Genomic DNA, 288,358 nt, shown 5'->3' with positions numbered 1-288,358 from the left:
ATATGATGGTAGTTTGTGGAGAAGATTCTTCATTTGTTGGTTATATAAACAACCTCAGCAGGCATTACTCCACAAAATCTGTGTGTGTGTGAGTGTGTGTGTGGTCCTTAATATAATCACTCTGTGGTAGTCGTGCACACACAGAGAGCACACAGAGAGAAATACACAGAGGGGTCTGTGGGATAAATTACACGGCTGTGTGTGTAATTTACACATTCTGCAGGTCAATATTTTCCTATTTTGTTTTTATAAGCTGCTGAGATTAATTTATTTATGTTATGCGAATACATTTTGTTTGTAGAAAGTCTTTCTTTATTTGTTTTTGCTCTTCTGAGGGTGAAAAAATGACTCTCTTTTTTCCTCTTCAGCTGAGATCTCTGGTGTTTACCGTTACAGGTTACTGGTTTTCTTGTTGTTTACAATCTGTTTTGTTTATCTTATGTCTCCCGACGCGCTGCAATAAAGTTCAAAAGGGCATAAATTGGAATTGAAACACTGTTGGCAGCCTTCAGTGTATTTTACTGCTCTATCATACAGATGAAGACATTATTCCACTCTGGACTGCATGTTTACTAAGAGGATTCTGCAGTTTTTGTTCCGAGCCCCAAAAGAAATATTAAGGAAAGTCAAGGCGTTAGTTATATAGTTCAATTTATTTAATCTTGTCATATGTGCAACAATTACATAAAGTCTAGTCTTGTAACTTTTTGGGTAGATGTGAAATATAAAAATTGTTGCTTTGTGTCGGAGCGTTCTGTGTACATGTGAAGTGGCAACAAAACATGACTTCAGTAACCTTCAGTCATTCAGATTTCTACCCACACAAACAAATAGCACCATGTGCCAGGAGAAGTCAAGTAGCCATATTTTATGATTAACAATTCAAAACAACTTCATATTATACTTTCTGGGTAGTAGTGTCATCTTGCAGAAGACTCAGGTCAGGTCATGTTAAAAAATTATTCTTGAGGAGTTTGAGAAAGTAGAAAATTGTCTATAGTCCTAATTCCATTAACAAATTGACCTGTGCATTTTGAAGAAGAGTTTGATGGAAACAACGAAAAATGAACGAAAAATAGTTAACTCGCTAAACAGGAGATGGAAACACTTTTTATGAATGAGTTCTGAGGTAGCGAACATATAACTCACATGACTGACCAGCTGTTTCCGCTTGACTGGAAAACCCAAAAGAAATAGAAGAAGCTGTTTTCGCTGTCGGCGTCTTCCTGAAAACTTTTCTCTCTTTTTGTTGCAAAGCAGCGGCACATAACTCACCATGGAGATGTGTTCTGTGATTTTTATTTTATTTTACAGTACAGTACAATAACAGTTATTTATAAATAATAATAACTGATAATAGCGGGCTGTCGGCCCCTGTTAACACATTAAAGGTGTATAACTTTCTGAATGGCATAGCTAGCTACGTATACTTTGCACATCGTACATTATCTGACGCATATATATATATATATATATGAATTAACAATAACTTTAGCTGACTGACACGGCATCAATATACTTAACTGGCAATGTATCAAGATGATGTTTTTTTTTTATCTTTTAGCTAAATATTCTGGAATTTGTTTGTGCATATGTTTTGCTAGACTTTTAACACAAGTTTTGTAAGTTATGTGATAACATTCAGTGTAAACTGAAAGTTCTTATATGTTTAAATGAACATGGTCTCACTGGAATCCGTGAAATAGCCACGGTTCGCTTAACTCAAAATCCGTGGAATAGCCACGGAATAACTCAAATTTCCGTGAAACTGACACGAATTTCGCTTCAATGCAAGTTAATGACTATCATATCCCGTGGCTATTTGTGTTCCAAGTCACGTGACTTTCAAGGTCCCGGCGGTCAGAACAAAAAACATGGTGGACAGTTCTCTCATTTTTAGTGGAAAAAAAATCAATATTTTGACTTAGTTTCTGCATAAAAATGGAGTTTGATCACACGTTTTATTTTCAAAAAATTCACTCAGTGAATGTACACAATCACTTTGTATATTGGAATAGCCACGGGATATGACGGAAATTTGAGTGATTCCGTGGCTATTCCACGGATTTTGAGTTAAGCGAATCCTGTGAGACCATGTTGGTTTAAATGCATATTGTGCCTCCAGCGTCACTGTTTCTTCGCTTGCTCCCGGTAGACTGGTGTGCGCAAGGCTTTTTGGGTACTCGGGGCACACGGAGGATACACACATGCATCCTTGGAATTTGGGCAAAAGAAGGACTCTATCCTCCAGAGGATCCTGGACATTGGGACAGTCCTTCGGCGGATCTCGATGACGTAGAATCCTTCATATTCAGCCGTTTGAGGACCTTCCTTGACATTGGGATACAGCCAGTGTCTGTGTCAGAAGCTTTTATGCCCTTCAGCATGACCCACCGCCCGAGCCCCCATATCGATCTTGTTTTGGTGGCAGCGCTGCACAGACTAACCTCCAGCCCAGAGCCACCAACCTTCAACAGAGCAAACCCCTAAGATAACACTTAAAAAGGTCACTGGTTCAATTACTGGCTACACTGGTTCACCCAGCGGTGCTCTTAAGATGTACTTTCTCCTCTCCTTTTGCTCATTAAGATGAATCTTAATGTAAAACGTTAACATTTATGTACATATGCTGCCAATTACTGTCAAGAGTCCACAGGGTTTGAAGGGGTGTGGGCGCCGGGTAGCCTGCTTGATTGGTTGCCATGGAGACATGGAAATATAAGGTCAGTGTTGTGGATGAACAGGAAGAAAGCGGATGTTACAGCAGTCTTTGATTGGTTTATTTTACAAACCAGTTGCTTTAAAATCTGCTGTTATTGCCATAAGTCCTTGTGTTTATTCTGCAAGGTTGCGTTTAGGTTTTTAAGTGCAGTGGATGATGGGAGTTGAATTATTTATAGTATTTTAAAGGGAGACTACAGGTGAATTTTAACTTATAAATATCACCATGAAACTTTCCCAGTTTGTTATTTACATTAAAAAAAAACAAGTTTTCTGAAATGTTGTGTTTAGACATACAAATGAGGTGTGAAATATGTGCTAATTTGCATATATTTCCAGGACATGAATCTGAACATTGGATAAAGCAAATTTCAAAGTTTTTATTTTATTTTTGATGATATATTAGATTCAAAGTTCTTTACAGATGGAAATTGGGATACCTCCATGATGACATTTTTCTATGACATAAATCTATTTTCGTCATGTTTCTAGGAACAAAATGTTCTATAAATCAGGGTATGAATGATATATCGACAAACCCCTCTGTAAAAACCTCCAGAATAAAGTTAAAACTGCTGAGTTTAGTGAATGTAAGTAGAGCTGAAGTTGAGATTTATGAGGAAAAAATTAGTTTGAGAAAACCGCCTTTAAAGATTTCATACAGTCTTAATGGGAATTACTATGTGAAGACAAAATATTGAATCTTATTCATAACAACAACAATATAGAACATGTAAAACATATAGTATTGATGAGGAGAGTGGGATCTTTCTAACGATGCCTGTGACGACGAGGTTTAGACTATGTTCACGGTACTGCACGCTGCAACTTTTTGTCAATTTAGGAAGAATCTGAAGGCGAAAATGGATCAAATATAGTAAAATATACACCTAAATGTTTGTTCTCTTTGTTTTCTTTTCACTATTCTGCAAGAAGACATGTTGTGGGAGAAAAATAGCCCAAAACCTCATAACTCACCAGTTTTATATCTGTAGTGTCTCGCTGTACATTTAGTTCTCAAAAAATTAAGACTTTACAATAAAAACAAAACACAAAAGCGCAAAGCACACGATAAAAAACACTTACTTACATAAACAATCATCGGTAGGTAATAGTTCAACATGGTGCAATATAAAGTGGCTTATCAGTGCAGCATACACAGTAGTTACACAGGGATACGATGCTACTTCATTTCATGTGCAAATGAGGCAATCTAAATGCAGTGAGGACAGAATGAGACGCTGCTTCTGTTGTACTTTTGGTTGCAGGTTTTATACAAAAGGCCTCATCACTTTTATCCATCCACCCTTTTCCAACCGGCGTCAGCTGCTCACAGTTCTTCCTCTCTGCTTTTGACAAAGCAATGTCTTTAGAAAAACACTCATGCACCTGCCTGTCTACACACACACACACACACACACATAGAAACCATTCATTTAAAATACAAATATTTTAAAAGAGGAGTCAGACTTTGAATAGTTCTTATTTCTCACAGTCACGTTTGAAAATGTCACATGAAGGGTCTCGTTTCAAAATATCAAGGATCCATTTTTTTTTAAAACACAATGCTGCATGAAAACCTTTGGAAAATAAAGAAGTAGTTGTAACAAAAAAAAAATGAATACACAAAACCACAAAATACTTCTTTTTGATATGTGTATTGCTTGTCTATAAGTGACACAGCATGTACATTTTGAGAGAAACTTCATTGCAAACGCAATTACAGTTTTATCAACATAATGAGGAAACTTTTTTAATTAACATATCTGCCAAGTCACAAAATTGAATCTCTGCATGAATGTTAATTGAATGCACATGTCATGTATGTTCCTCTGCTCTTGCAATAGAAAATCAGCCGATACCAACAAAAACATAATTAACGTTTCTCCATGGTTATCACCCAAAGCCTTAAGCTTTAGGTTGGGGAAAATTGCAATTATGAGTTAAATATTGGAAATAGCTTAATGTGTCTTGAAGTAGGGGCATGTTTACTTACCTCTTCTTCCTTTTTCTCTCTTTCTCCGTCTGAACCACCATTTTTCAGTATGATACATATATCTTGTACTGAATATATCTTGATTAATTTGTTTCTCTCATGCTCAACCTCCTCTTTTATTTATATATTCTGCTTTTGCTTACCATCATAATTCACTATCCTGTAAAAGCCACGCTGCAACCACCAGGTCTCAAAGTGAAGCCAATGCAAAAGTACCTTAAACCTGCATTCTTTCAGCTGACCATCAGGGGGCGACTCCACTAGTTGCAAAAATAAGTCTTTTTGGAAATCTATAAGAAAATGACCCTACTTCTCTTTCTTCTTTATTACCTAAGATTGATATGGTCTCCATTACTAGTTTCAAATATTCTTCCATGATACCAACAAAAGCAGGGCAAGACATTACACTACACATTCTCCCTTAACTGTAAAATCTTAATTCTGAAAGAGCACGTAGACGCATGCAGGTGGCTAATTATTAATACTTCACTCTAGCAGAAACTAAACAAATAGACCAAAACTGGAGGGATAACAGAGATGCCAATTAAGCTCAAAGTGATTAGACCCACACAGTACTGAGAAATGGCCTAATCAGGCAAAATAAGACGTAAACATCAGTGTTGGTGAACCATGGGTGTGTAGCACCTTTGACAAGGGAACAAGACTCCAATCATGTCCTATATTTACTCTCTCTTGTCTAACCAGGATGTTTTCTAAAATAAATTCATAATCTAGCTGTGTCGCTTTAAGCACTGGCATTGGCTCAAAGTGAAGCCAATGTAGAATTACCTTAAACCTGCTTTCTTTCAGCTGGCCATCAGGGGGCGACTCCACTGGTCGCAAAAAAAACTATGTCAGATTGTACAAAAGTCTTTGAGAAAATGACCATACTTCTCACTTGATTTACTACCTCCCTAAATATTTCCTAATCAGTTAATGGTCACGGTCGATAGTTTCAATTCTTCCTCAATGATGCCAACAAAAGCATGATTAACGTTTTAAGGGAAGGGAGAAATTGCAGTTAATTGCACTTAGTTATTGAAAAAATGGCTTTGTCTTGAAGCAGAGGGACATGAAATGTTTACTTGAACATTGAACTAAAACAACGATCACACAACAGTTGTTTTTTCTGCAACAAATGTCAGATGGTGGTGAAGATTGTTGATAGTGAAAATAATGTTAGAAAGGTTGAAGCATGGCTCAGTTATGTTCATCAATTTATTGATCCGTGTTGTCTTGTGTGGAAAAAATCGAACCAAAATGAGCCGCAGAAAATTATTGTTCATCATACAGTAATTTTCTACCAAATGGCTTTATGTGTACTCTCACCGGCCGCTTTATGAGGTAGACCTGTGTAACAGCTCGTTAATATCTAATCAGCCAATCACATGGCAGCAACTGAATACATTTAGGCATGTAGACATGGTAAAGACGACCTGTTGAAGTTTAAAGTGAGTATCAGAATGGGGAAGAAGGGTGATTTGAGTCTCATTGAACGTGGCATGGTTGTTGCTGCCAGACACAACGACAAATCAAAAAACATAACGACAAAACAGAAACAACTATGACATTAACAAACCGGAAAAGGTTTTTTGATTTGCCGTTGTGTTTTTTGAACTGTCGTTGTGTTATCTGATTTGCTGTTATGTTTTCTGTTTTATTGTTGTGTTTTTTGATTTGTCGTTGTCTTTTCTGTTTCGTTGTGTTTTCTGATTTGCCGTTGTGATTTGCACTTCAGGGCCACCGTACAGACAGGCTGGTCTGAGTATTGCCGAAACTGGTGATCTATTGGGATTTTCACGAAAAAAAACATCTCTAAGGTTTACAGACAAAGAGAAAAAAGTGGCAGTTCTCTGGGCCAAGATGCCTTGTTGATGCCAGAGGTCAGAGGAGAATGGCCAGACTGGTTCAAGATGATAGAAAGGCAACAGTAACTCAAATAACCAGCTGTTACAACCAAGGTATGCAGGAGACCAACTCTGAACACACAAAACATCCAAACATGAGGTAGAAAACCACACCAGCACTTTATTAGGCACACACTTCACCTCATAAAGTGGCCTGTGAGTAGATATATGATGGTGTGTTTATGTTTTTCCTGTTGGATTTCTCCGTTCCTCCGTCCACTTGGTGTTTTTCTCATCAGTGTTCTGCCACTATAGCAATGGAATAATTTCATATAAGCTGCAGTGTAAATGAGGCAGTTGTCGCCGAGTGGCTGTGCTGCTGCCAAGTCACCAGAGTGTAATTACCAGGCGCAGCAGGGAGTGTCGTTTCACTTTGAAACACAGTTTAGACAAATCTGCATTCGGGTAAAATGGAGATACCTCAAGTGTTGGAGGAAATTGTCATTAAGTGTGCATCTAAATAGATCCAAGGGTTTCAACAAGTGCCTGCGGGGGAAATGGAATTTGAAAAGGCTGAGAAGTGCCTGTTGGAGATGTTTGAAAGGTAGCCCTTATAAATCATGAGAGAGAGAGAGAGACAAAAGCAAATGAAGAAGAAGAAAACGTGAGTGCAGTGAGTTTGACAGAAAGGAGAGGAAAGGACCAATAAAAGGAGAGAACAGAGGAAGTTAGCAATGTAGATTAAATAACTAAAGGGAGAGAAAATGCTAATCTCTTTATGCCATCTCCTTTCTACGCCTTCAGCTCCCAGAGTGATGAGGAGCTTGTGGCCTTGAGATGCAACTGAGTCAAGTGTTGAACTTTTTCTTAATTAACTAGTGGTAAACACACATACACACACATCAAGGTACACAGTATAAATGTACTCTCACTAACTGAAATTACACCAACGTAGAGAACAGACATGTACCTGTTTACACATTCATAACCACAATGTTGCAGCATCATGCATGCAATACACAAACACACACACCGAGCAATCCATCCTGTATTAATGTGCGACAGACCACTAAGTTCAGTTCAGTGACTTTGGCTCATATTTCTGCTGCGGTGGTCCTCTGACTGCTAATTCACTACAGACGAAATGAAACAAACAACGCAAGGAGGAGGAGATGGATCCCAACACCAGAGCTACATTAGTTTAAAATGGTGTTAAATTACTGGAGACTATTTGATGACAAAAGAGGATTTAGCAACTGGAGACGATTGGATGACGAATATGATTGAGCAAGAGACGTCAAGTAAGTGCCATTCTGCAATCTGCAGATGTTGTTTCCTTCTGTTTACCGTGGTGTGTTGTGTCTGTTCAATCAGAAAGTTGATGTGGTGCTTTGATTGTGATAGTTGCGTTTTGACATATCAACTTTTTATGTTCTCTGTTCTGTCTTTCTTTTTTTTTACAGTACAGTACACTGCCTTACAAAGCCTAACTGCAGTAACTACATTTTTGGTCGAAATTGAGTTATAACTAAAAGCGAACTCCTTTATGTCTGTTTCATCTTGTGACGCAGTTTTAGATTTCAATTTTGCTTTATTTCAGAGAAATAATCATAAACATTGCAGTAACTACAAAATCCAACTCAAAACCAAAGCAGACAGCAGTATGTTCACTTTGACTGTAATTCAGTGTAGCCTTGTATTTCTTCATTGTGTTGAATAGTGAAGACAAGAATAATATAAATTATAAGTTTCTTTGATAGGAAAAATATAATATAGATAGTGATTAAGTAAAAAAGTTGAGACTAAAATATAACATTACTTTATATTAAGTCTAAAATACACAAATCTTTGAATAGAGCTTTTAAACACTTTTAGATACACATATAACAAAATTAATTTGAAAATTTTTATTCACTGAAAACAAAATATAAAAGCTGAAAGAAGACAACAACATTCCAGTTACTGCAGTGCATTAACTACGATTTTGGGGTCAAAGGTCAAATAAATCATCATGATTTTTTTAGCATAAAAAGTACATCATCAATAAACGTAGAAATACGTGTCATATCACTTACCTACCTATAACTAATTTGGCTGGCTGGTTAAAAAAGTAAAAAAACTTTAAAGCATTTTTTCCTAGTTTTAGCCTTTACTCGGTTACTGCAGTTTGACTTTGTAGGGCAGTACAGTTTACAGTTCTTCTTTTTTTAAGGTGATATTAAGTTGTTTTCCACTCTGTCCTCATTGAGAGTTTGGGTATGGGTCCGATAGGCGGCATTGTCCCTGTGACAACAAGCCTGGACCTCTACAGGGTCCCTGAAATGCTCTGTAAAACTTTTCTGTGTAAATTTACAGTAAATTCCTGTAAATTATGGCGTTCTTTTAAATTGTTGTCATCACATAATTTTCTCCCAGATTGCATTGTAATATACTGTAATTAATTGGCAGCAGCTTTGCCTGCAAATTTTCTTACTAGAGTTTCTTACTGTAATTAAGAAATATAGTGTAATACTAGAAATAAATGTTTCCATTTCCAACATAATACTGTTCACAGTTTTACAGTACACTAATTTTTTTAGTCTAAATGTATTTTTGTAAATTATCTCTTAAAGTGCAATATGCATATGCATTGCAATATACAGTTTGACATCAAAACAGTAGAATACTCTCCAGACTGCACTGTAAATTTGCAAATAAGGCTTACAGTGTAGCATCCAAATGAATGAGGGAGACTAGACTCCTGTATTGTTGAAGCTTGAGTTAATGTTATATGTTACTGCAGAAGACAATTTAGCTAGTGATTTCAGCTACATATGCACTGAGATAGTTTACAAAATCTACTCGACGTGATTTGTAAAGTTAGAAAACATTATTCCTTGGGTGTCACAAGCAGGTAAATCCACAGAATCCTCTTGTTGGACATAATAAACTAAACAGGACAGGACACGATATGAAAACTGTGTTTTTTACGAAGCAAAATGCACAACCATGCGCTCTCTTAAAGTGACAGTACGCAATTTTCACACAATAAACTGAATAGCTTGTTCCAGACATGAAAAACATTCTTAACATTCTTAAAGTTAGATGTATCAAAACATGTACTTATTCAGTGTAATTAGTTTGCTTAATAATCTAACTTCAAATATTATAATTCAAAAAAAGAAAATTAGAAAACTACATCAAAACTCAAGCTTGTCTATGTCTCAAACTGTTTTATCAGTTGAAACATTTGATGAGAGTTAACAGGAAAAGGATCTGAAAAACACTGTGACAAGTAATCATACTGGTATTATTTGTCCTTCCATGTCCGAACCCATGCCATTGTCATAAAATGCACTCTTGGTTCCAGGGTAAACTCGACCGGCCCCTCTAAACAGACAGCTGGCCCGAGTCTGGCCCCTGTGGTTTGAGCGGCCCAGAACTATCACTGTTTGTCTTCTCTTTGACTGATCTGTTGTTTCTGATCTGAAGTTCACGTCCTCCTGAAGCTCTCAAGGCCCACATTCAGCTTGATAGGGCTTATTATCTCGGCCTCGACTGTTTTATCAGATAGGCCTGCCTTTAGGCCATTTTTTACTAAAAATGGCTAAATTGGAAGCAAACAAATATGCACACACCAGGGTAGAAATTAATGGGTTCTCGGGGCAAAACTGTCCTTGAAAGTTCATAAAGTGCCGCCCTAGTGTAACCACAGGCTGTAATGAAAATTAATGTTATCCCTCCAAAAATATTTAGCAAACTTGCTCATAGATATAGATAGATAGATAGATAGATAGATAGATAGATAGATAGATAGATAGATAGATAGATAGATAGATAGATAGATGGATAGATGGATAGATGGATAGATAGATAGATAGGAAAGGGAAGACAGAAGGAGGGAATGATGAACAGGACAAATAGAAAAGGGGTAAAGGAGACATACGGGGACATTTTCAGAATAATAGTCCTTTTTATTGTCCCCCTCTGTTTGTCTCTTTCCTGTCTGGTGTGGTGCGTGGGGATTGCAGGCAGTCCAGGGGCGTCCATCTTGGTTATGGGGCTTCAATAGCTTTTCAATCTGCTCTTTCTGCCTGACGGGTGTGTACAGCAGACGCGCGCGCACACACACACACACACACACACACACATACCAATCTGTCCATTCCTGTGTAAGACCTGTTTATGTTAGCATTTCACAAGGGCAGTTGACAGTTTCTTTTATAAGCACAAAAGCAATGTGACAGGCCATTTTACTGTTCAGACGGACGGACAGACAGACAGACAGACAGACAGACAGACAGACAGACGCTCACAGAGTATTTGACCAGAATGAGCAGGTCTTAAGGGAAATGTTGTTTGAATTCTGAGAAGCACTTCCACCAGCATTGCACACGGTAACGTTTTTAATCCCTCCAATGTGTCTTAGCTCTGTCAGAGTTTCCTTCCAGCAGGTCCGTCCCAGATGGTCTCCGAAAGAAGACATAGGAGTTCTGAGCATCAATGAGACAATAGGCCTCATGCAAGAATCCCTCCTGTGAACAGATTGGTGTTAAGTCACACATATGAGTGAGTGAGTTTGTATACCAATTATTCTTGCTTTCAGAACTTTCTCTCAACAAAATTTTCAAATGTGTCATACAGGTCATGCACAAATACTTACAAACACTAAATAATTATTAGCCCTTAATCCCAATGATTTTACGTGAATGATTACCTACATCAACAAGAGTAAACAATAATCTTTTTTTTTACTTAAAAAGTAATTTAAATGAGTATCATGCTCACCATGTTATCATTATTCAACTGGTCTGTTTTAGAGATCTTAAATTTAATAAACTACTGACAATACTACAACATTGATTTCAAAACTTGGGGTTGGGGTATCTTGTAAAACACGAATAAAAAAGCAATGCATCAAATTCAAAATTTAGAGTACATACAAACAAAAACAAATGTTGCATTCTGTTTAATTTATGTCAGTGTCCAAACTTTGTATTTGGCAGTAATTAATTTCTTGCGTTTTAGTCCGTTGATTTCTGTAAACCAGACTTCTGACAGGGAATTCGTGCTAATCACGATTATTAACATAATTAATTATGCCGATCAAATCTAACTAATAAGCTCTTCCTATACTTGTGACATTAATCAACAAACTGTTTATAACAAGTTTGGGAGAATTTGACACTAGTACATGCAAAAACCTACAGCAAATATAACCTGATGTTATATTGAGGTTTGGTGCCATGATATCTTGGGTTTGAAGCTTTTATGCTGTTCTTCCGCTCAGCCTTGCCTTTCAGTCTTCACTTTAATTACCCAATGAAAAGGATACAGTGCCCAGAAATCAGAGCGGGGACAGGAAAACGCTGCATGACACCCTGCATATCAGTTCATGAAATATGTAGCACCTTGTATATGTGTGAGTGTGAGAGACGGAGAGGGGAATAAATGGGATACTACAGTGTGTCTGTGTAAGGATGGAGACAGGAAGAGGAGAGGCAGCAGAAGTTAAATCAGTGTTGTGACTCCAGCATTGATTTGGACATGCATGTGCTGTCATGTGTTGACATAATGACAAACCGCTGAATGGGAACAAGCCTTCCAGCTCGGATATGGATACAAATACAGTCTCTCTCATATACATGAACACGCACACAACACATACAGACTTTCTGACTCACAAACAGCTGCGCATGCACAACAAACACACTTCAGTCTCCCTTGCTCAAGTGTGTGATTGCAGCAATTGCTGTGTGACTGTCAGATTGCAGGGCAGCATCGGCTGCGAAAGCCTCATGCATTTTGATAGCATCTTACCTCCTCTTCCTTTCTCTCTCGTTCTCCCTCTGAACCATCATTTTACAGTATGACACGTATATTTTGTACCGCACATGTTGAACCATTTGGTGTCTTTTTTATCTTGATGATCTTGATTTTTTATTTCAGTTATGCTAAAACTCCTATCTGATGTACTTATTCTGCATTTCCTCGTAGCCTGTTAAAGCCATGCAACAACTTTCAGGCCTCAAAGTGAAGTCAATGCAAAAGTACTTTAAACCTGCATTCTTTCTACCTGCATTCTTGCAAAAAATAAGCTTTATTGTATAGAAGTCTATGAGGAAACTGCCCTTCTTCTCACTTGATTTGTAACATCTGTAAATATTTTCCTAATGAGTTTGTGGTGTCAATCGCTAGCTTTAAGTCGTCTTCAATACAGCATGATGTTCATTTTGTACATTGAGGTAGCATTTAGAGTAAAAGAGGTGATGAAGCAGTGTGTGTTCACCTTGACAAGATGGGTAAGCACACTGTCTTTTGGTTCTTAGTCAGATCCATCCTCTTATCCAAACATGCTCACTTCTGGCTCCAAATAACCAAGATGGCGATGGCCAAAATGCCAAACTTGAGGCTTCAGAATGATAGCCCAAAATTGTATTATTGACATCAAGGTCCACTTCTTATATGGCAGAGCTTAAAAGTAATCTGGCACTGGGCCGGATTTCCAGCGTGTGGTGCATGGTTTTGAGAAGAAAAAAAAAAGTCAATAGGCTTTGTTGTACTCTGGATGCAGTTTATTATGTTTGAGTCAATTGAGTTCACCAACCAATGGTATAAGAGTAAAACAACCTAATTAACATAACCAGCCAATCAGAAGCAGATGAGGGTGGGTTTTGCTACATAGCATACACCATGTAAGCACTGCAGGCTCAAGAATGGAGAGAAGATTTATGAAACCTTGGGAAGATGTCCTAGTTGACAAACTCAAAAACAAATGGTGTTGGCATGGGTTGAAGAACCAGGTTGAGATGAGAAGCCTTTTGGCAGCTGGTGCCCGAAATTAAGGAAGCCAGGTGCTTGTTTCTGCATGTAGTGGTCAAGAAGCTTCTGTATGCTTAAAAAAAACCTGTATGCTTTAAAGAAAAGAAAAAAAAGGCTTTCTCGTCATGAGTTGGACCCCAATTATAAAGCTGCTGGGCATACACATCAACCCCCTTTCATCACTTCTCTATTTTCTCTGTCTTGTAGATTTGTTAAATGCTGGTGTGCTACTAAATACAAGTGTCATTAGCTCTTCACTGAGTAGAACATACTTTTTTTCTCTTTGACATGGAGCAGTTTATTGTGCAACAGAGGGACATAAGAATGCAGCTAAAACTGAGATTACAACTATAATATCCTTAGAGATATTATAGTTAGAGAGTTAACAAATCAAAACTAATATGTTATTTAAATTAAAAAGTAGCATAATATGAGACTTTGGTGTAATGCAGGCAACTTGACTGGAGCCTACAGTTAGACAGTCAGCACTGTGACGCTTGGAGTGTAAAAGTTAACTGCATTCACTGTTAACCAATTTGTACAACAGTATGGATTCCCCATCAAAAGAAATAGCAAACATCAAACCACCAGCTGCTGGTCTTTTATAAGTCCAGCTAAAGAATTAAAACAATGCTGGAGTCACTTCAACTCATTGTGGGGGAGTGAAGAAAGATATGGGGGGAGGGAGGGAAAGAAAGAACGAGACGGAGAGAGAAATTGCATCATAAAACAGTAAGCCTGGCAGTGTTCCCCAAACAAATCAAATCTGTAGTGTTCAAATCAAATACGGCACTGTGTGCAAATGTCTGTGACTGAGATTTGTTTTCCTTAATGGCACTCATGTTAGATTGGGAAGGAAAAGTAAGCGAGAAGCACACGACTTGGAGGATCATACCTTTAAAAAAAAAAAAGTTAAAGTTGGTGGCAAAGGGTGATTTGAGAGGCTGTGAACCAGAACAAGAGGAAAACATCAACCTCTTGACGCCATGCAAATCATGGCTTATGTGTCGTTGAAGCAGAGGCAGAAGTAGCGTGACATAATTATAACACAGCATGCCCATCGTGCCTTCACACACTTGGGGTAGCAGATCAGAAAATGTTAGGTTGCTCTGGAGGGCACTTACTAGTCACCTATTATGGTATTCGTAAGGGACTCACTGGAACCAAACAAGTCATACAAGCTAGTGAGTGGCGTGTGCATTAGCAAACATTGCATAAACATCAAACATTCACTATCTCCCACAATTTACAAGACTAAACCGCAATTTCCTCACAAAAATGAATGCTGGCAAACTCCAAATCCCACAGAAAGTCTAAAGCAAGCAAGTACCCATACTTAATTAAAAGTAGGGATGGGCGTTTGGAAGAAACCTGCCAACTCGATTATCTATAACGTTAACGATCAATTAATCGATTAAATGCTGCATGCATACATGCACATAATAAAAGATGTATATACAGTACTATGCAAAAGCCTGTTTTGATAACAGAGGCTTTTATTTTGAAAGGACTTAAAGAGCCTGTCGATCATAAAACTAAACTGTAAAGGTAACTTCAAGGAGTTCAATGCTTTATGTTTCAGCCCCCGAAGAGGTTAGTTTTCACAGTAATATTGCATATTTAAATGTGTTTTGTGTTTAAATAAGTTTTGGATTAAATTAGACCTTGAATTCATGCTAGCAAGGGTTGATACAATAAGCTAGTTTAGCTCAAATCAATACTTTCTACTATTTAAGTGTGTTTTATAATTGTTAAATTTGCAACTTTCACTTTGTAAACTGTAGCTTTATCCAACTTCATTCTCAGCTCATTGGCTTATTGACGTACGGCCGCAGAACTGAGCGCTCAGTGAGTACTGATACCTCGTCATAGATACAATTAAAATAAAAAAGTACACAGATCGATTAAAAAATCCACGTGATCAACCATTAATCGATCATCGATTAAATATTCCCATCCCTAATAAAAAGTTATGTATGTTTTTGCTATTTCTCTCTTTATTTCTTTCCCTGCTGAACATACAAAACAAGCATTGGCCTATTTTTTTTTTGTTATACTCAAACTAGGAATGGGTGTTTTCTTTAAGACGGAGCCCACAAGAGAGAAAGAACAGGCAAGAGAAAACATGAAACTAAATTTTACATTATTCAGGGTAGAGGTGAAATATACTGTCGAAATGAAATTGGCCAGAGCGACACAATCTGTAACCTGTCACAAAAATCATCCATGTTTGATTCATCTGAGACTTGGTTCGGGGGGTTGGTTGTGGCACTCAGGAGCAAAGATTTTTGGAAGCCAATTTTCTCGAAGCCTGGTGACATTTATTCCAAATACAATTCTTCACCGCTGTGGGAACCAGTCCAGCCTCGTATCAGACACTTTCTTCTTCTTTTTTGAAGACACTCCAGCAGGTTGGCTTTCACCCAGCAAGGTGAATAATTATTTGGTTGTTTAATTTATTTTTTTTATTAAATCATGGTGGCTCATTGAAATTATAATCTCTTCTTACTGTGCACATTTGTGGCAGCACCAGCAGAGAGAGTTTTAGTGACCAGTTCCTCTGCCCCGGCAGTCAGGCAGTCATGTTGACTTAGAACTAACTTGTAAAAGCTTTAAAAAGTGTTAACTTAAATTGGTAAGTTTATAATAGTTTTGCAGCTTGAAAGTGCATTCTGGGTGTTTCAGTGGCCACATAAGGTGCATCTGTAAAATCCATAGACTGTATAAATAATGGACGTAGTGACCATGACGTCACCCGTTGGTTTGTGGCCCGTTTGAGGCATCGAGTTCAGATTTTCACTCGTCGCCATCTTGTGTCGCCATCTTTTTGTCGGAAATGGGGAGCAGATCATATTTGGACTGTGGAGGAGGAGAGGGATCTGATCACTGACTACACGCCTCTCTACACCTCAACCTGACTGAGAGAAGCCGCTGCTAATTCATGTTAGCATTAACTGGAGCATTAACTGGGATGTTCATTTTGGCTAGCAAAAACCAAATAAAATGTATGTTACTACCTCAGAGAAATGCACAGCAACTCTTGGAGTGTCTATTAGTCCAACCAAACGCTGAACAAGATTTTTTTTTAACAAAATGTTAAAAAACAAGGGTGAAGTTATGAGCCCAAACCGGTAAACGTCCTTTTTTTTTTACTTTATTGACACAGTGCTGTGGATAAGCATTGCTTTTCTTCTCTCCTGATCACACAGTCTATGCTCCTAAGGACAGCTCACCTTGTTAGTGACCTGTCAATCAAAGGTAGCCACACCCCAAATCGTACGACTCTTTATCTTCTATTTTCTTCTAAATGGGGCCATTATTTGAACTATTAACATCAAATTGTCTTGAAGAAGATTCTTTACTAGCGATTGAGATCATATTGTTGTTCCAAAAAAATTCTGAGGTAATTAATTAAGTGAAAAGTTTTCTCATTTTGTATTGAAATGAATTGATCCAAATGCTTCTGCAACCTTCGTCAGCGCCCCCTGCTGGAATATTCGGTAGAATGCAGCTTAAGCCACTTCCTGGTTCGTCTCACTGCTCAGACCCGGAGGTTGCCTCCTGGTAAAATCCAATGTGGTCCAAAACAAAAGCTCAGCCAAAATATTCTTGATAAACATAGAAAAGTTTCATTGACCCTCACCGAGAGGTGCTAATTAAACCATATGTTTATTATTCAGGCCACATTTTGGCCACCCCATTTACAAACATGAAGAAAGAATATTAGACACTCATTTTACTATAAGACAGTCCAGACACTAACTAAGACCTGAGAGTGATCAATATTTAATTGATTGAGATGTCAACAAATACTGAATATTATAATCTTTCTAAATGAAGAATTTGTGTCAGATCTGTTGTACGGGATTGCATTAAATTGAGCAAGTGTACCCAAAAAAGTGTCCAGTAAGTGTATGGGCTAGAGATATTTTTCAAAGCTGCATATGTATTTTAAGTGCTAGTAATAATAATAATAATATTCTTTTGTCATGTAGCACTTACTTATACTGCAATATTTACAGATCAACTCACGACTTCACACTTATTCAAATATTTCAGGGCTAACACCTGGAGCTCCACTGACTCTAGAAAAAACCCTACAAGGTTAACCTGCCAGCATGAAAGACAGAAACATATAAGCAAAAAAGATGAAAAAAGGGATTATTTTGCCTTGTATAATCACAAATACTGGGTGCCTTATTTGGGTGCTGTGTTGAGCATACTATAGCACTTGTGTGTACCTTTTAACTTACATTATATATCAATTATTCTTTGATAAACCAATATACATAAATCATATCTGTGTTGTTTTGAAAAAGTAGCCATTGGAGAATATTGTAACTAAAAAAAGGCCCTGGACTTTTCCAAAATTTAGGCCCACAACCCCTATCAAGATCCTATACCACAAGTATAGTAGACAAGATATTCACAAATAAAATTATTTGTGTTGTGTTTATTTATGTAGCCCCAGTCTAAAAATAATAATAATAAAAATGTTGTGGTATAGAGCATCCTGGCACTTCCCTGCACTGTCCTTTTAACGAGGTGGTTCAATACTAAATAATGAGAGTAAGCTTTTTACATTTTAATTCCTCTGCCTCTGATGATTTGGCACTCTTCTCTTTTGATTTTTCCCGGACACTTTTCTTCCTACGTGACATTTTCTTGCACTCTTCTTTGTGTTTTTGTTTCAAGTTTTGTGTCTTTTTCCCACATAATAAATGATCATATTGGTGCCCCTATTGTTTTGCCAATAATATCCCTAATCAGATTTTTTTCTGATCAACCACACAGGCCAAAGGGTCTGTGGGACGGCCGTTCTGGACTTTGACAGAACTCCCTATTGGTCAGTCCGCCCCGGCTGTAAATAAAGTATATTTAGGTATAGTCAAGTAACATCTTATAGCATCATTTTACTCACTTCACTTAATTTCATTCACTTCACAATTTAACTTGGGTTCTTCTGTTGCATACCATTTAAGACTTGAACAATGAATATATTAAGGATGATTGGCTGGCAACTATACGCCTGATAAGGTCCACATCTACTTGTAAGTGGCTGAGAGAAACTCAGTAGAAGATACTTCACAGGCTGCATATTACTCCTGTTATTTTAATCTAAATTGACCACTCCATATCTCCTCTGTGTACCAAGTGCAACTTAGAAAGGGGGACGTATTTCTATTACTTTTGGGAATGTAAACTAATTTCCAGATTTTGGGATATTTAAAATAAAAATTAAGAAAGACCCTGAGGTTTTCCTCCTAGGCCTTCCCTCTAGGGACTTATCTGTTTCTGTGTTTTGTATTGTTAATGTGTTTAAAAAGAATAAAGTGTGTGTGTGTTTTTTTTAAATAAGCATAGTCAAGTAAAAGTAAATATCCTCATAAATGTTGGGATCCCTTCTGTGGAAGTGGAGACTAAACTGAGGATCCTCCCCTCCAAGCTACTTTACAGGACTTCACTAATTGTTTGTCTTAAATGAGTTTAGCTCAGACTTCATCTTAAGTTTTTCTCAAAAGTCATCTTGAAACTGAATGCTTCACGCAACTCGAAAATAAATCAAGTAAATTCTTTCCTCATCTCATTACTGAGATGTCGGCTTCTTCGCCAGGATGTGAGATATGGACACCGTGCTAAATTATATCAATAATTCTGTTTTGCACCAAAACATCACTGGACGTAGATTCAACAAAAAAAAAACAACAACAACATAGAATTCAACTTGTTTTAATGCTAATAGATCACACATTTGGGATGCAATGTGTAATTGAAGTTGGGATGAGAAATTAAAGTAGTGCTGGTTTAATGATAAACTGTTTATCAGCTGCGGTCTCTCATAATCACACACACATTAACACACACTACAAGTGTAATCGGAGCTTTGGTTGGTGTGTCTAAGTGTGTACATCTCTTTCCTACCTGTCACCATAGTGTTGCAGCTCAGTGACTGACTGATTGTGTGCTCTGATTGGATCCCGGTTGCCACGACGCGGGACATTAGTTCTATGATTGGTGGATAGACAGAAAAGATGTTTTTTTTTCCCCTGACACATCACAGTTAAAAGTCACTGTAAGAACAGCAATAATGATAGTGATGGAAAGACGATTTTCTCCTTCAGAGTCACTTTTATGGCCTTTTTTTTTGACAAATCCAACAAAAAGGCTAATTTAGTTCGGAGTTGTAGGAGGAATGGAACTTCTACTTCCGAGACCACTTAATGAAAGACAAACAAATCAGCGCTTCTTCAGCAGTCTGACGTATCAAAAGCAACTTAATGTCCGAATTTGAGCAGGAATACACCACATCCTGGTATTTAGTGGTGCGCAGATAAGATGACATCACTCACAATACTCCTAATGACCCCATCCGCAGAAGAGATTAGTTGCAAATGAACTAATCACTCGCGAGTTGCACATTGCTACAGGGAGTGGGGGAAAAAAAATTGGGTGAATTAGTAAGCAGTTATGATGATGGAGAGCAACTGACAGTTAGTTATGCAGCGAGAGAGATTCAAAGTTGTGTTTACCCGACTGTTTTATGTCTTCTCCGCATGTCTTTCTGCTTCAATGAGAGAACTTTCCCAGGGCTTAATGAGTTTGGAGCCTTGGGCGCTTTAGATTGATGTGATCTGGGTTGTGGAGGTAACTTTTAAGATTTATTTTGGTGTAATGTAGTCATCAGTGTAATCCATCTAGTTAGTCTCAAAATCAACATAGTCTGTGCACATGGAGCTGAGAAACAGAACATGTAACAGAGCAGGTGATTGCTCATTGCATCAGTAAAAACTTACCTGGCTGGAATACAGACAGTAGCCGTGTTTTCTTTAAAGTTGAATCAAATTTTGAAGCGAAATTTTTAAATGTTGCATTAAAGAAATGGCGAATTAGGGAGCCAATAAACAAAGCTGTATAAACATACTTTGGTCAGTAAATGGCAATTAGCCTACATCAAATGTATTGATGTAGGCTAATCCATCAGTAAACAGTAGAAGAAGAAGAGACTGTGCAAGAGAGAAAAAGTAACAAAAAAGAGGTTGCTTCAGACAACTTTGGCCACCCACGAGAGAAAATGTCTTCAGAAATTGGATTCAATTGGGCAACTTATAATTCATGTCAGAGTAAAAACAATTGATCAATCACTAGTTTAATGTTCACTACGCCAGAAAAAATTTGTTTCCATCTCCAGTTTAGCACATTAACTATATTTCGAAAAAGACAAAAACCACCTCAAGCGAGTGTAAAAACTTTAATGCACATTTTCAAAAGTCTTATCAGATTTCGTTGTTTCCATCAAGCTGTTTCTCTTGCAAATATAAAAAATGTGCAGAGAAATTTGTTTATGGAAATGTGGTTAATGTTGCATTGCAGCATTGTCTTGTCTATTACTGTTATTTCTTTCTTTGGAAAAAAAAAAAATTCTGACTTAAGACCACAAATTTATTTGTATTATCTAATTCAATTCCAAAAAAAGTCAAATGTAAATAAAAACAGAATGCATACAATTCAGAAAAAAAATGTATCAGTTTGAACATAAAATACTGTCTTTGTACAGTTTTCAATTAGATATATGTCACAAACAATTAGCAAATTATCACATTCTTTTTTATTCATGTTTTAGAGAATGTACCAACTTTTTTGGAATTGGGCTTGTATTCAGTATGTTGATAACTAATATATCTTTTGTTTTATATATGAATGGTCAGTTATTCTGTTTTAGGGTTATTGATCAATGAGCACTGTCCCTGACAGATAAGCTTATAAAATAAAATAGAATACATACGCCCATAAAGTGAAGCTCCTCCCACATCAGACCTCTATGATGAGATCTGATTGCAGTTCACAGGTGTTGCAGCTCTGGCACATGTACAGACAAACCTCAATAGGGACTTGAGCACCTGCTTTTTGGTCTCCTCGCAAGAAAGTGCCCCATTTTATGAATATGTTTTTGTTTTTGATAAATAGATAAACTCCTGGATGTGCACCAAATATGCACCAAAATGATCAGGTCCGGAGGTTGTTGCTGCGGGGTGATGCCCTTTGCCCTCCATCGTTTCTGATTTCCTGCCACAGTGTTGAACACTGTGTGGGCACCGAGCTTTTCAGCAAAGAAAGTATGTATTTAAAACTGCATGTAAGCGTTAGTGTGGATAATAAGCAACACGATGCTGAAATGTATTCCTGATCAGAAGTTATTTCAATTTTCGGTTTTCCAACTTCAGTAAAGACTCTCTCATGCAAATGGTTTTCTGCTTTCTGCATCTCATTTTGGATATGTCCATTACTATATTTCCATATGTACACTGTGCACACTATGGTTTTTTTGCATAGTATGTAAATTTAAGAGTGGCGTTGTCTTAAATCACACGGCTGTTATGCATGATATCACACCACATCACAGTAAATTAATTCAGAATGATGAATTAAATGCACATTAAAAATGTAAATTTAACATTCACCTGCTGATGAATACCATGCGATATGACTGAAAGCTCCAGAAAGGCTCCAGACTAAATGGACCTTAGCACAGTGAGACTGTTCAGTCAACTGTTATTGTCAAGGTCAAGAATGAGCTTTGCACCTTTATTTAAATTGATTACAGAGTTAATGTGCTCCATTAGAAATAAAAAACAATGCGTTAGAAAAAGAAAAACACACTAATATTGATTTATTGACACAGCCAGGTGACTTCCCCGGATCTTTAACTTTACAAGTTTGGAGATGAATGAATCGTTCCAGGTCAAGGACTTTTGTCTCAGCAGAGTCAGATGTCTGCAGGCTGGGTGACAGCTTGGATAACACACACACACACACACACACACACACACACACACACACACACACACACACACACACACACACACACATATACTCTGTCACACTCTCCTGCCTTCATTCTGTTTCATTCACACACACACACACACACACACACACACACAGAAAGCAGAGAAAGCAGAGTGGTTAGCAGTGTGGCTCGCACTGTCAGACCATGTGGTGTGGTGTTAATCACACCTATGTCCATTAGCACTTCAGCACAAGGCGCCTTCAGCATGTGTATACACACACACACACACACACAAACACACACAGATATACACACAAATACACACCCCATGGAGGGAGAGGAAATGCAGATAGTGATAGTGAGTTCTGGACAGATGGACAACAGGGAGGATGTTTGCTTTGTTTTCAATCACTTTAACTCCACTAATGACAAGCTATGAATATTCATTATTTCCCAACTTAGTAAGAGGTTTCATAATATTTTAAATAAAACATGTAAAATAGTCAACTAATTTGAACCTTTTCAGTATTGACAACCTGTCTGAACAGCTGGGACTAAGCTCCATGTTTTACAGAAAATGCAATGCTTAAGCGTCAACGAAATTTTCAAATTTTACTCCAAGTTATTTCTTTTTTTTAAGTTTTTGTTGCTTACATTGACATATTATCATCACTGAAGATGTAAGCCTGTGAATGTAAAACAACATTAGCACCAATTTTGTCGAATGCGAGTCAAAGATTCACTCCCATTTTGGTTGTCCATCATTCCTCCCTGCTTATGTTGATGAGTTAAATATTCAATATGGCCATAATAAAGAAAATATGATGACTACAGATAAAAATTGAAAAACAAGTGAAAGTGGGATCCAAAAACAAACCGTTTATCATTATGGGTGCCACAAAAATGAATAGAGATCTTTGAGATTTTAACTGTCAGACACAGTGAGCAGTGTAAAGACGTCTTGGGAAATTGTGATGGACATTTTTCAATATTTTCTGATACTTTAGAGACCAAATGATGAATCAATTCATGCAAAACATAATCAAGATATTACTCATTAGTTGCAGCCCAGCTGTGGTCAGACCAGTGATTAATAACTTGATGAGTTATAATCATTAAACATTAAGGTATCAGATTATGGAATAATGACATTTAGTGAAACAAAGTTACTGTAAAATCAAATATTTTTATCGAGAAGCTCAAACCTTCATAAAGCTGGAACATAAATGCCTTTCATCTTAACATAGTGCAGGAGGTGTTTCAATCTGAAATGAAGGTGTCATAACATCATCATGTTAAACTTTTGTCCTGCAGCTTGCACATCCTATAAGCTAATAGAACTTACCCACGGATGAGCTTTAAAAAATCAAATCTCAGCAGAATCAGAGGTGTCTATTACTGCAGCTTCATTACAATTTCTCATTTCTGCTGTGTAGCAGGTCCCTGCTGGCCAGTTGGAATTTACATTGATTCTGTATGCAGCGTCGTCGTGTTTGTTTTATTGTCCAAGCAAGGCAATTATTAAAACAGGAACGGGCTGTGATGTGTTTTCTGATTGGATGCTAAAAGATTACAGCCGTGATGAATAATAAAATCAGACGCACTAATGTGTGGCTTTCCTAGAATTGCAAATCGCTGGCCTGCCGTGGGACTGAAACTGAGCAAAGAATTAAAATTTATGCTCATAGATGTTGTCACTGAGGAGATATCCATATGTGATTGCATGCTTCGTGAAGTACTTTACTGCTTCTTATTTTGCACGAAAAAAGATCTAGTAACCTGCTGGCTGAGCTTCAAAAGCTAAACAGAGAAACTGATTTATATCTGGAATAAGCGTTCCCTTCCCCTTCTTCTCCCAAATCTGTTTGTCTGTGTTAACAATGTCACTTCGACTTCAAATATTTGGACTAGTTCGGGGGCACTTGATTTACCTCAGCAGACTGGAACAGCCGCCAACGCAGACACATTACTGGTGAGATTAAAGTAAATCAAGCACTCCGCTTTCTGCTGTGTTTGCTGTAGGATCAAGCTGCAGGGAAGGAATTGAGCTCTCAGTCTTGATCAAGATTTAAAATGTGTGTGTGCGTGCACGTCGCCGCGTGCATAAAGTATACTTTGAGTGTCACGAGGTTAAGACCGGCGCTCGCCACCCCCTGCATGTTTCCAACCGTTCTCCTTCCTGTCACCCTCCGCTGTACGCTAGTGAAAAGTAAATCCCAGTACCGTGAAATAATCTTTAAAAAATTGACCTGTTTTGGTTATGGAGGGGCCTCTGTAAAGCCAGCCTCCCCGCACCCGGAGTTGAAAAAGAGACTGCTGAACTAAATAAAAAATCCACATCCCTTCACTTCACATCATGTTTTGACTCAGAGACAAAATTTCACACCTAAACAATGCCAGGGCCTTTCATATACATTTACAGTAGCCTGAGCGCATAAAAGGCTTGTGATTGGTCACACAGTGAGTGAGTGCCACTGCTCCAGGACTTGCCTGAACACCTTCCAGTATCACTCCAGTGTGGGCATGTTCATGTACATGTGTGTGTGTGTGTGTGTGTGTGTGTGTGTACGGATCAATATATCGCTGAGTCAAAGCCCTCTACTACCCTCAAGTGGTGGAAGTGCAGAACTGGCAGGACTTACCTGAGAGGTACAGGAAGCCTTTTGCAACATGACATTGTGTAGCTGTGTTTATGTCTACTCTTATTTGTATTTGGGTCTTACTCACTTCTGCGCCGCTGTGTGCCTTTGTACGTCACGCTTGCTTGCATGTCTCTGAGTGTGTGAAATAGTGTGCGTGTGTGCAGAGAGAGATGAATTTATGTGTAGGTGTGTGTGGGCACTGTGCATGCCCATGCCTCTTATTTAAACTAGAGATTAGCGGATAGAGAGGGAGCGGTAGAGCAAAACGAACAAATATACAAACACTGTGGTGCAGAGGTGGAAGTGGTGGTAGAGGTGTGGAACGGGGGATTGAAGGGATGAGGCGTAAACGAAAAAGCACTTAAGTTTTGTGGGTGTGCAGCATTTAAAAAATGTAAGGGGCTGCACTGGTGAGGGGCTTGTTACTTCAGGTACAAGTGAGACAATAAACATGATACAGAGGTCCAGTTTGATTAAGAGATGCAAAAGTTTGAAGGGTTTTCAGAGGGTGATTAGGAAGGATTTTACAACTCCTGGCAGTTATAATTTTCATTTGACAAGGAAACACAACAGATTAATCCGGATTGTGTGCTTGCATGTATTTGATTTGAACGCTGTTCCTTGCCAGATGACAAAAGTTGACCCATAGGAAGAAAATGCAGGCACTTTGGTGGATTGACAAAAGTTAAAAACCCTTTATTTTACATGGGTTACATCTAAAATCACCAACGCGTGTCGGCTTGCGCCTTCCTCAAAAAAGTTGACCCATGTTTAACTTTTACGTTGGACAGCCCTGAATTGTTTTCACTGAAGGCTTCTGCATTGGTGCCCCAGCTGCATCAATAGTGGCCTCATTTAAATGAATGAGGGGCTACAGTCTTTAAGGCAGTGCTGTTGTTTGTTGTATCTGGGACTTAAACAGAGATGAGGGTGCTAATGTACAGTTTTAATGATGATAACCACTCATAGACTGTATGTAAATAATGGACATAGTCACTGTGACATCACCCATTAGTCTGTGGACTGCCCGTTCAAAGCATTGAGTTTGGGGTCGCCATCATTGATTCTTGAAATCAGGGGAGACCATATTTTGACTGGGGAGGTGCGAGGACAGGCATATCTAAAAATAAACTGTTAAAATGTACATTAGTTACCGGAAAAATTCAACTGCAGGCTTCTTGGAGTGTCTTTTAGTCCAACCGAACACTGAACAAGACATGTTTAAATGAACAAAATGTTAAAATAAACTTTCATTGACTGAGAACACACGGTGAAAGGGTCAAAGTTCTGAGACGACAAACAACTTCACAGCTGTTTAGATGCACACAGTGCTGTGGATACACATTGTTTTGCTTTTATCGTCATTGACTGCTCTCCATGTTAGCAACCTGTCAATCAAAGGTAGCCATGCCCCAAATCATGCCCTGCTTTATCATCTATTTTTCTTCTAGATGGGACCATTATTTACACAGTTAACATCACATTGTATTGGAGAAAACTTGAAACTAGTGATTAAGACCATAATGTTGCCACGGGAATCTTTTCTGAGGTAATAAATCAAGTCAGAAGTCGTCTCATTTTGTATTGAGATAGATAGGACCGGAGTTCTTTTGCAACCGAGGCTGGCGACCCCTGTTGGATTTTTGAAAGATTGCAGGCTTAAGGCCCTTCCGGCTTTCCTTCACTGCTCAAACTGGGAGGTTGCCGTCTGGAGCACTGATTGTGCACGCCCTTAGATTTGAACACAATGTGCCATTAGTTAGTAAAAGTTGCAATTAAGAACATTAACGGCTTAGTAATACCTGAGTTGGCCACTTGAAAGACTTACTGACCTTGCATAGCTCTTGTAATACATCTATTGCAGAATCTGACTTCTAGTAGCTTTATCTTTTAATTCTTTAGGCAAATACAGTGTGCTGGAAAGTATTTAAATCATGTTCTAGCCACTTGTCCATGTCTAGGTGTCGGTAAAGTGCAAGTTTATCAAGAGCCTCAAGAAACAAGCAGGGAAAGAGAGAAAAGGGAGGATATGTAAAGAAGGACAAACACAGCTGAGAGGATTAAGACAAGATGACACTTGAGAGAGATAGAGAGATAGAGAGAAAGAGAGAGAGAGTGGACAGGTCAAAAAAGAAAGAGACAGGCTGAAATGAGAAGTAAAGTGGTGATATTATGGACAAAGTGAAAACAAGCAAGGGCAGATGGATAAGAAGATAGAAAGAGAGCTGTAAGACATGAAGAAACGAGACGGAGACAGAAAAAGAGCAAGTAAAGGGAGAAAGGTTAAGTGGGCAGAGAAAATAGAAGAGCGAGAAGGATGTGGGCCAGAAAAGAAAACAGAGACAGAGGGGATGAGGTAGAGAGGGAAAAAAAGGTAACACTGAGTGTGAGATGGAAAGAGTTGTCGAGAGAGGGAATAGAAAGAGAGGGAGAGAGAGAAATGGATGGATGGATGGAGTGAGAAAAGAGAGACAGAGGCAGTAGAGGTGGTGAACCGTTCATGTGGAACTCATCTCTCTCCATTGTTGACACTCTGTGACCTGAATCACACACACACACACACACACACACACACACACACACACACACACTGAAACACACCCAGATAGTGCTTGGTGAACAGGTTGGAACATACACACAAGTGTGCAGCCAAAAACTGGAGGGACAGAAAATAACTGCAACATTTAATCTAACTGACAACAACAGATATTTGATTCCTGTTGATCTGAAAACAAACCTGGTTAAGATAAAAGGGCTTAAATAGTTTGATTTCCAATAATAAAACAAAAGTTTGTGTCGGCTTGATTGATTTCTGCAGGGAAGAGTCCGCAACCGGAAACATTGTTTTCAACGACACGGATGCGCTGCAATACCAAGTAATTACATCTATATTAAACATTAAGAGTGGCTCTACATCAAGCATTGATCTGTTTTTGCTATTGATCTGTTTACACTGGATAAATAATGCCCTGATGATTTGTTTGTGATGCCTGGGGCCGTTTTTTCAACGTGGTCGCAGTCCTTTTTCAGCAGGATTCAAGTGTGTGTTTTCATATGCAGTTTGTGTCATGACGAGCTAGAATAAATATAATATAGATCACAGATATCATCAGTTATTCAAGGAAAAATAATCCACTGTGAAGCTCTGGAGTAAATACCATTAACATATTGATGTTAATAACAATACCAGACTTAATGTGAGTTCATAGCCTTTGTGCAGGGAAGCGGAATGGTCCATTTATGATGCAACACCATGTTTCAAACCTTATGAAAAGATAATCACATTGTATACTGACACAGGTTTCTGTGTACCTCATACAGAAGCTCAAACAAACACTAAAATGCCCATTATATATACAGTCGTGGAAAAAAAATATTAGACTATTGTTTTTTTTTTTTATTTCTTGTTCATTTTAATGCCTGGCACAACTAAAGGTACATCTGTTTGGACAAATATAGCTCATAAGAGTTTAATGTAAGAGCTGACATCTAGCCATTTTCCATGGTTTTCTTGATAAGAACCAAAAACATAATCAAGAAAACCATGGAAAGCGTCTAGATATCAGTTCTTAAATTAAACTCTTATGAGGTATTTTTGTTTTCAGCATTATATTTGTCCAAACAAATGTACCTTTAGTTGTACCATGCATTAAAATTAACAAGAAACTGAAGAAAACAAGGGTGGTCTAATATTTTTTTCCATGACTGTAGATGAATCCAAGTTGTAGGTATAAACCTCCAGTGAATAAAACTATAACATATGTTTAGGATTTAATTATAATAAAGCATATTTGCAAATATATCTGTCCAGGACATCCTGTAGAACCTGTTATATGTTTAAAATATTGTTATTAAATGTCTTAAAAAGGTTATAATCTACAAAAGTTAGAAAAGGCCAGTGTCAACAGATGGCAAGATGTCTTTTCTGTATTCTTCTCAGACTTCTCAGACAAAAACAGGAAGTAAAAGTCACAGGCATCTGCTCCATGAAATCAACTTTACTCCTACAGTTTAATTCCAGTCCTTAAGTTTTGATCGCATTCTTGCCGACAAAGCAGTAACCGTAAACTACTAAAGGCCGAGCAGTCTGCCTCCACAAGGCACTAACTGCCCAACATATTCCACTTATGCTACAAATTACCCACAGTATTGTGTCTTCATGCTTTTTATTTAATGATGCCTTTCCCTTTACTGTACAGTTTTAAAAAATGATGATTTAAATCAGGAGCTATCAAGAAATTCCTGCTGAGTTTTGTATAAATCAAACAGAAGTGGTGGTATTTATGTTATATTTTCCCAAAGCTTGAGTCATAACCAATTTCAGACTTGTGCTTTGAGACTGATAAACTCCCACATAAACAGAGACGACCTTCATCTGTTGAAGGAGGCGACTGCCGGCCGAGATTAACCCAAACATCTCTGCTTTCACTGGCAGCGCCGGTGACGCATTCATCAGCCACCAGATTCATCAGATTCCTCTACAGAGAGCCAAAAACCTGACGGCACCTCAGAGACGCTGCTGTTCAACCAGCTTCTGTAACTCAATACAATGTCTCGCTTTTCCACTGGTGGAAGAAGTATCCGGATACTTTACTAGTATAAAAGCAGTAATACTACAGTGTAAAAAGTACTTTCTTTCAAGTAAAAGTTGTCATTCAATCATTAAATGCTACTTAAGTAAAGGTACAAAATCATTGCCATCAAAATACAGAATGAGGCATTTTGGAATCATGTCTTAGGCTAAATTACTGGTTTATAATATTTAGGCATTAATGTCTAAATCACTTTAATGTTGCAGCAGGTAAAGGTGGGGCTAATTTTAAATACTTTTTATCCTGCACGGTAACTCACCTTTGCTACTACATCATAAGTTATCATTTATATTTTTGTATTAATTTAAATTTGCAAAGTAACTAAGGCTGTGAAGTACAAAGCACAATTTTGTACGACGGCGTATTAGGACCAAGTATGAAAAAAATGAAATATGGATCTGGGAGGGGGGGTAATATTTCGAGAAAAAATGTGCAAATTTATGTAGATTTATGCAGATATGTATGTAGATTTACGAGATTAAAAGTGGCAAATCTACAAGAAAAAAGTAGCAGATTTATGAGGGGAAAAAGTCAGAAAAATAGTGTTTTGTCTTTGTCAAGAAACCCTGAACACACTTTTTTTTTAATCTCATAAATCTGTGACTTTTTTCTCGCAGATTTGCCACTTTAAATCTTAAATCATATTTAAATCTTAAATCATATTACCCCCCTCCCCCGGATCCCTATACATATTTCTTTTCATACTTGGCCCTTATAGCTACGCCATCGTAATTTTGCGTTTTTGTAGTGGAGTAAAAGTTTAAAAGAGCAGAAAATGGAAATACTTAAGTAAAGTACAAGTGGGTCAAAATTGTAGTTGTAGTTGAGTACAGTACTTAGTTACATTCCACCACTGCATTCTTCCATTTATCTTTCTAGTAAAATGTTTTTTTTACAGTTTATATTATAAGATAAATTCATATCTATACAGAGCTTTCTTGTAGGGTTGAGCGATGCAACAAGATCGTTAAAGGAACACTCCACCGTTTTTTCATATTAAAACATGTTATTCGGTCAAGTAAGACGAGTTGATACAGACCTCTTGCGTCTCAATGCGTGCACTCAATCGCCCTGGCGCGCGGAGCTACTTGGCTAGCACTTAGCTTAGCCCAGTTCATTCATTAGGACCCAAACAGATGGACCGTTAGAAGCGACCAAACTCCTCCACGTTTTCCCTATTTAAATACAGCTACGCGAGTAGTTAAACGACCAAGTATGGCGACACAAAATAAAAGGTGGCGCTTTTCTAAGCGGATAAAAAGGATAACTATAATGTATGGCGGAATAGCACTTGGGAGCACTTCGACTCGGCGCAGTAATATCAACACTCCTGAAAAATCTTATTTTTATATTATTATATTTTGCTTAACTTGTAGCAATTCAGGGCTGTATTCTCATGTGATCTCATGATCTCGTGGCTCCTGCTGCCCTGCAGGGCGACGTGATTCGGTGCTAATGTGAAAACTAACTGTGCTTCCTGTTTGAACTTGTGTGTTAAGCATCCACGTTCCAGCAAAAAAAATAAACATAATACATGTAATTCAACTCTTCACAACATGCATTTTATGATTCTGGACTAAACAAAGGGGTAAATTGCTACTTGACTGGATGTCGGATGCAGAGAACCGTGAGGTGCTAATGACTAGTTTAGTTCTAAAGTGTAAAGATGGAGATGTAAGCTTCCATTTTAAAGACTCCCTTAATGTAATTTGTGCACGTGTGTTTTTCTTGTCCCTGATTTAGTTGCTGATGTAAAGCTTGTTTAAAACTGCATCTCAGTGGTGTTGAAGGCAAAGTCACACACACACACACTCTCACATAAACACACACACTCTCACACAGACACACACACACACACTCACACAGACAAGGCTTTAAAAGGTTTCAGAGTGTAGCAGCACTTATACAGATTACCTCTATCTCTTCACTATAAAGGCTCACACACACACACACACACACACACACACACACACACACACACACACACAGTCTCTCTAACATTCAATTACCTCTATCTATTCACTATACAGTCCCATACACACACACACACACACACGGACACACATAATCATTCAATTACACTAAACTTGCTCTATCGATTTTCATTCACAGGAGCATGCACATTCTGTTCCGCCTTGCATGTGTGTGTGTGTGTGTGTGTGTGTGAAATGAATAGGGCAGGCAGGTGGTGTGTGTCTATCTAAGCATTTCCATCTTTATGAGGACCGATTTGAAAGCGAGGACGTTTTGGAAAGTGAGGACATTTTTTGTCCAGTCTTCACTTCTTCAGCGATAATGATAACTATATAATTTTAAAAATCATTCTAACTCAAGTGGATGGCGGAGTCCACACTATAATAACAACGACAGTGGCACATGATATTGTTTGGATCACTTCCAGAGCAATTTGATGAGCAATAGAAACTCTGACAGCCAATCGAATAATGAAAAATAATAAGAATAATTGAAAAGAACAACGATAAATAGATCCACAAAACTCCATCAACTGCTTTATATACATATATCTGCTTTATATACATATATCTGCTATATCTGCAGACTACTTCTGTTAAAAGTTAATTGATTGCATTTATGAAACACTTTACAGATAACTCACAAGACAAGGGACATGTTCGGGCTTGAGCTTATAATTGTTCTTAACTGTGCACCGATTTCCTTAATTTTGCGGGATCGGCCGATTCTCTTACGTCAAACCGATCTTATCTAGCGATCTTATCTACCTCCACAAAGGTCTGAAAGTGAGTCTGCACGTACGCATACTTCTGCATGACTGTGTTGTATGTATGTTGTACTATAACGAAACCAAAAACTCAGGACACTCCTGTTGTTTGTCGGCAGAAAATTGCAATCGGTACACCCCAACAGGAAATGAATGCAAGTCAATGTAATGTCCTCCAAAGTGATGGAAAAACAACTTATGTGTGTGAGAGAGAGACCTTGAAAGAACAATGCATTTGAAAGCTATACAGAATAAACAAGCAAATGCTTGTTTACCCAATCTGTGTTTGTGCAACGCATATATGGCCCGCTCTCTATTCACACCCACAAACACACACACACACACACACACACACACACACACATGCCACACACACACACATGCTACACTGATCAAATTAAATGCAAGGAAGCAATCACCAACATACAAGAAATTAAGCCCCACACATGTCTTTAGTAATTACAGCCCAACACACACACACAAACACACGTAAAGCAGCAAGTGTCACCAAATAATCAGAAGGTAATTCAAGCCCACACATCAGGCACCAGGCCTCTTACACACAAACACCCACACAGCTTTTGTAACCAGCTCTCAATCAGGTGCTGCTGTCCGGGAGAGGTTGTTGTGTTGAAGCAGCAGCCCTTAGTAACAGAAGCTGGTAATTGTCCAATGTGTCTTGGAAGGCTATTACAATCAGGTGTGTGTGTGTGTGTGTGTGTGTGTGTGTGTGTGTGTGTGTGTGTGTGTGTGTGTCTGCGGGTCACTGCTCTCAGATCAGGTCCTGCTCAGCACCATTCTGATTTCCCCACTGAAATCACCAGCTGTACCTGCTCTGCACGAACACACACACACACTCACACACACATTCTCTGTCTAATTGTTATGGGGCTTTTTGTGAGTCACATAACACAAGCTGTCTATTTCTCCATCACAGCTGAAACGAGGAGGAAAATATCAGTTGTCAGTGTGAAGAAAAATTAAACATAATAGATGTTTCTCTATTTTCCTGCCGCTATTCATGTTTTACTCTCCCTGCTTAAACTTCTTTTTATCATTGCCCCTTCTTTTGTATAGTGTGTTTTTTCTACCACTGGGAAAAAATGAATCATGGAAACTAGCAAAAAAACCAATGACTCTCTGTTGCCATGGGAACATTGAATGACAAGCAATCAAACTAAGCAAAATAGAGACTCTATAAAGGTCTGTGATATTTTTAGCTGGAAAAAAAAAGTTAATTTTTCTTCTCTTTCCAGCAGAATACAATCATTCAACAAGCACTCTTCTATCTCATTTCCTCTCCAAATGTCACTATTTTCTCCACCCCATTTAGCCTGTTTTATCCCACCATTTCTTGGTTTGAGTGGACAAAATAATTTAAATACTTTTCAATGTGAAGCCACCTCACCTGTGGCAAAAAGCCCTTTTCCACTCTATAGCTTGGACTATATAAATCCTGTACACTCACGGCCACTTTATTAGGTAAAGTGTGTTCAGTGGCCATGTGGTAATTTCTAGCCCATGTGCTTTTGCCTTTCTATCATTCACTCACTTTCTCTTTTTCTGGGCCATTCTCTGTAAACCCTGGAGATGGTTGTGTGTGAAAATCCCAGTAGATTAGCAGAAATACTCAGACCAGCCCGTCAAGCACCAACAACCATCAAAGTCACTTAAATCACCTTTCTTCCTCATTCTGATGCTCACTTTGAACTTCAGCAGGTCGTCTTCAGCATGTCTACATGCCTAAACGCATTGAGTTGCTGCCATGTGATTGGCTGATTAGATATTTGAGTTAATGAGCAGTTGAATAGGTGTACCTGATAAAGTGGCTGGGGGATTAATCAGTTTAAGAATGAGCTTATCTTTATCGTAATGGGTTAAAACTTACATTTGAAGATTGATAAATCTAGATTTTGATCAACTATTGGTTGTCTTTCCTTCTTGGAAGAGGGATCTCGTCCTGGCTTTGTTGCCGTTCTTGAGGTTTTTTCCTTATCTGAAGCCAAATGTTTCCGCTCGGGCCACACGGCACACATGAGCAGCGTGTGACGGCTGCCTCGCTGAACTGCTGTGATTCGGATGGCCAGTGTTCACTCAGACAGCGTTTCTGCTCCTACCAGTCTTACTCTATTGTTTTTTTTGGTCTTCAATCTTCCCAAATTTTCACACACAACACCCTCCTCCCTCCCTCCACTGGTTACCAGTGGCTGTGCGGATACGCTTCAAGACTCTAGCTCTGACGTACTCCGCTGCAAATGGTTCAGGTCCAGCTTACATCCAGGACCTTGTCAAACCCTACACTCCTGCCCGTCCTCTCCGATCTGCATCAGCCAAACAGCTGGCGACTCCCACCCTGCGTGGGTCAGCTCGCCTCAAAACCACTTCCAGACTTTTCTCTCCACTCCTGTAGCGATTACAGTTGGCTCTTAAATTACAGTTGGCTCTTAAAAGTTATGTACTTACTTTGTTCCTGTGGTCTAAGTCTAGTACCATCAGGTTGAATGCACTTATTGTAAGTAGCTTTGGACAAAAGCGTCACCTAAATGACATGTAATGTAATGTAATGTTTTTGCCTTTAATAATGGCCATACATAATTTATAATTTACAGAATTTATCATTCTATTTCTACTGCCCTATTTTCACAATAGTATACCACGTACTCTCACAAAAGCTAAGCAATGTACTGCTGTGGATGCCATTAGTTTGGATTTAGGACTGAAAGTCACACAAACTCACCAAAGGCATCAAGGCATCAGTGGACCGAAAGTGTTTTTACAAGGTTTTGCAACATTTGCTGCTGTGCATGTGGGGCCGCAGCAAAACTTATTTTAGGTATATTTTATGACGGGGAACTAAAGCTGTTATTTATGTTTTCTTTAAAGTCACCAGATAAAAACAGCAATTTTACCTCGAAGAACACAATATTTGTTGGTTTAATCTTACCACCACCTTGTTCGGTTATTTTGTGACTTTTGGATCTGAAACTAATATGGCAACATTGACTTTTGCAGCTTGCTGTGGTAACTTAAATCAATGACCACTGAGTGAGCCTTTCCATTTAAAATAACCCCAGAAAAGCTATCAGATTGGGACTACATTGCATTCAGAATTCTTTGGCTGCAGTGCCTTTATCAGGTATAATTTATTATACAGCATTTGATGCTAAAATGGGTCAAAATATCCAATTGTTGTGTGAGTGAAGCTGAAATAAAATCGATTATAAGGCTGTGGTGAAAACGAGGCCATCGCGTTCCGATATCGTGCTGTATTTACTGGACAAGGGAGGAGCTGTGACCTGATTAGAAACAATGCATTGAACAACTGACAGGGAACGTGTGCTGACTTTAAGAATAACTCAAGGTTGAAAACAACTTAATGTGGCCTTCTTTTCAAAACTTCCACGCATCTCATCAAGGAGAAGTAGGGCAGAAAATCACTAAACAACAGCCACACAGCCGGGAAGAAAAAAACCTGCGTCTGGCTGCAATAGTTTGCTCACGTAATGTCAGGTTTTAATACCTTTCAGTGGCCCTCACAGATGTTCATAAGAGAGAGAAAAAAGGTAGAACAAAGCCCTCAGTTTATTTGCTTGTTTGTTTGTTATGATAGGTGTCGAGTAAAACCTGAAGGCGAGGTAGTCGGGCATTCCACCTGGATCCAGTTTAAACCCTGAAGTGTGTTTCTGCCTGATTCCTCATAGCTTTGCCGTTATTACTTTATTTCCCAACAGATGGATTCAAAATGCAACAGGAGAGCCATGGGAGAGAGGAGAGGGGGAGGGGAGAGAGGAAGAGAGGCAGTGTGAGGGGAGCTGATGAGGGATGAGAAAATGAGAAGGAAGAGAGACAAGACTACATGGGATTATCGAAAGAAAAGCTAAGGAGACGGGGGAGGAGAGGACAGTAAATTCGCCTGGAGGAAACAGAGGCAGAAAGGAGAGAAAAAGGCTCAGCTTTGTTTATAACACCCTCCAACTGTTGTCAGTGGAGAGCTTCAGCTGCCTCAGGTATGCTTTAGTATGCACTGGTGAGTTGCTGTGTTACCTGGGGGTGTGTATGTGTGTTTATGCACAGATGACTCCAGGTTGAAAACAATTACAAGACCTTAGAAGTATACAAGTATGAGGTCCGTTATCAGCATGTGTTCATGGATGTTAGTACGCAACATATATAATTTTGCGTGTGCTTGTGTTTTTGAGTGGTGGATGAACGTGGATGTGTTTGAAAACAAAGAATAAAACGAAAATTACATAATTTTAATATATTTGCTTTACTTCGTTTTGGGTCAAAAATATAGTTCCAGGGGAGTTATTTTAATTTGCTGGAGCATGTTAGTAAAACTGCCCAGGTACAGACAACAGCTAACCCTGCTGCAGCATCAAGCAATAATTAAGCATTTTGTGTAGGGATGGGAATGATTAATTAATTATCAATTAATGGTCGTTAAGAATTTGGTCGAAAACATGGAATTTTTCATTGATCTGTGTTTTTTTAACAACTTTATCTAGGACTGCCTGTCAGTACTCACTGAACTGAAACATGATTGAGTGTTCAGTTCTGCGGCTGTACGTCAATAAGCCAATGTGCTGAGAGTATTCATTTTAGCAAAACTAGCATACTGTATCAAACCTTGCTAGCATGAATTACTAGGTTTAATTTTATCCAAAACTTATTTAAACACAAGACACACTTAAATATGTTAGATTACTGTGAAAACTCACCTCATGCCTCTTCGGGGGCTAAAACATAAAACAAAACTCCTTGACGTTATCTTTACAGTTTAATCTCACTTGAGTTAGTTTACAATCGACAGGAAGTCTCTTTTCGTCCTTTCAAAATAAAAGCGTCCGTTATCAAAACAGGCTTTTGCATAGTATTGTATATATCTTTTTTTTTGCCCATGAATGTTTTTACACATACTGGAGTATGTATAAAATTATAGCGATTAATCGATTAATTGATCGTTAACGTTATAGATAATCGAGTTGGCAGGTTTCTTCCAAACACCAATCCCTAATTTTGTGTTTTAGCCATATTCCATGCTTTCATTAAAGCCACTAGACTCCATTGACAAAAACATCAATTTTACCTCAAAGAATGCAAAGGATGCAAAATGTTGGTGTAACCTTACATTTACATTTAAATTCTGTGCCGCAATTTCCAAACAGCTTACTTTGATTCAGCTAGTCGTGGCTTTTGCAGCTTAGTGCGGTAACTTACATCAATGCCCACTGAGTGAACCTTTCCATTTACATAGTTTTGGGTCAAAAAATATAGTTCAAGGAAGGTTCCAGGAAAGTTTTTTTTTTCTGCTGCAGCAATAATTTCGCTTTTTAACTATGGTCTGATCTCCCAGTGGATGGGAACAAGCTGCAGCCAGTATCAATAAATCATAGAAGGTATCATAAAATGTCAAGAACAGGAAAAACTGATATCATAAACTGACTGTCTGATGTTGGTGCTGTTGTTTTTTTTCCCTGAGGCTTTCACTTTTGCTGATAAATCCATATTAAGCTGAAGATGAGTAAACAGAAATAGAAGATCATATTCAGCTGACTGTTTCGATTCTTGTGTTATTGACTAAAAATCCTATTTGCTATTAAGGTGGAATTTGCAACCTTCTTTAAGTCCGACAGCAAAATGAAGAATCAGATGCTGCTTATAAAAAATATGTACCGTCACGAAGCGCCTTTACTGACAATCAGAGCGTAGAGCTTAAGTGTGTGTGTGTGTGTATGTGTGTGTGTGTGTGTGTTTGTAGAGTGTGTTTTCAGCATATGTGTGTATGAAATCCCTCAGTATATACCCCACCCAGTATAATGGAATTGAAAGAGGTCATTGTGCAAAAAAAATAATTAAAACTAAATATGTACGAGTCAAAATATGGAAGAAGAGAAGAGAGAGAAGTCCCCTAACTGTGTTGCATTATACTATACACCTTGATTGATAAGATAGATGGACACATTTTTTCATTAGAATGAATGAACTTTTGCTATTTCTTATAATTTTCCTGTCACTATCTCTCTGTTTTTTCTTTTTAAATGTGGTGGACCACAGGAAGTTAATGTCCCCGCTAAAAAATCTTTGTAAAGCTGCCTATTAACAGCCCCAGTGCCAAGATAAAGAATAGAAAATCATGCTGTGAAATCAGCAATCAGCGCTGAGCTTCATGTCACATGTGTGAGCTGCATGGCTCACAGTTCATGTCACTTCATGTTATTGCTTCCCAAAAGCAGTTTGGGTAATTATGAGGCTATATCAGTTCTGCTCCGCTCCACAACTCAAACTAAAACTAATGAACATCACCAGTGAATAACATTATTTCTGTTTTCTATTTTATCTCTCTCTCTCTCTTCTGACAGAGAATCCTCAGATTTTTGCTCTTATTTTTTCTCTATTTCCTGTTTTTTTCATTGGGTAGGTTGTTTAGAAGTAGCATAAACAAGACTTTGATCACTGAAAAAAAAGTCAGGAGGCAATGGCTTACACATCCTGTGACACAAACTTTAAAAAAAGGGATTTGGCTACCTGTCAATCTACATTTCTCTATGTTTCTGCCGTCTCTGTTTTATCACTTGTCTCTCTATTTGGCTGATTAATTGTATGCCAGTCTGTGTTTTTGTTTGTGTATTTGGATGTCTTATATCTGCCTGTCGCTTCATTACCTTGTGCAGCGGCAGACATCACAGGAGCCAGCACTGACAGCAATGAAATCAAGGGGTCACCGCCCACGACAATTAAAGATTCAGCATTATCACGATCGGCTTTTCAACTCTCACACAGCAGAGTGACACAGCCGGCAGGGTGTGCAGAGAGAAAATTAAGCAGAGAGAGGAGCAGACACTCAGACAAATAAATATAAAAGGGGACAAAGACAGACACTTCTACTTTGGTGTATTTTATGCCCGATCTGTGGCTTTAACGCAGCTACAACTTTCATTTTATGTTGGTTTTGGCGCCCCCTGTGGACAGAAGCCGTAGTGATTGTGTTGTAAAGATCTTGATCTTGAAAAAACACAACCTATTTTTCGTATTTGTTGTTTGCAGGATAATGTTTCATAACCAGTTAAAAACTCCATGTTTAGTTGCTGTAAGAAAATAGCCTTAAAGCTATTTTTAATACTATTTAAATAGCTTTAAGACTATTTAAATAGTTTTAAGAGTAGATAAATAGTCTTAAAAACTGTGTTTTCATCTTATGTCTCAGCTTTATCCTGTAGTTCAAATTGCCGCAGGTTTATCATTCTACCGAATTCATACATTAATATCAATGTGATTACAGTCAAAAGGGGAATGTTCTATGTCTTTTTTTAATTTGTTAAAACCAAAACTGGTGGTTGCATTCACGTCATATTGACAGTAGTGTAATACCTGAAACTCTTTACAAATTGTAAATGCTTCACACCTCAATAGCTCCATCCTTATTTTGACTTTGTTTCTTACTGGAAAGTTCTGATAAATCCTTCTTGGTAGGAAATAGGCATGTAACTTATACTTTTTATTAGTAACAATGGCAATCACAATGTCACATTGACTGACGACTTGACCCACAGCCAAAGGAATATGATACGTCGTACAATAATACAGCAGAAAGCCACGTTGGTCAACAAATATGAACTACAACACGTCATTTTTTGTAACATTTAATCTTAAAACCTCCTAATCCAGCAAGTAGTCCTTCAGATACTTTTAGGTGCAATGCACCTGTAATACTTTAGGCTGAAAAGTAAATTAGTTTAAAAGTAATGATTAAAAATAATAATTAATCCTGTGATGACTATTAAAAGCACAGCAATGCATGATTTGCACATTAATTCATAACAGGCAGCAGAAGCACAAATGGTAATCATCATTACGGAGCGTACACAGAATTAAAGAAGACAAGCCAGCAAATGTTGATTTTTTTATGTTGTTGTTGTTGTTTTTTATCCTCATGCAGATGCTTTCATTTTCCAGCCACCATCACCACCTCGCAAAGCTTTGGCTTCTCTCTGGCCTTCCACCTCTTACTGTCCCCATTCATCCCCCTGTTTTTCTCTCTTTTACTCTGTTGTTTTAGCTGCATGCTGAACAACATGGGACACAATGGAAACCATGGTAATCACTTACAGCAACAAATAAACACCAACTAAGGTGCTAAAATACATACCTGCCAGAACATCTGTCTTTAGAGCACAAGGACGTACTGTATGTGCTACACCAATGACAATAATTCATGTTTTAATGTGCGAGTTTGGATGATATCTTATGAAAATATAAGTGTAACAATTCATGTATCTTATGAAATATGACCATTCTACTTCTAAGGTCAGACAGTTGCTGTTTAAAATGTCGTTAACTTTGTGAAATGGAACTGTGTGGTTAGATTTAACAACAATAACTACTTGGTTATGGTGAGGAAAAAAGAACAGGGTTCGGGTGATAATATCTAGTTCTGTGTGTTACTATTGAACGTAGGTCATGTAGACAGTGATGTTTAGGAATTTAATGTACCATTTCAACTTTAGGCTTGTGGGTTACTGAACTTCTTAGTTTTTATTTAAAAAAGTAATTTATCCTCCTCACTTTCTGATTTACTCACGTCATAATTACTACGCCCACTAGAGGTCGCTGCCTTACAACAAACGCCAATATGGGCTATATAAAGCTGTGTCTCGTGGCTTCACATTTACATGGGTAATCTACAAATAGAGTGCATTACTTTACATAGCTATAACTGCCAACAGGGAATGATAACAGTCTGCAAAATAGTTTATTTATATTATATGTAGCACTAATTATACCCAGATTACAAAGTGGTTTACAAAGACAAAATGGAAAAAGAAACACATGCGTTACATATGAATTTCACATATAAACCAACCAGCATACACATGAATACACAAATTCAATTTGGTAATTTAAAAACAAAAGCCTTTACATGAAAAATTGCTTTTTAGAAGGGTTTTCAAGGAAGTCACTGCTTTTAAAAATGTGGACGTTCGTACATGAACGTACCAACAAGATCTCCAACCTAAACGACAGAATAGACCGTTTGTCAACACCACCCATAATTACCCGTATGAGCGTTTAGTGGCTCACGGTACACAGCAGAGCATTCTAAAAATAACTCAGATGTCATTATACATACACGTAAACTGCTGTTTTGGTGAATTTAGGCTACACAACCACTGACCTAGGTTTAGGGCAAAAAACGTACATTTACATTTACATTTAGTCATTTAGCAGACGCTTTTATCCAAAGCGACTTACAGGAAGAATGAAAGCAAACAATCAAGGTATAATAAAAGCAAACAATCAAGGTATAATAAAAGCAAACAATCAATGTATAACTTCCCTGATAGCCATTATAAAAGACAGTTTAAACAGTAAATAAATGTACAAAAATGCCAGAAATGAAGTAGTTACGAGGGTGACGTGAGCCGCGGAAGTTACGTTAAAAAAAAAACGTGAGTTACAGTACAGGCCAAAAGTTTGGACACACCTTCTCATTCAATGCGTTTCCTTTATTTTCATGACTATTTACATTGTAGATTCATCAAAACTATTAATGAACACATGTGGAATTTTGTACTTAACAAAAAAGTGTGAAATGACTGAAAACATGTCTTATATTCTAGTAAGCAAAGGGTGGCTACTTTGAGGAATCTAAAATACAAGACATGTTTTCAGTTATTTCACACTTTTTTTGTTAAGTACATAATTCCATATGTGTTCATTCATAGTTTTGATGCCTTCAGTGAGAATCTACAATGTAAATAGTCATGAAAATAAAGACGCATTGAATGAGAAGGTGTGTGTCCAAACTTTTGGCCTGTACTGTACATTAAAATCCTGTTCTCCTGGGTAAAAGTCCACCGTTCTCCAGATTGCTGTCAATCACTACTGCTACGTCAGCAAGATCACAGTGGAGGACAGTCTAAAGTGTAAATATGAGTCATATTTTGCTGCCACAAACGCTCTTTATTGTCATTTTTGAGGGGAGACCAGCCTCAGACACAAGCAGACACAGTCATCGATTTGTGGTCTTTGCTCTCTGTTTGTTGCCTGACTGACAGTCAGTTGGCACCATGAGGATTGATGACTAATCAGCAAGACACTGGCTAATCAAACACACATACACAGACTCATACACAGACTATAATTGTCAGTGATTGCATTTGAATAGCTGCCCATGCTTCCACTGATTACCATTGTGGCACAAATAGCTGATGGATCTCTTGTTCCTCAAACCACCAAACTACCAAATCACTAAAGTCTAAAGTATGATTTTACCTACCAGCCGTGTCTATAACATCTATCTATGTTAATGTTCTGTTTCCAACATGTCTGCAAAAGGTTCAAAACAGTGTTAATGCTTTGTAAGAAAGAACTGTCTCATGTATCTTCTTTGCAGTTTGTCTCCTTGCGATTTCCATAAAAACACAAGTACTTTTTGTTGTTGTTGTTTTCCTCTCTAAGTGACTGCTGCCACTGTTTCTCTGTAGTACATTCAAAGTGCTTCATAACCCCAAGATCACCACAAACCACTGATAATACACTCCAGAAAGAAAAAACACACGTCAAAGGTGTGCTTGGGAGAAAAACAACTTTTTGTTCTTTTCATGAGTTGCAGAGAAGCAGCCTTTTTGGAGACTGCAGGTTTCCACAGAGCATCAGTTACAACTGTGTGGCACATGTTGGCCTCTGGCGCCTGAAGATATTATCATGCTGATTGAACAATAATGTAATAAAGCTGTTATCATCCCTTAGAGACAAACAGAGCAAAGAGAAAGAAACCCGCAGAGAAGAGAGAAAGAAGGGAAAGGAAGGGGGTTTCTCCTCCAGTAAGATGCAAACTGCTCCTTTTCTTTAGGGAGTGCAAACAAGTGGGAGAGGCGAAGAGAAGAGGAGGAGGAGGAGGAGACGGATAAATGAGGAGAGGAGAAAATGAAATGAGAGGACAGGAGATGATGGGCTGGTTGCGTTGATCAAAGTGTGAATATTCACAGCACTCTCCTCTCCGAGATTAAATACTAATTACTCTCAACAGCTGCTCAATGAGCTCACTAAGACTCATTATCACAATGTACTACATGTGTACCACTTAAGAAACACAGAGCTTCACTCCTAAACAAGACGTCCACCAAGTCGGAATAAAAGCAGCACCTTCTCGGGTACAGTGATTCCTGCAGGAAAGTTAAAAACTTTATTATGAACCCTATTCTAAGACCCTCAGCAGAAAGATGAGGCTTGTTTGTTAATTAAACAGTAAATGTTTTACCTGTCACATCTCCACTGATCCTATAGCTGTTAATGAATGTGACACAGATCTGGATTCAGTAATTCAGTGGCCGACATAAATTATTTTGATGATGCATGAATAAAAGCTTGTACCAAAACTGTATGAGCTTCCAAGCTTAATTATCTGAAAAATAATAAAGATGGGATGAGGTAGTTAAAGGGAGAATGAGAGATGATTATGTTCTTTGTTAAATAGCTGGAATTACTGTAGGTGATGGTATGATATTTATACATTTTTATTTATTTCATGTTATTTATTTACTTGTAGTATTTCTTATTAATTCTATTGTTTGACATAGTTATTATTACTATTATTATTATTACTATTACTATTATAATTATTATTATTATACAAATTATTTTAATAATAATAATAATTATTATTATTATTATTATTATTATTGATAATAAAATCATTTGTGAAATAGGTGGAATAACTATAGGTGATGGTAAGATGTTTATACATTTTTATTCATCTATCTATCGTTTATATATATAATTTTATGATAATTATTATTGTTTGTTTGTTTGTTTGTTTGTTTGTTTGTTTGTTTGTTTGCATTTTAGAATAATGGTGTCCTGAGGAGAGACTGAAATTGCAGATGGATGGGTGGATGAATAGAAAGAAAGATAGAAAGATAGAAAGAAAGAATAGATAGATAGATAGATAGATAGATAGATAGATAGATAGATAGATAGATAGATAGACAGATAGATAGATAGATAGATAGATAGATAGATAGATAGATAGATAGATAGATAGATAGATAGATAGATAGATAGATAGATGTTTTACTGTTTACAATTGCTAACTCTGTGTGTGTGTGTGTGTGTGTGTGTGTGTGTGTGTGTGTGTGTGTTAGGGGGGGTTGTTTTCGAAATGCCAGTGGGCGGAGAGTCTTCGTTCCAAAACAGAGTACAGGCTGGGAAGTGAGTTATGAAATCCAAAAGATTTCGGCGAGCACTCGGTGTTGACTCATCGATGCTGATCAGCAACAAACTCCCACAGACACACAGTATTTCAGAATGGTCATTTTGTGCTGTGAGGCAGCACAAATCTTACTTGTTGCCATTTTGAGGACACAAAACCATCTCACAGGCCGCAGCATCTCCTCCATCACAACCTCGCAGAGGATCCTGATGTAGCAGAATCACCATAATAGCGTATAAATAACAATAAAAGTGTGTGGCAGATGGTGGGCGAGCATGTCGCACAACAGCATGTGGGAGAATGGTCCAGACTACACAGTTGAATGAGACACAGTGCAGCTGCAATAGATGACTCTGCTGAACTAGCACAATGAGGCCTATAAGGGACTAATATATGAAAACAATGAAAGCTGAAAAAAAAAAGCTGAGAAAGTTGTTCAAAAACAAAAGAAAATCAGTTGATGAAGGGGGCTCAGCTTAAACATTCATCCACACTCTTTCAGTTAGTGTTTTCAACTGAATTAGCTGCAGTTTATCCTGCTATTGTGACCATGACTGTGACGAGTATCCTGAGTGAATAATGGGTGGGGAGCAAATTGGTGTGCGTCTGTGTGTGTGTCTGTGTCACGGGATGTTGCTTTTTGTTTGCTGTCTGCGTGACTGGCAGTCGGGCAGCATGAGAGCTGACGGCTAATCAGTGCGTCACTTCCTAATGGGCTAAAATGCACACACACGCACAAACATGCACACACACACACACACACAAACACACAAATGCACACGAGCACAGCAAGGAGCATAATTGTCTGTGATTGCATTTGGATACCCATCCACACTCATGCTGATTAGCAATGTGGCGTTAGCAGAGAGAGAACTGCAGAGCAGACAAGAGAGAGAGAAACAGAGAGTGAGCCAGGGAGACTTATTAGCTCGCACAGTTGTCTCTATATTGCTATTAATGAGAAATTTTAACCAATTAAAGTGAGTCTGAATCCACTAAACAGCAGCCCAATATATCTGCACGCAGAAAATGAACTGCAACAAAGCTGCCAGTATTCAGCTTTACAGCTTAAGCTGTATTTTATAAAACAGGCAGACAGATAGAAAGATGGCAGGTGTTGCTAATAAATTAACGATGCTTTCGTTCTATCGAGGAAGCTTATTAGCTGTGTGAACCATCCACTTTTATTTAGCCGCTTCCATCGGAGTATAAAATAAGAAAGGTTTGCAGTTAGGAGACGGGAGTTGGTGGTACAAATAAGTCTTTTGAATAAACTCTGTGACTCTCCATTAGCGACCAACAAGCTTGCTAAACCAGGTAATTTCTTCTCTCTCTTCAGTAACTCTTTATTGAGCCAAATTCCAGAGGAGAGAAAACAACAGAGCACAAAGAAAAATGGAAGGAGGTTTGGGAGCTATTGTGGTGGTTGGTGCTAGAATGGATGGTCCGGGGGGAGACAGGGGAGGGACGCTCTGCTTTGATTGGTTGATAGGTCAGTGATTGTAGTTAAAGTCCGCCTCCAGATGTGTTTTTAAGTATGTAAAAATGATCTGCTATGATTGATATTTTGTTTAATATGGGTTTACCACTTAAAAAGTAAAAATGGAGGTGTGGTGGTAGTTTCTGCATCTGGTCTGTTTTCTCAGTTACGGAGAAAAAGCAAATAAGAAGTCAACAAAGTCAGAAAAAAAAGATTTCTCTCAGGACCAGACATCAGTCTCATATGGTTTACACATTTGGCCACCATGACTTCATCTCTCCAAGTACTTTGTCACTCTTAATACTCCTCTTCTGCCTTGTAGTAGTAGTAGTAGTAGTACAACTTTATCTTATAGGCAGAAGATTTTCTTGTAGGTTAATTTCTCCCAAATCTGTGTTTGAAACTCTTCTTTTTAAGGTCTTTGCAGTGCACGCAGGAGATCATCCCTCCCCTGTACCAAGGTTATAATTAGTTTGGGATTTTTCATAAGTTTTAGTTTTAATTTCGTTGTGAATTTTTGTTTTCAAATTCAGTTAGTTTTAATTTGTTTTTAGAGTGAGCTTGCTAGTTTTAGTTTAGTTTTTATTTTTTGAAAATGCTTAGTTTTAGTTTAGTTTCTATTAGTTTTAGTTTTAGTTTATTTGGAATGGGCTTTGTGGTGCAAAATTCAAAGAGGTCGTAATACATTTTTCCTTTTTTTCCTTCGGTTCATCCAACATCCAAAGTTTACAGTGTGGAGCCAGTGACATGTTTGCTCAAGCACACTTCAGATTACCATAATAACTGAACGGTTTACGCTATCGGAAATTTTCCAATGTTTTCTGAAAGCTGAGAAGTTGCTCTTTACAGTCAACATGGTGTCATTACGGTGATTTCACTGGTGCTTCTCCCGGAAGCCCACAAAGCAGGAATACACACACTCAGCGATGGATAAATAGAAACACTGGATTATGATTGAAAAAAAGTTGATAAAGACGAAAACGAAGGACATTTTCACTATAATTTTAGTTAGTTTTATTTAGTTTTGTAACCACAAAATACAGTTTCAGTTAGTTATCGTTTTTTTAAAAACTCTCGTTTTTATTTTTATTTCAGTTAACGAAAATGTTTTCTCAATTCTAGTTTTCGTTATTTCATTAGTTTTTTTAACTATAATAACCTTGCCCTGTACCTCCGGACCATCCATTCTAGCATCAACCTATTGTGACTGACTTGCTAGGTTAGCTTGGTTAGCTCTCCATAAACTATTGCTCATGGCATGGGTATCCATCACTCTTTCCTGTTTCAACATAATAATTCCTTCATGTTCACAGCAAGCTCCAAAAGAAAAGTTTCTCTGTTTGGTGAGGATGAACTAGCATACATGCAGCACAGACTTCAACCCCTTCCAACATCTTTGGGATGAATAGATGTTCCTTATATTCCACTTTATATCACTTTACACCTTGCTACTAAATAACCCATATGAATGTTTATATCTGCACGATGATGTTGGTCAGATCTGTGAGTTGTTTTTAAGGCCACATTTCACTGTTTCCACCCTCAAGATGATGTTGGCGGATATATCAACAATACATTTTGCAAGCAATCAAGCATACAGACTTCCATATTCATCCAAACTAAAACACCAAGGTCCTCTGGGTTTATACTTGAATGTAAGAGGCATATTTGTTTTTAGAATAGAATGTATCATCCTGGCTGAATTACAGCAAATTATTATTAATAAGCAGATCCTGCACGTAGCATCTCTATGAAAAGATAAACAGTTCTCAACGCAGTCCCTCTCGGTTGATCACATGAAAAGACTGAAGATGTCTCGCTCTTTCTATGTGCGCAGATGGGAACAGAGGAGGAGATTGAATGGGTGAGAGGGAGGGAGGGCGAAGAGAGGAAGTGGAGGAAAATGGAAGCGGGAGACAGAAAGATGAGAGTGGGCAGGAGAAGAGGAAGGAGAGCGCCGAAGATGAGGAGATGAGGGAGGGAAGGCAGAAAAAGGAGTGGGAAGAGGAGAGCAGAGACAGAATGACAGCCTTAATGTGTCTGCGTGAGTGACAGCCACGTGTGAATATTGCATGTGTGATTAGGGAGCAGAGAAGATGGGGCTTAAATGGCTTGTTAACCGGGCCCCTAAATACTGGCAGTACGATGGAAAGGAACAGGGGAAAGGAAGCGGAGAAGGGGAGGGAGCCGCCAAAACACTGACAGAACGAGAGCTGAGAGCTGAGAGGAACGGAGGCAGGGAGAAAGTTAGAAGATGGAAAGGAGATAAGTAAAAGTAAAGGCAAAGAAAAATTACTTGATCTTTTTATTAGCTGATACAGCAAGACGATGAGGGAGCAGAAAGGGAACAAAAGCACAGAGAAAATCAGAAAAAGGAGCCAATATTGGGAACCTGGTCTCACAGGAATCCTGGAAATAGCCACGGATTCGCTTAACTCAAAATCCGTGGAATAGCCACGGAATCACTCAAATTTCCGAGGCCTGGCTAACACCAGACCAAATCTCATTGGAGATTAGGTCTGGACACCTTCAATGCTTTTCTCCATAGAGGAGGTGTGGTTTACGATCCTCCAGAGCCGTTTATTGGGAGCTTAGAATGTCTATCAAAAGCGTCTGTAGGTAGCTCTTAGCCAATCAGATCAGTTATACCAGATGACGTAGTAGAGCAACAGAGATGGATGTTTGTTGTGTGTGTGTCTGTGAGAGAGTGTTGTTTGCTGCGTTGCTTCTCCAGTTCTCGCTTTCTGCAAGATTATTTATTTTCACGCTTTATTCCCCCTCATGTCATTCAGCCACACACATCCACTGATTTTATGGGCAATAAACAAGCTGCTGCGGGCCTCTCGGCGGCTCCGCTGTCCCCCGGCTGGTAGCCAGATCACCGCCAGTGACCGGCAGTAATAGCCCCGCTACCGGTGATCTCGCTACCAGCCGGGGGACAGCGGAGCTGCCGAGAGACCTTTCGCCTTTCAACTTTCGCTCTAAACTATTTAAAACACCATCTACAGCTAAAGGAATTGCAGCAATTGGTTTGTTCCAAGTCACGTGACTTTCAAGGTCCCGGCAGTCAGAAAAAAAACATGGCGGACAGTTCTCTCATTTTAGTGAAAAAATCAATATTTTGACTTAGTTTCTGCAGAAAAATGGATTTTGATCACATTTCTAGCGAGAAATATATGTTTTATTTTCTAAATATTCACTCAGTGAATGTACATAATCACTTTGTATGTTGGAATAGCCACGGGATATGACTGTCATTAACTTGCATTGTAGCGAAATCCGTGTCAGTTTCACGGAAATTTTAGTGATTCCGTGGCTATTCCACGGATTTTGAGTTAAGCAAATCCGTGGCTATTTCACGGATTTCTGTGAGACCATGTTGATATTGGAGAGGAAGATACAGGTAGTCCATAGTAGATGGTTTTGCATGTTTGAATCAACTACCAGTTACTTTCTTTACATCACTGTTGAACCATTTTACAGAACACACACTTTCTTCTTCCTCTGCACAAGGACCTTTGCTGCTGTCGTACCTCTCCCATCACTGCTACGCCGGCAACAACCAGCCATTCTTGTTATCCACCGCTTCTGACACTCAGGTGGAGACACGCATCACTGCTCACCTGTCAGATATCTCAAAGCAGGTGTCGAGGCACCACCTAAAGCTCCACCAGGACAGGTCTGAGCTTGTGCAATAGGGAAAAGGATGATACCTATATATCACCCTTGACAATGCTGCAAGACTCGGAGGGTGAGGAACCTGTGTGTGACATGATGAACTCATTCTCACCAAATATCAGCAGAAGCTTTATTCTGACTCCTGTGCAGCATCAGGAGGGTCTGCCCCTTCCTTAGAGAGCTGGTGGTGCTCATCCAGACACTTGTAATTTCCCATATGGATTAATGCAGCTCCCATCAGAGCCCCCAACTCACATCCAGTTCAGAACGCTGGTGACAGCTTATGTCAAGCTGAACTCTGTCATACTGCACCTCAACACCTCATGCTAACCAAGCTTATAATAGTTTTGGATTTTTCATTAGTTTTAGTTTTAATTTTTGTTGTGATTTTTTGTTTTCAAATTCAGTTAGTTTTAATTAGTTTTTAGAGTGAGTTTGCTAGTTTTAATTCGTTTTTGTTTTTTTGTTGTTGTTTTTTTAAATGCTTAGTTTTAGTTTAGCTTTAGTGTTAGTTTTAGTTTTTTTGTAATGGGGTATTTGTTGGGTGCCAGATTAAACTAAGTCACAATAAATGTTGCTTTTATTTCTTTTGTTTTATCCATCTCAGCCCCGATAAGTTTATTAAGTCATAAAACCAGATAGATGAAATAGATTTCATATCAAACAAAAAGGTTTACATATGAAAGAAGTTGACAAAGACGAAAACGAAGGACATTTTCACTATAATTTTAGTTAGTTTGAAAAAAAAAATACTAACCTTAAATATACTAACCTTAATGCTAACACTGACTCCCATTTAAATTCTTGCGCTCTGAACACACTTTTCGCTGTGTGGCACTTCTAATTTTTGATATGTAGCACCGTTTAAGTTTAAATGCACTTGTAATGCTGTAATTGTATGAGTGGTGGAAGACATATTCAGATTGTTTATTAAAGTAAAACTACTAATGCCTGCAAAATATCTCCACTACAAGTAAAAGTCCTGCATTAGTGTAACCCTAACCCTAACCCTAAAACTTAAAAAGTACAAATATCTGCATCAAAGAGTACTTAAAGTATCAAAAGTTGTGCAGAATTGCTCCTCTCAGATTGTCATATATATTCTAAATATGTTTTTGGATTAATGTTTTAGATGAATTTATGTAAGGAGCGCTACTCTCGTCAAGGTAGGGCTCATTTATATGACACAACATACTTTTATGTGGTTGAATTTATAAACGTGTAATTATTTTAAATTGATCATGTTTTTTATGTTTAATCATGAAAGTAACTAAAGCAGGCAGCTAAATGTAGTGGAGTAAAAGTAGAATATATTTGCCTCTAAAATGTAGAGAAGTCACCGTAGTAGACACTTAATTACCGTAAATATAGGAATAGTACAAACCTTAAGCTGTAAAAAACAAAAATGTAAATGTTTGCAAAATTAATAGATAAATACAATAATGTCACAAAGACACAGTTACCCTAATAATAAAAGGATTATTCAGTCTAAATTAAAATAAATTACAGTTTTTGCACATTAAAAGTTACAATGGAAAACCCACTCACTGTATTTTTTACGGTGAAATTTTGGCAACCATAGCTGCCGGTATTTTATCGTAAATTAAACAGATTTTTTTTACCAACATGTTTATTACTACAATTTCTGCCTGTCATCTGGTTTTGTAGCTGTTGTGAAAGTCCCAGCAAAATCAACATTAAGTAAACTGATTTTGCTGTTATTGTGAAGCAAGAAATGTATCAAAAGGATCCAGAAATAACTGCATCATGATGCTGATTTGTAAATATTCTGAATCCATGCTTTGTCATATCTGTCTGCAAACTTACAGGCAATCAACTTTTAAAATGCTTGTTTTCTGAGTGGAGTTTGGATCAATCAGAGCTTTGATATGCAACAGACTCTGATAGGGTTTGACACAGCATCACATACATTTTGCATGTTTAGGTTGCCTCTATTTGTGTCTTTGCATGGACTTCGTGTGTTATCGCAGCGCATGAAAGTTTTGCTTCGTGCTTAGTGTGAACACACCCCAGAAGTCTGCATCTGCCAAGTGAGTGTAATGTTTACAGATTGATTTCTTTCTCTCTTGTGTTTTGTTAGATTCCAAATATTTCAGAACACAATAAGATTAAAAAGACTTCAAACTAGATAATCCCTCACAAAAGAGGTATTCACTGGTCCACCAAAGGCCTGGTCAAATCCATGTCATAAAATAAATACTAAAGCATTATGATAATTGGGTCCCTGTGGTTCCCCATTCTAGTGCTGCAGTTCTCCGTCTGTCATTCCAGGAGAAAAGTGTTTTGAGGCAAGACAAAAAAAAAAATGCTTCAAAACAATGCAATAAAAGACAGATTTACTTAATCGCTTGCTTATTGTTTTGCTCCTGGATTAGATTTTATGACAAGATTTCATTACAAATTTGAAGACCCCTGCTTGAAAAGACAGGAACGACAGGAAATGAAAAACTCAAATTGTCCTAAATGGTCAGCAACAATGTGAAATGTGTCCAATTTACAGTTAAATTGTTAAAGCCACTGGTGTCTTCCTTAAATTGGTTGGTTTATGGAGATTTATTGATGGTTAAATGTCCACTTTATCCAAGAGACTGTGGTATTAATTCTCACTAATTCTCATTAATTGCAAGCCAACAGTAAACAAACAAACAACAAACACTTATTGAGTTTTGGCGAGGCTGGCTGAAGCCGCACCATTTCCAATTATGCTTTTCTTATTATTGTTTTTATTGTTTGCAGCATCTCAAAGTTGTTTTTGGCAATATCTAGTTATTTCTCATCGCTCTCGAGCGGTTTCTGGCAGCGCTGTAGCTGTGAATGGACAGTGTTGGACCATGCTAATCGAAAGCGGCTGCATGCCCGTTTTGGCACCGTGTCACATATCGACAGAGCAGCGGACACTTTCTCAACTCCAAATTCTTGCTGCAGGACATTTTCTGGCAGAGGGAATTAGCTGTCCGAGCCAGACGAACACGCACATGGGCACACAAACAGCACACAGACCCACACACTCACACACACACACACACACACACACACACACACACACACACAGTAGCACAGACACACACACAGTAGCACAGACACTCACAAGTGCAAAAATGTGTGAGCAGAAAGGACAAATGAGACACAGACTTAGTGGGGGTGGGTGGGTTATGTGTGAACATGTAAATGACAGGCGTATGGACAAGAATAACCGGCCAATATGTCCCTCTGCTTGTCTTTCCATGTTACTATGAATAAAAGATGGACAAGAGCACTTTATCCACACGTAGAGTAATGTGGTCACACGGGGAGATGATGCACCTTATTTAGACGGTTTTAGGTGCTTGAGTCAGTCAGAGCGATAGACTCATTCATTTCATCCTTTCTCTCTCACCTCTGGCTCCATTTCACTCCCTTCTCTATGGTTTTTATGCCTTTAATGACTTCAATATTTATGGATGTGACCCTATAGACTTTCCTTTAACTGTTTCCCTTTGTATAATCTGTCCTCTGTGTTTCTGTTCACCGTTCCTCTGTAGTTTCTGTTGTAAATGTCAAAGCAATTTTTTTTAGCTGAGCTGAAACACTCTCCAGTGGCCAGCCAGCGCTGCAATTAAATCAACACTTAAACAGCACTCAGTTTCCCTTGAAGCTTCGACAGGCTGTAGCTAACTTTAGCATACACTATGTTCAGCAACAGTAGGCCACAACCATTATCGAAAGAGAGATATGGATACCGTATGAGAACACAAGTTATCTGAAAGGATGAATAAAGATTTTACAAGTGAAAAAAGAAGACCTTGCAGCAGTTCAAATCTAAATAATGCTGTCAAATGTGGCAATTTATTGTAGATTGGTGAAGAAAAATTTGTAAATAAAAATGCTGAATATCATCATGATGAGTAATTGAGTTGACTACATCAAAATTCATTGAATAGGAATCTTTGTGTAAAATATCCATATATAAATTAAGATTATTTCTTCAAAATAAATTAATATTTGACTCACAGATTACATGGTTTAAATATTTATGATAATAAGTGTACAATAAGTGTAAAATCAGTCAGTACTACACATTTTTTAAAGTAAATCATAAGCAAATTTGCAGTTATATCCTACAAATGTTTTCAATTACATTTACTCAGTTTGTTTAGTGATTTCTACTCAGTTTTCCATATGGTTAACATAATATTTCAGTTATATTTACTCAATTTATGTGGTAATTGAGCCAAGTCAATTCATTCAGACGTACTGTACATACTGTACGTATTTTTAAGTGTAAAAATGTTGCACTGATTGAATTAAGTAATATGCAGTATTATTTTTTTAGAGTGTAGCGACTCCATCCACTATTATTATAAATGAAATGGTCCTCACAGATTTCAGTCCCCATAATGTGAATGAATACACCCTATCAAACACACCTGCATCCTCCTGCCAGAGATTCACATCTTTCTCACACACCGCTCTGTTGTGTGCTGCCTCTCTCAAACCATTTGTGCTTCATTGAAAGCTAATGAAGTGGTGCAAACATGATCTTTCATGCTGAGGTGCCTCTTCTTGGATGCACAGGCCAGAGAAAATATGGAGATCATTCCAGATGACAAATATCTTTCACTGTATCCATTGTTCTGTCAAGGACCACACGCATGTCATCTCTCTTGTGAGGCGTCGATCAGTCTATTGTTTCATGTCCTACATAAGAAAATGAGGCGTGTAAAGATGACGGGGTGGCCTTCATGCTGTTTTCTGCATGGAATATCATGTGGATGACTGTACTTTGATTCAGTGCAATGTTTTTAAATTCCAATAATGCAGTTCTCACACTTAACTTACAGCAAAAATGTATGCAAGTCCACAGGACAGTCATAAATTATTATTTTTTAAATGGACTGTACCTCCAAACTATAAGGTGAAAGCAGTTTTTAAGGTGAAAAAATAAAATAAATAAAAAAGTTTTCACAGATTGTAGACACAGCGACACCTTTGTTTTATGTATCAAATGATGCTTAAATAACACTTATTATCATTATTATCATTATTATTATTATTATTATTATTATTATTATTATTATTATTATTATTATTATTAATAATAATAATAATAATAATAATATTCTAAAATCTAGTTCAATTTTTCTCCATTTCATAGGCATGCATAAATATCTCTTATTATTACAGCATATGAAAAATGCACATCTTCCTACATTTGCCACAGTATTTCTGTTGTGACTTATGAATGCATTAAAAAGCCTGAGTTGCCACACATCAAATAAGCATATGTATATATTTTATCCACACATTAAATCAAAGATACAATAAATCAAAGGCTTACTGCAGTAGTGAAATTTGCTCTGTATTTGTATCTGTTTCCTGTCAACAGATGGCAGAAGCTACAGCTCTGGCAACTTTAGGATGGATCTTCTTCTTTTTTTTCATTTTCATTTTGTGTCTGAAATTAACCGTCTGGTCAAACAGCATTCCACTGTTGAGAATGGCATTATAAGCTTTGAAAAAAAAAGGCTTCAACAATGAGAAATGCATCTGACCAACTGTGGTAAAACTGAATAAATACAATTATGACTCACTCATGAAGCGTCGTAATATGTTTATTGTGTTTGCAAAACATGTCCACTCCCGACAAATGTTGTGATTTAGTCTCGGAAGCTTGAAACATTTAAAGGGTGTAATAAATACAAAATGTAGCTCTTGCATGACTATGATGGATAAGATCAACTATGATGTTGGTGACATTTCAAAGTAAAATCTGAAGCGCAGTAAAAGTTTGGGAGCACTTTTCCGGGAAGGAATGGAAAGAACAAGTGAGGCAGAGAGATATATTTATGTAGAGAGGGAGCGGTACAGCACAGAGAGAAAAATACCAGTGTCGGGAGAAGAAGAAGACAGAGGGATAAAAAAGAAAGTTCTATAAAAGTGCTTTAAGGAGCTTATCGCTCATATGATAATCATCATTCAATTTGATCAGCTGGCAGATAGAAGGTCAAGGAGGCAGCTTCTCATAATTGTGCCTCCCAGCTCGGCCCAGCGGAGTCGTTTCAGGTACTGGGTATCGTGTGCATCTATATGTGTGTTTCCATGCTCATGTACGTCTATCTCTGTGAGGACCAATTTGAATTTAGACCGTGAGTAAGGTCATTTTTTAGACATTTAGGACAGAGGGTTAAGTCTTGAGTTTAGGTTCAAATTCGGTCAAGGTTAGGAGTTCTTCACAGGTATAGAAACGTGTTTGTGTGTGAGAGAGAAACGGCAAAGGAAGGTAGAGAGAGAGATGAGATTATGTCTGAGTCCATACTAAGCTGCAGTTGACATTTTCATGGATAAAATAAAGCATATCATGTGCGTGAGGGACATTTTTAAAACAATGTTTCCCCTCATCAGGTACATTTCTGTAACAGAAGTACATTCCTTTGTGATCTTTGGAGTCAGACGTCAGCTAAATCCAACTTTTCCTTTTTATGTTTCTGTCTTTTAAAGATGTTGTTTTTTTCTGGGCCAGTCAGCATCATCCAGTCTGAAATCTTTGCACAGTCCAATGCCGCTCCTGAGGGCTTATGGTAAAGTAAATCTGTGGCTTCACCTAATGAGGATAAGAAAAAAAACCTAAATTCAGGAGGTGATGCTGTCACAGGTTTCATTTCACACTCACTACTGGTGTTTTTTAGATTGAAACATGATGATAAAAGTTCTTTAAAGTAAATATTTCATAAACATCTCACTATTAATGAAATACAAATGTACCAATAGCAGAAGAGGCTAAGTGCTATAAGAAACACTACAGTAACAACTTATTGTGGATGTATTGATATGATATATTATGAAAACATATGCACACCATTTGGTGTAATTTCTTACCCAGGACCTTTCCATTTAACGTTGTGAAACAGTCACACAGTCACTGTTTCTAAAACCTGAGAGTTGCTGTTTAAAACATGTGTTTAACATTGTGAAATAGGAATACTTGGTTAAGTTTAGGTGACAGAACTACTTGTTTTACCAATAAATGATGAAGTCGGTTGTTATAAGCTGTTCCTCCTGGCTCACAATTACTTTGAGCCAGGAGGAATACACTGATTATCTAAAAATTTGACTGCATTACTTTTCATAGCTATACCTACCAACTGTGAATGAGAACAGCCCGACAAAAACAGTTAAGTATGCTGTGTTTTATGTTACTTATGTTCATCATTTCCCGTCCATTAGTGTCAATTTAAATGTTCCCTTATTTACAGGCCCACATTGGCAATATTACCTGACACAGTGAGAAAAAATACTGAAAATGACATTTAAAACTTAGAAACTAGAAAAAGAGCAGTTAATTAAAAAAATACCAAAAAGTTGGCACTTCATAGAAATAATTATATTCAACAAGGTGGTTAAAATAGATCAAATTGAAATTAAAATTAAAACTTATTAAAGAAGCCCAGGAAAGAAACTCTAAAAGGTTTCGTGAGATATACTCTGCTGCTTTCTTTTTGTCATTGTGTGTGTCACTGTGCACAACTGAGAGTATTTTTATTCATGATGAAGTCACTGTCATGTGTTACTGACAAAAATAAAGTCAAGCAACAGTTTCCCTAACTTGTGTTTCAAAACTAATTATAATGTCCTAAAAAGAACAACAAACTGATTTATGTTCAAAATAAGTATTTAATTTAATTTGTCATCACTCTGTAAAGCTTTTCTTCAACGTCAAGGTTTTGATAGATAAGATCCAGATGCTCCACTGACGCTTTCTCTTTTAAATGATTTCTGTTTCCAAAAGAAAAATGAAATAAATGAATTCATCCTCGAAGAACAGTTGTTCTCTTTTGCCTTATTTGCTAAAGTGAATGAAAAACTGCAGGTAATGACGTAGATATGGCTCTCTCTCTATCGTTCTGTGTGTGTGTGTGTGTGTGTGTGTGTGTGTGTGTGTGTGTGTGTGTTTGGCTGGGAGAGAGAGGCGCAGGTGGTGAGTTTCAGGCATGGTGAGCCTTTGGAGACTCTCAAACCACCAGGGACGCAGAGAAAAACATTTCCACCACTGTTCTTTTTATTTTTACATCTCGTCACCACTCTCTATTTTTCTCATACTCTTCTCCTTCTCTCTCTCTGTTTTTTTTAATGTTTCTCCCAGTTTTCCTCTCTATGCAAGTTGTGTACACGTAGCTCCATCTTGTGGTAAATCCCATTGATGTCAGTTTTCAGTCTGCGGTGTCTGTAAAGCATTTTGATCATAGAAAAGTATGTTTCTGTTACATTATTTAGGGCAGAAATCACTGACTCTGGATCTGTCACTTCTTTAAATTAAAGAATATCTTAACACATCTTGGTAGAAAACACATTTGCTGCAGTAGTCTCATAAAATACTTGTATGCAGCCCTAACAAATGTATTTATTTATTTATTTAAGGAATGCAATTCTTTGGTACATATAAGATTGATATCACTCTCATGTTTGTGAATTAAAGGTACAATGTGAAACATCTGCCATGCATTAATCTTCTTATATTGCCAAAGCCAGAACAGATTGTAAGATAACTTAAAAACTGAGACCTTCTCACACTTTCTTGGTTTCCTATAAAAGCCTGTTAAATGAATGATTTTTCACAAGAAAATCAAAATGAATTAACATGTATGTGCCCTTAGTGTTAGGAAATTCAAGTCTCTGTACTGACTCAGATCACTAACTCTTTGATGGTAAATTGAACAAACCTTTTTTATTTTGTTCATTTTAACTGGTGCGGTGCTGTAGCCCTCTTGAGGGAGATTATCTTAGATTAGCTAGCTGTAATTTAGTTTCATGTCATGGATCTGCCGTTGGTTGCTTCTTAACGTTAGCTGATGAAGTAGTTTGCAAACAGGAAGCTAGTGGGTATCATGGATCACCATGATGAGACATGGACAGTAACAGGATATCAGATGCCATCTTGTGCATACATTCAGTTTGTGTATGTTAAGTCAGTGGTTTGGCCAATTTATTGATGCTAACTCAAACCTGGAAGCTACAGGATGTTGACTGCACTTCAATCAACAGCCACTGGTGTGATCAACTAAGGAAGCAGGGTGAAGAAGCTAAAAAATAAATAAATGAAATAAAATTATATAAAAATCTTGGCTGGTAAAAGAAAACAAAACTTTTGTTTTATTTTAATTTAAATTGTTAATATTTTTTGCTTTATTTTTTATATGTTAGTATACGCTTTATTTTTTTTGCTTTTCATTTTTATATGTCTTATTATTGTGCAAAATAAAAAAACTTCAAACTTCAAACATCAAGTATATTTCCCGAAAAACAATCAAATCAAATGCATTAGTTCGAACTGTTCATCAACAGCTCCGTTGAAGACGACATACTTCAACAAATGGGTTGCTACACTCAAATAAAACCCAGCTTCTTTCTGTGGTCACAAAAGTCCCAAATAATACATTATAAAAGGAGTAAAGAGACAGCAAGCAAAGTTGTCTTTCTTCAGATCATAAAACTGTCTATTAGTATATTAAGTTCCAAGTTATTGAAGTATTTTGAATCTGGATTATCGGATAAAGAAGCAAAACACAGCATCAACAATAAATAGTAATCAACAATTTAAAAGCTGAATTAAATAGTAATCTAGATGAGTGATGATTCCTTCCCTCCTTTCCTAACTTCCCTTTCTTCCACAACCCCACCCTTGTTTTGTCTTCTGCTCTTTGTCTCACTTCCTCCCCTTGTTCTTCTTCCTCTCTCTCCACCTCCCTTACTTTCATTTCCTCCCTCTTTGCCTCCTGTTTTTCTTATTGTCTCATTTTTCTCCCTGCGTCTCCTCTCTCTGCCGAGGGCCACCCCGCTGTGACGCTGTTTTAGATCCACTAGAGGGACAAAATGTTAGAGCAGAACAGACCGTCCTGTTCCTGCATGTGTGTGTGAGCAACCATGAGGGCTGTCACCCAGACACCTGAGGACATCCTCAAGACATTTTCTGTGTGTGTGTGTGTGTGTGTGTGTGTGTGTGTGTGTGTGTGTGTGTGTGTGTGTGTGTGTGTGCAGCAGCAAAGTGTCACCTGAATGCCCCAGGACTCTCCTGATGCTTCTACTCATCAAAGTGTGTGTGTATCAGGTGCTTGCCCTGAGGGATACAAATGTTTTCCTTGCAGCAGCTTTTGATCTATTTATCTAGCTATATATTTATCTATTAAGGAAACTCTTAATGCAAATAAAGCTCTAACATACTGTAGGTACATTGGTTTTAATGATGGCATTTTCAGTCAGGCCACAGACTGTATCAAGGAGGAAGACAGTGTGACGTCACCCTTTAGTTTGTGAGCTACCGAGTTTAAGCATTGATTAATTATATGTGCAGTACTCTCTGTGCAATGATCCATAACAATATGCTGACTCTGTCTACATCTATATAATGTTCCTAAAGTCGTTTATTTTATTTTTGTTTTAATTGTTAATACTTTTTATATTTCTACTTGTTTATATTGTAAATTGTTAATACTTTATTATATTTTTTACTTGTTTATATTGTAAATTGTTAATACTTTATTATATTTTTTACTTGTTTATTTGCCAATATTTCTAGATTATACTGCTGTTTACTATTTATTGTTGTTGTTGTTGTTGTGTTTTGCTATCCACTTTGCTGCTGTAACACTTGAAATTTCCCCGTTGTGGGACTAATAAAGGAAATCTTAATCATAATAGTCATTATGATAATCATTTAGGTCGTCATCATCTTGTTGTTGTTGTTTTTCACCATATTTGGACGAGAGGGTGGATCTTACTGAGAATTTGAGGATACTATGCTACTGGAAGCTACTTTTATTGTCTATATTAGTCTAAATGGGGCCATAGTTTGGAACTAGCAATTGAGAAAACTCATTGGGACATTTTTTACTGAGGTAATAAATCAAGTGAAGTGGGGTCATTTTCTCATAGACTTCTATACAATTGGACAAGTTGACATTTGTGGCTCAGCACTCAACATCAGTCACTAAAACTCTGGTTTTAAGTTTATGATGGAAAGTATTCCCACAACAGTGTGCCATTGCAATGGTTCTGAAGTCAGATGTACAATGCTTTTGGCCATTCACTCTATCTGTCTATTATTAAATCCATATTTGACAACAACAATGAATTCTGATGGAGGCTAAATGTGATTTCAACTTGTTCAAGGCAGCCTCAAAGGTCTTGCTGCTTACCAACCATGCTGAGGATAATGAGAGTAACTTAACAGCCCTCGTAGACCTCGAGGCAAACTGCTCTGTGTTGGTGTCCCTAATGATGTCTGATTATCGCCTCCAGGTGTTTCATGGGGAGATGAGAGCAGCAGCGGGTATACGATCTGATAGCTCTGATGGATGGATCTTTTTTGGGGGCGAGAGGTAAAGCACAAAGATAACACACTCAACAAGCTTCCTTTAAAAAAACAAGAAATTTCACAATCTACAGGCCCAGAATATTATATTACAATTGAATAAACATAACTCTGACAATTTGATCATGAGTTTCATGAATAAATGTGTTCCAAAGCTATTGCAGAGCATGAAACAAGTTAAGTTTTATATGTGAGTTATATCAGCTGACTTGTATAACTGTGCAGCGAGTGGTTAACTGTAGTTTCGATTGGTGGATCTTGGTTACGTTGCTGGTTTGTAGATTCACAAGAAAAGGGACTGATTCAGTGTGGAGATGCTGCATTCAAGGGCTCCTTGTAACCTTCAATTTCCCAAACCCAAAGTTGTATAACGAGGCGTTAATACAATAAATCAAACCCTGCGTGTGAATGTGAAAGGCAAAAATGTGTCCTGGAATGTGAAAAACAATCAACGGTATGCTGATATTTCCTTAAACTAGTTAATTTCAGTGTATAAATGTAGTGTAGTATATACTGTTTTTGATTAAGTATTCAAAAGACTCTTTCTGTATCAGCAGCTGTCAGTAGTACAGGCATTTTGCATGTACAATAATATGGATCTACTACTGAAAGTACATTAAAGGTTGTACTTTTATAGAAATCAAAATCAAAATCACCTTTATTGGCCAAGTATGTGTACAAAGAAGGAATTTGTCACCAGTTCTAGGTTGCTGTCAATACACAGTTTAAGAACAGGAAAGACAGACATGGACATACTGCTAAAGACAAGGACAACAAAACTGACATATAACAAGCATAAACATAAATATTATGTACAGACACAGTGTCTACATTCATGTCAAAGTTTTAATGTAAACTGTAAACAAGAACACAAGAGTGCAAAGAGTGCTTGAATAAATAATGAATGGGTATATGATATATAGAACGTTAGGATGCTGTGAAAATTAGTACAATACAGTACAAAGACAAGGCATTTAATACTTAAACTTCTCTTAAATATATTACCTACACTCATTCTGGATAAGATGCATTCTGTTTGTATTCGCATTTTGCACAGCCTACCAACTTATTTGGAAGTACTGTAAGTACAATTAAGTACAATTTTGAGGTTATTGTACTAAAGTAGTAGTATTTCCACATGTGTAACTTTTTACTTCTCCTTCATTACATTTTAAGGGCAAGTATTGTACTCTTAACTCCACTACATTTAGCTGCCAGCTCTAGTTACTTTTCAGGTCAAGATTTAAAATGAAAAAAATATGATCAATTTAAAATGATTACGCATGTTACATAAAAGTATATTAAGTAGTAAAATGAGACCTACCTTGAAAACATTAAAATGCTGCATTTATATATATATATATATATATATATATTGCATATATTTTAATGCAGGAATTTTGCTTGAAGTGGAGTAATGCTGCAGTGTGGTATTAGTACTTTTACTTAAGTAAGGCATCTGAATACTTCTTCCACCACTAGTTATGTATAATATATGCATGTATACAGTCATGGAAAACATTATTAGACCATTTTTTCCTTCAATTTCTTGTTCATTTTAATGAACGTTAATGAATGGTATTATCAAGAAAACTATTTTCCATGGTTTTCGACACCTTCAAAATAAAGTGTTACCATATCTTGCTTAAGTCACAAAGGCATTTTCAAAAAATTGCCTAAGTCATTTATCTCTCTTAAGTTACATAATTTACACACAGTGTTACTACTATGCCAAAAGCCATCCTTTGTTACATCATTTTTGAGTGAAATGATCAATAAATGTCATATGTTACACTTTTGATGAAGTTTTTTGTGTTTCCTGCAAAACTTGAAAAAATTAGATTATTTTAACAGGGTAACGATATGAATGTGTAAATGTATACTTTATAATTTGTAGTTATAATAGCCTACTATGCAAATATTATTTTGCTGTTGATATTTGGATACTTGAACTATTTTCTTTCTCTTTTTTGTAATTATGACATAATGTAGGGGTGACATTTCCGACGGGCCCTGAACGCAGCATTAGTATGGTGGGAGAGGCTGGTTTGTTGACTGGTTTGAGGCTTCGGCTGCTACTGACAAACTAGCTGCCTTGTCAGAGTTAAAGCCATTCAGTTGATCAGATGTCAATAATGTGACTGTCGCAGTAGAGCTGTAGCTACAGTTTCTGGAACAGGAAGATGATTGCTTGCAGATGAATCCCGTGTTATCGGACCAGTTTGCAACATAGCGCGACGTGGTTTGTAGCTATTTAAGTTATAAGATTGACAAGATAGACGGCTAAAGTTCCTCTGGAGTGAGATGGGAAACGCTGGGCTGAACGCAGGTAGTTTATGGAGCAGGCTGGCCAGCTGAGTGCGACATGGAAGTAAGAATATTCCAGATGCATGTCGGCCATTAAACATGTTGGTTATTTGGGGCTGTAGTGTGATTTTAAAGAACTGAGTGTCTGGCTCTAGCTGTCAAACTCGCTCGTCCTGGCTGCAGCGCTGGCCTAGAAGCTAGCAGCGAGCTAGCTAACTAGCCTGGCTCATCTACAAAAGTAAGTGTTTTTACTTATTGATACAACTTGACAGCTTTTATCTGGGTTATTTAAGTGCACAGAAGTAAACCTCTAACACAAGTTGGTTAAGTTGCTGCAATATATTCGCATATCGTTGCTTGTATTGTGGCTAAGTGACACAGAGGTGGGTCTGTAAGGTTAAGTTAATCTATTGAAGCTAACAGTAGCACGCTGCAAGATCACGGCCTCCATGAGTTTGTTCTGTAGCCAAGTTATATCTGACTGTTGTGTTTGATGTGTCCAGTTCTGCTGTCAAATTGTGATTTGCAATTTTACGTGACGACGTTCATGTGAGCACTGAACTTGTCATAACTCATCTACCTCTGTCAGAGCCAACATTACTGAACTGCACTGAATCTACTGTCACTTTTTGCACTGTGCACCTGTACAACACTCCACTCCAATACTTGAAATGTACTTCACATCATATCGTCACCCTGTTAAAATAATCGCCTAACTAATTTTATCAAGTTTTGCAGGAAACACAAAAAACTTCACCAAAAGTGTATTGTTATGTAGGTATGCACACCCTGCACAGGCTAAATATATGACATATTGCTATGTTATTATTATTATTATTATTATTATTATTATTACTACTACTACTACTACTACTTCTATTATTATTATCATTATTATTATTATTATTATTATTATTATTATTATATACATATATACAGTTGCTACCATACTATTATTACTTTATACTGTGATATACTACTATTATTATTATTATACTGGCGTTATTATTATTATTATATATTATTTTATTTTATCATATTATTAATATTATTATTATTATTATATTTTATTATATAAGTACTTTATTATATACTGTCTAGTCACAATAACATCATTACCATCATATTATCAGTATAATTATAATTACCACCATCTTACCTACCAACTTATCTTCTTTTTAACTTCTTAAGTGTCCCTCTTCTATTCTGTGTTTTTTTCTATTGTTGTTTTTATTTATTCTTCCTCAGTTATTTATTCTATTGTATTTTATTGTACTTAAATACCAGACTGCTGTGACAATTATCAATCAATCAATCAATCAATCAATCAATAACAACCAACAGCGTCCAGAAACTGTTGCATGTCTTGTCATTGCCCAGAATTAAAATGCAGTTTTCCTATTTTTGTGCTCCTGAAAGTCATAATTAGAGCTTCATTGGATGCATTTAGTGTAAAGTCCATTATAAAATCACATGAGGTGCAACGCCAGGCATCCTTTGTGTGTTTTGCAGAAGTTAACTGAATGCCAAATCCACAGATGTCAGGTGCCATATCCTCTTTTCACTTTCTGTGGGAAATGTCAATACAACCAACAGCATGCTGTATATTAAAGTGTAGTGTTTATCTCCTTACCGACCAATAATCATACAAGTGCTCCATCAACTAGCTGATTAAAGGAGTTCTGGATTGCCAGAGAATTAACTGACAACAACTTTGATGAGTAATTATTACTTTAAGTCACTGACCAAGTTAAAATGCTGAGCTCTTACTATTTTCACTTCCTCAAATGTAAGGATTTGCTGCTTTCGTGTGTTTTCCTTGGAAGCTAAGAAATTGTGATAGGCATTTTTCTCAAGACTACACCATGAATAGATTACTTAAAAAAATAAAAATAAACAACTTTGATTGAAGAGGGGTGCAATGTCAAAATGAACAACAATTTTATACAGTTTAGTGCAAATATGAAGCACAGTATTATTAATAGCATGAGAATTTACCACCACAAATTTGGGAGCAATTATGACCAAAGCTTTGCACAACTGGACATTGCATTTATGTATTTATTTTAAACCTTTCTGCAATAGGGGTGACTGTTGAAGTATCTGCACAGTGTCTCCTATATAGAAAAAATGACTCCTCCATGCAGAAGTACTTCTTTCTGTTGGATAAAAAAGTCTAGTTATGAGGTGGAGCGTGTACGATTAAGTGTGAGTCCTAACCGCAGTGGCCTGGGTTTGAATCCAGCCTGGGGCCATTTGCTGCATGTCTTCCCCTCTCTCTCAACTTTCCAATCTGTCTCTGTCCCTCTGACAGTAGAGCATGAAAATGCCTCAAAAAGTTTAGCTATATCCACTGTGAATAAATAAAACATTCATCTGTAAACTCAATAACCAGCAATAACATGCAGCAGGGCTAAACATTTCCATTACTCCTTTTATAATTAAACATGTTTGTATTTTATAACTCTCATTGGGAGTTGCCCTACTTTTGAATTAGATTTACAGAATCTTTTTTTAACCTTTGGTTCCTTAGCACTGCAGTTTTATGTAATGCTGGAATTTTGATAACAGTTTATGCAACAGTTGAGACCATGTAACTTGGCTGATCACGATGTTAAATTCATCACACTTTGCTAAAAAAAAAAAAAAAAAAAAAGGAGAGAGAGAGATAGAAAAAGAAGCCTTTCTTCTTTCTGCTGACATTTGACATTTATCTGATTGAAGGTTGTGTGTTGTTGATGTCCTGCCAGCCAGCTATGGACACTGTGACTGAGACATGCCCCGCGGTGCACCAAAATGGGACCGCCCATCGGGAATCTCCAGACACAAGGCCGGCCGCTGCTGTTCTGAAGCTTCATTTCTATCACAGCAGCCAAGGAGCGACAAATTGCAGCTTCCTCGGCTACCCACCAGGAGACTATGTGGCTGAGGAGCTGTGTATAGATGCAGCCAAGGCGTGCAGTGAGTACTCCAGCCGTGGAAGCCTGCATAATGCACCCCCATTCATGTGTTTTGCTGTAACTCGGGGCATAGGTCCCGAGATAAGGTTATCAAGAGGCCACAGTGAAACCTATCAGCTGAGAAATCGTTGGCTTGTTCAATATTCTCAATGCTTTATTTACAGTTTGTTTCGCTTTCTTTACTCCTCTTAAGGATAAGCAAAAACAAATGGTGAATTTGCTTTGCTTGGTGTGTTTTTTTCTGCAGAGGTACAATTTAAGAGTCAATAAAAGTGTGATGCAACTAATACACCAAGCAGGGCCCTGCAGCAGGAGGCTAGACTGACTAACCTGCATGTTGTTGGAATCACATGTTTTGTGTTTGATGATAATCCAAACACAACTGACATTTTAAACAATCTTTATTGACCTTTTGGTCACTTGTGTGGATATTAGAAACAGATAGTTTGTCAGTGTGTGCACTGAAGCATAATCTGTTGTGTATTGCTCTGAGTTTCACCCAAAATGACACAGCTTCTACATGTGTACTGTAATCACTTTTTCCACTTTATTTTTTATCACTGAACAAGGACCATTGATTTGGATCAGGCTGGTAACACACACTAAAGCCTGTACTGTTTTAAAGAACATGTTACATAACTGAATGGAGTACAAGTATACAGAACATAATGTCGTTCCTTGTCCTTTGTCTGCTTTAGGTATATCCCCTCTGTACTGCAACCTGTTTGGTCTCTTTCGAGAGCGAGACCGCTTGTGGTTTTCACCAAACCACATCTTCCAGCTTGACGAACTGGCTTCTGAAGATGTGTTTTTCAGGCTAAGGTATTCTACATTATGTTGCTTCTGCATTGCTTCTTACATGTTTCTTCCAGTTTTAAATATAAATGTCCATGTGACCTAATGCATTGTGTTTATTTCAGGTACTACTTCCCTGGCTGGTACAGTGGTGGGGCGTCCCGGGCGTATCGATACGGGGTCGCCAAGGGCTCAGAAAGTCCTGTCCTGGATGACTTTGTGATGTCATACCTCTTCTCTCAGGTGAGAACTTCAGCATGAAGTTGCATAAACTGGGCAGATATTATTCATTTCTATGCAGGTCAAATTAATAAAACATTCTGGTGCATTTTGTGCAGTGACATCAGTGTGTTATGACACATCTTAAAATTTCAGGCTTTTTTTAAAGTATCGCCTGAGGATCCTGATAAGCACAGTGAAGTAACAAGCTATTAAACCTTGTTTGTCCAAAGATATTTTTGGCGATAAAGGATTTCAGTCAGCTGACACACTGAAGTCTGTAAAAACGAGGGGCAGTACCTGCAAGCAAGTGGCACCAACAAGAGAGTTGTCACTTTCAGCATGTGAACTTATATCTCTCATGTGAGAGGGAACTCAGAAACTCCTTAGGAACAATTTTCCAACATGCATGCAAAAATCCGCACCTCAGTGTGCACAAAACCTGAATCAGAGAACAAATTAAATTCAAGCTCACTATTTTTTTGCGTGCACTTCAAGGGTTTATCCATTCTTGGTTTTACAGACGATAGCAAAACTTAGAGCTAAACTATTGTCCAAAAAAGGAAAGTTTCTTCATATTGAAAGGTTACAGTCAGGAAGGCTCGATTACTGACAAAGCAGAAAGATTTTTTTCAGGTTCGGTGTCTCATTTTGATAATTAAATGTGACCAAATGATAACATTTGGGAGCAATATGCCAATAATGTATTATAGTTTATTGCCCACAATAAACCAGGAATATGCCTGTCTATTTTCCAATGTTATCTGTCCTCCTCAAGTCTATAGGCTCCTAGTGAAGACTTAAATATTTAAATACAGGCTACAAATATAGACCATCATTTTTTTTTAAAATAGGCGGACACTTTAGGCATTAGTAAGCAGGTCTAAAAATGTCACGTTTTTGGCGACTATTTTTAGCCGGGGATTGCAGCAACTGAATATTTACAGAAGCAGCAAAGGTTATGCAGTATTTACTATAAATAAACCACACCATGTTCATAAAAATCAAGAAAAGAGATGCCTACCAGTCAACCGTGTGGCTTAGCTGTGTGTTTTAATGGACTGCATTTTCAATTTTGCCGTCTCTGTGTTGGCTGCTTGAGTGTTTGTGTTTTTGGTCATAGGAAAGCCAAGTTATAATCACAGATTAGGGTTTTTTTTCACACAGCAATGATTTTATGTGTCAGCAGAACCTGTGTCAGCTCTGCAGAGCCTTGCATGCCCTCAGTCAACACAGGATTGGTTTAAACGAAATTGCAATCGAAACAAGGTCTGTAGGATAGGTGAATCCAGGTAACTCGAGCCACTATTATGACTGGAGCTGAACTCTGAGTGAACTAAAGGATTATGTGGAATTATGCTTGTGGAAATCAGCACTGGTGGCTCGGGACAAGGCTGCAAGGGAGAAGGGAAACACTAGTGCGGGGGTCATTTGAGGGTGGAACACATTGTGTGTATGCAGCCATTAAGCCATTACACATGCTCGCGTTCACTCTGGACAGATGTTGTGTTTTGCTCTGTGAAGGATATGTTGAATTCCTGGCAGTCTAATCTGGAGCTGACGTGATAAAGTCAGGGTGTTATGGCTTGTAAAGGGAAGTATGTCCCAGCATGTACCAGCTGGAGGTTAAATAATAGAACTAAGGCCCTGTTTACACGAGGACGCTTGCGGGTAAAAACGACAAAATATTTTATCGGAAGTGCCTTTCGTTTAGATGGTGACGGTGTTTTTGGGGTTTAAAAACGCAAAAATCTGAAACCACCTTCCAAAGTGGAAAAGTTTAATCCGCTCCTCCGTAGCGTGTCCGTCTACACTGACAAGACGCAAAACTCTGCTCAGATCTGCTCACGTCACGTATGTGTTTACGTCACATACATGCTCCAGTACAGGAAAATAAACAAACGTGGGATTATTTCCATGCGTCGGACCTTCAAGCTGCTCTGGCAGCTCTAATAAACTTACAGGAGTCTTTCCACCAAATGTACAAGATATGTACAGATAGTATTAGTGAACAGAGAAGGATCTGGAATTACCTCTATCACATTTTGGATGCAGCAATTCGTCGGAGGCGAGTCAGACGGCTGTGAACGAGACCTGGGAGATCTAGTGATGGTGGAGAACTTTGTGGAAGGAGAAGCTGATGAAAATGTGTGGCGTGAAAACTTCTGCATGCCCAAAGATGCTCTTATGGCTTTAAGTGATGCCGCCTGGCATGCATACAATCGAATTTCACACACTTTTGCGTCACCGTATACACGCAGATTTCCTCCCGAAAACGCTCGTCTAAACGAGGAATAAAAAGTGAAGACGCAACGCCACTTTTGCGTCTTCTGTTCAGACCGTCCTCGTGTAAACGTAGCCTAAAACAAATCTGAAGCCTTCCTTTTTCAAAGTACAACAATAAATGAATTTGTGGCAATTTGATTAAATTCTGTAGTATTCAAGTTGCTGCCCACATCTGTGTGCATTTAGTGTAAAATGGGTTCATCTGTAGCAGTAACGGTTCCTCTCTGTTCGCAGTGGAGGAATGATTTTGTCAATGGGTTGGTGAAGATCCCCAACTGCCATGAGACTCAGGAGGAGTGCCTCGGTATGGCTGTGCTCGATATGACGAGAACAGCCAAGGAGAGGCAGATGTCCCCGCTGGACATCTACCACACGATAAGGTACCGCTGGAAAACAAAGGCTGCTTTTGATCAGAATCTTGTGGAATTATCTGAAATTAACACATCGTCAGCACTAATTGATGTAGCGGTGTAATATGTGCCAAAACCAACCCTGATTTTCTGCACTGATACCAAGGAAATGCTTTTTTGATAACTTACTTTAAAGAATATTAAGCTTTTGTGGCAAAGCCTTTTTTGTGTCTGGTTGGCAATACTTCTAACAGACAGATGAATATATTTTATTTGTTTGTTTTGTTCACTGTAACTGCGGTGATGAATGTCCTCTTGTATATTGTGTTTGTGTTTTTTGCCCTTGAGGGACTATGAAGATCTGAAACATATCAGTGTCTATTGTTTTAACAAGAACAGATGTAGAATGATTTAAATTAGTTTGAAATTAGTCTCTCAGATCTAGAAATATCTGATCAGAGAATAAGTAAACAACATCTGACAGAGCATTCAATACTCTCAGAACTCAACAGTTTTTGATTCTCTGAGCTATAAACATTTTCAGATTTCAGCGCTCTTTAAAAAGAAAATATTTAGGGTAGGAGCTTCAGTCCAAGTGCCTTGCTAGTGTTAGTCGAAGCTTAAACTTCTTTTTATTAGAGACAAAAGTTTTCTTTTTACACAGCGCCGTAAAGTCGGCATTAAAATGACTGAACGATGAACAATTGAATGAACAATTACATATTTGAAAAATTACTTTCTCCACTCAAATATTTGTAGTATTTATTTGAATGCATGCGATAAAGACATTTTGAATGAAAGGATTTATGATGAAAGCTAAAAACAATAATGCATCCCTCTTCTCACTTCCAGCTATAAGTCCTTCTTGCCGAAGGACATGAGAGCTCAGATCCAGGACTGCAACTTCTTGACACGCAAGCGAATCCGCTTCCGCTTCAAGCGCTTCATCCAGCAGTTCAGTCAGTGTCGGACCACGGCACGCGACCTCAAGCTCAAGTACCTCATCAGCATGGAGTCCCTGGAAAAGACCTTCTACACAGAGACCTTCCAGGTCAGGGATCCGTCCAGCGGACAGCTCGTCATCCTGGTGGCAGCAGACAGTGGCATCCAGTGGTGTCGAGAGAAACTAAAGGATTCTGACCAGGTTAGTAAAAGGACTTTCAAACTAGTGCAGTACTGGAGGCCTTTAACCCATTAAAGCCGGGAAAGCCAATACGTCGTTTTGTTGTATTTGTATTTTTTTCCACCTATTTTCGGCCTCTTGGCCAATGAAATGCATCAGAATACACGTGGGAGTGTCGCAATGCAACATGGGACTTTTCCAGAACTGAAATCATCTCCAAAATAATACACAAAAAGACAAAATGACCAAAAAAGACACAAAATGACTAAAAAAAGACACAAAATGACCAAAAAAGACACAAAATGACTAAAAAAAGACACAAAATGACTAAAAAAAAGACACAAAATGAGATACATGTGGGAGTGTCGCAATGCAACATGGGACTTTTCCAGAACTGAAATAATGGCGGAAGACGACTATATCGGAGGGAGCTCAGAAGTAACAGCTATAAGCTCTCAAAATGTGAGGGTGTTGCAGAAGGAAATCGGAGAATTGAGAGATAAAGAAAGATGGAGACAACAACTAGAAACCCAGAATTGTGTCCCCAAGCATTGGCAGTATTTCAGAATAAACTACCACACAAGTCAACTGTGTTTTTTCCTCTGTGTGTGTATTTTAAAGCATTGTTGTGGCAGTACAGACAGTACTTGTTTGTGGGATAAACTGTTTGTTGGTTTTGTCCCTCTGGAGGCATTACTGATAATATTATGACAAAAGTTGTTTCTTATACAATTCGTCCAGGAGCTGCAGACCTTGTGCGACTTCCCCGATGTCACTGATGTCAGCATCAAACAGGCCAGCAAGGAGGGAGCTGCGGAGAGTCGGGTGGTCACCATTAACAAACAAGATGGAAAGAATCTGGTAATCTCACTTTACTCTGTTGTAACCAGCTAAAGGAACGACTTTTGATCAGGTTATTTATCTCGGATGGGGCTGAAAACTTAGCAGCGGTTGGAGGAGATTAAGATGCATTTGGTTTCCTCTCTTGTTTTCAGTGCATTAAGCACAAAGGGTTCGTACGGGGGCTTGAAATCCTTGAAAATGCTTGAATTTAAATGTATTTTCAAGGTTTAAAAAGTGCTTGGATTTTGGATAAAGTGCTTGTAAATGCTTGAAATTCTTACTGTATTTCTCTTGCAATCTTACTATATCCATCTATAGACTATAGATAATCACATGTTCAATGTCAATAATAATGAGTAGCCTATCTGAAATGAAGACCGTTCCTCCTAAGAGTGTAATACCATCGCTGTTGGTATGGTGAAGTGAAATCTCCCCCTTTTAGTATGTAAGTACTCATCTAAAGCATGCAATTTACAACAGGTGTAAGGTACTAGAAAAGCTTGAAAATTTACCCTGAAAGTCCTTAAAAATGCTTGAATTTGACCACTGCTAAAGTGTACGAACCCTGATTAAGTATTATAACACATGGTTTGGAGACAGATGCAGAATGGAGAGAGTTTACACGTTGTGGCTAAAAAGTGTTTTTTTTTCTTCATATATTTCAGGAGCTGGAGTTCCCCACCTTGTCTGAAGCGCTCTCCTTTGTGTCCCTTATTGACGGCTACTACCGGCTGACGACAGACGCACATCACTACCTTTGTAAAGAAGTGGCTCCTCCCAGGCTTGTGGAGGCCATCGCTTCTCATTGCCACGGCCCCATCTCGTAAGTAAAGAGTATCAAACGCCTAATATTAGGGATGGGAATAATTAATCAATGATCGATTTAATGGTCCTTAAGAATTTGGTCAATCACATGGAATTTTTTAATCGATCTATGTATTTTTTCATTTTAATTGTATCTATGACTGCATATCAGTATCACTGTACTGAAACACGGCTGAGTGTTCAGTTCGTGAATAAGCCAGTGAGCTGAGAATTAAGTTGGATAAAGCTACAGTTTATTATAAAACAAACAGAAATACAAGTATTAATTTGAGCATAACTAGCTTACTGTATCCTGTACCTTTCCTGTACCTTGCTAGCATGAATTACTTGGTTTAATTTTATCCAAATCTCATTAAAACACAAAACACACTTAAATATGCAGGATTACTGTGAAATCTAACCTCATGCCTCTTCGGGGGTTAAAACATAAAACATTGAACACCTCGACGTTATCTTTACAGTTTAATCTCATGTGAGTTCGTTTTACGATTAACAGGATCAAGTCTCTTCTCGTCCTTTCAGAATAAAAGCATCTGTTATCAAAACAGGCTTTTGCATAGTACTCTATATATATCTTTTATTTTGCCCATGAATGCACGCAGCGATTAATCGATTAATTGATTGTTAACGTTATAGATAATCAAGTTGGTAGGCTTCTTCCAAACGGCCATCCCTACTTAATTTATATTTTACCAACAGTGTTTGCAAGCTTTCTAAAATGAAAAAATCAAGTTAAATGAATAAGTAAAGAACGTCATTTATTTTACTAATTAGAATGTATTTGTCATGAAGAGCAATGTGTGTTTGTGAATTTGTTCTGATCCGTCACAGTTCATGCAACAGTACGCAGAACAAATGCTATGCAGATTGATGCACGTAGTGCGAAACCAAAGTTAAAAAGTGGAAGTTCCCCCCGGAAACTTTTGGCCTTAAGTCGTTCACAACAGGTGCTGACATTAGAGCAACAACATCTAAGATATTTCATAAAAATCAGCCTCCTCAGGTGGCTTGTATATATCACATATCCTAGCAGGTAATACTGTATTTCTCTGCAGAAATGCAGCTAAATAACCTGCTGTGCCTGCATTTTATTTTTGTTGCAGAATGGAGTTTGCCATTAACCGGCTTCAGAGAAGTGGAAACAAGCGAGGATTGTACATTTTGAGATGTAGCCCCAAAGACTTCAACAAGTATTTCCTGACTTTCCCCGTTAAGGTCGGTGACACACACATGTGGTAGTTTGCAAATTTCACAGTTAAAAATACATCCTCTGTTGTCCTTATCTGCATGGGCCTACATTTTATCAGCTGTCTTTGTGCCCGTGTTTTGTTTTGCTGGTTGTATGTGGAACTTAGGCTCAGTATAATTGAATTTATATGTTTACAGTGGTGCCAATACAGTACAGATGCATCTCATTAAAATAGAATATCATAGAAAAGTCCATTTCCAGTAGTTCAAATCAAATAGAACCAAACAACTATTGAGAACATATTGATGAACATACTCGTCAGAGGCCAACATTTCCATATTAAATATACTTTTTTAAATTCTCTTTTGTAACATAAATTTTTTTGAGACATGAAATGTTTCATTCTGTGTATAATGCATCTATATAATGTGTTATTTCCACTTCTTGAATTTAATTACTGACATAAATAAACCATTCTATGATATTCAAATGTTTTTGAGATGCACCTGTATCTAATTTTTTAGTTGAAACACCAAAGTGTTTTAAAAACATTAACACCCCCGCTGTGTTTATATTGAAACCTCGTATGCATTTCCAACCTCTTTGTGTCGGCCCTTGCAGGCGTATGATGCTGTCGAATACAAGCACTGCCTGATAACCCGGTCTGCCAGCGGGGAGTTTAACCTCAGTGGAACCAAAAGAAACTTCAGCAGCCTGCAGGAGCTTCTCAGCTGTTACCAAAAGGAAACTGTGCGCTCTGACAGCGTCATTTTCCAATTCAGCAAGTGCTGTCCACCTAAATCCAAAGGTAAAACTCCCAGACACTGGATTTATCCTAGTATGCTTTGGAGAGATTAGTTAACGTTAGTGAAGGTTGTGTGTGTGTTAAAATCAGACCATTATCTGCTGCAAGGTTAATGAGAGTTTAATTAAAGTATAAGCCAGTATGGATGGATTTCAGCCATGGGCCTCCAGCTGTATGATGTTAATATGCTGCTGAATACAGAGATAGCATTTTGGACTCTTTGTCTCCAATAAGGCTCAGCCGATATGGGGTTTTTGAGGCGAATACGGATTTTAGAGGAGGAAAATTCACAGTTTAACATAATTATATGTGGTACAAATAATGTATTACATGGTCAACTACATTATGATCTTTTGAGAAGTAGTCCCACACTTAACTACCTGTTTGTGGTTGCTTTTAAGCCTCTGTAGGTGATGGAGAGAGAAAAAAATGTGTGCAGCACTCTGCTGGACAAACAAGATGAAGACACCATTACTAAAATACCTCAAAGATAGTTTTCTGTATTATATGTTCTGTAAAAGAAGCTGTCACAGCGGTGCACATTGGACAACATATACACGATATCTCTATGATAGGCCAAAATTATCTTGGTCTAGTCTTCAAAGAAAGAATCTACTTAAATCAAATTTGGGACACATAGAGTAGACACTAGCAACCAGGATGACTCAAAGGTGTCTGGTGTAGTTAAACCAGAATTGGTCTGAAATGGGAATTTTAAATGATGATGCATCCATTTCCACAGAAATGAATAAAGTAGACATTTAGTTTCAACATATGTGACATGTTGAAACTAAATCTCTGACTCACATTATCATTTTCCAAGTGATTTTGTCTGTTTGTCTCTAGGTTTGACCACCACAAACTCAGGAAACTATAGTCTAAAAGTTGAGAAAGTTTTTCTATCAGATTGTTTTCCTTTCCTCTCCACCAACAGAAAAGTCCTGCCTCCTCGTGTGCAGGAGCAACAAGGGCTCCGAAGTGCCTATATCTCCGTCTCTACATCGACACAACATCAGTCAGATGGTGTTTCACAAGATCAGGAAAGAAGATCTGGAATTTGTAAGCTTAGTTTGCATGTTAAGGTCTATCATACGTCTGTATCTCTTCATCTGTCCAACAATCCATGACATAAAAATGTATTGGAGTTCCACCTTGTTGTGTTGTGACACTGTCATTCTATACCACTATCATTCTGTGAATATTACCAGCATGTTATGCTGAATTAATAATAATCACAGGTTGAATTGAAAACTGCAATAACGGTTTTCCTTTCAGATGGAGAGTTTAGGCCAAGGGACATTTACCAAAATCTTCAAAGGGGTCCGCAAAGAGCTGGGAGACTATGGACTCATGCACCAAACCGAAGTTGTCATGAAAGTCCTGGACCAGGCCCACAGGAACTACTCTGAGGTCTGTGGATTATAAAGATGTGCAAAACGTTTTGTTTGCAGAGACACTTTGTTTGTACAGCTACAACTTGGTTATTGATAAAAAACACAAAACATAAAAGGTATAAAAGTTTGGATCAGATTTACTTCCAGTGCATCAATGTTGAGAAGGAACCAGCTGCTGGTGAATTCGGGCAGTGACTGATAATAGGGGTCCATTTCAGTCCAATACCTGGAATGAGGCGGGTCTCAATCGCCGAAACGCCCCTAATTTGGATATGAGCCACCAATAATTATTTCTTAACTCTTCCTAAGTTAAAATATAAGTGTTATGTTGTTTAAAAAATTAATATGAACATGTTTGGGGTTTTTTTTTTGTGCATTATTCAAGGTCTGAAAACACAAATGTGTTATTTTGACCAGTTGTCATTTTCTGCCAATAAATGCTCTAAATGGCAATATTTTAATTTCAAATTCGAGAGAAATGTTTCAGCACTTTATAGAATGAAACAAAAAGGTTCACCTTACTCAAACGCATACCTATAAACAGCAAAACCAGCAAAACTGATCATTTTGCATTTTCCCCTATTTTCTATCATCTACAGACAATTTTTCAAGTCTGTCTAAAATAGTCAGGTGCAAATATTAACATTAAAACAGGATTTGTATGCTGTAGTTATTGCTACTGTTCATTAGGTCCATCAAGAAATCTTGCGTTAATGTGCATTCCATGTGAGTGATGGTGCACAAATTGAATGAAACTACTCCTGTAAAAATGAAAATAACAGTTTTTGTGATTGTTTGTTTACCTTTTTGTCTATCATGTACACATAAATAGGGCTGGGTATTGTTAAGAACCTTATGATTCGATTCGATTTTGATTTGATATTGATTTAAAAGTTTCGATATCGATTCAATAATAAGTAGAATTACACAAATAATTCATCAGAGTAATTGTTGATCATTTTAAAATAATTATTTATTTTCATGCCCATATGAACAGCCATGGTATAATTCATAGCATTGTTGAGCAATAACACATCTGAAAATAAAGCATTAGCACAATAATACTGAAAACGGACTGCAAAAGTAAAAAAAACAAAAAAAAAACAGTACTGACAGTACTCTATTAACATTCAAGTAAAGTGCATGTCAACTTAAATTATATTTGTTTTCTCTTGCCAATTGTGATATAACTCACATAACATTTTTGAGCAATAAAACAACTGAAAATAAAGCATTCGCACAATAATACTGAAAACTTTTTTTCTATTTCCTGTGTCCCGGGTTTACACTGGAATCCAAAATGACTCCAAACATCTGATTTTAAAGTTAAAGGCGGTTTAATACTGCTGCTACCTGCTTCGGTTGCTATGTTGTTGTTGCTGTGTGCTCCAGTTCAGCCTCCGTTTGTACAACGCAAATGTATTGCTCACAGCGCCCCCACTGGCCAGGAGCTTGAATTGATTCAGAGGATTTAATGGATCGATATTGAATTGGGGGAAAAATATATTGCAATGCATTGATGAATTGATATTTTTACCCACCCCTACACATAAATAACCTGTTTTTTTTTTTTATCTTCTCTTGTCCTGCAGTCTTTCTTTGAAGCTGCCAGCATGATGAGCCAGTTGTCCCATAAGCACCTGATCCTGAACTACGGCGTGTGTGTCTGCGGAGAAGAACGTGAGTCAGCCCTGAAGCCACAATCTCAACCTGTCACGCTGTCAGCATACTGTATGTCCTCATTAGTCCTCGGAGTGACAGGACAAAATTTGATTTACAAGTGTTATAAGCTTATGTCATTAGGGTCTAATGATGTCAAGAGTCTACCAGGGTTCGCTATAATCTTGAGCACGGTCTGTCTATAAGCTGGAAGCTCAGGGCAGTGATTAAACCATGGCCATGGTGGGCTATTATTAGGAGGATTACAATACCCTGCCCCAGAATCCATCACCTGCCCCGCTCTCTCTTGGCCTCACATGACTTTTGCTGCTGCTGTTGGCAGGGCAAGGCAAGTTTATTTGTATAACAACAACAGGGCAATTCAAAATGCTGTACACAAAACATTAAAATCATTGGAAAGAGACATATATAAAATGACATTCAAATATAAAAATGTAAGACTAAAAACGAGCAGATAAAATATTTAGGAAACAAGTATAAAAGTACATTCAAATATAAGATTTTAAAATTGAAAGCGAGCTGATAAAATGTATATAGAATATAAAAACAAGGAAATATTATAAATACAAGGAAATATATACTATAACTGTAACAACAGTGCTTAATTAGTGCAAGTGTATACAGCAGCCATGTTGTGATTGGTGTTGTGACCTCTGTCCTCCTTTGCCACCGCCTACCTCCAAGTGTGGTGTTATACAGTTTAATTCGTTTTTCAGTCTGTTAGTGTAAAATATCAAATTCTCTACTCGTATCGCTAAAAAAGAGGAGTTCCTTATTCTATTCTCTACTCGTATCGATAAACATGAGGAGTCACTTAATATATTCTTTGGCATCTGTTGAGGCTGCCATGGACGTGGCTGTGCTGCTTTCTTTCTTTCTTTTTAGAAATGGCATTGATTAATTGTACATTTCAATTTGATTTGCAAAGAAAATCTACTCTAAAAATTCTGAAAACTTTAAAGATTTAACACTTGCAAAGGACTTTTACTTTTTTTTTCCTTCTGGGTAATATATTATTCTTATTTTCTATTGTTGGTTGAGTTTCTGACAGCTTTTTTAGTAACTAAGATGTCAATATTTAGGTTATTATCTGTACTAAACCTATAGAGATACGCTAAATTTCCTTTTTAGTTACTACAGAACATGTTACAGCTGACTAGAGGCTCATTTATGCTCAACATTAAATACAGATACCGACAGAGCCCTCTGTCCTCAATCTGCGTTCATTTTGTTCATATATCTCCATGTTTTCTGAAAGCTTACAGACAAGGACAAAACGAAGCAGTACCATCACAAATTGTGCGGATAGTTAAAGTGAGACCGCACAACACAACAGAAATTTTAGGCGAAACATTTGAGGAGATATTTGCATCTATCTTGATCTAGTCTCTGAAGAACGAAAGAATCAACTGCTTTGCTCAAGTTTTGGACACATGGAGTAGACACTAACAACCAGGATGACTCAAAGGTGTCTCAATTCTTGTGTAGTTAAACCACAATTGGTTTGAAATAAGAATTTAATATTGTGATGGATCATTTTCCACAGAAATGAATGATTTGGAAATGCTGTTTCAGCAGATGTGGCATGTTGAAACATCTCTGACTCACATTATCTTTTCTCAAGTTTCTTTGTTTGAACACCGTCAACTCAGGAAACGATTTAAAGAGGAACATTTTCTATAGGATTGTTTTCTCCACCATCAGAAAAGTCCTGCAGTTCGTTCGAATTTCTGCACATTTTCTAAAACCTTACAAATGCAGACAAAGCGAAGCAGTACCATCAAAAATTGCGGCGATAGTTCAAGTGAGACCTTAGAACACAACAGAAGTTTTAGGCAAAACATTTGAGGAGGTATTAGTGGTCAAATTCATGTCACGTTGTAGTTAAATGGCCTTACAGACCACAACAAACCTGCCATGCTCTAGCCTCAAGAGGTACATTATTACAACCTCCTAAACCATAGGCAGGTTTGTTGTCAGAAACTTTAGACTCAGAGATGAGCTGCCCTCTACTGGATATATTGCTTTATATCTATGCCAATTTAAAAGAACTATGTGTGTGTGTGTGGGTGTGGAACTGACCGTACCACAAGATTTTTCCAGTTTAACCCTGAAGAAGTGAAAAACAAATGTTAAACGGTATTGCTGAAAGAAACCAAAACAAAGCCACCTATACATGAGGCAGGTTAGGTTTAGGTATGTACACCAAAAAAATAAATAAATCCTTGACACCCAAGGTGATGTGTGTCTTAAAGAAAGGCATTTAATTCCTGCTCTCTCTAAGATTAAGATTAAGATTTCCTTTATTAGTCCCACAACGGGAAATTTCAAGAACTACAGCAGCAAAGTTGATAGCAAAAAAACAAATAGTAAACAGCAGTATAAACTAGAAATATAAGAGAGGTAATAGCATATAAACAAGTAAAAAATATAGTTAAACAGTACAATTTACAGTATAAACAGGTAAAACATATTGAAAAGTATTTACAAAACAAAAATAAAATAAAAACGAATGAACATTATATACATTGTAGACTGATGTAGACTTTCTCTCCTGATGATTTACAGAGTGGCTATAATGGTTATTTACATGTAGGAAGATGTGAAATCTATATGTTTAAGAATTGGGTAATAATCGCTTAAATTACTTTCACTTTTTAACCTCTGATGAAAACGTGTTTTCTTTCAGATATCATGGTGCAGGAGTTTGTGAAGTTCGGTTCACTGGACACGTACCTGAAGAAGAACAAGAACTCTATAAACATCCTGTGGAAGCTGGAGGTGGCCAAACAGCTGGCCTGGGCCATGAACTTCCTGGTAGGAATCTGTGTGTGATGTCACATTTGTCTGCTGCTTACAGCTGTAGTTCTTTTAGCTGCTGCAAAAGTAATAAAACACTAAATGAAGTTTTGTACACAAACCATAAGAAGAGTGATTATTTGTTTCTGGTTGGTAAGATGCTGTTAAATCTCTCTCTTTCTGCACCTGCAGGAAGAAAAGCATCTCGTCCACGGGAACGTCTGCGCTAAAAACGTTCTTCTGATCCGAGAGGATGATCGGAGGGCTGGGAACCCTCCCTTCATCAAACTGAGTGACCCTGGCATCAGCATCACTGTCCTGCCCAAAGAAAGTGAGTTTACAGCCTGTTTCACACATCGTTCCAGGTTATCCTGCTGAATTACTGGGACGCATGCAATGTCACAATAGAATAGATGAAGGACTTTTCACCTTAAGACTTGGGTCATCAGCCTCATTATACCAGGCTTAACTCTTGTCGGACACTAGAGCTTCTCTAGCTCTTCCAGACAGCTGCCTTTCTGTTTCACTCTTGACCTTTTTAGAAAAATGGATCTGGGGCCGGATTCACAAAATTGTTAAATTGTTAAAGATAAAACTTAAGAAAATTCAGTAACGCTTCATAATAAGGTCCTTAATAACCATTAATTAACAAGTAATAAGGTATTGTTCTCGCTTTAGATCCGGTAGTTGCAAAAAGCATAGTTAACTTATAGTTAACTTATAATAGATGAGCAATAAAGTATATTTTAATATCAATAAGCAAACAAAATAAGATTAATAAAGGCATGGCAAAGACATAATGGGTGGGTCATGGGTGTTTGTAATGCCATTATTAACACTTATATAAGCTTATAAACACACAATAATGTTAATAAGCATCTTGTAAGGATTTACAAGGGCCTTATTACTTGTTAATTAATGGTTATTACAAGGACCTTAATATAAAGCGTTACCGAAAATTCTTAAGAAAAAAAAAAGGATGTTCTCAAGAATGTTCTTAAATGCTATTAACCATTTTTTCTTAAGAATTGTTGTATGTCTTAGGAACTTCTTAGTTTTCTCACTTCTGAAGTTCTTAGATTTTTAACTTAAGATCACTCGCGTGACAATAACGTGAGAACTTCCATCTAAAAGTAATAATAGTAAGGACATGGTTTCAGTAATTTGGTCTACTTAAATAATATGTTCATAGTGATTAATTAAGTAGTATAAAATACAAAAACTGCCTCTGATTTACTAAGAGAACATTGTAGTGTAATCTAGGAATAGTGCCACATGTCACACACACTGAAAGGACATTTCAATTATATGTCAACTTCCAAAATAATACATTTGTTAATAAATTAGTCTAGGGCTAAACTAAATATAAAAGAAATCAAATAAATTTCATAAAAAATTGATCAAGTAAATACACGTCAAGACTTTCCTTTTCACTGTATCCGTTTCTCAGACTGCTGAGGGCTTCTCTTAAAGTTGCGAAGAAATTTGAGAAGAAATCTAAGAACTTTGTTTTCAAGAATTTCATTTGTTCTCAAGATCTATCTTAGGAAAAAACTTAAGAAGAAAGTTAAGAAAACAACTAAAGAAAAGATAAGAATTTCTTCATGAATACCAAATCTTCTTAAATTTTGTCTTAAGAGCAAAGTTAAGAAAAAAAGTGGCACTTAAGAAGCATTTTTTTCTTAAGAATGCTTTGTGAATCCCGCCCCTGTTCTGCAAATAAACTAACTTGTATTGTTTGTTCAAATCAAATCAAATCACAATCACATTTTTGTCATTGCTTTTTGGTAAACAAGTTGTGGATTTTAGTATGTCATCCACTTGTGATTGGTTTTCTTGCTCCATGCGAAAGCGTCTTTCATCAGAGGAACCCTTCACCCTTTACAAGCTGCAACGTTACTGCTGTCATTCACAGCACAGCCACAACTGGCATTTTCCCAGAAATGTGACTAGGTCTTGAGTTGGGAAATTGGCAGTACAGATTTTACTGAATATGGATCCCTGCTCCCATTCAGGGAGAGACTGCAGCTGCGTTCCAAATACTTTTTCTTCTTACTTTTAGTATTTACTCCAGCTGCCCTCACACAGTATGTACTGTAGCATGCTGATATGTTGGCATACTGCATTTGACAGACTATGAATTGTATTGGTACACGTTAAATATTTTTCTGGCATACAGTAAATGTGTGAAATGTGTGACTTTGTCTATCCTCAACTGTAATACACCTCTGTAACCAACAGGGGGCAGCAAGTTTTAACAACGTTGTGATTTCAATGAGAGTGTACTTTCTTTAATCCACAGCTTTTCTTTCAAAACACAGCTATAATTAGCTAGGTCACTGGTATATTATTAAAGTAAAGTTTTATTTTAACAATGTTTTATTGCTAGCTGCAATATTGTACAATGTGCACTGCAGGGGGGGCATTAGAAACCAAAGTTTTGCATGCAAGTTTCAGAGCTTTAATTGACAAATAAAGGATTTACACAGTGGTGGGTTAAATGTTTTTTTTATTTGTGATCAGTCCTGATTGAGAGGATCCCTTGGGTGTCCCCTGAGTGTGTCGAGGACCCTGCCAACCTGAGCCTGGCTGCAGACAAATGGAGCTTTGGCACCACACTATGGGAGATCTGCAGTGGTGGGGAGAAACCTTTAGCAACACTGGACAACTCTAAGGTAAGCCTGGGTGTTGTATCTCGGTATATATTTAATATTAGATGTTATGTGACTTCCATTGTTTAATTTCAATAAGCAGTGTTTTAAATGCAGTAAACGATGCAGTATTTCAATATTCTGTGCAAAGGAGCCCTGATTTTTGTTTGTGTTGCTTAGAAAATGTCATCATAATTGATCTTTTTAGGCTTAATATCATAAGCAGAATCTGCACTTTTATTATTAAGCTATTGACTTTACTAACCCTAACTCTGTGTCACAGAAAACCCTGTTCTACGAGGACCACCACCAGCTTCCTGCACCAAAGTGGACCGAACTGGCGAACCTGATCACCAGCTGCATGGACTACGAGCCCACGTTCAGGCCCACATTTCGGGCCGTTATCCGTGACCTCCACAGCCTCTTCACACCAGGTTGGTGTAAATCCCCCTCGCTGCTGGGAATCTAGGTCACACCAGTGTGGAATCTCAAATGTCCTCAGACACACTAACACACACACACACACACACACCCCTGACGACACACACATTCATTATAGTGTCTTCAGAAACACTTCCTGGATTCTGTGTTAATTAGGTCATCATTAACTGCTAATAGGGTTGTCACGATACTAAAATTTTCAACTCGATACCGATACTCAGGAAAATATTCGATACTCGATACCATTTTCGATACCACAAAAATGCAACATGTAAAAAGATTAACAGAACCACAGGTTATATATTTATAATAAAAATCAGTTGTGCAAGAAGAAACTGCAACTATGATAACAAGCTTCAGATACTCGATACTTTTGAAAATTAGTATTATATCTGGATAAAACGTTTTAGTCAAAAAAGTACTTTTGACAACCTTAACTGCTAATGAGGTGAAGAACCCAGTAGAGATCGTGTTCAAGGAATGTTTGATTACTAAAATTTAGACAAATCTAGATATCAGTCCAAGACATCATTTATCTTAATTGCTGAGCTTGCTTTCATCTCTTAAATGTATGTCTTTGTGTCCCCCAGACTATGAGTTGATTGTGGACAGTGACATCCTGCCGAACAGGACAGCGGTCTCCGGCTGGTCCTCTGGGGGCTTTGAGTGTCAGGAGCCGGCTCAGTTTGAAGAGAGACACCTCATATTCCTGCAGCAGCTGGGCAAGGTATGGAGATGTGTGGAAAAGTCATATTGTCATTACTCTTGAATCAGGGCTACACGATTCTACAAAAATACTAGACATATGACAGATTCAAGCACATTTCTTTTTGTTTTTCCAGCATACTTTATAATGATTTCTCTTATTTCTGCACCTGTAGTTATTTTCTCCTGTCTGAATCTGTTCACTTGGGATAATTTCCTCTTGCTTCAGTTTCTTTTCACACCTGAGTCTTTGAAAATGACAAACAGCTTTCCAAATAAAATTCTCAAAATTTGAAAGACATTAAGAGACACATAGGAAACCTGCAAACTTAACAAATTAGGCAACCACAAGCATGGATCTTTGGGGGAATTTCCAGCTTGAAAATCATATAGGGACGTAAAAAAAGAAAAAGAAAAACACCTTTAAAAACGGCTAACTGTAAAGTTTACTCTTGAATTAGGGCTACACGATTCTAGGGGACTGAAACAATGATTCTTTTAAAAATATTTTTCTGTTTTTTACAGAGAAAACATTCTATAAAATGATCTGCAATGAAATTTTGTTTTCAATATAGTGCTTCTACTGCTTTTACTTTTAAATTCTAGGGGTTAATCCATTTTTGCATTTCATAGGATTGAATCAAAAAATGCATGTAAGGTTTATGGATATTATATCTACATTATATTTATATGTTACGAGTGAATTGTCATAAAATATGGAATTAGCTTAGATGCTTATATTTTCTTTGTCTATACATCATGTCACTTTGTTTTTCAGCTAGTTATGAAGCTAGTAATGCATTAGCTATTTGCTTATAAGTAAAGTCACATAAATCAATAAGTGCAGCTCCACTACAACAAACTTTATTCATCAAGCTTTTTGGTGTAGTCAAGAAGAGTGTGTGTTGTGCTTATTTATCTGTAACTTGCTCTGTGTGTGTTCTAAAAGTCAGAAATAGAGTAAAATGTTGATGCAAACTATGAATAAAGACATGATGGCTGATTGAAGTTTTTCTTCTCTTGAAGGGAAACTTTGGCAGCGTGGAGATGTGTCGCTATGACCCGCTGCAGGACAACACCGGGGAGGTCGTGGCTGTGAAGAAACTGCAGCACAGCACCGCAGAGCACATACGAGACTTTGAGCGAGAGATCGAGATCCTGAAATCTCTGCAGCATGAGAATATCGTCAAGTACAAAGGAGTTTGCTACAGTGCAGGTAGAGTTTACCTGTTAATTTACATGAAACCTGCTGCATGCATTCTCTACATTTTCCTCTACAGACCTACCACTTAAACTCAACAAGCTCTGCCTATATACTGCATATGTTCTTCATGTTACTGACAAATGCTTGGGAAACCATCATATCAATAGTGCATTTCCTGTAACTGTACTTACTGTGAATCAGCAAATTGGACAGTAAATGCAGTATAATTAATTTTTGAGCCAATTAATGTGAAACTTAGTCTATGTTTTCATGTATAAAACAACAAAGTCTACAGTCTACAAAGGTCCTCACCATATAATGTTATATTTTATGTAGTATAGCCAATTTGCACAACATGATTTTTTCTTTGTTTGTTATAGATATAGCACCATTGTATCCACCCCTGCTTGATATTAAACAATGATGATAAACAAGCTATATCAAACATTTATAGCTTTGTTACTCATCAGTCTGAGTAATAAGGCTACAGTTAAGAGTTATTGTCAATCAATCTGCCAATTATTTTCTCAGTTAATCAATTAATTTGTTGGTCTATAAAAATGTAACTAAAGGAAAAGAAAATCACATTTTTTAAATTATTTTTTTTGTAATTTAATTTAATTTGTATTGTTAGTCCAAAACTGAGACATTGAGTTTTATATGGTTTAATGGAGAAAAGCAGAAAATTTCCATATTTGAGTGCTGAAAAAACACATTTTCTCCCATTTTTTTCCTCAAAAAATTAATCAGATGATTAATTAGTGAACAAAATGTTTTACAATTATTTTTGTTTCTATCAACTAATTGATTAGTCAACTAATCTTTACAGCTCTACTCAGTAACCAGTCTTTATTATTGGTGAGAGTATTACTTTACTATCCTCTCAATTCATTTTGGCTTCTCTCAGGACGACGAAATCTCCGCCTGGTCATGGAATATTTGCCCTACGGAAGTCTGCGAGATTACCTCATGAAGAACAAGGAGAGGATCGACCATAAGAAGCTCATTCATTACACTTCACAGATCTGCAAGGTAATTACATTTCTCCAGTTTTGTTGCAGGCTTTTTAGAGCTGCTGGTGACTGCAGCTGCAGAAACTAAAGTGTTTCTTTGTTTTCTGTGTGCTCACAGGGTATGGAGTACCTGTCCAGTAAGCGGTATATCCACAGAGACCTGGCAACACGGAATATCCTCGTGGAGAGTGAGCTGAGGGTGAAGATCGGAGATTTCGGCCTCACCAAAGTTCTGCCTCAGGACAAAGAGTACTACATGGTTAAAGAGCCGGGAGAGAGTCCCATATTCTGGTCAGACTCCACACTACTGCTGTTATTTAACCTTTAGTATGCTTTTTGTTCACGCTCGTCATTTTATTTAACCCATTTAGGCCTAAAACGCCTGGAAAAAGTGCCTGGAAAACCTCTGGGCGATTTTAAAATAACCCCCTAAAACCTGAAGTTTTTCTGGAAATTCAACAGAAGTGTCAACGCTTCCTACTAAATAATCGATTTTTCATTTTCAAATCAGATTTTTCAAAGTTCTGGAAAAGTCCCATGTTGCATTGCGACACTCCCACATGTCTTTTTTTAGTCAATTTGTGTCTTTTTTTAGTCATGTTGTGTCTTTATTTGTCATTTTGTATCTTTTTTTTGTAATTTTGTGTCTTTTTTGGTCATTTTGTGTCTTTTTGTGTCTTTTTTGGTCATTTTGTGTCTTTTTTTTATCATTGTATGTCTTTTTTTAGTCATTTTGTGTCTTTTTGTGTCATTTTGTGTCTTTTTTTGGTGATGATTTCAAAGTTCTCCCACATGTATTCTGATGCATTTCATCGGCCAAGAGACCGAAAATAGGTGGGAAAAAAATACAAATACTACAAAACGACGTATCTGCTTTCCCAGCTTTAATGGGTTAAAGATAATAAATCAGCTTTTTGTAGGGGGATTCTTATACCATTTTATTTACTTCCTGATTTGTTTTTACTGTGATATTGTCTTAGTATTATACCTGTGAAACTTGTCCTACTGTAAACTCATGACCTGTTTAAGAGCAGCAGAACAGGAACACACAGTCACACAGTGTGCTGTTTTGTTCTGCAGGTATGCCCCCGAGTCACTGACGGAGAGCAAGTTCTCCGTGGCGTCAGATGTCTGGAGCTTTGGAGTCGTGCTTTACGAGCTCTTCACCCACAGCGACAAGAACTCCAGCCCCCCCGCAGTAAGAGAAAACACACACATGCATGTATACATTGGCTTTTTTACACTTATTTTACAAAGCAGTGATTTTAAATTGCGTGTAGAAAACGGTAAGTGAATGACTTTAAAGTTTGTGTATATTTGGTAGAATTTCCCTTTAATTTTCTGTGCACTGATGTTTTAATAGCAAACCCAAAGGAGTATTGACAATCATCTAGAAGTGCCTAATGTTGACAGTTTGTTATAATAAATGACAGACTACAGATTCAAGCACATTTCTTTTTATTTTCCCAGCATACTGTATCATGATTTCTCTTATTTCTGCACCGATAGTTTTTTTTTTTTTGTGGTCCAAATCTGTTGACGAGTTTATAAACTTGGGGTGTTTTCCACTTGGTTCAGTTTTTTTTTCACACCTGAGTCTTTAAAAATGACAAACGGTTTTCCAAACCAAATTCTCAAGTTTTTAAAGACATTAAGAGACACGTACGAAACCTGCAAACTTAACAAATAAGACAACCACAAGCATGGATTTTTGGCTTGAAAATCATACAGGTACGTAAAAAAAAAAAAAAAAAAACATCTGTAGAAACAGCTAACTGTAAACACACAGGTTATGACATCCTTTCCACTGTTCAGTCTTTTTTTTTTTTTTGTGAATGAGTCAAAGCTTTTTTTTGGGTGTTACCTAAGGTAATCACAATGGTCCAGAACAATGTGAAATTACAGATTTCTAAGTCAAACCTGGAGGGAGGACCTTCAAGTTATCTTCCACAGACATGAAAATGCTTCATTTTGAGCCCCGTGTGATGTGCTGAAGAGGCTGACGATAGTTGTTTTTTTTCAGTTACCACCAGTTCTGCAGAAAAGCAGAATAATATATGACGGTAGTTCATAATCAGAGAGCAGCCACTGTATATTTTCTCCCTTTTTGGACCACGTGCCTGCACAAGGAACAGCCCTGCCAGCCTCATGACAACACAAAGAAACATTTTAAATTCTAGGAAACCTTGAATGTGGTTTTCCACGCTACACCTGTCAGTACAGTTGTGACTCCCTCACTGAGGTCATGCTGTAGTTTGTCATGTTGACTCAAAACATTTCTCTGCTCAGGTTGCTCCATATTTTGCTTCATGTTTGTCTGTTTAATTCTTAATATCTGAAAGGATATAATTGAAACCTGTTTTCTCCTGTTCAGGTGTTCATGTCCATGATGGGGAATGACAAGCAGGGACAGCTGATCGTTTATCACCTCATTGAGCTCCTTAAATCAGGCAGCAGGCTGCCTCAGCCTCTGGGCTGTCCTGCAGAGGTACAAAACCAGAGAAACCACTTACACATACATTACACCTCAATACTGTATACGTGTTACTACTTAGAGTTATACAAAGACACAGTTTCCCTGTCAATGCATACTTAATCATGTACAGATCATGGACATTGGACACATGCATACACACATGCAAACACTGTTTTATCTATTTGTTTGTTTAGTTGTTTACCCAAAATGTTGCAGCTCATCATCAAATTTTCATAATGTTTAACCCATTTAAACCTAATTCCGCCTCTGAAAACAACTTCTAAAACCTAAGTATTGTTTCAAAACAGCCTCCCAAAACCTGAGGATTTTCTGAAAAACTACAGTGTCAATTTTATCTAATCGTTTATTTCTCAGTAGACCCTGTAGCAGATAGAGACATTAAATTAAAAAAACATTTAAAAGCTTAAACACTTTGCTTTAACTGTAGAGAATTGTCTTTTTCCTAAAATTCATTAAGATTTCTCTTTAAAAAAATCTTTAATCAACATCATAAAAAATAGGAAGAATTGTCAAATTTCTCAGCCTCTGTAAATAGACATATATAAAAAAAACACCTGAAAATGTAACTGTAAATCTTTAGGTTATTTACATAACCCCGGTTCTCTGAGTAATATGAGTGAGATGTCTCACTATGGGATGCACGCCCCCGCTGCAGACCTCAGAAGCATTAATCTCAATACGCCAATCCTGATTGGCTGGTAAACGTGTCCGTCCGTCCGCCCGCGGTAGTCCCACCTCCTATAAGTACCGCCTGCGGACGGGAACACGTCATTCAAGATAAGCACCTCTTCTCACCCGCCCAAGCAAGAAGGGTTGTCTGGTGAGACATCTCACTCATATTACTCAGAGAACCGGGGTTATGTAAATAACCTAAAGTTCTCTTTCATAATATTTCGTTCGATGTCTCACTATGGGATATGGTTGCTCCCGTATTGCCAGACAAGCTTATCCAGCGTCCACCAACCCTCAGGGAAACCAATCTGTTCCAATCAGGACATCAATACCGCGCTTGCCACGCAAGGAGCGGAGACGTCCAACATATAAAAGCGGACAAAAGTGAGAGGCGAGGACCAACTCGCCGCCGCACAAATGTCCTGAACAGACACTCCCCTGAACAAGGCCCAGGATGTAGCCACGCCCCGAGTCGAGTGCGCTCGCAGACCCACAGGTGGCTGCAAACCCTGACCCGCATAGGCCAAAGCAATCGCCTCCACCACCCAGTGGGACAGGCGCTGCTTCGTAATAGGCTTCCCTCTATGAGGACTAGCCCAGGAGACGAACAGCTGATCGCTCCTCCTGAACCCCCCAGTCCTATCCACATAGGTGCGCACAGCACGGACTGGACATAACGCATGCGACCGCAGCTCACCAGATGAGGCAGCAAAGGCCACAAGGTCAATAGGAGAACATGAGCCCACCACCTTAGGCACAAAAGCCGGGTTGGGCCTCAAGGTCATCCTCACATCCCCCGGGAAGAACTGAGTGCACGACGGGTGCACCGAGAGCGCATGAATGTCACTAACCCGCTTCGCCGAAGCCAGAGCCAGTAACAACACCGCCTTGAGAGACACGTGTTTCAAGTCGGCCCCCTCCAGTGGTTCAAACGGAGGGCCCTTGAGCCCCTCCAAAACCACAGCCAGGTCCCAAGGCGGCACCAGCGGCCTGGACACGGGGAGAAGCCTGCGCGCCCCCTTCATAAAACGGCAAACGAGTGGGTGCTGGCCCACCGTCAGCCTCCCAAACCCCACGTGGCACGCGGCAATAGCCGCCAAGTACACCTTAACCGTGGAGAAAGCCTTCCGATTGTCAATCAGGTCCTGCAAGAATGACAAAATCACCCCCACCGGACACTGAAGAGGAACGTGGCCGTTACTGTGGCACCACTCCTCAAACACCCTCCACTTGCAGTCATACAGAGACCTAGTGGAGGCGGCTCGAGCACTCTGAATAGTGGAAATCACTCGCTGTGAGAGACCCCCAGCTGACAGATTGAGCCACTCAGGGGCCAAGCCCAGAGCGCCAGGCGCTCCGGGTGCGGATGGAAGACCATCCCCCCCCCTTGCGACAGCAGGTCCCTGCGCAGCGGGAGCTGCCAGGGTTGGGTGCACAGCAACCGATATATCTCCGCCAGCCAATGCATCGCAGGCCAATGCGGAGCCACCAGAATCAGCGCGTGGCCGTGCTCCCTCACTCTGGACAGAGTGGGGGGTATCAAGGCCAGGGGAGGGAACGCATAAAGAAGCTCGCGCGGCCAGGCGTGCGCTAACGCGTCTATGCCGAGGGGAGCATCCACGCCGCGCAGAGAGTAAAACAGCGCGCACTGCGCGTTCTCTCGCGACGCGAACAGATCCACCGCGGCCCGACCGTAACGGGACCACAACTGCTCCACAACCTCCGGGTGCAGAGTCCATTCCCCGTACACTGGCGCGCCCCTGGACAACAGGTCCGCGCCCGTGTTCAGGACTCCCGGAACATGCGTCGCTCTCAGAGAGAGGAGACGACCGCAGCTCCACAGGATCAGTCTGCGTGCCAACATGTGCAGCTGACGGGAGCGTAAACCCCCCTGACGGTTGATATACGCCACCGTCGTCGTATTGTCCGTCCTCACCAGGACATGATGACCCATGAGAGACGGAAGAAAATGTTTCAGGGAGAGGAACACCGCTGAAAGCTCCAGAAAATTTATGTGAGACCGCTGGAGGCCCACACTCCAGACGCCCCTCACAGACCGGCCCTCGTGAATCCCGCCCCATCCCGTCAGGCTGGCGTCCGTAGTGACCACCTTCCTGGACAGAACGGAGCCCATGGGTACCCCGCGGGTCAGAAAGGACGGGACTCGCCAGTGGCGCAGCGACCTGGCGCACCCCGGCGTGACCGGCACCATCCGTGCGCCATGACGCACGGGGTCCAGCCCACATGAGGCCACCCACAGCTGGAATTCCCTCATGTGGAGGCGACCGAGACGGACTACGAGAATGGCAGACGCCATCAACCCGAGTAACCGAAGACACAACCTGAATCGAACAGATTTCCTCGGACGAAAAAGCGCGAGACATGTCCTGAAGACCCTCACACGCTCCGCCGAGAGGCGCGCCGTGAAAGACACCGAGTCCAGGGATAATCCCAGAAAGATTATCTCCTGCGCCGGGGACAGCACGCTCTTTTCCGCGTTTATCACGAAACCCAGATCCACCAGGTGTTGCATGAGAATACGCGTGTGCGCTCTGGCCTCCTGCTCCGACTGTGCCAGCAGCAGCCAGTCGTCCAGATATGTGGCCAGGCGAATGCCCTGCCGTCTCAGCGGGGCTATCGCCGCTTCCGTGCACCGCACAAACACCCTCGGGCTTAAAGACAGGCCGAAGGGAAGTACGCGATACTCGTAGCAGATCCCCTGGAAAGCGAACCTCAGATACTTTCTGTGGGGAGGATAGATCGGGATGTGGAAATACGCGTCTTTCAGATCGACAGAAGTGAACCAATCGTTCTGCCGCACAAGGCGCAACAGGGATGCGTGTGTAAGCATCCTGAATTTGTATTTCCTGAGAAATTTGTTCAGAGCACGTAAATCCAGGATAGGGCGAATACCGGTCCCCCCCCGTTTGGGAACCAGAAAATACCTGGAGTAAAAACCGCTCTGACACTGTGCGGGGGGAACGACACAAATTGCTCTTTTGTTTAACAGCGAGAGGATTTCCTCCTGCAAAACACGAGCTGACTCCCCCCGAGCCTGAGAGTGTATTATACCGGCGAAACGCGGAGGAACGGCGGCGAACTGCAGCCTGTAACCCCGCGAAATCGTCCTCAACACCCAAGGCGGAGCCGCGAGTGCGGCCCATCTCTCCCACCTGAGGGAGAGAGTGGTCTCGCACCGCAGCCCCTCCACCACGAGAGGCCCCAGCCGCGGTGCGGTGGCGGCCTCCCGTGGTGGAACAGTGGCACGGCACCCGGACGGCACAGTGGACGGCCGTCCGGGTGGGCAGCGCGGCGGCCCCGCCGCCCCCGCCTCGGCTTTTACCCGAGGGGGAACAGCGAGCGTTGCCACCGCGCTGCTCATTGTGATTCTTTTGGCTTTTATTAGCTGCGCCCTCGGCACTCGGCCTGGATGCGGCAGCGGGACACATTTTATTTTCTTTGAGAAAATGTGTGTGTGTGTGCGTGCTTGTGGACGTAAGACAGGGGCAACCGCTGAACTCTCCGCCGTCAAACGTCCATCTCTCCCGGCTCGCTCTGGCGCAGGCCGTGGCAGCTGGGAGGCGGGGGCGTGGGGGGCCCCCGGGCACACGCTGAAAAGCCGAACAGGTGGGGCTGGAGAACGGGGAACGTCCAGCTGCATCACCGGTGGAGAGAGGGGCGGTCAGGCCGCTCTCTTCTTTTTCCTGGCCTGGCCGGTAGCTTGCGCGGGCGGGGCCGGCGGAGCCGCGGCCGGGACCGAGGGTTTTCTGGGCCAGCTGGGCCGACCTGGCTGGGAAGGCGGCGCAGGCTGGGGTCTTGGCTGCTTAGGCACTTTAAACCGTGAAACCTGGGAAGCAGCCTGTGTGAAGGTTTTACGCTGCGCAGGTGGAGAGGGCGCAGGGGGCTTACGGGGGAGGCAGAGCTGGAGAGCCTCATCCTCCTTCTTTTTGGCTTCACACCGCCGTTGCATTGAAGCCAACGCGGAGCCAAAAATCCCCTCCGGGACAATGGGCATGTCCAGGACGTCGTCCTTCTCCCTGTCCGACAGGTTGGCGAGGTTGAGCCACCGCGCCCGTTCCTGCAGGACCATGGTCCCCATCGCTTTCCCCGTGGCCTGGACCGCGCAGCGTTGGACACGGAGACACAGGTCGGTAATGACCGGGATCTCCTCCCACGCAGACGGGTCCTGAGTTTGCACAAAATCCTCACACAACTCAGCCTGGTAGGCCGTGAGCAGGGAGAGGACATTGAGCGCTCTGGCCGAAAGCGCAGCTGCCTTGTAGGCCTTTTCAGTCAGGGCTGACTGAAAACGGTCCGACTTAGACGGCAGGCTGGGGCTCCGGGAGGACACCGCTGACAGCCGCGGGTGAAGGTGCGCCGCGACGAGTGGCTCCATCGGAGGCATACGGAGCAGGCCCAGGCTCTCCATCGCTTCACAGTCGAGGGACGAGGCACCGGGGACCGGGCTCCTGCTGCTGTAGGGGCGGTCTTTCCACGAGCGCGCCACCTCATCCAGCAGTTCTGGGAAGACGGGGAGAAGTTGCCTTGTCGCGCTCCTGGCCAGGGGCAATTTCTTCCCCTCGTAGCGGGACCTGGTGGTCTCAGCTACGACAGCAGGCCAGGGGATAGCCAGCCGGGCTGCAGCGCGTTTGCACACGTCGAGCATGTCCGAGCTGGGGAGGGGAGAGGCTGGTAAGCTACTCTCATCTCCATCCCGAAAGGCAACGGAGACCGCGGGCTTTGCAGCCCCGGCCGGAGTGATGAAGACGTCGTCCTCTTCTTCATCCTCTGATATGAGGAGTTCAGAGGCGCAGTCATCATCGTCCCCATAGTCCAATTCCAGGACGTCTTCCTCCTGCGTGGAGACCGTGGCGAGGTCAGCCTGGGAGCCCCAGCTGGCACAAGCCTCCGGTACCGCCACCGCAGCGACCCCCGTCTCCTCTCCGTCTCCGGCGGCGCCGTCGGATGGGAGATAGGGGTCGAAGCCAGACAAGCTAGCCTGGCGGGCTAGCCGTCGGCGGAGACTCTTGACCGTGAACACCGCGCAGTGTTGACACGAGCCGGGGACGTCGATAGCTAGCCGGGCGTGTTCCAGCCCTAGGCAGCCCGAGCAGACCTGGTGTGGATCCCTGCTCGCAATCTTGTTCCCACAGCGGCACGAGCGGGCCGCTGAGTCTCCGTGCCCTCTGGTGTGAGGGGTATTCACCTCCATTCCGTGCGAGCTGGTGTGCAGGCAGGGAATCGAGGACGGTTAGCTGGTGTGCTAACGCTAATTGCACCGAGGGACCGGCTGGTGTGCCGACACTCGGTACTCGAGCTGCCTGGTGTGGCGCCGAGGACAGTGCTGACCAAACCGTGGTGGGGCTAGGAAGCACTGAAATCGATCTGGTATGATCGACGAAGCAATAAAATGTCCAAAAAACTAGCTAGCGCCCGGCGACAGAAGCTAAATAAGATCCGTCTACAGACAGTTAAGCTAGCCAGCCTTGGACGCAAGATATGCTCCGGGTGAGAAGAGGTGTTTGAATGACGTGTTCCCGTCCGCAGGCGGTACTTATAGGAGGTGGGACTACCGCGGGCGGACGGACGGACACGTTTACCAGCCAATCAGGATTGGCGTATTGAGATTAATGCTTCTGAGGTCTGCAGCGGGGGCGTGCATCCCATAGTGAGACATCGAACGAAATATTATGAAAGAGAACATTGCCTTGTCTTAAAAAGCATTTTTTTAAACATGCAAAATGTTGTATCTGATCTAAATGTGTTAAAGTTTTATCTGTTCTTGAGGCTGATTAGTAGCTGAATGGTTATAGCACCAAATAACTGCAATATTCATGACCAGGGGACATTTGTTTTATGTCACTTTCTCTCTCACCCTGTCTGTCTGTCTGTCACTTAAATTGCAAAGAAAAAACAACCACAAAAAAATCTGTTACCTGTGAATGATTTTGTTGTTTTGCCCCCATCTCAGGAATTCCTCCACGAATGATTCACTTTCTTCCTGTTGTTTCTCTCAGATACACGAGATCATGGAGGAGTGCTGGGACAACGACCCCGGTTTGCGTCCGTCTTTCAAGGAGCTCGCTCTGCGCATCGACCTGTTCAGGGACAGTAAGGAGTTTTAGACAGGAAAAATCACCCAAAGTGCCCTGCTCCTCTTCAGCCGAGTCGCTCTTAACATTGTTGTGGCAAAGGGACAAAACGAGGTCCTTCTCCTGCTGAGCGCCAGCGTGTGGCTGATTCAGCTTGTGACTGGAAGAGTGCTGGTTCGAAACTCGGACCAGCTCAAAAACTACTGCCAAGGTGCCTTTTAAAGCAAGGCACTCAACCCCCATGTTTCAAAAGTGGAGCGGCTCAGTGGCGAGCAGCGAGATGAGAAATGGAGGCTCGGATGCCAAGAACTGTTGAAGGTGATGATGTTTCAGTCAAACATTCTGGATAAAGTTTTAAAAGAAGAGTTTGTGGAGACTGTGAGTAGACTATTGCCAGGCCTAAAGCTAGAGATGCTTGTGTCAAACAAGTTGTGTGTATGTGTGTATATGTGTATGTGTGTATGTGTGTCTGTGTGTCTGTGTGTTTGTGTGTGTGTGTGTGTGTCTGTGTGTGTGTGTGTGTGTGTGTAAGGCTGTTTTCACACCACATCAAGCAGTGTGTCAAAAACTCTAGTAATTGCATTTATTTTAATGGTTGTAGTTCATTTGGTTGTGTAGCGGCCTGCAGTGGAAAAGTTGAAACAACTTTTTGAGAAGCGCATTGCTGCAATGGGATGCCAGAGGACAACAACTTAATTACAGGAAAGTTTTTTAAAAATCGAGGTTAAAAATCAGATCATAAGCACTTACCCCGACTTGCCCAGGAAGTACATAAAGGAGTTACTACAGGTGCATCTCAAAAAAATAGAATATCATGGGAAAAAGTTCAATATTTTTTGTCAGTTATTTCAGAAAGTGAAACTCGTATATTATATAGATTCATTACACATAGAGTGAAATATTTCAAGCCTGTTTTTCTAGCAATTTTGATGATTCTGGCTTAGAGATAATGAAAACACAAAACTCAGTGTCTCAGAAAATTAGAATATTACATAAGGTCAATTATAAAAGGATATTTTAAACACAAATGTCAGGCTTCTGAAAAGTATCTTCATTTCTATACATCAATACTTGGTTGGTCTCCTTTTGCATGAATTACTGCATTAATTCTTGGTGGCATGGAGGAGATCAGCCTACAGCACCATGTTGCTTTTATAGCAGCCTTCAGGTCATCTGGTGTCTCTCACCTTCCTCTTGACAACAGCCCATAGACTCCTATGGGGATCAGGTCAGCCCAGTTTGCTGGCCAGTCCAGCCCAGTAACACCATGGTCATTGAAGCAGCTTTTGGTACCCTTTGCCAGTGTGGGCAGGTGCCAAGTCTGCTGGAAAATGAAAGCAGCATCTCCAAAGAGCTTGTGGAAGCATGAAGACTCTAAAATGTCCTGCTAGATGGCTGCTATGTTGACTGTGGACTTCAGAAAACACAGTGGACCAACAGCAGCAGAGGACATGGACCCAAACCACCACTGACCCAGGACTCACATAGTGAACATCTTCACAATATCTAATTTTCTGAGACACTGAGTTTTGTGTTTTCATGATCTCTAAGCCAGAATCATCAAAATTACAAGAAAACCAGGCTTGAAATATTTCACTCCACATGTAATGAATCTAATCTTCATGATATTCAAATTTTTTGAGATGTACCTGTACATGAGTGCTCGTTGGTGCAGTTCTGCTGGGAGTATTGGTAGCGTGATTCCTGCAACAAGATCTTGCACAACATACAATGTGTCTTTTCACGTCTCGCTGCTGTGACCTGAAGCTGCCTTTAATGTTGACGAGTCAAGATCGTGAAAAAAAAAAGTCTACATTTGGGGAGTTAAGTTCACAACAGGACATCAATTCATCACGTGATTTGGTCTGGATGCAGCCTAAGTGTGTGTGTCTCTGTGAGAGAGTGTGTGTGTGTATGTGTGTGTTGTGTCTATTCAAACAGCTAGCAGGGCTAGCTATCGCAATCCCCCCCCCCCCCCCCCCCCCCCCCCCCCCCCCACCTGAAGAGAAATGGTCTAATAAAGCTGAGTGTTTTCTATGTATGTGTGTATATACCTACAATATATTTGTGTACATATGTTCAGAAAAATTTTATAATTTTATAAAAATGAGAATATAGTAAATACTATATTTGAACTGCCAGCAAGATGTCAGTATAAATGAAGTACATACAAAGGTGATTTTGAAATCTGTCATTGTGTTATGTTTTCATTGTGAGAGGTGGTGTGAAAATTAAAGAACAGTTTATTAAATTTCCCTCTGCTAAGCAAATTATTTTTTCTGTTTTTCTACTTTGACCATCATTTTCACAGTATGAATTAACATGCAGCACATATTGTTACCCCAAAGCAGCAGCTGTCTTGGGTCTTGGGCATCACTCTGCTACTTAAATGTATATTCTTTGTTTTCTGACTTTTAATTAATCTTCAATTAATCAGAAAAAGCTAAACTGATTGAAATTAAAAACTATTAAGTCTGGGGGGGGGGGGGGGGTTTCGCCTAACTCATTTTTTACACTGTGTGTAAATTATGTAACTTAAGAGAAATAAATGACTTAGGCAATTTTTTGAACATGCCTTTGTGACTTAAGCAAGATATGGTAACACTTTATTTTGAAGGTGTCTACATAAGAGTCACACAAGGCTGCCAGAAACATGACATGACAAGTATCATGAACATTAATGTTACTTCAAAGTGTCATTAATGTTCATGACACATCCCATGTCATGTTTATGACACCCTCATGTCACTCTTATGTAGACACCTTCAAAATAAAGTGTCACCGATATTAGTGTCAACAATAAAACACTGATAAACTAAACTGATAACTAAACAATCTCCCTCTAGCTCTTCTTTGCTGGGTTCTTATCTGATGCCTATGAATATATATATATATATATGTGTGTGTGTGTGTGTGTGTGTGTGTGTAATCTATATAATAAATCAAAAATACATTTATTAAATTTTCCTTTTTTTATTCTGTTTTTTCCCCTCATAGTTTAAAAGGGACAGCACAATATCTTTAAAAAGGGACATTTTTACAAAATTAATAATTCGCTTTTGTAAGAAACATTATAAGCCAGCTACACAATCAGACATTTAGTAACATCATCTAACTGCTGGTAAAAAAAAAAAAAATTATAGCAATGTGTAATAGAGAGACAAAGAGACTTTATTTTGAAATGTGCGGATGTGATGTAGGACTTGTCATGGTGCACGTCTGGTTCAATGATTATGGTAAACAGCTCACAGCTGGCTGAACGAGGCTTAACGAGCGCATGCAGGGATGTTTGATGAACGTGAACAAAAGGTAAAATTATATTTTTTAGAAATTCAAGCAAACGACCGCCTTTATCTGTCGTTTTTAATGGGTTTGCCGTTACCTTAAACCTTTGAATAAAAGCGCACTGTGACTTTAAAGTCAGCTGTTCTTGACTTCACCGCAGAACTGAAGCAATCATGTTTGCAGCAGCAGCAGTTATGTTGAGGACGCCAGGAGTGGGATCGTAGCGAAGGAAAACGTGAGTTTGAGCTTGTAATTTGTCTTTTTTTGCTTTTCAATTTGTTGATTAAGCTAAAACGTTATCATGTGTGTGTGTTAGGTTGCTAGTTTTAATTTGAAGGAACCTTTTGTGCGTTTAAAAGCCTCAACACAGTGTCCAAAAACACAGAACCATCTTCTAAATTATGTATTTTTGTAGGCTAGGTGTTGAGGCTTTACTTAATGGTGCTGTTGTATTTGACTGTTTGTAGTATTTTATACCATTTATTTATTTTTGTTTAAAGGAGCAAACGCTTGAGAAAACTCGACAAAAAAATAATATTGCTGAACTTGAGTTTGTATTGAATGTCCACTGTAATTTAAACATCCTGAGATACTTTTATTTGCATAACTTAATTTTAATATAGGCCTACTTTATGATTTAATGGAAATACTGCACTTTTTACTGCTACATTTAGCCTGACACGAGTTATTTACTTATGTGTTGTTTGCAAGGTATGAGGGCAATTAATTGCAGAACCAGACCAGTTCTTCTACTTTTGATACTTTGAGTTATGCAACTGATATTACTTCTGAATAATTTTAAATACATGCATTTGCACTTATAAGTTATATGGCGTCTTCCAACACAGCATTCCAGTCTCACAAAAGGCTGCAGACTTTAAATCTTAAAATAAACCAGATCCAGTGTTTTTAACCTGTTTCACAGTTTCTTACAGCTGCTAGTTCATGTATCTATGTGTATTTATTTTGCATACTCATTTCCATGAGCCCGGTCTACCCTTTAGCTTTATCAGCTTGTTGCATGAAAACTATTGAGTACAGGCAGGAGAGCGGCCTGCAGAGAGCCAGTGAGGATGAAGTCCAGGGGGCCTCCTGACGGGGGCTACGGCTGGGTGGTGGTCACCTCAGCCTTCTTCATCATGGGCCTCACTGCTGCAGTCCTCAAGAACTTTGGCCTCTTCTTCCTGGACATCCAGAGTCACTTTGGAGTCCTGACCAGCACCACCTCGTGGGTCACCTCCACTACCATCGCCATGTTTCACCTTGGAGGTAAGAACATTGTTTCCAGTCTGAAGTTCTTAGTTGTTTAACTGTTTGGGTTTTTTTTATAGTGTTGTTTTTATTCTCTCCTCAGCTCCAGTGGCCAGTGCTCTGACCTTACAGTTTTCTCAGAGAGTGGTCATCATAGTCGGAGGTCTGCTGTCTGCTGCGGGGATGATGCTGGCGTCTCTGGACCTCAGTCTGCCCTGGCTCTACCTCACGCTGGGCATCCTGCAAGGTAACACTCCCAGGGAGCATTTCTGCTGTTTCCACTTACTGATTTTGACCCGTTTTGCCGGTTCTGCACACATTAACCCATTAAGGCCTAAAACGCCTGTAAAACCTATGGCTGATTTTAAAATAAGCCCCTAAAACCTGAAGTTTTTCTGTAAATTCAACAGAAGTGTCAACGCTTCTACTAAATAATAGATTTTTCAGCCTCTGTAGCAGATTAAAAAAGTATTTGAGAGCTTATACAAATACTACAAAACGACGCATCCGCTTTCCAGGCTTCAATGGGTTAATGACTATTTTTGACTATTTATGACTATTTATTACCATCCATTCATCTACCTGCACTGCTGCTTTACTGTGCATTCTTTACTGTATATACTTCTATAACATATTCATTCACTGTATATATCCTATAGCATATTCAATTCATACCTGCACTATATTTATACACTGTATTCATATGTAAATACCTTGCACTTTATTACTCTGCACTTCTGGTTAGATGCTAAACTACAATTCGTTGTCCTAGTACTTATACTCTGTTCAATGACAATAAAGTTTAATCTAATCTAATCTAATTTAGTGTGAGGGGGGGAAAAGGCCAAATTAGATATCCACTCTCTTCAGACACCTGTTGGGTAATTTGATCATGGTGTTTTAATAATTAATGGAAGTGGTATACAACCTCGGGCTCAGGGTCAGAGGTCACCAGCTGATACATGGGATCCGAAAGAGAGACATTCTCTGGCTTTTATGTGATCTTTGTTTGTGTTGTTTTTTTGTTTTTTTTTAAATAATTTAACCCTAGAGAGTACCTTCTCTCCTAGCACCACACGACAATTCTACTCCTTAAAAAAATGTCTCTAGCGCTTATTGCAGCACTTATTGCTCTTATTGCACTATACCTTTATTGTTTCCCTTTTTTTCTGTAAGTCACTTTGGATAAAATCGTCTGCTAAATGACTAAATGTAAATGTAAACCGTTACCTTTTGAAAATGTCATTAACAGTTCCCCTCGCCAAATGGTACCAATGATTAAGATCAAATTTATAAGATACATTTGACTATTTATCTCCTTTTTTAGTTCAAAATAATTTGTTGGGAATAAAGTATTAACACTGATGGTTTGAAGAGACACTATATTTTTAGATATATTTCTAAACCCTGTACTTTCCATGTGTTGTCTCCAGAGATCATCATGTAGCGAGGCTTAGGGAGGGGTTTTGTTACTGTAGCTCCACCACCGATCAATACTGAACAAACTCTGGCTCCAAATAAATGGCACCACCACAAGATGGTGGAGCCTGTATTCAGGATATTGTGGGAAGAACTGGAGTTTTGTTGTCCACCTTGTTCACTGGAAAATTGTGTTGCCTATTTTAGGATTAATGCTGACAGTTTAAAGACTAAAGGATGAGTAATTTAATTGAGAAAACAATTGTGTGGTTAGTTTTCTTCAATTTCTTGTTCATTTTAATGCCTGGTACATTTGTTTGGACAAATATAATAACAAAAATAGCTCATACTTTTAATTTAAAAGCTGATATCTAGCCATTCTGTGGGTTTGACTCATTGTGGAGAAACAAAGACTGAATTGAGATGAAAAGAGAGAATTTTTTCTTATTTGACAAAACAATTCTTGATTTAATTGCATTTTGTGGACCCAAAATGCAGTTACACAGTTTAATCGCAATATATTGTATCGCAATACTCACCATATCACAAAATGCTTAAAATCGCAATAGTATCGTATCGTGACTTAGATATCGGGTTAAAATCGTATCGTGGGGCCTCTGCTGATTCACACCTCCTATTAAAGTCTTTATCATCTGTTTTCAGGAGTTGGCATCTCCTTCTCGTGGATCCCTGCCAACAGCATGGTGAGTCACTACTTCGTACGGTGGCGTCCAATCGCCTACGCCATCGCCAGCTCCGGGGAGAGCGTCTTCGCCGTCTTGTTCAGCCCGTTGTTCCAGTGGCTGATCGAGACGTACAGCTGGCAGGGCGCCCTGCTCATCATCGGAGGCCTCCAGCTCAACCTGTGTGTCTGTGGCGCTCTCATGAGACCCCTGGAGGTCCAGAGTCCGACACAGGAAATCAAAGAGGATCTAGACATCGATGCTGCTGTTCTCCCACCAAAGAGAAAGGTTCTCTTCCAGTTCTCCCTGATGAGAAAACCTGAACTCCTCCTCTACTTCCTGTTTGCGGTCTTGGCAGCAGCAGGGTTCTTCATCCCGCCTCTCTTCCTCGTGCCCTTCGCACACAGTTCGGGCATGGATAAGTACTGGCCCGCCTCCATCCTCTCCATCCTGGCCTCGGCAGACCTGGTAGGGCGGCTGCTCTGCGGCTGGCTGGCCAACATGAGGCTGGTGAGGAACCTGCAGCTGCTCACCATGGTGGTCACTCTGCTCGGGGTGGTGCTGCTGCTGCTGCCCGTCAGCCACAACTACTGGGCCATCCTGGTGTTCGCCTCGCTCTACGGCTTCCTGTTCGGCTGCGCCGTGGCCATTCACGTCACCGCCATCGTGGACATCGTAGGCCTGGAGGGCTTCGACAGCGGGCTGGGCCTCTTCATGCTTTTCAGGAGCGTCGGCGGCTTCATGGGTCCCCCAGCTGCAGGTGAGCCGTCTTTGTTTACGTAGCAGACTGAACATGCAGGACACAAACACAGAAGCCTGCCAGTGCTCACGTTAAGCTGCTCAACTACAGTCATGGAAACATTATTAGACCCTTGTTCTCTTCAATTTCTTGTTCATTTTAATGCCTGGTACAACTAAAGGTACATTTGTTTGGACAAATATAATAACAACAAAAATAGCTCATAAGAGTTTAATTGAAGAGCTGATATCTAGACATTTTCCTTGGTTTTCTTGATATTAACCAAAATCATCAAGAAAATCCTGCAGGCCAGAATAGGTTTCAATAAACAAGTAATAAATTAAGTCATTTTTATTAGATATTTTTGATCAGAACAACTTGACACACAGTGCTGAGTTGCACCTCAAGTTAATCTTCAGGTTCACAGCTTCCACATGATGTTCACCACTTCTATGTGGCATGTATTGTTGACCTGCTATCTCCCCCTAAACAACCACTTCCTACAACCACCAATTCTAAAAAGAAAAAGGACCTTGAACACTAAGTGGTTACGAGATGGAAAAAAAACACCTTTTTTTAATATCTGAATCTCTGCAACACTGCAGATATTTGAGTTGTTCCTGTAACCCGTAGGAGCATATAATATATTATGCTTGTACCAGTTTTTACACCGATTCTTCACACCGTGGTCATCTGTTTCTTCTTCTTCTGCTGTGTTTGTTGTGCAGGCTGGCTGGTGGACCAGACACACGACCACGGCGCTGCCTTCTACCTCTCGGGCCTCTGCCTCATCTCATCAGCTGTGTTTGTCGTCGTGGTCGATCATCTCGTCCAGAAGAGAAAATCAGTGGAGGCTGAAGTTCATCAGAAGATCTTCCAGGACGAGTCAGAGCCAGGAAAACTCCAATAAGACTTTTTATTATTTTTTTATTCAGATTTTATTGATCTTTTACCAGATTATAAGCCTGGGTTGACAGAAAATCATTCAGTGTTTGTTAGGTGGTTTGAACTAGTTTTTATGATGATGTTATATTCATTTTAATGCAATTATTAGACCATTTTTTTCAGTTATGGTTTTCTATGTCTGCGTGACAGAATTTGTAAAAAATACCTAGAAGGTGTTTTAACCTGTATAAAATACTGTGTTTTACTTGGCAGACATTTACCAAAGAAACTCTGGTGTCCATTGATTAAATGTTTATATTCCATCATGTGAAATATAACATTAAACATTTCCCTTTTTTTTTTTTGTTCGGGGGAAGGCTTTTAAATGCTTCTTTCTCGACTCATTAGCCGTCAAGCTCTGAACAGACGCTAGATCAAATCCTGCTTCCTCCATTTATTGATTTTCTCTTTTTAACCCAGAGAGAGACTTGAGCCTGTAATTCCTGCAGATACATCTCAGTCAATAAAGCCACAACACTCTGAAGGATATCTTAATGTTCTGCAGACGGACACTCCCAACGACAAACAGAAATGGGATCCTGTACAAGCCAATCAGTCTGCAGGATCCCAGTGTTGCTTTTTGCACTGGAGGACCACAGCGCCTAAACAATCATGTTTGGCTTCTAGCCAGAATGAGTTAAAACTCTGTCCATAAATGACACGCGTGCAGCAGGTTTTTCACTTCTGACACTGATCGTCACAGTGGTTCTGTGTAAAAACAAACAGCAGAGAACCTTTTGATATTCTATAGTTTACTGTCAATAAATCCCACGAAAAAACGAAACTCTCAATACTGTCCCACCTTCCTGCTCTCTGTTACTGTTACTCAATCAGGTTTACAGGTGTGTAGTTTGGATCAAAATAAGTGCTGAGTTCAAAGAGGAGTGTGGTCCGAGCAGCGGCCCAGGAAAGGGGGGTGCAGTTTAACATTTCGGCTGTGGTGATCCCATCTCAAGATAGTCTCTCATAGCTGGGGACTATTTTCATGCCCAGATTTGATGTATGGTCATGGAAAAAATGATTAGACCACCTTTGTTTTCTCTAATTTATTGTTCATTTTAATGCCTGGTACAACTAAAGGTACATTTGTTTGGACAAATATAATGAAAAACAACAAAAATAGCTCATAAGAGTTTAATTTAAGAGCTGATATCTAGCCATTTTCTATGGTTTTCTTGGCAATAACCAAAATCATTAACAAGAAAACGACTAGATATCAGCTGTTAGATTAAACTCTTATGAGCGATTTGTCCAAACAAATGTAGCTTTAGTTGTACCAGGCATTAAAATGAACAAGAAATTGAAGAAAACAATGGTTTATTATTTTTTTTCCATGACTGTAGATACAGCTGCAGGACTGTTTATGGGATCGATTCAATATAAACTTTATATTTAGCATGTCACATGCCTGTCACCTAGCGCAGCAGTGTGGCTCATTGATGTGTCTCATTTTGGAAAATGGTGGAGCTGAAGGGTACAGAGGACTTGTTGTATAATGTCTGTTTTGGTCTTTTCATGGGATTTGTTGACTAAACGTATAGATTTTCACACATCTTATCCTTAATCTGTTATAGATACTGTACAGAATTGTTCAAGCAAAATAATCTTTTTGTCCTTGCAGTTCTTCTTTGTGGAGCTTTCATGTTTCCTCTCTTGTTTTCTCCCACAGTCCAAACACATGCAGCTTAGGTTAAATAGGTGACTCTAAATTGCCCGTAGGAGTGAATGAGATTATATCCTCTGTGTCTGCCCTGCGACAGTCTGGTGACCTGTCCAGGATGTACCCCACCTCTCGAAATATGGCATATGTTTGGATAGAAATCTTGTGAGAAAGCAGAAATATCTTAATTGTTACTTTCCTTGAAGCTATAGGATTCCTGTGTGTGTCTGTGTGTGTGTGTGCGATCAGCAATGTAAACCACTTGTCAGGAGCAGTGGGGGGCCTTGGTAACTCCTCAGCTGTAAATAACTCAGGTGGTACTGAATTACTGCTATGTTGGCAGTATGACTGTCTCCTTAAAGGGCGTACAGCCCACTTTACCCTTTTCCTACTTGAAAAATGTACCTTTTAAAGCCATATCCTTCAGGAAACAGTTTTAATAGATTTTTTTATCCAGGCAGAATGAATGGTTATTGTACCTGTTTTATGTGAGTTTTAAAAGTTGTCTCAATATGTCATATTTTTCATGACACCAGTTCTTGAAGCAGTTGAAAATGCAACATTTTAAAAAATAAAGCGCTGCACTGATGGTTTTTAACACGTCTTGTATTTCTTGGCTTCATTTTCATCGGTTTTCTGTGTGTTTAACTTTCCCAAAGCTAAAAGCAGATCTCAAACATCTCTCAGCTGTGAGGAACTGCCCGCTGCAGCATGACACCAATACCAGAGTGAGGATATTTGAAGTGGCTTCTAGGAAGCTGTGGTATGTGGTTTATGAGCTGCTCAGGAGTTAAAGGACAGTTATGCAACATTATGTTATGTATTCAACATTATTACCCTCACACTGAGCTTGTTCCACATGGATAAATAATAGATTTTGCCTTAACGTGTATCAACTGAGTATATGAGGGACATTTTTAGCATTTCTTAGTCATTTTAAAATTTGACATTTGGCATTTTGATATTTTTGTAATTTGACCATTTTTGACGAAAATCGACATATATCGACGTATTACTTTTTTTTGAGGGGGTCATTTTTGACATCCCATAATATGGTGTTTTTTCCCTATTTTTGGACAAACTATACTAACACATGTATCAACAGAGTATAATTGACCCATTTTAAGTATTTTTAAACATTTTAAAATTTGTCCATTTTTGACAAAAATCGACATGCTATAGTATGACTTTTTTTTGAGGGGGTCATTTTTGGACATCCCATAATATGGCATTTTTCTGTCATTTCTGGCCATATTATGCTCTAATATGTATCAACATACTGTAATTGACCCATTTTAAGCATTTTTAGATATTTTTGTAATTTGACCATTTTTGACGAAAATCGACATGACTTTTTTTCGAGGGGGTCATTTTTGGACATAATATGGTGTTTTTTCCCCCTATTTTTGGACAAACTTATGTTTATGGCTCAACATGTAATTACTGACTATAATAGTGCCATTTTTAGCATTTAAAAAATTATCTTTTTTTACTTCAGTTTATCTGAAAATCTGAATTTTTCTATAATTTTTGGACAGATTATGCTTTAACATTTAACTGACTATTAAAGGGGATTTTGTATCTTTTTTTTTTTGCCATTTAGAAAAATGTCTTTCTTTGAAAGAAAAACTACCATAGTATGACTTTTTTTCCTTTAGCTTTTGGACATCCTACAATATAGTCTTTTGGTACACATTAAATCACAATCTGTCCAAAACAGACCATGATAGGGCCATTTTTAGCATTTAAAAAGAATGACCCTTTTTTGACATAAACAAAATCGACATACTGGTTTACTGGGTGAGTGAGTGAGTAGATACCTTGGTATTTATCACCAACCCCTAGCTTGAGCATGATGTGCATGCCCCGTCATTTCTGCATGCCCCCTTATATATATATGAATGATTAAAACAGGCCCTGCATGAAAATGTCATAATTTGTTGAAAATTGTCTGAAGATTCAGCCTAAGGCATTAGAAAGGAAATATCATGGGTGTGTTATTTGTCAAAAAGGTCTAATAAATTTAAATCAGGGAAGCACTGATAAGTGCTTTGTGATTTCTGCTCCACCAGACACCACTGGGTGGCAGCCTTGGATGCCGGTTTCTGTCTTCATGTAAAACATGTGCACACTTAAAGACAAATATGTTTAATATTGTTCTTTGTTTTCTACAGACAAAACAGTTTGATTAGAAAATAATTAATTTAAAATTAAGATTAATCTACTTAGTCAACAAATGCCACAAAACATTAAAACATTTTCATACAACAGATGCATATTAACAAAAACCTACAATAAACTACCTCCTATGCTTTGTCATAGTATCTGAAAAAAAGGGAAAGTCAAGGCAGCTATTTTACACAACAGAACTGAGGCACCAAGGGCATTTTATATAGATGTTGGGAGTCTAAAAATTAACTGTACTCAACTTAAAATACAGTATTTCAGAGGTGTGTTACAAAGCGGCCTCAGTGTCGAAGGGTGCACTTATTTTGCGACCTGGAAAAGCAAAAGTTGCACCTTTTGGTCCATTAGAACAGTTCAAGTGGGAGAAATCCCTGTGACCCTTGTAAAATGGGTGCAACCAGAGACAAAGCCCGGTCCCAATGTCCACTTCAGAGACTTTGACACTCATTTGTAATCAGTCTGAGGGCTCAGATAGCATAAAGCAGCTAAGATCATGTGTTTTCTTGGTCCCATGGAGAGCCTGATAGCATTGTTTTGTTTTCACCTAATTTCATCAAACATACTAGAATACAGAGGACATTTATGCTGTGAAAAAGTGAGCGAAAGTCACTTAGTTTAATTAAATTACATCTGAAATATGAGCGTCAGACAGAAATGCTTCTGCCCCATCTCATGTGATTTCACCAAGCTGTGTTTTCAGCTTGTTAGACCCTCCTGCTCTCACATTTTCACTGTGTACACTGGTGTTAAAGTCTGTGAGGTTTTGGGGCTCGGGCCGGACATTGGGACTGGACCACAGGGAGCGTCTATGAGGAGGCTCTCTTCTCCTCATACGGAGACTCGTAAGACTCCATAGGTGGGCAGGTGCACACGAGGTGCTGGTCGCCGTAGATGTCGTCGATCCTGGAGATGCTCGGCCAGAATTTGGTTTCAGGCCTAATGTAGGGCTAAAGAGAGAGAAAAAGAGGATAACCATCAGAATAGAGTCATTACATGGGGCTCATTATGCTCTTATGCTCACTGCACGACATTTAAACAGCTGTTATGGTAGTTTATTTTAATAAAAAAAGCTATAATCTGATTTTAGCCCTCTGGAGTCCACGAAAGCACAGAGCACGACTTATTCATGACGTCAAAAAAAGACGCAAAAGGACACAAAATGACAAAAAAAGACACAAAATAACTTTAAAAAAAAGACAACAGACACAAAATGATCAAAAAAAGACATGTAAAAGGATTCAAAAATGGACAAAATAGTCCAAGACTCCATAGAGTTAAAAGGGTCTTGTTTACCTGAATTACGATTAAAGAAAAGGTTTGATTTTATGCAGGGCTGCACATAATTATCATTTTCATTATTGATTAATCTGGAATTATTCTTTTTGCCTGATAAATGTTTGAAGATGCCATCTTGAGCTCTGAAATTTGTGAACAATGTTTTAGTTTGCCAGAGCTCAAGAAGATATCTTCAAATGGCTTGTTATGTTTGATCAACTATCCACAAGCCAAATATAATAAATCTACTTGTATAAATTGCATTTTATTTTAAAAAGCAGCAAATCCTCATGTCTAAAGGAGCTGGAAGCAGCAGTTTCTGCTAAATCAAACAATCATCAAAGTAGTTGCTGATTAATTAATTGACTAATCGATTAGTCGATCTTATGTCTAACAAACTGTAATTGTAGCGCGAGTAGAGTAACGAGAGAGGCTTATCAGAAACTACAACGTTTACAGTTTTTTAGGAAAAGTTTAAGAAGACAATTTTGCTGTTCTCTGCAGAGACTTTGGAGAAATAAAAGGCTATTCTTACTTCTGGCCACAAGAGGGCGATACAGACAATGGTTTTCTTATCTTTAGCGCTACAGAAAGTTGAAGCAGGGAGAGTGTGATGTGTCAGAGGGCTGAGGACTCACCAGGGGGAAAGCAGCGTGCTCTCTGGAGTAGGGTCTGTCCCAGGTGGAGGATGAGATGCAGGCGAGAGAGTGAGGAGCCATCTGCAAACACACATTCAGAGCTTTATATCACCTGATGTAAAGCTTCTTTTTACCTCATAAACAGGGTTCGTACACTTTTTCAGTGGTCAAATTCAAGCACTTTTCAAGAACTTTCAAGGTCCATTTTCAAGCTTTTCCAGGACCTTTCAACGATTGTAAATGGCATGTTTTAGATGAGTACTTCGATACTAAAAGGGCTAATTTCACTTAACCATACCACCAGCAATGGTATTACACTTTTAACAACTAAAATTAGTTTGCTAATCTCATGAAACATACTGGTATGGGAATCTAGGGGCTAGGAGCAAAAGTAAGCACACAAAATCATCAACCGGCAGCTGGTGGAACTAAACACGACCCAAACTAGGAGGAAAGCCCCACAAAATAGGCTACTTCAGGAGCCCTCACATCCACTAGGAATTAGAAAAACTCCCTTCAGTAAGAAGATACAGGGCAGAGCAACAAGAAACATCTCAGAAGCAAGAAGACGCAGGTGAGACCCAGGCTGAGCAGTCTTCATTTCAGATAGACTATAGGCTATTCAGTTTATATATTTTTTTTCCATTGAAAATGTGGTTATCTATAGTCAGATTGCAAGAGAAATACAGTAAGAATTTCAAGCATTTACAAGTATTTGATCCAAAATCCAAGCACTTTTTAAACCTTGAAATTCAACATTGAAATCCAAGCATTTTCAAGCACCCGTACGAACCCTGCATAAAAATAGACAAATCAAGACAGTAGCGTACCTTGAGCGGGTTGATGCGGGAGTCCATCCGTCCCTCCTCGATGTCTGCGATCTCCTGTCGGATACCGAGCAGGGCGTCACAGAACCGGTCCATCTCAGCCTTGTCCTCCGACTCTGTGGGCTCGATCATGAGGGTACCAGCCACCGGCCACGACATGGTGGGTGCATGGAAACCTGGATGCCAGCAAACACACAAAAAAAATAATCAGAAACAACTTCTGTTAATTTTAATAAACCATTAAAAGATGTTCTTGGGGTTGTATATTCTCTTTTTTTTTTTTTTTTTTTTTTTAAGAAAAAGTATGATCCTGTATATTTACTGTCTAGAAAAAGGCACCAAGAGTTGCAGATCACTTTCACCAAATATTGTAGCATATACACTATAGAGGTCTCTCAATCAAAACAATAACAAAAGACACACTCTGATGACATCATGAAGGAGTGGAGGATCATGGGAGTTGTTGTTGTTTTAATTGTTAAACAGCACCATTCTAGATTAAAATGTATCTGACTTGACTCAGGCACAAATAATGTTCAAAGAATTAGTTAATATATTAAAGTTTAGCCATTGACAGGCGGCCTAATGTAACGGACTGTTTCCTTGAATAATATTACAGATTTTTTCTGGGTTTGAATATTGCTGGAAATATTTGTGATAATGTAAATACACAACTCAAAAGATATAACATGAGTCTAGTTGTTTAGACCTTGTCATGTGGAAAAATTACATATCATACTTTTAAGGATGAATGCATTGTATATATAATTATAATATAATTCAGCCTACCGTAGTCTTGCAGCCTCTTGGCCACGTCGACAGCCTCGATGTTCGCCGTCTTCTTGAACGGCCTCACATCCAGAATGAACTCGTGGGCTACAAAACCTGTTCAGATCGACATAAGAATAATATTAATATGGACAGTGTAAAGTGTTAACAGACATTGACAGAAATAAACGGTTTCACAGCCGTACCTTTGGTGCCTCTGAAGAGGACCTTGTAGTGACTTTCCAGCCTCTTGGCCATGTAGTTGGCGTTGAGGATGGCCACCTCTGTAGCGTGACGCAGCCCTTTGGATCCCATCATCTGAAAACAGTACACAGGAGTGGTGTTAATATTCAAGGTTCATACACTTTTTGAATGGTCAAATTCAAGCACTTTTCAAGCCTTTCAAGGTCCATTTTCAAGCTTTTCCAGTACTTTACAACGGTTGTAAGTTGCATGTTTTAGATGAGTACTTACATGCTAAAAGGGGTAATTTCACTCAACCATACCGACAGCGATGGTTTTACACTTTTAACAACCAAAAGTACAGTTTGCTAATCTCAATATTAAATGTATTATTTTTTTCATTGAACCTGTGATTATCTTTAGTCAGATTGCAAGAGAAATACAGTAAGAATTTCAAGCACTTTATCCAAAATCCAAGCACTTTCTAAACCTTGAAAATACAACATTAAAATTTAAGCATTTTCAAGGATTTCAAGCACCCGTACGAACCCTGTATATTCATTAACCAAATCAAGAGTCATTTTCAACATCTAAAATCGTCCATTTATGTAAGGAACATTACGTAAATGTGTAAACAAGTTAAAAATGTGCTTTATCTGGAAGAATCATTCCTAAAGGACACAGTCAATAAAATGTCCTGACAACGAGCCTTACGAGCGACGTACAGCACAATCGTGACATTCCTTCTCAGGCACTTTATCACAAATTTACACTTTAGTTCATGTGACTCCCACATGACTTTAACAACACCGACTGTGTCATAACATGTGAAGGACATCAGGTTTAAATGCCTGAAAATTTCAGTTATAGTAAATAATTGAGACAGCGCTTCTAACAAAAAAATTCCAGATTTGCAAGGCCTTTATCATAAATTGTTACTATAATTTATATCCAAAACAATCATTGTATATTAACACTTATTTACACACTTATCTAATGAATCATTAATGAATGAGTTGTACAAAACAGATTCTGTTGAACTTTAAAGGCTTGGGTGAACTTTGCTCTTTTGTCTTCAGGGTTTGTACAGCTTTACTATTTCTAGACATTTTGTTGGTGGTATTTTTTAATTTTTCTAACATTGTGAGATATAGCTAGTGCTGAGGTGGATAAATGCCCTTCTAGGTACAAACTGAACAGCTATTTCTCCACCATCCTGTCAGTTTGCTTTTGTGTCCTTCATGCTCTCTGCTATCAGAGTTTATAAAACAAAAGGAATGTCTCTGAGATCTGTGCTGACCTTGATGTAAGCCCAGGAGATAGGCAGGATGGCGCTGGAGCCCCAGGGGGCGGCGCTGATGGTTCCCAGCGAGCTGCTGGTGTTCACATGCATGGGAACCACCGGGTGGCTCGGCAAGAAGGGGGCGAGGTGGGCCTTACTGATGATGAGCAGACAAATGTCATTAGAACAGACAGTCTCAAATCAAAATGTGATAAAAATGTGACGCTGGTTGATTCAGTTCACCTGCTTTTACAGAATAAACATGCTGGTGTGTGCATGAACTTAGATACCTTTAGCATTATAGTATGTTTAGCACAATAAATGTTTGGATGCAATTTAACATTTTCATGGACTTACACTCCGATCGGCCCCATGCCAGGTCCTCCTCCACCGTGAGGGATGCAGAAGGTTTTGTGCAAATTAAGATGAGACACATCAGAGCCATAATCTCCAGGACGACACAAACCCACCTGGAAAACAGCGCAAAGAATGGAAATTCACCTTTCATAGTCAATCATTTCCACTTTAAACTAGATCACTGAGTAAGAAAGAAAAAAAACACACAAGCTACGATTATTACCAACATTCAGTAGAAATTTCACACCATATAAACTGATAATCTGGAGTAAAGAATCCCTAATATTGACTTTGACATTTGAATTAAAGCTCTTACAGGAAAATTAGTGTGCAACTGATACAAATCCTGTTTTAACCATATTAGAGCATTACTTAGTAAAGCTACAGCTAAAATACAACTTTCTTTAATGTTAAATATCTTCAAGTAAGCATTTATATTTATAGCATGAGTATAAAGTGTTCATATATTGTACAACTCATTGTTGTAGGCTTCTGAGAAGTAAAAGTAAACTCCTCCTTAAATTTGATCTGCCAGATTATTTGAGACATAGGACTGTTTTTACAATGCAAACTCAGTTTAATAGTCAGAGGGGGCAGGATCTGTTAGTTTGTCTGTGATTGGTGGAGGCGATATGGTGTAAAAAACATAATTTGCATATTACAGAGACCAGAGGTTACCTATTGACAGCATGATAACACACATTTATAAACCTTTAGCTTTCAGTTTCCACAAGTAAGAGTTCTCTTTCTTTTAATTTTTCCGTCACAGAACAGAAACATTATGCTTCTGTTCCCCTTTCCTCTCTCACCTGGGCGTTCATGTTGGCGCCATCCAGGTACACCTGGCCTCCGTTGTTGTGAATGAGATCACAAACGTCTCCGATCTGCTCCTCAAACACACCGAAGGTGGAGGGGTAGGTGATCATCATGGCTGCCAGACTCGCCTTGTGCTTGTCCACCTGGAAGAGATGATAAAATGTGTTATTAATGGAGTGTTTGGGACTCACTCTCAATTAGACCTGGGTCTGAAAGTTGTAGTTAGGATTTTTTAAGCTATACGATAAAACAGCAGGTCTCTAGGAACTACTTCTGTAATAGAATGATTTTCCCCATCAAGCAGTTCTGATATTTTTTTTTAAATAACTTTTTGTTTCAATTTGTTATATTTGGTGGATCTAGACGAACTGGAGTGAGATTAGACCTAGAGTGAGACCTAGAGTGGGTTGCCCCCCAACCGAAGGGTCGGTGGTTCGATCCCTGACCACGGCAGCCTACATGTCGAAGTATCCTTGAGCAAGATACTGAACCCCAGATTGCTCCCGATGCTGCGTTCATCGGTGTGAGAATGAATTCCCAATGGTGGCAGGTGGCACCGTTTAGGGTAGCCTCTGCCACCAGTATGAATGTGTGCGTGAAAGGGTGAGTGAGTGCAGTCTGTAGTGTAAAGCGCTTTGAGTGGTTGAAAAGCGGTTAGAAAAGCGATATATAAGTGCAGGTCCATTTTCCAAGTGCAAGTCCATAAATATTTACTGAGAATATTACTGATGGCCTGTAAGAAATCAATAACAAAGAAATGGCTGAAGAGGGAGGCACTTAGTGCAGATGAATGGATTGATATTGTGTACAGCATCTTTGTAATGGAAATAATTACTTTCAATTTAAGAACACAAAAAGAGGTATTTATTGAAAATTGGCAAAAATGGATTACATATGTCTCTACCATAAAACCAGATTTCAGGTAATCTCAGATTGGACGATCAGAATACTTTCATTTCTTTGTACCTTTCCCTTTTTATTTTTTGGGGTGTTTTTCTCCAATCCCCTTTTGTATGCTTTTACTTTTCCCTTGATATTTTCTGTATTTGTCTATAGGTCTTCATGTTGATTGTTTGTTTGTTCATTTACATGTAAAATCAAAAACCAATAAAAAGTGAATGACAAAAAAAAAGCAGTTCTGATATTTTTCTGTTATAAGACCAATTACTGACAAATGTGACAGGTGATCCATATTGCTTTACAAAAAAATGTCTTTCATGTTGTGTCAGAGTTTGTAAATGCTCCTACAGTCCACATAGTGCAACTCACAAGCACAAACAACAACAAGTCTCAAAATTAACTCTCAGACTTCCTCATAGCCGCTGTGTAATGTTGCATGATTGGTACGTGTTAAAAAAGTGGAATGCAAACAGTCCGGTCCTCACCAGCGCCTTGAGGTGTGCCAGGTCGATGTTGCCATCCTTATCTACCTCCACCACCTGAACCTTCATGCCAGCCATCTGAGCGCTCGCTGGGTTGGTACCGTGGGCCGACTTGGGGATCAGACAGACCTGCAGGTGAAAGGCAAAATACCAACTTAGCAGGACAGAGAGCTGTGATGGATTTCTATCCTGGTTTTAAATAGGCTTTTATTCAATGCATGTAAAAATGACCTACTACTAATGACTAATATTTTAATAATATACCAGTATCTATTCAGGCTATGAGTGCACGATGACCTTTCGTTATCCAACAGCAGAACAGAACATCCTCATATTAGGACTAAGAAAATTGAACATTACTACAATTCATCCTGTTGAGTGAGTCTAACAATGCTGCTTTGTACAGAAAAGAGACAAAAAGAAGTCAAGGACAGAAATGTGGAAATCCTGAAACAATTGAAGCCCTTGAACAGATAATGTGTGACGAACGCTTCCGTCAGAAAGAAATAACTAAACCTAAGCTTCAAATAGTGTTATTTTATTTATTTTAGAGGTCTTAGAGGCTTATTTTAAAATAATGCCAAAACTTAACTATTTGAATGAACCAAATCCTGTAAAAATCATTTAATTCTGCGTTCCTCACTCACAGTTCCTCAGTGAGATCCACAGTAACATGACAAGAGTTCAGTGAAACTTTGACTGAAGTGCAGGCTGTCTATGCCAAACAAAAAGGAGAGATTCCATTTTATAGCAGTTTTGTACAATTATTGCTTTCAGGCATTACAACTGTGTTATACATCACAAAACACATTTTTAAGTTGTCCCTACTGAAAAACATGGCTACAGTGAGTAAAATGTGAGGAGCAAATGCCTTAAAACTACTTGGACTTCAGCAAGTCACGGAGAAAATTTGTTAAGTTAAAAATCAAACCGGTAAACAACTGGTGGTTTGGCCTTAAGAAATACTAGATAATGATTTTTATACTATATAACCAATAAAAAATAGTTTCTTTTTTCAAAAGAGCAGGACTGCTTTGTGTTTAATCTGTGTGGGGAAATGCTGCAACTTCCCATCTAGCCAACACCCACGACTGCCTGGCACTAAAGTGTAACTGCCTGTAGGTCACTAATTGATTTTATCCCTTATTAGGGTGACACTTTTGACATTTTGCAACTCACAAAGAGGAAACTGGGGCACTTAGACCTGTGGGTAGGGCGACGTGGACAAATGACTGACTGAGAAAGCACAGCAACCCAGTGACTTGCAGTTCTCAAAGTCTTAAAACCTCCAAATATGGAATCTTGAAAGCAGGTGGCCTATAGTGGGATCACAGCGTTTTCAGCCCCTCTGTTTGCACAAACGGTTGTTAGTTTGGACCTTGACTGTAACAAGGGATCAGGCCATTATCTTAGATGTACGTATGAGGGAGCCATTAAAAAACAAAGGCCAATTGAGAGTAAAGGAAAATCACTTTAGTCAGCCAGTCTTTAATCTGTGGGGCTGCCTTATCTGGCCTTGTCTTCGATACTGCCAATCAGCACGTCGGGATACTGAAGGAATTTCTAACCAGAATACCTGAAGATGTTAATCTGTGATGTCAAAGTGACCGGTTGTAACCCGGGGACAATAAAACTGTCAGGGACTCATGCTGATAGGACTCACTCTCTGTAGCTTGTGTACTTCTGCTCTTTATTAACCTGAGTCAGCATAATCAAAGTAACTACTGGCGATAAATCATTATTAGATATCAGCACTGTATTTATTGTCACAATGATGGAACGCAATGAAGATATTGCTTTATTGCTTCCAGAAGCAATTTATTCAAAATATAATCTCCCTGTTAAAAGGTTGTGCACATTTCTCTTCAGTTTCAGGAGCTTCTGGTTGAAATGTTTTAGCTTGTTTAGTTTCGTACTTGCACTTATTTGCTTTCTTGCCAAGAGTTGAGAGAGGATTACGATGACTCATTGACCACCGTCACGACTGAAAGAGACGGTTAGTGTTTCTTGGCAAAAAAGACCAACTATCCAGCTTCGTACAAAGGTAACACCATCTGCATAACAACACATCAAAAGCTCACCAATTATCCAGTCATTTTTGTTTTTTTATTAATCTTTATGCTGTGCCAAGATAACCCACTGATGGCTGTAGCTTCATATTAAATGCACAAATGAGGGGTATCAATGTTCTAAACCCTTAGCAAGAAAGTGAATAAATGTCTTTCCCCAAATTATTCTTTCAAGTATATATTTTCTCTAAATTGCCGTGGGACTGTGCTTCCTTGTAGTGCAGATAATCTATAGACGGATTCTGTAACCATGATTGATTGATTAAGCTTCAGATAAAAGCCTGAATTATTATTAAATCTAATTAAATTCCACATAACACTAATTCACACTGATTTACAGTAGCACACTTACACTTCTTGAGTTCTCGCCCTTTGAGTTCAGGTAGGCTTTTATGGCGGCCAGGCCAGCGTATTCTCCCTGAGCACCACTGGAAGACAAGCAAACACACCATGGTCATGTACTACACACACACACACACACACACACACTTACCTCGGCTCTGTTCAAAGGGCAATCTACAGACATTACCAAAAGAGGATTGAAAGATGGGATGAAAGGCTTGAAAGCTCTACAGGCCAATGTAGCGTGATGTGCTATTCATAAAGTTGTTGCTGCTGATAACGTGGTGATAGACAGCAGAGGTGGGTGTGTGCCTTATCAGCTCAAACCTGAAATATGAAGCATGGAGTTCCTAACAATTGACTACTGGATACTGACTAAAGTCTGAAACGAACTTCAAAGTCCCAGACACAAAGGTAAAACGCGTACTCATGGTCCCATTTCCACTTTTCTACCAGAGTTATGTTAACTGCTCAAGCTCAGCATATATGCAGAAAAATAGACATTAAAGGGATAGTTAGGATTTTTTTAAATGGACTCATCAAAAGGTACTTACTATTTTCACTGCTTTACTTGCTGTCAGACAGCGAGAACTGAGAACTTTCTATGCTCTCTTCGTCGCCACCAGACTCCACTGACAAAAAAATGTATTTTTTACCTTGCAGAACACGCGAGTTGCTGGCCTAAAGCTGCTTCGATTAGTTAATTTGGTCTTGTTATTGTGTGAATTTGGTGAATCCAAACAAACCCTTAAAGACACCAAATCACACAGTAACACAAACAAATTAACTGATCAAGGTAGCGGTAGACGAGCAGCTCCGTAAAATTACTGTTTTTGTCAAAAAACAGTAGTCTGGTGGCGATGAAAACAACATAGATTATAGCTAAGTTTAATATAAACTTAAATATGGCTGTCTGATGACACGGTAAAGCAGTGAGAACGTTCTAAATGTAGCTTACATTCAAACAGATTTCTTGAGTTGGCTAAAGTACATTGTTACATTTTTGCGTTTTGGCAAAAAATGCCTTAAAAATGTATTAATGAAAGCAGCTTAAAAAGGTTCTTGAGAGCTTCCTGGAAAGGGAAAATTATCTTTAAGCATCTCTTTGTTCTTGTGTAAAAGGTTTCAGAGCTAGACATCAGGGATCAATGCTTGATGAGCTGGTGCTGTGAACACCTCTTTACTGGTACATGCCGATTTGTTCTGCAACAAAAAGGTCAGTCTAACCTGTTTGGCTGGAAGGAGATCTTGTCATAGCCCGTCACCTCACAGAGGTCCCTCTCCAGCTGTCTGAAGAGCTTCTGGTAACCGTCAGCCTGATCCAGAGGCACAAAGGGGTGGATGTTGGCAAACTCCCTCCAGGTGATTGGCTGAAGGAGAGAGAGGACAGCAGTGAGCTGGAGAAAATGCAACTTTCCGAAATCACTTCGAGGTTCAGTCTTGATCACAGAACAATAAGATGTTCACATATTTACGTGACATGATGATGAACCATCTCCTGAGCAACTGGAGAACACTTGAAAAACTACCTTGAAAACACCTCTAGTGATGAAAATTTGATGTATTTTGAGATCTACTGCAACTTATTGCCCCTCAGACAACTGGTTAACTTTGAGAATTGAGTTGATTTCAATACAATACCAGCAGAAATGTTCCTTGCTATTCTGACATTATCTGACATATTCTACACTAGTGGCCTCATATTTTGCAGAAATATCCATGTTTCTCTACAGATGGACATCAAGGTTTTGACTTATTTTGAGAGGGGTTAACAGTATGGGCCCTAAGGTCGTGCAGATCTTGGTGGTAGTAGAGCTTTAGACGAGACATTCCTGACAAACTACTTTGTACTACTACTAGTAGTAGTAGTAGTAGTAGTAGTAGTAGTTTTCTAGTGAAGATGCATCTTGAATCACTCACCATAAGTTCTGAAGAACTGTTTAGCTTCATGGTGCAGGAGCCCTGAAAACGAAAACAACATTTCACCACTACATATCTCTCACATGTGGAATGATACTCAGATTTGCAACATAGTGAAATTCATATCTTGTTTGGCTGCAGGTCGTACTAACCAGTGGTATCATGCTGTGCACCAGGGAGAGGTCCTTGTTCTCCAGACGCTTCATGTATCGCACGATGTTGGTCTCAGAGTGGTAACTGGAGACAAAGATTAAGCAGAAGTAGGATTAACTGAGGGCATTTTATTTCCAATATTTGTTATGTCACCAAATTGGTGGAAAACGACCACCATTAGCAGGCATTAGAAGGAAATTTGTGACATACTTGAAAAATGCTTAGTTAATCATTATGTCAACAGAGGACTTATGGCATTAGAAGCCCTGATACCAGACTGTCTTTATGGCACTAATAAAGATAATATGATCCATTGTGAAGGACTGTCAGTGGGCATAAAGACTGTTGCATGTATATTAAGGACAGAAGGAGTTAATTACATGACTTGTTTGAATCCAGTACAGGATGTATGCAGTCTAAAAAGCCTTTTAATCATCAATGTTTAACCACAATAGGAAAGTGACTGAGTACTTAAAACTGAGTACTTGCAATGCTTTAACGCAATTCAACCCCATTCTCATGAAACAAGAAAAACATTTACACCAGTAGCAGGTGCAGCAGGGCTTCATATCAGACAATTAGTACTGTGAGTAAAAATCAGTCTCGCCTGTTATGTAACATGGTGATTTAACGTCAGTGGCAAGTGCAACCATTACAGCACAGTACAGCACATTATGTGCTATAGGGTTGCAATTTAACAGAGAATACTGACCTGTTAAAGACCTGGTGTGTAAGGTACTTGCTTGTCCTCTTGAAAGGACTTCCCATGATCCCCTTCACCCGCTCACCCATCTTCTCCGCGATCAGCTCCTGAAAATTGAGCATTTCCGATTGAAGAAAGTGGCGTTTTGCATTAAAGCTACTTCTACAAAATAACTATGCAACCCTGAACCAAAGATACAGATAAAACTGGAATTTAAATGACAACATATACAATATAAATAAGTGAATAACAAACAACGTACAGCTGAAGATTCACAGCCAAAGACCCAGAGCAAGTCATCCAAGTCCCTCTCAGTCACCGTCTCATCCAGAGAGACACCCAGCTGTTGTCAAGAGAAAAACACATTTTAATAACAGCCCGCCTCTGATATTTATGCATCTTTCTTCAATTGTATGTAAATCTGGCATTGTACATAATAATTGTACATAATAGATTGATTTATGTTGGCAAATACAGTATAATTCTGCTGCAACAACTTCATTCAAAAGCTTGGGGTAGATGTCTAGGTGTAGAGAAATGGAATTGGCTACTCATGGATTATTAATGGAAAATGTAACTGAAGAGCTCCGGAAGTAAGTTTTAATATGATGCAGACCAAGCATATTAAAAGTGAAAACACTTGCTGCATTCTCTACATAAATTAAAGGATGTTTACCACAGCACAGATTAAACATCCCCTCTTCTTTTGGTTTGAAAGTTACCACAGAGAGCAAAAAGTTTCTATCAAGATTATAGGTTTTTTTGCACACACACACACACTGTGCGAGCAGTGAATTTGTCCTCAGTATTTAACCGATCCTTTACACACCAGTGAACACACGATGCTAGGAGCAGTGGGCAGCAGATTTACAAACCCGACTTTTAACACCTAGGCTACGGACCGCCAAGTAAAAAGGTAGAGTGGATTCTCTGATTAAAAGTTTTTAAAAAAGAAGAACCATATTGGTAATTCCTGCAACCTTTGTTCATTTATCGAAAAATCATCTTCAGTACTTTTAACTATAATAACTTTGCTACACTGTTTCTCTATACAAGGCCAATATAGTAAACTAGTTTTCTTGTACACCTCTGATGAAGGCTAAAGAGGCAAGGTAGCTGAAACTTGTCAGGTACAAGAAAACTAGTTTACTATATTGGCCTTGTATAGAGAAACAGTGTAGGAAAGTATATCAGTAGGCCTAATGAACCTCTTTAAGATATAATAACTTTGTTTTAAAATAATTTACTTCAGCATTGTGGAAAAACGGGTTGTAAATATTTGGTTTAGCTTTTTATTAAAGTGACAAACACCTTTTATTTATGTTGTTGAGTGGTTCCTGGTTAGCAAATTGCCATTGGTATATTTTGTTGTTGTCTTCTTTCACCATGTGTCCCTATGTTTGTTGGGCATGGTGAATTACTGTGTAAGGGTTAGTCTGGTGTCTGGTGACTTATGACTAAAAAAAACAAACAAAGGAGTCTAAACGGCCCTGCCTTTCATGAGAAACATTTTTCTCACCACTCCCTCAGTGTAGATTCTCAGGTTTATCTCCCTCTGTGCAGCTCTCTCAAAGATGTCTTTGGCTGCCACACTACAGTTGATCTTCAGAGTGTCAAAGAACATGTCACTGTGCAGCCGGTGTCCTGCTCTCTTCAGACCTGAAACACAGTGTGTCGGTGAAGTTACAGTCAATGCATGAATAGGAAAAATTAATAATTGTTTGCATTGGACCCATAATGCATGACGTGTTGGATGTAATCAGTGTTGACAAAACATGAAATAATTAAAAAGAAATAATTCAAGATGCATGCACTTGGAAATAAATGTCAACACAAATGACTACGTCCAGAAAATTATCCTGGTGCCGCCGCAATAAAACCTGGATTTTTAAGCTAAAAAACAAAACACATTTACCTTCAGCAAGGATCAGAGCAGCGTTGTGTGTCCTCTCAGCGATGTGTTTGAGTCCCTGAGGACCATGATACAGTGCGTACATGGCAGCCATGTTGGCCAGCAGAGCCTAAGAGTCAGCAACACAGCAACAACAAATGAATAAATACACAATCTCCCATAATGGTTGGTTCCATTTAAGTAATTTCTTATTATTTCACTTTATTCATCTGATGAAATGATAATGTATAAATGTGAGCCTGACCGCACCTGTGCTGTGCAGATGTTGCTGGTTGCTTTGTCTCTGCGAATGTGCTGTTCTCTGGTCTGCAAAGCAAGCCGATACACCTCCTTACCAGCTGCATCCCTAAAATTAAAATGCATAGCTTTTTTTATGGTTCCTAGAGGAAGCTTTTGAGTTTCCTCTATTGATTTAATTATGATACTGCAGGTGTACACTGAACTTTCCGATGAATGTCTCACCTGGTAACTCCAACCATCCTGCCAGGCATCATCCGAATCAGGTTGTCTTTAACGGCGAAGAAGGCAGCATGGGGCCCACCGTAGCAGAGGGGGACCCCAAACCTCTGGGAGCTTCCCAGTGCGATATCAACGCCAAACTCCCCGGGAGGACGCAGCACACAGAGAGCCAACAGATCTGTTGCACAGCAAGCCAGGGCCTGGAAATGGAAATAATCATGATATAACCAAATCAATGGACCCTTATATCATTAAAAAGACAACAGATTCTGACAAATGTTTAGCAGCTGATTTGCAGTTATGCCATATGTACGTCAAAGATAAGTATTTTCTGCAAAAACAAAACACTACAGTGTCATCAGCGTAAAACTGTATGCAGTAATATTCATCAGATTGTTCCTTGAGACTTGAGAATGGAATCTGGATTCCATAAATAGACACACAGCTCTGCATTTTTATGTTTTTACTTATATTTGTGGTTAAAGCTCTCTTACCCCTCCCTTGTGTGCCCGGTCCACGAGGGCTGTGAAGTCTTCCACCCTGCCGTCAGTGTCTGGATACTGGAAGAGCACACCGCTCACATCCTTCCCACTGAAGTCCATCTCATGAGGCAGCTTCAGAATGGTTTTCACTCCAATGTAGCTGCAAAATAACAGTCAAAACGTATAAGTGTACTCAGCAAAATAGGTAAAGTGCATAAAGTGATAAAAACACTGAGCACCTCGAAAAGAAAAGCTGTCTGTTGTGTAGTGTTTCACTATAGAGTAGCTCAATGGTAATTACTGCAATAAAATGTTTTGGGGGGGGTTCTGCTCAAACCCTTGGATTACTTTTCAAAAAGTTCATAAAAAGTTAGTCCTCAAACTAAAGAAATTCTCAGTCAACTTACTCATACAACTGTGTCTACTTATCGATTCGATGATTTAATCGACAGATCTGCAAAAACTGAGTTTCTCCACAAAGAATCATGCAAAAGCACTACTTATTAATAATTTTGTGTTTGCCAAAGATGTGCTCATTACATAATTGGCAATAAGTCACTGAGCTTGAAAACAGCATTAAAAACATGAATAATCAACTAAAGAAATTTTAGGCGACTCAGACCAAAACAACTGAATAATCGACTAAGGGAGCAGCCTTAACTCATACATTGAATGTGTGTGTGTGTGTGTGTGTGTGTGTGTAATACATACTTGGCTCTGGTCTGCACCACAGCAATGGTCTGGGGGTGGCAGCGCGGGTCAATGTAGAAAGTTCTTCTTTTGTTCTGTCTGTGAGGAGTAAACACAAATATCTCCTCAGATATATTTGCATCAAATATGTTTGCATTTGCTTGTTTTTTTTGTGTGGCCAAGATGCAAATTAGTCCCAACGTGTAACAGTTTTCTTACCTGTGGCAGAGCTGCATGGCCTCAGCAGCAGCTGTTCCCTCATCCAGCAGGGAGGCGTTGGACATCTGCATGCCGGTGATGTCACAGATCATGGTCTGGTAGTTAAGAAGCGACTCCAGGCGACCCTGAGAGACCTCTGGCTGGTAGGGTGTGTACTGAGTCACCCTGAGAACAAGACAGACACAGAGAAACAACACAGTGAGTTTGGGAACAAGGACAATAGCACAAAGTTGGTGGTATTCAAGCAACTGGGACAGGACAGTGGAATGCATTGTGCGTCTCTCCCAACTGGAGATGTTGGAGAAAACGTGGGTGAGGATGGCTGATTTGGAGAAGTGTAAAAGAAAATTTTGTTCAGCAAGAAAGCAGGAGAGAAGAACACCATCAGAGCTCACATGAGTCACAAGGCTTCCTATTAAAAGCACGTTACTCTGCAGCACAGCACTCATTTAGCTTTAAATGAGTAACCAAACTTCATGAATAAACACCATTAGTTATCTCACAAGTTCCCCTTAAGTTTCCCCTTAGGGAGGGTCACTGAGGGCACTCACCAGCCTGAGTTCTCCAGCAGATTGCGCTGGATGGGCGGCGGTACCGAGCAGTTGTAGTAGCCCATGCCGATGTAGGACCTCCATACTTTGTTCTTGGAGGCAATCTTCTGTAGAGTGTCCAAAACCTCATTCTCACCTGTAAAAAAAATATTTCATGTGTGATTATAATATGGTATTCTGCCTCCACTCAAGAGTTGAACAAACTCAACAATGTCCATAGATGTTTCAATACCATTTCTAATACCTACTCCTCATTGGGATAGCAGTCTTAGTACATAGCAATATTGGATGCACAGGATTTATGGCTCAATGTATAGAAGGAACTTGATTTTTTCCAGGTATATTTATTCAAATGCACAGGATTAACCAAAACCAGACATTTCTCTCTCTAGTTATTCAATGTATTTGTCAACTGAATATACCTTTTACAATGATACATATCACCACCCCTTCTTTGGCTGCACATGACATGACCAGAATTAAATGCAGTTTCTTTATCAATATAATTAGAACAGTCCGTGTTTCTGAAAATCAGTCACAAGTAAGGATGTCACGATTTTTTAATGCCCTGATTCGATTAGACTTTCCATTTTTAGTTCAGTTTGATTCAATGGAGTCTTAATTGGTAAAGATCAGCAAATCATGAGTTTTATGTTCTCACAACTATCATTTACAATTTTAAATTAGCTGATATTATAAATAACAATTTTGCCGACAGCTGATGCCCATATGTTTTGCTGGTATTGTTAAAAAAATAACTGATCTTCTTTAAAAAGTATTGTCTGTATTGTACTGTATTGTCCAAGTCTTAGCGCCAATAACCTACACAACATTTAGCCAATGTAGAATTGATTGGATACATATATGTGCATTCCTATTTCAAACTACAACTGACCATGCAAACAAAATAGTACACAGAAAAAACTAGGGGTGCAACGATACAATAGTATACCGATTAATCGGTGAACGATCCAACTTCATCGATGCAATGCCCAAACATCGATGTATTTCGCCATCTTTAATATACGCTTTTATTTTAACAATGACCATGCCCAAGACCCTAAATTGGGAATGGTCATTGTGCATGCTTAAAAGATCATCCCAGGCTCTTAGTTAACCCATAAAAAACAATTGCACTTAAAAGCAACGTGGCAGAAATCATATTTTAATTGTTTTTTGTGAGTTGATATAAATGAAACAGGTTGTTAAATGGGGATTTGATATCGCCTCATATCGATCGCTGGCCTCTGAATCGAAGTCGTACCACAGCAGACTTTGTGATATCGGCAAATATTGTATTGTTGTCCAATGACTTGACCTAATATTGTAATTTACAGCCCTAGACCTTACAATTGAAACTAGAATGTAAAAGCAATGCACTTATCAATCTCAGAAGTAAACATCCAGAGACGGACTACACCCATGGTTTCTTTCCTGACTGCCAGTTATTTAGCCTCATTCCCCGGCGCTGTGAGGAAGCTCTGCCAATGCACAACCAGCCTCTGAGATTCCTCGGGCCTTCCTGGCTGCCTAGCAACTCCAAGGAATGGACAATACTGCCCGTCTGGACCCAGAGCCCTAACTACTCCTGTTTTTGGAAAAGAAAGACACCTCTAGTCTTTGGTGGTGAGAGAGCCTGGAGACAATATACAAGTGGATATTTACAGCTTATTCAAAGAAGGCTAAACGCTGCACAGTTACAGTCTAGAGGTGGTGATTCGGCACAGGAAATAAAAATAATCAACAGGTTCAGGGTGAATCGTAAGTGCGTATTTTTGTGTGAGTGTGAGTTTGTTTCAGCAGAGAGGACTGCTTTCCCATGGTCCCGGAGTTCTACAGGGCAGCAAAAAAGCCTGATTCAGAACCATCCAGGAGGTCTATTGTTGGAGAGAGAATCCCTTGCTGGCTTTGCAAACTGAAGCCCTCCAAAGCTGAACAAGCAGAAAACCAGCACTGCCTCCAGTTTGTTCCTTCAGCATGGCTTGTTGCATTATGAAACTGGAGAGAGTCAGTAGGAGGGGCCAACACGGTGGCGTACCAGAATGACTAGGTGATATTAAAGTACCTGAGGGTTTGTCACGTCCGCATTGCATTTAAAACTATCTTTTCAAAATGTTGGGTTTTGAAGTAGATCAGAGCTGGCAGTCTCAAGTGATTCATCTCTACTGTACTCGAGTTTATGGTTGCAGAGTCATGCAAAAGAGTCGTGTCAGCATTTATTTATCGTGCACAATCACACGCACCAGGTGTCTCAGCACACCTGTGGTTAAACAAGAATATGCAAGAATGTCACTGCTAGGGTTGAGTTATACTCAATAGTACTATTTATCATGTCAAAAGTGGTATTGTGACATGATTATACTTGTATGTGCATCAATATAAAATGAATATACAACTCATATTAATTGATTAATTGTTTCAATTTTTTTCTGGCAAAAACAGCAAACTTGTCCTAGTTTCAGCTCCGTGCTTGTAAAATTTGCTGCTTTTCCTTGCCATATGTGATAGTAAATAAATTATCTTTGGGATTTTGGGCCATTAATTGGACAAACAAGCTATTTACAATCTCCACTTGGGGCTTTAGGAAACTATGAAAGGCATTTCTTATGCTTATATGCTGAATTGTTCATGTATTAATTGAGAAAAGAAAAAAAAAGGAAATATATATATATATATGGTACTTAATGTTGAAAAAAAAAATAGTTAGCTGCAGCACTTTTTACAGAATTCTACTGATTTCAAGCCAACTGTGAATAAAAAATGGAAGTTTGTTATTAAAGGCTTTGTTTCCATATTTAATGAGTTTTATCTCAAGGTGTCTATGACAATGGAACATATTTTCTTGCTGTTAATTTTAAATGTGATATTGCAAATATTTGGGATATCATGAGATGTATTGATACCAGGAAGGATGTTCTTAGGACTGCTGAGATGTTGATTTTTATATTCTTTCTAGCCTACATCTGCACACACACATAAATCATAGCATAACAACAGCCTCAGTTTAAAAAATTAACATAAGCCTCCCCCTGAGCAGAAACCTATTTGCATTTGGAAACAGACTTAATTTATGTAGTCCATCCCCATTTATTCAGCTTTTACTGGGGTTGACAACTGACAGAAAAAACACAGGGGTTTTATCTGCAACTATTAGCCAATTTACTTTAAAATCAATGTCCAATATATTGTATTGTTTACTGGAGATCCCTTCTGATAAAACCGTCTCATTTCTTAGTATCTAGCTTCATTTAAATAGGAAATAAGCCTAAACAAACTCATCCAACGGGAAGACTGTATCTGGGCTTGACACATATTGCATAGAAGAAAAGAGGAAAAAAAACACATCCATGCAAATCCCCATGCAAAAGTCACCTTATTAGGAACCCCCTCGGCTGTGATGTAATGTGAACGCTGTAACCAGATTGAACTGGACTTAGGACCGGAGCTCAAGGCTAAACTTTACACTCCAGTTGCCATCCTATGAGCATCGGCTTCCCAACAGGAGATTGGTGCCGCTCGCCGAGTTTCGCAAAAACAACTCCAAATATGTTCAAAGGAAGACTTAACAGGGGAGAGCGCTTCACGGCACACAATAGAGGTGCAACCTACATTCCAGCCACTCACTTGGCTTCATTTAACTGCCCGTTTAATGTGGGAAAACCTCACCATGCAAAATAACTGGAGACGAGTGGGATAAATACACTGTTTTTACGCGCATTTTGATGATTTTTAGCCCTTTAAACCGGTTTCTTTTTCACAGTTGCATCGTGGTTGATAATGCAGAATTTCGCCATTAAGATGTCACACAAATATGTTATTATATCAATAATATATATAATGAAAATGAAGGTAAACTTACAGATTGGGTCATCCATTTTCATACTCTTCTGCATACGGATGGAGGGTGGAACAGTGTTTTCGATCAACTGGTCGATCGTCTGCAAAATAAAAGAGCATTTTAATCAACAAAAGCGCGCAAAGCATTGCTGCGATTGCCGAATAATGTCAATATACAGCCCAAAGCAACCTTTTTTCAGGCTTGGATTTGGGTTTAATAAAAGTGAAAGCATGTTTTGCGCCCATTTTTGTGGGGGGATGAGTAGCAGAGCTTACCTCGACTCCCAGAGCATCCAGCATTTCTCTCTTCTCCCTCTCACCTGGACCAATGTGCCTCTCTGCAAAATCATCATGTCTGGGTAATATTCTCTCTATCTGTCTGGAGGAGACGGCTGCAGACGTCCTCAGACCCCGGGCTGCTGTTGGTAGGGATGCCCCGCTGTTTCGGATCCTGCACTGAAGTTTCCAAACCACGCGGTTCTTGTCACTCAGATGCCTGCACGGTGCGCTTGGATTCACCGACTTGGCCAAGAAGATCCCCCAGGACTTGGCGCAGCTCTGCATCTCTAAATCACTTTGCAAGACAAGTCTGCAGAAACGGGTGAAACCTTTTTTTTTTTCCTCCCCTCGCAAGGCACAGAGTTTCCCCCCACTGAGACTGATGCGATCCCTGCAGGAGACTCTGCCAACTCCTTCAAACTGCAGTTTATACAACTGCACAGTTGCACAAGAGCGAGCCAATCAGAGCGCAGACGTTGTGTGACGCAGCGACGAGCCCCGGTCAAACAGCTGCTTAACTTTCTCACGTGCCCGCTGAACAAGAGGAGAAAAAAAGAAAGAAGAATCACTCCAGAGATATTTTAGGAGCATGTAACAATTTCAGAGTCCACACTGAGAACTCACAGACTTTAGTCAATGTACAGTTGTGCTCAGTGATAATGTGTGAGGGCAAGAGGGTGACACGGGACAATATGACTTATAGACATCAACCCAATGGCAAAACAGTGACACAGATAGTGATTAATAATGCTTTTTAAAGATAAAAACATACCATATCCCTAACATTATGTTGCACAGATATATGGGGTGGGAATCACTGAGTAACTTTATCTCTAGTACTCTACATAAGTACAATTTCATACTTTATTAGGGTATTTTCCATTTCATTAAATTTTCAAGGCAAATATTGTACTTTTTTTACTCCCAGTTATTTTCAGTTCAAGATTTTACATAAAAGACATGATCAATTTAAAATGAATGTGCAGTTTTACAAATTAAACAGTATATTAACCATCACACATTAATATTTACATAAAATGCATGAATAATAATCAAATTATAAATACATATGTAATATATATAACCATCCGAGTGGGGCTTTTCTGCACAATACGTTTTTTACTTTTGATACTTTAAGTACTTTTACATAAGTAAGCTTTTGAATGCAGGGCTTTTATGTGTAGGTGAGTAATTTCACAATGTGGTATTGATATTTTTACTTAAGTAAGGGATCTGAATACTTTTGTCCACCACTGCTCATAATATGATGAAATCACAAGACACTGTCCCAAATATTTGCATCACTATACAGGTAATATGTATTTATTTGTTGCATTTGCTGCATTGTGGGGTCAGTTTAACAGAATTTGACAACAGACATGAAACAATGTATAACAGAGTGTGCATTGCCTAGTGCCTCTTTAACACACACACACTGACTGCAACTTGTCCGTGTGTCATCGTTCCAATGTAAAATAGTCACAAACTGCCAGAAAGCAGAATAGTTCTGGGGTCAAAATGTTTAAAGGGAGATAAAAACCCAAAAACTTCTTCCCTTTCTGTCCTCCTTTTGAGTTTCTTCTTTTGTACTTCAAGTTCACCCTCAATTATTTGATGATGAGGAGTCATAAAGTAGTCACTATGGCAAGTCAAATCATATTTCTTAATAAAAATTATTGATATTTGGAGCCATTGTATCGATAATGCATCACGATACGATAAATTACCGTATCAATATTTTGTCCCATACCTAGTACTGACTGTAAAGCCCCTTAAGGAAAATGTGTGATTTATAATGTTGGGCTAAATTAAATAAGGCATACACAATATACCAATAACAATAAATAATCAGCAGATAATGGGTAATTTCTCCTACACTTTTAGTTTAACTAAAAGCTTGTTTAGTCAGTCTGCCTGTTTAGTTAGTCTGCTTTTAAAAGAAGACACTGTTGTAGCAGACCGTAGTTCAAGTGACTGGGGATTGTCGACTTTTTATATATATATTGCTTTTAAGATACCTGCGTATCAACTTTTAAGATACCTGCATATCAACTTCTGACACTTCTATGTAGAGCCAGTTTTTCATTAAAAATCAGGGACACTGAACAACTGAAGAGCCCAAAGCTGGACAAGCCAAAAAAAGTTGTTATTTTTCTGTCATTCCTTCTCTTCTTGGGAAAGGCAGCTGCTAGATTCCTGCTAACCGTAGCACCTCCGTGGGAGTTAGCTCTGTATGCTTTTCAGTTAACGTTTATTGTGTCACAGATGCTTCAAACATGAGTCAGACATTAGGACCGGAGAACAAAAACATGTTTTCATCTTGGAAAAACATGTAGACCTCAGAAACACACCTTCAATTATTATTCTTTCGCATGTTTCTGCATGGAATATAATAATGAACTTGATTTAAGCAGCACCTTTCAAAAGAAAGGGTTGCATAACGTGTAACATATTGCCTAACAGGTTAGACGTGCACACCTTTGACATTTCCTTTTTTACGAGGGCAAAATACGGGGTTAAGGGTTAAAAAACCATCCTGCTGCACATCCAAACAGCCAAAATTACAGGTTAGTGTGAGTCCCTCCTATAAACTCAACACAGCCTTTAATTACTTTCAAATTAAGTAATCTGTAGCGCAAAAATCCAGTGGATCATTTTGCCGTAGACAGTTTAATACTGAAATATAATAACATAATATGCAGACACAGATTACAAAAATATAATCTATAATAATATGTGGTGAGTATCCTAAAGAAGCAGTGAAATTTTTTTATTTCTTCTGGTAATCTGGGGGAAAGCTAACTTACATTAGTATCAATTATATTAGGATGGTTTGCATTTATTTATAATTTGTAATTATTTTGTCTATATGAATATGTTTTAAAAATATATATATTTATGTATATTTTTACATAATATGCTTGTATTTTTATACTTACAACCAGGATCTATTTTTAAACATGTTTTTATTTGAAAAAATGAATATTGATCACCGATATTCAACATACATAATTTTTCTTATTTTCTCTGCTAAAAGCTTCAGATAGAGTTTGAAATATCATAGTCCAAAAATTATAGAATTTATTACAGGACCAGAACATATGGGTCAGATCAGCCTTAGCTATATGACAACGTTCACATGTTTCACTGAAATTAGAATAAATCCTAGAGAACAACCAGGATCTTTAAGAAAACCTTTATTAATCATTATTTTCTTTATGAATACATTTAAATTTTTGCTATTTTATTGTTATATTTCTTTGTGACTACCATTATCATTACTATTTATTTGTATTGTTCTTCACAGGTCTCACTTGTAAATAGTTTTTAACCTTAATGTTACTTCCTGAATAAATAAAGTATTTATATTACTTAACAGTGAATTTTAAAACAAAGTTTAAAAGTTTGCTGTTCATTGTTGAGGTAAGAAGTGTCTCTGGTGTCACAGGTGCTGTCCTTGACCTCTCTTTTTATCTCTGACCTTTCTATTTCTTGCTGTGTTTACACTGATTGTTGTTTTTCGAAGAAAAATATTACAAGCAAAACCTGTGGTTTATTTGTGCAAAAACCAATAAACCACAGGTTTTGCTTGTAATATTTTTAATTTTGGGCCCAGTTCCTATTATTTCTCATTTACAGAAAATCCTTCTTGGGTCAGGATTTAACTAAAAGTCTTAAATATGAAAAGCAAAATATAGCTAAAAGACTAAAAATTACAGATGGACAGAGTTGCCCAGGCTATGGGACACTTTGTAAGACATTTAAGCCAAACAGACGTCCTGAGTTGCTATGTGTTTGATTTTGGGAACATAAAAAATAGGCGTCTTTTGGTTGCTACAGTTGCTGAAATATGGACAAACAAAAGAGCTGAAAGCTGTTTCGCCTATTACTGGTAATGTTGAAGTATTATCAGTACTTTGTATTAATGGTAAACACAGTGATCAGTTTAATGCAGGCCACCGTTGGAATGGCAAACACAGTTGGTCGAGGAAAAACAAGTATTTCAATCTTTAATAGAACAATCAGCAGCGAACGTCTACAATCAGCAGCTTTGTTCTCCTCTTGATGTTCAGACTCAGATATGGGTTTGATGAGCTGGTTGTGGGAACGACATCAGTTTCTAATGCATCAATGTTTTTCACTTCCGTTTGCATTTTTGTTTTATTTTCTTGCAAAACGGGGACATCTGTCCTTGACGCACAGGTATGTTATTACTAATCGATTGATTTTTATCAAATACTGAATTTTAGAAGCAATGTGTTGAGTTATTACAGGAAACTTTTACTAGAAGAGCCTTCAAAATCTGAAATGAGTTACATTTTTCGGGAAAAAAACATATTTTAATATTTATTTTGATTTACATTTATGTTAGTTGGTTCATGAAGTTTGATTTGCAAATTAAATTAAATATGAAATAACCAGTCCAACTGGAAAGCAGCAGTGTAACAGTTGTTTATACCTTTTTTTCACTGAATTATTTTTATTCAATATATATTTGCTAACATTTTATTTATCTGATTATCTAAATTGTATTTTCTCCATCTAAGTAATTTGGTAAATATTTGTTGTTTTAAAATGTATACTTTTAAATAAATTGACTTGACAAATCTTAAATAAGTCAGCGCCACACTAAATTGTCAATACAAGTGCCACTTAAGATTATTTGCGTTATCAATTAATTTGAATGCCATTTAAGTCAAGATTCAGTTAAAAAATAATTTAAAAAATAAACTACATACATACATGATTTAATGTTAGGTCATGTGGAATTAATGAGTAGAAATGATTAAAAAAAATATATAGAAAAGTAGTCCTTTAAATAACTGTTTTAATTAAAAGCCTATTAACTACTATATTAAATTGTATATATTTTATAGTAATTTCAGGATTTAGCCGTATATATTTATTTCCAAGTGATATTTATATTCATATAGTCATATTTACTTAAATAACATTCCATAGCTGATGCCATCAAACGTTTAAAAATCAAAAAATGATACATAATATTTATTATCATATATTAATACTTAACTGCTAGATCTATTACTGAAACACGCAGACACACACACACACAAGGTACCACTATTGTTAATATTCACTCCCTGTCTATGTCACTGTATTGTATTATTGCCCAAAACATTTTTTTTAAAATAAAAATCCAAAATCCAAAGATATTTAGTTTACAATGATAGAAAATAGCCAATTCTCATAACAGAGAAGCTGCAACCAGAAACCTTTTTAGTATTATTATTGCTCAGAAAATAGCCTCACTGAGTTTCTATCTGCAGGTACCTGTTTGTTTCTGTTGGAGGGTGTTTCCTGGCAGTCGTCACGATGGGCGTCTACAGCGTTCTTCTCTTCACCTCCACCTTTGTCTTCATTCTGCTCGTGTGCTCTGTGGATCCCAGATGTGTCCACGCCTGGGTGTTTGGCATCCAGATGTTGTGGCAAACCTTCTGGCACCTGCTTATACAGTACAGGGAATACTACCTACATGAGCCCGTCAGCATCAGGTACTAAACTGCCTTTAAATCAGTTCTTCGGAATGGAAACTGACACCTTAATTATATATTAGGAATCAATGTATTTAAAGAATAAGTCTGGGGATAAACTACATTTTCTTACTGTAATCAAATCCCATGAAATGACCAAAACCCACACTGAAAAAAAGAGATTTTTTCGGCCCTGTAATTATTTCAATCATCTATATAAATTCTACAAAGAAATATGAATTCAGTGCTTTTAATTTAAAATAGCAGTTATTCATGTAGTGCATTACTTAGTGATTGTTTGTTATTATGTGTCCTCAGTTTTGTATGTGAATTGAATCATTCGTTCCAAGTAATATTCACTAAACCAGTTCATTGGCTTAATTAGTTGATATTTTCAAGTAAAATATAATTGAGGGACATCAGTGAATCTGCAATTTACTTGTGTATTTTCATAAATTAAAAAAAAAGTGGTTCTATTAAATAAATATTACTTAGAAACAGCCTGAGTAAAGATTACAAACACTTTTCTGTGTGGAAAAACTAACAAGCCTAGATTTTTTAAAAGTACGTGTTTAACAAAAACTAATATCATCAGTTACTCACATTGTTGCACTGAGTGATATTTATTTCGTTACAGTGATGGACACTGTTCCCACAAACATAATCCTGTTGTTGTAAATATTCACTGGTGCACCAAGAATGCACTACTAAATCCTGTTTTGGAAACATTTATTATAATTTTCGACCCATTTTTAAAGAGTTATGTCTTCAGAGTGCCACAGGTAAGACCTGGAAGTCTGAAGCTACTGCGATGAAGTAACACATTGTTGGTTTTGGACTTTCTGTGGGATTTGATGACAATAGCAACAAAAATAGATTAATGCCTGATTTGTTCTTTAAGACACATAAGTGTACAGAAATTTGTGTTACTACGATAATGTATGAGTGAAAAACAAACAAACTGAATGTTATATGAATGGAAAAAACATTATTGAGTATTTAGGCCCTCCAATAATCAAGAGTAAAATCATGCAGAAAACATATTTCCTTTTAGAATGACACCATTTGTTTACCCAAACCGGAATCTGACAGTAAAATCTCGCCTTAAGATAGCTGTTCTGAAGCTTTCGACCAAATCAGTGAGTTTGCTCATTTGCCATAGTAGCTTTTTCATAATTCTGACTACCTCCAGGACTTCTCATCCATCTGCTGTTTCCAAGAATCAACGTTGTGATATGCTAAAAAAAAAAAAGAAAAAAGAAAAAAGAGTCCAGAACAGCTACTAAATCAACCTTAAGAAGAGTATTTCTTGTCAAGTTTGGGTTCCCACTGTTAAGGACTAGCTTTGAACCATATTTGATATTATGCACTGGGCAAAAACATGAAATGCATACAGATATTTAAACATTTATTTCTCTTCAAGAACCTTTTCTTATGTGATCAAAATTAAAACTCTTCCACTTTCAGATTGTTTTTGGCAGTGTCCTCCCTGATGCTGCTCACTCAGAGGATCACCTCGCTGTCCATGGACCTCCAGGAGAAACGAGTTCTGCTTACAATTGCCGATTCATCCAAAAAGAAGACTTGTGTGAAGCTCCTCCCTCTTATTAGCTACATCCTCAATTTCACCACACTGCTTGGTGGGCCTTTGTGCTCCTACAGCCAATTTGTGTCCTTAATTGCAGGGATTAACATCAACCCTCCCCCTAATCCCCTCAGTGTGGTCTTCATTAAATTGATGCAGGTGTTATTGCTAGAGTGGGGGAGGTTTTGTCTTGTCTATTTCCTGAAACTTAACACCTACAATCCCTCAAATTCTGTCATTCTCCATGGCATGCTGTGGGTTTGGGGTCTGGCGTTGGTTTTGAGGATCCAATATTATTCTCACTGGAGGATCAGTGAATGTCTCAACAACGCAGCTGGTTTTGGCTTTTGGGAAAAGTCACCAGGAGACTCCCCAGACTGGAGCAGACTATCCGATGGAGATGTCTGGACCATCGAATCTTCGAGCCGCATGTCTGAGTTTGCCCGTAGATGGAACGCCACAACAGCCTTATGGCTGCGTAGACTGGTTTATATTAAGTGTAAACGTTTCCCGTTGTTCATGACTTTTAGTTTCTCGCTGTGGTGGCATGGTGGTCATTTCGGTCACTTTGTGGGATTTCTGACCTGGGCAGCAACAGTGGAAGCAGATTATCATATACACAAGTACCTGCAACCAAAACTTTCATCCACATGGAGGAAAATATACACTTGTTTAAATTGGATAAACACTCAAATGATTGTTGCTTGTATTGTTATAGCTGTGGAATTAAGAAATATTTCTGGCTTGAGACTTTTGTCTGTAACACACATAGGTCTGTTTCCATTTTTTAATATAATTCTGCTCTTTATCTTATTCACACTCAACACAGCTTACTGAAATAATCATGTGAATACACTCCCATATGCATTTGTGATATAAAGGGTTCACTCCAATATGAAACGATTGATCAATCTGTTATTTAAATATATTAATTAACTTTATTCCTCTCATCATGATGGGTCTGCTTTTGTCTAAAGGTATTGTATTTCTTCCTTTTTGTCATTGTTGTTTTTTGGATTTTTTTTTACTGGCACTGCTGTTGTAATATGACTCCACATATTTAAGGGAATGATTTGGCATCGTTATTCTAATTTTCATTGAAAAAAAAATGAGGATGGTGTGATTTTTTGTTTTAAAGATTTGTGGGGGAAAAAAAACAACTTAAGTCTCCACAAAATGATTTTTCTTTTCCGGAACATCTCTGCAGCACAGTACTTACTTCAGAATTACAAATATTTTTGCCTTTTACAAATATTGTGCACCCTGTGAACTGTGCTGCTCTGCTTTTGAAATCATGAAAAATTAATAAATACAGTTGTATAAGATAACTAGAATTCATACTTTATTTCTAGTTTCAGCCACTATTGCTTAATTAAGTGGACATCAAGGGTAAAAGCAACAATATTTAAAATGTCCTCATAAAATGAATATCACCTTTGTAATTTAAACCCGCATTATTTCACATTTATGATACAGACATTAAAATAAATAACACCAGGTCATATGAGGCAGCAGCTCGTTGCTTCATACCTTTGAAATTCTCTAGAACTCTGCAGGTGTGTCAAAATCTGAATGACAAGACTCTCATATAAAATAATTGGCAGTTTCTAACAAGCTCAGGCGTGGTTTGTGTCCCTGTATGCCCCGCATGAAAAGATTCCTGTGTGCTGAAGTGAAATGAAAGGAAACCAGTGATTCATAAAGAACGTTGAACTAAAGACCTAGATATTTTTCTAAACAGTTGGTGAACAAAAAAGAACCCAGCACATACTTTGTAATGCTGTGCTTACACCAAACGATTTTCCCAGTCCCAGACTAAAAACTGAAAGTCTTTAGTAAATCTAGGAGTCTTACTGGAGTCACAGCGCGCTCCCGTCATCCCGATCGTTAAGTGTAAGGTAGTAATCTGCGCTGTTTGATAACAGTCTTTTCCTAGTCTTTGGTTTGCGATCATATCAAACGTGTTTGATATTTTCGCAAGTCGCAGTGACGGAACACAATCAACAACCAATAGATGAGCAGACCGGCCAGTAAAACCATAGACATATATACATATGTCGACATATATACATATGTCTATGAGTAAAACCACTTCGACAGGAAAAAGTTACATCACAATAATGTTAGTAAGCTCAAGCCTAAATACAAATATAGAGATGTAATATATTTACGGCCACAAGCGGGATTTTGGGGGCGCTGTTTCATAGTAAAGAGAATAGTAAGCAGACCCAGTTAAAATGTATACATAAATAAGTAATAAATAATTGATGATTAATGTGTGATCAACTAAATGAAAGTTGATAGAGCTGATAAGTATAATTATTCTTATTAAACAAATAAATTAAATATAATTAAATATGACATAAATGTACATCATGAATTATTTTCTAAATTTTCCTTTCCTTTATTCTTCCTTATCTATTCTTCTTGTCTATTTTTACTGTAAAATAGTCAACTTTTCATGTCAGAAAAACAGAAACCCTTTTTCAGCTTTGTGAGGGGCATTTTGTGGCGTCTTCTTTTCTTTTTCTTTTTCCAACACAAACCACTGCACACACAAATATTGCATGGTAGATAAAAAAATGCTAAAGAAAATCTAGTTGTAGTCTTGTAAATAGTGACCCTGCAAGATTCACAGTCTTTGTAGAATCTCAGTCTGAGACTAGGCTGGGACTAAAAACTCTAAACACTTGTCTTTAGATGTGAGCAGGTGTGAGCTGATAGTCTTGCAGGAGTCTTTCCAAATCTTTTCAAAGTCTTCTGGTGTATAGGTAGCATAAGGGGGCCGTTGTTTGTCTGCCCCCTAGTGGTAAAAACTGCATAATGCATCTTGAGGTATAAAAACATGTTACACTTTCCCCAATCATGCATGTTTATTGTGACTAAATGTTGTTTCTGTGTATGTGTTTAGTCACTACAGGTCCTCTTAGCAGCACTTAACCATAGAAGTGAAATATATTTGTATGTACCAGATGTGTTTTAATTATTCATTTAATATCAACTGACTTAAAAACTGCAAATGTTGTTTTATGGGAAGGATATAGTACATTGTTTTGTTCTCTAATTACAAAATGAGAGAACAACACGAAAAAACAAAAGGTTTCTGTGCAGTGATGCAGTATGTGATGTACTGTAAATGTTTTTAAAAAAATGTTCTGCTCATCTCACTTATCTGTCTGCTTCCTCGTTTTGCAACAAAGTCTCTCTTCTTTCTTTCCACAAATTGCCGGCAACAATGCCCAAAAATAACAGCAGTCCAAGGTTTCTGTTTGAGACAAATTTCTTCCAGCAGTCCTCTGGTTTGTTAATGTCCAATGTGTAAATCTAAAAGGAAATGAGAGTGAATATCACGGTTTAATGGGTTAGGGTTAGGGTTAGCTAACTCATCAGTTAACTCATGTTGTTCAACCTAGAAAAAAATCTAAAATGTTAAGAAAAGTAACCATCTTTTATCTTTGTAAATAAACACATTCTGGATTTGATGCATTCTGTTAATTACGTTTTATACAACGTCCAAACCTTGTGTTTTTTAAATCAGGGTTGTAACTAAAACCTGTTAGGGACTTATGGTAGTACACATCACAAATCAACTCAGTTGAATATTATCTCACTGTGGAATGAAGCTGTACTTTAATAATTAACCCTTTGGCATTGAGACTAAACTGTACACCACTATGTTCCTCACCTGATGTGTTAGGTGAATGGCCACTGTGGACAGGACAGCATAGTAAGGGAGAGTCTGCTCAGCATTGACTCCAGCTACAACCAGTCCTGACATCATGGCCACCATGAAGCCACTCAGCCAAGGTTTGGTTTGCTCCTGGAACCTCAGAGCAGTAGATTTTACTCCTACCTTGATATCATCCTCCTTATCCTAGTAATCAAAGAAAGAACAGAGAGAGCCCAGCCTCAATCAGTTTTATCCTTCTTTAAAGTTTGCCAATTACCATTTTTATATCAGTTACTAACCCCATCGTAACTTGAACTCTTGAAGGAAACTTTTGTTGTTGTCACATGCCTCCAGGGTAAATAAAAAATCCTTGATGAATTGAAGTAAATGGAGGCCATGTTTGACAACAGCAAAACGTTATCACAATGAACGTTTACACTCTCACACAACTCATGCAGTATAATTCAAGTCATTTATTCAGTCGTATGCAAAGTGTTTCCCAAATACATTCATTTTTGCTAAAGCTTAACTTTTTAAAACACCACACATAAACTATCTCACACTTGCGTAAGCTCACTACTTGTCCAGACTCACATGGATAAGTAGCTGGTTTAGAAAAGCTTATAGTTTCTACTCGTTTTAAATAGTATGGTTTTAGCAAAAACACATTGGGATGAAGTGAGCAAACAACTGGATAAATCAGACTCTACTTTTCTGCCTGAGGTGTGAGTTTGTAAACATATGTTAGTGATTTAGTTTTGTTGTTCTGTTGTTAAATGCCGTCCCTATTTACTTCAATTCAGCAAGGATTTTATGTGTTTGTATTCTTTGTTCACCATGGAGGCATGCAAGAAAAATAGTTTTCTTCACAAATTCAAGGTAACTAGCTCTGTGTACTGTGTACTTTACCTGATGTGCATATATTGTGTCATATATCAGCGTCCACATCACTCCTGAGAAATACAGAGGCAGGCATACTGACCAATCACAGCAGCCCTTGACAGCGGACCAGCCGAGCAGCGCTCCCCAGTTAAAAGTGAGGCCTAAACAGAAGCAACAGAGGGATTATGAGACCAATTTTAGCTTTGCTTAGGGGAAGAAGTATTCATTCTAGCTGTAGAATGAGGTTAAACATGCAGAAGATTCTTATACATTACATACCCAACACAAACTGTGGCCAATAAGTGATCCTCTTCATCAGCGGGTAGGAGACGACAAGAGATAGTGAGGCAGCACCCAAAGCTATGCTGTGAAGAAGATTATTAAAACTGTGTCAAATCATTAAATATATAAACAACTAATTTTGGTTATATTCTTTCTGTATTCTAACATACAGCCCTTATTGTTGTACAGTTACACACTAGAGGTAGCACATTTATAGAAAGGCAGCTGGTGAAGTTTTATCCAGTTTTTGTTTTGAGTTATTAAGTTTGTCTTAAAACAATAGTTAGGTACCTATATGTACATTGAAAGAGATTTTTCTCACTGAAATTATTTCTCCTGTTCATACTCGACATTCAAGTCATATTGAAGCCAATATGAGCATTCATCAGCCAGAGTGAGACAAATAAACTGAGTATCTTCCACAATTTTTCTTCTTAGTATACAATTCCTATAATTTCTGGACAGTGGAGGAACAGACATAAAGGACATTTTTTGTTCTAAAAAGACTTACTTTGGAAGATAGACACATTATTTGTCTTACTGAGACCTAAATGTGTTTTTGTTTGTGGATTTTGTCCCTCGCACATTAAGAAGGGAACTCTTTATGGCCAGTTTGAACAGGAAGGATGCTTACAGCAAGCAAAATGTCCTTCTGTGTTCTGATTATTGTTCTAAGACAGACTTCAGAAAATGTGAACGTATCCTTAATGTACCTTTTGAGTACATACTGTATTTTTTGCAACATTACCCAGGACTTACAAACACCCTTGGTTATTTGTTCCGTATTCCTGTTGTTCTTTTTGAACCAATCACTATACAGACCTATTGAAAACATGAAGAACGTTGAGTACCTGTAATAGTTGAGACACAAGAGAACCCCAAGTGCCAGAGAAAGTTGCCCTCCTAAGAAGACTAGTGCCTGCCTCCGAGAAATCTCTCCTGATGCGATCGGTCGAGTTGCCGTCCTTGCCACCTGCAACCAAACATGATTACTTTTAATCAGAATATACCGTTTACCTCTTACAATAGTCAGTTAAAGCAGCAGAAAATTACATTGTAAAGAAAATATTTTGTTGATTAAAATGGAGCTTAGCTGTTCAGGAGTTATCACAATAAGATAAACCAAAGGCACCGGTTACTCTCAGATAAGTAAGTGGCAATATAGTAGTTTTATACCTTTTGGTCAAAGTCTTTATCCCACATGTCATTGATGGTGCAGCCCGCTCCTCTCATCAGCAGAGCACCTGTGCCAAACAGTGTGAGGATGCCCAGATGTGGGAGGCATCCGGGGTCGGCAGCCAGAGCAATGCTCCATGTACATGGGAGGTAGAGAAGCCATGTTCCTATAATACACAGACACACCATCACTTTCATGAACTGATCAAGGGATTAGCAAAAAACAGCCAAAATTCTGTCTGTTTTTGAAAATAATAATCATATGATGGCCATAAAAATGATCAGAGTCTCTTGAAAATGATTGTATAAACAAACAGGTAGATGTGATGAAAAATGAATCTACTAACCAATAGGTTTGTCCAGTCTCATCAATCGAAGGTATGGCTGTACAGGTGCGGGGGCTGAATTCACAATTGTAGCAGCTGATACACTGAATGATCTTCTCCCATATTGTTGTGTTTCATCTAGTCTGAGTAACGGGCGGATAGCAGTGTGGCTGCTAAACACTTTTCTCAATGCACTGGAATCTGAGTGGAGACTCACATTTCTTGTCCTTCCACCTTCTGTGTGAAGGAAGGAGCTTGTCAGGGAGTAAAGACAGGGATAAGAAGGTCCGTGATGAATCCTCCTCAGGACATTCAGAGTTATCCGACTGGTCAGCTTAGCTGGGAACATGGTGTTTCTCTGAGATCAGACTGACATTGTCTCTTTTCCCTCTGAAACTGTCACCCTATGCACACAAAAAAATACACACACAATGGTCTGTCAAAGGCTTTTTCACAAAGGAGGACTGATTTGCTGCAACAGGCAGTGCTTTTGTGTCGGAGTGAATCAACTGCACAAAGACTGAGATGCTCATGTGCCATAAAACTGTCTGTTTTATCTGCGACTTTAAATTTTAAAACAATCTGTCTGGTTGTATTAACTGTTGCTGGTAGTAAGTTAGCCTTAAAGTGGAAACACTTATACTGATAACAGCACAAACTGACATTATTTTGGTTAAAATGAGTGTTAGCAACAAACCAACTCTGCTGATAACTTTAGCTTAAGTTAGCTAGTTAGCCATTTCAGACTATTTGTATCAACATTAATTCGTTTTAACCTTATACAGCGTGATATTACAATGAAACCAACCTCCACTGTAGGTAACAGTTGTTTAAATGTGACTTTTATGGGGAACTAGCTACTGCACAGGTGGCTCCTGGGTCACTGCTGCTACACTGCAGTTGCGTCTTCCTGTTATGGTCCGCTCGATATTGCTCCGAAGGAAACAATGCCACTATGCGGAACCAATGCCAGGCGTGATCGAGAACAAGAACATCCGTTTTTTGGATATGATCCGGAAAATCTCAGTCGAGAAGCGCAAGTTATGGTCTTAATGTGATTAATGATTTTCCAAGCTCTGTTAAATCTTGTGTCGTTAATATACAAACAGCAATACCACAGAGACACACAAGCTGGGGCTAATGTAAACATGACCAACTGAAGCGGGCCAGAAGATGTCTCTCCAAATCGAGGAACATATCGTCACCCTGTTAAAATAATAGCCTAACTCTTTTATCAAGTTTTGCAGGAAACACAAAAAAACTTCACCAAGCCTGTCAGAAACATGATATGACAAGTATCGTGAGCATTAATGTTACTTCAAAGTGTCATTAATGTTCATGACACATCCCATGTCATGTTTATGACACGCTCATGTCACTCTTATGTAGACACCTTCAAAATGAAGTGTTACTATATCTTGCTTAAGTCACAAAGGCATGTTCAAAAAATTGCCTAAGTCATATTTTATTTTGACTTCGACATAGTAAATCCGCTTAAGTCACACACTTGACATAGGCCATTATCTTAAAGGGGTAAAATCACATGATCTGATCAACTGAGGATGGAGGCGATTTTACCATAGGTGGCCGGCATCATGGGGAGATGATTTAGGCAAAAAAACAAAAACAATTTTGACAAAAAATGACTTAGGCGATTATTTTAACAGTGTGACGATATGCATGTTTTAATTCGCCTCTTTTTCAATATTCTCTTGCTAATGAACAGTGCTGTCCCCATGCTAAGTTATGTCAAGGTACTACTGTTTTTTCTTAAATCTAAATCAAACAAGGGAGACTGCAAGCTGTTTTTGACCTCTTGTGTGGCCCAAAAGGGACCGTGATATTGCCAAGTGAGCTATACAGCAGGCTAAAACAGAAACAAGGATGAAATACTTACTTAAATAATTTATTTTTATTTTTATTGGAAGTTTGTCTGGGCTGTTGGCACAAAGGTTCCTCATGTTTACCACTTGGTTTGCTGTAATAATTCCCAAAGTGGCGTAGGTTTTATTGATAAGTAAATATTCATTGATAAGATGCTAAGAAGTACATTATGTCACCTGTGAAAATATTTAACACTGTTAGACTGTTACTGATTAATGAGGGTTTTTTTTATTTGCAAAGGTTTAAAAGTATGAAATCGGCCACAAAGCGAAATCTAAGTACTTCCGGTAAAATATATGTGATTTCACAATAAAAGCACATTTGGATTTTTTTTTTTTTTTTTTTTTTTAAACAACCTAATCTTAAATATGAGATGCACCAACGATACAATTTATTATAATATGTATAACATCCCCGTAAATTACAAAACAAATTAATAACAAAACGGATTATTTTACTTTTTGTTTAGACAGTATCTTATGATCAGCATGTCCGCTTGTCTGATTTAATCCTTTCTGGTTCCTATTCATAATGTTAAATAATTATATACAAATACATATTTTACTATTATTGATTATTATTACATGTGCTCAAAACCTTTTTATTTTGTGTTAATTTATCAGAAAAAATGTCACTGTGAAATTTAGAAAATTAAGCTTTTTTTGTCTATGAGAGCATAATGACTCGAAAAGATCCCCCCAACAATCGAATTACTATCACTGCTATTATGTATATAATTATACAATGTTATTTATGATAATATATAAAAATAAACATATAAACATCGTATTTGCCATGTTCATCTTTCTAATCACTTGCCAATCAAACATTGTTCATCATGTCAAATGCTTATAATGGAAAGCAGAAATATTAACCTTTTTTTTTTTTTGCATTTAGTGGAGTATCGTCAAAGGACATTTTTGAAGAGAGGTAAAGGGCTTAAACTAAGCTATAGGCCTACATTTAGTGAGTCTCCTTTTTGTGCACAGCGCCTCGAATCAATTTTATTTTGAAGTTTAAGTGATTTTCGCCGGAAGTAAAGTAAAATCCATAGATGTTTTGTTGCTGGAGCGGAAACACAGGCAAGAGAGAGTGGTACTCGCGGGAAAAATGGCGGAAATTTGTGGTCTTTTCACGTTATCAACATCAGAGATTCAAATCAATGCATTTTAAGCCTCATCTGGTGTTTGTCTGCATGCGTGAGTACATTTTCTGTGTGCACTAAGCGTTTTTGTAAGTTGTATTTGTCCACGTTGTGTTTTCAGTGTGTTGTTGAAAGAGTTCGTGCCAGTTTTGTCTGTAAAAGGACTGGAATCGCTTTACATCCCCTTCCTGTTGATCATAACGATACTTGACTGGGGTCCGAAGTTGTTTCTAGTACCACTGTTGTTCAGCTGTTCCATTGATTTTCCTTAATATTCAAGCAGACCGGGATATCTCTTGTTGTCAATTTTTCACTTGTTAAATCCCCGTAGAAACCCTCAGTCGTGCACTTAACTTTAACAGTGGTAAAATAACAGTAATAAGACATTATGTTCTTGGCTTTGTACCTTGAGTAATGCAATAATGAATCCCTTTAATCCTGTAGGTGTGTCATACCCGTGCCTTCGTATGTAAGGCTCTGGGTTTAGAAAGGAATGCAAGATGCAAAAAGGTATTGATCACTGTCTTTTTCTGACAATGTTGTTTCAGTGCAGTGCATGAAATTAAGTATTCAGCATTATTTGTTATTTGCCCCTTCAGATTCATTGAACGAGTCCACCTCTGGCCCTGTGACACTGAATCAAGTTAACAACCAAGAATCTCCAATCAAGTCTGTACAGTGTAGTCAGTGTTCACTCTGCTTTAAATCCAAGGTCTACCTTTTTGAACACCTGAACAAGTTGCATGACATGGATGTAGATTCTGCTCTCAGAGATGCTGGTTTAAAATCCCCTGGCAGTAACAAAGTCAATGCTGACAACGATAGCAACAGTTCAGGAGATGATTTGAAATGCCAGCGCTGTGATTTTACAACTTCTAGTCTGGACGTTGTAAATGAACATGAGAAACAATGTCATCAGAAATCGGAAGATCAAAACATGATAGGAGATCTAAACATTTCTGAAAACCCGGAGACCAACACAAGTGTCATTTCTACAAACCAGCATAGTGAAGCTTCAGGAGCAAAAGAGAATTCCTCCGTTTATTCCGTTGTGTCTACCACAAATTCAAAATCCATACTAAACTCATCAAAGGATCTGAAGACATACAAGAGGCCATTGCAAACAATTACCAAGTACTTTGCGGCATCAACTGAATCCAATGGGAAACCCCCAGTGAAGTTAACTGATAGCTCAAAGCTTATAGACAGCACCAAAGGCACGATCATTTTGCAAGAATCTCCCTCATGCTCCAGCCCAAACAGTAGTGGTGTGTTTAAAGTCACTGCAATGCACTCCATGATTGATAACACCACTGTTTCTAACCATTATTTGAGAAGTGACCACTTTAAAAATACTGACCTGAGACCACCAAAGCCGAAGGAACAAACCATTGAAGCCGTTCCTGACCATGTTAGCAAGAGGACCAACAATGGAAGCTCAAAATGGCCTCCTGCTAAAAAAGCAAGAATAGACAAAGACGAGACAAAGCAGCCAGAGGGCGCAAATGCAAGTCAACAACAACCATCAGGCAACAAAGACTTTTCCTTTGAAGTTAGCGAGGATGAAGGAGAAAAGAAGCGTTGTCTTGTCAATGGAGACACTGAAACGCTGAAAGTTTATTTGTGTAAGCACTGTGACTACAGTGATACAGGCATAACACCTTTGTCTGCCCATTATCAGAGTGATCACCCTTATGTAAGATATACTGCCTCTTACATTCAGGATCCAAGTAATGAAAGTGCTAACTACCGTTGCCTGCATTGTCCAGTTGAGTTTGGAAGTGTAGCCGACCTCAAGAGACACTACACTGAAAATCATCCAGAGGCCCCAGATATATTCACAATGCAGTCACATGACCTCAAGTTGGCTTACAGATGTTTTGTGTGTCCGTTTACCACCAACGTATTGAAGGCTATCAAAAAACATTACAAGGAATATCATCCAACACATAAAGTGGATAATTCCTTGATGTACTACAGATATTTGACAACTGCAAGCCAAGAGGGATCATCTCAGTTGAATACATGTGAAAAAGCATCTAGTTCAGAAAGACAAGGAGCAATTTCTCCTGAGAATGCCTGTACACCATGTACGGAAGTCAAAAATGCACCCTCGCCCCAACAACCCACCCCCACAGGCGCAGACATGGTCTTGTATTATTGCAACGACTGCAACTTTAGTCATAAGTCAGTTATTGTTATGCATGTCCACTACCAAAAATGTCACCCAGACGAAGAGATCTCATTAGAGAAAGTCAAACAGTTGGCTCGTGTCATGTCAACGTCACAGACGACGGCAGATAAATCTCAAAACTCTTTGAAAAAAACAGATAAAGCTCCACCTCAAACAAGCATCTCGGATTTTTTTAAGAAAACAAAAGACAAAGGTGAGCTGTCACAGCGTGAGCACACACCAGAAGCTTCTAACACTCATTCGAAGGCTCCTAAAACTAAGGAAGTTAAATCAACGGAAGACAAAAGTAAAAACGAGAAGACACCTACCACACCAGACATGGAAACGTCTACTAAAATGGACAGTGTATCCTTCAGTTCACCAGAAAAATTGTTTTACTGCCAGCTATGCAGTTATTCAAGTACCAACATCAAAAGCGTTGTTGGTCATCATAACTCAAAACATGCTCTGCACTCAATAACCTGTATTGAGGAGATCTTATTGCATAGTGCTAAGGTGCAAAAGAAACTTAAAAGTAAGGCTGAGGCAAGTTCTAAATCTATTGATTCCAAAACTAGCAAACCAGTAGAGGTTTGTAGTAAAAAACTTCAACAAGAGGAGGAAGCAGCAGATTCTTCTGCGATAGAACCTAATCTTTATGCATGTGCAGAAAACTTGTTTTACTGCCAGGAGTGCAACTATGGAAATCCAGCTGTAAAAGGAGTAGCGAACCATCAAAACCAAGTTCACCGAAACCTTCTTTACAGCAGGGAAAGTATTATTGAACACACAGCTTTGGTTCGTGAAGAAATTGAAAAATCAAAATCTCAAGCAACGGAGCTTTCCTTTTCTACGCGTCTGCCTTTTCCTTTTTTGAATGAGGGCGATGAAGATATGTTTTTCTGCCACTTTTGTAACTATAGACAGAGTTCTGTGGACTACGTCTTGAAGCATTACCTCAAAAAGCATCGTGGATTTACAGTTAAAAGCGAACAAGTGCGTCAGTATACGTCTTTGGTTCGAGAAAAGGCACAGAGGCTGCACCAGGAAAAAACTGCAAACCAAGAAGTAAACCACACATCCCTTGGAGGAAAAGGAAATTATAAGGGAAAAACAAAAAAGCATGGCAAATCCCTCCCCGCTTCAGCTCCACTCTCAATGACAGCCTCACAAACACAGAGGAACCTTCAGTGCCATAGATGCTCCTATAGCACTCAATATGTGTATGTTTTGAAGAGGCATATATGGAAAATCCACAGGGCAAATCGCTCAGTCACAGATGTTTTGAGACTGTGTTTCAGACAAGGAAATATAGAGGAAGGGCATCACTGTGACGTGTGTGTTTTCTCTCACGAAAAAGCAGCAGTGGTCTACAAACACTACCAGGAACAACACCCAGGACGCAGACTAAGCCTTAAGCAGGTGACTACTCGGTTGTTTGTTGGCCCCGAAACACGTCCTCCTAAAAGGAAGAAACCTCAGATAAAGTACATCGATGGTTTAAGTGACAGTGATGGCACTGATGGTAGCTTATCACCGGGACAAAATGAAACCAAGACGTATTCGTGCAGAGCATGTCCTTTTAAAGGTAACTCGGTGTCAGTCATCACACGACACTACCGTGCTGTTCATCCGTGGTCTGTGAAAGAAGATGGCTCAGTCCTGGATGTGGTCAACAGCAAGAGATCAGGTGCAAACAGGCAGTTGGAAGACCAGGAGGATAAGCATGAGTCATTCGAATCCTACCAAGAGCCCCTTGAATTTGACAATTCACCTGGTTCACCTCATGAAGCAACACCATCTTCCAAATCATCCAAATCTTCCAAATCTTCCAAAAAGCTCCGCTGCCCTTACTGCCCTGCGAAGTTGAACACCCAGCACGGTCTCAAGGTTCACTGTGGAATGAAACACCAACAAGCTGAAAATTCGGATGAACTAGATCAAGGGCAAGTCCAAACACGCATGCATGTCTTTAAGTGTCCACATTGTACCTACCTGAATATTGCTCATCAAGGAGTTCTCACTCACTGCCAGATGAAGCATCCTGCTCTTGAATCCAGGGCGGACAGTCTTCACGTAGATGAAGCACAGTTAGACAACTGGGGTGACTCTTCTAAAATGAAAGAGCCAGGTGGCAAATTGAGACTTAAAGGCTACATGTGTGAAACCTGCCTACAAATCTTTTCAACACTGGAGAGGCTAAATAAGCATAGCGAAAGGTTCCATGCTAATACTGTAGCGAACGCATTTCAAACTGCATTTAAACCACCACTTGTAAGCAAAATCAAACAATTCAAGACTCTTACCAATCGGGGGTCAGTATCACATGCTTCCTTTTTGAGTAAGAAAATATATGCAGTGGTTAGGTGCCAGTACTGCTCTTACAGTTGCAGCACAAAAATTGCGCTCGGTCGACACGTGCGTGTTCACCACAAGAATGTATCCATCTCAAAGTATCACGATGGTGTACTCAGGTGCAGCCTCTGTAGCAAAACCTATTTCAAGAAAAAACGACTTGGCAGCCATTATATTAAGAAACATGGGAGGGATAGTTTCTTAAAGTACTTTGTACCAGTTTACAAGCAGGCCCACGAGAAGCCAGCGCCAACATCTCACGACAGCCCCTTAACACCACAACCAGAAAGCATGCGTGAGGAATGTAAATCCAGCACCCTGACAGAGGACAAGAAACAATCATTATTCTACAGATGTCCAACTTGTTCCTATGTGAATGCAAGCTACCATGGCACCCTCACTCACTGCCAGATGCAGCATCCAGACATCGTGGCCAGGGCAGATGAACTTCAAACAGTGGAAATACTTGAAACCAACATGGTCAATTGTACTATTGGAAAAGGTTCTAATGCAAGAGGGTTCATGTGTAACCTATGTCCACTCATTTTTGCATCATTGAAGAAACTGAAAATCCATTGTGAGAGGGATCATGGTCAGGGTACACCAACTGCTGCTGAACGTTCAACTGACATTAAAACTGAAAAACAACATGTTCACTGCTCTCCAAGCCCGCCATTGAGGGTTTTAGAAAACCAAACATCAGCAATGAGCCCCACAGAAATTGGCTTCGGTCACCAGTTTGGCACTCCTGAGACATGTCAGTCAGGACAGTTATCAGGACAGAATGCGCAAAAACTGTACAAGTGCCACATTTGTACCTATAAAGGAATCTTTCGAAGATACCTGCAAGTTCACTACAAAAACACTCACAAATTGGATCCTCTTACTGTACACAAGCTGCTAGAGAAGTATAACAAATGTAAACCCAGGAAGGCCAGCAAGCTGCATGAAGCTGAAGCTCAAGATGAATCTGAATCTGAGGAAGATCCACCCAACAAATGTAAGAAGTGTCCAGAGTTGACGTTTGACTCATCACAGCTGCTTGTTGACCACTATAGTGCTTCTCATAGCTCGGCTAGCATATTGGACTTCACTGTGTTATCACAAGGATCAAAGAAGGGCAGTACAGGTCTTTACAGGTGTGTCCACTGCTACAAACAAATGAATGGGATTAGAAAGTTGTGGTATCACCTGGATTGCCACCGAGAGGCTGCCAAAAAGAGGGCGATGGCTGCTGAGACGAGGGCACCGCCTGCCGTTTCAACAACACCAGAGATCAAATCCATCAAAGTAAGTTGACTCAGCCAGTATGGTCATTCAGTCTTGATCATTTGCTGCATGCTTTAGCTAAACTTTTTGACTATTTCTATGTTTAATTTCCAGCTCTGTAAGCAAGATGTGGTTACTAAGATAGAAACGGTGGAGGAACTAGCCACCCAGTGGAACGTGACAGAAGTACAGACCTTTGCTTGGCCAACAAGTCCTCTGTCGTCACCTTTAAAACCCACTCAACCGGAACAACCAGAGCTGGAATCAGAAGAAGAAAAATACACATGCAAACATTGTCGACGATCATTTAGGTCACTGAAAGGTTTGCGTTCGCATGAGCGCAGCCATGCAGCCATCAAGAAACTGAACAATCCGTCTACCTCAGTGTTACAGCACAAGTAAGAAAAAAACTTAAGTGAATTGGAGTTGGGTTGTCAGTCACCATTTTGTTGTGTCAAAAAACTATTACTATGACAGTATTGTTAATACAGTGCTATCAGTACTTTGTTTAGTTGTTAAATTAAACATAAATGACACAAATTTGATGGCCTTTATGGCCAGACCTTTCAATGTGTATTAAGTTATTGATGATTTTCCTGTGATCAAATCTGACTCTTAAAAAAAACACAACGTATTTTTTTTTTTATCTCAACAGCATCGACAAATACGTCATGTTCAAACCTGGGACTATAAAGCCTTTCCTTTGTAGTTTCTGCTCCTATCGGACGACCGTCATGGGCCTTTGGAGGAGTCATTTTATGAGAACTCATCATGGTGAGTAACTTCATAATAGAAGACGTTAGGCCTATTTAAGTAAATGCTCAACAGTTATCTTTAACCTTTTTTAACTATGTTCTTGTCAATTTCACAATGTAGAATAAAATTTAAGATCAATTTGGCTCCATTTAAATCTTGTGTACCATGTATTAAATGAGAGAAAAATAAGAGAAATACAGTGATATTTTATGGTATTCTTAATCATGTAGGATTTATTGCAGGGCTGTATTAGACTCCATTAGTTTTAGCCAAGTTCATCTGATAATCTGTCAACTCAGCGTGGATGAAAACTTTTGCAGCTCTTGCATTATATCTGCTTGTTGATATTGATCAGGATGGTCTACTTTAGTCAACATCCAGCCTATTATTGGTAAATACAAGTTGTCACATATTGTTTCTTTGACCAGTCCCACTCGAATGTTTTTCTGCCAGCATACAGGAAAATAAGGGGTATATTGCCTGTTCTCTTACTGCACTTGTGTAGTTAGTTTTTCTGCCTTTCATTCCATGTCTGCACCATTGCTGAATGCTCAGATGCGATTGGTGAACTCGCTGAGACTGACAACCAAGAAGAGGAACTAAACAATTGGCCCGAATCTGATGAAGAACCTGAAATTACTGAAAGCAAGTCATCCTTATTATATTTTTTAAATCACAATGCATTTATTCTGTCATTGTACATACTTAACACATTTTTTTCCATTAGTGTCTAATCAGAGACTATAATTACACTTCACTTTTCACTTTAACAGCATCGCTTTACTTGGAGCCCCCAGATGTGCAGCGGCAGTTGAACCATTACAACTTGATTGCACAGGCTGATGCCTCGTCTAAAGTAGTTGTACAAGAAACCAAGTTACCTGACAGTCTTCATCACTGTGAGTTCTGCAATTTCAGCAGTGAACATCTATCTAGTGTGCGACGACACTACCTTAATCGCCATGGAAAGAAGATCCTCAGATGTAAGGACTGCAACTTTTTCACTGGTTTGAGGTAAGTTACAACCACTATAAGTATTTTTTGAGGTTGATAGTCAAAAACTTCTAGCATGATATACAAAACATTTGTTACATCTCTCAACCACAAGAGGTGCAGTTTATCAAACAGGTTGTGACTGACAAAGCACATTAATGTTGCATGCAGTACTTTCAACATAATCATTGACAACATTACACCAACTCTGCATATTTTTATATTTTCCATTTTTTCACCCTGTTAAAACAATCGCCTAACTCATTTTTCAAGTTTTGCAGGAAACACAAAAAACTTCACCAAAAGTGTAACATATGACATTTATTGATCATTTCACTCTAAAAGGATGTAACAAAGGATGGCTATTCTGCCCTACAAAGCAAAAAGGCAGTAACTACGCAGAGTGCAGAACTGAGAAAAATTACTTTAAAGTTATCCTGTAATCCAGCCGTTTAGTTAATGTACAAACGACTACCATTTTTCTCCAAAACGACACACATTTGAGATAAGATGTTTTGTCACATAACAAAGGATGCCTTGAAAGTCATGAAAATGATAATAACTAATTTTTGACCAAAAATGCAGTTACTGCCTTTTTGCTTTGTAGGGCAGTATTGGCATAGTAATAACACTGTGTGTAAATGATGTAATTTAAGAGAAATAAATGACTTAGGCAATTTTTTGAACATGCCTTTGTGACTTAAGCAAGATATGGTAACACTTAATTTTGAAGGTGTCTACATAAGAGTGACACAAGCCTGTCAGAAACATTACATGACAAGTATCATGAGCATTAATGTTACTTCAAAGTGTCATTAATGTTTATGACACATCCCATGTCATGTTTATGACACATCCCATGTCATGTTTATGACAATCCCATGTCATGTTTATGACACGCTCATGTCACTCTTATGTAGACACCTTCAAAATAAAGTGTTACCATATCTTGTTTAAGTCACAAAGGCATGTTCAAAAAATTGCCTAAGTCACATTTTATTTTGACTTAGGCATAATAAATCGCTTAAGTCACACACTTGACATAGGCCATTATCTTAAAAGGGTAAAATCACATGACCTGATCAACTGAGGATGTAGGTGATTTTACCATAGGTGGCCGACGTCATGAGGAGATGATTTAGGCAAAAAAAAACAATTTTGACAAAAAATGACTTAAATGGCGATTATTTTAACAGTGTGACAATTTTCTTTATCCTTACTTTCATTTACCAATGTTTCTTCCGTGTCAGTTTGTGTATTTGTGGTGTTTTTCGAATCTGTTTTTCCCTACTCATTGTTAACTTTTCATTTTGTATTTTTCATCACTTGTTTTTCCTGAATTTATTAGAAAAACCCTGGAGGTGCACATGGAGACGGGTCACTCTACATTCCAGTCAGAACCGACTCATCACAAAGACCTCCGCTGCCCATTCTGCCTCTACCAGACCAAGAACAAGAACAACATGATCGATCACATCGTCCTGCATCGTGGTAAGTCTGATGCCCGACAGGATTCGGTTTTCCCTCCCACTCATATCCTCGCCTGTCGGGTAATGCTCAGTATTTTTGTTTCTTTTGTTTTTCAGAGGAACGCGTTGTGCCAATAGAAGTGCGTCGCTCAAAGTTGTCGCGTTACCTTCAAGGCATCGTCTTCCGCTGTCACAAATGCACATTTACAAGTGGAAGCGCTGACAGCCTGAGTTTGCACATGACGAAACACGATGACATCAAACCCTACAAGTGTCGGCTCTGCTACTTCGACTGCACTCGACTGAACGACTTGGAGGCACACCTGAGTGATAAGCATCAGGTGAGGATTTGTTGCTCAGCCCCTCGGTGCATCACAGGAATTTCTTTGTGCCTGAAGGAGTTAGAAATTATCCAGTCTCATTGTACTGGAATTTGGGAATCACAGACAACTTCTTTGTTTCATATTTACAGTAACCCTAGTAATAAGGCAGTACAGAAAATAAAAGATATTCCCTGAACACTGGTGGTTAGGTCATATGAGGCACACTGGGCTCTTATTTCACTTTAATTTTAGTCTAGTACAGACACAAACTAAGAATGCTTCAATATGTCTATTTCAGCCCCAGTACTGATCTGATACCAATGTTTTATAAATAAGACATATACCTACTGTGTGGAAGTGACTGGATCATTCTTGTAAGGCAACATCAGGCTTTAAACATTGTTTTGTCTAAATTTGAAGAAAAAAATAAATAAATAAATGCTTGATCTAGATATAAATTCAATGAATTATCTATTGTCAAGTTGATAAATTGAAACTTGGTAGAAAAAAAATCAAAATTAAGAGGGCTTAGAATTTAAGTGTAAACATTTAAAATGCAGCAGGATATTTGTCAAAAATGAAACAGGCATTAAAATTCCAGTATGTGTATATTAACAGAATTCAAATGAATAGTTCGGCCTCATTGTCACCAATACCCTATTCAGGCCGGTCAGTAGCAGCCTGATATCTGATATATCTGATATCCCTATGGGTATCTTTGCCTCCCTACCACTTAAAACACTCACAAGCTTACTTTAAATTCCAATTAATATTAAATTAAATATCCACCGGGATTCCTAGTAGTGATGAGTGGCACCAAGTGCTTGTTTACAGTGTCAAGAAAGCCATACATACGTTGTTGCAGCCAGATGGTTTGTGTCAAAGAGCTATGTTCAGATTTGCAAATTGCACCCCAATAGTTCCTGGTTCATCAGGGAGCACTACAGGGAACAAAGGCTGAGAAACAAATTGTAGACCTTTGATCCTCTGGTTAAAACCAATTGTTTTTCATTGCTTTGATTGCAGGTTTTGAGGAATCATGAGCTTGTGGGTCAGGTCAGCCTTGATCAGCTACAGGCTACAGAGGTTGGTAGGATGCCAGAAGAGGAAGAGGGCTGCTCGTCTAACTTTGAGGACCACAACAATGACAGTGAAGATGTAGAAACAGAGGAGTTTGTTACCGACTGCGATGAAGAAATTCAGACAAAGGAAGTAAATCAGGAGCAAGAGCAGGATGGCAAGAATGAAGGAAGCCCTGGTGAGAGCTCTGTTTTGGACCCTCAGTATGAAAACGCAAATCCAAACAAGCTGAAGCATGAGCAAGATCCACAGCAACAAAGAGCCAAATGTCGAGATAATGAGGACAGATCCATGATGTTCAAGCAGCAAGAAAAGGAGGCAGTGGAGGGGAGTTCAATAGCTAAAAAGGCACAGGCAAAGCTACATAATAAGGCAATTCCAGATAGAGAACTGGACATCGAGGCTAGGATAGAAGACAATATAGTGCGTCATATCCTGCTGCTGGATGGAGATGACAGCAATTCACATAAGAGGACCAATCAGAATAGAAACATTAGGACAGGTAATGTTCGAAATCTGACAATAATAGTGGATGACAGTGGCAGCTTCCATCTGGCCCAGAACCAAAAAATCTCCAAAAACCCAATTTCAGCCCCTGCAAATGAAGATCGGATGCAGGTAAATATGAGCAGAGCTCAAGAGAGTATAACAGCTGATAGTCAGTTGGTAAATCTACAGCCCAAGTCTCCACAACTGATGATAAGCCATACGGAAAGCTTGGCTGCCTCATTTACAAACTGCAAAAAGGAACAAGTGCATAACGAAAAGAAACGTGAGGACGTAAAGGACAATTATGGAGAAATGCCGGTACTTGAGAATGAATATTTCAAGGAAGAAATGCATCCTCTTGACTGTTGCAAAGATGAAGACCAGAGTGATCGTTCTAAGCAAGTACAGGACAAGGAAGATGAGATGATCACTGGAGACAATGAGAACCGATGCACGAATCAGAAATATGAGGAAGGCGACCAGTTGAAGGAAGCTGATAATAATGTGCCCAAAGGTAAGAAACTAAATTGATCACAGTGAGTATAAGTGAACATAACTGACATGAGTTGATGCGCACTGAAGGGTCACACCTCAGGCCAGGGTTGGAATGGGTGCTTGAAATCCTTCAAAATGCTTGAATTTAATTTGTATTTTTGTTGTATTTTCAAGGTTTAAAAAGTGCTTGGATTTTGGATTAAGTTCTTGTAAATGCTTGAAATTCTTACTGTATTTCTCTTGCAATCTGACCATAGATAACCGCATTTTCAATGGGAAAAAATATATAAACTGAATAGCCTATAGCCTATCTGAAATGATAAAAGACCGCTTTGCCTGGGTCTCGCCTGCGTCTTCTTGTTTCTAAGATGTTTCTTGTTGCTCTACCCTGTATCTTCTTACTGAAGGGAGTTTTTCAAATTCCTAGTGGATGTGAGGGGTCCTGGAGTATTTGTGGGTCTTTCCTCCTAGTTTAGGTCGTGTTTAGTTCCACCAGCTGCCGGTTGATGGTTTTTGTGAGCTTACTTTTGCTCCTAGCCCCTAGATTCCCATACCAGTATGTTTTATGAGATTAGCAAACTACTTTTAGTTGTTAAAAGTGTAATACCATTGCTGATGGTATGGTTAAGTGAAATTACCCCTTTTAGTATGGAAGTACTCATCTAAAACATGCCATTTACAACCGTTTAAAGGTCCTGGAAAAGCTTGAAAATGGACCTTGAAAGTCCTTGAAAAGTGCTTGAATTTGACCACTGAAAAAGTGTACAAACCTTGTCAGTCTTTGCATACTTCAGTCTGGCTTGATACACTAGAATACGTTTCCATTTTCCTGCGTCAACAATAGGGCTTCAATCAATGGTTATTGTAATTTTTAAATAATCAGTTGCATGTATTTTAAAAATAATCGTTGATAGAAGCAGCCAAAATGAGTTTCCTTTTTAAGAAAGCCAACTGATTTGTGTGAAGCCCAGGAGTAGACCCAGATCCCAAGGACAGATTGTCTGACCTCTGGCCCCAGATTTTTTTTTCTTTTTAAATGGATGGGGGAGTGGCTAATTTAATTTATTTGTGGGGAGGAACCCACAGATTATTCTTGGGTTGCAGCCTGAGTTAGGCTTGGGAAAGTTCTTGTGACACCAGCCTAAGTTCATTTTTCTTGTTTCCCAGGTGCACCCACAGTCACAGATGGAGCTGCTGAAGACCTGAGCCCAGCAGCGACAGAAGACAAACTGTTCACCTGTGAGTTTTGTGGACGAAACCTCACGAACAGCTCCGAACTGAAGCGTCACATCATGCGTCATGGACTATAATGTTTTTCTTTCTGTTGCGGATGGTTGCAAGGGCTTCCACCGTTTAATTTCTTTATGTTTGTTTGTTTTGTGTGGAAGATTAGGTTTTGTTTTTATGAACCGTCCACTATTTTCTTTATATACTGTCTATTACAAAATTTTTAATGTTTTGTAGTTTTAAAACCTTTCTAATAAATAGTTTTTATGGTACAGGTATTATATGTAGGACACCATTTTGCAAATAAAACTTAAGAGCCAAGATGGAGACTGTATATAAAGTGAGACACATTGTCATTGTCACTATTTTCTTTTCCTTTTTATTTCTTAAATGACACTAAAGAAATCCGTGAATAACTGTCATGCACAGAAGCTTTCTTTTTTTGTCCCTGCATTTTATGTGAAGGGAGATACTAATCATTAAATCATGCAAAAATCTTTACACTGTGAACTGCTGTTGCATATAAACTGGTGCTGAAAAACCATGTTAAATACAGACCAAGAACTTGAGCAACCTCAAAACCACAGAGTGGAAGTGCTTGTGCTGCCTTCAGGTGCTGTTGGATATATACATGATTTGTTGTGTACCATGCCAGTGAGCAAGTAAATAGATTCACAGGCATAGAAATAGCAGTATTTTCTTTCATACCCAATGTAAATAATCTGTTTACCTTTTAACCTTTTTGTCGAATTATATAATTTACTTTTGTTGTAATTAAACTGAAAGTGTGCTTGCCACAACTGATGTATGCTAACTTACCTTTTCCTGTTGTCATTCTGCTGCTGAGACTTCTTGTTAGTCCCCTGTATTTCAAAGAGTGAGAAACCCCAAAGAACAAAACTTATTTTATTGCAATTATGAAGTTATCACAACTAGTAATGGTATTGTTAGGAATAACAATTTTGTTATATTATTGTTACAACTAATTATGAGTAAAGGCAGTTGAACTTGAGAGAAATAATTGTTGGTGACCGTTAACTTGATAAGTTAACGTTAACCGTTTCCAGTGCTAAAATGAGTAAAAAATATAAATTTACCACCTTCTAGGAGTATTTTTTATCTTCAAATCGTCACCCTGTTAAAATAATCATCTTGAGAATGAAGAAGTCTTTTTTTTTTGTCAAAATTGAATTATTTTTTTTACCTAAATCATCATCTCATGAAGCCGGCCACCTATGTAGACACCTTCAAAATAAAGTGTTACCATATCTTGCTTAAGTCACAAAGGCATGTTTGAAAAAATTGCATAAGTAATTTATGTCTCTTAACTTACATCATTTACACACAGTGTTATTACTATGCCAACAGCCATCCTTTGTTACATCTTTTGAGTGAAATGATCAATAAATGTCATATGTTACACTTTTAGTGAAGTTTTTTGTGTTTCCTGCAAAACTTGAAAAAAATAGGCGATTATTTTAACAGGGTGACGAAATGTATTTTAATGATCTCCCAAGCGTCTACAGTCTTAAAACTAAACCGGACCGGTAAAAACTTGACCGGATGAAAACTAATGTAGAAAACTCATTTCCACAGCTTGCTCTGTTTATTGATGGGTTGGACATAAACTAAGTTTGCAAATTAGCCCAAATATGGGGTTAGTGGAATTTTAGGTTGCGTTCGTGACCAGTAAAAATCCAATCACTCGGGACAGGTGATCGATATTTATGGTGTTATAAAACATTTTACGGTGAAAAACATTGTTTTGTTCCCCCTTCAGGATTTGGTGTGGGAACAGATTGCTATCTGTCTTAATTAGGGACTAATTGACGTAAAGTTGGAGATTACAGAAGCCATCGTGACAGTGTGGAAGGCGGAAAAACGAGCTTACGACGGTCACCTGAAGGCAGCATTTTCGTCTGTGTGCGTTAGTTACGACACATTCTTGTCATCCAAATGTAAGAGGACACCGCTTCCTGGTGTGGACCTATAATAATGGACTGATGAGAGCAGGAGGAGGTAGACCTCGGTGTGATCTGTTGTGATTGAGCCTACGAGTCCGCGGAGACACTGTAAGTATAGAAGCTGTTAATGAAATGTTTCCTGTTCGCGTGGTTTAATGCAGTGTCCGAGAAGAGCTGATGCTTATTACTACTGGTCAGTCTCACTGGATCGATATCATGCTGCTTGTAGTTGATGTGTTTCTGTTTACTCCAGCATCAGTTTTTAAAAGTAATTCCGGTTAGAAAAGGTTTACATGTCAGTGCATTTACTGAGGAGTTCCTACAGACTGGGATCAACTCTGAGCTGAGCATTTTTGTTTCCTCGTTCCTCCTTGAGCTGCACCTTTTATTCTGTCATTCCTGAAGAATTTCTGTAAAAAAATAAAAATAAAAAAGTTGTAAATGGAGACTGTGGTTGATCAGACATACACCTACTCTCCTAAACAACTATTTGTTTACATTTAACATGTGCGATTAATCATGTTGACAAACCCAATAACATTTAGATTTTGAGCATGGGTGGCCACAGTGGAAAGTGAATTTCAACACTATGACTAACTGAGCCGCCCAAGGACTTGAGTAAATGTTTGTTCTCAAATCTACCCATTAATCTGCAGAATTCCAAATTCCATGGGTTTTTCATTTTCTACTGAGGAACCAACATGTAACTATAAATTCATAGGTTTAATAAGAACTGTATACTATGGTACTAACTATATATCAAATTAAGACATTGTTCAGTTATGTCCAGTAAATTTCAGTTTATTGGAAGTATGACTGACATGCACAAAATGTGTCTACAATGCAGCATAAAATTCAACATAGTATATTGAGATACAGTTTTTATTTTAATTAAATAATAGATTAATATTTACTGGGGTTTGAGCAAAGCAGGGGCGTTTGAGGAAAGACACAAATACTAGCTAAACCCTCCTACAGCTTCTCTAAATTTTGTCCTTAAACGTCCTTTAAATTAGCTCCAAATAACATGTTTATTTCCGGGGGCATCTCAAATTAGGCCAGTTGTTAGGAAATTACATAGCTGTAAAAAATGAGCTGTTTGTTGTAACTTCCTCAATGGTTTTGTCTCTGTTCTTTGACATTAGAAGTCTATTCGGCATGTTTGATAGGATTTTATTTTCATGTCAGTGCTGCTTTTCTAACATATGTATGTGTTTTACTTGCAAATGAGAACAGAAGACACCGTATTCAGTCTGAGGAATGTCAGCTGTAAACAAATCTGAAGAGGATGGAGGCTCCTTCTCCTCGAAGGTCATCAATATCGTGTTTGTTACGCTGCTGCTGGACCTGCTGGGATTTACACTGATTCTACCTCTGCTGCCTTCAATTTTGGACCATTATGCAGGGGTTAGTTTTTATGTTTTGTTTTCCTAAAGAAATCATTGCAATTATAATTGTAATAATTAAACTAGCTATTCTTTCTTATTTTAGTCACATTTGATTGGCTGTAAAAAAATAAAAACATTTTTAAAAAGAATTAGCACTTGTGACAATATTTTCAACAGTTTGAATCACCACACTAATTTGGAAAATATGGATGCCAGACATTAAGCTCCAATCCATAGGCAAGACAGTTTTACATTAGTTTCAATGTTTATAGTTTCCAATAGAGTTAACTGATTCTGCTGTGGTTAGAAAAAATAATTTGAACTGCTGTTGATCAAAGGAGGCTTTGACTAAAGAATTTATAACGAGTAATTAGATATACAAGTCATGGTGTGTGTGTGTGTGTGTGTGTGTGTGTGTGTGTGTGTGTGTGTGTGTGTGTACATGCTGACTCATGATGAATGGAAGTCTTACTCATGTCTGTATTGTCCCTGTGTGATGATGTATTTTCTGTGTTGTTGGACAGGACGGTGTGTATCAGTCTCTGCAGGGTGTTGTGGACTGGTTCAGGGAGGCCGTGGGGATTCCTTCAGAAAAAAAATACAACAGTGTCCTGTTTGGAGGTATATTGGAATGATTTTTAGATTTAATATAACTTATGTTGAGGTCTAATTTGCATGACACCATGGTAATTTTGTCTTTAACTAATTGTATTTAGTATTAAACTAATATGTTGATCACAGACATCTTGAACAAACAAGAAAAAGGATTGGATATATTTTTATTAATATTATTATTATTATAATATTCCATAGTATTCTAGCATACAATAATAGTGGATCATTCTACAGCCTTCTGACAAACCTGTAACCCACTGGGGGAACCTTTAATACATAACCTTAACGTTCCAGTCAAACTCCCCCCACATAGTACAAGACCAGTTATAATGCAAATATACTTAGTTATATAACATACCTCCTCCTTCATCTTTTGTCTTTCAGGTCTGATCGGGTCACTGTTTTCTCTGCTACAGTTCCTGTCTTCACCTCTAACTGGGGCTCTTTCAGACCGCTATGGCAGAAGACCCCTGCTCATCCTCACCACAGTGAGTAAATGCTACAATACATTTTTTGGTAACGCTTTATATTAAGGTCCTTGTAATAACCATTAATTAACAAGTAATAAGGCCCTTGTAAGTCCTTACAAGATGCTTATTAACATTATTGTGTGTTTATAAGCTTATATAAGTGTTAATTATGGCATTACAAACACCCACGACCCACCCATTATGTCTTTGCCATGCCTTTATTAATCTTATTTTGTTTGCTTATTGATATTAAAATATACTTTATTGCTCATCTATTATAAGTTAACTATAAGTTAACTATGCTTTTTGCAACTACCGGATCTAAAGCGAGAACAATGCCTTATTACTTGTTAATTAATGGTTATTAAGGACCTTATATAAAGCGTTACCCATTTTTTTTTACAATTTCAAAATATAATCCACTAGAGTCATTCTCTTGGCACAGTTCACACTCCGCTTGTGAAGAAGAAACCATGCAGCTTTTACCATCAGCCCTGACTCATTAGGGTCTAATTGGGTGCCTTGTGTTCCAGTTAGGGCTGATGTCCTCCTATGCGGTCTGGGCCGTTTCCCGGAGCTTCAGCATGTTCCTTTTGTTTCGAGTAATTGGGGGCATTTGTAAGGGAAACGTCAGCCTCTGCACTGCCATCGTGGCCGACTTGCCTTGCCCGAAAGCACGGAACAGAGGAATGGTAGGCACAGACTTTCTTTGGCCGTAACAGGAAGTGTATTGTGAAGAAAAACACCATTATGTGACTGAATGCACGCTTTATCTGTTGCTTCATATGTGAAAACAGGTTCTGCTAGTTTTCATTTGAATCTACCCTCACATTCGTTGTAAAACTAACAATAACTTAATTAATTTCTTCACTACCAGGCAATGATCGGCATTGCGTTCTCCCTTGGCTTCACTGTGGGACCTCTGATGGGTGCCTACTTTGCCCTCAGCTCCAAAACATCAGGAAATGTCTTCTTCCAAACTCCAGCTCTGCTCGCCTTGGCCTTCAGTGCTGCTGATCTGCTCTTTATTTGGGTCATGCTGCCGGAGACGCTCACAAAGGATGTCAAGGTTGGTAATATAGAAATAATCACAGTGCCAGCTGGCAAACTGAATCACATCCAGTTTTACTCTAGGGGAAGTTTTCATGCAGCATGTTTTCCTTAAAAGAAGTAGATTGAAATTATGGGAAGTGTTTTTTTGTTTTTCTTTCCAAGGGATTGTTACCATATGTGTGTACAGTACATGTGAAGCTGCAGCCAGTACGTAACATGCCACTCACTGCCAAACTTTGTGTGGGGAAATGGAAACATAGGTCTGCATGCTATAAATCATTTCATCTGATTTGCAGGAATAGTGTTCTCGCTGATGGTTTTGTTTGCTCATGTAGGTCATTTAGAGCCATCAGTTTTCATAACTAGTTAAAGACTCCTTGCAGCTCTTTTCTGTCCAATCTGTGCAAAAAATTAAGTGTAAAAACTATACATTGTAGTTTTCCGTGGGGTATAGTGCTGGACTACTTCTTGGCAGTAGCCTCCTGGATTTCCTGCTGGTTGGCTGGAACCTCAGAGTGATAAGACGACTCCAGGAAGTAATTAGTATTTAGACCTTTTGTTGGGCCGAAGCTGGGTGGAGCTGTGCCGGGAATCACCTGTTGTCACCTCTCTATAGTACTATGTGCTAATATCAGTGTACATTGTCCTGCCATAATAAGTACTGCAAAGTCCTGCTAAGCAAACTGTAGAGTGAAGAAGCTGTCAATCAAGAGGCTGTACCCGCCCCCATACAGAAAAGGTCCAATCAGCCAACAAAAGTTTGTTTTTTTAAAACTGTGTGGGTTAGGCATGTAGAATTTTTAAAAACACATAACGCAAATATTTTTAAAAAGTTCTATAGGTATATATATTCAGTCATGGAAAAAATTATTAGACCACTTTTTTTCTTCACTATATTGTTCATTTTGATGCCTGGTACAACTTAAGGTACATTTGTTTGGACAAATATAATGATAACAACAAAAATAGCTCATAAGAGTTTCATGTAAGAGCTGATATCTATTCATTTTTCTTGATAATAATCAAAATCATAATTAAAAAAACATGTCTAGATATCAGCTCTTACATTAAACTCTTATGAGCTATTTTTGTTGTTATCATTATTATATTTGTCCAAACAAATGCAACTTTAGTTGTACCAGGCATTAAAATGAACAATAAAGTGAAGAAAACAAGGGTGGTCCAATATTTTTTTCCATGACTGTATAAATAAATAGCTGTTTTATTCTTTTTCATTTTATACTATTCTAATGTATATATTTGCATGTATGTTCTGTGTGTGTAGCCTGAAGGGGCAACAACTTATATTTCATTGTGCAATCCTGTGTAGGGAAGATTAGATAAAGATAAGAATAGATACATCTTTATTAATCTCCATTGGGGGGAAATTGTAATCTCGTAATCTTAAACATCATGTGCAAAAATTGAATATGGGGAAAAAAATGCACATCAAGTGTCAAAATCATCCATTCAAAACAATAACAAATGGTTAAAACATCACCAGCCAATAATTGGTATATGTTTGACTCGTCATGGTTTCGGTTTGCACACAGTGGTAAAGTTAAATACCAGTTTGTTTTCCTCAGTAAATTAAAAGCTTTTTCTCAAAGTGAAATTATTAATTTTTACAGATTATTTTCTTGTTTCATTCTAGGCTTCATCTACTGGGTTCGGGGACTCCACGGACCTTCTGAACCCATTATCTTTGTTCCATTTTTCAGCTGTTTCCAGGACAAAAGATCCACCTCCCAAAGAGAGTGAGTACTGCACATACTGGATTCCTCTGTGAGGCAGAGGCTTGAACCTATTTGACCCATTTATAAAGCATGAACGATCTTTGGCACACTCATAGATCGAAGGTGAATATGTCTTTCCAGGAATGCAGAAGCTTCAAGCGTTGGGCCTGGTTTATTTCTGCTACCTCTTCCTGTTCTCTGGTCTGGAGTTCACGCTCAGTTTTCTGACTCACCAGCGCTTCCACTTTACAAGGTGTGAACCCAAAGAGAAAGCTGTCTGCTCTGTCAGTTACAGTAAACACACCTTAACAGCACACCTGTGATTTTTACGAGTATTTTTCTCTCACTAGTATGCAGCAGGGAAAGATGTTCTTCTTCATTGGTGTCATCATGGCTTTGATCCAGGGCGGTTACGCTCGCAGAATCAAACCTGGGCAACACATCCACTCTGTTCAAGTGGTAGGAATGCATCCAGTTCACAAGAGAAAAAGCTGCACAATAAAATACTCTTTATGCTGCTGCAGAGACACAATGCACCACTGCTAACTTATTTAATCAACTGTGTTCTTCTTTTTTTTTGTAGGCAATCCTAACATTAATCCCAGCGTTCATTCTCATCGGGCTCTCATGGAATATAACGATGCTTTACGTCGGCCTGGCGTTGTACTCATTTGGTGAGATCTTTTTATACTTTTTATCATGTTAGAACCAGTTAAACCATGGGTCCCAAACTTGTGGCCCGCGGGCCAATTGCGGCCCTCGTGACAATATTTTGTGGCCCTCACCTTGATATGAAAGTTTTATGTGAGTTTTATATGAATGGCACTTTACCGTGTTGTGTGTCGAAGGTCCCTTTTAATAACTTTTTTTGGTAATTTTGTGTCTTTTTTTAAAAATAATTTTGTGTCTTTTTGAATAATTGTGTGTCTTTTTTAATTATTTTGTGTGTTTTTTGGTCATTTTGTGTCTTCTTGTCATTTTGTGTCTTTTTAAAGTAATTTAGTGGGGTTTTTTTCAGTAAGTTTGTCTTTTTTTGTAATTTTGTGACTTTTTTGGTCATTTTGTGGGTTTTTTTTGGTAGTTTTCTGTCTTTTTTTGGTCATTTTGATACTGCCTCCAGCATCCCCCAGATAATTTGAGTTTGAGACCCCCGAGTTAAATCCTTGTAGTAGCTACTGTAGTAGCTCTATATCTTGAGACGGGTTCATAGGAGAGGTAAAAGTGGATTAAAAGTGTTTGAGTTTGAGTATTTTTATTTAAAACAGGGACAATACATATTAATGAACATATACATGTCAATATGCAAGATTATACCATAAAACAATTAAATCAACCCTTTACTGTAGTAGCTCTATATCTTGAGACGTGTTCGTAGGAGAGGTAAAAGTAGATTAAAAGTGACAAACAAACTCCTTCACACTGTCTAACCTGCAATAATATGTTTATTTGTAACTAACTTTTTGGTGCTAGACCTTTAACCCGATATAGGTCTAGTACCGAAAATGTCACAAATAAATGCAGCAGGACACAAACGATGCATTCTAGGAAAATGTACCTCAAACATGACATCTGAAGTATTTATTAATTTATGTTTAGTGCAATGTAATCTGTAATGTATTTATTTTTGTTACAGCTGCTGCAATAGTAGTTCCATGCCTGTCGACTCTTGTTTCTGACCACGGTGAGCCTCTTTGTTTATTCATATTTATGGAGTATTACAGATAATTTTGATTAGAATCTAATCTGTGCACACTGTTGCTGATTATCTGCTGTGTATGTTCCTCCAGGGACGGCCAATCAGAAGGGCACAGTGATGGGGATTCTGCGTAGTTTGGGCGCTCTGGCCAGAGCACTGGGACCAGTTGTTACGTCCTCTGGTAAGGAAGATAGATGGCAGTAATGGCACCAAATGCTGCTGAAATTTTTAAATATTTTATGAAGCATTAGGCAGCACATACAAGACACTAAGTCTTGATAGAAAACTATTTGAATGCCTCGGTTTTAATACCTTATTCTGAACATGAATTAGCATGGAAACTAGGCATTGTGACATGTTTTTACAGACTGATGTTCTTTGTATGAGTAATTTTTTGCAGTGTTATCATTTTAACCTTTGTGTTTTCCTCACAGTTTACTGGATAGCCGGAGCTCAGATCTGTTTCCTCCTCATGTCGGCCTCTTTCATTATTCCTCTGACTCTCCTGAGAACGGCCCGAAGGCTTAAGGGGGAGTGAAAGTCTTCTCTCTGATTGCAGAGATATTTTCTAGCTTAAATGAATGTTATGATGTTTACATCTGCTGGGAAAACAAGCACTGATGTCTTATTTTGACACACGAACAAAAAAAAAGAAAGAAGAAATGTATACTTTCTGCGCTGTTTGCCAAGGATCATCACATGAAACTAAATAATGTGAAGATGTTGCATATGCCAAAACAGATATTTGTTATTGTACGAAAGAGTGGACATAATGCCTTTTAATGTGCACACATAGACCTGTGCATATTGTGAAATGTACGGGTTAGGTTGAGGTACTAATGACTGTGATGCTCACAGATATTATTTTATACTGCAGTATTTTATCAATCACTCAGATTTTATATTTTACAAAGTAACGTTTCATTTTAGCTCACTTTAAAAATGTGGATATTGTATTTTCCTTGTATTAAAAAAGAATAAGCAAGTCTGTGTATGAAAATGTATTATTGTCTTAAATATTGGACAACAATGTTTACTATAATCTTTATTGCAGTGGTGGAAAGTTACCAAGAACATTTAGTCAAGTACAGCTTTGATGTATTTGTACTTTATTTTCATTTAATTCTACTTACTACTTTGACTACCCTGCAAACACTTTACTCCACAACATGAATCTCTTTTTTCTCTTTTGCAAGTGAAGATGCCACATAAAACATGTGATCCAACTATAAGGTGCATTTTTATAGATTTATCAACCCCGCAGTATAGAAATTGGTAAAAAATAAAATAAAATAAAATAAAAATCTCCATCTCAAGCAGTGCATCATCAAACTCAAATGTTAATAGATGAATTACAATTATCCAAATATTTTTTCATGAATGATACTTTTTCTTTTAATACTTTAAATATTTGCTGCTAATACTTTTTACTTGAGTAAATATTTAATTATTTATATTTTTTATTCATAGTTTATTTTTTATTTTATTTTTGGATTTGTTTAGAAATATCCATTGGGATGCACACATTAATTTAAGTTTAAGTTTAATTATATATCCTTATTTAACATTTATTTATTTCAGGGGACTTTTATTTCATAATGAAACATGTATTTATTCCATGATTTATTTCATAGCTATTTCACAGGCTTATTTACTTACTTACTTATTTATTTATTTATTTATTAAGATTAAGATTTCCCTTATTAGTCCCACAACGAGGACATTTCAAGTGTTACAGCAGCAAAGTGGATAGCAAAAAAACAATAAATAGGAAACGGCAGTAAAAACTAGAACTAGAAAATATAAGCAAATAAACAAGTAAAAATATAATTAGTAGTAATAGACAATATTAACAATGCATTCATAAAATAGATGGTATCATTTTTGAGGTAATTTTACGAGTGTAAACATTTTATGTAACTGTATACTTCTACTCTACTACATTTTAGAGGCAAATATTGAACTTTTTAATATATAACATACATAACCATATATAAACTAGTCAAAATTAACTCAACCTTGACAACTTTCAAATGCTGCTTATATGAATGCATCAATAATAATAGTTTGGTATTAGTACTTTTTCTTAATTAAATGATCCAAATACTTTTTCCACTACTCACAGATGTTGATAGTTTTGTAATAGTGAAAATGAAACTCTGGAACATCTATTTTTCTTATGCCCTATCACAAAATGTTTTTGGTGTAACATAAAAAATTGGATTTCTTAAAAAAATTAATAATGTGCCGCCATTTGAATTAGATCATATTTTTTTTAGATGGATCATGTAGAGCTATCTGTTTCAGATCCCATAAACATAATAATATTTTTAAATATTTTAAATATCATATTCATTGTGCAAAGTGGAGAAACTCTAAGCCTTCCTTCTCTGGTTGTATTAATGAATTTTAAAAATGTTTTTTATCCCTTAAAAAGATAAAAAAGCAAATATGCCATTAGATTTCGTCTCCTGATTTTTGAAATATAACTTATTTTTATTTTATTATTTTGCTGTTACGTTATTTTTGTGTGTTATCATTCATATTCTCTGAAAAAGATCTAATAAACCATAAATTCTGCCAGGGTGTGTACATTTATGAGCACAACTGTATGAGGCTGTGAGTGAGCAGCAGAGGTCGCTGTAAGCTCTCCTCACTGCACACAATGTAAACATCAGCTGTTCAACTCTAGCTACAGATAACAGTTAGCTGCTATGCTATCAAACAGGTTGATAGCCTGGCTAGCCAACACACTGTTGCTGTAAGGTAGATACATGTAGTGAGTCTGACAACACGTGTAAGATCGAGTGAACATGCGGAGATGTGACTTGATATAGAAAAACTTCAAGACGGACATGGTATGTAGCAGAAAATAACGTAACGGTTTATTTTTTAGCTAGCTAGCTAGCTAGCCAGTAACGCTACCGTACGTTAATGCATGTAGTTAGCATTTAGCTGCTAACTTTTAGCTAACTTTAGCTGTTGTGAATGTGAAGGTAACGATAATTTGTTTTGATTACACCAATAAGCTGTTGTTTATGGTGTTTGTTTAATTTTTTGGACAGTTTACCCAAACCAAGCAAAAGTTAGGACCAAGCTAACTTAAATGTTTATTTGAGCTAATGGCTAAATAGTTTAAGTGCACTAGAAACACATTTTAAGCCTAATAAATGACTTGTGAATAAAGTGTGAGCCTAAAATGCGGATATAATGATACGGAAGTTTTGAAATGGTTGCAACACTTTGCTTCAATTGTACTCCAGCCAAACGTCATTTTTAATCATAGTTTATTTTTTATTTTATTTTTGGATTTGTTTAAAAATATCCATTGGGATACACACATTCATTTAAGTTTTTTTTTCTCCTTATTCCACATTTATTTATTTCAGGGGACTTGTATAATGAAACATGTATTTATTCCATGTGGATATAATGATACGGTAGTTTTGAAGGTGTGGCAACACTTTGCTTCTATTGTACTCCAGCCAAAGGTCATATACCAGCAGACTGTTGACACATCTTTATTTCCCCAGGAGAGCAAACTGTCGTCTGCTGTCCAGTCTAATGACATTAAACAGCAGAGGAGACAAAGAAAGGAGCCTGCAGAGCCACACACGGCCTCACCACCATCTCTGATTCTCCCTAATCCTTATGTGCACGACCAGAGTTCAAGAGGGTAGGAGGATGATCACAGATATCTTTTTAAAATCTTCATTTAAATAATCAATCTCTTGGGACTAATGGCCTGATGTTAAGCCCCTTACATGTGCGATTTTTTTATTTGTTTCTTTGTGAAGGAGCCGATTGTCAGGTTTGAGCCCAAAGCAGAATCCATCAAATACAAATGGAGCGCCAGCAGGGAAAGATGGGTCGAGGAGTCACGGCTACAGCAGCAGCCGTCGTGTCAGAGAGACCAGTGATGACTTTCTGCTGAGAGACAGGTCCTCCCGGGATCCACAAGCAAAGGTTGGGGTCATTTTTTTAAGCATCACAAAAACTCTTAAAACAAACTGTCTTAGTGAAATTACTGTAAGTGATTTTTATGCATCTCCACAGCCATCAAAAGGCAACAATGGCTCTCCTGCACAGGTCAGACTTATGGGCAAAAACTCACTGGATGCACAGAAAAAAGGTACTTATCACACATGGAATTATAACCTTTTCCTGGATGAAACTTCATACTTCAGGTCATGGATCCTGTCATTTTACTGAACATAATTTATCAATTCTACACCTAATTCCCATCATGTTTATTCACCTTTCATTTGTAATTGCACCACAGGTTTCAGAGGTCCCAGATCTGCCCCGAACTCTGCAGGGAAGGCACAACCAGCACAGACAGACACGGTCCCATTTGAGGTGAAGATGACTGATTTCCCAGAGTTGGCTGGTGGTTCGCTGGTCAAACCTGGCCCTCCTCTTGTCCAAAAAGAGTGCTGGGGTCCAAAACCTCCGTCCTCAAGCCCTCAAACATCTGCATCTTCCTGGAAGGTGAGCTCACTGAAGTATTGCATGTGATTTTGTGCAGTTTGCAGTAAAGCTTTACCAATGTTGAGTTATGCTCATGAATTTTGTGTGTCTGTTATTCTCTATTGAATAGTCTGGCAGGAAAGGATCCCCAACACAACCAGATCCAGAACCAGAAATTCCCACTAATACGAAGCCAGATTCCTCTGCTGCTTCACCAGGTAGGAGAAAGTCTCTTTAGTGACCGTTTTAATAACTAAAAGGCAGAGTCAGTAATATTTCAGACTGTTTATTTATGTTTGTGAACAGGTCAGACGGTGGTAACTTCCTGGGCTAATGTTGCATCTCAGCCTCCAAAGAAACGGGTTCCTAAAGAGACGACAATCAACAGCAACCACATGCAGGTTGAATAACAAATTATTATTATGATGATTTTATACATTCAGCATAACTTCTTTATTTTCACAGGGTATCACAGGTATAGAAGAGTCTTACAAACATTGAACATGGTTCTTTAAAAAGGGGACTTATAACATAGCAAAAACTCATAAACCTGAATGTTTTTCTTGCATGAAAATTGGCTGTTAAGTCTATGAAAGGTGACAACCACCATTGTAGGTATTAAAATGTAGTGGTAAGGTATACATGCTGCCATGGGCTTAAATATTGTTTTCTTTTCCCCTTTTGATTTTTGCATCTGTTCAGATGGAGGACATCGCTACCCAGCAGGAAGAGGGGGCCCCAGGGAAGAGAAAACGTAAGAAAAAGAAGAAGAAGTCTAAAGGTGCTGATGAAGATGCAGAAGCTGATTCAGAAGAGCCGGCAATGTATCAGGAGCCTCCGAAATTTGAGGTTAATAAAAAGTTGTCTTTATTTAATTCACTTCAAATGCAAAAGCCATTTCCAAGCCTTTATAATTAAAGATTATTTTGTAAGTGTTGCCCTTTGTCTTCTCAGGACGAAGAGGAGTTTCCAGGCTTGACTCCTGCTCTGACTGGGACTGATAGATTGATAACAATCAGCTATGCAGCAAAACTATGCAATGAGGTACGTTACAGGTGCATCTCAATAAATTAGATTATGATGGAAAACTCAATTTCCAGTAGTTCAAGTCAAATAGCCCCAACCAAGTATTGAGTGCATATAGATGGACATACTTTTCAGAGGCCAACATTTCCATATTAAACATACTTTTTAAAATTGCTCTTTTGTAATATTTAAACTTTTTTGAGACACTGAATTTTAGGTCTCCATTAAATGTAAGCCATAATCATTATAATTAGAAGAAATAAATAAATGAAGACAGGAAATGTTTCATTCTGTCTGTAATGGATCTATATAATGTGTTATTTCTTCTTTTTGAATCGAATTACTGACATAAAAACATTTTCTGTGATAGTCTAATTAATTGAGATGCACCTGTATTATGCGCATGTTCTTTATCCCACCAAATGTTTTCACATTAAAATAATATTAATATGTATCTTTTATCTTTTCTTTTTGTCATTAACATCTATTAGATATAATTCACAAAATCTATGATGTTTTTGTTTTGTTGTGCTTTTCAGGAAAACCAAAGAGAAGGTGTTCAAACCAAGGAAAAATCACCTGCAGCAAAAACTCAGCCCACAGAGGCGGCTAAGAAAGGACAGGTTTGTATTTTCATATTCACATTCAAATTGTCTTTTGATGTTATCCTGGAGAAAACAGAAGTGAATATCATTTGGTCTCCTGATTTCTAGAAATCTGAAAAGGTGTCCGGGAAGAAAAGCAAAGTTCCTGTTCAGCTGGATATTGGAAACATGTTGGCCGCTCTGGAAAAGAAGCAATCTCAAAAAGCCAAGCAGGACGCCAAACCAGTGATTCTCTCAGGTGGGTTATGGTCAACAGATGCAGTAGCTTCCCTATTTCCCTATAATGTTTTAAAGGAGGGGTCTCAAACTCAAATTACCTGGGGGCAGTATCAAAATGACCAAAAAAAGACAAAATTACAAAAAAAGACACAAAATGATCAAAAAATACACAGAATTATTTTTAAAAAGACACAAAATAATTTTAAAAAAGACATAAAAATGACACAAAAAAGACACAAAATTACCCCAAAAAGACACAAAATGACCAAAAAAGACACAAAATGACATAAAAAAAGACACAAAATGACCAGAAAAAAGACACAAAATGACAAAAAAAAAGACACAAAATTATTTTAAAAAGACACAAATTACTAAAAAAACACACAAAATTACTCAAAATGACCAAAAAAAGTAAAATTAAAGGGACCTTCCACACACAACACGGTAAAGTGCCATTCATTTAAACTCACATTAAACTTTCATATCAATGTGGGGGCCACAAAATATCGTCACGAGGGCCGCGATTTTTAGACCCATGTTTTAAAGTATAATTTAGTTGATTACACTTAGGTTCTTGGGACAATGATACCGATCCATATCTGTGATTGCAGGGTATCAAAACTTACACCAGAATAATTCTCTTTTTGATTCATTTCTTTGTAGTTGGTGGCGGACTACCTGTTGTCCAGAAGCAACAATTAGCCCAGAAGAAGCCTCCGTGGCAGCAGGATAAAATTGCACACAACCCTCTTGACTCCACCAGCCCTTTGGTGAAGAAAGGCAAGCAGAGGGAGGTGCCCAAGGCCAAAAAACCCACTCCTCTCAAAAAGGTAAGTGCTTACACTGAAACAAATACAGATTTGGTAAGAATGTATTTCAGTGGTGCAGCTGTCGTTAGATTATTTCTGTCTAATCCTCAGGTCATTTTGAAAGAAAGGGAGGAGAGGAAACAAAGGCGTCTGCTGGAGGAGAGAGGACTGCTGCCTGAAAATGAATTCCAACCTGCTGATGATGCTGCAGAAAAAGAAGAGCAGTGTGACACAAACACCGCAGGTCAGAGCAAGCTTGTGAAACAGTGGAATGAAAGTGATATTGAGAAACTTTTTGCCTTTAGCTCATATTTGATCTGTATTTTGTGCTTCAGTAGTGATAGAGGAGGTTGAGAGTCCGACAGAAGAACTCGATATTCAGTCAGAGTTTAATGACACAAACCAGACGGTGAAAGAGGTGGACGAAGAGGCCGACAAAGACCAGATTGTAGAGCAACAAAGCCCCCCACCTGTGGCCTGCCCAGCTAGTCGACCCAAAATCCACAGCAGAAAGTTCAGAGAGTAAGACTTTGTATTCCCTGTCACATGTTGTAATCTGTTTTGTTTGTCTGTCTGGAAATAAGAAAACATTTCATCTCCCAGAATTTAATCACGTTTGTCCTTCCTCACAATTTTTTGTTAATTATAAATGTATGTTGTTGTACGTGTCAGCTATTGCAGCCAGATGCTGAGCAAAGACGTGGATGAGTGTGTGACGAATCTGTTAAAGGAGCTGGTTCGTTTCCAGGACCGCCTGTACCAGAAGGACCCCATGAAGGCCCGCATGAAAAGACGCATTGTGATGGGGCTCCGAGAGGTCCTGAAGCACCTCAAACTCAGGAAGGTCAAATGTGTCGTCATCTCACCCAACTGTGAACGCATCCAGTCCAAAGGTGCTGTATCCTTGTGAGAGCTTCACAGTGTGTGATATGAGGAAGTTTTAAGGAACTTATTTTATGGAGGATTGTCAGCATTTGTTCGTATATGAAAAAAAATAATTTGGCAACAATATTTTCTTTCAGAAGCGACAAATTTTCTGCCAATTCACTAAATGTTTCAGGTTGTTTTTGTAAGGATTGCCATCCTCAAAGAAGCGCCAAAACAGTAGTTACAAGACTTAAATGGATAAATCTCTTAATCTCTCTCCTCTTTTGGGGGGAAAAAAAGCAGAAAATGATAATTGATCAGAGCGTGGCTGGAAAGTTCCCTTCTTATTTTTGGACAATTCCAGTATATTCCGATTTATTTACGCTAATATAACTTGAAAACGGGTCCATTTTTGTGGCAGCTTAGTAAGGTCACATGTCAAAAAAATTCTGATTTATCACGCTAAAGATGTATGTGATCTGATAATAACCATTTGTGAAAGACCTTGTGTCATACTCACTTAAACCTGGGGACAACAAGCTACAGATGTGCACTAGTAAAACAGGCAGAAAGTGTGATACTAACACACAGTAAAATGTCACCTTTTGCAGGAGGGCTTGATGAGGCTCTTTACACCATCATCGACACGTGTCGTGAACAGGGTGTGCCGTTCGTTTTTGCTCTCTCCAGGAAAGCTTTGGGTCGCTGCGTCAACAAGGCAGTGCCTGTCAGCCTGGTGGGCATCTTCAACTACGATGGTGCACAGGTCGGGTTTATCTTCAGCAGCAGTACATTCTAATAACTAAAAAGACGGTCTTGACACAAGCTTTAAATTTAAAAAAATATTTCAAACAAGCTGAGATTTGTCTTTCTTACCTGCAGGACTTCTATCACAAGATGATCGAGTTGACGTCTGAGGCCAGGAAAGCCTATGAGGAGATGCTTTTGAGCCTGGAGCAGCCGGATCAGGCAGAGGCAGAGGAGGCAGCGAACACTGAGGAAGAGCTGCAGATCAGCAGCCTGGCTGAGCCTGGTCCGGACACCACGCAGCCAGAGGAACCAGAGTACAGTAAGTTACTGCCCTGACTCAATATTTGTGATGCCTGCCCTTTATGCAGGGTTCGTACGGGTGCTTGAAATCCTTCAAAATGCTTGAATTTTAATATTGAATTTCAAGGTTTGAAAATTGCTTGGATTTTGGATTAAGTGCTTGTAAATGCTTGAAATTCTTACTGTATTTCTCTTGCAAACTGACTATAGATAACCGTATTTTCAATGGAAAAAAATATATAAACTGAATAGCCTATAGCCTATTTGAAATGAAGACAGCTCCGCCTGGGTCTCGCCTGCGTCTGTTTCTGAGATGTTTCTTGTTGCTCTACCCTGTATCTTTTTACTGAAGGGAGTTTTTCAAATTCCTAGTGGATGTGAGGGCTCCTGAAGTAGCCTGTTTGTGGGGCTTTCCTCCTAGTTTGGGTCGTGTTTAGTTCCACCAGCTGCCGGTTGATGATTTTTGTGAGCTTACTTTTGCTCCTAGCCCCTAGATTCCCATTCCAGTATGTTTTATGAGATTAGCAAACTACTTTTAGTTGTTAAAAGTGTAATACCATTGTTGGTGGTACGGTAAGTGAAATTACCCCTTTTAGTATCGAAGTACTCATCTAAAACATGCCATTTACAACCGTTGAAAGGTCCTGGAAAAGCTTGAAAATGGACCTTGAAAGTCCTTGAAAAGTGCTTGAATTTGACCACTGAAAAAGTGTATGAACCCTGTTTATAAGAATTAGTCTGATAGGGTAAATCCAAGTGAAAGAACAGATTTTTTTCATTGAAAGTCAAATAATTGTCTTTTTTTGTTCTTCCTCCAGTAAAAATTTGGAAGAAAATGTTGGAGAAGGATTACAACCACAAATTTCTGAACTTTGAGGAGCAGCTGAGCTCGATGCACTTGGACAGTGAATGTACTGAAAAAAATGATGAAGATGAGAAGAGTTGACAGTGGCCGATCCCTCTGTGCCTGAACAAAAAAAAAAAAGAACGCACTCGTGCTGAACACCAGTTTAAAGGAGACTAGGATGGACTTAATCCCAAACGCCATCTGCTCTGCTGCAGTGCTTCTCGACCCGAGGATTTTGTCAGGAAATTAACCATGTTGCTAAAGTTTGCAATGAATTATGATTTCCTTTTATATTCTTTTGGAAAAGTACTATTTTTGTGTTTGAGTTCAAGATAATTGGGAAAAGCTGTCTAGAGAGTTATAACCCGGAGAGGTTTAATCACTGACTTATTAGGACCAAACCACTCACTCGAAAAGATCCCACAATATGAACTTTCAACCATGTTGTCTGTGAACATGACTAGAGGATGTGTAGGGCTTTATGTACTGATTGTGTGTAGAATAACAAGCTACACAGTTAAAAGAAATCAATTTTGTTCAGTTTATAAGTACTTTTCTGGCATTTTTGCCTTTTTTGTTTTTGGCAGGGCCATTAAAGAGACGGCAGGAAATAGTGGAGAGAGAGAGGGTGAACAGCAAGCAAGAAAAGTCTTTATTTTTTATTCTAATTGCACTACATAGCAGATCTTGTGTTTTTTTAATTTAAAGAAGACTCCCTATGATTAGGTGTAAATTCTAGCATTTGATTTTCTTTCAATAGGAAGGAATTATGTTTAGAAGAATTATCTTCTTTTAGCTTGACTTGGTTAAAATGTGAATTTTTTTTTGACCATCAAAGAGAGGAATAAGAAACCATAAAATAGCATCATGATAAAACAGTAATCAACAGTGCCAAGTGTCAGTTATGTATTAAAAGACGTCCGCTAAATTACTAGATGTAAATTTAAGAAGGAATGAATGATATAATTTGAAATCGTTCATTACCCAAGTCAGAATCTATAGTGTGAAGGAGAGAAATCTTATGATTTCGACCCATAAGGACTTCAGAAATTGCAAAATATAAACATTTAATCTGTGGAATAATGAGGTTATGCCAGATCTGATAGTGAATCTGATGAAAAAATCTAATTTGAAGTTGAAATGGGATTCGGTCTAAATTGTCTTTTTGCAATTGAACAGAAAGGAGGAGGAATAAGACGTTTCTTTAGGACATTTTGACATTAAACAGGAAAAGCACAAGTGTACTTTTAATTTTACAGCATCGACTATTTCCTGCAAGTCAAAAAGTCTACACTGTCTTAAATTTCACACAAGTCTTATCAGCAAAGGCTTGATTTTTTGGGAAATATGCTCATTTGCTCTCTGGTGGAGAGTTAGATCAGAAGATGATACTGAATATATAAGACTACAGCCAGCAGCTGCTTAGCTTAGCATAAATACTGAAAATGTGCACAGCTTATAAGCACTTCTAAAGCTTACTTACTGACACCTTATATCTTATTTGTTTTAGTGCAAAATCTGTTGCATAAGAAGGTCTATTTGACATTTATGTGCAACTCTATATCTTGGTTCTGAGCTTTCCCAAATTGCTATTTGCAGCCAAGAAATAGCAGAAAAATTCTCCCCCGTGAAATGTCTAAATGTAGTATCATATTCTCCACCAGTTATTGAGTAAGCGCGTTCCCCAAAACTTCTAACTGTTCATTTAAATGCTCTTCTATAAAATGGTTGAATAAGTTATGTTCTAATGAGAGACCATGCTGTGAAACAATAAACAATACATTTAAAACCGCATCAAAATTTAAAACAAAGGAAGTAAGATTTAAAAAAAAAAACGAATGTTGTTGCAAAGTTATTTTTTCTGATTTTTTTATTTTATAAACTCTGAATGTAGGCAGGAGTGAAGACAAATTTCCTTAAAAAAACGGAGATACAAATATTTTTAATGCATAAATAGTCAGATGGTTCTGTTGTCGTCACATATAAAATGAGAGGACAGTTTGTGGAGATGATTTTTTTTCTTCAGGCAAATTAAATGTAAAATGTCATTTGCATAAAGAGGACAAATGCAGTGTTTACTTTGAATGTGGTTCATTACTAAATAAGAGAAAGAGAAGCGGACCAAGTACTCTTCCTTGAGGCATCCCACTATCAGACAGAATAATCTTAAATCTAACCATCTGGGATCTGTTGAGGTTAATGTAAAGATGCAAGAAAAAACAAAATAACTGATTTTTTTATTTTTATTATTTTGTAAAAAAAATATTACAGTAAATAATTGAGTTCTGGCCTGATTAAAGACTTGGACAATATTTTAGTTAATGAAATTAAATGTTTCTTTCCAAAACGATGTCCTGTCTCAAACTGAATATTTGTAAAATAATTTAATAGCAATTTCAAACACCTTAAATACATTTTAAGAAAATCAGTGAAATAAATATTTCAAAACAATATACCCTGGAATAAAACTCATCTGTCAAATTAGTTATAGGAACAATCATTTATAAATCAGTTGCATTTGTTTGTACCTTGCAGAATAAATAACCGGTTTCGTTGATTAAACTCCTTTCATGTTTATGTCCAGTCTGTTGTCTTTTTTCCCCAGATTTTGTTGTTGCTCAGAGCATTTAAACTGCAAGTTGATGTAGAGCTGTTAGCTTCATGAAATATGATCTGGGAGACATTTTTCCGATTATTCCGACACCACATGAACGCAGCACAAATGCCCTATTATGCAATGTCAATGAAAGTGAGAAATTATTGTTGCATCTCCCCCTTGATTTGGATCCTCTCCAAAAAAAATTGGGTTCTTCTTTGGCCCATGCTACACACTTCCACCAAGTTTCATGAAAATCATTCAAGTAGTTTTTTTTTCTGTAATCCTGCAGACAAACGGACAGAACGAACCAAAAACTTGACCTCTCTGGCAGAGGTAATAAAAATACAGAACATCTGCAGCCTTTTTCTTTAAATATAAGCAGTAATCCTGTCATTTGTATTCAGATATCCAAGTAAAACCACCTACATTAAAGGAGGTGCAGGGATTGTGTCTACATATCCACCATCAGTGAGTTCTGGGCACACATGAGGTTTTCTTTGCTTCTGAAGGACACAGTCTGTGTAGTGGTCTCCCTTCTCTCTGCAGGACGCCTCGACATTTTGTTTCTGCAGTAAGACCACATTGTCACTACCCACTTCTTTCACCATGCTGTAGTCCTCTGCTATGGTCTCCTGTCTCTGAAACTCCATGTAGCCGGAGCCCTTAAATGGGACGTTTTCTTCCACGAGGACGAGGACAGCGCCAACGTTCATGTCTTTCACTCTGCTGTAGTCCACCTGGTTTCCCACATGTCTCTGAATATCCACATAACTGCTGTTTGTGGAGGGTTCGATGGCGTTTTCTAGTTCATTCTCTCTTTCCTCTTCCTTTTCCCAGTCATTCCCACCGGGCATTGACTCCTTACAGCACATGTCTGAGTCTAAATAGAAGCCAGCGGGAATAACAATCAAGCTTTTCTTCCTTTTTTGAGGTTTGGAGGAAAACCCGTCGTCACTGTCGGTCACAATCAGGTACTCCTCCATCTGGTCCTTCCAGGCCACCATAGGAGGAAAACCCTGGTTGATGATCAGTGCATTGTCGATGTTTTCTGATCCCCTGTTCTGGAGGTTAACGAATGCATTACATTATATAATCTCACCATTATCAAATCTAAAGTAACTTTGGTAACGCTTTATATTAAGGTCCTTGTAATAACCATTAATTAACAAGTAATAAGGCCCCTTCTAAGTCCTTACAAGATGCTTATTAACATTATTGTGTGTTTATAAGCTTATATAAGTGTTAATAATGGCATTACAAACACCCATGACCCACCCATTATGTCTTTGCCATGCCTTTATTAATCTTATTTTGTTTACTTATTGATATTAAAATATACTTTATTGCTCATCTATTATAAGTTAACTATAAGTTAACTATGCTTTTTGCAACTACCGGATCTAAAGCGAGAACAATGCCTTATTACTTGTTAATTAATGGTTATTAAGGACCTTATTATAAAGCGTTACCGTAACTTTTAGTCGTTTATTCAGTTTTACCTTGAGAAGTTGGGCATCAACTCCTTTTATCTTTGGACCTGGAACAGGAGGCAGAACAAAGTGCTTCACACTGGGGAACAAAAAAAAAAAAGTCAAACCATCCTCATCATCTCGACATTATAGAAGAGTTTTTCTTTTTTTTGCTGGAGATACATACGATTTCCTCTTGATGACCAAAATACACACTGCTGTTATGAAAGGAACTGCAGAGAGGATATAAACCAAAATCCACGATGCAGTCTCATTCTGAAGATCTAAAATTAGATTAAATAAAAGCATTTTTAATGATTATTATGCAAAGTAATTCAAAGTGCTTTATAGGAGCATAAAATGTATTAAACATCAAAATAGCAAACGAAAGACAGAACAACAACAAAAAAAGCAAGCCAGTGAATAGTTACAGATTAAATACAAGTTATGTACCTAATTTATTGGAAAGCTGCAGTAAATAATATTGTTTAAAGCCCAGATTTGAAACTAAAAGCTGATCTTAAAGATTTTAAAATCTATCGAAATGTGCTCCACTTTTTTGGTATTTATGAGGACTCTTGCAGCAGCATTCTGGACAAGCTGCAGCTGCCTGATTGTTTTATTTTTTTTAGTAAGACCTGTGGCGACAACTACAATAGTCTAGCCTGCTAAAAATAAACACAGGAAGCTTTTTTGTATCTTGTTTGGACAAAACTCCTGTTTTTAACCCTCCTCTTGTGTAGCGGGTTAAATTGACCCATTTCAGAGTTAAACAATCAAAAAAAAAAAGTTAAAATATTTTTTTCAGAAAAAGAAAAACATTTTAAATGTAAAATGAAATTTAAAAAAAAAATCAATGTCATGTAAAACCATTGTATTTTTTATGTAGGTCTTTCCGATGTACATAAAAAAAAAAGGCTTAACATGCATTTTTTTATGATCTGTGAGAGGTAAAGAACTCCATTGCACTAAATATTGATTGAAATGATTAGTAATGGAGTTATTAATGAAATATAAACAATGTTTATTGGGGATTTTTTTTATTTCTGAGAATTTTGGATAATTAAACATGCCCTGGGTTATTGCTGTTCCTGAAAAAGCGAACATATCAGGAGGGTTAAGGGGGTAATAGGCTGATTTTGTAATCGTCTGAATGTCATTAATTCACACTGTATTGTCTATCATTGATTTTGAGAACCTTTTAGTGCAGTTACAGTTGCTAACTCGTCATAAAGCACAAACATCTTCTGCAAAGAGCTTCTGAGACTTACAGTTGGGGACTTTGACACTGGTGGTGTTGCTCCACTCGCTCCACTCGCTGTGGTCGAGTCTGCAGCGCAGCTGCACCGTGTACACCGCCCCGGGACTGACGCTGTACAGGCTGAAATGAGTTTGTGTACCTGACTTGTACTCCTTAAGAAAAAACAATCACTAATTGTACACTTCATACCCAGGTTAAGATCACATTTGGGTCAAACAGTAGTTCAATACATTCCTATTTCTTACCTCAATTACATTTTGATTTACAGTTTTTTTATGTACAAACTGCAAAAATACATTGTTTTTATACAGATTTTCTTTAATTGTAATTTCTTATGCACTTTCAAAATATGAAATAATGTTGCCCTAAAAACACACCAGTCCAAAACAGTGCAAGAGTCAATAATAAATAGATACCATAGGCAGTAAATAGATCCAATGTAACAAAAACATTTATGGTTAAAATGTCTATAAAGTGAATTCAGTCTGTAATTTGCAAATTATAAATACATCTTGATTTTTAATGTCCATAAAGTGCATTTTTCATTAACCCTCTATTGCATTCATTATCACCTAAATATGCAAAAAAAAAAGTTAAATGTGTTTTTATTAGCATTTTTTCCTCCTCATTGTCACATGTACATAGAAAAAAAAGTTGTAAACAGTATTTTCTTATCATGTCTGTGATCAATTATTTGTCATATAAATGTAGAAGGCCCCTTTTTCACAGTTAAACAGTAAAACATGGGTTTTATGAAACTGCCTTTTAGAAAAATTAAGACAAAGTACACTGAAAAAAATGTTTTGGGGCCCTGTAATTATTATTTCAATCATCTATATAAATTCTACAAAGAAATACGAACTCAGTGCTTTTACTTTAAAATAGCAGTTTTTCATGTAGTGCACTACTTAGTGATTGTTTGTTATTATGTGTCCTCAGTTTTGTATGTTAGTTAGTTGATATTTCCAAGTAAAATGTAATTGAGGGAAATCAGTGAATCTGCAATTTACTTGTGTATTTTCATTAAAAAAAAATAAGTGGTTCTATTAAATAAACATTACTTAGAAACAACCTGAGCAAAGATTACAAACACTTTCTGTATGGAAAAACTTGCCTAGCTTTTTTAAAGTAAATGTCACTCCAATTTTTTTCAGTGTAGTCACTGCTCTATTGTTTGTTGGGAGTTTTTTTGTTGGGAAAAAAGCTGTTCAGTAGAACATACTTTGACTCTGCAGTATAGAAGTGGGTCAAAGCCATAAACCATCCTGTTGACAGTCCTGGAGGAAGCTCCTTTATTGCCCTCTACTGGAATCCCTCTCAATCTTTAAAGAAGACACTAAAGACCCTGCTCTTTACTGAACACGTTCACACATAATCTACACGTACAAAAAACAATTGTTGTCTTTTGACTTCATCTTTGCTTGTGTTGTATTCACTTTCAAATGTACTTCGCTTTAGATAAAAGTCTTAATTACATTTTAGAATTGTTGTAGATAACTTGAATGTAAATCTGTCCGTAATAGACGTTATAGGTCGTGCTCCTTCTGTTTGGACGGCTGTACCACAACAAATCTTTCTCCACACCTATTTTAGCCTCGTATTATTTGCTACAAGAGAGATTTTACTATTTGTTTTAAAATATTGCAGTTTATTTATTAATTGTACTCATTAAGCAGCCTCAGATCCTGGTAAGCCTTGTCTTTGAATCACCCTGATAGGAACTCAGAAGATCCCTCTTAAGTTATTACACTTTTATGTATTATTTAAATGTAATATTAATTATAATTTTAACTTCCAGTTAGTTAACAGCCAGGCCCCTATTTGGATTTTGTGCGTTTTGATTTCTAGAAGAAAATAAAGTAAAAAGTAAAGTAAGTAAATCTGAGTAAATAAGTAAATTTGAGACTGATAACAGGTTGCAATCCTAGATTTTACATTTTAATTTAATTTTGTTCATATGCAGAACACCTATTGTACCATTGTTTATAGGCACCATGTGTTCTGTCCTGCACAACAAACACAAAGTGAAGCAGTCATCCAAAGAACACAGCTCAACTCAAATGGTAAAAACAAAGCTATAACACTATTTGACCCAAATGTGGAAGACACTGTTTATGTGCACTTATTACTTTGAAGGAATTCAGGTTTTTTTTTTAACATTTCAGACTCACCTTCCACTTGTTGCTGTTTTCTTTTTCCACTCTGAGTTCATATTTAATGGTGACCCAGCCGGACTTGGTGTCCGTGTTGGAGGGAGGCTTCCATCTGACGTGAAGACTCGGACTGTCCTCTCGCTCCTCCACCAGCAGCGTCACGTTTTCAGGAGGATCGGGCTTCACTGTCGGAGCAGAACAAGACAGAGGAGCAGTGCTTTGTGCTAAATCTTAACATAACCTTAACTCAACTTTATTATATATTTAAAAACAACCACAGCTGCAACAAAGTGCTGTACATAAACAAGCAAACAAGAACAATAAAATAAATAAAACAGGAAATAAACACTAAAATAAGAGCAGAGTCTCAAGCGTGGTTGAAAGCCAAGGAATAAAAATAGGTTTTAAGATGAGTTTTAAAAAACATAACCATCACCATACTAACATGCTCTGTTTGAGAGTTATAATGTTAAAGCTATAAATGACAGTTCATTAGTTATCAGTGAATTTGAAACAAAGTGTCTTTACAGAGTTATAAGAGGCAAAAATTAAAAAAAGAGTCAAGTAAGTTTAGCTCAGGTCTCTATAAGTACAGTGCATGTCTGTCATGTGCACCACTGCCTGCATAACCAAACAAAAGCTGTGAAATCTAATCCCAGACTGTACACAAGTTTCACACCGGGCACAAACCAGTTCCGCCCCATTCTGTTCAGGTTTTCCTTTGTGACTCTGCACTTTTTCTTTCACTACTGAGCCCAAAAAGGCTGCTCGGCCAATAAAACTGGCCAATAAGTCATTAGCTGAATGATCAATACAGATACTTTTCTGCTGAGGGCCTTCTTCTTCTTTAATGAATACACAGATAAAGTGGTTGTCAATAGGCCAAAGTGTATTACGCCTACTGTGGCACAAAAGCACTGTTAAGATAAGCAGATTAAAGCTATTCTTAATTATTATTAATACATTTGAAATTTTGACTCATATGTCAGAAAATCCTAGTTATATTTCCTGTGGTTCAATGTTGTAAAACAACAATCACTGAAGTTGAGGGAGTTCACTGCTTTCTGTAGAAATTGTAAAGTATGTATTATATTTAATATATCATCTAAACCCAAGGAAAAAAAACCTTTAAAAGTAGTTTAGAAGACATTTTCAATATACAAAAGTTTAAAAAATAATGAAATACCCCCTCAGTTAAGGTCTACATACTGCTGTAATGCGCTTTTTTTTTAACTTGCCTTCATTAAAATACAGATATAACTGTGTTGTTTGTATCTTTTATTTTAGGTTTTATTTATTTACTTTTTAATGATAAAAATACATTGTATTATATCTATATGTTCATCCATTCCTCATCACATTTAATGCAGTAGTGTTACCATAACATAAACAACCCTCATTTCATAGACATGTACAAAGTTTTTTACCTTTTTACTCATGTCTTTATTATTAATAATTGTATTATTATTTTTTATCATACACCTTACTAGTCACCTTATCTTGTGTTAACCTACATATGACGAATTAACTTGAAACTCTGTTTAACCCATTTAAGCCGGGAAAGCATGACCGCATTTCTACCATTAAAGCTGGGAAAGCAGATATGTGGTTTTGTAGTATTTGTAGTTTTTTTCTACCTTTTTTTGGTCTCTTGGCCAATATGCATCAGAATACATGTGGGAGTGAATTTCATTTCTATCTGCTACAGAGGCTGAAAAATCTATTATTTAGTAAGCGTTGAAACTTCTGTTGAATTTCCAGAAAAACTTCAGGTTTTAGGGGGTTATTTTAAAATTGCCCAGAGGTTTTACAGGCATTTTTTCCAGGCGTTTTAGGCCTAAATGGGTTAAATAGGGGTTACATCTTTTTTTCCGGTATGATTTAATAATTTCATCTCAATCGTGACAAAACCTACCGACATCCATCACGTCCATCTTAAAGAGGTCTGAGGTGGCGTTCCCGAGGGCGTTGGAGGCCGTCACTGTCAGGAAGTAGTCCACCCAGATGGACGTGTGCGTCTTGTTAAAGAAACAGGAGTTCCTCCCCGCCGACCAATAGTCCGGACACTCGTTGGTTCCCTCCAATCTGCACGGAGACACAACAAGACCTTTGCTGATCACTGAACACCACTCAGGGTATTTTTGCTTACATGTTGTACGTGGGCAACAAAGTCAGCTTTGTGAAACAGCGGTGGGCAGTAAACACATGTTGACATTCAATAAAGAAGTTCTTGACTTGACTGATAATCAGGTAAGAGTCAGATGTGGTGCCCACATAGTTTTTTGTGCAACATGATCTCAAATGTCCTCTTCTGAGAAACTAAGAATCCGATTTTCTTGGTGTTTAATCAGTCTGTGGGACAGTCGCATCTATTCAATCTAGATTGTTCTAGTGTGAGTTGTAGAGTATTTGAGATTAGGAGCTGTGCCAAAAGTGCAAAAAAATACATTTGAAAAACTCAACAGCAATGTCTCTTTCCAAAAATGATGACCCTGTTACTCAAGATAATTTACAGATCATATTGTTGACAAGTTGTTCTATATCCTTTTTTTTTTTTTTTAATTCTATTTCTTTTACTTCTGTCTTCTCTGGCATCTGACAGACAGCAAAGTAAGGTTTTGTGCAAGTTTGTGCAAGAAAACATGTTTCTATTGTGTATATGACAATAAACTTGGGATTTAATTGAATTGTTAAAGTCACTATGATAGAAAGGAACTCTACTCTTAATATCTCCAGTCACACCTGAACAATTTACACTGGTAAAAAAAATGCTTATGGTAGGATGAAAACGTGTTATTTTTGATTTGTGGGTGAATTGTCCCTTGAAGAATTTTGTCCAGCAAACGGGAAGCATCTAATCATTCAAACTTCACAGATAAAAGCTGATATCAGCCTGATAAAATGCTCAGAATTGCAACACTGAGATGCTGATGATCAGCACTAAAAACAAGCAACAGCTGAGGCTGATGGGAAAGTGGTTGTAAACATTAAGTATAGTTATTTAAATGGAATATTTCACACATAATAGAATGCAAACAAATGTGCTTTAAGTTAAAATGACAAATAATAATAAAATGCGTGCAAGTGCAGTAAGAATCGGTGCAGAATAAGAAGTTATTCATGGACTTTTCAATGTCTGTACAAAGTGTATGGCAATCCATCCAGTAGCTGTTGTGATACTTCAGAGTAAAGGCTGAAAGATGTTTTCCTGTGACACACAGCATTCCTGTGGGATGGGGGTCAATTTTACTATTCATCATGAGACTGGGACAGGACAGAAAAAACATCAATGGGAGCAGGTGAGATGGGAATGATTCAGTTTTTTAAAGATAAAGAAAAATAGACTCCAAGGGCCTGATTCACAAAAGTGTTTGTAAGATAACACTTAAGAAAATTCTTAAGAAAAAAACTAGTTCCTAACAATTTTCTTAAATGCTACTCACCATTTTTTCTTAAGAATTGTGGTATGTCTTTTGGTTATTTGTGGATAAATATATACCGGTGCTTCTTCTTTTTCTTGTATGTTTTATGTTTGCTATTATTATTCTTAACCTCTTTATTTGTTAACAAATTATGTCTTCCATGCAACAATTATTTTGTTTACTTATTTTCTTTGTGTCTGAGTTTTAGTTTATTTTATGTTCTGTATGTGTGTAATAGATGTACATGAAGGAGCACGGTAAGAGATGCTTGTAACCAGAAAGGGATTAGCACTGATGGTGATGGTGTTTGGTTGTTGTTGTTGTTGGGGGGTGGGGGGTCGTATTTTTATTTTTTATTTTTTATTTTATTGTTGTACAATGAAAATGGAAAATAAAAAATGTTGATCACAAAAAAATAATTGTGGTTTGTCTTAGAAACTTCTTAGTTTTTTCACTTAGGACGCTCTTAGATTTTTAACTTAAGATCACCAGATCATTAATTAAGTAGTATCAAATACAAGAACTACCTCCTCCAAAAGTGTTAGAAACAGGTATGCAGCAGCTTGTCCTCACAAAGAAAAGAGTAGGGATGCCTGGCCAATGTTTATTTTAATGTTTTTGTGCCCTTTAGAGAAGGCATTTTTTTGTCTAAACACAGAAACAGGATGGAACAGGAGTCATTCTGTACAATTGGGAGGATACAGGAATTTCCCACTGCTGATGCTGCTGATCTTGTAAAGGTCTAAAAATAAATAAGTTTTGGTATTTTTCCCCCCGAGGCCAGCGAGTGAGTGAGGGTCACACAGGTGAAGCGTTTGAAGTCTGAGTGTTTTCCTGCACAGCAACAAAGATTTGTGCTCAGCTGACCGAGCAGAGAGAGACGGTAGTTTTCCACTCACCTACTGACAACTCAACAACACAAGCTTTACTTTCACTTGAGACCTAACGGGGCATCTGGTGGCCCAGGGGCTAACACACATTTATACATTTTACAAGTTTGATTCTTTGCCTTTGTCTCTACTGTGATCTGTTGAATAAAGCCAAAATGCAACAAAGTATATATAGTCATGGAAAAAATGATTTTTGTTGTTTCCTTAAATTTCTTGTTCATTTTAATGCCTGGTACAACTAAAGGTAGATTTGTTTGGACAAAAATAACAAAAACATTTCCATGGTTTTCTTGATTAATGATTATGGTTATTATCCAGAAACCCATTGAAAATGGTTAGATATCGGCTGTTAAATTAAACTGTTGAGCTATTTTTGTTGTTATCATCATATTTGGCCAAACAAATGTACCTTCAGTTTTACCAGGCATCAAAATGAACAAGAAATTGAAGAAAACAATAATCTAAATTTTTTTTTTTGTATAATAAATATTATATATATATATATATATATCCTAGAAGAATTGATGCTGGTTTGAAGGCAAAGGGTGGTCATACCAAATACTGATTTGATTTAGATTTTTCATCTGTTCACTCACTTTGCATTTTGTTAATTGATAAGAATGAATTATTAACATTTCTGTTTTTTAAAGCATTCTTATTTTACAGCATTTTTTCACCCCGCCTAAGACTTTTGCACAGTACAAACAGACCTTTCCGTCTCGTAGTAGAGGCGGTGTGTGGTGGGCAGCCCTCCGTCGGGGCCCGGCTCCCACCAGCAGCTAAACGTCTCCTTGTCTGGGGACCTGCAGCCCAGCAGGACGGGTTTCCCTGGTGGAGACGAGCCTGGCAACACACCACACAAACAAACATCAGCTCCTAATTTTCAATTGAGCACTAATGTAATAAAAAGGAGGCATGGTTTAAACAACACTGTACAGGGCTGGTTCACCAGAGATAGTAAAAGTCCACTGATCTGATGTATTGATTTAATGATTTAATGATCCATTATTAAAGATGCCAAGTGGAAATATTGATTTCATATCATCATCATTTTGAAATCCCCACTTTTAGTGAACAGGTAGTCTATTTTTAATTTTTATGAAAAGGAATAGATCAGCAATTAAATTGTCAAATCACATTTTCGGTGCTTTTTGTGACTAAAATATAACTGATTGATATATTATCTGATACGATATTGTATCATGATCTTCGTGATCATGATCACTTTGACATCACTTTGTGATGTCAGAAAATACACTTTGTATCCCCAAAACAATCAATATAATTCTGTATCATGATGAAACTTGTAATTTACACCTCTAAAAATTATAAATTACATTAAAAAAAATCTTCACAGTTTGTCAATCTTCTGTTTTTCCATTTGCAACAATCAGTGGAATATTTCATTCAGAATGTATTTATTTATTGTTATTATTATATTATTATTATATTATTATATTATTATTATTTATTGTATATTATTTATAAGTATTTTTTCCATCTGTGACAACAAGTGAAACATTGTTTTATTGTTTTATTTTATTTTATTTTTTTCTAAATTGAAAATCAAGTGAAGAAAAATACATCTTATTCATGTTATTCTTGCTGAAAAAGTTCCCGAAGCTTGATTTTGGAAATATATATATATATATATATATATATATATATATATATATATATATATTTATATATATATGCCATAGATTTTGTCATTCAAGCCTGTCAGCTTACCGTTGGACTCTACAGCTGCAGACAACAGCAACAGCATCAACACCCCAAGATCTCCCCTCATCCTGGGACAAACTATCACGCTGTGTGCCCTGGAAAAAAAAAGGAAGTGACATCACCAGTCTGTGGGTTAATGAGGCGATATAACCCCCTGTGGTTCGGCTGAGTGCCTTGTTTTCACCTAAAACAAGAAGATATGAAGGGAAAACAACGAGCACCACCAACGGTTGTTTTTACACGTTGTAGCAGACACGTACGGGCTGTCATCACATGCTGATAAAACATGATAGGCTTCAAAAAATTAGTGAGAAATAACATGAAGGTTATAATTTGGCTGACAGCAGAGCCTTTTTCTAAAGAGAGGGGATTAGTGTTGTGTTGAATCAATAAAAACTAAACTTGAATCTTTAGTTCAGGAATAGAAGTGTCATGATATACAGGTTTTGGTGATGTTTAAATAATGAAATATTAATATCATGTTAATTATAAGATACGATAAGATAAGATAAGATAGATAAGATGAGATGAGATAGAACTTTATTGTTTATTGTTTATTAAGGAAAATAATGGTTCCAGATTGGTCGAAGTTACAAAAACAATTACACAAACAACCACAATATAGGATAGTATAAGAAAAACAATTAACAAAATAAGTAACAATATATAATATAAATGTGACTATAAATATAACAATATAATAAATAAATAAAATAATAATAAATAAATAAACAAACAAACAGGTGATAATATTCTGTAAAGAATCCAAGATTTTTTTTTATTTTAAAGTTTCTTTCTGTTCTCGATTTGGGTTTTTTTTTTGTTGCTTGTCCGTCAAGTGTGACTGGTTTTTGCACAGTTATTATTGCAGACTCTCTCTTCACCCAAAAATAACTAATATTTTAAGTGATTTAGAGAGCGCCGACCTCTGCCAAGTTCATGCCAATGTTAACGTTTCGGGACAAAAGGGACAAAAGTGATCCACATCCTCTCCAAAGTTTAATGACCCATGCTACACTCCTCCACCAAGCTTCATTAAAATCAGACCAGTAGTTTTTCTACTTTCCAGTATTTGTGTAACAAAGAAAAGCAAAGGAAACAGTCACTATGTTCAGTAACTCATTATCCCCCAATTACTCCAACCCCATATGAATGCAGCACAAATAGCCTATCTCGCAAAGTTAATAAAAGTGAAAAATAATTAGTGTGTCCCCCCTGGGATCCAGATTCACTCCAGATTTCAATGGCTACAAATACTCCATCAACTGCTGTTTTTTTAAAATTCGTCTCACTAAGCTACTGTTGCTCTCTGATGTCACCCAAAAGGACTTTAGACCATGTTTATGTACTTCCGTATTCCAGAGAGCTAATCTTCATTCAGATCCACTGAAGCAGATAATGATCAAACAAACACACACACACACACACACACACACACACACACACACACACACACACACACACACACACCTCAAAACACTGTGAAATACTTGCAAATTCCAAATTTCAACTAGAGAATATTGGAAGACATTACATACAGCCAGAATGTGTAAAAAAAACAACAACATATGGACCTGGGGGAGGGGGGTAATATTTAAAAAAAAAAGGTTTACAAGATGTGACAAGCCTGATCTTTGCTGATTAGCTGGAAGAAATCCATGTGGTTCTACGACCAAACAGAGAGACATGGGGACCCATTTTTGATATCCACTGAAGTTACCAAATATAGTTCTTCGCCCAATAAAGGGTTAAGCATGACAACACACTCAGCTTTAAGATGCTTTGCTTAAGATGCAAAGTCTTGTGCTCATATTCTGCAGGATTATTGTTTACTTTCTTTACTGACTGTCTCATAGTGAGCAGCTCTCTGCAGATTTATGCTCTTTGGTTCAGACTCCCTGCAGCTTTTTGCAGCAACTCTAAAACACTTGTGTTTGTGGGAAAGCTTCCTCCAGCCTGTAATTTACAGGATGCCACAACATGCTCACACCTTTTCACTTATTTCTTATCTTATTTTCCTACAGTGGACAAGAAGCTCAGTTTCACACTGCTCAGACAAGTTTTAACACGATCACTGGAGCAAAATGAGAGCTAGATGATTTGTCAATTATGATGGAAAACAACAAGCAGAACTAGATGTTAAAAATAATACCAAAAGCTAAATTTTTCACTTTAAACTCAGCAGAAGCACTGTGTCTGTGGTCATACTATTTCATTTGTATAATATAATAATATTGTTTTGCAGATAATAATGATAATTCTGATAATTATAATAAACTGAATCACACTTTTTAAATGGCTGAAGCTGAATAAACTACATAGAAATCCCTATTTTTCAGTTGCAGTGAGAGCAAATACAAACAAATCAAACAAATCCTGCATTATTATTACAATTTTTCATTTTTCATAATTTGCACCAGAACAGAAAAAATATCCATTATTATTAGGAGATATTATGAAATTGGGCACTTTTATGTTACTATTATTCAATGCTGTATTATTTAATATGTTACTGCAATAGAGCTTAGGTTAGTGCACAACAAACCAGAGATTGGGAAACATTCTCAATTAAAAAAAAATCCTTTTAATCCCTTCAATTTCCTTCCTCAATGTGTTTTTTTCTGTTATGGTGGACAAAATAAAAAACTACACTACAATTTTTTTTTTTAATCATGTGGCTACAGACAATCAGTGGCTAAACACGTATTTTAATTAGGAATAAGGTTTCTTAGGGTTGATGTGCCTGTTAAATACATAATCTTAATATTGCAGGGTTTTTATTAGGTGTTCATGTTGTGTTCACTCTCTGGACCTACGACAATTAAATTCCAAAACAAAAACGCCATTACAAATTGCCAAACGTAACTACTCTGAAAGACGCACTTAAGCCAACAGCTGCAGTGAAAACACAAATATGTGATTTTAAAAAATAAATAATAAAGCTCCGGTGTTCACTCACCTGTTCAGGACACGTGTCGACCTTCAATACTTTGTTAATTAACTACAATTAATTAATGTGAAGATGAAAAAAAGCTTTCTTCAGTCATGATAATATTATAAAAGGTGTTTTCAGGGCAGCTCACCGGTGTGTCGGACGCCTCAGGTGAGATGTGAGATGTGAGGTAAGAGGCGTCTCTGAGTCACGGACAGGGGGCGGGGCTTGTTGACGTCACGACGTGCCCACCTGAGTGCAGCCAGAGATCCCGGATGAAGCGAGATGTGTCACTCTGTCTGAACGACTGAATACCTTAGAAAATCACAACAATTTATTTATTTATTTATTTGTAGAAATGTTCCTTCTTTTTTTTCCGAACAACATATGTATTGAGTTTTGTTTTACAAAACTGACACATAGGTCACAAGAAAAATATAAAACAAGCAAACATACAATAACATGGCAGCCCAAGGTAGCATAATTTAAGAACAAGAGTCCTTGAGGATCCATTCAAAAAAGAGTACATGAGTATAAATATGCAGAGGGTAAAATTATTCTGCTCCAGGTTTGTTTATTAAATGAGCCAGATTATTGTTCTTAATATAATGAATAAAACGTCCCCATACTCTTTGAAACACCTCTTGTCTATTCTTAAGTGTGTATGTAATTCTTTCCAGGGCAAACATAAAGATAATTCCTGAAACCACTGTGATATGCTTGGTTTACCAATGTTTTTCCATGTTAAAGCAATCACTCGTTTTGCCTGTAACAAACACAAATAAAGAAAAACTTGTTCATGGTAATTTATGTTATGCCCCTCTGGGTATAGACCAAGTAAAAATATATTTTCCTTTTTAAATACTTCATGGAGTAGTGCAGTAAAAACTACAATATTTGCCTCAAAATGTAGCAGAGTAGAAGTATATAGTTACAGAAAATGTAAATACTCAAGTAAAGAACACATACCTCAATTTTTTCTTAAGTACAGTACTTGAGGAAATTTACTTAGTTACATTCCACCACTGATGACAACAAGAGGATTGGGGCCAGGTAGGAGAAAAAAATAATGAGAGGAGGATTATTGTTTTCATTATGCAGAGAAAAAAGCCGAAATAACAAGAATAAAGTCGAAATAACGAGAATAAAGTTGAAATACGAATTTGAGGGGAAAAAAAGTCAAAATGACAAGAAAAAAGTAAACTTTTTGTTTTTGCTAAAGTTGGAAAGATTTTCACAGATTTGTGTCAATAAGTCATCAGAGTAACATTGTTTTCAGAGAAACTGCACGTCTGTCCGGACAGTTAGGTAGACAGCAAGCTACAACCTGATTTTCATAAATGTCAACTGAGTGATAACTATCATATTTAAGGGTGTTGTAGTCCTAAAATCCTACACATAAATTAGCTATTCTTGGTAGTAGGCTACCACAACTATTGTTTTCAGTAAAATCTGCTTTCATGTAATTTATGTGATTTTTTTAGACATATATTGTATTATATTATATGTCAATACGTGTTTTCTAGACATTGTATTTCAACTTTATTCTAGACATTGTATTTTGACTTTATTCTCGTCATTTCAATTTTTTTTCTCAAAATTGTATTTCAATTTTTTTCTCAACATTGTATTTCGACTTTATTCTGGACATTTCAATTTTTTTCTCAAAATAGTATTTCAACTTTATTCTAGACATTGTATTTCGACTTTATTCTCGTCATTTCAACTTTTTTTTCTTAAAATTTTATTTCGACTTTATTCTCAAAATTGTATTTCGACTTTTTTCTCGTACTTAATGATTTTTTTCTCCCACCTCATCCACATCCTCTTCTGCACAATTTTCTGATTGTTCTGATGACAAAAGATTAAAAAGAAAACTCGTTTAGCTGAGGTGAATCCTCTTGATGCGTACACAATCTTTGGCAGCGGCTCTCACCGAGGCTGCGTGGGGGAAACCGAGAGGTGTGTCTGTATCACTTTTACCATTTCTTCCAGGAAGTAAAGTTTTTGCCGAGAAGCAAAGTGTTGTCAGGTGTAACAGCAGAGCCAGCACTCTGAGAGAAAAACTCTTCTGATGGTCGTGAACTTTCCCCGCTGGTCGCCATGTCGGATTCTTTGGACCGGTCCACGAAGATCAACCTGCTGAGGGAGCCGGTGGTGAAGAAGCTCTGCGACGTGTTGGACAAATCCAGCAGCAAAGGATGGCGAAAACTGGGAGAGATAGTCGGCGGTGACAGACGGGTCAAAGTCAGGTAGGCTGAGATAAAAAATCAGACTGGAAAGTGAATAAAATCACAATTATAGTGTTGTTAAATTCACCATACAGTGTGTTTATTTTATGTTGCGACGTGTAAAATACTTTATTGTGATTTATAGATAGATGGAGGGCAATTTATGCTGGGTACTATCACTGAAAAATCATCATGAAATTAATTAAAAATATTTATTTATTTATTTATTTATTTATTTATTTATTTATTTATTTATTTATTTATTTATTTATTTACTTACTTACTTACTTACTTACTTACTTACTTACTTATTTCATTTTACAAAAGGCTCAATAGATTACTGAATAATATTTACATTTTTAAATATCTAATAATTTAAAAAAAATCCTTCAAATCTATATTATACTACTAATATGTTTAATAAATGTTTAAAATGTTTATAATACATTTCGCTTGTGTTTTTATCACATAATTAACATATTAGAAGTGTAACAACAAATACTACTGAATGAAAAATCCAAAGGTGAAAACTAAAAAAAAACTTTAAAAAAAAACTGATTGAAAATTCAAACCTATTCTAACTGTAATGAGAATGCAGCTGTAAAAGCTACTTTCTCAAACATAAAACTTTATTAAATCAAATTAAACATTGTTATGCAACAATGCATTACATTAATAGACAATTTTATTAATTATAACTGAGAAAATAAAGAGAAAATAGGAATAAAATAAAAAGCTAAATAAACATGATTACTGTTCAGTCTCAGTTAATTGCTGGCTATTTAAAAATAAAGCATTTTCTGCATTGTATATTGTGTAAAAAAAGTTTTCATAACGGCACGTATCAGAATACATAAACACTGATACCGATACTGATATCTGATCTAATCTAATTGTGAATCTGAACTATGACGTGTTTGCCTGCAGCTCGGACGACATGGAGCTGTGCTCTCTGAAGGTGTTGGAGCTGGAGGGAAGCCCGAGCCGCATGCTGCTGAGGCTGATGGGAGATCGAGGCTGCACCACGGGTCACCTGGTCGACTCCCTCCAGACTCTGGGGAACTCAGAGGCCCTGCAGTGCCTCAAACCATCAGGTACAGCAAAACACTTCCAACCAGAGTAGGGTGATACTTGTTCCCTTTGCTGGATTTTTTAGCCTCAAAAGGAATTTATAGCTCCCTTCCAAGGTTATAATAGTTTGGGATTTTTCATTAGTTTTATTTTTAATTTCGCTGTAAATTTTTGTTTTCATATCCAGTTAGTTTTAGTTAGTTTTTAGAGTGAGTTTGCTAGTTTTAGTTTAGTTTTTATTTTTCGAAAATGCTTAGTTTTAGTTTAGTTTTAGTGTTAGTTTTAGTTTTTTTGTAATGGGTATGTGCCTTCATTTCCTTTGGTTTATCCATCTTAGCCCCAATAAGGTTATTAACTCTTACAGTTCGGGGTGTTTTGTATTTTGGTTGAAGTGTAGACATCCCAGTCTCAGTAAACATATTTACCATGTGTTCCTGCATGTTGAAATAGAAACACTGAATTATGTATGAAAAAAGTTGACAAAGACGAAAACTAAGGACATTTTCACTATAATTTTAGTTAGTTTTGTAACCACACAATACAGTTTCAGTTAGTTATCGTTTTTTTAAAAACTTGTTTTTATTTTTATTTCAGTTAAAGAAAATGTTTTTTCAATTTTAGTTTTCGTTATTTTGTTAGTTTTCGTTAACTATGATAACCTTGCTCCCTTCATGGTGATGGTCAGTGCAACAGTCAGCAGTCTTGTCATTCAACCAGGGTTTGGGGTTTTGAAAGAGGAAACATGTATTACTTTGTTTACTGCAGATTTGTAGTTTTGGTTGGCTGGTAAGGGCAGTGAAACTGTATTTACACTATTAAGGAAACCACAACGCCTTCTTAACCAACTTGTGTGATTTTGAGACATTATGGTTAACTGAGTCCATTTACTAAAGTAATGTACTTAAGTACAGTTTTGAGGTACCTGTACTTTACCTCAGTATTTCAATTTTATGCAACTTTTTACCTCTATTCAACTACATTTAGAGGCAAATATTGTACTTTTTACTCCACTTCATTTAGTTGCCAGCTTTAGGTATTTTTCAGGTCCAGATTTAAGATAAAAAACATGAGACATTTAAAGTTAAATTAAACCTCATAACAGTATATTAAGTAGTTAAAATTACCCCAATCCTTAAAAAAGCTGCTTTCATTAATATTTGATAGGGGCCATTCTGCATAACAAGTACTTTTACTTTTGATACTTTAAGTATGTTACGATGCTGACACTTTTGTACTTTTACTGAAGTAAGTTTTGAATACAAGACTTTTTTATTATCTTGTAGGGTAATTTCACAGTGTAGTAGATCTTCTTTCACCTCTGGCCACATGTCAGTAAACAAAGAATTTCTTTGTGCATCATCCTCATGCTGTTACCAAAGCAACATAGGCAGGCAAATATTGTACTTTTTACTGCATTTTGCGGCCAGCTTTAGTTACTTTTCAGGTCGAGATTTAACATGAAACATGGTCAATTTAAAGTGAACCTCATAACAGTATATCAAGTATTTTAACTGATCCCTATCTTTACTGAATTAAAACAATACTTACATAAATGCACCAATACAAATAATCTAATAATATATTTAGAGTATATAACAATCTGAGTGGGTCCATTCTGCATAACGAGTACTTTTACTTTTAGTAGATACTTTAAGTACCTTTTGATGCTGATACTTAAAGGTTTTGAATGCAGGACTTTTTCTTGTTATGGAGTAATTTCACAGTGTATTATTAGTACTTTTACTTATGTCTGATGACATAATGGAAAGATTGAGAAGTGTGAATTCAAAGTGAAAGTCTTCTCGCTCTGCAGCCCTGCAGATCCTCATTCAGCCGCAGTCTGTGGCTCTTATATCTGGTCACAATCTTCGTCTGAACTGCCACGCTGTTGGCAAATCTCCAGTCCAGTACCAGTGGTTCAAGTCCAAAGAAGAGGTGAGCTAAAACTCCTCAATATCCACATACACTATCAGCTTTAAAGGAAGATGTTTGTGTTGAAACCTCTTTATTTCTGCTGTGTTTGTGTTCATGCTGATGTTGGCTGCATTCATCTTCATATTTTTGTCCTTTTGCTTTAAATAGTTATGGCTGTGCCTCGGTATCTCTGAAATTTTCAGATAAAACAATCTGCAGTCAGTGTGTCATCTAAACAGGTCTGGGCTTGAAACCTTTTTCACCACTACTTCTTTTTTCTGCTGGCTCAGACACCCAAACACAAACACTGACTATTAATAACCTAATTTAACACCTATAAAACTACAGCTTAATGAACATAATGGTCTGTTTTTGTGTTTTTCTAACTCCATTTACATTATAAATACAAAAAACATGACTTCCCTGACAGATCTGCACACCAGATTGAGAAATAAATCTGAATTGTGTCTTTATTAATCCATTTAGCATTGAAACACCTTGTGCATAGAAAGAAACATTTTGTGCACCATTAAATGCATGCATTGAATTGAATTCTTCCACTGTCCATTTTTAATACTTTCAATAGGTTATATTTAATGCACATATTTGGCTAAGTTAGCTATTGTTTTTTTTGTGCAACCCTCATTCATATGCTGCCTCCCTAAATTGACACTCTCATTAAAACTTTCAGCATCCCTGACCTTCCGCAAGCATTTCACTACCTTTCAGATATTTAACATGTCCATGGAGGCACCAGAAAGCAACTGAAATAACATAAATACAAGAAAAAGTCAATATAATAGGGTTTTTCAGCTTTTTAGGATGTTCACCTGCATTCAACTGCAGTGTAAAATGTTGGTTAAATGCATAAATCCTCCCTTACTGCAGGTGTCCAAACAGGCTCTAAAGTTTACCAAAACTGCATGAACAATACTCTCATTACAACCTTTAAATGTGCTGTTTCATATATAAATGTTGGGCCACTAAAAGTGAACTGGAAACAGTTATATCATATCACTCTTCCCCTTTTCCACTCAAACTGAAACCAGTTTACTTGAGAACAGGCCGTCCAAAAGTTGGAAGATTTGTTTACACATATCCATATCCTTTCCCTTTTACTTTTTATTCAAATAAAATGTACAAACTTGCGTCTAAACTGTCTTTTTAAAAGAAACTGAAACTAGAGTTTAACAGCTGTGTGTTTTAAAGGATTGCACTTTATTTTCCCACCATTTTGTCTTTAAATTTAATCATTTTATGCGGAAAAATTAGACATGTTTTGCATGCTCCTGCACAATGTTCTTGGAGCTTGAAAAATCATGCTGGATCACTAAAACCCTGCAATGCATTTTATTAATACAGTGAATATGGAGCCGAAGGGAAAGGAGATGAGATTTCAGTTTGCAGATGAACCGCTATTTATCTTCTGGCCTTTATTAATGTTGCACTGTATTTTGTGATTAATGTGATATATTTTCCACACCCTCAGGTGCCAAACAGCTTCTCTACAGAGCTGGTGATCAGTCCGGTCCGCCTGAAGGACGCTGGCTTTTACATCTGCAGGGTCAACTGTGGAGACACTTTTGAATTCAGTCAGTGGGCTCAAGTGGACGTCCTGAATGTCACCATGTCTTGTGGTAAGATAGGTGTTAGGTGTGAAATCACCCTTACATATGTTTTTAGAATAAGTGACTCTTGACGGATTTGAACCTCTAACTCTTGTACTTTTACCAGCTGAAGCAGGAATCTTTTAAGGAGAGATATTTCAGGTGAATAGGCTTATTTTAAACTTTTAGATATGCCCATTAAACTTCCCCAATTTGTTAAGTCCACACAATTGAGGCATTAACTCATTAAATATGCACAAATTTGCATATATTTCCAGGACATACATCTGAACATTGGATAAAATTTCAAAGTTATTATCTTATTTTGTTGATATATTAGATTCAAAGTTATTAACAGAAGGAAATTGAGAAATTTCCTTTTATCATTTCATAAATGAGAAAATCTTTTTTTTTTAATCACGTTTTACCATAACCTTTGTTTATTAAATCAGGGTATGACTGATATATAGACAAACCCCTCTGTAAAAAAACCTTTAAGATTATAGTTAGGAATAAAAGTTTGGTGTCTGTAACTGTAGCTGAAATTGAGATTTATGAGAAAAATCTCATTTTGAGAAAACAGCCTTTAAAGAGCCTTTCAAACAGTCTTGATTCAAATGACTATTTGAAGGCAAAACTATTAATCTAATTTCTTTGATAGAACGCTAACTTTTAGTGAATTTAGGAGAAATTTACAGGCACAAATGGATCAAATATAGTAAAGTGAAGACACCTAAATGTTTGTTTTGGGTGTTTTCTTTCTACTATTCTGAAAGAAGACATGTTGGATGGATGGATGGATAGATAGATAGATAGATAGATAGATAGATAGATAGATAGATAGATAGATAGATGGATATATACTAGTACTAGAAATTAGTATAAATGTGCAAAATTAGAGAATTCAATTAAAATATAAATACATGGAAATTATATACAAGAAGAAATACTGTACAATATTTACATGAGGGAGTGCATAAACAGTGCAAAATTAGTGCAAAATGTAGTATCATTCAAATAATGTTGTGGGAAAGAAATAGCCCAAAATCTTAAAATTGATCAGTGCATGAAAAAAATGTTTTTGCCTGTAGAAGATAATTTACTCATGATAATTTACTCTGTCCACCACCAGGGCAAAGTTATCATTCTCTAGATGGTCGGCTGAAGTTGGTGATCCAGCCTCAGCCTCAGCGGATAAACATCGGGGAAACCCTGCAGCTGGAGTGTGGAGCTGTGGGACGGCCCATCCCTCGATACCAGTGGCACAAAAACGGAGTCCCAGTGCCCAACGCCACAAAGAGGAAACTCATGGTGAGAAGACGTTGATGATATAGTTTTAAAAACCAATCTCAGTTGGAGGCTTTAACCCATAAGAACCCAGACCCAGTTATCCTTGAAGGAAAATGATGGGGGATATACCACAGACCAAGTTAACCACATAGCACACATTTCTGATGGTTTTTTAAAAATACTACCCTTAAATGTCAAAGATCTGTGATGTAACATATATGTCACATTGGGTGAAAACATATATACCAACATATATTAAAATTGTGACATTAATAGTGCTGTTTAACAACAAATTATTTTTTCGGATTTGTTTTTAAGTAACAAAATAACAATAAATCAATAATAAATAAAAAGAAATAACAAACCCTAATAGGGTTAAATGCAATAAAGGACACCCTATTAACAGATTAGAACTGTTAAATGATTTAAAGCCTTTAGTGAGATCTTTGGGACCCAGTTAGATCTTGATCCGATCTGCGCTCTCTTTGGTTTAACATCAGCGAAATCTCGGGCTGTCTTACCAGCTAAAGCCTATGTAGTAATAGCCTTCACCACACTCCTTGCCAGACGTTTAATACTTTTCAGATGGAAACAACGAGCTCCACCATCCTTTTCTCATTGGATCAAAGATGTTATGTATTTCTTAAAGCTAGAAAAAAATCAAATACACACTCAAAGGTTCCTCTCAATCTTTTTTCAAAATATGGAGGCCCTTTCTCGACTTTTATGACTCCTTGCAGGAGCCACTTGACAATGATTAGGGTGGGACTCGTACACGACTGATCGCAGCAGTGAACACTCCCCTTTTCCCCTTTTTTATTTTTTAATATTTTTCATTTTTTATTTTTTATTATAATTTCTGTTCATTTATTTGTATTTATATACATCTTTCTTAGTTAGGTTGCTTTTGTTGTTGTTGTTGTTGTTGTTATGTTTGCTTCTGTTTTGTTTCTCTCTTCTCTATCTACTTTTGCTTTCCTATTACCTAAATGTGATTAATATCCTATGAACCTATGGGAGGGTGGGTGGGAGGGGATGGGATGGGAATAGGGAACTCGTTGTATCAACATATTTGCTAAACAATACACTTGTACATTTTTGGAGATGTACCGGTATGTGCAAATTGAAGTAATATGCGTATGTTCTGTATTTTTCATCTCTGTGGGATAAAAATGGTAAAAACCAATAAAACATATTTACAAGAATTGTTAAATGGGTTTAAACTTAGCCTAGTAACAAAAAATAAGCTTTTTGAAATTAGCTACTCTTTCAGATTTCTGTTTCCAGTCACACCCACATTTTGGAGAAGTCACTAAAGTGTTTGTTACACCCATGTCACCATGGGTTCTTATGGGTTAATCTCTGTTTAGGCGAGCATCTTACTTTTTAGGTTTAATAAAAAGCATTTTTTGCATTTCAGATTCCTGATGCGATGCAGGATCACCACGGCAGGTATCGATGTGAGATCAGCAGCAGCACGGAGAGAATGTGGACCAATGAAGTGGACGTTCTCATCGGTATGTCGAACTTTTTGAGTCTGTAATGACCAGTCCAGCAAATTCAGCTCTTTTGTTTTGAAGTCTGAGTGATAATTTGCTCTGCTTTTGACTGAAAGCACCAAGGATATCTGTCCAGGTGTCAGTGGCAATGGAGTGCTCTGAAGGTAGAGTTGAAAGCACCGGTGCAGGGTCGATTATGTTATAATGCAGTCAGAAGACTTTAGCTGCATGCAAATATTAATAATGACTTATGTTACAGGTGCATGTGGGTTATGATTCAGATTACTGTCACCTAAACACTAACAGGGTTTGATTTTCAGGTTTCACATGCATGAATTTGATTTGATTTGACTGATGTCTTTAATTTCAATCAATTGTATGTTGAAGGACGGCAGAATTCTATATTTGTCTTATTTACAACAAATCTCACGAAAAGACCAAAAGCAACAATTGATCCTGCTGACTATAACCTAAGTTTGTAGTTTTGTTTGTGTACTAAAGCCAGAAATAAAAGAATGTGTAGAATTTAGCTGCCAGACTTTTCACAAGAACCAAGAAACATGATTAGATGTTTTAAAATACAAAACTATTAATTATAAAAACACATTATAAGCGGCACAGTTGCACACACGACATGGTCCTTTGTAATTTTGAGCGCATTTACTATCCTGCTGCTTTAATTAACTCATTGAGCACTAAATGTTTATGTATTTTTCCACAGTTGAAAATATATCCAGAAAAATGACTCATATTTTAAAAACATTTGCCAAAAACTACAATGCACAGAAGTACTAAGAAAAATGCTGAACCTTTATTTTTTAACTTAAATTAAGCTTATAAGCTTTTCTGTTTTTGTTGTTTTATGATGGTGCCATTGCAAAAGAACATAAAAATAAAAAAATAAGAAAATAAGACCTTGGACCAATGGATTTCCCCTGTTTAAATAAAAGTTAATAAATTAAAATAATATATAATAAAACAAAATAAAATAATATATAACAAAATAAAATAAAACAAAAAATTTAAACAAAAGATGTAATAAAAACAAAATAAAATAAAATAATACATAACAAAAAATAAATAAAACAAAAAAACAAAACAAAAAATGTAATGAAACAAAATCTAATAAAATAGGATAATAGTGACCTAGAGATAAATGTCTTCAGTAGGACAGTACTGAGATAAAGACACACACTGCTTCTTTTTTTTGTCTTTTCATGGGATTTTTTGACCTCCAGCCTTAATCACTAAATGTATTAATCTGATTAGTTGATGTTAGTTGCATGATGATTGACTGTAAGACTTCCCTTCTCTTTTACTAATCATTTTATTCTGAATCAATAGAATATTTTTCTAACCCCGACCTAAAAATGCTCAGTTTGAGTTTCTATGATGTTAAAGTATTTGTATTTTTAATTCCTAGATGATGTTTACGCCATCGGAGGAGGTAAGAGTAATCACATTCATCAATACATTTATACTTAAACTACTTATAGATTCAAATTTTTCCTCGTACATAACTTAATTAATGATCATTTCATTGTTGACAGTTTTAGGTTCAAGTGATTTGTTCCTTAACAGTAATCCAGAAGAACTTCATGGTGAGTTTTTTCCAACATATTTCTTTATACAAGTTAATTTTCAGTATCAGTTATTTCTGCTCCTCCACCAAAACAAAGATGTGACACATATGATGTCAATAGCTCCACAGACAGATAAAATTACAGCTAAATAAAGTTAAATCAACTTCTCTCTGACAGAGTTTCACCAGAAAGGGAAATCTAAATGTGGGCAGGTGGCATGACACCAAACAGTTTTAAATATCATTGTTCGTCATGTCGTTATCTGGAAATATGAGCCACTCATTTCCTGCCTGCATTTCTTTGTATTTGTGATTTTTATCACCACAACTGAACTTACTGGTGTATAGTTTTTTTGTCTTTTTTTACAGAGAGGGGATTTCCTTTTTGCTGCAACATATAAAGTACAGAATGCATGTCCAAAAAGTAGAATATAAGGTAAAAGAGAGACAAAAAACCCCACAAGAAAAACATGCTTTAAAGTGATAAGAATCAAAAATCAATACGTAAAATGTTTTTTTATTCTCAGTTTTCCTAAAATCTAGTTTTCGGCGACTTGTCAGCCAAACATCCCAAAACTTTGTCAGAATCATCTACACACTTTGAGGAGTTTATGTTATTAAAGAAGATTAAAAAGCATTAATCTGTTACAGTTATACAAGCCAATCAATTTTTTATAATTTATCAAAATAGCCGGTGAAAGAAGTATTCAGATCCCAAAGTACTAATACCACACTGTGAAATTACTCCACTACAAGTAAAAGTCCTGCATTCAAAACTGAATAAGTAAGAGTACAAAAGTATCAGCATCAAAATGTACTTAATGTATCAAAAGTAAAAGTATGTGTTATGTAGAATGGCCCCATACAAACTGTTATACAGTCACGGAAAAAATTGTTTGACCTTGTTTTCTTTAATTTCTTGTTCATTTTAATGCCTGGTACAACTAAAGGTACATTTGTTTGGACAAATATAATGATAACAACAAAAATAGCTCTTAAGAATTTAATTTAAGAGCTGATATCTAGACATTTTCCATGGTTTTCTTGATAATAACCAAAATCAACATCAATATCTTTTTTATTATAACAGATCATTATATCCTTTTTTCCTTCATACTTTATGAAGAAAAATAGTTTTTGTATTATCACATCAAGTTTACACACATGGGTCAAAAATGAGCATATTTGTGCATTAGAAGCGTAGTCCGTGTCTTCTTTGTCAGGTTTTAAATTGGTGACAACATATAAACACCTTCTAATGCACAATATGGGTCAAAATGACCTTGTGCACTAGAAGCATAGTGATAAAAAAGGGGTTTTATTCAAAAAGTAAGAAATGAAAACAAAATAGTATGTATGATGATCAAAAACAAGTTATTTGAGGAAAACCTGCAATACTGAAAGATGAAATTAATTTATTGCAAAGATATCGCATATAAAAACTTAGTCGGGTCACTTTAGACCCATGTTGTGCATCAATCGTTAAATTAATTTGTCACTTGAATTTTTACACTCTGCAGCAGACATTGAACGCTGCCATGTTGACTTGATTTTAAATCCAGTTTCCTTGTCGGTTTCATTGATGCATATCAGTTTTTCTTCCTGACATTTTACCAATTGGTTTTCTCCCTTTACCTCCTGTCTCCTCTCACAGCGACTGACAAAGTGGCGCTGCTGATCGGAAATCTGTCTTACCAGAACCACCCGCAGCTCAAAGCTCCCATGGTGGACGTGTACGACCTCACCAACCTGCTGCGGCAGCTCAACTTCCAGGTGGTTTCGCTGCTCGACCTCACGGAGTCCGAGATGAGAAACGCCGTCGACGAGTTCCTGCTGCTGCTCCACAAGGGAGTCTACGGTGTGTTGGGATTTAACAATCACTTCATTTAACTGCATAAATTATGTTTCAGCTGACTGAAATATAACACTTCCCTCTTTAGGCCTGCTGTACTACGCTGGTCACGGATATGAGAACTACGGCAACAGTTTCATGGTGCCGGTAGACGCACCAAACCCGTACCGGTCAGCCAACTGTTTATGTGTGCAGAGCATCCTGAAACTGATGCAGGAGAAGGAGACGGGCCTCAATGTTTTCCTGCTGGACATGTGCAGGAAGAGGTGACTCCTTTCTTTAAGGTTATAATAGAATAATAGCGCATTTTAAATACATGTTAAAATTATTACTGCAAAGAAGGGTAAAAATTCAGCAACAACACATCAAGAAGTGACTTTTTGCTTCCATATCAGAATGAGTAAGCAGTTTTAGCATGATGTGCTAAAACTGCTATGAGTGTATTTCACCACATTTCAAAAACAGTTATGATAGTAGGCAGATAACTAGGAGTAAAGAAATGAGTAGAGAGATAGAGATTAGAGAGTAGAGTATAGAGTATAGCCCCTTTCATAGTGTTGTTTCATGTCTGGCTCTGTAACGTCTGACCTCCACTATGAACGTGCCCGAAGAGGGATGCCGGGATCAGTTTTCCGCCTCCAGAGGTCGTCACAGAGGCGGAAAACTGTTGGAAGCAGGACCACTACGAACGGGACATCGGGGCGAATCAGAATATTTGAAGTTGCACATGACGTCTAACACACTCCTCCCACTTGGTCCGACAGTCATCAAGTCACTGCTCACTGCGGCCGCCGGCGCTAAACAAACCAGCATGCTAACTGGGGCGGCTGCGGCTCAGTTGGTAGAGCGGGTTGGTGGTTCGATCCCTGACCATGGCAGCCTACAAATTGCTCCCGATGCTGCGTTCATCGGTGTGTGAATGAATTCCCAATGGTGGCAGGTGGCACCGTTTAGGGGGGCCTCTGCCACCAGTATGAATGTGTGTGTGAATGGATGAATGAGCACAGTCTGTAGTGTAAAGCGCTTTAAGTGGTCGCAAAGCGACTAGAAAAGCACTAAATAAGTGCAGGTCCATTTACCATAACTGTTTAAGCTGACCGTAAACAAACAGGCATCGTTAACTGTGCACAGAGAGTCCGGTGCTTGTTGTAAACAAACAGAGGTTGCTAACTGAACACATACTGCTGCAGCACATACACACTGTACTGCTACAGAGCTAACTGTGTGCCTGTTAGCACTAACACGTCACTATCGTCTGCTCCCACTATCGTCTGCTCCCACTATCGTCTGCTCCCACTATCGTCTGCTCCCACTATCGTCCCCTCCCAGTATCCTCCCACCTCGTTCCGTGACGCCGGACTGCACTATGAAAGGGCACAAATATCACGCCTTCACGGGATCACTATGAACTCCCTAAGGCGAAAAAGCCGACACAGATCTTTGCAGCAATATAGCGGGACATTTGTGGGAACGCACTATGAAAGGGGCTTATGATATGCAATCAACTGGTGATTATACTAGTGATTTATATATTTATATATTTTTTTATACATGTGCATAGATTGTTTTTGTGTGGAATTCCCCAGAAGGGCACTTAAGGATTTTTTTTATGTCCAGCAAAGAGCTGATTGGGATTTATCACCTTGTTGTGCATTTCCTTTATAATTTTCCAGGAATATTCACGATGACAGCGCTCCAAACATTGTCCTGAGGGTTACCGCCAACATCGTCTTTGGATATGCTACGTAAGTTTGAATTGTTACTTATCATACCAAACTAACTATAAAAAATTGTTTTTGTTTTCAAGCATATACACTAGAGGTGTGAATCAGCAGAGGTTCCCCGATACGATTTTATCCTGATACTTGAGTCACGATTCGATATTATTGCGATTTTAAACATTTTGCGATATGGTGAGTATTGCGATACAATATATTGATATATATATATAACTGTTTAACTGCATTTTGTGTCCACAAAATTAAATTCAATCAAGAATTGTTTTGTCAAATAAGAGAAAATTCTCAGTCTATTCATCTCACTTCAGTCTTTTTATTTCTCCACATTGAGTCAAACCCACAGACTGACCAACAAAGTATTCAGTCAAACTGAACTGAAAGAATATCAAACATGTATGGCAACAACTGCAGCATTTTCTCAAACTTTCACTAACAACAAGCTTCACTGCTCTGAATTTTTTTGAATGAAACATAAAAAATAGCCTACTTTTGCAGCGTTATGTCGGACACAATAGATTCCTTAGATCTTCTAGTTTCATATGATACCAGTATATCCAGTATATTCCTACAAGTAGCCCGCTACGGCCTCAGGAAAAAAACAGCGAAAATACTGTCGGCCCACCGGCTGCAACACTAAATACAGTCCCCACGGGGGAGTGTTTTAAGTCTCGTCTTAAGACCCATTTTTATTCCCTGGCTTTTTAACTTTGCGTGAGTTTTGTGCTCCTCTGTGTCTTTTATTTATTTTACTACTTTTAACTACGTCTTTTATTTATTTTACTATGTTTATCTGTTTGATTTTATTGTTTTATTTATAGCATCATTTTAAATTTATACAGTTATTATTTATTGCTGATTGTTATATGGAAATGTTTGTTTTATTGTTGATTCTATGTGCCGCACTTTGGAGACGTTTTTGTTGTTTAAATGCGCTATACAAATAAAGTGGATTGATTGGATCGGAACTTGTCGGCTATGAAACGATATTATATTGCCATGCAAAATATCGCGATACTATGCTGTATCGATTTTCCCCCCAACTCTAATTACACATTTTTATTCCTCATGTTTTGTCTGTCCAGGTGCCAGGATGCCGAGGCCTTCGAGCTGAGCTCCAGCGGCTTCACCAACGGAGTGTTTGTCAAGTTTTTGAAAAAGCGACTGCTGGACGATGAGAAGATCACCGTGGTGCTGGACAGAGTCGCCGAGGGTGAGAGAGGAGCAGACACACAAAACATGAGAACATCATACATTTACCGGCCACTTTAGTAGGTACACCTGTTCAACTGATCATTAACCCATTTAGGCCTAAAACGCCTGGAAAAAATGCCTGTAAAACCTCTGGGCGGTTTTAAAATAACCCCCTAAAACCTGAAGTTTTTCTGGAAATTCAACAGAAGTGTCAACTTCTACTAAATAATAGATTTTTCAGCCTCTGTAGCAAATAGAAATGAAATTCAAAAAGTATTTGAGAGACATGTATTCTGATGCATTTCATTGGCCAAGAGACCGAAAATAGGTGGAAAAAACTACAAATACTACAAAAAGACGTATCCGCTTTCCTCGCTTTAATGGTAGAAAAATGCAACATCGCTCCTGGTTTTTCATGGTAGAAATGCGGTAATGCTTTCCCGGCTTAAATGGGTTAATGTGAATTTCTAATCAGCAAATCACATGGCAGCAACACAATGCATTTAGGACTCAAAAACCTGCTGACAGATCAACAACAATGCCACATGTCCTTATATGTATATGTATATGTATATATATATGTATATGTATATATATATATATATATGTGTGTATATATATATATGTATATGTATATATGTGTATTATATATACATATATATGTATATATAGGTGTATATGTTTATATGTATGTATGTATATATATATATATATATATTTATATTTATATATATATATATATATATATATATATATATATATATATATATAAATAAAGGTAAGACTATGTTCTGTTTTAAAGATGGTTATTAGGTTACATGGTTAATGTGTGGTTATAAAATGTAACTATTACTGTGTTTGCGGTGTTTCCCACAGGATGTGTTTCTCTTCATTTGTCAGTAGAAGGGTAATAAAGATAATTAAATGTAGCTTGCTTTGCATTATTAATGTCAAAAGTTTCCTTTTTAAATGCAGGGTTAGAGAAGGAAATGACTTGATGTTGCTGTAAGATGCATTTACTATTAAACACAATACAGACAGGACATAACAGGAGCTCAGGATGGATCAATTCACTGTACTGACATATTTACAGCGCTCCTCGCCTGGTTGGATCCAGTTTCAAGTCCATAGGTGTTAAAATGAAGTAGTTTAAATGTTTTCGTGTCCAGACATGGGTCAGTTTGACGCCACGAAGGGGAAGCAGGCTCTGGAGATCCGCAGCAGTCTGTCAGAGAGGAGAGCGCTGACCGATCCCATCCGGCCCGGCGACAGCGCTGATGTCACTCAGGCTCGCAGCCTCCAGTGGGCGAAGGCTCACGGTGAGTTGATAATGCACACTTTTTGTTTATTTAACATTTGTTTAGCATTTGTTATCAATGCACTGGAAAGCCCCCGTTTGCTTTCTGTGGCTGAGACCTGCACACACAGTCAAATGTTGACTCTGATAAACACACAATTCTCACTCTGTCGTTACACACACCTGCACACTCTGGGGGCTTCCTGGGCAACCACACTGTTGTTGGAAACAAGGCCGGAAGAGTAGAAATACTAATAACAGAAATAACATATGTATGTGTATGCTTTTTATATATATTATGCATGGAATGTATAAAAAAAAATCTGTTTTATTTGCTTCTTTATTTATACACCTGTGTATTAATTTGCATATTCATTTACTTGCCTGTTTAATTTTCCCTATTATTTATTCATTTATTTTTTTATTTAATTAAAAAAATATATATATTAATTTCGCAGTTTTTATTAAATTTAGATTTATTGTAAAATATTTTTTATTTTGGCATATTATAAAATAAATTAATTTTATACACATTGTGCATAAAATGTATTATGTATAAAACATAAATGTAGGCATTACTTTGTAAGAATGGTTATTTCTGTTTGAATTTTCTTCTTTATTTATTTACATGTGTATTTGTAGTTGGGTATTTATTTATTATTTGTTTATATAAATGTATCACTAAATTTTGTATGATTTGTATTTATTTTTTAAATGTATTGTTAAATATTTTTAATTTTGGCATCTTCTGTCCTCCATAGAATGTGTCATATGATAAATCCATAAATATAAATGAATGCTTAGGACACTGTTACAAAAAGACATTACTGAAAATTTTTGTGGTTCTTAACATTATACTAAATAAAAAACTTGTGTATGGAGCATGAAAACTAGCTGCAGTTTTTATTTAAAACCAATCAATGAAACATAATTATAGAACTTGACATTTTCATTTTTTTTGTACGTTATTCCAGAGCTTCCTGAGAGTATGTGTCTGAACTTTGACTGTGGGGCTCAGATCAAGTTGGGCTTCGCTGCAGAGTTCTCCAACGTGCTCATCATCTACACTCACATCATTAAGAAGCCTGAGGACATGTCCTTCTGCCAGGCTCACGTCACAGACTTCTCACAGGTCAGCAAGCTGTCACAAACAAATTATTCAGAGAGTATTTCTCACCTTTCTTACCAATCTATATGCATCGCCACCTGCTTCTTTCCCTCACTGCAGGACCTCGATGTGGATCCTAAAGAGATGAACAGAGAGACTCCAGAGGAGACGGGGATCTACCTTCTGTCCAGCAACCTGCCGCAGCACTGTCTCTACACCAGAGTCAGCTCACTGCAGAAACTCAGGGTAAAGACTCACTAAACCTCAGAGAAATTAAAACTCTTAAAATGAGACACTACAGGTGAATAGGGTCATTTTTATAACTTAGATATCACCAAGTATTCTGAAATTGTATTTTTAGGTATGCAAATGAAGTGACGTCATTAAATATGCGCTAATTTGCATATATTTCCAGGACATAAATCTGAACATTGGATAAAGCAAAGTCATTATTTTATTTTGTTGATATATTAGAGTCAAAGTTTTATAGAGAATGGATTTTGGATATCTACTTTTATCATTTCACAAATAAGAAAATACTGTCTTCAAAATAAAGTGTCACCTTCAAAATAAAGTGTTCCCATATCTTGCTTAAGTCACACAGGCATGTTCAAAAAATTGCCTAAGTCATTTATTTATCTTAAGTTACATAATTTACACATAGTGTTATTACTATGCCAATAGACACCATTTGATACATCCTTTTTGAGTGAAATGATCAATAAAAGTTTTTTGTGTTTCCTGCAAAACTTGAAAAAAAAGAGTAAGCCGATTATTTTAACAGGGTGACGATATATTAGTGAGAAAACTTGAAAAATTAGGGGATCACCGAAGTCAAAAGGGTTCATGGAGATCTGAATGTTTTGACCTTATAATCTGAATATTGTTCCGACTATTTCTCCTCTTACCCAACATGCAACAGGAGGAGCTGGTCTTCACCGTGTGCCTGCAGGGCTCCTTCACCGCCATGGACGACGAATCCGTCCACTGGACCAAAAGCATCAACATCGGCAAGCCGCTGATCGCCCGGCTGGACCTGCACCGGGCCATGCGGCGGAACAGCTGCCTGCAGACGTGCATGATGCCCCACAGCCCGTCACACAGCCCGTGCCACAGCCCCGGGCCCGAACGCCACCTGCACCTCCACCTGCACCACGGGACGCACCAGGCCCAGGACTACAGCCGCCTGTCACCGCAGCAGCACTACCTGGACGTCTACGAGCATCCTCAGGGCGCCGTGGGAGGCTGTGGGGACTCCTACTACGAGAACCTCAGCCTGTCTCGCTACGAACCCGCGTACGACTCAGCCGCCGGGCTTTCCACCTCGCCGGGCCGGCTCAGCATCCCCATAGAAACCACTGATGACATCAACGAGCTGCAGACTGTGTTCATCAACAGCCTGCAGCTTCAGCAGCAGTGAAGAGAAGCTTTAACCCTTTATCAGGCAAATAACTATATTTGGTAACTTTAGGTAATATTTAGAGAAAAAAGTTGCAAATTTACTAGATTAAAGTGGCAAATCTACAAGAAAAAAGTTGCAGATTTAAGAGATTTGAAGTGGCAAATCTGCGTGAATTATGAGAAAAAAGTGGGGAAAAAGCAACTTTTTTCTCCCAGATTCACCACTTTAAATCTCATAAATCTACGCATTTTTTTCTCGTAGATTTGCCACTTTAATCTTGTAAACTTTTTTCTCAAAATATATCCTCCAATATTCTCGAGGGTTGAAATTTGGAATTTGCAAGTATTTCAATGAGTGTCCTATTAAGGGTTAAAGGGTTGAATCTGGGAGAAAAAAGTTGTTTTTTTTCTACTTTTTTCTCTTAAATCGGCAACTTTTTTTCTTGTAGATTTGCCACTTTAATCTAGTAAATTTGCAACTTTTTTCTCAAAATATTACCTGAAGTTACCAAATATAGTTCTTTGCCTGATAAAGGGTTAAATGTCATAGATCTGGAATATTGCTGCTCTTTTGGTTACATGTTGTAACTTCTTAAGGTTTTTTTTTTTTTAGAATATAATATTCTTCAAGTTGTAAGCATTACTGCATATTATTCGCCTCAACAAGCTGACTTTTGTACTAAAGTTTTTAAGAGTTTAGTAAATAAATATTTAGAAGAATGGACTGGGATAATTGCTGCAATAGAGGTGTCGATTTAGCAATAATTCACTGAGGAAAAAGGCAAGATATTTGATGGTATTTGCCAAGATCAGACATGCCTGAGCTGGAATTCCTCTCATGAGGTTTGTGTAAAATTATCAGACAAATGAAAAGGGCAGGATAGGATTAAGAAGATAAGAAGTGAAACAATCTGCAGTCAAGGCCTTGGCTGCCTTCACTGCAACATTTGTTCATGTTACTAAAAAACTATTTGCAGTCAGAGGAAAGTGAGTCAAGTCAAGTCAAAGTTTATTTATAGAGCACATTTTAAAACAACCTCAGTTGACCAAAGTGCTGTGCAGTCATTGAAATACAGTAAAGTCATACACAAATATAGTAATACATTTAACCCTTTGATGCACAACATGAGCAATCAATTAATTTCATCATTGAGTATTCCAGGTTTTCACCAATTAACTTGAGGAAAAACATTTTTCTTCATAAAGTATGAAGGGGAAAATGGAAATACGATCTGTTGTAATCAAAAACAAGCTATTCAAAGAATACTTTGAATATTCAATCATGGAATAAATTGATTTCAAAAGATAGAGCAAAGAAACACACAGCCAGCATGAAATAACATGGGAAATGAATGAGGGTCATTTTTGAGCCATGTTTTTTTAGAAGGGGTGTCCATATGTTGTGCATCAAAGGGTTAAAAAAAACAATGAAAACATTAAAGTAATAATTTTTAAAAAATCAGTTTAAAAACAGAGTTAGAGTTAAAAAGGAAATAAAAGAGTAAAAAGTGAAGGATTCTTGCCTAGCTGGGACTGAATGCCAAGGAAAATAAATAGGTTTTTAATATTGTTATTGCTCTCTGCTGTACAATATAACATCTAAAACTATCAGCAGACATTTTGTATTATAATTATTAGGAATGTAAATCACAAGTTTCATCATCTCTTTTGACAACCAAAGAACAAGACAACAAAGGATACCAACCGTATTTCATAAAATATAAACACTTTTCATCAGTGATATTTATATGATTTATATTGTATACATTTATTTTTGTTATAACTCACAAAAGAAGAACTTAAATTATTTTTTTATTATGGAGCTCTTCCAGACATTTATATGAAAGAAATATAATATATATTTTTAATGGCATAATTAAAATAATGAATATAAAGTCAGAAAATAGAAAATAAAGGTTTATCTTCAAGATGATTATATGTATTATGTATAATATTTTCACTTTGAATCAATTGATGTAAAATTACACCTCTAATGATTATCCAAAGGAGAGAAAGCTACTAAAATCAAATCTGTGTGATATCTGAGAAAATTTCCACAAAGCTATTATTCTTCTGTTTTAATATCTTTTAGCTGTCCCCAGTGGTGAAATGTAACTAAATACATTTACTTAAGTACAATTTTGAGGTACTTTGTACTTTTTACTCCACTACATTTTGCCGACAGCTTTAGTTTCTTTTCAGGTCGAGATTTAACATAAAAAGACATGATCAATTTAAAATGATTATGCATGTTTATGAATTAAACCACATAACAGTATATTAATTAGGTAAAATTACTAGGATAATGCTGCTTATATAAATGCATCAATAATAATATATTGAGAATATATAAATAACAATCTGAATGGGGTCCATTCTGCATAACAAGTGCTTTTACTTTTTATACTTTATGTACATTTTGATGCTGCTACTGTCGTACAAAATGCAGGACTTTTACTTGTAGTGGAGTCATACAGTGTGGTGTTAGTACTTTTACTTTGGTAAAGGATCTGAATATTTCTTTTAACCAGTGACTGTCAGCAGCTCTTCTTACATCCTCCTTTAGTCTCCGTCTGCTCCTCAGTGAACTGAGAAACTTTCCACAAGAGTTCCACTCAGTGACTCTCCTTTTCTTTTCCCCCACAAGTTCATGTTGCTACTTTTGGATTGTCCACTGCACACTTGATTGACATTATACCTAAAACAATGAGATCCATATCTGACTATAAAATAAGAGGACAGCAAGTGTTACATAAGGGCACTGTGGGTCGGTAAGCACAGACATAGTGTGCTGCTCCACAGTCCGACAGGTGCATCTCAATAAATTAGATGGAAAAAAGTCAATTTCCAGTAATTCAAGACAAACAGCCCCAACCAAGTATTGAGTCATATAGATGGACATACTTTTCAGAGGCCAACATTTCCATATTAACCCTCTGGAGTCTCCAAAAGCACCAAATCCAGACTTCTTCATGACATCCAGACTAGAAAACAAAGCAGCGTGGAGCCCTACTGTAAATTTACCTCTAAAGTTCTGGCTGCAAACTCCATGAGGCCAGTTTCAGTTTGATGATGATATACCAAGTAAAACTAGAGACAAGCTCAAATATATTTAGTATAAAATGGTAGAACTGGATGTAACCCTCTTATATGTTATATTTGCAACCTTTGTTCACATGTAACATTTAAAATTCTTTAAAGTAAAAAAAGATTCAAAATCACATTTTATGTTGGACTAAAGGACTAAAAAAAACAAAATGACCAAAAAAAGACACAAAATGACCAAAAAAAGACAATCAAAAACACAAAATGACCAAAAAAAAGACACAAAATGAGAAGACAGAATGACCAAAAAAAAACACAGAAGACACAAAATGACCAAAAAAGACATGAAAAGACACGAAAAGGATTCAAAAATGGACAAAATAGCCCATAGACTCCATAGAGTTAAACATACTTTTTAAAATTGGTCTTTCTAAAAAAAATTTAAGACTCTGAAAGTTTCTTTATATGAACAGGGACAATATACATTAACCTGAAAAAACAAACAAAGAGGAATGTAATGTACCGGGCTTTATCAAATTGCTATTTTTCGTCTGTAGTCCCTGAGCAGGTAGATAGAATAATAAGATTAGAGTAACAAGGAGATTAGACATTAAAAGAGCACAAAATACATGCTGCTATTTCTGAGCTGAGTGAAACAAAGTTCCTCAACATTTGAATGCACGATTGCATTTTCATGCAATTAACATATTATATTTAGTGAGTTTGCTACAGTGGTGCTATTGACATGTATTTCATGAAGCTTCTGAGCTTTTTATATGGTGATAATGATGATGAGTGGTCATAAGGCTGTTTTCATTGCACCTTTCATACAAACATGCAGCCCAACATGCTCCATATAGCAAAATTCAAACAACACAGAAAAAAAAAAACATTAACATTAATATGTTTTGCAAGACTAAATATTATAACAAAAAGTTAAAAATATATAGAGAGGTCAAAAAGAATAATATGAACACTAGGAATAACTCTATTCTATGTGACATTTAACATTTATTATATATTACCCAGTATTTATGCCTTTTTTTTTACACCTATGCATCCATGACACACTACATGGTGGTGTTTACGTCAGTGTTTTTATTATAAATATTCCATATGGGGGTTGATTCTAGCAGTGGAAAAAGGGGCTGGAGAATCAAGCAAAACCATAAAGATCTGATCAAATCTGCTCAAAAAAGGAAATTGGCTCTTTTGAAATAAACATAGAGTATATTATCTGAAATCTAGATTTTATGGTTTTGTAATATGCTCAAAAGAAGCAAGTGTCCAGTCAATTAGAGAAACAGTAGTGGTATTTGTGGTTTCCACTCATAGCTGTTTACATGAGGGTGAGTAGGTCACGTCACATAACATGAGAGGGCACCTTGCAGAAAGCTGCACAGGAGCAAAACATTTCATATCAAACAGAGCAACATTTAGATACGGTGATGTTTGCTTCTGCACGTTCTGAGCGTGCATGGGTAGCATACTGCAACACAGCACCGAGATATGGACCTTGTCTGATTAAATAATGGATGGGGAAGCCACCCACAGGCCGCAGGGTGATATCATGGCTGCGTCACTTGTGCAGCTGAGGGAGGAGGAGGAGGAGGAGGAGGGAGGAGGGGTGGAGGAGGAGGGGTGGAGGTTTTTAGACGATGCAGCAGGCAGAAAGAGCAGAGGGAAGGAGAGGAAGCTGCCTGCAGTGAGAGGACAGAGGGATTATAATCATGTCTGCGTCCTGGAAGCAGCTCTTTTTTGAGATCCTGCTGCTTCTCGTCTCCTGCAGACACATCAATACAAGTAAATGATTGTTTGGGTTTAATTCTGGCTGTGTGTCGTTGTGTTAAAACCGTCTCTTTTCCAACACTAAATGATCTGTAACCTTGTGAGGAGTCGACAAAAATGTCAGAGGATTTCCTCAAAATTGTTTGTACCACTGTATCTGTTATATCCTGGTTTTTATTTATTTATTTATTTTGTTATTATCAGGATGGAAAATACTCTGAGAGAGCATTTACATCATCACGGGACACTGAAACTCCTCCTTAAAACCAAGAGAAATTACTTATTTAAGGAATAAAAAAATAATTAATTTAAAAGATATTCTAGCTGCAATCAGGGTGATCTTAAATATATAAAAAATGATTTATTTGATATATTGTTAAATGGTTAAATTCAAATTACAGGAACATTTATAGCTGTATTTTTAATAAATGTTTTTATATAATTGTCCTTTTTCTTCATCTGATCACAGCCTTGAGATATTTATGTATTCATTTTATTTTATTTTATTTTGATTAGTTGATTGGTTTAGCTAATCTGGTAAAAGAAATTAAGTTAATTATTTATTTATTTATTTTAAAGGGACCACTTACAGTTTGAAACATAAACGTGACTATTTGATGCACCGCAGCATATTTATCTACAGTCACTTGGCGGGTCAAACCACACCACACACATCATCATTATGACTCAGCTATCTTTGTTTTAGCAGTTTTAAATATAACCACACCTAACCCTGCTGTGTTAACATAAACATGTGGGCAAGTGAGCAATTAAGTGACCATCTAGGGTTGGCAACAACCCCCAGGTGTGGGCAATTTTGCACTTCAATTGGAAATTCCAACCATTCACAGCTCTGGCAGAGGGCGGCATCCAAAGACAAGGCTGCTGCCTTTAAATATCAGAGTTTTCTCCATCCAATTCGGGCGAAAGTCCTCTGGTTGAGAGAAGTGAAAGTATATACTGGCAACATATACAGAAATTCACTAAAATACCTATACTGACTGGGGCAGTAAGAGTTTTTTAGCTGGGGCGGTCTGAATCTCTCTGAATATTTTCTGTTATCAGCCCAAATCTGCATTCCTTTCTGAATTCTGAGAATTCATCTCTGTGAGGGCAAGTGAGCAATTAAGTGGCCATCTAGGGTTGGGAACAACCCCCAGATGTGAGCAATTTTGCACTTCTGTAAATCTGTATATAAATATAATGGGACATTATAGATTTTCTTACAGTATTATTCAATTACATAATGTTGTTGAAAGTTGAATTACAGCAAATTCTATGTAAAAAATAAAATTTAAAAAAAGAAGAAAAATACACATCAAACTGCTGAATGTGAAATTAAGGCAACTTTTTGTGTTTTAACAGTAAAATACATATGTAAAATAAATGAATGAATGAATAATAATTTATATTATAATAATAATAAATAATAATAATTCAATTCAAATTTTTATTTATTTTTTTTAAAGGCAAAAGTTAACAAACACTTATATTTGAGAGAAAAAAAAATTCTACATATGTATTTTGTTAAGTAAATTATCTTAAAATAACTTACGGTTGTTTACTGTTATTTGAAGGTAAGTGTTTGGCAACTTTTAATGGAGACATTTTTATTTATTTTTTTACTTTTTTGTTTTTCTACAGTGTAGCCTGTTCAGACCTCAGATACTGGTAGCCTGTGTTACATTTTAAATTGTTTTGTGTTCATTTTCCTGTCAGAGACAACGGTTCCAACACCTCCACCTCTGGACCCCGTCAGTCCCATTCAGACAGATGTGAAGAGCTCTGTTCTCAAAGGTAAATATTGAATATGTAAGCACTGGTATTATGCGTGTTTTTGTTTTGTTTTTTTAAATGTTCTACTGTCTCTTCAACCCTCCACAAAGGTACAAGTCAAACGGAGAAAGTTGAACTGTTGAACCCTGTGAACCTGGCTCTGGAGTGCACCTGGACAGGTAATCAGAACAAACAGCCGAACATAACCGGCTTCTGGAGAAAAGATGGAGTTGAAGTTGAGAACAGCCGCGTCACAGTGCCGCTGGAGAACAATCAGTATAATCTCAAACGAGTGTAAGTACTTTATTATCTTAACCTGTTTAGTCTGTACTTGAGCTGCTGCAACACCAGAATTTCCCCTATGGGGATGAATAAATATAATTATCTTTATCTTTCTATATCAATATCAATAATAATATCAATATTATATTAATATTTTTGTAAATCATGGTGTACATATGCATGCATTTGAATTATCAGACAACACAGCATACCGTAGATAGACATATACCTGTCAAGACATACAAATTTAGATAAAAATGCATTTTATAATGAGATAATGGATGTAATAATCAACATTTAAAAATAAATAGAATAAAATAAAATAAACTATAAGACATCAACAAACAACAAAGAAACTACATAAACTATTGGTGCAAGTTTGGCTTTATTTTAGAATTACTTTATCAATAAAAAAATATATTTTTTCATTTTATTTAAATGAAAGCAAAGCACATTGAGTTGCTACCACTACTATTTTTGTCAAATAACAAATATTAACACATTTTATTGCAGAACAGTCATGTTTTCATGAAAATCACATTATGTACAGACTTTCCTGAATCCTAAACTTAACATAATGTGTGTTTTTATCATTTGTTTTGCCTTCACAGGTTCAGCATTGTCCGTGAAGAAAACCTTGGGAGTTACTCATGCGTTTTCGGAAGCGAAAGTGCAAAAATAGAGTTTGTTTTGGCAGGTACAGATCACTTCCTGTCATGAGTTATATTTATCACTACTACTACACCATACTGTTGGGTTTTCATAATGAATTCAGTATTTGCACTTTGTTTGAAGGGTACAAAATGTTTATTCTTCTTTTCCTTGTTGTCCTCCAGCTCCACAGATCGGTGAGGTGCGAGATAAACCCATAGTGAGCTATGTGGGGGACTACGTGGTGATGTCGTGCAAAATGGAAGACAGCAAACCAAAGCCGAGCACCTGGAACTGGTACAAAGCAAACGGTACAGACAAGGTGGGTGGAGAGCTGCTCGGAGCCTTCTAATGCTGAACTTAAGTACAATGTTGAGGTACTTGTACTTTACTTGAGTATTTCCATTGTATGTAACTTTATACTTCTACTTCACCACATTATAGAGGCAAATATTATACACTGCAAAAAACAACTGACAAAAATAAAGCAAATACAAGTTTGAAACAAGTAAAGTTATCTGCCAGTGTAGTAAGTAAATGTTTCTTTGTAAGAATTCTTTAAATAATTTTTTTTTTTAAATCTAGGCACTGGAAAAAACAATGATAGCTTGCAATAAATACAAATATTTATATATTATATATACATAAGTATATAATATTTGACCTCTTTATTCATCTTTGAGCAGAGGTAGAATCACCACAAATATCTGAAAATGTCTGAGCAGGTGTGCAGGGCTGTTACATTCAAGGACCTGAACTTTGCAAGTTACTGAGTAATAATATAATAATAAATAAATTCATAAAATGAAAAATTGGAAAAATATATAGATTGTTTTAATTCTTTTTCTTTTTTTCTGGACTTTTCTTCCTGAAAATTTACTTTTTTCCCCAACATGAAAAACAAACAAATAATAATAAAAAAAAAAAAAAAATTAGAAAATTGAATTGAATTTTTAAAAAAGTGCATGTACTGTACAATTCAGTCTAAACAGCATCTATAATGTCAATAAGTGAGGTAATAAGTCAGAAATAGGACCACTGGAGCCTCGACCATATGACCCAATACACAAGTTGAAAAAATATTTTCATTTAACTAACAAAAAACCTCACATGTTGCTTTTTGTTTTTGTTGTTTTGTTGTAAAAGATTGTAAATCTGATTTAAAAAATGCACAACATTTCAACACATTTATGGCCTCTGACCCATTTTCATATTTGATATTTGACTCCAGGAGCAGATCTTTCCTGTTGCAGAGCCGCTTCGGTACGAAATCAAAAATGAAGAGAAGAAGACCAAACTGGTGGTGCACAACCTGACGGAGGCTGACGGAGGCCTGTATTACTGCGGCGCGGTGTACGCCATCGCCACCACCATGGGCCACGTGGAGCTGAAGGTCAGATATGGAAAGTTACTGAGAGACTCAAATACTGTGTTTAATGTTAATGTTGTACTTCTAGTTTATGTTAATTTATACTCCCAGATGGAAATATCGCACCTTTTCTCCACTACATTTATCAAAAAGCGAGCTAAAAGCACACTATAAGCTTATAAAATACATTGTTAAAGATAAATCACATGTGATTCTCAACCTTTTTGTCTTGTGACTTAAAACAAAAACTTGTTAGTGGTTTGATCAAAATGATGATTGTGTTTTAACAACTGTTTGAGACCCAAAGAAAACAAACTCTACTAAAAAACCCCACATTATTTTATTATTTTAGTGGGTTTTACTTATTTATTTTTTTCAAAGTTTAGTACAAATTACAAATGTATTATTGTAGTTTTATTTATTTAGGTTGGTTTTGTGATGTTGTTGTTGTTGTTTTTTTGTTTTTTTTACTTTTTGTCCATTGGTGATTTATGTTGTGTTTTGTTTAAATTAATAAAAATAAAAAAAATTAAAAATGTCATACAAGTAACTACATTTCTTTTTATAACAAATATTAACTAAGTATTAAGTATTATTCAATTGCTTAATGGTCTTGAAAGTTAAAATTCAGTGGATTGTATGTAAAAATACAAAAATACACATCACACTGCTGAATGTAAAAGTAAGGCAACTTTTTGTGTTTTAACAGTTAAATACATTTAATGTAAAAACATTCTGGATTCCTTTTGTGTACGATGAGATATTGTTTGAACAAAAAATAGGTAAAGAATTGTTCTGTCGCTCATCATTATAAATTGATCATTTTATTATTAATTTGACACAGGGGCCACAGCAGGGGCCTAGGGGCTTCTTCACAGGGGCAGGGGCCCCTGGAGGCCCCTGTGTCTGACCGCCACTGCTGTTACTGTTACTTAAACATCTGAATATTTGTGCTGAAGGTGATCAGCTTCCACGAGCCTCTGAAGCCGTTTATCGCCATTGTGATCGAGGTGATCGTCCTGGTCGCCGCTATTCTGCTCTACGAGAGAAGTCAGTCCAAGAAAAAGGACACCGCAGGTATTCAGACAGCAAACGGACAGATTTACGTTAACGTGTGTACTGTTTGATGTATTTTAACTTGAAATTATCTGCTTTTTCCCTCAGGAGATGAAGCAGCTGACCAAGCAAACACACTGTGAGTACTATGAGCTTCTCTTAACTCTATGGAGTCTTATAGGGCTATTTTGTCCATTTTTTTAATCCTTTTCATGTCTTTTCGTGTCTTTTTAAGTCATTTTGTGTCCTCTGTTTCTTTGGTCATTCTGTCTTCTCATTTTGAGTCTTTTTTTGGTCATTTTGTGTCTTTCTTTTAGTCATTTAATGTCTTTTTTTGGTAATTTTGTGTCTTTCTTTGAGTCATCTTGTGTCTTTTTTAGTCCTTTAGTCCAACATAAAATGTGATTTTGAATCTTTTTTTTTTTTTTTTTAAACTTTAGAGTAAGTTTACAGTAGGGCTCCATGCTTTTTGGGCACTTTTGGAGACTCCAGAGGGTTAATGACATATTTAAATTGAATTAAATATTTGCATTTTTTAATATAATGTATTTGTTTTTATTCTCTCATCAGGACTCAGGGAGACAGTAATGGACCAGAGGAAAGTTCTTCAACGAGGCAGCGGAAAGTTTAAAAACAGCAAATCCAAAAACAAAAAGTCAAGCTTCTTTAAAAATATATAATATATATATTAACTTATTTTCAAATGTGAATTGTAGAGCTTTAAAGCAATATCTCAGCAACTATTTTACGAGTATGTTCACCAGACAAAGTGCAATAATAATAATACTAATCACTTTTTGTTTGTAAACAAGTAGCCTCTTTAAGGTTTTCACTGTTTCACTGGAAGATACTTTATTATTATTGACAGTGCTGTCATGGCAGCTACAAGAGCAAAGCATTTACCTCCTTTGGTTTTTAGTCTTTAACCCTGTTTGTACCCACTTCCTGTGGAAAAACACAGACACACATCACTATGCCTTTGACACCTCTCTCTCTTTCTCTCTCTCTATAAAAAAGGAAGGGCATTTCCTTCCGTTTTGGCAGCAACTTAAGCCTCAACTTCTCTTTGTTATGTATGCATCATGTTTTGTGAGCAGTGCCTTACACTCTTAAAACGCACTTATAATTTCATACTGTGCTTGCATTGACTTTTCGTCACTTTTCACAGTTTGTCTGTGCAGTAATGTGTGCCTAACAGGCTGTTTATCAAGATATATCATCATATATGCAGATGATTGTCTTTTTTATGTTAATGTGTCAGACTTTCAACTGTGTGTCTCTAGTTGTCAACCCGCATTTAAATCTAAAAGGTGTGTCACTGTGTGTGTAACCAGGCAAATTATTAACTACACGTGTCACTTTCACTGCCTGGAATAACTATCAAAGCCTTTGTGTTAGCTGCTAGGGAGACTTAAAGGGTTAATCCAGCAATTTTACACAAAGTCTGTTTACTGGTCTTGTAGAGAGCTGCTGCACATGTGAAAATAGGTTGTATAAATCCTTATGTGGCTCCAGAGCAAAAAAGGAGGAATATGTGGAATAAAATATGATATCTCTGGTTGACTTTGATCCTTTTTCTTAAGTTTCTATTTTAAAAGGGAAGTGGCAGTATGAAGTAAAGGATGTGAAATAAATGCTCAGATCTGAGCAGCAAACACTGAAAATCACACAATAATCCCACTTGAAAAGCATGATTTTATTTTTGCATAAATACAGCCTGCACAATAATAATAATGACGGATGTGTGCAGCATGTCTTTTCAGTCCTTTGTTCAGTTTTAGACTCAAACCTTTTTAACACAGCTGCTTTTTTGAACATTACATTTTATACAATCTGACAAACTTCGTTATGTCCGCCACGTTAGGCCCCTTAATAGATTTTACGTTTCTTCTAACGCCTTGGAGAACACAGAATCCCCCTTCAAAGACAGAAACCTGCAGAACGTCTATGGCTGGTTCATGAGGAACTGAAGCAGGAGTTTGAGGACGTCGTCGTTCAGACCCACCACCTCTCCGTCCTGCACGCTCTCGTACAGTCGCAGGCTCTCTGTGCCCCACAGCACGTTCTTCCTCGGGTTGTTGGCGTCCGTCTCCACTGACAGAGCCACTGTGTTGAGCTGGTAGCAGAAGAAGGAGAAGAAGTTGCCGTCTGTGATCACAGCCTGAGACACGAACGGCCTGGTGACGTCTTCGTGGTTCCAGAAACCTACAGAGGAGAGACGTGTGAAGCCATTTCTTCCTTTAACCCATTGATGCCTAAAACGCCTGTAAAACCTCTGGGCGATTTTAAAATAACCCCCTAAAACCTGAAGTTTTTCTGGAAATTCAACAGAAGTGTCAACGCTTCTACTAAATAATAGATTTTTCAGCCTCTGTAGCAGATAGAAATGAAATTCAAAAAGTATTTGAGAGCTTACACGAATACTACAAAACGACGTATCTGCTTTCCAGGCTTCAATGGGTTAAAGACAAAGTGAAATTTAAGAAACACATTTTCTCAGTTTTAGTCCTTTTTCCCTGTGTTATTTCTCATTTATAACAGTATATTTACATCAAAATCCCTGTAAGAAACTGCAGCATAGGTGCAAAAGTTTATTTATATCAGTAATTCAATTCAAAAAGCGGAACTAACACATTATATAGGGCCATTACACACAGAATGAAACATTACATGTCTTAATTTATTTAATTTCATCTATTTTTAAAGATTATGACTTATATTTAATGAAGACCTAAAATTCAGTGTCTCAAAAAAAAATGGAATATTCCAAAAGACCAATTTTATGTTTAAAATTGGAAATATTTTAATGTTTAATGTTTAATATGGAAATGTTGGCCTCTGAAAAGTATGTCCATCTATATGACTCAACACTTGGTTGGTTCTATTTGACTTGAACTACTGGAAACGGACTTCTCCATCATATTCTAATGAACTGAGATTCACCTGTATCCACACAAGTTTTTGCTCTCAGTACAAACTGGAAAACTAAATCTATAATCATCTATGATTCAGAACATATATTTAAATCATCATCTGTGTGCCTCGGAGGTCTGTCCTCCGTGCTGATGACTCACCCTGGTACATGGCCTGAGCTCCCGTCCAGGTGAAGAGGCTGGCGAGTCCGTTGGCTCGGAGGAAAACCTCCACCTGATCAGACTGCTGCCGCCGGGCCATCTTGTCTCTATGGTAACGGTCGGGCACCAGGTGGAACTGAGTGTGACCGTAACAAGCCGGGTCTGGTAGTTTGGCACCTGTTGATGAGAAACAAGAGGAAAGGGTTAATGTGCATGATCTAAAGACAATTAATCAGCAGGTAAAGTCAATTTTTAAAGCAAAAACTGCAAATATTTGACTGTTTCAGCTTTAAAAATGTCAAAATGTGTTGTTTTTTTTCTCATCTTACATTATGTTGAATTGAATATTTTATGGTTTTAGACTGTTGTTCAAACAAAGCAACCAATCCTACATCATCAACTCTTGACTCACAGAAAACATGAAGCCAGTTTTTTTCAGGTTTTTCTGCTGTTTCACTGACAATTAACTGAAAATAATTATTGTTGCTCTAGAAAAGATTATATGCTGCTGCTGCACATTGAGGAAAGTGTTATTGATGGATGGAAATGGGAAAGCATTTAGCTTGGAACATATGGTGTAAAAAAAACCCTCCAAAAATAACTTGTTTGTATTTTTAAGTCTATTATTAGACCAGGGGAAATGCAAAGAGCGACGCACAATAAATAATGTTTGTTTTCATAGTATTTCCAAAAACAACCTTCTCATAGTTGAGGAGAAAATTACATTACTGCAGGTTATACATTTTGCATTTGGCTGACAGAAGGGTAACTGAACAGCCTCATGTTGGCGCCTCCAAGTGGCGGTAAGAAGAACTGAATAATGAGAATTCAACTCATATAGAGAGGCTAATGCTACCTATACATCAAAAGACTTGCAGGTCACTATTTACAAGACTACAACTAGATTCTTTTAGCATTTTTTCCTACCATGCAATTTTTTCCATCATGCTCTTGGTATAAACTTACAAAATGGAGGAAAGGCAGCTTTTGGCTCCAGCTGCTATAGTGCTTGCAGTGGTTTGTGTTGAAAGAAAAAAAAAAAAAAAAAAAAAAGGAGAAGACGCCACAAAATGCCCCCTCACAGAGCTGAAAATGGTTTCTGTTTTTCTGACATGAAAAGTTGACTATTTTACAGTAAAAATAGACATAAGAAAGAATAAAGGAAAGGAAAATTTAGAAATGAATTCATGATATACATGTATTTCCTATTTAATTATAATTTCTTAAATTGAATAATTATATTTATATTATATTTATCAGCCCTATCAACTTTCATTTAATTATTCATACATTAATGATCGATTATTTATTACTTATTTATGTATACATTTTACCTGGGTCTCCTTACTGTTCTCTTTACTAAGAAACAGCGCCCCCAAAAATCCCACTTGTGGCCGTATATATATGACATCACTGTATTTTTATTTAGGACTGAGCTTACTAGCATTATCATGAACTCTTTACCACAACATGTTACACAAAATGCTCAATTTATGTTCTTTGGGCTTCTGTAAAGTGATGTTATCAGGCAGGAGTAAGACACAGCGGATGTTACCTGTAAATATATTATTTTCGTACTGTCTTCTGAACAGAGGCATTGTGTTGGGAGCATATTTGACCTCTGGAACTTCAGCTGCATAAGAAGCCTCCAGCGGGGCGAACTAAGAGAAATAAAACAACAAAAACAGAAAGTGATTACAACATAGATCACACAAATGCTTCTATCTAGTTTGGTGACATATTCTAACATCTCTCTGTCTCTCTACCTGTGGTAGTTGTTGAGTTATCCTGATCTGACATTGCGGGCGGTCATCGATCTGGAACCTGATTGGCTCTTGCCGGCCTTTCCGGTGCCCCTTTGGGATGATTCTCTGTCCTCTCCTCCAGTAAAAGTTCACCTGGGGCTCAAGATCTGAAATGAAATAACAGAAAATGTGATTTAAAGAGGTCAAACTGTTCTGTCTGTGGAATAATCCTCTATAAACCTACTGGAGTACTGCTATTGTGATCAGAAATTTGATACCGTTAATGATTTTGGTTCACGTGTTATCATCATGTGTGACCTTTTTTGGTAGTTTTTAGGCTCCGATTGTCCAGTCAGATTTGTATTCTTGATAACTTATTCTTTGAACACATGGATCATCTTTGTTTATATCATAAATTTGACAATTTTAGACTGTATTTCTTTTGTGCAAAGGTCTCAGGTGCTTGAGTTTAAACAGAAGTTTTGCTTTTTCTTTCAATGCTGAATACATGTTTTTATTCTTTAAAGTGAGCAAAAAAAGGTTGCTGCGTTGTCTTACAACTTTTTTTTTTTAAATTAAACCTCATAAGAATGTATTAGTAGTTTACAATCAGCCCTACATTGAGAAAAATAAAATGCTGCTTACATAAATGCATCAATAATAAACCAACAATATTGTAGGCCATCCTGCATCCCTAGTACTTTTACTTTTGATACTTTAAGTCCATTTTGATGCTGATACTCTTGCACTTTTACTTAAGTTAGTTTTGAATGCAGGGCTTTTACTTGTAGTGGAGTTATTTAGAAGTGTGGTATTAGTACTTTTACTTAACCCTCTGAAATCTTGAGCTATGTCTGTTAAAAATCTGTTAAATGGCATCTTTACCATGACATGTTGGTATCAGTTTTTTTCAGCGCAAGCTCACCTATATGTCCTGATAATTAATTTTTAACTTTGACGTACTTGATTTAAATTTTGAACCCAAAAGAAACAAAGGGAAACATAAAATCTGATCTTGACAATTATGTTTCACACACCGAAATGCACATGTTGCGAATATGAATACAGGTTGCAAAAATAACATAGAACAGGTAAAATGAGGATAATCTCTAGATCTATATTTTTATACTAAATATATTTGACATTATCTCCGGTTTTACTTGGCGGACTATCATAAAAAAAAATCTGGTATGGAGTTTCAAGCCAGAACTTTCTAGGGAAGCTGATGACAAGGGTCCACGTTGCTTCATTTTTATGTCTTCACGTCATAAGGGATCTGAATACTTTTCCACCACTGTTTGACTTGAATTCAACTATCTTCTTAAGTCTCTCAGAATTGTAAAAGACGAAAAAAAATGAACTATTTCTTCAATATTATGACAGCATGATGAATGTATAACCTTGATTTCTAATAACTATGTTTTTTTTTTAATCATTATCAGTGAATGCACAGACTTTATGTACTTCGTACTCTCCTGATTAGTTCTTTGTTTCTTGACATTTATTTGATGTATAACCTTAATTTCTAATAACTATATGTTTTTTTTTTTTATCATTATCAGTGAATGCACAGACTTTATGTACTTCGTACTCTCCTGATTAGATCTTTGTTTCTTGACATTTATTTCTTGTAATCCCTTTTTGTCTGACCTCATGACTGTAATGTTTCTTAATTGTCAATAAAGACAAAAACAAAAAAAAACAAAAAAACACTGTTTAAAAGTGCCAAAGTTGATGGCAAAGCAGTGAACCCGTATGAATGAGCCGTACCCAGACTGGAGTGGAGGAACAGTGGGTTGTATTTAGCCAAATGATGGGTAAGTTCAGTCGCCAGGTTTCTCACGAAAGGTCCGACCAGCTGCTCCTGCGCTTTGTACAGGTAAGGTTTGGGTTTGCGTGTGTGCCAGTGCTCCTGTAAAATCACACGAGTGACCAAAGAGCGGATGTCCGCGAACGCATCACTGTCCAGCCCCGGGACCGAGGTGTGATGTGCGGCTGGCGGCGAGCCCTCCTGCCCCTCTCCCTCCCTCTCTGCCCCGGGCTTCAGGGTGAATTTCTCCGGCAGGCCCGGGATATACGCAGTCTTGGTGAAGTGCTGGTACCATCTGTCGGCGTTCCTTGCAAAAGTCTGAGGGTAAACAACGAATTTCATCCGCTGGAGGCGAGTGATGAGGGAGAGCTTCTCCTCCACCGGAGAGCCGCATATCTTCTCCACGTGCTCAGCGACCTGCCGCTGCCGGGCGGATCTGCTTTTAGCCGTCAGAGAGGCGATGATAGGGGGGTATGCAGGCTGCTTGGCCGCAGCCTCGGTGTGGGAAAGCTTTTGGTGTCTAAATGCCGGCAAGTTTTTAGGGAACAGCAAGGGCAGCCGTGTGCGAGACGCCATGTTTTCTCCTCTGACTTGTCCTTCCGTTGACACATACACTAACAGTCTCCCACAACAGCGCCCCCTACTGCACCAAAAAATCATAATAAAAATAAATAAATCACAATATTCGACAATGTTTCCTTTGTCCAAACATCTACATTTGTATAATAACTAACACACGTCAAACTTATCAGTCAGTTTAATGCAATATTATATGGCTTACGCGTGTATGTACACTCACAGTTAGCATCAACGAACGTTGACGCTCTTGAAGCAACCCTAAACCGTTGAACACGCCCCCTTTTGACGCATTTTTAAAAGTCGTAAATGTGACTTTAGCCTAACATTATCATTGAAATAATAGGACTTAAAGAAGCTTAATGTAGACTAACATATATATAAATGGTGACATTGCGTAATTAAGTCATGTCTAATAAATGATGGAGGAGAAAGTCAATTTTTTTTGGTCAGTACATGATGATTTTGCACTCAAAGCTCATTTTTACATCTGATCCCAACTATTTTAATCAAGTTACCCATATATAAATGCACATCTATGCCACAGTACTGCTATAACGGTTACTTCTGGTAAAATATTAATTTTATACTTCTGTTACGGCTTCTTGTTTCTCTTGTAAATCAAGAATAGGATCAAGACATGATACAGAACAAGTTACAAGGGAGTACGTGAAGGCAACATCAACGTGCAGTACAGAGTTTTCGTCTTTGAACAGGATTTCTGGACTGTGCAGTGTTGTTGTGTCAAAAACAAACTAAAAACTGAAATATTTACTTCGCAAACACTACAATAGCTAGTTAACTAGCTATGTATTTACGTCAGATTTTGCGGACGCAGTTAATCGGGACCAGAACGGCTCATCTCAACCGATTGCAGCGTGTTTGTTGGGCCGAGGTAGCTCCTCTAAAAATAATTATTCTCATAAGCATTTTGTTTTCGTTTACTACAGCTGAGCATGTTGACAACAACAACCCAAGCAGCTCTGGTGGCTGTAGGGAACCTGCAGTGTCCCACCACCAAGAGGTTCGGTTTATTGTGCTGTTTTGTTTGTATGCTAGCAGCAGTTATCAGCTCAGCTATTATCTTATTCTGTCTCATGTTGTCACCCTGTTAAAATAATCGCCTAACTCATTTTTTCAAGTTTTGCAGGAAACACAAAAAACTTCACCAAAAGTGTAACATTTGGCATTTATTGATCATTTCACTCAAAAAGGATGTAACAAAGGATGGCTATTGGCATAGTAATAACACTGTGTGTAAATTATGTAACTTAAGAGAAATAAATGACTTAGGCAATTTTTTGAACATGCTTTTGTGACTTAAGCAAGATATGGTAACACTTTATTTTGAAGGTGTCTACATAAGAGTGACACAAGCCTGTCAGAAACATGACATGACAAGTAACATGAGCATTAATGTTACTTCAAAGTGTCATTAATGTTCATGACACATCCCATGTCATGTTTATGACACGCTCATGTCACTCTTATGTAGACACCTTCAAAATAAAGTGTTACCATATCTTGCTTAAGTCACAAAGGCATGTCCAAAAAAATGCCTAAGTCACATTTTATTTTGACTTAGGCATAATAAATCCGCTTAAGTCACACACTTGACATAGGCCATTATCTTAAAGGGGTAAAATCACATGATCTGATCAACTGAGGATGTAGGCGATTTTACCATAGGTGGCCGACGTCATGAGGAGATGATTTAGGCAAAACAACCAATTTTGACAAAAAATGACTTAGGCGATTATTTTAACAGTGTGACTATGTGTTTCTCTTGGACCCACAGAGACAGCTGTGCACCAAAAGTGATGAGGTGAGGCTGGCAGAGGAGGCCAGCAAGAAGTATGGCTCCCCAGCTCCAACCATCTTCTCCAAAGTGATTGACAAAAGCATCCCTGCAGATATAATTTACGAAGATGACAAGGTAAACAAACAACCTCCTTCAAATCATGTCATCTTATGACACGTGGAGGCCAGAGACACATCATGATGAGTTAAAGTTGTGCAATCCAACACTTACACGTTGTTTTTGTGTTTTTATCAGTGTTTGGCATTCAGGGATGTCAACCCACAAGCCCCTGTTCATTTCCTGGTTATTCCAAGACTCCCCATTCCCAGAATAAGTGAGGCCAAAGATGATGATGCTGAGGTATGTTTGTTTATCGTTTTTATTTTCTTGTTGATTCTTTTAGGGGGTTTTGAGGTGTGGGAGTGGGCAAGACAAACATATTCACATTCATACAGCATAGATGCACATATCATACCAATAATCCTTTGATTTCCAACACATAGACTTTGTCAGCACAAAGTTGGAAGCATCTAAAATAGAATTGTGTGTTGCATTTAGTTTCCTTTAATTGAAATATCGAGCCTTGCCCAAACCACTGAGAATATAGACCCAAATAAACCTTTCTTCAATTTATTTTGTTTACCTGCAGCACTTTTGTTGTCCTCCTTACTTTACATTTCTATAGACTTCCTCTTCCTTTATAGAAGTCCTCAAACAAAGACTAAGGACATGCAAACTCTGTTCAGCGAGTGCCCAGTTTATCTAATGGGCAAGTTGTTGTGCACATTAAATCTATTTGCCATCTGCAGCCTTTAGGACATATTTAGAGTGAGCAGAGAGACAGGACAGTATCTCACTGCCTCAACTTGAAACCATCCAAAATCATCAATAGTTAGGAATTAAATTGAAAGGGGATTTACATGATGTTATTTTAATGGAGTTTATTGGATAAGAGAGCAGATAAATACTAGTATTTAACTTCAATTTTCAGTTAGTTGTACTTTACTTTAGTATTTCCATTTATTGTAACTTTATACTTCTACTCCACTACATTTTAGAGGCAAATTAAACAATAAAATACATTCAGAAAGAAGCGATAAGGATTGAAACAAGTAATAAACCCTGGTTTTCTGGGTCATAGGCAGTCCATTTCTAGATTTTAATCTTTGAAAAGTTAATTATTATTAAATAATGTGTATGCATGCAATGAAAATCAAGTCTTCATCTGTTTGTTTTTTTCAACTTTCAGCTCTTAGGACATTTGTTGGTTGTTGCCAAAAATGTGGCAAAGCAAGAATCTCTGACGAATGGATACAGAGTGGGTAAGTAACAGTAATGTGATTATAGGCATATATGTGAAAATACAGGCTGTTTATTTACTAACACGTTGAAATCCGGGTATGTTTTTCGCACTCTGCAGTGATCAACGACGGGAAGCACGGCGCTCAGTCTGTTAACCACCTTCACATTCACGTCCTGGGGGGAAGACAGATGACGTGGCCACCAGGATAATGGGTTTATTTGTCTGTCAATGTGTCTTTTTTCATCCTTTCGGGCTACTTTCATGTTTTTTAAACCCACAAGCACGGCATGATATAATAAGATGTGTGTAGTTCATATTCTCATCTAATCATTCTGTACAAAACTCACTTCACAGTGCAAAAATATGACATGTAAATATGTTGATTTCTACATATGTAAAAATAAAGACGTTATGTTTCATACGGCTTCAAATAAAGACACTATTTCGAATATGGAAAGCTGAAAACTTAGTTCTTTAATTTAACCTTATCTTGTTTAGCATCTACAGTGAGTAAGAACAACATATTCCTGCCTGCAGATAATACAGATAAGTAGTTTTTTGTCATTAAAAAAACAAATTTACATTTCTACATTCTACTCGAATTAGGTGGTGAAATAGAGATCCAGTTAATAATAATAAAACCACAAAATAAACTATTAAAGCTAGACAAATAACTAGATAAAATGAATAAAAAGGCCAAACAAAAAAAATTGATGAGGGGGAAATTATATAAAAAATAAAAGAGCAAATAAAAAGAAATGTAATATTGTAAATTGTATGGCATAAATACAATAAAATTTGATCAAATAATTAAAAAAAAATAAATACAACTGATATAAGGGATGAAAAAATATAGTAATAAAATTGGGATAAATTATAGGAAATTTTCATGGCATAAATACAATAAAATTTGATCAATTAACTTAAATTTTAAAAAAATACAACTGATACGAGGGATGGAAAAATATAGTAATTAAATAGCAAATAAATTATAGGAAATGTGTATGGCATAAATACAATAAAATGTTATCAAATAATTTAAATGTAAAAAAATATAACTGATACAAGGGATGAAAAAATATAGTGTTAAAATAGCAAATAAATTATAGGAAATTTGTATGGCATAAATACAATAAAATGTTATCAAATAATTTAAATTTAAAAAATATAACTGATACGAGGGATGAAAAAATATAGTAATTAAATAGCAAATAAATTATAGGAAATTTGTATGGCATAATTACAATAAAATAAATGAGTAAAATAATGTAAATAATAAAAAAGAAATCAAATGAACAGATTTTTACTTTGTAAAATTTGATTAAAATTGTTTCTTTATTGCTGATTGTTAAGAAAGTACATATTCAATATTTACATTTTTTTTAAAGCATTTTCACACTGAGAACACTGTGTTAAGGCACATGACACAATATTTATGTGTGTGTTATGTTACGTGTGTGCAGTTCAGTTGTCTGTGACGTGTTTTTAGTATTGCTGACATTGATTAATCCTCTCACTGACCACTCATAACCTCTGCAGATGGCTCGTGCCCAGAGAGTCTGGACAGATGTGGTGTGACTGAGTGGTACGATTCAGTGACCTCGGTGCTCGTGAGCAAGGTAACTGTGTGTCAGCTGAGAACAGAGGGCTGAACTTTCCTCTATATTTACTTATTAAACACCTCCTTGAACACGGCTATCAGACAAACACACACAGAAACACGTAGCTCAGCAAAAAACAGGAAACAAGGGTTGTAACTACTGGCACATAAGTTCGATTTTTGGACCTTTTTTTTCTGCAATATCTTTGTAAATTTAGTAAGAAGTAAGAAGCAAATATAAAGAATATCAAAACACAAAAAAAAAAAAATATATTATAAAACAAGGCCTTCCATTCCCTGGCATATATTTCAAAATATAGTAGCAAAATACAACAATAATATTGAGTAATGACGTTGTTATTGTTTGAACAATGTGTGCATACGTAGCTCTCATGGAACAGAACAACACAGGAGAGACAGTACAGGTGACTAGGGTACAAAGTTAATTAATAAATATCATCATAAAAGGATTACTTACATTTGAAATTGAAATTTAACATTTGAGTATGCAAATGAGACATTATTATTATCGATTTTGATGAATTTAGGAGAAATCTACAGACACAAATGGTCAAAATGTAATAAAATAAACACCCTGAATGTGTATTGTGGATGTCTTTATTCCACTAGTCTGAACAAACAATGTTTTTTCCTGTAGTGTCTCTTCAAAGAAGCTACATGCTTTATTCTTTTCCAGAGGTAGAGTTATGGACTGTTCTTAAATTAACTTTGGTTCTCCATTCTTGAGTTGGATGACTAGAAACAAAGATCTAAAGCGGCAGCAATATTTTTCTTGAGTGTAGGATGTTCATCGTGTAAACCTGATTTTAAACTGTTTCCATGAAGTTTCTTCTAATAAAAAGATTCTTAAGTGGCTTCTACAATTGATCAAGACTTGTTGTGGGACTAATCCACCAGTGGATTATCCGTTTGATCACTGAAAAGCCATTTTGAGTATAAAAAACCTTATATACATTATAAATTATAGAGAAAGAGAAAGAAAAAAAATCTTGCATGAGACCCATTGTCTCTTACTTATTTTCCTCATGCACCGTGTACCGATCACATATAATAATAAGATCTAGATAACAAAAGTGGAAGAATAAAACACCTTTTTTTAAAAGAAAATTAAGCCTCTGCAACACGATATTGGGTAAATATCACTGATATTTCGTGCATTTAAGCATGCATTTTCAACATCTTGACACTTGTCTCTTGATGTGTCAATCTGGTAGAAAAAAAGTCAGAGTTGCACAAGTTTTGTTCAACTATTGAATAACAATTTTTATGGTTCAAAGTCTCATCTTTCCTCATAAACCTGAGAGGACTTATCTGTGTTTATCATTATTTCTCTGACAAGCCTTTTCATGCATCTCTGATAAAGACTTGTCTTCAAAGGGTCGATTTTAGATGATAAAAGTCTCCCCGAAGCAGCTCAAGCTTCAAACAGCCGAATGCGTTTGCCTGTCGCCAACACCTAAAGTTGTCTATGAGTGTATTATTATAAACAAAGCAGGTTCAGACTGTTTGTATGCCAGGTTCCAGGTCAACATCACCTTGAGGAGCTGCAAACATTGGTCAGCCTTGTGGGTGGATCTTTAACAGCACGGCGTCAACAGCAGGTGTTTAGAGGATTGTGAAAGGGGAAACCAGCGTGCGTTCATGCAAGTCCTCTAAAGGACTGATAATTTCCTACAAGGGGCAACAGTCGAGCACCTGCCCCGGGCAAAGGTTGATCCAGGTCTGTCCTGCTCCTGACAGCTACCATCAACCAGCTCTGTCACACAAGAAGGTAGGAACTTTTTTTCTTTAGATGCTACCATGTGTTGAAGTTTTATATGTGTGTATTTTTGTTGTCATATGTTGCTCTGGTAACAGCATGAGGATGATGCACAAAGAAATTCTTTGTGCCCAGTGGTGGTAGAAGATCCCTTAATTCAGTAGTACTAATTCAGTAAAAGTACTAATACTACACTGTGAAAATACTCTACATTAGGGATGGGCAACTTAAATGCTAGAGGGGGCCACAATTTATAGGACAGTGCACTTAACCAGATATGATAAAACTGCAATTTTAAATATGTTTACAGTGCAGTAACTTAACATCTTTCATGCTCAAATGCATGTATAACAGTATAAATAGGAATACAAAAGGTTTGAAGCAAATAAAAAATAACCACTTACTGTGATTTTTTTTTCAATGCAAGAACAGCAGACTAATATTAATTGCAAGAAGTAATTTTGTGCATTTTTACCCTGCACTTTTCAAATTTCATGCTCAAATGCATGTAGTTGTACTGAGGGCCACTTCAAGCGAGGGTGTGGGCTGTATGCGGCCCCCGGACCTCCAGTTGCCCATCCCTGCTCTACATGATTTTAAAAAAGTCTTACTTACTTTAGTAAAAGTACAAAAGTATCAGCATCGAAACGTACTTAAAGTATCAAAAGTAAAATTACTTGTTATGCAGAATGGCCCCTATCAAATATATTTAAAATTAGTTTATTTGTATTGATGCATTAATGAAGGCAGCTTTTATAGGGATATGGCTAATTTTAACTACTTAATATACTGTTATAAGGTTGAATTTAACTTTAAATTTCTCTTGTTTTTTATTTTAAATCTGGACCTGAAAAATAGCTAAAGCTGGCGGCTAAATGTAGTGGAGTAAAAAGTACAATATTTCTACTCCACTACATTTAAAATGTAGTGGAGTAGAAGTATAAAGTTACATAAAATGGAAATACTCAAGTAAAGTACCTCCAAATTGTACTTAGTAGTGTGGTAGTGTACTTGTTATGCAGAATTGCCACATTTGGATTACAAATATTATTATTATTATTACTATTATTATTAATAATGCATTTATTTAAGCAGCATTTTACTGTCATTACATTAGTTCTAATTTCAACTACTTTATATGTACTGTTATGAGGTTTAATTTATAAAAATGCATAATCATTTTAATGTATTTCATGTTTTTCGTATTAAATCTCAACCTGAAAAGTAACAGAAGCTGTCAGCTAAATGTAGTGGAGTATTTCAGTAGAGTACTTGTGTAAATGTACTTCCACCACTGCTTGTGACAGCTCAAAGTTTGCTTCATTTTTAATCGCAGAATACAAAAAGTTATTCTCACAGTTTAAATATTTGTAGTAAAATGTACCACCATGCAGGTTTTTGTGTACTTGTTGACGTGTTGATTGATGAAAACTGGATTTTCTACTCTTCTGTTAAATAAAATGTCTGTTAAAATATGTTTAAGACAAACATCTGACTCAAGAGATGGAGGTAGCTCTGTTTGAGGCTGCATGACTCTCTAGTTGTTTTGTCAACAGAGAGGCAGGCAGTCTTTAAATCCCCCTCCGCAGTGATTGGTTCCAATGAAAAGCTAAACAAACGTGTGCAAACAGGAGTTGTCTTCTGCTGGATGTCACCTTTACATACTGACATTACATCTCAGCATCTGCTACCACTCTGGACTTTATAGGACTTTTTTTTTTCACTAGAAGATTCAATTAACACAGTTTTCTTCAAAGGTAAAACATCAAAAATTTGCAAATCTGAGTGATTAATGTGACTTAAATCTACTTTTATGCATTACAGGGCACTTTATTTGCATAATCCAGAGCAAAGACCTTTCTTTTGCCACTTCATATTGCCACACTGTAGTTTTGTAAGATGTATGAACTTTGGTCCAGAAAATTTTGACCAAAGTTATCTGAAAAACTAGAGGTCAGACTGAGAGTGTGCTGGGTTCACATATCTTAATGTAATATGATTTTATTACAAATGTATCGTGACATATATCAGTAAATGTTATTTTACTCAAGTACTCCTAATTAAGTACAATTTTGAGGTACTTTTACTTGAGTATTTAAATTTTATACTACTTTATGTACTGCTATGTCGACTTGGCTGCATTTCAGAGAGAAAAAGTATAATTTTTACTACATTTATTTGGAGTAGTAAGACTTTACAAACAAAATATTTGATCAATTTATAAAATATGAAACTGTGCTATAGATTTAACTATCCGGCGGTATATAAAGTAATAAAAAAGTGCTACACCTCCTCCAGCTGTAACATTAAAATGCTGCTTAAGTCTTAAAACAACAGTAGTTATATACAATATACTATTTTGATGATAAATCATTTTTAAAATTGTTCTATTTGGGACTATTTTCTACTAAAACTTTGACCCTAAGACGCAGCAGTTGAATCGTTCACACACTGGATGGCGATATTTCACCTCCTGCAGCAAGAGTCAAGGCAGCCAAGCAGTATTTATGGTTCTTCTAACTTAAATACAGCCTGAAACTGCCTGAAATGTTGGTTTATTTGACTTTATTTATCATATGCACAATAATTACATGGAAGCAAAAAAAATCTGAATAAATCTAAGACAGAAAAGGAAAAAAAATCACACAAAAGAAGTCTTAATTTAATATAAAATTAGGAATAACATGAGGCAGTAAATGTGATAAATAGATTGAGTGTAATATTACTTAATTAATAAATATTATTGCTATCAGTTACATTGGCCCTTAAAGGAAAGAAAACAGAAAAGAAGAAATTTGAATTAATTTTTTTAATGGAAGAATGTGTAAAAATTCTCCCTTTTGAAAATAAATAATAAAGCAAAATTAATTAGGAGAAAAAAAGGAGCAGGACCTTAAATCTCTCTTTAGAAATAAACAAATAAAGTTGACGAGTCTGTCAGGAATACTTTTATATTTCTTGTTATTATTGCTTGTTTCTATTGATTGTTATTGATGATTCTTTCTATCTTTGCTGTACACTTTTTTCTCTGCTCTTACACTGAAAATATCCCCTTATAAAGGGATAAGTTATCTTATGATAACCGTCATTGTAACCTTAAATTACACTATGAAATATACAAGGATCGAAACGGGAATCTGTTAAATGTACTACATACAGTACACAATAAGTATAATATACAGGTACAAAGGTTAAAAAAGGTGAAAGGTGACAATAGTTGTAAAAAATACTTGTGTGTCAATTGTTATTTTCTGCGTCAAAGTGCATTATTGGTGAATGGCTGTAATCCTGCCATGCTTTCTGACACAATATCAGAGTTACAACATTTATCGATGGCGGTCATTTGCTCTGACCTGTTGCAATGACTTTGGCAATAGTCAGTCGAGTATAAATGACCCGAGCAGTGGTGTCATAACAGATTATCTTATCTGTGTGGAGGGTCTTCAGCAGGAGATATCTGAAAAAGAACTTTTAAAGATAATTTTTGTCTTTTTTATTGCAGCAAATACAAGATGAGCATCCAGGAGGGTTTGATAAAGAGCAATGGTGTTGCTGAGAGGTATGTTTAAAAAAATGCATTTATTGGCAAACAAATGATCAGTGGTGGAATGTAATGAAGTACATTTACTCTAGTACTTGTACTTTACTTGAATATTTCCATTTATCTAACTTTTATACTTCTACTCCACTACATTTTAGAGGTAAATATTGTACTTTTTACTCCACTACATTTAGCTGCCAGCTTTAGTTACTAATCAGGTTGAGATTTAACATAAAAAACATGATACATTTAAAGTTAAATTAAACCTCATAACAGAATATTAAGTAGTTAAAGTTAGCCCTATCCCTATAAATGCTGCTAACATTAATGCATCAATACAAATAGACTAATAATATAGTTTAAATATATTTGATAGGGGCCATTCTGCATTTTACTTTTGATACTTTAATTACGTTTTGATGCTACTTTGCACTTTGATGCACTTTTACTTGTTTTGAATGCAGGACTTTTACTTGTAGTGGAGTGATTTCACACCGTGGTATTAGTACTTTTACATCTGAATAGTTGTTCCACCACTGCAAATGATCCACTTATCACTATTTGTTTTTAAACTTGGTATGTTTATCTGCAGCATCTCTGCCCAGAAGGCACAGACTCACATCCCCAATGGACAAACGTCTGAGCTGCAGAGAGACACTGAGGGACTTTCAGAAGGTAAGAGGCTAATCTGATGTGAAAAACTGTGCCAAAGGGGAAACTTTCTGAAAAAAAAAGATTCTGTTGATTGTAGAGCAGAATGGTTCCCAAAGGCTCCCAGACAAATCTGAGAAGACAAGAAATAGTGGCAATTTTTATACAGTAGCACAGTTCATTACATGTAAACTCAAAGTGCTTTACTTTGAAAGACACTATATTAAAATGTAGACATAAACGTGAGAAGATATGCAGCATAAACAATATAAATATAAGCAGTGGTGGAAGTAAAGTATTCAGATCCCTTACTTGAGTAAAAGTACTAATACCACACTGAAATTACTCCACTACAAGTAAAAGTCCTGCATTCAAAACTCACTGAAGTAAAAGTACAAAAGTACCAGCATCAAAATGTACTTAAAGACTTTAAGTACATTTTGATGCTCAAACAATGACAATCTGAGTACTTTTACTTTTGATACTTAAATTATCAAAGTTAAAGTATCAAAAAAGTCAAAGTTAAAGTTTAAAGTAGTAAAGTTAAAGTATCAAAAGTAAAAGTACTCAGATTGTCAGATTTTTATTGTTATATATTCTAAATATATTATTGGATTGTTATTATTATTGATGCATTTATATAAGGAGTATAATACTATAAATTTGAACTACTTAATATACTGTTGTGTGGTTTAATTAATAAAATCCAGGACGTTTGGTTTTCACATGACAGGTTTTGGCTTCAAGGTTTTAATTGGGAAAAAAAAGCAAATTTAAGTACAATTTTATAGTATTTATACTTTTTTAATTGATTGATTGAAGAGGTTATTTTGAATATGTACATTTAAATATTTTAATGCAAATAGAAAAAAGAAAAACAGAAAAGCAAAATGATCATACAATTGCATACAGACAAAAAAAATCCTTTTTGGACACTGATATTCTTGTTTGTTTTATTATGCTCTATAAATAAAGTTCATTCATTTATTCATTAAAGTGATTAAACGCTGTTCTGGTAAACTTGTTTATGTGTGGGGAAAAAAATAGAGCTGTGAATAGGACTCGGTGACAGTAATTAAGAGTGGAAAAAGACTATCTCCATTCATTTGCATACTATAGGTCATATAAGGCCATCAGTGTTAAAGTGAGACTTTTATTACCAGTTAAAATTACTTTGTTGTTCATTAAAGTACAACAAAAGAAAAATAACATAAAGGGAATGGCTGATTGATGATTTTATCTGCTCTTTTTTTGGCTATACAAACATTATTGTGTCTGTGTTCTTTAATGTTTTGAACTCAAGTATACACTAACCTTGCCAAACCTGATTGGTCGGTTATTACTGACATACCTGTTATGTCTCAGGTGTCAACTGAGACTTCCCCTGTCCCTCAGCACAACCTGCAAATCATGTTGCTATGACACATCAGGTGCAGGAAACCCACAGGGGTAGTGCAGAGATGTTTGCAGTCGTCTCACACAGCTGACTTTTCCTCTAAAGCTCACTGTGTCTCCTGTCTCCTGAACTTGTCTTGTCATTAATGGCGGGCTGCCCCTGTTGTCCCAAACTCGTAGAGCCCGAGGCAGTTCCCTTCCCGACTGCGAGGGCTCCGGCATCTCTGGCCCCGGCCGACCAGCTATGGAGCACCAGCAGAGACAAGGCGGTCCGGCTGAGGATGGAGGGCTCGGGTCCGGCCTCGGAGACTCCAGTGACCATCCATCAGCTGTTCGTGGAGACGGTGGAGAAGTACGGGGACCATCCAGCCTTGGCTACCAAAAAAGACGGCCACTGGGAGTTCCAGACTTGGAGGCAGTACTTTGAGCAGTGCTGTGCAGCGGCTAAAAGTTTCCTCAAGGTTTGTTTGCATTTTAATGTACACGAAACTATCATTATGGTGTGGTCGGGAAATATTTAGACAGAGGGAAAGTTTGTTTTTCTATCTCTTGTACATTTAAATACTTTAATAGTAATTTTGAAGTATTTATACATTTTTAATTGATTGATTGAAACGTTTATTTTGAATGTCTAAATAAAAAAAAAATGTTTTTTTAAATGCTAATAAATTATTTATTTATTTTTAAATAGAAAAGCATCATACAACTGCATACAGACAAAGAAATGCATGCAAAAAAATAAATAAAGCAAAAAAAAAAAAAAGCCAACATTAGCATACATATTAAAAAAGGAGTGGGAAGAACTACAATTTATTTAATCCCACCCCTTCTCTGTAATTAGTAATAGTTAACTATTTATTTATTTAGTAATTTATCTAGCTTATTTATTGATGCAAGCCCACATAATTAATTTACAATAATTCATTTAATTAGACTTATTCTAATATATTAACACTAATCTTTATCTTACAATAAGTTATACATTAATTGAAAACATATTTATACCTACATCTCTTATTCTTATCTCTTATATCAGTTACAGTACAGTAAAGTACAAAGTACGTTTTATATTATAATATACATATTACATGTGTTTTGTGATATAAATCACATGTAATGTACAATATATATTAGTATTTATATTTAACGTGAGCATTTCCATTTTCTGCTACTTTTTACTTTTTTAGTTTACTTTTTTTAATTATTAATACAAAATAAATATCGTAAAGTAATAAATTATGTTGTTTTATTATAGATTAAGCTACACAGCACTATATATGTAGTAAAAAAAAAAAAGTTCCACTTTTACCAGCTGCAATATTAAAGTGATAAAAACATTAATGCATTACTGATTATAAGCAATAATATAATAAATATTCCTGAAATAGACTATTCTGCATAATGAATACTTATATTTCTATGGTAATACTTAAATGCAGGACTTTTAATTGTAACAGAGTATTTTTTTTAGTTTTGAGGCAACTTTTTATACAAACTGTTGAAACTCTTTCCATAAGGTAATCTTAGTTATTGATTTATTTAACAACCTCGAGACAGATAGTTAACTGTGCTGTTTCCCAGACTGTTGGCAGGTTTACTTCTTGTTGCCTCAGGGCCTTTTTGGTTTCAGCCTGGTCTTCAGCAAATATACCTGTCACCTATTGGCCTGTAAAAAGGTCTCGCTTGTGTCTGTATGATTAGGATGATTATTCTCCTTAAAGTGAGGGAAATAGGAAAGAAAACATGCTACAAATTCTGCACCCGATATGAATATGAAGCCCCGCAACAACCCTTAATGCTAAAATGACGGCTAAAACATTTCACTACAGCAGCTCTGACTTTCTACCTGGACTGTTTAGTCAAGCAGAAGTTTTTGTTTCAATTGAGGAACTACTGTAGCATGCACGTGAACTATATTCGAGGAATAACAGACTTCACAAAACTTCCTGTTGGCACCTGTAAAGCCTCCATGGTGTGAGAACGGCCTGCTGAAAATGAACACCTGGGTGTGTGAAATTCACATCTTGTGTTACGTCTCCTGTTTCATACAGGCATGTTTGCCTCCTCAAACGAGATGTAGGTCAAGAGTAATGGAGGCACTGTGCTGCTGTGTCATTAAAGATACATGCTCTGTTAAAAAAATAAATGAACTTGTCTTCTTTTAGTTGGGGCTGGAGCGGTACCATGGTGTGGGGATTCTGGGATTTAATTCCCCCGAGTGGTTCATCTCAGACGTCGGCTGCATCTTTGCCGGGTAAGATTACATACAAAAAAATTGGGTGGAAATAAGTCTTTGATTGCTGGAATTAAATCCAGAGACACACATCTATTTATCAAATCTTAGCAAAACAGCAGACGTATAAAATAACATAGAAATAGTTTGTCATTGAGCACAACTACAGCTGCATGTTTGAGAGAAAACTGGATTTGTGCACCTCCTTTTGGTTCTGTTTTTTGTATTTAGACAATCTAGTCCGTGTCATAAGACTCTGGCCAATCACAGGTCATTTCAGAGAGAGAGAGAGGATTTCTATTGGCTGTTCCACAAATGCATTTTATCAGAAGAACTCCTGATGTAAAAAAGGCCAAAAAAGGAAGAAAATCAAAAATAGACTAACAATAAACACAATAAAACGTATCAATGAAATAAAAAGTTGTAGAGATTGAGAGAAAATGCTGCTAATACTTGAGCCTTCTGCTAACTGTAATTTAAGTTCATATAAGTGTAGCCAGCAAGAACACAATCAATCATCTCAAGGGGCTTTACAAGTCTGTAGAAAAAAAACAGGCAGTTTTCATACAACTGCCACATAAAAAACACTGTCAGAATCACCATCAGGGTGCAGATGATTGAAATGTGCTCGTCTGGTGTGAAGAGCTTCGGAAAAAGAAGGGAGAGCTGCAGGAGGAGAGCTGTATTCTTAAATTCTGGCTTTGTTGTTGTCACTAAAACTGCATACTCCAGCTTTAAGAAGCTAGATAAAATTCCGCTTGTGAACTTGTAGAGATGAGACATTGTTTCACCTGATACACATTTTTTTTTCTGTCCATGCTTATCTCAAACTTGATCTCTGTGTCTCTTCACAAACCTGTTTGGACAGTACCCATTTAAAGTTTCCGCAATTTTTTTATCAGTGCAAAATTTGTACCCTACAGTAACAGATACATTAGGAAGTTGTTGCACATATTCAAAGACTTGAATTTGCTGTACCCAAAAGTTTTTATATATAAATAATAAAAAAACCCGGCTATTTTACTTTAATTTCTTCTGCAGATGAGATATCCAGTAAAACAAAAGCAGCATATGAAAGTGACTGTAGAAACACCAAAGTTGGTTTTAAAATGTCATTAAGCTTGTTTTGTAGCTTAAATTATCTGGCATATCTTGTGTTATCTGTTTTATGCTTGTGAGTCATTGTTGATCTCTTGATTTTTTTTTTTTTTTTGCTGGAAAAAATGTGTGTAATTATTTGTGATAACAGCTGTGAAGAAGTGTATAAAATTCACAGTGAATTATGTGAGGACATGTGTGCATTCAACAGAGCTTTTTACTCTTCTGAATCTGTTTTTAGTGGTTTGGCAACTGGAATTTATACTACCAACTCGCCCGAAGCCTGTCAGTATGTGGCTGACAGCTGTGAGGCCAACATCCTGGTTGTGGAGAACCAGAAACAGCTCGACAAAATCCTGCAGGTCAGGAGCTTTTTCAGTTAGAGTCCTAGCAATAACTTTTAGCGAAAAAATAGAAAAAAACAGTCCTCACATTTTAATTTGTCTTTTCCAACAGATTAAAGATCAACTGCCTCATCTGAAAGCCATCGTTCAGTATAAAGGCGAGCTGAAGCAGAAATTACCATTTCTGTATACAGTAAGTTCACTCAGCAAACATATTGACAAAGCAGAGTAAAAAATATGATATTATACTTTATGCGATGACAGCAGTTGCACCATTGACCTATTTAATGCAAAATTATTATCTTTCTTACTTGATACTTGTTTGGATTTAGATGCACTAAGTGATAATCTCTGTATCTGTGTAGTGGGCAGAGTTCATGAAGCTGGGAGAGGAGGTGTCCGACGAGGAGCTGAATGCTGTGACTGAAAGTCTTCGGGCTAACGAGTGCTGCACGCTCATCTATACCTCTGGAACCACCGGCAACCCCAAAGGAGTCATGTTGAGCCATGACAACGTGAGTTATCTGGACAATATAACTTCCTTTTTTTTTTTTTTTTGCTTTTTTTGTTTTCCAATCATCGTTTTTGTTCCACCAAAGGTCCAAAGGTCAAAGATGTTCAGTATACAATGATTTATGACAAAGACAAGCAGTAACTCCTCTCATCTGAGAAACTAGAACCAGAGAAAGTCTGGCATTTCTTGACTTTTTGTTTGAAAAATGACTGGATCAATTAATAAATTATTAAAATATTATTTTACAATAAGTAAATAAAATATTATTTTCTATGTGGATCAATAAGTTAAATAATCACTTCAGCTTTAATCCTTTCATTTAGACAATTCGGGCAGGTTTAGACTTTTTGAATTTGAAAGATTTTCGGAAAAATAAATAAATACAAAATGGTGATTATGATCACATAAGGTAGAAAACAACTTGTACTGCATGAGGAGTTGGCACTGCAATTAAATGCAATAGTCAAATACCAGTAGTCAAAAGACATGACACATTTTTAGAAAAATTGTAAGACGAAAAAATAAATAAGTAAATCCTTCCTAAATCAGAATTTTTGGAGCCATAACAAAAAATATAACAACATCCAATAAAGAAGAAGAGGATCCAACCTAGAGCCCTGGTGAACTCCAAAAGCGGTTTACATTTGTTGCTAACACATCAAATAGTACTAAAACCCTTTTGTTTCAAAATTCACAGTTTTCCTGTCTTACTCAGAATCTTTGGGAGAGTTTGTTTTTCCTTTCAATCCCCTTTACTGCCCGAAATCTGGCAGTAAAGGGGATTGAAAGGACGTAAAGATCACAGCTAACCAAGTTGTGGCCTCCTCTACATTGTCCACTTGGTACCTGATTCGACTAAATTGAAAAAAGACTTCACCAACGTCTCATGAAGGTAATTTAAATAAGAAAACTCTCTGATGACTCCTCTACTACTTCAATGTGCAGCTGACATGGACGAGCCGCATCGCTGCTTCCATGCTAGATGTGAAATATGTCGAGGAGGTGGTGATCAGTTTCCTGCCGCTGAGCCACGTGGCCGCCCAGCTGTGTGACATGTGGATGCCTGTCACTTTTGCCATGACCACCTACTTTGCAGAGCCAGATGCCCTAAAGGTACACCAGAACACCTTCTGTTGTAAAAACAGAGAAATTATAGTAAAGGTTTTTTTCAATTTTGACTATAAACCACATGCATTTTTCCAGGGCTCCTTAGTAAACACAATGAAAGAGGCTCGGCCGACTTGTTTCCTGGGGGTTCCTCGTGTGTGGGAGAAGATTCAGGAGAAGATGAAGACTGTCGGTGCCAAGGCATCCCCGATGAGAAGGACAGTGGCGGGCTGGGCCAAGTCCATAGGCCTGCAGTACAACTACAGTGTCATGAACGGGTGAGACAGCAGCAAAGACCCTTTGTTAGACTTCAGGAAGAATGTGTCAGGAGGTGATAATAGTACATCTTTTTATCCTGTGGTGATTTGTGATACAACAAGTTTTTCTCTGTATTATTGTTATTGTCTGTTCAAGGCATCATGCTGAAGTGATGGAAGAAGTACTTTTACTTAAAGGGACAGTGCACATTTTTTGAAGCGGGGTTGTATGAGGTACTTATCTATAGTCAGTGTATTACCTACAGTGGATTGCAGAGAAGTAAGACACAGAAGCTAAGCGTTGTACTGCTGTGGATAGCGGCAGCAGCTAGAAGTGTTTTAGTCATCTAAAAGTATTCGCCACAATGAGAATACTTTTACTACTTAACCTTGCAGGGGGAGATTAAAGCTGCTATCTATACTCTCTTCAAAGCAACCAGAATTCATTGACAAATACAGCAGAATAAGGTAGTATTCTGGAGTTGTCTACTGGTCTTAAATTACTGTTTTTGTCAATGGAGTATGGTGTCTTTGAACAGAACAGTTTCAGTAACCCCCAGGTAAACTTAACACATATTTCATTAGGTGGCTATAATGTTTTGTTGCAGACATGTGGCATGTCTGCAACTAGACATCCTTTGCTGCAGTATGTTTAAAAAAAAATTCTCAAACTATCCCTTTAAGTGAAAGTAGCCATACTGCTCTATAAAATTACTCACGAGTAAAAGTCCTTCATTCAAGGGTTCACTGATGTAAAAGTACAAAAGTATCATCATCAAAATGTACTCAAAATATTCAAGTAAAAGTACATGTCGGGAAGAGTTGTATATATAAATAACATATCGGTAGCGTTCAAATGTTAATGTGAAGCACTTTTTTTAACGGCTTGTGTTTCTGTTGACAGATTTATTTAGAGCACGGTGTCATATTTAATAAATTGATTGTGTGTTGTTTTTGTAAAATCGTACTATGTAACTCCATAAAATAAAACCCCGAAAAACCTTTAACCTGAAAATGTAACAGATTTAAATGTTTATGTTTTGGGCTACAGGGAGAATCAGGTGCCGTGGGGCTACACGTTGGCCAACAGTCTGGTCTTTAAGAAGGTCCGTGAGAGCCTGGGTTTGGACCGCTGCAAGCTCTGCTTCACGGGCGCTGCCCCCATCACCAAAGACACTCTGGAGTACTTCATGAGCCTCAACATCCCTTTGTTGGAGCTATACGGCATGAGTGAAAGCTCCGGCCCTCACACCATCTCCCAAACCAGCAATTACCAAATCACAAGGTCAGCAGCAAACCATTTCTCTCCTGTGAAGATCTTCCTTAAAGGGGAACTCCACATGTTTTTGTTTACAAGTGATGACAATCTGTTTGTGTGTCATTAGAAAGATGTGAGCTTACAAGACCTCTGTACAGAAAGCAGCTCAAGGCCGCATCTGCTGCATTAAACATCCACATCTCTGTTTGTGGTAGAGTTGCATTATGGGTAATGTCGGCACCATTTTTTGACAAAAAAGAAAAGCACATCCAATGAAAATAGACAATACCTCTGGTTCGCCTGCATACATTTTTTAAATCATTTTTTTGTTAACCTTGAGTCAGACAAGTTAAACCAGAAGTAAAAGATTTACTAAGATTAAAAATCTTTTTGACTTCCCATATGTTATTGTAAAATGGAGAGGTGAGGGGAAACAGTCCACAAGCAATGGAGTTCTCTTTTAAAAGGTGCACTTGGCATTATAAAGGTATAAGTCGGATCCTATTTCCAATAACATCATCTGATATCATGTGAAAATGTTTTGCACCAGCTTGAGATGGTTCCTCACTTCGACAATGTGCAACATTTTTCCACAGTATTTGGGATTTTATTTGCATGAATGGTGTTATACAAATTAAGTTATTATAATTATAACTTTTTTTTTGCTGGCTTGCAAGCTGACATCCGAGGTCACAAGCTAGTTTAAATACTTACAAATCACCCAAATTTGTTTTTTTTTTTTACCTTGAAAAAATGTTTTCATAGTAACAGACATTGTGATGTCTCATATCTGTGTACGATATTCAAAGTAGGAGTGCAGTTTTAGTGTAACTTTTGATCAGCGTCAGCTGTTGTTGACTTCTGATTTGCTTCTCCAGCTGTGGAAGGGTGATGCCCGGCTGCAAGACGAAACTGGATAAACCAGATAAGGAAGGGAGTGGGGAGATATGTTTCTGGGGTCGGCACGTCTTCATGGGCTACCTGAACTTGCCGGACAAAACAGCCGAGGCTCTCGACGAGGACGGCTGGCTGCACTCTGGAGATCTGGGAAGACACGACCAGAACGATAACCTGTACATCACAGGAAGGATCAAGGGTAAGCTGTGCTCCCTTTAGAGGGCTCCAAGCGTGAAAACAACACAGTGAAATGTTTTGTCTCATGGCAAAGCTCATGCGACACCTCGTTTTTTTTTGACAGAACTGATCATCACCGCCGGAGGAGAGAACATCCCTCCCGTCCCCATCGAGGACGCCGTGAAGTCCGAGGTGCCGATCATCAGCAACGCCATGCTGCTGGGAGACAGGCTCAAGTTCCTGTCCATGCTGCTCACGCTCAAAGTAACCGAGCCTCTATTTCTGCAGCAGTTCACAGCTACTGAATAAATAAAACAAACACTATAATGACCCTTCTCGCTGTTTCACCAGTGCGTCGTGGACGACAACGGGGAGCCCACAGACGAGCTGAACCCCGAGGTTTTGAGTTTCTGCCAGCAGCATGGCATCAAGTCGACCAAGGTGTCCGAGGTCATAGCCAGTAAGGAGCCAGCGATCTACACAGCCATTCAGGAGGGCATGGAGCGCGTCAACGCCAGAGCAACGTCCAACGCCCAGAAAGTCCAGAAGTGGGTCATCCTGGAGCGAGACTTCTCCGTGGGTGGAGGAGAACTAGGTGAGATATTTTGTTTTGCTTCCTCTTCTTACTGGATCAAAGGTCGACATGCAACTCTATTAACAAGGAAGTATTCAATCCAGGCGTCAATCCAGTTATATCACTTTATAAATCAAGGTCAAGTCGGAATCAGGAAAGTCTTGTGACTGTGCCGCACGCGAGACAACATTCCAGAGGAAGTTTGTTCGATAAACAAAACTCAACATGAAACTATTTTTAAAACACGATAGGTGGCTCAGCTGGTAGAGCGGTTACCCACTGATCGGAGGGTCAGTGGTTCGATCCCTGACCACGGCAGCCTACATGTTGAAGTACCCTTGAGCAAGATACTGAACCCCAAATTGCTCCTGATGCTGCGTTCATCGGTGTGTGAATGAATTCCCAATTGTGGCATGTGGGACAGTTTAGGGTAACCTCTGCCACCTGTATGAATGTGTGTGTGAATGGGTGAATGAGCGCAGTCTGTAGTGTAAAGCGATTTGATTGGTCGCAAAGCGATTAGAGAAGTGCTATATAAGTGCAGGTCCATCCATTACCATTAAATGTCGATCAGCTGAATCTGAATCTTTAACTCATTTGTGCACAAAGACTATTTTAAGTACACTAAAGCAAAATGCCACATTTGTTCTGATTGATCTTGTCAAGTCTTGATAGATACTTGAGGTAAGGTCCTTATGGTACAACTTGGACATTTTTAAATCAGATGAAAAATCACACTTTTATCAATAGTCAAAGTCAGCATTTTTTACAGAGATGACACAGGGTTTCTGTGGATCCTTCAAAAGTCCTAAACAGTCTAAATTACAGAAAACAGTACAGATGATGCTTGGCTAAAGACAGTAAAACCAAAAGCCATCTGTTAATTTCTCTTAGTTGTTAGAATCTCGATAATAATGTTTTTAGTGCAGAGACAACATGCAACATGAAGGAGAGGAACAGACTTTTTTAAAGTCCCCTTCCACTCAAAAATCTGTCTTAAGTTTCTGAACCTTGACCCTGACCAGACAGGTTTTTCACAATTGTCTACTGAAGAAATACCAGAGGTCCATAGACTCGCCAAATAGCCCATAGGAGTAAATGAGAGCATGAATGGTTGTCTGACTCTATGTGTCAGCCCTGTGATAGTCTGGAGAACTAGGATAATGAATGAGTGAATGAACTTGAACTAATCTGCTTTTGTTGTCTCTACAGGACCCACCATGAAACTCAGGAGGCCTATTGTTGTGAAGATGTACCAAGAGAAAATAAACGAATTATATGCTGCAGCGGAAAAACCGTAGACTGTCCAGCACAGAAATCAGATGACACTGAAAAGAGGTGGTGATGAGAAACGTTGGGCATGTTTATGAACATTGTATTAAGCCCAGATGTCATGTTGACAAATGTATGAATCTCTCTTCACATGAATGTTAAAAGTGCAATAGATGTTTATGATTTAAGGGGGGAAATCTTGATTCTGATTGTGTTGTTAATGGATTAGAGGTTTGTGCTGCTATGTTTTAATATATTTGTGTTCTGATTCGATATTTAAGCTGTTAAATGTACATACAGTTTCACAGCAGTTGTACACGTTTTGTAAATAACATATCAAAATCAGAGCCAAATCTTGCCATTTATTGTCGGCATATACAGGTTAACTGCATGCCATCACACTGGAACAAACACTGGATGGTGTCAGTCATCATTTTATTGAAGAAAATTTTGTAAATTCACTGTGGCCTGAAAGATTTAAGTCTCTTTTGTCTTAGTTATATAGTTTATTTTTAAAGCAGCAATATCTATTTAAAGATTTTTCAGCATTTATTGCCAGTTTCCAGTCTCCTGTAGTGAGACAGCAAACCTGCAGACATGCTCTTTAAAGACGGGATGGAGGTGAAGTTCGAATAAATACTTTTATAATAACATAAGAATATCAATGGTTTAATAATAATTTCTCCAATCACAAGTGCAAATTGTAAAGCACACATTTTAGATTTGTGCTTCTCCATGTACAGTTTGACAAATATTGAAATGTTTATTTGTGATAGATGTTACATGATTGTCAATAAAAAGTGAGGGATGTGGACAAATTGAGAAACTTGTTTTAAAAATTGCATTTTTTCATTTCGAATAATCACTTTTTTATTAAGTGAATGTGGTCAGTTTATATGGGACAGATCAGCAGCAATCTGAACATTTGAACAGTTTGAATCAGTTAATTTTTGGCATTTTTGCTCCATTAATGACATAAACTTTTAACTATCAATTATCAAAATATATGGTTAAACATCGTTAACATTCAAAGATCATCATCAACACAGATTTTAAATATGTCCAATACTTTAAAATGCTGCAAACTGATGACATCTAGTTGTATTTAGCTCTACTTTCTTTAGTGCTAGCGAAAAGTTAGTATGCTAACATGCTAAACTAAAATATGTATTGTCAGCTAATGTTAGCTGTTAGCTTACATGAATTCACTATGAATACATCAACATAGGAATATGAATATTTTGACATTAATTTGTGAGCTTTTACATTACCTTCAATTCAGCGTTTTAATTTAAATATTTAAAACTACAGTGACATTGGCCTTAGTCTGAGCTGTTTCACATATTAGCATAGCATATTAACATGCTAATGTGCTAACCTGCTAAACGTTAGCATGCTCTTAGCTTTTAGCCAACATCTCCACATCAATTAAAATAAATTCACTTTGTCCAACATATGAATACGAACATTTTGACACTATTTTGGGGGCTTCTACACTACTTTCACTTCAACATTTTAATTCAAATACTTTTAAAACTATTGACATTGGTGTCATCCACAGACATTAGCAATTAACTTGCTTAATATTCGCATGTTAGCTTGCGAACGTTAGTATTAAGCTCAAAGTACAACTGTTAACATCACTGTAGACATCTTGTTTCTTCATAAAAAATTAAAAAAGATATACAATAAATATTGTTAAGCATCGGAATGCTTAGTAATTAATCATTATTCAATTATGTAACTAACTGTTTAAGCATAATTTCATACATTACAAGCATTTATTTGGAAAATAATTGCTTTTTTCCCCTATCTTTAGGGAGTTTAGATTTGGTAACTGGATGATGGAGGTTTTTCACTGACCTCAGTTTAACCCTTTTATCACTGACAAACTGCTGACAACCTAATTACTCAAAAGATCCAGTTAGACAGGCGAAAGTTTAGAAAATGGTTTTCCAGTGGTATGTGCTATGTAAAGACACCTGAGGCAACAGCAAAAGTCAAATATTAAGAAACCATAAGTTGTAGCGACCGGGGCCTCATGTTAGCTCTGCCTATGTATTTGGAATGTGTCTTATAAGCTCTTAACTATTAGTATTTCTGGTTTATTTCATTGCAGATTCTGCTGATTTGTGTGGCATATATATGTTTATTTACAGTAGGGTACATATATATGTGCTGTCGTTCTGTTTCAGCACCACAAATTGTGAAAAGGAACATCTAGAAAAATCCCCTTTACTTTCACAACCATATCAAATTACATTCTTGTCCTACTCGCTTTGCAGCTGTGTTCAAGAAAACTTTACAATGGCATTTCACATACAACTGTCTCAGTTGAGTTCAACTCCAGGTAATGTATCTAAACATCTTGTCCTTCAACATTGTTTTGAATGTTTAAAGTGTTTGTGCAGGGTTTGGCTGATGGCCCCACATTTATTTCAGGCTTTTTGACATCTGATAAAGTGTACTGATGATGATAATATCCGGTGCAATGTGTGTGGCACGCCATTACACAACGTCACTGTGTCTCTGAACACGGGAAGACAGAGCTTTACCTTTACCCTGGTTGGAAGGTAACATAATTGGTCTTACATGACCAAAAATTATTTTTTCATAATTTTCTACCAACCATGCCCCCTTTAGGTCAATATAAAACGAATATCAATAAAAGGAAATGAGAGATTTCTTGGCCCTGTGTACAACCAACAAACTTTTCTGTATATAACAAAGTGATTCAATCATGTATGTTGGATTTGCTTGTATAATTATACCTGCTAACAAGGTGAAATCACATTGTTCATGGATTTATCTGGAGCACTACTGTCCTGAAAACACCTTGAGCGATTGAATCAAAGCCAGTCCGTTGTTTTTTTTTCTTTTGACAGGTGATACCACGCCTGGTTGCACAGCCCTGGGTGTGGAATGAAGTGCTGCATACTTGGCAATTGAACTCAACAGCACAACAAATATTTTTAGCCATGTGTAATTAAGTGTTGATTTCCTCTGGAGAATTCTGCTATATAAAATCTATATAATTATATATTTTTTTTAAAGCATTTTATCCCTTGCACCAAAAATCAATATTAAAAATAAATGTGGGCATTAATTAATAAAATGTGACAAAAAAATATAGTTCTGTTTTTGCCTTGTTTAGCTTTGTATCATTTCCCCTATTTATTTACTACTGTAATTGTTTACTATTTAATTTGACTTTTTAATTGATGTATTTATTATTATTATTATTATTATTATTATTATTATTATTATTCATAATTTATTATTTTATTTATTCATTTATTTTTGCATGTTTATTTTACTAGTTGCTTTATTTTATTTCCCTTTGCCTATATATATATATATATATATATATATATATACACATACATTTTTTTGTTTTGGAATATATATATGTATATATATATATACATATATATATTCCAAAACAAAAAAATGTATCTGTTGTACCACTGATTGTCCGATTGACTGGGATGATTGTCAGAGAGGGTTTTTTCGTGAAATAATTTGTCAATGTATGTATGCATTCCTACTAAAACCCAAAGATGATCGCCAGACAGATATGGTAACAGCTTCCATTCTTTGCGCTAAGCTATGCCAAAATTTCCCAATCTCACAGGTCGGAGATTGCAAAGAAAAAGTGTTGAAATTGAAACCACTCAACTTTACCCTACATTTGGTTGGTCTGTATCTGGTCACCATACTTGTTGGATCTGTTAATAAATGCACTTGCAACACAAATTATCCTTCATTAATTTAATCACTGCATGCTTATTTTACAGAACTGATACAGTACATATCTGAATATGAAGTACTCATGTGAATACATGGTGCAATCAGAAGCTGTAGTAAAGTGAAGAAAAAGGCAGATGGGTGTTTTGTTGGTACAACGCTGCCCTCATGTGGCTAAAATCATGTACTTCAACTACATGTGGCATGCACTGAACCCTCATGAGTAAAGTATGTGGTACAAACTTAATTAAATGGTAAACTGATTGATAAAGATTGTTTAATAAGAGTAAATAAAAAGACATTCATTTAACAGGTTAGGTTATACAAGGCCACATTTAGCTAAATTCAGTTTTTAAAAAAAGAAGACTTTTCCTTCCGTAGCTCTTGTGGTGTCTAACCATGTTTCTGATATAATGATGAATTTAAGTCCACTAATATTCACTCTTCATGCTCTCTACCAACTTCTGCTTATTGTTGCAGGGTATGTTGTGGATTTATAAAAGATAGGTGACTAAAAGCAGCTGTGGACAAGTTGTGGACTGTAAATCCAAAACAAAAACTTCCATTTCTCCATTGTCAAAGGCTGATATCACACAAAGAGACGATTTAAGAAAAGACAGAAAAATGGCAAGACACCACCAGAGTTTGGCGAGTAAATATAATTTGTTTGCATCGGCTGTGTATTAATGGCGAATTTGGCTTCTTCTTTCTCACTTGGTAGTGATGGCTACTCCCTTCTTGACCCAGGCGTTGCTGTTTAGGAGCGAGAGCATGAAGCGAGCGACGTCTCCTCTTCCAATGGCGCTGCCTGCAGGGTTACCGCTGCCGTCGGGCACAAAGTATCCCTCATGGGTATGAATCTCTTCAGCTGTAGAGGACACAATGATGAAAAACTGGCAGTCAGAGGGCAATAAAAATAAAAATATGTAGCAGATCTACACGCTGAAACCACAAGGGAAGTAAAGGCATTCAGACAAAAAGAGGCCCATTCATTCGTATGAAAGCTGCACTAAGTAACAGGATCCATGCTAATGAACTATGTCAAAATGGATCCTGAGGCAGAAAATCTCGTGACTTTTTATAGGGTTGTCTCTGCCCCCCTTTTGGGCCACTCCTCGCCTGCTTTTACCTGAGGCCGGCAGGTTCTTGAGGCCAGGTGGGCGGACCACGGTCCAGTTGATGTCCTCGGTCTTCTGCAGAAACTGCTCCATCTCGTACATGTTGGAGAGGATGCCTCGGATCATCGGCAGCAGGAGGAACCGGATCAGATACGACGACTGCGTTCCAGAGTTAGCTGACAACAACAGAGAAGAAACAAACAGAAATGATCCTATTTAATCACAGAAAATATGTAAATATGATCAGCCAGTTGCCTTATTGTGCGTTCCAAAAAATAATACAAAATAAATGACTAAATAAATAAATAAATGAAAGTGCCATTAAACGCACAAAAAATAATGTTAAAAATAAATGCTGACATTAATTAATAAAATGTGACAAAAATGTATCCATTTCTGTTTTAATTTGCCTTATTTACCTTTGTATTATTTCCCCTATTTAATAAGTTTATTATGTAATTTTCCTTTTTATTGATGCATTTATTTTTCTGTATTCATTTTTTAAATGTGTTTATTTATTTATGCATTTTACTTATTTTAAATTTGTTTGTTAAATTTGTACCTTTTGCATATATATATATATATATATATATATATATATATATATATATATATATATATGAAGCTCCAGTTTATTTTATTTTTTCATTATTTTATTATTCTTTCATTTATTTATTTTTATTGGGGTTTTTTAAGGAACAAATACAAAGAAAGAAACAATTAATATAAGTTAATCACATAAACAAAAAATGGAGGCTCTTGTTTCTTTCTAAGTATTTGATTCAATTCTGAGCAATAATTTGACACTTATTCTAAAATTCTGAAATAACATCGACAGGTCAAATGTTCACAAACTAGCGGGATACGGAACTGTAAATGTTTGATTGAAAGCCACACACTCACATCTGACTTAGTGAAATATTCTGAAAAGGCTAAACAGAAACAGCTGATTCACAGAGAGCAAAAACCACGACTCCAAACAACTCCTACAACAGAAGGCGTCATGGCGGTGCTGCACTCACGCTCGGTGTACCAGGAGGTCATGGTGATGATCTTGTTGACCCGCGCCTCTCGCATGGCGCTGATCATACTGCTCATGGACGTGCTGTAGCCCGTCACGGTGGAGAAGAAGGTGACGGGGAATCCGAGGCAGGACATGATCACATCCTGTCCTTTAAAGTGAGACTTCAGACTGTCTGCTGAGAAAATATCAGCTTCCACCACCTGACAGCAGCACACAGAGAAACACAAATCATTTTACTTTACATATACTATTTTTTTTTTTTTACATGATCAGGATCTTCTTCTTGAGTTAAACATCTGTGATCTGAGCCTATTTTGGCCGTTTTTGAATACTTTTGATTTTGCCCTTCATTTACCACATGAAAAATGTTTACTATGTGATCTGACAATTATTTTTTCGATTTAACCTACTTTATCTAGTTGAAAAATTATACTATTTACTACAATACAGCATATTTGAGATAAATATGCTCAATTAGCTTTGGAACTTGAAAATGTAAACACAGGATACAAATATGAACATATAAAAAGGTAAACATTTAAATATAATAAAACTATATACAAAAAAGCCCCATAAAACATGTATATTTATAGGTGTTTTTTTCCTTGTTAGCTGCAACGCTTCAAAAACAAACTATGTGCAAAATTATATATTATTATTATTATCTCATCTTACCTTTTATCATATCTTTGGTTTTACATGACCTGGGAATGTCAATGTTGAATGTTTTTTTTGTTAAACTTTGGTCCTAAACCACGATCATAGACCCCAGAGGGTTAAGATCACATACAAGCATTTTGTCTTAATTTAGGGCTAAAACTGAAACATTTTTTTTTATTTATGTCAACAGATGATGCATTTCAAATTGCATTTAGATGCATAAATGTGCAGAACAAATGGTCAGTCTGTCTTTCAATACTTTCTTCTGATGATTACATTTTAAAAAATCTTTAAAAACAGCTCACACAAATGTATATTTTCATTTTCAAAAAGTAAAAAAAAGTCCTGAAAACAGCTGAACACTATTTTTTTTATATTTTTTACCACAACCTAAACTCCTAAAACCTTTTTTAAAAGTACTTTATTTCTAAAAATGTTCAACTTTTTCAACAGAGAAAACAAACAAACAAACATGACAAACAGTAGAAAGAAAAAAATAATAACAAAAAAGAAAAAATTAAGAAAATCCTGCCATTCATGGAGTACTCCCACTTTAATCATAAAATCTGCAATATTAAATAATTGAAAAAAGTTACCAGTTCTTTCACATGTTTACCATTATTTTTACTGATTGATTTAAAGCTCTATTAAAAGTGTAAAGCACATGATTTATGTATGACACAATAAAAAATAAAAAGTTGAATATCTTCAGTTTGGTATATAGTATAATAACATATAACATATAAAGTACAGGATCTGAATATTTCTTCTAAACAATGCTAATAAAGTGTGTAATCTATATCAAACATATCAGTTGTCTATGTAACTCGGGGATGGGCAACTTAAATGCTGGAGGGGGCCACAATTTTTCATGGACGCTACCACAGGGCCACATAAAGGACCGCGTACTTCACCAGATATGATGAAACTGCAATTTTAAATGTTTACAGTGCAGTAAGTTAACATATTTCATGCTCAAATGCATGTATAACAATATAAATAGGAATAAAAAAGGTTTGAAGTAAATAAAAAATAACCACTTACTGTGATTTTTTTTTTCAGTGCAAGAACAGCAGACCAACATTAATTGCAAGAACTAATTTTGTGCATTTTTACACTGAACTTTTAAGATTTCATGCTCAAATGCATGTAGTTGTACTGAGGGCCACTTTAAGAGAGGGTGCGGGCCGTATGCGGCCCCCGGGCCTCCAGTTGCCCATCCCTGATGTAACTGCTTTCTAACTTGATTGTTGGAATTGTAGTTTTTAAGCAAGTCTTACGCAAACATTTCTTTGTGCTCTTCTGCGATTTTACAGCAATTTTGGGGAAAAAGTGGGTCTCCGTGGCACTGCTGAATAAGATGTATCAGCTGATCCTTGTTAAAGGGTTATTTTTGGAATATTGCATTTTAGTTTGTTATCTTTACTGCTGTGTGCACAGGATCACACCCAGATGTTAAACCTGTATGGCTTCTGTTCAGAAACACAAAGAGCAAGATTTTACCTCATACAACCCTCATTTGGACACAATAAAACATTCATATTGTGAGTGAACTTTGAACCCATCTGCACAACAACTTACACAAGTGTCACGTTATTACCTTGAGGTTGTCATGATGCACGCCGAGTTTCCCCGGGTTCCTGACGATGGCGGTGACCACGTGACCCTGCTGCAGCGCCTGGTTGACCAGAAACTGTCCAGTCTGCCCAGTGGCTCCCAGCACTGCGATCTTCATCCTTAAACTCTGACACACACACACACATACACACACACGGAGCTCAGTCAGGGCTGACCCTTATCAGCAGCAGTGTGTTGAGTGCTCTGACTCCTCAAACTGACTGCGGGGATGTCCCCTCCCTGTTTCACAAGTCTGACTGTAAAAAATGATTATTATGGTGAAATAAAGGAGCTCTCTCTGAGGATTTTAGGTTCATCATCTAATGAAATTTGTGTTTAAAATTGCAATTAGTAATAGATATTATGAATAAGTCACTGATTAAACACATATATAATATATGAAGTAATGCAAATGATTGAATAATGTTGATGTTCATGAAGTTTTGAACCAAAGGATTAGGGCCTCAAATAATGATTATTCCCTATATTATTGATAAGCTGCCAGATTTAAGAGCTTGAAACCAGAAATTGACAACTTTTGTCCTCAAGGGTCAAAATTGAACAGGTTTTATTTAGTTGCTAATAAAGTATAAATTATAACCAAATTCTCTTTTACTACTTGTTAGCCAAATTATTTCAAAGTCAAGTTTTTAGGCCTCTTTTGGGAATTTCTCCATGATATTTGGGGCAATTAGATTAAAAAAACATCCAAATGTCAGATATAAAAAACTAATAAATAACAATAATCATCAATAAAAATGAGTAGTTTTTTCTGATCTACATTAGATTACAATCTGCTCTCAACCTTGAAATGAGTGACATAAAAAGTAAAACAAAGTTATATTGAGTCTAGTTGAAAATGTCAGTTTGATAATGCAAGAAGAATAAACACTGCATGTCTTTGTTGGATCCAAACTGGACCGAATGGATTATTTCTTCAGCAAAGAGGGATGACGAGCTTGTTGGTCAGATGCTCTCTGAAGATATTAATCACATGTAGATGAATGAATCTCAAATGATGTAGGTTAGAAAATAATTCTGAGAATTCTTGGTAGTTGATACAACAGCTGCTGTATGCTCAAGCTAATTTGGGTCATAAAGGAGCCACATGCTGCACTGTAAAAGCAGCTGCATAAAAAAATGCCTGTTTGTGTCTTATGTTTGTGAAGAGCCCATTAGGACTTGTCTGGGAATCAAAACTCAGAAGTTTAGGATTTGGGATTGTCAGTCTTGACTTGGGACTTGAATGCAAAGACATGACACTTTCTTGTGACATGAAAAATTATGACTAAGTACCGACTCTATTAACCCTGTGGGGTCTATGATCGTGCCGGCCTGATCAGATCACGTGAAGTTTAACAAAAAAATCATTCAACATTGACATTCCCAGGTCATGTAAAACCAAAGATATGATAATAAGATAAGGTAAGACAATAATAAGATGTAATTTTGCACATTTTTGAAGAGTTGCAGCTAACAAGGAAAAAACACCTCTAAATATACATGTTTTGATGGGACTTTTTTGTATATAGTTTTATTATTTTTAAATGTTTACCTTTTTATATGTTCATATTTGTATCCTGTTTACATTTTCAAGTTCCAAAACGGTTTTATTGTGGTATTTGTGGTTTCTTATTGTAGTAAATAGTATAATTTTTCAACTCAGATTTCATGATTTTTGGGCTCAATATGTAAAAGTAGGTTAAATCTAAAATAAAATAAAAAAGAAAAGTCAGATCATATAGATGAAGAAAAATGGATACCAAATATAGGTATAGTAAACATTTTTATGTGGTAAGGGCAAAATCAAAAGTATTCAAAAACGAGCAAAATAGGCTCAGACCCCAGAGGGTTAAATACAAGAACGGAAATAGAATCAACTCATTTAATGCTTTACACGCTTTAAAATCTGTATTTACTTGTTTAAGGCTTAAGAAATTTGGCTTTCATTTTGAGTCATGATCAGCCTTGTTTCTTTCCAACTAGCATTATATTAAACTCTTCTGCCTCTCACAATGAAGTTATATCGACATCTTTCTGTTGCCGTTTTATCTAATCCTTCATAGAAATAGAATTGATTACAGGCTTGTTGTGTTAGTTTTAAGTAAGTTTACGGAAATAAACAGGAAACAGGTTGTATAATTACCTCATTGAACCAGGCTCTACCTGTATTTCGAGCGATTAAAATACAACTCCTTCCTTAAATGAATGTATGTTATTGAACAAGCGGAACGACATGCGTTTGTATTACACGTCTCCTATAAAAGATAGTTCGGCGATAATTTTAATCCATATAAAACAGAGAGCAGCTAGTTTTTGGTTATTAAAGGTTGCTAGATGTCAACAAACCAAACGTCATGAGATAACTCACCTCTGCCATACGTCGAGGGAGGCGTTCAAGAGCGGAGCGTTCAGAAACGTTTGTACAGCAACGGTTTTAAAAGTTATAGGTTTTATGTATTTAAGATGCTTTTAAAATTATGTTTTGATCAATTACAGGGTGAGATGTTATGGACATTACAAATTAATGTCGTGTGGACTGAAAAAACCCACAGATTTTGAACCACAGATCACAGATTTTGTGATCAAATAATACATAAAAAACATCTGATTACAGACTCTTAAATGTTATTTAACGTTTGCTCAAGTCTCTGTTTTTGTCTCTTTGTCAGACAAAATTACGTTAAGATATAGCTGAAGTTAAATACCAAACATTGGACTCAGGTAAACTAGGCCGAACTCATAATATGCCTTTACAATCATCTTTATTTTACATTTTTTGCAGATAATTAATATATGTACCATTCAAAAATGTGTAATGTATAATTACTAATGCTGATTTATACCTATCTGCTGATTTATGTGTGTCTCAGATGTAGAAACATTGCTTTTTATTAAGTTTGTTGGACTTCAGCAGGAGGCAAAAGTGGAATTAAGTTACTTTTTTGTGATTGCTTATCTTTTTTTTTTTTTTATTGTTTCTAAACTGGGGTTGAAACAGAAGCTATGGCATTTTGAAGTACATTCAAATGAATGATACAATGCAGTATAACTTGTTTTTGTGGTAGTTGTTGTGCTTTTCTTCCAGCCTGCCATCCATGAACAGACCTGAAACTTACCAGTTAACCATGGAGGTGTTCCCATTCAAACACATCATTAGGTAAGATTTTATGAGAAACACAAATCCCAATCATCAACTCCTTCCCACAATACAAAACACACCTGACCACACGCACGCACAAACACAATCCTGGACTCCAAAAAAAGCACCTGTAATCAAAAACAAGACCAAAAACAGATGCTCGTCTGCCTCTTGCCACCCATGCTTCCCTCTGCACTTTGCCATCTTCCTATATAAAGACCAGTCTAGTCGCATCAAGTCATTAGCTCGAGTAATCCACTTGTGGCTCTGTGCCTTGATTATGCGATCACCCCGAGGGACTAAAGACCGCTAAAGCACAGACCAAGGGAGCTTCATACATGAGGCCTCTGTGGTGCGTTACTGGGAGCTGCTGCCATTCATCCACCTACAGGATGTCTGAGTGACATCCTGCAGTTCTGGATCTGATCCTGGTGGACTGGTGGAGGATGAAACTGAGCAAATGGCTGTTTGAATACTCATTAAAACTGAGTGCCAAACAAGTTGGGAACTGGTGACTGGATAGAGGAGGTGACCACGTAAGTAAACTGCTGATTTAAACAAAGTAGGTAGAACTTTTTTCCCCCTGATTCTTACAGCAGTTAGATAAATTAAATGAAAAACAATTTAAGCAGGTAAAGTCAGAAATTTAGATGCCATATGTCTCAGTTTTGACAAAGTCAGAATGAAATCTGAAACATCTTCATGTTCCAGACCTGTTTTAAGTACTTTTAAAAATATATTTTAGTGCACTTAAAATGCTATGTTTGCATTATAGTGCTGCTCTGTATTGTGATAAGCAAGATAATGTTTTAATCTCCAGTTTAAATGAGGCAGAAGCCATCTATCTGTTCCTTTAAGTGGGTCAAAACCAACAAGAAACTTCTAAAGACTAAAAACTTCTAAAAAGTCTATCAAGTTCAGATTTAATTGCACCACTTTTATTGTTGTTGTTTTTTAAATTGTAAACAACAATCCAGGCTCTGTTTTGTTTACCTTAATCAACAGATGGACACTTAAAAATGATTTATTTTTTACTTTTTTATCAAAATAACTTCATGCCGTGAAGATATTTCTTGCTGCCTCAATTTAATAGATTGCTTACTCTAAGCCTTCGTAGAATTCAGATAAAAACAGTCCTGTGCTGCAGGATTGAGGCCAATCACAGAGGTGAGGAGCGAACCAGCAGATAACGAGATTAAAAGGTCGAATGTCCTCCAGCTTCAGCTCCCCTGCTGCTGATGAGCCACATTCAACTTTCCACTCTGTGAATGAACAGGTTTTATTTAGATTCCAAGACTGTCACAGAGGTGTTTTAAAATGTGTTGAGAGTCTGAAAACGTGTGTAATGTGAGATTTAGGACTCCAAATAGTCAAGTTCAGTGAAGCAGTTTTGGATTCAACTTGTTGTATTTAAACAACAAAGTGTTCATGTGTTTAATGAAGAAGCTTTTAGTTGATTTTTGACTGTTTGGTGCTGTGAACAGGAACAGTCATGGGATGTGGCGTCACAAAGTCCGAGTTCCACAAAGGCTCCAGAAAAGGTAACCAGGACCCTTCAAACAGCTTCAAAACACAGACTGTTTCTCTTTTAACCATCTCAGATTTACTTGAATAATCTCCACAACGTCCATTGTTTTGCAATCTCCCTCTTACATGTATTAATGTTTCTGTATTTCTTCTTTCTGCTCTGCTGCCTGCAGCCGTCACATGTAAGCAACACCTGTCTTACCTTGTTTGTTGTGTTGTCAATACAAAAATACTAAAAAAAACAACAACTGTGAAATATTACTAGCACCACACGATTATTCTACTCCTTAAAGAATTGTCACTAGCACTTATTGATGCACTAATAGCTCTTATTGCACTATACCTTGATTGTTTGCTTTTATTCTTCCTGTAAGTCGCTTTGGATAAAAGCGTCTGCTAAATGACTAAATGTAAATGTAAATGTATTAACAATAAGCTCAAACATAGCATAGTATATTTAGGTATGTTGTATATAATGTCTGCCTTTCTTATATCTTTAACTTCAGTATCTTAAGCTGCTGTGATGACTGATTTTTTTTCCCACTGCGTGATAAATAAAGTTAAACCACACAAATCTGTGTCAGGACAGGTGGAGGAAAAATGTAATGTTTGATTTAGGCAGAAAAAAACTTGATATTTCATCAAGACATTGGAGACAAATTCTGATAAATGTACCGCAACTTACGGGAAACAGAAACATCTTTCACATACAATTTCTAAAAGGATTCAAGAAACAGTTTGTGAAGACGCTTTATAATAACAATGATGTATGTTTGAATATATATGTTTTAAAAAGTGGTAAATTCTTCAGTTATTTTTAGGAACACGCAAGATTTGTACTAAAAGCATATGAAAAATTTAGCATTATACACTTATTTCCCTGTAGTATGATCCTTCTGTCGGTTTATACAGAAAATCCTGCATAGCCCTTATGAAAAAATGTGAAGAACTAGATAATCCGATCCACCTGCATCTCTCTATACAGTGTTTATATTTCCTTGTGATGCGTTTGTGTTCCAGCGATAAGAGCTGCCATCCTGATTCAGCGATGGTACCGTCAGTATGTGGCCCGCACAGAGATGAGACGGAGGTACACCTGGCACATCTTCCAGTCCATCGAATACTCCGGAGAACAGGCTCAGATAAAGGTGAGAAACCACTAAAGCGGATCCAGTGTATGTTCTTTATTTTTGCTTTATAGTAATATAAAAAATAACACATGAATTCTCTCCTCCCTGTGCAGCTTTATAACTTCCTCGGCTACCTGATGGACAATTTCACACCTGCGAGCAATGAACGTAAGAGTTTATATTTTGTTTGATGGACTTTTTTTTGAACAATGTTTTTATTAATTTTCAATAAGAACATACAAAACACATCAACACTCACCAGACTAGCCACATAATGAAAAGCAAGCTGCACACACATACACACAAAAGAAATAAAATAAAATGAATAAAAATTTAAATAAAATAAAAAAGTACATAAATATAAAATAACAATTACAGCAAATAATACAAAATAATTGTTATACTCAATATGCTTACAAATAAATATAATCTACTGTTGCTTGAGAAAGTCCATTAAGGGTGTCCAGTCACACCTCTTCAACTTCTTGCACTTTACCCTTAATTACATGGGTTTTATTTGATGAACTTTAATTATCAGGCAGGATTTTCCTGCTGCTTCCTGAGTCTGAGCTGTCGTCTCGTGTGTTTTCTTCCAGGGAATTTGATCTCGCACATTTTCAGGGAGAACGAGGTCTGTCGGGACGCGGAGTGGGAGAGGTACTTCTGCTACAGGAACATCGAGGTGCCAGAGATTTACTCAGGACCTCATCTCACCTTCCCTCTGACGGTGGAGCAGGCGGTCGGCCTGGTGGAGGCCTTCAGGAACAAGAAAGTAGGTGCACACCGACGTCACAGCTCACGTTAACACACAGTGGGTTATTGCATCACTGTATACAACTATATGTTGTATGTTAGGGGGCCAGAAATGTTTTGGTATTTTAATTCTGATACTTAAATCTGGCAGAAACAGAGCAGCAAATACTTTAAAAAAAAAAGATAATTATCAGGACTACTGTGAATTTAAGGTAGATAGATAGATAGATAGATAGATAGATAGATAGATAGATAGATAGATAGATAGATAGATAGATAGATAGATAGATAGATAGATACTTTATTGTCATTATACTGTAGTAAAATGACATTCAGTTGACTGCTTTTTGCATCACTATATATAACTATATGTATATGTATGTTAGTGGACCAGAAATGTTTTGGTATTTTGATTCTAATACTTAAATCTGGCAGAAACAGAGCGGAAAATACTAATTATCACTTATTATCAGGATTATGGTGAATTAAAAAAGGTAGATAGATAGATAGATAGATAGATAGATAGATAGATAGATAGATAGATAGATACTTTATTGTCATTATACTGTAGTACAATTACAATCGGTTGACTGCTCTCTCTCTCTCAGGGAACATAAAAACATCAGAAGTCAGAAAAATAGAAGAATAGACAAATAGCAGCACTTAAAAAAGAGAAAATAAATGTATTGTCATTAACGGAACATGTTGGTACATGAAAGGAAATTAAATTATGTACTCAGGGGAGCAAAACTAACACCAGAAATAAATTGCAAATGCCTGTTGATGCAAGAGAAAATACTGATAATGATGTGCAATAGGACAATTTTTTTTAACCAGTGAAGCTTTACTGAGGTTTTTGGATTAAAGCTTTAAATGTCTGTCATCATATTTTATGATGTCAGACATTTGAAGCAAACAGAACATAATCCTCACTTTAAATAAAGCCATTCATAGGATTTGTTTATTATTGTTTTTTCAAGTTTAATGGAAGAAATAAGGACAATAACATGTATGGAGAAAAAAAATCAGAGTGTGTTTGATCGTATTGGCAAATGCTAAAATATGAACTTACCTGTTTACGTGTCTGAGGCCTTCTTGCTAACGAGTCTCTGTCCCAGCAGCAGCTGCACTCACGCTACGTCCTCCAACTGCTGCTGGAGACGTGGAAACAAGTCCGGATGTTGCCAAATATCAACCGCGTCTCAACCTGCCACAGCAAAGAAATCACTATTTGTGGTGAGATTTGATCCATTAATCTTTTTCTTCAACTCCTGTTATACTAAACTGAACCTTTTTACATGTTTTTGACAGTTTATATGTCAGATTTTGCTCTGGTAAATTGTGATGGGTATTTATTTTAACTCATAATTCCACATTTGAAAGAAAATGTATGAATTATAATATAAGATAATATAAAAATATTTATTCATCTATTTAAATATATATTATTTTATATATGTATTAAAATATTATAATATTTAACATAATTTAAGGGCAATAGTCTCTTTGTTGTGTTGTGTGTTATTGTTCTTTTTTATTAGGATTTTTATTATAAGTTTTAATTTATTTATAATAAGTATTTATTTTATTGTGATATGAACTGTTAATGTGAAGTATTTTCCTCATGTATCCTCTTTATTACAGGTGATTTGCACGGACAACTTGAAGACCTGCTGCTGGTTTTCTACAAGGTTAATCAGAATACATTCATTCTGTACAAAAATCACAAATATACTCAATTTAATTATGTGAAAAGGAGAAAAACTGAACTTCTTGCATATAACATTCTTACACAAACAAATACAACTTTTTTGTTTTTGCTTAATTAACTTGAACGATACCAATTATCACAAATCTCGCAAAATATTTACGTGTTGATCAACTCAGCGATAAATCACCTAATTACTTCTCTTCTAAACTGAAGTTTTTGCTTAAAACAAAAATGCCTCACTCAATTAGTGAGTGAAGCAGGATCTGTTTTCCCTCTCTGTGCTGTGACGTCTTGTTTACATTAAGATTACAGACTGAACACGGCTTTATGTTGTTTACTTTTCAGAATGACATGCCGTCCTTGGAGAAGCCCTACGTCTTTAACGGAGACTTTGTAGACCGAGGACGAGACTCCATCGAGATCCTCCTCATCCTGTTTTCCTTCCTGCTCGTCTATCCCAGTGAAGTCTACCTCAACAGAGGAAACCACGAGGACCATATAGTCAACCTGAGGTACCACACAAGGATAAAAAACTCCACTCACACCCACTAACTTAAAGATTTTGTTACAAAAAGCATTAATTCAGGGGTATTTATTGGCTCAAATCAGCTTTGATGGAAACAACCAATTTAAAAGTAATTCTATATTATATAATTCTCCTATATCACTGAGTTTTTATGCTTAATTTGGTATCATGTTTCACTTTGTAGAACTCCAATTTAATGCTTTTATTTATTATTATTATTAATTAATTTGCTTTATATAGAGCTAAAATTAATATCCAATTATGTTAAGTCATGTTGGCCAAATGAGTGACTGTTTGTTTATGAGTTTTTAAAACTTATAAATTACTTTTTATAAGGAGTAGAGGTTTTATTTACGTATCAAAAATACTTTTCTCAATTGACTCTCTGGTCACGTTTCACAAAGCAGAACTCTGATTTAATGTTATAAACACTTGCTTGGACATTCTGACTGGCTGTGTTTTGGGATGTCAAACAGTAACGTTACGCATCTTATGTTTACTTTAAGTTTATTTTAGGTTACAGAAAAGCTGCTTAAGTTAAATATCAAGCAAAATGAAAAGTCTGTCTTTAGGAGTCTTATATCGTTTGTGGGCGGCTGAAATAACCTGAAATCGTATTGTGGCAGACTTTGTGGTATCAGCAAATATTGTATTGTTCAGGTTTAGGTTTATTTTATTTGCACAGTTAGAATTACATAAAATGACAAAGATAACATATAATGTAAAGTGCAGGTAGAGGCAGAAAACCCAGATGGGCTTATTTAAAGCCTCCACCTAAAATTTCATACTTATTAGAAAGTAATAAACTGATAATAGAAAAAACATATGTATAACATCAACAAGTTATAATGACAATAACAAAAACAATAAGAAACAAAAATGAACACGTTATAAAAATGTATTTGTTGTCTCTGAATGTGTGATTTAAACCCCTAGTAGACAGAAAAGGCACATTTCGTAAAGTGACACACCAGAAAAAAAGACAGAATGCACACTCATGTACAGGCAATCTGAAAAGCCTTTATTTCCCAATTTATAAAGAAAACCTGCATATAATTTGTGTGGTAAACAGTCAAGCTACTTGTAAAAAATCGTCAATTTCTAACTGTTAACTCGTGTTTGTCTTGCTGTTGTAGGTACGGCTTCACGAAGGAGGTGTTGACTAAATACAAGGTAGGTTTATTTTCTTTTTTGTTTACTGCTCGGTATTAACCTCTCATCCCTTCTTATCAAACTAACCAGCACAGTCAATATGTGTCCTAATCCCTTCTATCTTTGGAGCATCGCATTTAAATTGGTTGCAGTCGCCTCCACCTTCACATTCCCAGTAAAGCTTGATATAGGACAGACTCCCGCCCCATAATAAAAGGATTTAAGGTCATTCAATCAGATGGCTGCAGGACATCAGACTCTGTCAGCTTGTGATGAGTCAGAGAGGTCGAGGTGGTCAAAATGTCCCAGATGCTTTAGATTTAGTGATGCAAAGAAGTTGGAATTACTGCTACACTATTAGCAACAATTTAATTTAAAACTTGGTTTATAAACAGGCATCAGGGTCCCTAAAATAAGACAAAACTGTATCTTAAGATTTAAAGAATACAACAAATAAAAAATACTGGACAGGCAATGCAAAAAAGGGGTTTCTTATCAACAAAGAAAGTAGTTTTGTGAGACTTTTCCAGAGAAAAGATCAAAAGTATCATGTCATGCTTTAGTAAAATAAAATATACATAGATATAAAACAGAATTGGTGGAAGAAAAAAGGAAAAATAGTGATGAGGTAGTAGGAATAAAAAGCTGAATGGTTACATGGCAAATATAAAAATCCAGAATCTGGGCTGGAAGTTGTCTAGGATGGCAGAAAAAGTGAATTTATGAAGGTAAATGCTCGTGAAAAACGGCCCGCGTGTCATTCTGAAACTGTTCAGTAATCTGACTGCAAGCTTTCTTGAAAATGCAACATTTCCTTTAAGTCCAGTGTGGGAATTAAAACTGTTTAAATGAAATAATAGCAGGGTTCGTACTTGAAATCCTTGAAAATGCTTTAGTTTTAATGTTGTATTTTCAAGGTTTGAAAAGTGCTTGGATTTTGGATAAAGTGCTTGAAAATACTTGAAACTCTTACTGTATTTCTCTTGCAGTCTGACTATAGATAATCATGTTCAATGAAAAAAATTATAAATTGAATATTGAGATTAGCTAACTGTACTTTTGGTTGTTAAAAGTGTAAAACCATCGCTGTCGGTATGGTTGAGTGAAATTACCCCTTTTAGCATGTAAGTACTCATCTAAAACATGCAACTTACAACCGTTGTAAGGTCCTGGTTAAAGCTTGAAAATGGACCTTGAAAGACCTTAAAAAGTGCTTGAATTTGACCATTCAAAAAGTGTATGAACCTTGAATAAACAAACAAAAAAAACAAAAGGAGTTTTTTTCAAAACTAAAACAAGAAATGGAACAAATTGACTGTGTTAATTCAAATTATTTACAGTTTATAGTGCACTGTGCTTTATTTCCTGTTTTAAGTAGAGAGCAAACTTCTTATGAAGAAAGTGATTACCTTTTTGTCTCCAGATGCACGGCAAACGGATCCTGAAACTGCTGCAGAAGATTTTCAGCTGGTTGCCGTTAGCAACGGTGATTGACCAGAAGGTGCTGGTTCTCCATGGAGGAATCTCCGACACCACAGATCTGAGCGTCCTCGCCAGAGTGGACAGACACAATGTGAGCCGTCAAATGCAGATTCAACTTCTTTTTTTTTTTTTTAAATCACTTTGAAAGTCGCTCACATCTCTCCTGTTTCTCTCAGTACGTCTCAGCGCTGAGGCCCCCTAAGAAGAGACACAAGAGCGCATCGGGGTTGTCCATCGACTCGGACATAGACGAGGACGTCTGGTCCAACAGGGGCCTCGGCCAGCGCCGGACCTCCCTGGCGTTTCCCAAAGCCTACGTCCGCAACAGCTTCCCGAACCGCTCGCTGCAGGACTTCTCCGAGCGGATCAAAGTGAACATGACGGACGACTTGGAACTCTGCAGGAGGAGACAGTCTGTGTTCATCCCGGTCATCACCAGGACAGAAAACGAGACGGACGTGTCCGCGTCCTCTGAGACAATCAACAGTGTAAATGTGGAGGACGAATGGAAGCAGGTGATGAACGAGTAGTGAGATGTTTCTTTATATACATTTATATTCTACTTAACCCTCTGAAATCTATTGAAAACTTGGTTTATAAACAGGCAACAGCGTCCCTAAAATAAGACAAAAATGTACCTTAAGATTCAAAGAATACAACAAAAAAAATACTGGACAGGCAATGCAAAATAAGTGTTTCCTATCAACAAAAAAAGTACTTTTATGGGACTTTTCCAGAGAAAAGATATTATGTCCTTTAAAAAAGCTGTTAAAAAATCTTCACCATGCCATGTTGGTATCCGTTTTTTCAGCGTTACCTCACCTATATGTCCTGATAATTAATGTTTAACTTTGACTTACTTGAGAAAAAATTTGAACCCAAAAGAAACAAAGGAAAACATCAAATCTGATCTTGAAAATTACATTTCAATACACAGAATTTTAAATGTTGCAAATATGAATGCAGGTTGCATATATAACATATAACAGGTAAAATGAGGATAATCTCTAGTTCTTTATTTTTATACTAAATATATTTGGCATTATCTCTGGTTTTACTTGGCCGAATATAATAATAATAAAAAAAATCTGGTGTGGAGTTTCAAGCCAGAACTTTAGAGGGCAGCTGATGGCAAGACTCGATGTTGCTTCATTTTTATGTCTTCACGTCATGAAGAAGTAATGTGCCGGTGCTTTCATGGACTACTTCAAATGTTGATTTTCTCAGCTTCATTGCTGCCAAATTTATTTCTGTCTCATTATTTGCACGACATTGACTCCAATACTGTAAATGATCATATTCAAATGTGGCAAAGTTGAGCAAATTAAGCAAAGAACACTTAAAATTTAGCAGAGCTACCAGAATCAGAATCAGAAAGATCTTTTTTGTCCTGTACAATGAAATTTAAAAAGAAGATATATACGAAATGAATACAAGCAGGAAAGGCAAACAACAGTAATAGCAGCTAAAAAAAAGGATTATATTTAAAAGAACAGATTCTAGTATAAACATATATTTGCAGGTTATTTTCAGGAAGGTGGTGAAAGTTTAAGTTACAAGAAAGATAAAGAAATAAACATACAACCATGATTTAAGAAAAGTTAAGATGCTGTATAAAATGTAGATAAAAACATTACTCAAAATATCAAAAGATTCATCTTCTGTTGATCCATTAAACGACTAATTCTTTCAGCTTTAAATATTATTAGAAAAGGGGCCCACTGGAGTTTTAAATGAAACTTTAATAGTTACCTGCAACCTGCAGTTTTCTGAGAAGAGGTGTGAATGTTTTTCAAAAGATGTACATCTCATTTAAGAATTAAAGTATTACAGTGATCATTCGTTATTGGCTTTGCTCTGTGAGGGAGTTTGTTTGCTTGTTCTTCTCAGGTCTTAAAGTGTCCCATGTGAGATATTTAATCAGCGACTACGTGGGAAAAAAAAGTTATTTTGAGGTCATGTGTGCCTGCTCTGCTGGCGTGGACTAAATCAGTCCTCCATCAGTGATCAACACTCACCTGCTGTGGTTTTTTGCCTGCGTGGAGCTTTAACATGCTGTAATCCACCGCGTCATTAAACCCTCTGCCGTGAGGTCACCACCGTCACCACCTTAAGCACAAGCTGGAGAAGTCCGCGTTCTTATCTGACTCTAGTACTCTGGATCAGGTCCAAACATGCTCCATTTTTGTAAACAATTCAGGCTAGCCCGGCTCAAGACTGGAGAAAAAGTGGGATATATATACAGGTATAGTAGAGGGTAAAGTGAAACAAAAACATCTAAACAATGCAAATAAATTGATGGGAATAATCTGTACATTTGGCTGGTGTAAAAACAAAGGAAAAGGGCCGTTACACAGTTTAGAATTAGCTGTTGAGTAACCTTTTTTGCTCTTCCAGTGAAGAGATGCCATTGTTGAAGCATTTTCACTTTTACAGTGGTGGAAAGTACTGTACTTAAGTTCAATTTTGAGGTACTTGTACTTGACTTGAGTATTTCCATTTCATATAACTTTATACTTCTACTTCACTATGTTTTGAGGCAAATATTGTTCTTTTTACACCACTACATTTAGCTGACAGCTTTAGTTACTTTTCAGGTCGAGGTTTATAAAAGTTTTATAAAAACATGATACATTTAAAGTGATGAGACAATTTATTTCTTAATTAAACCTGATAACAGTATATTAAGTAGGTAAAATTACAAAATTAAAATGCTGCTTGCATAAATGCATCAGTACAAATAATCTAATAACATATTTAGAATATATATAACAATCTGAGGGGCTTCGTTCTTCATAACAAGTACTTTTACAATACATTTTGATGCTGATACTTTTGTAGGTTTACTTAAGTAAACAAAGTTTGAATGAAGGATTTTTACTTATAGTGGAGTAATTTCACAGTGTGGTGTTAGTACTTTTACTTAGGTAAGGGACCTGAATACTTTTTCCACCACTGCACTTTTTAGTATTTTTAGGACTTCTTATCTGTGTTGGTTTAAAAGTTGAGGTTGAAAGTTCTTTTGAAACTTTGGTAATAGTGATTTATCTTCATCTGGGAACAGCTAATTTGTTGTGTAACTGATTTACCAACATTTTACCCGTTTCTTCTTCCAAGTTCTGAGTGTTTACAGTTCAGTTTGTTTCATCTTCACATTTATTTAATTTTATGTGCTTAAAAAGTAAGAGGGTTTGAAGCAGGGGTCTCAAACTCAAATTACCTGGGGGCCGCTGGAGGCAGTATCAAAATGACCAAAAAAAGACGCAAAATTACACACAAAAAAAAGAAGACACAAAATGACAGAAAAAAAACCCAATTTACAAAAAAAAAAAAGACCCAAATTTAAAAAAAAAAAGACACAGAATTACCAAAAAAGACACAAAATTATTTTAAAAAGACAAAATGATTTTAAAGAAACACACAAAATGACCAAAAAAGACTCAAAATGACCAAAAAAGACACAAAATGACAGAAAAAAAAACAAATTACTTAAAAAAGACACAAAATGACCAAAAAAATACACAAAATTACTAAAAAAGTAATTAAAGGGACCTTCCACACACAACACGGTAAAGTCCCATTCCCAATCCCATAAAACTCACATTAAACTTTTTTATCAAGGTGAGGGCCACAAAATATCGTCAAGAGGGCTGCAATTGGCCCGCGGGCCGCGAGTTTGAGACCCCTGGTTTAAAGTTTCTCTCACTTTGCCGTGTGTCTCCAGATCCTGGATCTGCTCTGGAGCGACCCGATGAACCAGGACGGCTGCGTACCCAACGAGGTGCGGGGCGGCGGCTGCTACTGGGGCCCCGACGTCACCGAGGAGTTCCTGAACAGACACAACATGCAGCTCATCATCCGCTCACACGAATGTAAACAGGAAGGTTACGAGTTCTGTCATAACCGGAAGGTGAGCTCAGACACTGACGGCCCACAAACCCCTCACGGTTTCACAGTTCACTCAAACATTTTCTTTCATTCCACTCAGGTTCTCACTCTGTTCTCCGCCTCGAATTACTACGACGTGGGAAGCAACAGGGGGGCCTACGTGAAGCTGGGTCCAGACCTTGTGCCTTATGTAATTCAGTACCAGGCCAGCAGCATGACCAGGGAGCTCACCGTGAGACAAAGGTACAAAAAAAATACCAAAAATATTCATCTCAGTAACATAAGTCATTCTACCAGGGCTGCAAATGGTTTTTACTGATGATTATTTTTCAATGTATCAGTTAAAGCTGGGTAAGACAGTGGAAAAGGCAAAAAACAAAGGAGAACTAGTCATGTTCACCAAGTATGTACACCAGGGGTCTCAAATTCAAATTACCAGGGGGCTGCTGGAGGCAGTATCAAAATAACCGGGGAAAAAAAGACACAAAATGACAAAAAAAAGACACAGAGTTACTAAAAGACACAAAATTACCCAAAAAGACAAAATTACTAACAAAAAAAAGACGGTTACTAAAAGACACAGAATTACCAAAAAAGACACAAAATTATTAAAAAAAGACACAAAATTATATTAAAAAAAAGACACAAAATTATTTTTAAAAAGACATAAAATTACCAAAAAAAGTAATTAAAGGGACCTTCCACACACAACACGGTAAAGTGCCATTCATATAAAACTCACATTAAACTTTCATATCAAGGTGGGGGCCACAAAATATCGCCACGAGGGCCGCAATTGGCCCGCGGGCCGCGAGTTTGAGACCCATGATGTACACAAATATCTTCCCCTTACAATGGTAGATGAATATTTTGGGAATAAAGAATATTTTTTTTCCACTTTTGCCACTGTTGCCGGGTCAATTTCCTTGTCAAAAGTTTTATTATCTGTTGTTTTCTTGTCTGCAGTGTCGGGCGAACCGAGCGCTCCGCCCTCACCGTCCTGAGGGAGCAGCTGTTTTCGCACAAATCCGACCTCGTGTGTGCCTTCAAAAAGTTCGACAGCGAGAACACAGGTGTGTAGTGTGACTTTCATGGGCGAGTTCAGCCCTCAGTGGATCAGGTGTTACTTAATTCTATAAAACATCTCTGGTGAACTTCCCCCTGAAGCTCCTAGAGGACAATGTCTGGGAGAAACGTGAGCTCACAACTTTTAATCCCCATTCAGAAAAAAAACGTTTGATGGTTTCACAGAAACTGTTTACTGATTTACTTTTCAGTCAACATCCTTGTTTCTCTTACATATTAAGTTAATATGAAAGTGTGTATTTTTTATGTCATTAAGCTCCTCATATTTAGTTATTTTACTGCAGATCAACATACATTTTTGCTACGCTTTACAAATAAGCTCGGAAAAAAATGTTTCTTAAATATGCTTTTATTTTGGGCCTTAGAAATAGTAGTTAAAATCTTATAAGTGGACTCAAGGTTATTTTTCAAGTTACAATGAGACATTTTGGTCGAAAGATTAAAATGATGGTGATGATGATGATGATTTATTTTTTGTTTGTATCAGGCATTTCACATTATATGGAAGAATAAGTACGAGTATAAATAAAATGAATCCGAACCAAAGGTAAAGAAACTCAAGACAGGAACAGACATCCGCTTAGTTGTTCAAAATATTTTCAAAATGTTGTTACACAGTACATTTACATTCGATAGATTCAAATTGAATTAAACTTGTTTATTCCCTTACAGAGATGATCCTATAATTGACATTTGAGATTTTAATAACATAATTTTTTTCCCGTAAATACATAACATAAACATTTTGATGAGCATCCCTTAAATTTGTTTTAATTATTTGTTTTATGAAAATATTTTTGTCTTTAATGGGACATTTTTTTTGTGGAAAAATAAACTTGACAGTCAGCACTTTTTTTACAAACATTTTCGAGATGACATTAAATTACCTCAAAGAAATCTTAGGCATTTCTGTCCTGCAATCCCTTGTTATTTATCAGATGGCGTGCATGCTAATACTAATACACTTTTACATTTACTTAAAAAAAGCTAGACTTCAATTTACATACACTCAATTTACATGAGGACACATAATAACAAACAATCACTAAGTAGTGCACGACATGAAAAACTGCTATTTTAAAATAAAAGCACTGAATTCCTATTTCTTTGTAGAATTTATATAGATGATTGAAATAATGATGATTACAGGGCCAAACAAAAATCTTTTTTTTCAGTGTATATAAGAAAAATATTGGCAGATATTTATTCATTGTTGGGCTTTACTTTGGATGCTTTTAAAGTTATTTTCTAGAGCGTTCATTGCTCTGATTGAAGATAATCCATCGCTGGAGGAGAGTAACAGGTAACGTTTCTCCTCCGTCAGGTCTAGTGAATATGAACGACTGGGCGTCTGCAGTGGAGAGTGTGATGCACCTCAGCCTGCCCTGGAGGATGCTGCGCTATCAGCTCGTCACCGGCAAATCCACCGAAGGTCTGATCGACTACAACGAGTGGTTCAACGAGCTCGCCTTCAAAGGACCCAACACAGATGTGAGTTACCTCCAGCACCTTGGTCACAGAAATACTCTGACGTAAAGATATTGTATGCATACTGCAGGGTTCATACAGGTGCTTGGTGAATTCAACCCTCTAGAGCAGTAGTTCTCAACCTTTTTGAGTCGCGACCCCCAATTTAACATGCATGTTGTCTGTGACCCCCGCTCACTGAACAGAATCTCACAGTTCAGATCATACAAACTCAGTTGACACGACGAATTTTGGACAAATAATGAAGCAGACAACAACTAAAACATCTCTCTGTCTGCATTTATATATTTCTTTTATATTTGATTGTTACTTTTAATCTAAGTCCTTTGCTATAAGTTTAAAGGTCCTTTCTGACCTCCTGAGTGTGTAACAGTCAGCTTCAAGCCAGAGACTCCTTGGAAAGTAATAACTTGATACTTTGGGATTTGTCAGAAAAGACACAAAATGACCCAAAAAATAATCAAATTGACCACAAATTGAACCAAAAAAGACACAAAATGCAAAAAAAGACACAAAATTACCAAAAAAAAAGACATTAAATGACCAAAAAGACTAAAACACATGAACACTTTAACACAGTGGAGACAGAGCTGACTTCCAAAATGATTTGGCGACCCTCAGAAATTATTATGTATTTTCAAGGTTTAAAAAGTGCTTGGATTTTGGATAAAGTGCTTGTAAATGCTTGAAATTCTTACTGTATTTCTCTTGCAACCTGACTATATCCATCTATAGACTATAGATAATCACATGTTAAATGTAAAAATAATGAGTAGATGCTTGAATTTGACCACTGCTAAAGTGTACGAACCCTGATACTGTTTACATAAAAATAAAAGCACTTGGTTTCTTGCAGCACATCGACCAGGGCCTGCTTGAGACTTTATATCGCCACCGCTCCACCTTGGAGACCATCTTCAGAATCGTAGACACGGACAACTCAGGTAACACGATTAATTACCTATTTACTCAAACAAGCACATGTACCTGTGTAGCTGATACCTGTACCAGGGGTCGGCAACCTCAGGCTCCGGGGCCACATGTGGCTCTTCAGGCCGTCTGCAGTGGCTCCCTGTTGCTTTGACAAAAAAAAAAATAATAATGGAATTTGTCTTCAATTTAATCCACATCATTGTAGTGATTCTTACATGATCCAATTGTAAAAAATATGTACCCTATAACCAGGAAAAATATATATATTTTAGTCGACTGAAATGTGCATCATAGCCTATGACCATCTGGCTCTTCACCATTTATATTCTTTTATACATTTTTGCCAAAACTAGCTACAACAGAAAAGACAGATTCATTTACATTCACTGCCAGTGCTTCATGCTTAGTGATTTGCTTGATTTGCAGCGAGAAATTGGCAAATTACTTTCATTATAAGGCTCAAAGATGCGACTCCAGAGGGATTTTTCTTGTTTGTTTTTTGGCCAAAAATGTCTCTTTTCATGGAAAAGGTTGCCGACCCCTGACCTATACAAACCATTGACTTCTTTGTGTTTAAATAAGCAGTCTATGTTGTTGTTCTCTTACCTCTAAAGGGGAAAATCCAGCTTTAAGGGATAGTTCAGGTTTATTGAAGTGCGGTGGTAAAAACACACCAGAGCTGGAAGAGCTGCTTGCTGTTTCCCAGTCAGCAACAACAGCATCAGACAGAGAGAGTTGTTTATAAGAAGGAGAAAATGTGTCAGCCTTTCTCCACTGTGCAATGCAATGAAAACACATGCAAGTTTAATTTTTTGTTTCTGTATTTATATTTTGTATTTTCAACATAGCACAAGACATGCTTTTCAGTTTTAGAGCCTGTTGTTATTTATATACAGTCTGTGGTTGTAACCCATACAGTGTAAAACAGAAATGTTCCTTATTTTCACAATGAAAATAGTTTATGAGTGCACAAAATACTACGTCAGTCCCGAACGAGAGGATTTCACACTAGTGTGTGTTCAAAATAAATTAAAAGAATTATAAGCATTAGTTTATTTTCCCACTTTACTGAACTGGCACCCAGCCGTGACATCTGTGTAGCGTTACACCTCTACTAGGAACTCAGACGTTTACTGAGTTCAGCCTCTGTTAATCCACCTGTGGCGTGCAAATCGGGCCACATTAGGTTACGGCCTCCTGAATCCTCTGAGTTAAGACAAGGATTAACACACTGATCTACTGGCTTCCCCCTCCCCCACCTCTTATCACACACTTTTTCCTGTATCAGCATCTGTGCATCTCTTATCTCCTCTTCTCTCTCTGCATCTTTAACCTTTAACCCCCCGCTTCCTGCCAGGTTTCATCACCATGGAGGACTTCCGGCAGACCTGGAAGCTGCTGAGCGTCTACCTAAAGATGGAGATCACGGACGACGCCATCTCCGACCTGGCCGTCACCATCGACAGCAACAAGGACGGCAGCATCGACATCGACGAGTTCATGGAGGCCTTCCGCCTCACAGACAAGAAGAGCCGGCTGGAGCGCGGACGCAGCATGTTTATGGGGACGGCCGCCGACCTCACCAAGCTGGAGGGAGATCCCAACATATGAGACTGAAAACAGAGAGCGACCTCGGCTCAGACTCCTCGCCAAGGCAGCAGAGGGGAGGGAGGGAGGGGAGATGGAGCCAACGCAAGCTGTTTTAATGACGCACATTGAGACGTAGGATGCTCTGAGCAGCAGCCGCGTAGATCACACGGGATTAGAGCGAGGATAGAGTTCAGGGTCTCTGACAGCCCATGTTCATTTCGCATTTTGATGCAGTTTTATCCACTGTGGGTGAAACATGATGTCTCTTTTATTAAGTTAGAGCCATTAAAAACTGCTGCAAAGACAAAAAAAAGCACTATTTATACATTTTCAAATAATATAAGATATTGCTTTGATATCTATATCTATTATTAGGAAAATGTTTTGACTTATGTGAAAGACTGTTAGAAGGAAAAGAGTAACATCTGCACACTGACTCCATCAAACAGCTTTTATGACGTCAAAACCCACATTGAAAGGCTCAGTACAGAGACAAAAATGCTTTAGATTACACAAGAAATACCTGAAAAATATCCAACAGCACTTTTAAATTATTGCAAATAACAGAATTTTTAAAAATGTATTTATTCAGACATATTTCGGCTGCAACTAATGATTATTTTTATCGAATCTGCCAGTTATTTTCTATGAAAAATATCCAAAAGCACTTGTAAATTATATGAAAATAAACTTAAAAATATTGAAAATAACAGAATTTTTAAAAAATGTATTTATTCAGACATATTTCGACTGCAACTAATGGTTATTTTCCAACGAATCTGCCAGTTATTTTCTCAATTGTTCAAATTTTCTTTTTTATTCTTTTTTTTATTGCAGGAGTTAAAAGACATTAACATTTGTTTACATATCATATTCTTTATACTTGAAACAATCCTGCAAAGTGTATATATTTTATAGTGGATAACTTATCATTGTAAACTTAGAATAAATAATACGGTAAACAAGTAAATAAAACAATTTAACAAATGGAAAGAGAAAATATACATTTTTTAATACTCAAACAATAAATAGATTATCAAAATAGTTGGATATTAATTTTCTTTTGTTGGTTCATTACATGTTAAAAAATTGCATGTACCAGAAGCTTCTTTGGATCACTTATTTTGCTTAGAACTAAAACGATATTCAGTTTAAAATAATATGAAACCAGGAAATGTGAATGTACCGTTTTCCCTTTAACAAAAGATGACGATTATGTTTCTGCCAATTCACTAATTGATTAATCGACTAATTGTTTCAGAATGCAGGTGTTACTCTGTTTATTGTTGCTGATTTCCAACAGCCTTGCATCTACTTGTGATGTGGGAACAACTGCACTTTTCTTGAAGACTTTATAGATACCAGTAACTAAAATTATAAATATATATATACAGTATTGTGCAAAAGTCTTAGGCAGTTGTGAAAAAATGCCGACAAGAATTGACGCTGGTTTGAAAACAAAGTGTGGTCACAACAAATACACATTTGATTTAGATTTTTCTTCTTTTCACTCACTTTGCATAAAATTAACATTTCTATTTTTGAAAGCATTTTTATTTTACAGCATTTTTTCCACACCTGCCTAAGACATTTGCACAGTCCTGTATATATATTAAAAAACAATTAATATTATTGTGCAGCTCTGCATCAGTTGCACTAATTAAAGGCAACTTAAATGTTGCTGGTGCCTTAGCAGTAGAAGCGTTTTAACTTCTAGAGATGAACATTAAGTCTGCACTGATGATGTGTTGTGTCCGTGCCACCTGCCAACGATGTCCCGGGTCCCTCCTCGTCTCAGGTGGGATTCAAAACTCACTTTGTCCAGAACGGAGCACTTGCTGTGTTTTAACCCTTTATCAGGCGAAGAACCGTATTTGGTAACTTCAGTGGATATCCAAAATGGTAATATTTCGAGAAAAAGGTTGCAAATTTACTAGATTAAAGTGGCAATTCTACAAGAACAAAAATCGCTGATTTAAGAGATTTAAAGTGACAAATCTCCGCGAAAAAAGTCACAGATTTTTGAGAAAAAAGTGGGAAAAAGCAACTTTTTTCTTGCAGATTCACCACTTTAAATCTCATAAATCTGCACATTTCTTTCTCGTAGACTTGCCACTTTAATCTCGTAAACTTTTTTCTCAAAATATTATTTTTGTATGTTTTTTTTACACATTCTGGCAGTATGTAATATCCTCCAATATTCTCTAGGGTTGAATTTGCAAGTATTTAAGGGTTAAAGGGATAGTTTGACATTTTGGGAAATACATACTTCATATTTAATCTCATATCCATCTAACCATTGGTAAGAATGCAAATAATAAAGTCAAACCGTTCCTTTAACATGCAGAGACAACATGATGCTTTAGATTTATTTATTTTAATTAATCTCACTTTCCATTATTAGATAAAGTTCCAACATTGTTTCATAATATTATAACTTGACCAAAAGAGACACGAGAAAATGAGTGTGCATGTGTGTACATTTTGTTGTATGTAAAATGTTTAAGTTATTGTTTTGTTTGTGTGGGCTTTTTTTTTTTTAGCATGCTGACCATGTAAAATGTTTACTGTAAATACACATCACAGTCAAAACTGTAGCATTCATTCATTTGTGTCTGTTTGACGTAAGTCGTGTTTATTAATTACAATTTAATATAAAATTTTCTTGAAGGCCTTTAGAAAATGTCCAATACTGGGAACACAGAGAATTTTATCTTTTATCTTAAAACCCTGATATTTTCTACCCAATATAAAATAATAATTTATTATAACCAATAGAACTCAGTGAACTAGTCATTTAAAAAATATATATTTAATGGGATTTCTCCATTTGGAGATTTTGATATGGGTTTTTTTTAATTAAAAAAATACATTTAAATGTCAGAAATTAATTAACAATAGTTCAAACCCCAAATATATGAACCATAGTCTAATTTAAGACAAAGAAAACCATGAAATACTAATTTAAGAAGCTGGAACAAGTGAGTGTTTGCAACTTGTTATGTTATGATAAATAACCTAAATGGTTAATGGGTTATCATAAAAACGAACAGCTGATATTTAGATTATTTGTCTTTGTCAATGTATAACTTAAATTAGCTCCACAAAAAAAGCTATAGTAATTAACAACATATTTAAAAAAAAAAATAGAATTTAGCCAATTGTGATTTTTTAAATGCCAATATATTTTATTTGTTTGTTTGTTTTTTAAACTCGTCAAATTATAAACAATATTTTGTTAACCTTCCTGAACAGCCAGGTTAGTTTTCAGAATCACCAGCAGGGGGCACAAAAGACTAGTACATGTTGTTTTAAACACCTTATCTGATGACTGATCGATAATAATAATAATCATACATATTGTGAGAGAGGTGATAATAATTATCCACATTAATTGCCCATGTAAATATTATTAATATAATAGAGCAGACAAGGCTGATTTAGATTCCTGAGGGTACAAACACCATGAAGTTGAGCTGCTGCAGCAAGAGTTAATAGAAATTCTTGGGGTTTTAACTGCATTATCTCCCTGTAAGCCTCTCCGGTCGGGACAGTAGTTTTCCTTTCCAATGATAATCTTTCAAGTGGGTGGATATTAAAACATGCCCGAAGCTGCCTGCAGTTTAAACAGGGTTGGATTAAAAAAGCATTAACGCACACAGTCGTCGTTTACCTGCAGAGGCGAGTCTGACCTAAAAGTGGACTAGTTTTCAGGGCCGTTTCTGGGTCAGCAGGACATCAGAGAGATCAGCTGTTTACTGTAGAAATGTGAGGACATTTAGCACAGATGTGTGTGGATATGTGTATGGATATTAATTAAAGCAACAGGACGACACTTTTGGAAATATTTACTTTTCAGGAATTAACTAGAATTACAGGTTAGCTCTCCCAACTGTAAAAATAAAATGAAAAAAATAATAAATAATGCACCGAAATTTACCTCAAAAGCTTTCTTATTAACCATGCGTCTCAAACTCGCGGCCCGCGGGCCAATTGCGGCCCCCGTGACGATATTTTGTGGCCCTCACCTTGATATGAAAGTTTTTTTATGAATGGCACTTTACCGTTTTTTGTTTGGAAGGTCCCTTTATTGCGCAAGCTGGAGCTTTGTTTCACTTGTTTCTATGACGACATTTACAAAAAGAATAATAATGATAATAATAATGGTAATTTTGTGTCTTTTTTTAAAAAAAATTGTCTTTTTTTGTAATTTTTGTGACCTTTTTGTAATTTTGTGTGTTTTTCTAATAATTTTGTGTATTTTTTGGGTCATTTTGTGTCTTTTTTAAAAGTTATTTAGTCTTTTTTTGGTCATTTTGTGTCTTTTTTAAGTAGTTTGTTTTTTTTTCTGTCATTTTGGGTCTTTTTTTTTTGTAATTTTGTGTCTTTTTTTGGTCATCTATCTATATCTATCTATTATTTTAAATATCGTGTTTTATTTATTATTTTTAAATACTTTAAATAATGTGAAATTACTCCACTACAAGTAAAAGTCCTGCTTTCAAAACTTACTTCAGTAAAAGTACAAAAAGTCATGGTGCAGAATGGAATATATACATTCTAAAAATATCATTAGATTATTTGTATTGATGCATTTATGTAAGCAGCATTTTCTTATTTTTAATTTAAAAATAAAGTAAAAAGGAGTAAAAAAGTATAAAATTACATAAAATGGAAATACTCAAGAAAAGAACACTATAACTCAAAACTGTAATAATACAGTGCTTAAGTAAATGTACTTCCACTACTGGGAACTGTTTTCTACAGTTGTCAGATAAATGTAGTGGAGTAAAACAGTTAAACAGCATAAAAACAGGATTTGTCTTCCCTCTGCTGCTTTTCACATCCAGCCACCACCTTCCCCCAATATAAAGACTCACACGGTGGTGACAAGTGGGACAAAAGAAGAAGGCAGTTAGACTATTTTTCCAGTGTTTGGGAGGATGGGGGACATCTATTGTTCACTGTCTGCAGGTGGTCTAACAGTAGTATAGCTGCCTTAATAAAGACATTTGAATGAGTCAACTGGAGCGTCTTAAAGCCCTCGCTGTAATAGATTAGTCCTCTGCTGAAGGCCTTACTGCACTTTTAATCAACATTAAAGTGATTCAGAGGCCTTAACTCTCTGGGGTCTGAGCCTATTTTTGCCATTTTTGAATACTTTTGATTTTGCCCTTCATGTACCACATAAAAAATGTTTACTATACTAATATTTGTAATCCATTTTTTATTCACCTATATGATCTGGTCTTATTTTCTCACTTTAACCTACTTGATCAACATATTGAGCCTAAAAATCATGAAATCCGAGTTGAAAAATTATTACTATTTAGTACAATAAAAACCACAAATATGCTCAATTAACTGTTTTGGAACTTGAAAATGTAAACATAGGATACAAATATGAACATATAAAAAGTTAAAATGTAAATATAATAAAACTATATACAAAAAAAAATTCCTATTAAACATGTATATTTATAGGCTTTTTCCTCTTGTTAGCTGCAACTCTTCAAAACAAACTTTGTGCAAAATTACACAGAGAGCTACACCAACGCTCAAATATTTCTGTACTATCAAATTAAAGCTATCATATCTTTGGTTTTACATGACCTAGGAATGTCAATGTTGAATGTTTTTTTTGTTAAACGTCACGCAATCTGATCATGACATAGACCCCAGAGGGTTAAAGTGAGTAATTAGTCTATTAGATGCTGTTAGATATTAAAATTGTGGCACTCAGTGTGTTTGTTTTGAGAGCATTTGTCTGGATAATATTACAATATTTGCCATAAATTTCTCCTTGGTTAGCTCCAAAGTTATATTATATGAAAATAAGACTTGTCAATGTCAATTTTCATGCTTTGTCACGTTGTTTTCACATGAATATGTCAAAAAAATAAATGCAGAAAGGGCGCACACAAGCAGTTATTTGGAAATAATTTCCTAGAGAGCTGCTTACTGTGACAGTATTTCAGCTATAATTTAACCAAACTTTCCAAGAAATGCTCCGAGACACAATTAATAATTTGCTTAAACACTAAGAAGAAATCATTACCATTCAAAACAACCATCAATCAGGAGAAAGCCAGAGAGTACCTTCCATTGAACTCCATACATTTGTGTAGGGTCAAAAAGGGCCTTCAGGGATGAAGCTTCAAAGTTTGATGGATCGTCTGTTCCACTGAAAAATAATTATTTTCAGCCATTTTTCAAGCAGGAATGAAATAAGATTGTGGGGATAAGAACAGAAAGTTTATTGGTTTTTGTGTTCTTGGTCATCTGTTGGGTTCTGGGAAATTATAATGGGCATTATTTCACTTTCGTCTGACATTTAGGACCAACAAAGAGGTCACAAAATGAATCAAAGGAGTCCTTAGATGATAACGAGATAGAGATTTTTTTTAAAAGAAGACACATTTCTGCTAAGTATATGTATTTCCTGAGCTTCACCACTAATTTTTTTACTTTGCCGGTCTCTAAAAAACATGCTCTGAAAAAAGAACATCACTGTGGTTTTACTGCATGCAACTTGTAGACACATGCATTGTGCAACAAAGTCTAACACACTCTGTATCTGCTTACTTTACATTTTCTTTAACCTACATTAAACTCTACATTGATGAAAAACCAAAGACTTGACATTCCTGCTGCATCAGGCTTTTGCAGGCATGGAGAGTGCTTGTTCACAAAACATTTTGTAATTTTTTGTAGATGTTGGGGATTAAAATGACTTTTAAACTTTATGTTAGTCATGTTTTCAGTGATTTACAAACATCATACAATGGAAAAGGCTCAAAACAAGTTGGTATAAAAAGACTTTACGTAAAAATAGATTATATTCTTACTTTTTTTTTGCTTATTTGTGTGTATAAAAGTGAAACAACTGTTTTTTTGAGTAATTATCATGAAAACAAAATAGGTTTTTATAGGCCTGTGTATCATTTTCTTGTGTCATTTTTGGGTTCTTGGCAGCTTTATACTTTTTTAACTTTGTTAAACTGACATAAATTACTAATAGTTAACTTTGTTCTGATATTAAAGGTGCAATTCATGTGGGCTTAGGGCATTTCAAAAGGTGCTAAACAAAGACAAACATGAACCTGCTGGACTCCAGAGGGTAAGAAAGCACTGCATGAGAATTTATTAGTCAATCAGCAGAAGAAGAGTCGCAGTGTCAGCAAGCAAGACCGTCAACTCCGCTGAAGGTTGATCAAGTCCCAAAAAAGTGAATACGGTTCACTAAATGGAAGATGCGTACATGCTGACGCCTGCAGGCCCTGAAACGATAATGTCAAGGGCAGAAACATATGATGCGAGTTCTCGGAGTTCAGATGAGGAGAACTAAAACTTCCCCCCCGAGGCTACAAGTTTGAAATACAGCTGCAGCTATGTACACACGTGGATTTACATTTTTACATGAATGGCAGAAATGTGCAACCTCTTTTACTCCCTTAGAAAAACCTGCCTGGGCCTGTTGCGGTTCAGCTGGAGGTTTCACGTGGGAGTCGAAACAGTGAAGACGCGGGAAGTCACAAAGAACTTGTTGCTGGAGGGGTTTCCCTTAATTTATTAAATGTTTGTTCAATATAGTGAGTCTAGAGGAAGTCCTTGCTATTTAATCCTTGTGTGTGTTGTCCTGTTGTTCACAGGAAAAAGAAATAAAAC

The 288,358-nt window shown here is 37.2% G+C and overlaps 16 protein-coding genes across 25 annotated transcripts; 11 read left to right on the top strand and 5 right to left on the bottom strand.

Annotated features, from left to right (window-relative positions):
• The first annotated feature begins 62,914 nt into the window (after positions 1-62,914).
• jak2b (Janus kinase 2b) lies at positions 62,915-97,004 on the top strand. Of its 2 annotated transcripts, none has more exons than XM_059336997.1 (24): positions 62,915-63,406; positions 65,919-66,129; positions 66,827-66,950; positions 67,049-67,166; positions 69,663-69,808; positions 70,631-70,922; positions 71,643-71,762; positions 72,410-72,567; positions 73,673-73,784; positions 74,380-74,566; positions 75,498-75,622; positions 75,839-75,973; positions 77,550-77,637; positions 80,327-80,454; positions 80,629-80,767; positions 82,960-83,111; positions 83,371-83,521; positions 84,119-84,255; positions 85,260-85,449; positions 86,345-86,469; positions 86,569-86,741; positions 87,531-87,648; positions 88,825-88,938; positions 95,637-97,004. In XM_059336997.1, the coding sequence occupies exons 2-24, from the start codon at positions 65,925-65,927 to the stop codon at positions 95,742-95,744; spliced, it is 3,345 nt and encodes a 1,114-aa protein (XP_059192980.1). In that variant the 5' UTR covers positions 62,915-63,406; positions 65,919-65,924; the 3' UTR covers positions 95,745-97,004. The 2 variants fall into 2 exon arrangements, with proteins under 2 accessions (XP_059192980.1, XP_059192979.1); XM_059336996.1 differs by having other exon boundaries at positions 65,893-66,129.
• Positions 97,005-98,966: 1,962 nt separating this feature from the next.
• On the top strand, positions 98,967-104,517 carry zgc:114041 (uncharacterized protein LOC574425 homolog). 3 transcript variants are annotated; one of them, XM_059336281.1, is made up of 6 exons: positions 98,967-99,020; positions 99,157-99,231; positions 100,033-100,265; positions 100,351-100,494; positions 102,330-103,109; positions 103,817-104,517. In XM_059336281.1, exons 3-6 carry the CDS (start codon positions 100,070-100,072, stop codon positions 103,996-103,998), a joined length of 1,302 nt encoding a protein of 433 aa, XP_059192264.1. In that variant the 5' UTR covers positions 98,967-99,020; positions 99,157-99,231; positions 100,033-100,069; the 3' UTR covers positions 103,999-104,517. The 3 variants fall into 3 exon arrangements, with proteins under 3 accessions (XP_059192264.1, XP_059192266.1, XP_059192265.1); XM_059336282.1 differs by having other exon boundaries at positions 98,997-99,020; positions 100,038-100,265; XM_059336283.1 differs by having other exon boundaries at positions 98,984-99,231; positions 100,038-100,265.
• A 3,308-nt stretch (positions 104,518-107,825) lies between these two features.
• gldc (glycine dehydrogenase (decarboxylating)) lies at positions 107,826-129,425 on the bottom strand. The gene is made up of 25 exons (XM_059336446.1): positions 129,022-129,425; positions 128,768-128,846; positions 124,909-125,044; positions 124,358-124,522; positions 124,160-124,237; positions 123,461-123,608; positions 122,970-123,166; positions 122,757-122,853; positions 122,511-122,616; positions 122,115-122,254; positions 120,858-120,938; positions 120,605-120,702; positions 119,892-119,976; positions 119,740-119,781; positions 119,047-119,189; positions 117,830-117,905; positions 115,412-115,537; positions 114,020-114,169; positions 113,211-113,323; positions 112,872-113,010; positions 111,595-111,706; positions 111,410-111,505; positions 110,624-110,796; positions 109,794-109,874; positions 107,826-108,827 (listed from the first exon to the last, which is right to left on the bottom strand). The coding sequence occupies exons 1-25, from the start codon at positions 129,307-129,309 to the stop codon at positions 108,687-108,689; spliced, it is 3,090 nt and encodes a 1,029-aa protein (XP_059192429.1). The 5' UTR covers positions 129,310-129,425; the 3' UTR covers positions 107,826-108,686.
• Positions 129,426-133,105: 3,680 nt separating this feature from the next.
• mboat4 (membrane bound O-acyltransferase domain containing 4) lies at positions 133,106-136,938 on the top strand. The gene is made up of 3 exons (XM_059336684.1): positions 133,106-133,227; positions 134,313-134,537; positions 135,984-136,938. Exons 1-3 carry the CDS (start codon positions 133,106-133,108, stop codon positions 136,936-136,938), a joined length of 1,302 nt encoding a protein of 433 aa, XP_059192667.1.
• Positions 135,807-144,353, bottom strand: coq2 (coenzyme Q2 4-hydroxybenzoate polyprenyltransferase). 2 transcript variants are annotated; one of them, XM_059336464.1, is made up of 9 exons: positions 143,246-143,451; positions 142,459-142,841; positions 142,112-142,278; positions 141,787-141,908; positions 140,933-141,018; positions 140,681-140,814; positions 139,787-139,975; positions 139,270-139,425; positions 135,807-136,685 (listed from the first exon to the last, which is right to left on the bottom strand). In XM_059336464.1, exons 2-8 carry the CDS (start codon positions 142,784-142,786, stop codon positions 139,270-139,272), a joined length of 1,182 nt encoding a protein of 393 aa, XP_059192447.1. In that variant the 5' UTR covers positions 142,787-142,841; positions 143,246-143,451; the 3' UTR covers positions 135,807-136,685. The 2 variants fall into 2 exon arrangements, with proteins under 2 accessions (XP_059192447.1, XP_059192446.1); XM_059336463.1 differs by lacking the exons at positions 135,807-136,685; positions 143,246-143,451 and adding an exon at positions 144,335-144,353 and having other exon boundaries at positions 138,885-139,425.
• A 1,051-nt stretch (positions 144,354-145,404) lies between these two features.
• Positions 145,405-158,908, top strand: LOC131974222 (zinc finger protein 462-like). The gene is made up of 11 exons (XM_059336445.1): positions 145,405-145,520; positions 145,910-145,975; positions 146,065-151,283; positions 151,377-151,660; positions 151,918-152,036; positions 152,574-152,663; positions 152,792-153,032; positions 154,360-154,502; positions 154,598-154,821; positions 155,830-156,886; positions 158,035-158,908. Exons 2-11 carry the CDS (start codon positions 145,966-145,968, stop codon positions 158,175-158,177), a joined length of 7,530 nt encoding a protein of 2,509 aa, XP_059192428.1. The 5' UTR covers positions 145,405-145,520; positions 145,910-145,965; the 3' UTR covers positions 158,178-158,908.
• A 975-nt stretch (positions 158,909-159,883) lies between these two features.
• Positions 159,884-168,019, top strand: mfsd10 (major facilitator superfamily domain containing 10). Its single transcript, XM_059336462.1, has 13 exons — positions 159,884-160,166; positions 161,295-161,465; positions 161,971-162,067; positions 162,446-162,549; positions 163,065-163,223; positions 163,409-163,600; positions 165,239-165,341; positions 165,462-165,573; positions 165,671-165,779; positions 165,904-165,994; positions 166,954-167,001; positions 167,108-167,197; positions 167,451-168,019. Exons 2-13 carry the CDS (start codon positions 161,319-161,321, stop codon positions 167,552-167,554), a joined length of 1,356 nt encoding a protein of 451 aa, XP_059192445.1. The 5' UTR covers positions 159,884-160,166; positions 161,295-161,318; the 3' UTR covers positions 167,555-168,019.
• Positions 168,020-169,682: 1,663 nt separating this feature from the next.
• On the top strand, positions 169,683-179,475 carry LOC131974227 (selenocysteine insertion sequence-binding protein 2-like). Of its 3 annotated transcripts, none has more exons than XM_059336453.1 (18): positions 169,683-169,874; positions 170,550-170,692; positions 170,814-170,982; positions 171,073-171,148; positions 171,299-171,507; positions 171,617-171,704; positions 171,793-171,887; positions 172,189-172,335; positions 172,441-172,530; positions 173,052-173,135; positions 173,226-173,355; positions 174,000-174,166; positions 174,257-174,389; positions 174,484-174,667; positions 174,818-175,038; positions 175,624-175,778; positions 175,895-176,081; positions 176,881-179,475. In XM_059336453.1, exons 1-18 carry the CDS (start codon positions 169,872-169,874, stop codon positions 177,006-177,008), a joined length of 2,409 nt encoding a protein of 802 aa, XP_059192436.1. In that variant the 5' UTR covers positions 169,683-169,871; the 3' UTR covers positions 177,009-179,475. The 3 variants fall into 3 exon arrangements, with proteins under 3 accessions (XP_059192436.1, XP_059192437.1, XP_059192435.1); XM_059336452.1 differs by having other exon boundaries at positions 169,684-169,874; positions 174,481-174,667; XM_059336454.1 differs by lacking the exons at positions 175,624-175,778; positions 175,895-176,081; positions 176,881-179,475 and having other exon boundaries at positions 174,481-174,667; positions 174,818-175,615.
• A 274-nt stretch (positions 179,476-179,749) lies between these two features.
• prlrb (prolactin receptor b) lies at positions 179,750-190,495 on the bottom strand. Its single transcript, XM_059336475.1, has 8 exons — positions 190,435-190,495; positions 189,414-189,546; positions 186,307-186,476; positions 184,410-184,576; positions 182,249-182,390; positions 181,165-181,261; positions 181,008-181,077; positions 179,750-180,569 (listed from the first exon to the last, which is right to left on the bottom strand). The coding sequence occupies exons 1-8, from the start codon at positions 190,493-190,495 to the stop codon at positions 179,931-179,933; spliced, it is 1,479 nt and encodes a 492-aa protein (XP_059192458.1). The 3' UTR covers positions 179,750-179,930.
• Positions 190,496-195,315: 4,820 nt separating this feature from the next.
• malt1 (MALT paracaspase 1) lies at positions 195,316-213,195 on the top strand. Of its 2 annotated transcripts, XM_059336450.1 has the most exons (17): positions 195,316-195,612; positions 196,519-196,685; positions 198,476-198,597; positions 200,066-200,213; positions 201,316-201,494; positions 202,894-202,990; positions 203,089-203,136; positions 204,396-204,419; positions 204,523-204,573; positions 206,209-206,412; positions 206,495-206,672; positions 208,080-208,151; positions 209,228-209,355; positions 210,506-210,655; positions 211,608-211,765; positions 211,862-211,987; positions 212,664-213,195. In XM_059336450.1, exons 1-17 carry the CDS (start codon positions 195,464-195,466, stop codon positions 213,159-213,161), a joined length of 2,499 nt encoding a protein of 832 aa, XP_059192433.1. In that variant the 5' UTR covers positions 195,316-195,463; the 3' UTR covers positions 213,162-213,195. The 2 variants fall into 2 exon arrangements, with proteins under 2 accessions (XP_059192433.1, XP_059192434.1); XM_059336451.1 differs by lacking the exon at positions 203,089-203,136.
• A 4,643-nt stretch (positions 213,196-217,838) lies between these two features.
• emb (embigin) lies at positions 217,839-224,113 on the top strand. Its single transcript, XM_059336470.1, has 9 exons — positions 217,839-217,990; positions 219,695-219,772; positions 219,862-220,045; positions 220,645-220,730; positions 220,870-221,006; positions 221,916-222,077; positions 223,013-223,130; positions 223,218-223,248; positions 223,680-224,113. Exons 1-9 carry the CDS (start codon positions 217,918-217,920, stop codon positions 223,738-223,740), a joined length of 930 nt encoding a protein of 309 aa, XP_059192453.1. The 5' UTR covers positions 217,839-217,917; the 3' UTR covers positions 223,741-224,113.
• Positions 224,114-224,784: 671 nt separating this feature from the next.
• mrps30 (mitochondrial ribosomal protein S30) lies at positions 224,785-230,400 on the bottom strand. The gene is made up of 5 exons (XM_059336461.1): positions 229,699-230,400; positions 227,950-228,095; positions 227,739-227,844; positions 226,184-226,360; positions 224,785-225,314 (listed from the first exon to the last, which is right to left on the bottom strand). Exons 1-5 carry the CDS (start codon positions 230,396-230,398, stop codon positions 225,055-225,057), a joined length of 1,389 nt encoding a protein of 462 aa, XP_059192444.1. The 5' UTR covers positions 230,399-230,400; the 3' UTR covers positions 224,785-225,054.
• Positions 230,401-231,001: 601 nt separating this feature from the next.
• On the top strand, positions 231,002-233,975 carry hint2 (histidine triad nucleotide binding protein 2). Of its 2 annotated transcripts, none has more exons than XM_059336472.1 (5): positions 231,002-231,338; positions 232,113-232,250; positions 232,371-232,475; positions 233,365-233,437; positions 233,536-233,975. In XM_059336472.1, exons 1-5 carry the CDS (start codon positions 231,123-231,125, stop codon positions 233,625-233,627), a joined length of 624 nt encoding a protein of 207 aa, XP_059192455.1. In that variant the 5' UTR covers positions 231,002-231,122; the 3' UTR covers positions 233,628-233,975. The 2 variants fall into 2 exon arrangements, with proteins under 2 accessions (XP_059192455.1, XP_059192456.1); XM_059336473.1 differs by having other exon boundaries at positions 231,002-231,209; positions 233,536-233,961.
• Positions 233,976-234,797: 822 nt separating this feature from the next.
• On the top strand, positions 234,798-253,055 carry LOC131974228 (long-chain-fatty-acid--CoA ligase ACSBG2-like). Of its 2 annotated transcripts, XM_059336455.1 has the most exons (16): positions 234,798-235,037; positions 236,557-236,810; positions 240,301-240,357; positions 240,932-241,014; positions 242,566-242,846; positions 244,551-244,639; positions 245,958-246,078; positions 246,173-246,253; positions 246,426-246,575; positions 247,520-247,687; positions 247,778-247,959; positions 248,990-249,223; positions 250,075-250,292; positions 250,395-250,534; positions 250,622-250,865; positions 252,057-253,055. In XM_059336455.1, exons 3-16 carry the CDS (start codon positions 240,311-240,313, stop codon positions 252,143-252,145), a joined length of 2,127 nt encoding a protein of 708 aa, XP_059192438.1. In that variant the 5' UTR covers positions 234,798-235,037; positions 236,557-236,810; positions 240,301-240,310; the 3' UTR covers positions 252,146-253,055. The 2 variants fall into 2 exon arrangements, with proteins under 2 accessions (XP_059192438.1, XP_059192440.1); XM_059336457.1 differs by lacking the exons at positions 234,798-235,037; positions 236,557-236,810 and adding an exon at positions 237,791-238,555.
• A 2,526-nt stretch (positions 253,056-255,581) lies between these two features.
• On the bottom strand, positions 255,582-262,953 carry LOC131974237 (flavin reductase (NADPH)-like). The gene is made up of 5 exons (XM_059336471.1): positions 262,429-262,953; positions 260,266-260,409; positions 258,004-258,205; positions 256,993-257,157; positions 255,582-256,731 (listed from the first exon to the last, which is right to left on the bottom strand). Exons 2-5 carry the CDS (start codon positions 260,398-260,400, stop codon positions 256,574-256,576), a joined length of 660 nt encoding a protein of 219 aa, XP_059192454.1. The 5' UTR covers positions 260,401-260,409; positions 262,429-262,953; the 3' UTR covers positions 255,582-256,573.
• A 356-nt stretch (positions 262,954-263,309) lies between these two features.
• ppef2a (protein phosphatase with EF-hand domain 2a) lies at positions 263,310-280,711 on the top strand. The gene is made up of 17 exons (XM_059336458.1): positions 263,310-263,442; positions 264,909-264,965; positions 265,972-266,099; positions 266,195-266,249; positions 266,678-266,853; positions 267,956-268,070; positions 268,479-268,525; positions 268,891-269,057; positions 270,208-270,244; positions 271,647-271,796; positions 271,882-272,220; positions 275,430-275,615; positions 275,694-275,836; positions 276,560-276,666; positions 278,004-278,170; positions 279,024-279,111; positions 280,458-280,711. Exons 2-17 carry the CDS (start codon positions 264,917-264,919, stop codon positions 280,709-280,711), a joined length of 2,208 nt encoding a protein of 735 aa, XP_059192441.1. The 5' UTR covers positions 263,310-263,442; positions 264,909-264,916.
• The last annotated feature ends 7,647 nt before the right edge of the window (positions 280,712-288,358 follow it).

Source organism: Centropristis striata, chromosome 7 (genome assembly GCF_030273125.1).
Source record: "Centropristis striata isolate RG_2023a ecotype Rhode Island chromosome 7, C.striata_1.0, whole genome shotgun sequence".
NCBI classification, from domain to species: Eukaryota; Metazoa; Chordata; class Actinopteri; order Perciformes; family Serranidae; genus Centropristis; species Centropristis striata.
This window is presented reverse-complemented; position numbering and strand designations above follow the sequence as displayed.

Bases quoted from the DNA above. Each gene is read 5' to 3' on its own strand.
- jak2b (XM_059336996.1), top strand. From the start codon at position 65,907: ATGTCCTGCCAGCCAGCTATGGACACTGTGACTGAGACATGCCCCGCG. The intron at 75,974-77,549 runs GTCTGTGGATTA...CTTGTCCTGCAG, and splicing joins CCCACAGGAACTACTCTGAG to TCTTTCTTTGAAGCTGCCAG. The intron at 83,522-84,118 runs GTTGGTGTAAAT...TGTGTCCCCCAG, and splicing joins CCACAGCCTCTTCACACCAG to ACTATGAGTTGATTGTGGAC.
- zgc:114041 (XM_059336281.1), top strand. From the start codon at position 100,070: ATGAAGTCCAGGGGGCCTCCTGACGGGGGCTACGGCTGGGTGGTGGTC. The intron at 100,266-100,350 runs GTAAGAACATTG...TTCTCTCCTCAG, and splicing joins CGCCATGTTTCACCTTGGAG to CTCCAGTGGCCAGTGCTCTG. The intron at 100,495-102,329 runs GTAACACTCCCA...ATCTGTTTTCAG, and splicing joins CACGCTGGGCATCCTGCAAG to GAGTTGGCATCTCCTTCTCG.
- gldc (XM_059336446.1), bottom strand. From the start codon at position 129,309: ATGCAGAGCTGCGCCAAGTCCTGGGGGATCTTCTTGGCCAAGTCGGTG. The intron at 124,523-124,908 runs GTGAGTGCCCTC...TCTTGTTCTCAG, and splicing joins CTGCTGGAGAACTCAGGCTG to GGTGACTCAGTACACACCCT. The intron at 123,167-123,460 runs GTAAGAGAGCTT...TTCCATTTCCAG, and splicing joins ACCGGGCACACAAGGGAGGG to GCCCTGGCTTGCTGTGCAAC.
- mboat4 (XM_059336684.1), top strand. From the start codon at position 133,106: ATGGGTTTGATGAGCTGGTTGTGGGAACGACATCAGTTTCTAATGCAT. The intron at 133,228-134,312 runs GTATGTTATTAC...TTCTATCTGCAG, and splicing joins CATCTGTCCTTGACGCACAG to GTACCTGTTTGTTTCTGTTG. The intron at 134,538-135,983 runs GTACTAAACTGC...TTCCACTTTCAG, and splicing joins CATGAGCCCGTCAGCATCAG to ATTGTTTTTGGCAGTGTCCT.
- coq2 (XM_059336463.1), bottom strand. From the start codon at position 142,786: ATGTTCCCAGCTAAGCTGACCAGTCGGATAACTCTGAATGTCCTGAGG. The intron at 140,815-140,932 runs GTATGTAATGTA...GCTTCTGTTTAG, and splicing joins TTGGCCACAGTTTGTGTTGG to GCCTCACTTTTAACTGGGGA. The intron at 139,426-139,786 runs GTGAGGAACATA...ATTTCCTTTTAG, and splicing joins CCATTCACCTAACACATCAG to ATTTACACATTGGACATTAA.
- LOC131974222 (XM_059336445.1), top strand. The intron at 152,037-152,573 runs GTGAGTAACTTC...CTGAATGCTCAG, and splicing joins TTTTATGAGAACTCATCATG to ATGCGATTGGTGAACTCGCT. The intron at 154,503-154,597 runs GTAAGTCTGATG...TTTGTTTTTCAG, and splicing joins TCACATCGTCCTGCATCGTG to AGGAACGCGTTGTGCCAATA.
- mfsd10 (XM_059336462.1), top strand. From the start codon at position 161,319: ATGTCAGCTGTAAACAAATCTGAAGAGGATGGAGGCTCCTTCTCCTCG. The intron at 165,574-165,670 runs GTGTGAACCCAA...TTCTCTCACTAG, and splicing joins CAGCGCTTCCACTTTACAAG to TATGCAGCAGGGAAAGATGT. The intron at 167,198-167,450 runs GTAAGGAAGATA...TTTTCCTCACAG, and splicing joins ACCAGTTGTTACGTCCTCTG to TTTACTGGATAGCCGGAGCT.
- LOC131974227 (XM_059336452.1), top strand. The intron at 172,336-172,440 runs GTTAATAAAAAG...TTGTCTTCTCAG, and splicing joins AGGAGCCTCCGAAATTTGAG to GACGAAGAGGAGTTTCCAGG. The intron at 176,082-176,880 runs GTAAGTTACTGC...TTCTTCCTCCAG, and splicing joins GCCAGAGGAACCAGAGTACA to TAAAAATTTGGAAGAAAATG.
- prlrb (XM_059336475.1), bottom strand. From the start codon at position 190,495: ATGAGGGGAGATCTTGGGGTGTTGATGCTGTTGCTGTTGTCTGCAGCT. The intron at 184,577-186,306 runs GTAGGTTTTGTC...CTGCTCCGACAG, and splicing joins GATGGACGTGATGGATGTCG to TGAAGCCCGATCCTCCTGAA. The intron at 181,262-182,248 runs GTAAGTCTCAGA...ATCTAATTTTAG, and splicing joins CAGTGTCAAAGTCCCCAACT to ATCTTCAGAATGAGACTGCA.
- malt1 (XM_059336450.1), top strand. From the start codon at position 195,464: ATGTCGGATTCTTTGGACCGGTCCACGAAGATCAACCTGCTGAGGGAG. The intron at 206,673-208,079 runs GTGACTCCTTTC...ATAATTTTCCAG, and splicing joins CTGGACATGTGCAGGAAGAG to GAATATTCACGATGACAGCG. The intron at 211,988-212,663 runs GTAAAGACTCAC...AACATGCAACAG, and splicing joins GCTCACTGCAGAAACTCAGG to GAGGAGCTGGTCTTCACCGT.
- emb (XM_059336470.1), top strand. From the start codon at position 217,918: ATGTCTGCGTCCTGGAAGCAGCTCTTTTTTGAGATCCTGCTGCTTCTC. The intron at 217,991-219,694 runs GTAAATGATTGT...TTTTCCTGTCAG, and splicing joins CTGCAGACACATCAATACAA to AGACAACGGTTCCAACACCT. The intron at 223,131-223,217 runs GTATTCAGACAG...TTTTTCCCTCAG, and splicing joins CAAGAAAAAGGACACCGCAG to GAGATGAAGCAGCTGACCAA.
- mrps30 (XM_059336461.1), bottom strand. From the start codon at position 230,398: ATGATTTTTTGGTGCAGTAGGGGGCGCTGTTGTGGGAGACTGTTAGTG. The intron at 228,096-229,698 runs GTACGGCTCATT...ATTTCATTTCAG, and splicing joins GTTCCTCCACTCCAGTCTGG to ATCTTGAGCCCCAGGTGAAC. The intron at 227,845-227,949 runs GTAGAGAGACAG...TATTTCTCTTAG, and splicing joins TAACTCAACAACTACCACAG to TTCGCCCCGCTGGAGGCTTC.
- hint2 (XM_059336472.1), top strand. From the start codon at position 231,123: ATGTATTTACGTCAGATTTTGCGGACGCAGTTAATCGGGACCAGAACG. The intron at 231,339-232,112 runs GTTCGGTTTATT...TTGGACCCACAG, and splicing joins CAGTGTCCCACCACCAAGAG to AGACAGCTGTGCACCAAAAG. The intron at 232,476-233,364 runs GTATGTTTGTTT...TTCAACTTTCAG, and splicing joins CCAAAGATGATGATGCTGAG to CTCTTAGGACATTTGTTGGT.
- LOC131974228 (XM_059336455.1), top strand. From the start codon at position 240,311: ATGAGCATCCAGGAGGGTTTGATAAAGAGCAATGGTGTTGCTGAGAG. The intron at 246,079-246,172 runs GTCAGGAGCTTT...CTTTTCCAACAG, and splicing joins AGCTCGACAAAATCCTGCAG to ATTAAAGATCAACTGCCTCA. The intron at 249,224-250,074 runs GTCAGCAGCAAA...TTGCTTCTCCAG, and splicing joins AGCAATTACCAAATCACAAG to CTGTGGAAGGGTGATGCCCG.
- LOC131974237 (XM_059336471.1), bottom strand. From the start codon at position 260,400: ATGAAGATCGCAGTGCTGGGAGCCACTGGGCAGACTGGACAGTTTCTG. The intron at 258,206-260,265 runs GTAATAACGTGA...TGCTGCTGTCAG, and splicing joins TGCATCATGACAACCTCAAG to GTGGTGGAAGCTGATATTTT. The intron at 256,732-256,992 runs GTAAAAGCAGGC...TGTCCTCTACAG, and splicing joins CAAGAACCTGCCGGCCTCAG to CTGAAGAGATTCATACCCAT.
- ppef2a (XM_059336458.1), top strand. From the start codon at position 264,917: ATGGGATGTGGCGTCACAAAGTCCGAGTTCCACAAAGGCTCCAGAAAA. The intron at 269,058-270,207 runs GTACCACACAAG...TTGCTGTTGTAG, and splicing joins GACCATATAGTCAACCTGAG to GTACGGCTTCACGAAGGAGG. The intron at 279,112-280,457 runs GTAACACGATTA...GCTTCCTGCCAG, and splicing joins CGTAGACACGGACAACTCAG to GTTTCATCACCATGGAGGAC.